At 40.1% G+C, this 234,669-nt stretch overlaps 4 protein-coding genes and 1 long non-coding RNA gene across 6 annotated transcripts; 3 read left to right on the forward strand and 2 right to left on the reverse strand.

The window, feature by feature from the left end:
* Positions 1 to 1,470: 1,470 nt before the first annotated feature.
* On the reverse strand, positions 1,471 to 32,013 carry LOC144901536 (uncharacterized). The gene is made up of 3 exons (XR_013629586.1): positions 31,894 to 32,013; positions 30,696 to 30,795; positions 1,471 to 1,775 (listed from the first exon to the last, which is right to left on the reverse strand). It is a non-coding gene; the product is annotated as an uncharacterized LOC144901536 (long non-coding RNA).
* On the forward strand, positions 15,964 to 17,911 carry LOC131136181 (G-protein coupled receptor 183). The gene is made up of 3 exons (XM_058082770.2): positions 15,964 to 16,300; positions 16,954 to 17,459; positions 17,747 to 17,911. Exons 1-3 carry the CDS (start codon positions 15,964 to 15,966, stop codon positions 17,909 to 17,911), a joined length of 1,008 nt encoding a protein of 335 aa, XP_057938753.2.
* On the forward strand, positions 21,492 to 24,187 carry gpr183a (G protein-coupled receptor 183a). Its single transcript, XM_058082768.2, has 2 exons — positions 21,492 to 21,639; positions 22,618 to 24,187. Exon 2 carries the CDS (start codon positions 22,633 to 22,635, stop codon positions 23,758 to 23,760), a length of 1,128 nt encoding a protein of 375 aa, XP_057938751.2. The 5' UTR covers positions 21,492 to 21,639; positions 22,618 to 22,632; the 3' UTR covers positions 23,761 to 24,187.
* gpr18 (G protein-coupled receptor 18) lies at positions 29,671 to 30,962 on the forward strand. The gene has a single exon (XM_058082769.2). It carries the CDS (start codon positions 29,685 to 29,687, stop codon positions 30,648 to 30,650), a length of 966 nt encoding a protein of 321 aa, XP_057938752.2. The 5' UTR covers positions 29,671 to 29,684; the 3' UTR covers positions 30,651 to 30,962.
* Positions 32,014 to 47,320: 15,307 nt separating the features above from the next.
* dachd (dachshund d) lies at positions 47,321 to 209,659 on the reverse strand. 2 transcript variants are annotated; one of them, XM_078795305.1, is made up of 12 exons: positions 209,529 to 209,659; positions 189,877 to 190,527; positions 112,720 to 112,835; positions 100,126 to 100,278; positions 80,556 to 80,728; positions 79,709 to 79,853; positions 79,485 to 79,616; positions 54,324 to 54,469; positions 53,880 to 54,027; positions 53,627 to 53,770; positions 52,779 to 52,847; positions 47,321 to 48,220 (listed from the first exon to the last, which is right to left on the reverse strand). In XM_078795305.1, the coding sequence occupies exons 2-12, from the start codon at positions 190,452 to 190,454 to the stop codon at positions 48,183 to 48,185; spliced, it is 1,842 nt and encodes a 613-aa protein (XP_078651431.1). In that variant the 5' UTR covers positions 190,455 to 190,527; positions 209,529 to 209,659; the 3' UTR covers positions 47,321 to 48,182. The 2 variants fall into 2 exon arrangements, with proteins under 2 accessions (XP_078651431.1, XP_078651432.1); XM_078795306.1 differs by lacking the exon at positions 209,529 to 209,659 and having other exon boundaries at positions 100,156 to 100,278; positions 189,877 to 190,709.
* Positions 209,660 to 234,669: the final 25,010 nt, after the last annotated feature.

Genomic DNA, 234,669 nt, shown 5'->3' on the forward strand with positions numbered 1-234,669 from the left:
AAATAGACATATTAAGTGCTATTTTCATCTTCATTATGTGTGATGTACTAGAAGACAAGCTTTCACTGCTGTTTGATCGCCTTGTTTTTCACTATTTCATGTCTTTATGCAACATATGTACGCTGACATAATTGAATCAATTGATGTCAACGGCATGCACCGTTATTTGCCAAACATTAAGATACAAGCGTTTATATGTGTAGCCATACAGTGTTAGACTGGAACTGACGAGGATTGCCTAATGTGGTAGCAACCCTAGTAACCATAGTAACCAAAATCCCATATATTGAATTTTTAGAACAAAAGAAAAAAGTTATAATATGATATGTCATGGCTGCACGGTGGATAAGTGGTTAATTGGCGACTCCAAATTGTCCATAGGTATGAATGTGAGTGTGAATGGTTGTTTGTCTACATATATGTGCCCTGGGATTGGCTGGCGACCAGTCCAGAGTGTACCCCAGCTGGGTTAGGCTCCACACCTTCGTAAGGATAAGCGGTAGAAAATGAATGATATGTCATAGCATTTTCCACGCATACAATAAGATTGCTTTGATGTCTGTTATGCTGCTCAAAGCCACCAGTGGCAACATTGCACATTATGTAGAATGAATTATTATGCTATGATACCCTTACAAAAATTGACTTGTATTAACGTTTCAAAATCTTTAAAACATTTCTGTGTGATTCAATTGCATTTTCCCAGTTAAGAAAAAAAAAACTCGTTCTAGAAGATGCAAACATAGTTTCTCTTGTTTAAACAATGGGGACCATCCATCCATTCATCATTACATAGAAGGACCAATGCTTTTTTTTGTAAAAAAAATTCCATCTTTGTGTTCCCTGGAAACTGCTCTTTTATCCTTCCCCCCATGTCTTCCGCTGATCGAACACAAACGTTGTGTTGCTAATCCAGTAGTGATAGAATTTGGCACACTTTCTTTGGATCACAGCAAGATGCTCAACTTTCATTCTGGTCTCCCTATAGGAACCCCCTGAGCCCTACGAAAGCAACCGACACCGGGTCGCGCCAGTACAAGTACAGAAGGAGGAGGGAGGGTTTTTTTTCCGTGTTTGACGAAAATAACACACAAAAATGGCCTTTGACGAGATCACCAGTATGGGAGCTCATAGGGGATATTTGTGGTTAAATGTTGCAATCCTCCAAAGACCCCCTGTGAGGAAGAAGAATATCAAATATTGTCAAAAGGGAAGCTTTTTTTTTTTGACAACATCTCTCAGGCTTCATTAAAATGTTCAACCGCAGCTGTTGTCGGCATCAAAAATAAAATAATATTCACGGCTGATGAGACACTGCCGCCTCACCATGGCATTTATAATCATAAACAATTCTAATTTAAATTCCTCATTATACTGTGACTTTTTGCAAAATGTGTTTTTTTCATTTACCAACATTTCATCAGTGTATAATTGATTGGATTTACATGCTTCTGATTTAAATCTGTAGTTTTTACCGCTGACTTCCTGAAGTATATATAAAACAACTTTTAAGCAGCACATCATTCAATTGGTGCCTTTGAAAAAAAAAACTTCTGTAAGGGCAAAAAAAAGGGGAAAAACCAGTGAGATAGACTTCACAGCAAAGAGAGCAAGATGGACATCAATGCCAGCGATGGCTATATTAACCCATGGCTAAATCCCATCACACAAATGTCAGTGTATCCGTGATGAAACTGTGACATTTAGATCCAAGGTCTCCATTGTGGTTTTTGCAGGGAACTGATGCTTGACCATTCTTCTTCTTTGCACCTGCACTGGAAGCACCGCAAAAGGTTAGAGATCATCATAAAAACATAATGTGTTGCTTTTTATTGCATAATACATGCAGTGGCTTATCTATGTATTAAGGTTCTGTTATACTTACTGTATGAGCAAGCATGATAATAATAATAATAATAATAATAATAATAATAATAATAATAATAATAATAATAATAGCAAGCATGCAATTTGTCACAACATGCAGTGGCTTATCTATGTATTAAGGTTCTGTTATACTTACTGTACGAGCAAGCATGATAATAATAATAATAATAATAATAATAATATTAATAATAATAATAATAATAATAATAATAATAATAATAATAATAATAATAATAATAATAATAATAATAATAATAATAATAATAATAGCAAGCATGCAATTTGTCACAACATGCAGTGGCTTATCTATGTATTAAGGTTCTGTTATACTTACTGTACGAGCAAGCATGAATGATAATAATAATCTCTCCCTTCCATATCACTGCGCTCAACTGTTGCACACATTTCCGTCACCGCTTTCAGTGTTTACTGTTGGGATCGTGAAAGTAAACAAGTGATTGTAAAGTTTTTTTTTTAGCACAAAGCCAAAGTGATACATATCTTTATGAAAAGAATACAGGAATGGCGAACAGTGGAAGATGGAGATACAATAGGCAGAGAGAGAGTTCACATCCATTCTGCAGATCTCTTGCTCCGTCCCATACTAGATATAACTGAGAGCCATGATATTTCTCCATCAAACTTGACTGTTGTTGGGGTGAATCTTGGGTTCATGTGAGTTGCAACAGGTCTTTTGCAGTATTTGTGGTGATTGGGATGCAGTTTAATGAATGATTGATCATACTGCTCACTTTTCCACTGCCCATCCTTTTATGGAAGCTGTGGGCCTTGGCAAATTCAACACCATTGTTTAATTCTTGCCCATTACCTTCTAGATTATTTTAGTTAGTTATTAGTATTATTAGGGGTGGCACGGCGATCTAGTGGTTAGCGCGCAGACCTCACACCTAGGAGACCAGGGTTCAATTCCACCCTCGGCCATCTCTGTGCGGAGTTTGCATGTTCTCCCCATGCATACGTGGGTTTTCTCCGGGTACTCCGGTTTCCTCCCACATTCCAAAAACATGCTAGGTTAATTGGCGACTCCAAATTGTCCATAGGTATGAATGTGAGTGTGAATGGTTGTTTGTCTATATGTGCCCTGTGATTGCCTGGCGACCAGATTGCCCAAAGACAGCTGGGATAGGCTCCAGCACCCCCGTGACCCTCGTGAGGAAAAGCGGTAGAAAATGAATGAATGAATGAATTAGTATTATTAGTTATTAGCATCATTGCTGGGACGTATGCATGGAGTCCACCAAAATTGTGGAAGTCATATATAATTTTAACTCCTCTTAACAAGGCACCCTGACTTTATGTTCTGAGGTTTTGCAGCATGTTTATCGTATCAAATTAAAATATAATTTATACTGTACATTATTTTGGTATATGACAAGACTTTTCAGTCCAGGTTGTACCCCACCTCTCGCCCGAAATCAGCACCAAAGACTACAAAAAATAGAATAGTCACATGTCATCATTATACTTACTCATAACTTTGTCGAAACGCATGTTACATTTTTCACTTTTGAATGCATTTTGTTTGCTTATTTGTACATATGGACTTTATAAAGGGCAATCCAAATAACTCTTGTGCTTCCAGCACAAACACACTTCACATACAGCAGCTGTAATACATCCTCTCCCATCACAGCTATTAGCGCAGCATAGCACGGCAAGCCTGATGTGACGCGAGCCGACCACTGGCGAGTCTCACGTGACGAGGACGTACATTTAAGGATAGGACAGTGTGTCACAAAGGCCTCATGTTAACAGAGCAACACCTTGAGCCACTTGACCAAGCGTCACGAGATGTTTAATTATTGCCTCCTTACATTAGTTTGACTTTCTCGCTCTCTCTTCCGTCAACCCTTAGGCGTCCATTTTTTTTTTTTTTTTTTGGTGGGGGGGGGGGGGGGGGAGTACCAGTGCTCCATCACTCGATCTCTTTTCTCTTTCCTCTGAGATGACTAGAAATGATATCATGACAATTTTTCACGCTCTTTGGCTCAGTGATGTTTTACCGACTCATTTGCCATGATACCTTGTTACGTATCCAGCTGTGAATCGGTGACGTGTCATGGGGCTTGAAACCCGCCTCCTGCTGGGTCTGGCCAATGACCTGGAAGGCAATAGGGAATGCCAGCGCCTGCAGCATGTGCTGGGCTGACAAAGCAGGAGGGCACCGTCAAAAAGCCTCTCGTACAAACTTTGGAGATCACTCTGCTTTTAACAGATGAGTAAGCAGCTCTGTTGACTTTTTTTTCCCCCCATATAAGCTGATAAGGATCTCACGTCACCAGTCAGCCAACGTCGGTCGATGTCTGGGCGAAAACACCGCGGTGAGCCCCACACCCCAAGGGGAGTAGCACGGCGTAAGACGAGCTGGGGTACCAGGATGCAGATGACATGTGGCAGGGTCACTGCGCAGGTTAAGCAACGATTCAGTTGAGTGTAAAGGAAGTGCATCTTGCTTGGCAATGACCAGCACACCAGCAAGAGCGCACACAAAAAAGATTAAACTTTGGCCTTGACATTAACATACCACAAACATGCGTCTATGAATGTAAACATGAGCTTTCCATTTTAATATTGTATCACATACACTGTATCAGTTGAGCTCCCGGTATAGCTTAATTTAACTACACTGCATACATCGTTGAAGTAACCCAATTGGGATATGTGTCATGGCAGATCACAATCAGGCTGAAATATTAGTCACTGAATCCTGTATGAAGCAACTTTTCCAGAATCTCTTCCTTAACCAAGCCACTCATTGTATGAAGTCAAAAGGCACCAAAAACCCACAAAGACCTACAATACCGGGACTATTCAGGCTTCTTTACAAGAACTTCCTGTATACAAAGGGCGTTATCGTTATCGTTATCGTTATCGTCAACATCTGCTCTTGCTCTTCCGCAGCCAGAGTGGACTCTCGCCGCAGTGCCTACCGGAGTTAGTGTGACTGGCACTTTGCTGCAAGCCTGACTAGATCAGGCTGCAATGGATTCAGTATTACCCCGGGGTAATGCTAGAAAATCAACATGCCCCATGTGCGCCCTCCAAGTGCTTCTTGCATGTAAACCAATCGTACGACGGCTTAAAGAAACAGGGTTGCAGATGCTAAATGCAAGAGAGAAGGCTGAAAAGGCAGTTACGTTTTTTTTAGGGGCACAAACTAATTCCTACTATTACACCATTCCTTCCAGCAAACTCCCCGAACTTTCCTAATGCAAATTGTGGAAAAATCCAAAGGGTTTTGCCCAGTACCAGAAAAATCCTTGCTCTTAGTAACTCTTACTTTCTGTGCCGATCTTCACCGTCATTGGTGATGTCATTTTTCAGAAAAAAAATGATTGGACAATAAGTGGTGCTTTTATCGGCTCTGGTCCTTTTTCACGAAACATAGCTTGTTCCCTGTCGTGGTGCTACTTTGAATTATTTTTGCTCCCAGGTCCACCGGGTTCTCAATAAATTGTGACACGATTTCCAAGTGAGTTACACAGTGAAACTGTGCAGCCAACTTTATGCTGAAAGTCTGGACATAGTCTATTTGGGACCAGGTTACAAGTTTATGCCAAGTTACCATGGTTATATAGCCGCTTTAAAAGAGAGCGAACTTGGCACTACAGAAAGCCTCGCTTTAGATTCAACAGACCTTGCTAACCCAATAAACTCGCTTCAGAGTACACCTCTGGTCTACAGGCCTCTTGTAGTCTACAATACCTCCAAATGAATCCTGGCATCCTGTTTTTTGGAGTTTGGTTTTGATCATCAACAGTCTGTTCTAGTTGTACTTTTGAACGAATCCTGGTCCACCAGCTTCTTGTAGTCTTATTCTGAACAAATCCGTGTCTACCACCTTCCTGGTATTGTAGCTATTTTTTTTTTTTGGTTTTCTTTTTCTGTTTGCATGCTGGAAAAGCTTGACTAATATGGACAAGAGGAAATTTGATAAGTATGATTTGAGTTCTGTTTGAGTTAGGTGAACCAAAAAATTACATTCTGAACAGTCTGTCAACAAGCAATACATATTCAAAGTCCCTATTTTATTAATTTGTTTTGTCTTTCGGCTTTTTTCGCTACAGTGACTCAATCGCATGATTGATTGTGGCTGACTTTATGCAGGATGCCCTTCCTCTTATTTTTATCCAGGTTTGGGACCGTCTCCAGTGACTTGCTCTTCCCACATTCCCACACGAAAGGCAGCAGCGTGTACCATTCCACCACCATGGAATTCAAAGTCATACTCTAATTATTAATTTCTGCATTCTTCAAGAGAATTTTGACGAGGGCTTTCCAGATGAGAGACTTCACACGATCTCAAGGCCCTTGATGACTTCTACATTACTGGAATGACGCGGCCAGGACTGATGGAGCTAAGAGTGTCAGGGTGCATTAGCCCCCGCGACCAGAAAACTGGTGGACAGAACCAGTCTGCACCCCCTGACCCGGCCCGACGCAAGGCTACTGACCCAGCAATTATGAACAAAACAGATAGAGATGAGAAGCGGGATGACAGATTTAGGTAAAAAACAAGACGTGAATATATCCTTTGCGGAACGAAGAGGTCGAAATAAACACTCATGCTCAGTAGCGCCAAACACACCGGAACTATGAATTAAAGCTTATTTTTCCTGTTGGGTTCACTCTGATTCACCCTCTCACTTCATTTAACTGAATTAATGAGCAGGTCCAACCAGACTTGAACATATTAACATGTTAGGTTACTGCTATTTTGATGATGGACAGAGTCTTGTAGCATAAGGAGTACCGTATATTCAAAATATCATTAAGAAAAGTATGAGTTTAAATGCAAAATGTCTACTTCAGCAATTGTGTACCCATAGTTCACCTGGGGACAAACGTGCTCCCAGCACAGTGTAATTGTAGGACCCCTCCTGTGTGCACTTCTTTGACGGGGGTTCATAAAAGCTGCAGGCGACATCATAACGGATGCAACATACTGGCGGCAAATGTGCATAATGGTAATTGTTATTTAATAAATAACTGCAAATGTGCCATCTTAGCTACATACAGTATGTCTTACCCACACTATCGTTGCGCGTTTAGAAAATGAGGCGAGATCATTGCTAATGTATTATGACAGCAAAGTTATTAGTCTTTCCCCCTCCAAGGTTTCCACCGACACCACATAAACATGATGAAATCCCAGTTTGCTTAACACATTGGCGCTGCTGTGAAAAGTGGTCACAAGTGACTAGTTAGCGGTTAGCATTGTGGTGTGCTCGGGAGATGAGCGCTAAGTGCTGTGGAAGTGACCCGTGAATGTTTAATAGAAGCTAAGTGGTAACAAGAAATGTGACATGGGTAAATACAATTAGCATGGGACTTGAATGTTCGGGACAACTGATTAGTGTAGTAAACTGTTTTATTGCTTCTACTGCATGGCAGTGTACTGTATTTATTATGTCTTTATAGTCCTGTTAATGTACTTGGTACTACATTTTATCATAACAAGTACTATTTAGTAGATGTCCATCACTATTGCATAAATCAGCCAGCATATAAAATGGCCCTAAATATAAGACGACTCCTCTTCAAGACCTGTTTTTGGGAAAAAAAATCTTCTTTTCAGATTATAATTTGTAGATTGGTCTGATTAAAACAAATTCAGCACTTGCTTGATGATAATCCATCAATTTTTTATGCCGCTTATCCTCACTAGGGTCGCGGGTATGGGCAAGAGGCGGGGTGCACCCTGCACTGGTTGCCAGCCAATGTCAATCATTTACACTCACATTCATAACCATGGTAACCAAACAGAGCCAGAGCTAACCCTTTTTGGAATGTGGGAGGAAAACAGAGTATCTGGCAAAAACATGCAAAAACACACAGAGATGCCCAAGCGGAGAATTGAACTCAGGTCTAACCCAATCTCGTAACTGTGTGTCCTCTGTGCTAACCACCACCCTGTCACCATGCGGCCCTGCTTGATGATCATGAATCACCATTTTCCTGAAATTTCTATTAGAACTCCTCCTTTGTTTGCTAACTCGCCCAACGAGTTATCATCTGGAAAAAAATAATTCATGCCACCTGTTGGCGTGCATGTACATATAAATCGCTACACCCTAAATATATGATTGTTCATCTTTTACAGACTTTTCTACAGTGTATTCAAATAAATACTGCATTAAATATGTATCACATTCCATTTGATTTTATCCTATATTTTTAGTTTACTTAGGTTGCAAGATTTCGCAAAAACTGCACAATTCCACAAAATCCTGCAGAGGAGTGACCCAAGTACCATGGATGAACTTTTTTTCCACAGTTTTCATCATCAGAGTGACTGTATAGGGCTCTATAAGCAAACTACACATTTTATGACTCTAAACCAGGAGTCTGAAACTCAACTTACTGTCGCTTGAGGCTGCTGGAGGTGGAGTCTGTATTCCAAAAACATGGGTTGCTGGGAATGTTTCTGGATTTCTAGCAAGTCTTGCAGCACTTGTTTTGTAAACAGTTGCTGAATTTACATGTTTTGAGTTCACGTGGATGAACTTTTTTTCCACAGTTTTCATCTTATCGAAGAGTTTTCCTGCCCCAGAAAGCAAATGATCGACATGGAAGGCACTCTTTCATTCATTCATTCATTTTCTACCGCTTTTTTCCTCACAAGGGTAGCGGGGGTGCTGGAGCCTATCCCAGCTGTCTTTGGGCGAGAGGCGGGGTACACCCTGGACTGGTCGCCAGCCAATCACAGGGCACATATAGACAAACAACCATTCACACTCACATTCATACCTATGGACAATTTGGAGTCGCCAATTAACCTAGCATGTTTGTGGAATGTGGGAGGAAACCGGAGTACCCGGAGAAAACCCACGCATGCACGGGGAGAACATGCAAACTCCACACAGAGATGGAATTGAACCCTGGTCTCCTAGCTGTGAGGTCTGCGTGCTGACCACTAGACCGCCGTGCCGCCGGCACCCTTTCTATGTTTCTTTTTTCCGTTTTCATGCATAGACAATAATTTCTAAAACATTTTCCTCCGAATATTTGCGAAAACTCCTCAACTGTCACCACTGACAACTACACACTACTGACAAAGTGTTGGCACCTTTTTGGATATAAATATTCAGCCAGCCCGGGCATAAAAAAGCTGTCAACAGGACATTTGTTTCCCATTTTTCACCACCTGGGGCACTTACAATGTGGTAGGTGGGATGGTTATCGAAGACATGGTGATAAAAACATTTTGCCCTTTGGTAAGGTTTGGTACTCTAACAGATGGGGCGATCAACGTTCCACTGTGGTTTAGACGTTCATACACGACATACTGTAGCAGCTGCCATCCCTACTTAAGTCCATTCATTACTTAACATTTGGCTGAGTGAAAAACACCAGTGAATGTCAAGTGAACTGTAAGATGAGCGATGTCAGAGGTGCGTTATGTGACCCACGCATGGAAATAAGCTGTTACGGCAACCCCCCCTCCCCAACTCAACATCCAGCCTACCGTAAATAGATCAAAGCACATCTGTTTGGCTGTCCGACAGCCACACATCTCTTAATTGCAAACCAGACCTTAATGGCTCAGAGCGAGCTGTTGGACGCTGAGCGGTTTGGACACGGGTGATGCTGAAGCATATGAACAGAGTGTTAGCGTCAGTAATCGTCGGACGTGGGGAATTCTCTGGAGCCACGGCGGCGGGCGTCTGGTCTCCAGCGGACTGAAATAGATATCACAACTTCAGCCCCAAAGGATGAAAGTCCTGAAGGGTCGCTGCTGACAACACAGCTGGGATTGGTGTCAAAGGAAGACCCATTTAGTACGACCGCCACGTTTTTTGCTAAAGACTCCAGGGAGTGAGTTTAGCAGCATTTAATCACAAATGCTCTGTTCAAGGCACAATTAAAAGAAGGAGAACTCAAAAGCCATCAAAGGTGTCAAATTGGGTCCAGCAGAGTCCAAGTTGGTCTCGGCTGGATGGATAAGTACCGCGAGTGACAAGGAGAAGCCTCAAGTTGGCCAGTTGTCACAGTGTGACACTGATTCAGCCTAATGAGCGTTGAGCTGTCACCACACATCTGCCCCTCACTCACTTGTAGAATCTGGCAGAGTTGGACAAAAACCGACTGCAGTGGCTGCTAGATGCTGGAACTTGAGACACCCGATACAGTATACACCGTTTGCCAAACAAACCAACTTTAAGGAGCAATGCAAGACAATCGATCAGAGTGACTGTATAGGTCTGTATAAGCAAACGACACATTTTATGACTCTAAACTCAACTTACTGTAGCTTGAGGCTGCTGGAGGTGGAGTCTGTATTCCAAAAACATAGGTTGCTGGGAATGTTTCTGGATTTCTAGCAAGCCTTGCAGCACTTGTTTTGTAAACAGTTGCTGAATTTACATGTTTTGAGTTAACGTTTTAACAGGGTTTGTATAGTTGCTGTTCCGTGTTGGCGATTTCTTGCCCAATTATAGAGGCTCTGCCTTTAAGTAGGAAAGTGCCTTTGGCCAACTCTTATGGGACTAAATATAATAAATAATAAATTTTAATAAATTTTATTTGTATAGCGCTTTTCAAAATACTCAAAGACACTTTACTGAAGAGTGAAGTTGAATAAAGCAAGCAAACAGAATAGAAGACATAAAATACTATGTATTATTACGGGCCATAGTAACACTAAACTTGATGTCACAAGAGAGCACAAAATATGGCACACAATTACATAATTTATGTCAGAAATGTAAGTATGTATGATTGCGAATATTTAAATCTGTGTAGGAAGACGAACGAAAAATTACCATGTCGGTAGAGGTGTTTTTACTGAATTTACTAAAAAGACTTTGTGACAAATACTAAGAATTTCCTTGCCGTTTGATCACAATCTCGTAAGTTGAAACTCCGCTAACAGAAACAGTCCCACCAATGCTACAATTATTACAATATTATTATGCTATATCACTAAGTCTACTAAAAATAGGGCATATCCCGGGCAGTGTATTCATCTTTAAAAAAAAAACCCAAAAAGATGATTTTAAAGCTGTGATTTAAAGATCAAATTTCTACATGTTGCTAAAGTTGCATGCTCCCATGCATGGCAGGTAAATTAACCATCCTTCCATTTACTTATAATAAGTGCCGGGTTCTTTTGGACCTTGCAATTCATGTCGATAAAAGATTGCTGAGGACTTGGAGATCAGCCTGGTGCTGATGGGACGCGACAACAAGACAATGAAGTGAGACTGTACGTCTTTTAAGGTGATAACGACGATTCGCTGGGCAGCGTCTCTGACATGAGACAGGAAGGGATCAAATTTGAAAATTCCTTGTGGGCATCCTCCTGGAAAATAGCACAAAGGTTTACCAAACATCATTGCGGCGGTGGCACCAATTATTCTTCATCAAATCAAATGGCCTCAGCCCACTTTGAGAAACGCACTGATCACTCCAATGACAGCAACTGTCAGTCTGCTTCCCACCAAAGAGGAGAGGCTGTTGGAATAATTAGTCCATACCCTGTGAATGTAATAATAATATAACAGCCCTGATGACATCCAAAATATGGCCGTTGCCTTTAGATGACCCGAAAAAGTTGCTGCTGCTCAGCATTTGTTGGTCAGCTGTCAACAGTTTGGCCCTAAATGTATTCTAGAGCTTTTATCTAAAATACGCACCCTGCATGAAGAGAACAGAAATTGAAATTAAAAAGTCTAAAATGTACATACAGTATATAGCATTCATATACATACGTACATATACTGTATATATTTATATTTATAACAGGTAAGCTGACCAGACGCAATGACATGACGTTAGTGCAAAAAGAGGGACCTTGTGGTTCATCATTAGGCAAGCAGTGTGAATTATGTACACATGGCATGGAGAAACGCCTTCTCTGACAGCTAGCTGGGAAGACCCAGTGGGAGGGGTATCATTTACATATTATCCAATACAGGTGCCAGATTGGTACATTTGAAACGGTTCCGGTTCTTAAACAGTGCCAGAAACATTACTTTTATAATGGAAAACATACAAAGTCTCTCCAAAAACAATGCATATTTGTTTTTTTATGGACAATATAACTAAAAGTTTAGCAGCAACGATACAGAACACAGAGGATGTGCAAAATATTTGCCAGATTTTATATTAATTTGAGTGCACACATTCCACACAGAAATTGGTTATTGATGCACAAAAGCAGCACCGGTGCCATTGTAATACCAAGTTTAGGCATGCATTGGTACGCATCCCTAAAGAGCAGAACAGGGGCGCCACCTACTACCACTGCAAACTGATGGGGGGGTGGCCCCACAGCATGACCAGACTAAATGCTAAACTGATTCCATCTGTTTTATCGACCATCATTATCAATCAGTAGTGGTGAGATCCTGTACATTTCACTATTTAAAATTTGACTACACATGTCTGAAAAGGAGCAGGAAGAAGCAAAGCTTATTAAATCCTACCCCTTCTCCACGCCATAGCAGTTACCAATTCAATAAGTGATTTTTTTTCCACACATATAATCACAGAATCTTACATAAGACAAAACAACAAAAGAAGAGTGGGAACATCGGACACCCCAGCAAAACCCCAGGACATTGCTGAAGCACACCACCAACCCCGCCAGTCAACCCACCTGGCCCCGACCCCCCTAGCCCCTGAGTGCACCCACCGAGTGCCCAGCACCCCAGCAGTCCCCACTGCCCTCCAATAAGAGGACCAGGACTCCCTTGAAAAAAAAAAGGTTCTTAATCTCAATGTGATTTTCCTGGTTAAATAAAATAAATCAATTTTCATTCAGCCCTTTAGTACTGATTGTTGTACTATTGTCATCAAGTTATATATATATATCAAGTATATCAAGTTATATACTATATGAACTATTGTTATACATTTACAGTATTCTCGCTGGGTAAAAATACACGCAGTTGTTCCGTGTAAAAGGCAAAACATGCACTGTTAAAAGTAAAAATGTAAATGTTAAAATATTGCATCCACAGTTAAACCCATTGGGATTTGACTGGTTTGATGTACCGGTTCCGGTTGTTGCTGACTTAATCCCTTCAAACACAATGAGGTGCTGCACTGCAGGTGACCTCTAACCTCTCATGTAGCCATGCACCGGCAAATGGGTTGAAATAAGTATCACATGATCTCACAGTCACACTTACAAAACAGGTATAAATACTCTCCGGACGTTGAATTAGGTACACCCGCACAGTACAAACAGTGAAACGTTACACTTTAAGCTGTAAAAAATGGAGCCTAGATTGGGGAAAAACAACAACACAACAATGGTCAGCCACTCTGCTGACAAGCAAAGTGTGAACGTATAGAGTCTACCTGTGAGCGTAATAGTGCAGATGTGGGAGTGGAGGGGGATTAGGGGGATGTGAGTGGGTGTGGAGGAGGGTGCTTCTGCTGTGGTGATGATGAGACCAGACACGAGCCACATGAGGCCCCCCCCAACAATGTGCCCTGCAGTATGTATGCCCAGCAGTCTGTTTTTGCACACACACACACACACACACACACACACACACACACACACACACAGTGTAATTACCACACAAAAAAACATCAAAAATTATATTCTAACTTGTAATGGTGCAAACGTTATAAAAAGAGCTTAAAGTAACAATTAAGTCATAATTACACCATGTTGTCAATCTCTGATTTTTGGGGTTTGCACCCCCTCTAGTGGTGGGATATTTCATTGCAAACTTTTCCTCGTAATAGCGCCATATATTACCATCCCTAACCTACAATTTCAAGGCCTAACAACTCTAATTTAGCAAAGCATCAGATCAACCTCTAATATCAATTATAGTGGCTTTATTTACTCAACTGCAAAGGCTATCAAGCGTAATTAGACATTTAAGTATATAATTATATTGACAATTATTGTGAGTTAAAAACAAAATTATAATTCATATTTCGAGTATTATGCACTGTAGTGGATTTTATATGTAGTATTCAATACTGAAATACATACATGTTCACTTATACTTCTGATATATTCTGATATTTCGTCTCATTCTACTCAATCCAACAAATAATCCAACAAAAATCTGCTTTACAGATACCATGTCTGCTCTGCAGGTGCTGTTGGTGTTATCAGTATAGTACTATGGCATTACCGTTATTTCAATTGGCCCTTTTTAGGGGACGTGAGGTTTATTTTTTGAAATGGACAACACAAGGTGCAAAAAAGAGAGGAAACCACTAAGTGAAAAAACGTGGTACATGGAAATATAATATGAAGTTAAACAAGCCACAGACCTCCAATGAGTTTCCTGTTGAGCATTTTTTTGTCATCCAGTACCAAACTGCATTATTGTGTCAAAGTTCCTCTGTATAAAATGACATTGCTCGTTGCTTCACACGTGATATGCTCTGGCAGTAAAAAAAAAAAAAAAACCCAAAACATCATTTGTAGACCCACGCTGGTGTCTCCACAATGTTGTGGCCTCCACAAGTCAACCCCAGTTTGGTTCAGCCACACATCACACTGGTCATCCTCCACCATGAGGGTGCCGTTAAAGCGATATGCCCTCTGGGGGTGTTCTCTTTCTAGGAACAGTTGCACCATTGACCATTGTATCATTCTCTTCAAACCACTTGGTTTCACCCCTCCTGACCTCAGCCACCCTCCATGATGGAAGCCCCCCCCTGACTTGGCGAGCAGAAAAAGGTCACATTTGTGAGATGTGACTTATACTTGTCCCATGCTGGGTCGTCACTTTCAATTTCCTGAGACCTTTCACGTCACGCACTCATCAGTCCAGAAAGAGATGCGTATACTCCACTGGCTGATCCTTGCGACCATATATCACTGTACTCTTAGCTCTATATATACATAACGTTATATTATAACTCTGTTTTATGAAATGAATGGATTCTGTGGTGCGTATGTGAAGCACAGCATGCTCCTAACCTGCAGGTGACCGTGTCCATGACACCATGCTCTACATCGTGACCTAAGCGAGCGGTGCTGTAACCACACTTGACTGCTGACAATGTGTGTGACCTTTCGTCGATCCGGAGGCCATCTATTTGAATTACAACTTTGCAGGTGATACTACATCACGCTTACTATTTCTGCTCTCTGTTTACTCAGTCAAGCCCGTAGTAGTCACGTTACCCAGCCCAAGGGAGGGCTTGCTTGTTTCTTAATAGGGTTACTACTACAGGAACTACTCCACGAAACTGTTCAGCAATGATGATCGAACAACAAAGCACAAAACAAAGTGACATCACCAGTGGCATTCAATCATTTTTGTATGTTGTGTCTTGTATGTTCATGTTAATTGACTTAGTTATTTTGTTTTCATTCATTCATTTTCTACTGCTTTTTCCTCATGAGGGTCGCGGGGGTGCTGGAGCCTATCTTTGGGCGATCTGGTCCCTGATCTGGCCAGCCAATCACATGGCACATATAGACAAACAACCATTCACACCTATGGACAATTTGGAGTCACCAATTAACCTAGCATGTTTTTGGAATGTGGGAGGAAACCGGAGTACCTGGAGAAAACTCCACACAGAGATGGCCGAGGGTGGAATTGAACCCTGGTCTCCTCGCTGTGAGGTCTGCACGCTAACCACTAGACCGCCGTGCCGCCCAAGTTATTTTGTTTTTAACAATATAAATGTTTAAGTTGTGTGGCTGCCTCCCTTGCACCTTGTAAATACCACAAACCACCGGATGGTGGTGGTGTGTACTGGTATGATATTCCTGGTATGAGAAGATCTATGTTCCATCTGTTATTTTCCAAATGCCAGAGTGGGTAACCTCAAAATATCATTTTACAAACACACACCACATCTAATAAAAAAAAGCTTCATATTGCATTTGTGGTTAGGTGTACAATAGCTTGCAGCTTGTCATGCAGTATAAAACTAGCAATACGATGTTGTGTGCAAAGCTTCTAAAGGGTAGAGGTAGGATGTGTGAGTGTCACAAATGTACTTCCAAGTATTACCACTCCATATGCAGTTAGGGGAAGCGCATAAAGCAGCACAAACACTAGTTCACCTTTTACTGTCGGTGTAGTGCTTCATGTATACAGTGATCCTACATGTGTCATGGCTACTAACAACACCACCCTCAACTCTCCCAATCGGAGCAACTGTGACGTGTTTGTTTACCAACAAGCCGCAGTAGTCCTCTTCCCCAGCTTCTACTCTCTGGTGTTTATCATCAGCGTTTGTGGCAACTCTCTGATCCTCTTGGTGATCTGCCAGAAACGACAAAAGTTCAATTCCACCGCTGTCTACCTGCTCAACCTGGCCTTGTCGGACAGCCTCTTTACGCTGACACTGCCGGGTAGGATTGTTTACTACATCCTGCCCTTCGACTGGCCCTTTGGAGATCTTCTCTGCAGGATGAGCACACTTATATTCTTCGCAAACACTTATGCAGGTAAAAGACACACCTCAGTTTAGAAGTTTGTTTGTCTATTCAAGATTGTCTTTTGCTCACTTTGAGTAGTACTTTGTTGACTCATTTGTTAGAAGTAAATTGTTAGTTTGAGTTGGTTTGTTTAAGTCGATCAGTTGGCTAGATCGTTTGCTTGGATCCAATGGTTTATTTGAGTTAGTTGGTATATTTGAGTTAGTAACCTGGATGGCTCTCTGTTTGTTCTTCATTTATTTTTTTAGGTTTGCGTTATGATTGGCTAAGTTGTTTTTTAGTTCACTGATCTGAATTAGTTGACTTGGTGATTTGTTTCTAGAATTGTGGCTACATTCTTTGAGTTATTTGGTCTGAGGTTTTTTTTGGCTAGGTTGTTTGAGTTTGTACTTTAGGTTTTTTTTTTTTTTGTCCGTCAGTTGTAATGTCAGTTATTTGGTTGGTCAGTTTGTCTGTGTTTGTGGTTTGTTCAAGTTAGTTGGCGAGTTTATTCAGGTAATGGCTTGGTTTCTTCATTTTATCAATATTTTATATGTTTTGGACAATTACGAGATGTCTCAGGGAGCCAAATCACACCCATTTGGGATGATTTGGATTGAAGCAATCATGCCAAAGTTCGTTATTGAGTTGTGACCATTAAGACTTTTTATCATGTACTGTAGGTATTGGCTTCATGACCTGCATCAGTCTGGACCGCTACTTGGCTGTGGTGCACCCTCAGCGGCTGCGCTGTCTGCGGCAGGTCAGGGTGGTGCGCTGGATCTGCTGTTCGGTTTGGGCTCTAGTGTCTGCGCAGGTAGCTCCTCTGCTCTTCCGCAACATGCTGCAGCAGCATCAAAGCAGGCGGACCTGTATGGAGTACTTCAATGTGGACGGTTACCGCTGGACACCACACTTCTTACTTCTGGCCTGTGTTGTCTCCTTCTGCCTCCCCCTGATTGCCATCCTGGGCTCCTACACTAGGATCCATTTGAAGCTGCGGGCGGCTGGGCGCAACTTCGTGGGCCCATCGAGGAAGAACAGAGCCAACACTATCATCCTTCTCATTCTCCTGACCTTTATCGTGTGCTTCAGCCCTTACCACCTCAATGTGATGCAGTTCATGTGCAGGAAGATACACCATGAGGTGACCTGTGAGGAACTGAGGGCCTTCAAGGTCTCCTCACAGGTACAGTTGGAAAACACTTCCAGTATCTTCATAATGTGTAGTAACTGTATTATGTAAATAGAGTTTTAGCTAGTTAAGAAGTGCAGCTATGTAAATCAATCACTTTATTTTCCATGTACATGTCGCACTTGTTGCGATCCATTGCTTCCACACTAAGCAGTGATGCAAGGTGGAGCTGGTATTTGTCACATTTGCAATCAATTGTAGTCATATGATTTTGAAGGGCCACTGCCCTGCTTGCCAAAATCACCTCTGACAATAATAATAATACAATGTTTCCATTGCAGATTACGGTCTCCCTAATGAATTTCAACTGCTGCCTGGATCCAATCATCTACTTCTTTGCCATTAAGACCTACAAGAAGCGAGTGATGGGTCTGTTTAGGGAGCGCTTGTGCACTTCCACGACTGCCACATCCACGACAATTGAGAACAGCAGCAGCAACAGCTAAGACAACACAACTTAGGGCATTTCATTTCACTTTTTGTTGTTTTTTTCCCATTTCTTCAAGATTAGAGCCTTGCTTCCACATTAAAGTAGATTTGTGTTTGTGTATGCATAATGATTTGTTTTTATGCTTGGGTTTTAGCTGTAATATTTGGAACAATTCTATGTACTATGATGCCTTGCGTGGGAGGTTTGAGGTGAATGTCATCACCACTTCCTCATGCACTGTTCCTGCACCCCTTGCACTGGCTTTGTACCTCCTAGCTGATTGTGTGTGTGTGTTGCATGTTTGAAATATGAGTTCAAGTGTAGAATGTCCTCAAATTTCAATTGGACTCAATTGGTGTACCTATTAAGGTGGACACATACCTGTGCCACACTGGATCAGATGTGTTGACATAGAAAAGCACAAAAGATATGTTTTGTTTATATGTTGTTTATAAACACCCCTAATCAAAATTTGAAAAATTGCAAGAATTTTACATTTTGCACTGTTGAATCTTTTCCAAGTTTTTAAGTAGAGCTTCAAAATGCAATGAGAAAAAATGAGAGTGAGACGAAAAATATTTTGAGCTGGCAATTTATTGCAAACAAGCAAAGTATTCATCAGTTGATCAAAAATACCACAACAAATCTTGCCAAAAATGTGGATTCTTTGTAATTTTCTATCAGGCTAGTCACACTGTCATGATCACTTGATGGCAAAGGCAAGTCATTTTTTTTCTTCCTCAAATATCACTCTCATTTCTTCTTTTTGCATTTTAAGGCTCTACTTAAAACCTTAGAACTTAGAAGATCCAACAGTGCAAAATGTAAATTTTTGCAATTTTGATTAGGGGTATATATGCATACATAGATGTATACACTGCTTGTCCCCCACTCAAGAAGATGGGGGTTAATGTCCTGGGGGAAAATGGGAGGGTTGACAAGTATGTATACTATAGATATAATAGATTTTATATTTACAGTAAAATATATTGTATGTGCATTAAAGGTGATGAACAACATAATATAAACTATAAATTAAAATATTTATATAATTTGTTATGTCAGAAAATCAAAGAAATATGAAAATATCTCCTCATATTTGCATTTGTGTGTGCATCTCCTGCACACACGCAGTAAGTAGTATCGTAGTAACTTAAGGATGTGTCTCAAAGTGTATCTTAATGCAATGACAAAAAAAAAACTACACTGACTGCACTTTTGTATTTGCTGCCCTCCTGTGCCTCCTTGTGGTAAATGCAATCTGCTTTCTGCTACCAGTGTGTGAACGGTTACATCACCAACGCTGCAACACCCCTACCAAGCCACAAGGTGACACTGTTCCTCCAACAATGCCTCAAATTATCAGAGAGGAAAGTGGAAGTAGACAATCCAGTCATCCAGTGTTATAAAATAACAAATCAAATCTACATGGAATAATGGCCTTAATAATAAATTGGGGGGGGGGGGTATACCTGGCAGTTGTTAATGGTGTTGTAATGGTGCTACTGACTTTCATGTGGTTTCTAATAATATTGTGGTTACCTTATTTAGCAACTACGTCCCCAATAATAAATCAACACTAGTTTAAACCAGTCCAGGGTGTACCACGCCTATCGCCCAAAATCAGCTGGGATAGGCTCCAGCATACCCCTACGACCCTAGCTGTTGTATTTATTAGATATGAAGGTAATGTTTTGTAAACATTTATTTATTCATCCTTATGATAGTTACCAAACATTCTGAGAATCATTGTTTCTTTCCTTTTAGTTAATTTAATATGAAATCCAACTGATGGTTTTGATCCCCTCCTAAAAGCATTTTTGGTGTAGAAACAAGGAGCCAACCGCAGCTGCTTCCTGTGCAACTATTGCAGTCTTATCTCAACCGCAGGTTGAACAAGGCAGCCTGGTGTCACGCTAGCTATCTTGAACACCAGAGTCATACATTGTTAATAGTAATAACTGCGACAAAAGACAAATGATGGCATGACACAAGACAACCAATGAGACGGGGCTAATTTACTTGATAGAGCATCGGTTGAAAGGTACAACAATCCACAGAAGGACATTTCAACAGAGGATGTCTCCTGCAAAAAATCCGCCATCACTGATGAGATTCAAATGCCATTAATCACGATATCAGCACTCGCACCATAACTTGTTGAATACCAAAAATACAAAGCACATTTTAAAGAAAGGAGTGGTGTGAGAACATAGTTGGCAACTTTTTCCTCGGGCATTGAGCTACCATTGTTGTGTAAAAATAGCAGCCAAATAGGCACAGCGGGCTTTGTGTGGGCCTGTCAGCAAGAGGCACGACTGTCGGAGGCCCCCTGTGACTCACAACCACAGGTCGACGGCCATGAGGAAGTCGGAACGCTTCCTCTGCTTCACTGCTGGACTTGTTTTGAACAAACGGCGGTTGTGGTTCATTAGCACAGAGAATATGACGCCTGCATTCATTGGCTTTAGGAAAACAATCTCGCCCATTTCCCCAAGTGCTACCATGTCGCGTTATCTTGATTTCTGTTTGACTGTTATTAAGAACAACTCCCAAACACTCCCTAACCAGTTAAGAGTAGTAGATACGCCTACAAAAGCTCAATCTAAACTTCACACCATGAATAATCGTAATATTTTAAATAGAAAATAATGGAAATAATTTGTTCCAGAGTGAAACTAAACACTTTCAAGACTTCCGACAGGTAACAAGAAGGTCTTTACAGACCAATACTGTCCAAGTAGTGGCGTCACCTGTCTATGAAATCACTGGTTTACTGTGTTGTTCTGTGCCAACTCTCAGAGTTACACCAGTGTTTTTGTTGAGTGGGTGTCTGTGTGCAGGTGTGCATATTTTGCCATCATTGTGTGTACAATTATGTAACTTCCTGTGTTTACAAATGGAAATCAACTAAAACTAGCCCAAGAACGGAAGTGATTCTCAGGTGTGAAAATCACAACATTTAACACAGTACAGTTAACAGTACATCCATGTTTGACTCAACCTTAGAGAGTTTAGTAGGCTTTGACACAATAAACTAAGTAGACTGACCTATTACTGATATTATTGGAAATAATATGTATATGAATCCTTCCCCATTTTAAAATTTGTGTCGTGAAAAAGAAGGGTTAATCCGATTAACTACTGTATTTTACAGTTTGTTAGCTTTTGCATCATCATCTGCACCTCTCATTCCGGTCAATAATATGACTATTGCACTTCAGGAGGTTATTCTTAATAACATCATGACATTCAACACACAACAAAAGGAGCTAAAAATATGAAAAGCATCAGATTTGTGGTTAATCACATTATTAACATCTTCCCATTTTAAACACACTTAAAGGGGATCAGAAAGTCAGCAAAGGAGAATTTGAGTAATAAATTGTGACACAGCTGCTACCACTTCCTTCCAGAAGTGGAAATAGGTATGATTTTGTTTGTGATTAAACATTGATACCCCCTCTGCATTGGCATTTACGTTTGAGCACATGTGATGATGGAGAGTGGGAGTGGAGTGGGTGGATGGTGGGAGGGTTTCTGTGTGTCTGGGAGGTGTGTAGGTGGGTTGTGCTACAACAGGATATTTTGTCACCATGGTCACTGGTAGCAAATCAGCAGATGCCGATTTGTGCAAATGGCCTCCAGCTCGCACGCATGAAATTGGAATCGCTTGGTCACGTTTGAAGTGCGGTGCCATGTGTGGTGGACTCCGACGTACAGAAGAGACCACACAACTTTGAGGTAACTTTCAATATCAATATATGGTTGCATTCTATAATTGGGTGTCTTAATACTGTATGCCGCATGCACCACAATGACTCACTAGACTGACAAAGCACTACATTTTACGGTTTATGACCTAAAATGTACCATTATGGCAGTTTTATACCAGTTTTACCATTTATGATAAATAGAAATGCCTGTGACCATGAATGCGCATTCTGTTAGAAAACTACAAGGGGATGGCTCACAATTACAGTTAATATGCAAATTGTAACGTTAACAATGCTTGCCAACCAGGCACAAAAAACACAGAGGGGGTTGCCACTTCCGCATGTGCAAGGCCGCCTTTGCACAACAACATTTTTGCGCGCCAAACAGGTGGTACCATCACATTAAGGGCTGGCTGTTATTGTGGCTTCCTCTGTCTGTGTTTGACCAAAAAAATTAATGAAAATGACAAAAAGTACACTCGGAATGACATAAACATCAACTAGCATAAGCATATAAGAATGTGACGTGCTTTGATTGTGTAGAATTTTCCCAGAATTTGATTTCATTATGTTATCAGAAACCTGTATAGTTCATTCATTAATTATTTTTGTTGGCCTAATATGTGGAAAACTTGCTTTGTCCACATATATATCATTATAACGATAATTAGCGACACTTATTTTGACCATAAAAGGGACTACAAACTAGGTGAGACTGACTCAACAGCTATGTTAGTCAACTGACCCCCGTTTCCCCCAAACTTTTTTTTACTATTTACAATATAGATTGTTAAAATGACATTTCCACAACTGTATTTTTTGCAACATTACTTAAACAAACAGTGCAACTGTTAAGTTGGGCTGCAAGGACCAATAACTTCCTCCTTGCAAGGTGCGTCATAGAAATCATGTGTTGCCTCTCGTGGTTTTACAAGGCAAAGGGTACAAAACATCTGACTTGTTTTGACATGACCTTTTAACCGAAACCATCTTATTCTGTTTCAAGAATCACAACGCGCAGATGGGATCTACAGCTTCACCCATGATGTCTGAAGTTCTGTCCATTGACAACGTCTCCACATGCGACACCCTGTATGCACATAGGAGCTATGCCCGAGTTCTCATGCCCATCGTCTATGGAGTGGTCTTCTTGATAGGCCTGCTGGGCAATGCTCTGGCTTTGCACGTCATTCGTCCCAACCTTAAGAAGATGAACTCCACCACCTTGTATTCGCTCAATCTGGTGATTTCTGACATCCTCTTCACGCTGTCACTTCCTGTGAGGATCACCTACTACGCACTGGGTTTCCACTGGCCTTTGGGCGAAGTAGTGTGCAAGATTTCGGGCCTCATCTTTTATATCAACACCTACGCTGGTGTCAACTTCATGACCTGCCTGAGCATCGACCGCTTCATCGCTGTTGTCCTGCCACTGCGCTTCGCCCGGCTGCGCAATGTCAGTAATGTACGCTACATTTGTGGCGGTGTGTGGCTTCTGGTGCTAGCACAGACCCTTCCTCTCCTTGGCATGCCCATGACCAACAATGAACCAGACGGCTACATCACATGCATGGAATACCCCAATTTTGAAAAGGTGGACCACATTGCCACCATCCTCATTGGTGCCGTCTTCTTGGGTTACGTCATCCCGGTGACCACTATCCTGGTGTGCTACTCCATTCTGTGCTTCAAACTCCACTCCACGGCTAAGACCAACCACCTGACAGACAAGTCAGGTCGTAGCCGCAAGGCCATTGGCGTCATTTGCTGTGTGTCCCTTGTCTTTGTGGTCTGCTACAGTCCCTATCACATCAATATTCTGCAGTACATGGTCCGTAAGATGGTGTCCAACCCGGACTGCGCCGACCTCACCGCTTTCCAGGTGTCACTGCATGTCACGGTGATTCTCATGAACCTCAATGCCTGCCTGGACCCGTTTGTCTACTTCTTTGCATGCAAAGGCTACAAGAGGAAGATCCTGAAGCTGCTCAAGCTGGAGGTCAGCATGTCAGTCTCCAGCGTCGTCAGAACGTCACCTGAAGGCTCCTCTAAGGACATTATCGATGGCAACAAGATCCAACTCAGTGGTTCTGCTACAGGCTCGGCCAGTGACAGGTTGATGCAGAGAAGATCACAGCAGTACGTGTAAATGAGAAGAATGAAGATTGGAAAGTCCAAGCAAAGACTTTCCTAATGTGCCGTCATGGTGGACAACAAGTGGGTCTAAATGTTGTGTCGGAAGGTTTGCAAAGACTTGGGACTTCCTTTGAACTTTCCTGTGAAACAACCAATGGAGTTTGGATGAAGACTTGTCCATCATCAGGATAGAAACTCACTTGTTGTAATTGCCTCATATTTTGAATGTTTCTCTTCAACTTCCAGAAGTCGCTAGTAACACATCTATGTTCATATGTACAGGACATTTACAGGCTGCTAAGCACATGCCCAACAAAAAGGGCCGCAATTTTTTAAGAAGAATGTGTAAAAATGGCACCATGTACAACAATTGTGAATGGTCAATTTCAATATCGCATATGAATGTAAAAGTGAATCAATAAATGAATGTTATAAATGGATATACTGAACTGCTGCTTCCATACCAAGGTCATATATAAAGCAGATTTAATTGCTGACATAGTGGATGTCACTCTTGTTGGCAACATTAATTGAGCCAAGGCATAAAAAAAAATCTCAAGGCTGCCACCAAATGAAAATCTTATACGAATGGTAACAGCTGGATACACAGGTTAACTATAGTCGAAGAGCATTTAATTGTTTAGCCTGTCACTAAACGTTGATTGCATACATTATATATATATATATATAATTATATATAATTATATAGATACATTATTGGTCGTAAATAAAAACAGATGGTCGTCAGTCTGAGTTCTGTTCCTATGACTGTGATGTAGGGCTGCAATGATTATTCGAATATTTCCAGTACCTCAATTACAAAAAACATATTTTTTTTGGTCTACTTTGAGGAATGACTTACGTAACCAAAGCGTGTGTACGTCACCCACACAGAGGACGAAGGAAAAACAAAAAGCTAAAAAACAGACAAAAATGACGTGTATCCTTTGGACAGCGACACTTAGTATGTACCACAATAGCAGTCTTTTCCTGATTCTCCTTTGCCGCTATGCAGCGACAATAAAATCCCAGCGTGAAAGCAACCACTGGCTGTGGTTGACGGCTGAGGATGAAAACTGTACGGTAACATGCATACACCTTTCACAATTGCCACCTATTGTATTTTAAGTGTAGGTTGGGTGGAAAAGTTACTTGTGTGTTTGCACTGATCGCACCATGAACTCCATTGCGGAAATGTCTTTTTTTTTCCATTTACATGTTTGTTAATTTATTATTTCGTGACTAAACGACGAGCGGTGTCATTAACTTAAGTTTTCATTGTGTTACCTTGATTTCGGCTGTTATTTTTGACTGACTGTTTAATTGTTATATTTTGTCCACTTACCGCTTTTCCAAAACATTCATAATATACCATTCAATTAAATTCTTTAATCGAATCTTTGTTTGCCTGCTTCATTCACAGCAGTTACACTAATGTCTATTGTCAAACCAAGAACCCTACATTATTTCCTGTGGTATTTGATCCAAAATAGCCAAGCTATAGTATTTTTTTTTCTCGTAGTGTTCAACCAGTTACACATTATAACCACTTTTATGCAGTTTGTTTTTTAGCTACTGCAAGTGGAATGAAAGCGGGGAAAAGGCAAGTGAATCACATGACATAACTGTTGTATCTACCAACTAGTTTCATCATCCCGGTGTGGCATGTGGTTTCCCCGTCACATGAAATCACATCCACATGCATAAGCTCTACAACAGATTACAGTTTGTGGATATTTAAGTTAACATGAAAGGAATATTCATAAGAAATAAACAAATGGTGGGAAGCCACAGCTGGGCCCTCTCGGGTACGATTTTAGGAGCTGTGTGCATCGGCCAAGGTCATATTAGCCACGATGACTGCTGAGGGATATCCTAGTGTTTTCCTGCCAGTCTACAGGATCTATTCTTTCAACACCAGGAGCCCTCCTTTGGGACGAAGGCTGTCTGCCTCTGACCGACTGGCAGACAAACAGCGTGTGCAATACAATGCAATTTGACAAAGTTCACTTTTACTTGTTGAGCTAATAAGGGTCCAGACTACGTTCCTGTTGGCATTCAAGTCTATAAGTATAAATTTGTCATTCCTAGAGTCTAATAAATGGCATATTAAGTAAATATGACATCCATGTAATTCAGGGGTATCCATTTTCAGCCAGTAAGCTACTTTCAAAATGACCTACCTTCGAAAAAACACAGAATATTTGAAAATATTTATATATAATCTAACCATCCATCCATTTTCTATGCCGATTATCCTCACAAGGGTGGCGGGTATGCGGGTATGGACCATTACTATTGTTTGTGTTCAGAGAAAGTTGTTTTAACTGTGAATTTCAGAATATAGATTTTTAGAAGGTTCACATTATTTATTGAATATGAATATTCTGAAACACAAACTCCTATATAAACTCCTAAAATGTATTGATTGTATGACAATTTCCACAGTGGAAACATTATCATTTATTAGTATTATTGTTCTTATTTAATTATCATTAAGTTCTGCTTCGTCCTACTTCTTGTCAGACATGTTGAATTGTGCAACTGTTGTATTCCAATGGAACTGTGTGTGGATGTTTGTAATAAAAGGGATTAGAAAGGAATGAGGAATTACTTCTTATAGTTTTTGGAGAGTACTTTTGCTTGATGAAATTGTTCTATTAATTACTGCTCAACATAAATGTAGTGAAAGCCATGCATTTAATGAATAGTGCATTTGCTATTATGTTATTCCCCCCAAATACCTCACATTAATTTAGGTTGCTTGCTTTGCAGTGACTTCATTCATCCTCTAGAGGGCGGTATACACCAGGATTAAGAGGCGTTTTCACGGTGGAAGTTTAAAGAGAGACAATTGACAAAATAAACATGTACTTTATTAGATGTGGAAGAGTGGAAGAGTGACAAGGTGAGACCTTGACACACCTGTAAAACACATATACACGCTTATAAGGTGTAATTTATAAGTGAAACCATAAATAGTTACCAGTATTTATGGAGTAGAGGATTTACTAATGCAAGCACATGACAACTATCAAAGGGATACAAAAAAACACCACCGGAGACAGGCTGTTGTCATAACAACATATTGCAGTGAACACAAAGTACCATCTGCTCGTCGGATTTTTAAGACTCATTGAGGGGACAAGCCGATAGATAATTAGAAATACGAATGAACCTGCTTCCAGTACAGTGCTAAACATGTAAATGAAGCTGTGGTATCAAAACAAGTTGTGTGTGACACATCTGCGCAGCAGGAAATAGAGATACTGTGCTATCTTTAAAGAATGAATATCTTTGTGCTTATACTTTTAACATTTGTATAAAGTACCTGATAAGAATGTTAAAAAGTGGGTTGCTTGCTTGTGAGATGCTTGTTTCAAGCAAGATGCCTTACAGAAAGAAATCTACCAAATTTCGGGTTTTGAACTTGGGTAAACTTCTCTTTACACGTTTATAACCGTACAGAATGACTTCACTTAAGCAACCAACATTAGGCTCAGAAGATCTTTTTTTAACTGTTTTTACAAGGTGTTTAACTTCTGTTTACACTTGTATGAGAGAGACATTCTGTCACTATTTGACTGAAAACTTTGCCTCTAAAATTAAAACAGATAGGGAGTGGCCACAAATGAGCTGAATTTGTGATAGTTCCCACAGGTAAAAACGACTTTAAGGTCAAAAGTTGCTTAAGTGTGTTGTTATTCTACGCCATTCTATAACAGGCATGGAAAATATCAGCCATTTCTGTGTGGGGTTTGCATGTTCTCCCTGGGTACTCAGATTTCCTCCCACGTTCCAAAAACATGCTAGGTTAATTGGCGACTCCAAATTGTCCATAGGTATAAATGTGAGTGTGAATGGTTGTTTGTCTATATGTGCCCTGTGATTGGTTGGCGACCAGTCCAGGGTGTACTCCGCCTCTCGCCCAAAGACAGCTGGGATAGGCTCCAGCATACTCGCAACCCTAGTGAGGATAAGCATGGATGGATGGATAGAAAATATCATCAGTGGAAGATTCCTTGAGCCAAATGCCCTGCTTGCAAAAACCAGTGCATATTTGCCACTTACATACATACATACATACATACATACAATGCAGGCCTTGTCCGACCTTGAGCATTTCATCAAAAAAGGTATAAGCTTTGCATCCATTAAGTGGCCACTGCAATAAAAAAAAAACATTTCACAGCACCGCCATGAAGGGTCTATTACAGCCGTCTTATTTCCTGTTTATACGGCAACTGCCTCAACATCCTGTTTTTAATTACTTCTCTCCCGCAGCAGATGCTTCTCGTGAGCAAACCTGCTGTGGATGACTCCCCCGAGAGCTAATGTGCTGTGACAGACCCCACTTTTCCAATCAATAACTCGCCCTAAATCTGCCATCGCTCTGCCTGCCAAAGACGGCGCTACCCCTCACACACACACTTCTAATGGTGCATCATTTTCTTTAAGGGGGGGTGTAACTGCGGATGGCACCGGCCCGCACATAGGTGGAGAAAGTCCACACACAGGAAGTGACATCAAAGGGCCTCGCACTTCCTTATTTTCACTGTTCACAGATACCACAGAGCGTTAGTTGTGAGATTTGTATGGTAAGTTGCAGCATTTTGTGACCATTTGTAACCTTTATGAATGAAGTAGAGTGTAGTGTGCTTTTTTTTTTTTTAATAATTACTCACTTTGTCATCATGTTTAGGTCACCACATTTATAACTAATGTTTGACCTCAATTATCTTCTTGAAATAAGTTTTCTCATATTTGATCACCGTCTTTACGGTGATACAGTGTGTGCTAGTACAGGAAGCAGGCATTTTTAAGAGTAAATAATTTGGTCACATGATTTCTCAGCAATTCTCATCAGACTGTACAGTGATGCTAATATCACTTCCACTTTTTGTACCACCACCGCAGACAATTTATCTAATTATAACATATTTTTATAATTATATTTATCCTAATTATAACAATATCATTTGTTATTGTATTCAATTGTTTATTGACTTTTACTACCATAGTCTATATATAAAATAATATATGTATTTGTGGCACAGATAGAAGAATGAAATCACACTGTTGGTTCCATTGCTGTGGTGAAATGTTTCATTTTATGTGTTAATGAACCCCTGTTGTTGTGTGGTGCTCAAAACTACAGTCGTCGCACACTTTCCTATTTCCAGTTTTCCTATTTAAATAACTGTTTCATTTTCACTTGGAGTTAAATAAATATGTCCTCCTGTGGTGTTTTGTATGTAGAAGCACTCACCTTATTCGCAGAGTAGAATTTCTTCTATGAGTGAGAATTGATTCTATATTCTTTGTGATGTCACCCACATTTTTATATGTTCTGCATCTGTATACAAAGTAGCAGTATCTTAAGAGAGCAAGATTATACTACATTTCAGCAAAAACCTCAATACATTAAATATCAATCCACACCCTTTATAAAAGGGGGCCAAAACTCAAAATCCTACTTTCGATAGTAGGTCGAACTGGACATTTGGTCTGGTTGATCATTTTAATAAAGTGATTTTTGATGGTCCTTGTTGATCTCTCAATGCCACGGCAAGTCATGTACGGTTCAATTATTTGGACTTTGGGTTTTACTCTGGCATGTGGCGTATTATGAATGGTTGTGAATTTCACACTATCCACAATATTGTTTCCACTTTTATAATTAAAATGCCATAGGATGCGTTTATACCGGAGGAGTAAAATTCACAACTTGCGTTTATTCAAGGTGCAGCACTTATTTGCTTAATTAGAAGCTCCTAAGTACTAATTGGGGTATGGCATCTATTAGAGAGGAGGCCACAATTTCAGGAATAAGTGAATTGATTGTGAAGAATTTCAACCACTACAATGATATTTCAGTGGGGAAAAACTATGCATACACTTTTGCTGTTTTTCTGCAGAATTTGGGCCATCTTCATTATGACGCTACCATCTAGGCTTCCGGATGAGTACCGCACAGCGGGCCTGGTCTTCTATTGCTTCATCTTCATCAGCGGCGTCATCGTCAACCTGAGCGCTTTATGGGTGTTCGCCCTGAGCACCAAGAGGAAAAGCACCATCACTGTGTACATGACCAATGTGGCACTGGTGGACCTCATCTTCATCCTGTTGCTCCCATTCCGGATGGTCTATCTCCACTGGGACTTCTGGCCCTTTGGTGACATTTTTTGCCGCATCAGTGCCGCCCTTACTGTTTTCTACCCATGCATCGCTTTGTGGCTTTTCACTCTTATCAGCGCCGACCGATACATGGCCGTCGTCCAGCCTAAGCACAGCAAGGAGCTGAGGAACGTCCCAAAGACGGTGGCAGCGTGCGTGGGTGCATGGCTTATGACCCTGGGAAGCACAATTCCCTTGCTTTTCCCGGGCGGGGGCTACCAGAACAGCAACTTCACTACTTGCTTCAAAGTGCAGGATGTCATCTGCCTGCGGCGCGAAGACTCCGTCAACTTCGCCCGCGTGGCATTTTTCTTCCTGCTCCCCATCTGCGTTATGATTGGCTGCTACGTGGTGGTTGTGGACAACCTGATCAACGGGCGCACCTCCAAGCTCAATCCCAAGGTGAGGAGGAAGTCCATCAGGATCATCATCACGCTCATCGTGCAGGTTTTGGTGTGTTTTGTGCCATTCCACGTGTGCTTGGTGCTGCATTTAGTAGGCCTGGACAAAAACGAGGCCTTCTGGACATGGGTCGTGTTCTCCACGTTCCTCATGAACTTGAGCACGGTTCTGGACGTCATTCTGTACTATATCGTCTCCAAGCAGTTCCAGGACAGGGTGATCAGTGTGATGCTGTACAGAAACTACCTGCGAAGCGTCAGGAGGAAGAGCAGGCACACGAGCAGCCTGCGATCCATGAGCAACGTGACCAGCGCCATGATTTGAAACTTACCCACTGGGGTAAAAATGTACAATAGTCATTTCATTTACCTGGATGTAATTTACACTCACAGTCTGGGAGTGCTGCTGTCAGGGGGAAAACATCTGTGTGTCGAACTGATGGACCCACCCGGGAGACTTCAGAGCGCCTCTGCACAAAAACACAAAAACAACACAAGGTGTTAGTTAGCATGCAGGTGAAAATCAGGCTCACAATCATTAAAACATAGCCTACAGTCCTGTCTTTCTTTGTTATCACATATAAACATGTAAAACCAACGACAGAGGTGTAAAATATACAGGATTCTTTAATAGCTACAGCCTCTATTAAACATTTACTGAGCTTGGCTTAATTACTGTCCTGATACAGCTGCATACGTGCGTATTGGGAATGAAGTGCTGATTTTGAGTCCCAAAAATTGTCTATCTAGAGCCACTTTTTTATTTATCCTATGGAACAGAAGCATTGCACACTTTTGACATCTTCCACAGAAGCATGAGTGGCCTTTCTCCGGGTACTCTGCTTTTCTCCCACTTTCCAAAAACATGCCGGTTAAGCTAATTGGCGACTCCAAATTGTCCATAGGTATGAATGTGAGTGTGAATGGTTGTTTGTCTGTATGTGGCCTATGATTGGCTGCCGACTAGTTCAGGGTGTACCCCGCCTCTCGCCTAAGGACAGCTGGGATCATGGACACTACACTATATTGGTTTTATGAGTTTAAATCAGTGTCCCTTTCATTATTGTGAGAATTTTGACCAAATAACCTGACAAAAACCACACAAATACTCTGAAGTTCATTTTGTGAGGTCAGCTCCTTTGCATATAGTCTTCCTCAATTACATTTTAGTTATGTTGTGTGTGAACTATGCTGGTTACACAGGCGACGAGTACATGTATGTGGGAGTTTAGTCAAAGTACATGTTTTAGTTTTACATGCAGCAAAATGTGTTTGGAGCACAATGAGGTGTTATACTTCAGAAATCACAGCAGCTGAAATGTGAGTGCCATTGTTTCCAACTAGTGTAGAAAGTTCTGCCACATGCTTATGGGGTACTTCATTGACAGCTAAAATGCTACCAATTCCAACAATAACATCCATCCATTCATTTTCTATGCCACTTATCCTCCCTAGCCTTTCAACAATAACACTTTATACTAATTTTACTAAATAATATGAGTTTTCCCATCAAGAGTCTTTTTAAAATAGCAGCCCCAAAAAGTTAATCATTGACACCCACGTCTTACCTGTTTTTCGAAGCAAAAGCGTGTTTCCTGGTGCATAAACTATGTAATTTTTCCTTTAACGTGAAGTTAGACTTTACCAGTAAACCTAACTGAAATACTATCTTGTCATAACCACTGCTACCAACTCCACAGCCGGAAATCTCCTTACCTGACGGAAGCGTTTACCCTGCTGAACCAAATGAAGACTATGGCCTCTGATTCGTCAAACGATGTGTCAATCATGCCAGCTCACTAATGACCAGAGGGTACCAGCTCGTATATGAACAGTGAGTTATACGAACTGTTAACAGTTTAAAATGTATCGAAATGTTAAAACTTAATCCTTCATCAAAAAAATATGTATATATATTTATATATATATATATACACACACACACACAACTGCGTGAACATTTGATTAGTATACAGCATGCTTCTTGGAAGGCTGAAATGAAACATTATCACCATAAACTGTTTGCAATCTTGATATTTACTTTGCTTTGGGAGCGAATCACTCTTTGTGTATGCTAAAAAAGAAATAAGATTTTTTCAAAAATGGAAACTTATATTCACAGCCATTAACAGTCAATATTCATGCAGTAACCATAATGACCAGGTGATGGCAGCATGGCACAGCAGGTACCCACCACGCTGTCTGTCATAATTGAAACAAAGAAAAACTTTCCACATTGCCAAGCAGAAAGTCGAAGTTTTGTGTGTGCTTTTAAAAGTACAACAAATAGTCCAGCCTCATTTCCTGTTTCTTTTTCTTCTTCTTCTTCTTCTTCTCTTTCTATAGCGTTAACTGCTGCAGCCATTAAGAACAACCATGCTGCAGTTTGAATCCTATTGATTGGGCTGATGTTAAATGATTCAGACACTCGGAGTGCATTTACAGTAACATCAGCAAGAGAGGTCAGGGAGGCTGTACGCTAAATTTAAAGCTAATGCTTTAAAGAAACAGACAGTGAAGGCATCACACAACACAGGGAACATGGCCAACTCCTTTTTGCAGTCCAATTGAAATGATGAGACTACATGAGACAAATAATGGTACTATTGGCCTGTGTTCTCAACCTGACTTTTTTTTGTCATGAAGCCATTTATTTTGAAAGATACGGTGGCTGGTGGTTCACGTTCATACTTTTACACTGTATGGATTTTTTTAGCTAATCTATATAAATATTGATTAATCTCAGAGAGAAGTTTGAGGCAAAGGTAATACTATTATATGCAGAGCAACAGTTGTACAATTTATGGCATGTTACATGCTTCCTTTCTTAATTTAGCTAGCGGTGACACAGGTGAGTAAGTTAAAGAGTATATTTTGTAGTTTCCCATTTTGCAGTGCTTTGTGTTGCAGTTGTCTCCTCCCTATATGTGCATGAAATGGTTTGATCCTCCTTTAGAGCGCAGTCCAGTGATAATGAAATATTTGAGCAATTCTGTCACAAAACCAGTGTTGTGTAATGCTATACACGGCTGCCTGATCAGGGAAAGGGCATGTCTTCAATGTCAGGACTTGTCAAAAAAACTTTCTTAGTCTGTTATTTTATTGTAAAAATAAGCAGGGGTAAGTTTAGTCCTCAATACGTAGTGACCACAGCTGCCCACAGGGCCCTATGTGATAATTGCTTGGTGCCTAGAAATCCTGGTTCTGTGTCACATGACCCTGCAACATGGTATGTAATCTGCCTGTTACTTTGGCCACCTGTAGGCAATGCTGTCACTTGAAAACCTAATCTGATGATAAAGTTTTTTACATACAGTATATGTCCAACAACACAATACAATTTGTACTTATGAAGGAAGCACGAATGAAGCAGAGGTACAGGAAAGAGCAGAGGAGAAGGCATTTCTTTTATTTTTCAGAAAGCTTTTGTGATGTTTTATGTCTGCACACCCACTACATGACGCCAAATGTCTTTACTTAAATTAAATAACATCTCCAAGAATATTTATTAGATTTTTAAGTAATTGGAAAAACAGACTTGTACATATTCAAGCTGCACCGGACTATAAGTTCACATGTCCACTTCATAAAATAGCAGATTGTGGCGTGCATGAGTCTGTGAGGACCAAGGAGCTATGAAAAAAAACTCACAATAAGCTTGTCAACCCATTGGAAATTACTGGAGGTCAGTACTTAAAGTAACAGTCTGACTCACAGTGTCATCTTCCAAAGAACAATAAACTCATCACACAGTAACTTAACACTCAAAAGGTGTATCTAATAAATCCACAAACATGTACCAACACGAGTTTCCCTAAACTGTGTTTCATTGGAGGACAAGCGGCATAGAAAATGAATAGTATGGCTGCACTTCTGCCTCGGTCAACCAGAGGGAGCCAGATGAGACTTGAAATTTCTCACACACCTCAATGCTGTATCATAAGAATGGCATTCGGATACAATTTGGATCTGTCTCATATTACCTCTGTACTGTCCACATCATTAAACTCCTTTTTTCAGCATGATGTGATTCCAACTTGTAGGGGTGTCACAATGTGAAAAAATGAGGACACTCCGTAAAAATTTAGCAAAAGTTCAGAGGTCATATGAGACTTTCGAGGGTCATCTTTTTGTCCACCTGTTTGACATGAAAGCGAAAACAACACCATGCAGCAGGCAGCGACTGGCCTTTTAAAACAATTAAGTCTCCTGTCAAGTCCCTGTGATGAATTATCCGGAAGCCTTACTCGCTGTAATTCTAAATCTCCCACAACAAGTCCCTTTGTTGTCGAGAAATTAATGGAAACAAGATTGTCTTTTATGATCTAACAACACGACAGCCAGCTGCTCTTCCTCAAAGAATAAAAAAAAAAAACAGTCAGCATTAAGACAGACAGAATTTTTTTCCTTCTACTTCTTCTTCTTTGCTTCCACTTGTGTAAAAAAAAAAAAAGAAAAGAAAAACAAAATCAGCCAGCGAGTGCGCTTGGCCATCTGTTTTTGTTATTTGATATGTGTGAATACACGTCGTAATGACTTTGTTTGCGAATCAGCGCACGAGAGCTCTCGAAGTGGCGGAGTGTTCAAAGCTAATCATATAATTGGAGACAATCGGCGATGACAAATGGAGACGCTCCAGGCAGCCAGCTGGGGAAGTGGATTTGTAATCATTGTCAAATCATATCGTTTCTCTTTTTTTTCCTCTCTGTGTGTGCATATTTGAAGACGGCTTAATAGAGTTTTGCTGTGTTGATCACAGAGGGAGCATTTTGATTGCCAAATGCTGTTTTTTGCCAAAGTGTATTACCATTAAAAATGACTCTTTTCTGAATATTTGTAGAAGAAGAATCACAATTAAAAAGGACAATGAATTCAATTGACGTGGAGTTCCACAGGGAAGTGTTTTATGGGCATTCACTTTCTATAAAGGTTTATATTGGTTTATTTGACAGGGACAGTGTACATTAATTAGCATTGCTGCAAGAATTAGCCAAAAGACTATTTTACATCTGTCACCCTTCAGGCCTATCAATTTTTTACAAGTAATTTATAAGTCTATATTTTTACTTAAATTGTACTTAAAAAATAAAGTAACATTATTTGTTGTACTATTATTTATATTTTAATTATTATTTGCAATATAGTACCAAAAATTGTCCATCCATCCTTCCATCCATATTTATATATTTCTTAATCTTTATTGCTATTTCTCATTATATTTCATATACTTTAGGTACTGACATCAGTTTATAATTAAGAAAAACAAATTTGTATTTTTATTGTTTATATTACTTGTGCTTGTTAAGCTACAGAATAGTTTAACAAATTCATCATATGAATTTTCAAATAAAAATTTCAAATTTCATATAAATTATTATTATTATATTATATTATTATATTTTATATGTTGTAATACAGGTCGTTCATTACAAGGATAACAAAAAAATAGCTACAACCTTTTGAAATAGTAATATCAAAACACAAGTCATAACATTAGAAAACCATTGCTCTATTTTCTTTTGAGATTTTTTTTTTTTTTCGGGACGTACTCATAGTTAGTTAGATATCTTACCACAGGGGGTAGCATACTCAACAAGACCTCTTTTTCGTTTCTTACTGCACACACTGACCCCCACTCTTCCTTCTATTGCTCATCCAATCAGTGGATGAGCAATCCAGTCAGAATCTACAGTTTAGATGCATTCACAGATTTGTGATGAGTCAGATATTTAAAATATTCCCTCCCCTTTGGTGTTAAAAAAGATCACAGAGCTCGGCATAGGAGCTGCAATAAACCATGGGTTGCCAACCCTTGCCTTAAAGGGGACCTATGATGCTTTTTCCACTTTTCTGACCTATAAATGTAGTTATAATGTTGTATTCTTGTGTTAAACAATGCCAAAGTTTTAGGTAATGAGGTTTGCACATTTGGAAGTCAGCTCTTAAAAAAGTTTGGGATGGCTAAAGACGCTGGGTTTCAAAAGGTGTGGTAAAACTTCCCCTTTGTGATGTCACAGAGGGGTGGACTTCCTTTATGGTTCATAGTTAGGAAACACACAAAGGAGTGGGCGTGCCTGGAGGCAAACCGTGGGTGGAATGAATTAAAACAGACTGTTTTGGCAGGAAGCAGAAATTAAAGGAAATTATCTGGAATAGGTGCAGATTCTGGAAGAACTAGAAGGTTTTCTGTGTGGGTTATTGTGTGTAGCTGCTCTATAGGAGACCACAACTCAATACAGAGTGTTGGGGAAAAAAAGTGCTCTCTATGCAGTCTATTCCATGAAAACTTTGCGTTATGCTTTATGTATACGCTTTAAGTATGTCAGTCTTTGATCAACTTCATCTGACGTGTTTTGGCGGTTTTGCATCTTGTAGTTCCTCCCAGCAGAAGTCACCACAAAAAGATCAATAAGTTGTCTTAATTAGGCTACGCACATTTACAACATTTTTTTTAACGCACCATGTGGCCTCACCACCTAAATGTTTTTTTGCTGAAAGTTCCTCCACTATTAGCGGCCATGTTGTTCCCATTAACGAGCACATGATGAAAGAGAGGCCATAATGTTGCTCTGTTGTTGTTATATTGTACTGGGTCTGGTTCTGGGACTTTTGGGTCTGGAGCTTTGCTGGTCTACTGTACAAACTGCATTTTAATGAACTGGTAAACTTTACAATGAGATGTTGAAGGATGTTTGTGGACCCCGGCATCGGAAATGAGAGGCACATGTGCATGCATCAAACCCCCAGAAGCCACCACAGCTAAACTTAAATGAGACTAATGGATTCCTTTTGTGGGCAAAATGACATTAAGCACAAGAGCTAGCGCGGTCACGTGCGCTAGATAAACAATAATATGTCGGGGCGCAGCAGGAAGTGTCAGGGCCGCTCAGCTGTGGCAATTTTTTACTTTCTCCTCCTCCCGTTGTCTCCATTAAAAGGGCATAATGTAGCGGCGGAGTTTCAAACGCTACTAAAGTGACTCCAATTGACCCGCGCGAGGAGAGCAAACGTCCTTGATTACCGCTGTGTGTCTATTTTATCTGATTGTACGCCAGCTCATTCACATACGCCGCCATTAGCACATATAAATAATGTAAGGATACTCTCTTCTTCTGTTTTTTCCCACTCAGCTAAGTGCCTGTAAAGGAACCTTGGCCTCCACTCGTCACTCTTCTCCATAGATTAGTGGAAGATTTATTTAAACTCTGTAAAGAGCAGAGCTACTCAACCAAGAAGGCCACTGTCTTACAAATGGAAGGGCCCAATGGCGGGACATGCACTGTCCCTTTATGCCCACTTGTCATCAGTAACCACATTTTTAATTATTTTACTTGAAAAAAATTTCAGTCATAATAAACAGTGAACTCTGTGTTTTAAACTAAGATGTTTTACTGTATAAGCATTAAAGACTGTGACTGAATGTTGAGATTAGCCCTGTTCACACAGTGTAAAGGCCGGTCAGGCAATTTTCCACCGTCCAACAAATGTCAAACAAATCACAGGTTCACAAATGTCTGGGAAAAAAATGTTGTTGAACTTTGAGGTTGCACGCTACAACTCCTTCTCCTTTCACACTGTTTGTAAAAACCTGGCTTTTTTTTCTGTGTCAACTGAGGGACAACAAACTGGAAATTTTCTACCATTGAAGGTAATTTCTGAACTTTATCAGAGGCATTAAGCAATCTATCCTGGAAGGAATCTGCTTCCAGGTGTGGCTGTATTGACATGGAAAAGTTACAACGGATTATACTTTGTAGCCCCTTTCACACTTGAATGAATGCCTTTAAAAGCCGGCAATTTCACTCTCTTTTTCCCTTTTTTGCTGTTCTTCATTAAAGGCACCAACACAGAATGCGGTGGATTGCAATTTTTGCAGAGGTTCCAGAAGCTTTGCTGTAATATCGTATTATCATAATCATACAGTAATATTGCGTTTTGCTGGGTTCTGTATGAAAGGTACAAAGGGAATGAATGCCAAATTTTCTATAATGTTGCTATTAGCTTATATTGTGTGAATGAGTCATCTAACCGGAAGCACGGTGGACGAGTGGTTAGGAGGCCACACAGCTAGGAGACCCGGGTTCGATTCCACGCTTGGACATCTCTGTGCATGTTCTCCCCGTGCATGCGTGGGTTTTCTCCGGGTACTCCTCCGGGTTTCCTCCCACATTCCAAAAACATGCTAGGTTAATTAGTGACTCTAAATTGTCCATAGGTATGAATGTGAGTGTGAATGGTTGTTTGTCTATATGTGCCCTGTGATTGGCTGGCGACCAGTCCAGGGTGTACCCCGCCTCTCGCCCGGAGACAGCTGGGATAGGCTCCAGCATGCCTGCGACCTGTGAGGATAGTAGTACACAAAATGGATGTATGGACGGAGTCATATAACGACTGTATAGAGGAAAGATAGGAGAACAAGTGACTTTTTGCCAGTTTGAATCGTCAACCCGGCAATTTTTCACCTTCGGAGGAAGTATCAGATGTCAGAGCTAATTCTTTGTCCAGCCACTTTGACACATTTGAGAGCGGCGCTGCTCACATTAGGAAGACGGTTGTGATAGGCTTCATGTCGTCTAATCAGATGGACCATTATGTATTAGGGAACGTACAAAAGACGTTCATCTGACACATTACCTAAATTAACATTTTAGCATGGACATGGAAGCCCACAGAGAAGAAGAGTCGAGAGGAGTGGGGGGTTTGCTGGATGATGGTTACAGGACTGCGGCCTGCGCTTAGACATTCGGCAGTAATTATTAATTTATGATTGTCTCTGGTCTTAATGAAAATGAAAGCCAGGGAAGAGAACAGGGAGGGATAATGTGGCGTGAAATTGAGTTTCATTTGTACAGGGGCCACCTTTTAACTCCACAGAAATGGAGACCGCCTCTTTGTCTACCCTCTCTCTCTCTCTCTCTCTGGAGAATCTTTTTCTATTTTTTTTTTGACTTCATGGCCCTCCTTTTGTGATCTTTGACATCTCCATTGCTCTCAGCAGGCTGCTGAGAAGTGCGTCAACAAGTTAAGGCCCTCATTTAAAACAGTAGGCCCGTCCATGCAGGATTCCAGATGATTTAATGCAGAATTAGGAGGGTTTTATCTAGAAAAAAATAGATGCCGCTAGTGTTGATGCCACTGGACCGTACTGTGATGTTCATCACAAACAAAAGTGCCTATAGTTTTGAAAATGGGCTTAAAACTGGACAGTGACTGGTACCTGTTAATATGATCTTTCAACCAAACTTGCTGCATTCATTCATTATCTATATCGCTTATCCTCACAAGGGTGAGGATATGCTGAAGCCTATCCCAGTTGTCTTCGGGCGAGAGGCGGGGTACACCCTGGACTGGTCGCCAGCCAATCACAGGGCACATATAGACAAACAACCATTCACACTCACATTCATACCTATGGACAATTTGGAGTGGCCAATTAACCTAGCATGTTTTTGGAATGTGGGAGGAAACCGGAAAACCCACGCATGCACGGGGAGAACATGCAAACTACACACAGAGATGCCCGAGCGGGGAATCGAACCCGAGTCAATGCTATAAAAGGCTGTTGTTCCGGCAATCAAGTCTGGTGCTCATCTCACCAAGCAATTACTGACTCCTATTGACCAATGTAGAATGCTACATTCATAATTTGTATCGTCTTTTAATCCCTTGGCCGAGGGTGAAATTGAACCCTGGTCTCCTAGCTGTGAGGTCTGCGCGCTAACCACTTGTCCACCGTGCCGCCCTGTATAATCTTTTTAAAGCTTAAATTTAGAGATTTTTAAAAAATCTATTTTCAAAATGAAAACTCCCAAACGTTAAAAATAAATGAAGAAAAGGACTTGGGTATTTTTGACAGTAAACTGCAGCGTTGTCTACTGAGAACTGTGTCATGCGAGCGCCTCTTGGCAAATTTTGGCCCCATTTAGCAGTTAATTTAGCATCTAGCATTACCCACACAGAACAACACAGGACTAAATTGACCCCCATTGCTGTCTAAATTCTATATTTGCCTCCATTAGGCATCTACCGTGTCTCCTCCAAACAGCTCTTCTAGCAGAGGGCCTGTCTTCCACGCGGCGGACGAATGGTTTAGCGCGGCGCTCCTGACAGCTGCGCCGGCTTGTTGTTCGCCCTCTCCTGAGTTGTTTTAATAAAGTTGTGCGGCGAAGAGGAAGATTAATGGACGCGCGGGAAGTGTGGCGGTGGCGGCGGCGAGAGAAAGAGAGACGATGCAGGACGTAGCGGGCCAGCAGCCATCTGTTCCCTCTCCTTTACAGCTCTCTTAATGGAGAAGCAAAAAGCAAACAACGTGGATCTAAGCCCTGCAGACACACACACACACACACACACACAGCTAAACACAAAACATCACTTTATATGACAAGGATGAGAGTTGCGCTTTTGTCGTCTTATTCCCTCTTGTTGGAAGTGCATGTACACGCCTGCTGCTGCTACTGTGTGCATGCTCACGTGTGTGTGTGTGTTTATGTGTGTGTGTGCTTACCTTTCAGCCACATAAAGTTGGGTGTGAGCCACGTCTGTGAGATTTAGATGAAAGAGGCAGCCTGGATGGAACGTGATTAAGAGATATGTTCTCCAGGCGAAACAGGACTTGGCGTCGACTGAGACAAAAAAAAGCGTAATCATATTAAAGCAAAGCCCCGCCATTGTTGTGGAGTGTGTTCTCTGCTTTGTGGTGAATGAAAGCGTGTAAAAGTGCATACAAGATGTGTGTGTCACCAGCAACAGTGGTCTTATTGGGGACTTATACACGCTAATGACGGCTGTGCCCGATGATGCCCACAGCACTTTATAGAGCTGTCTGCCTTGTTGCAAATGTTTACTATGATGGAGCTAAATGGCTCAGGGATAGTTCTTTTTAAGCATTTCACTCAATATAATCAACTCATTAGTGAGTTTACACTTTAAATGATGACACTTGCACAATATAATTACATCCAATAAAACAACTGTATTAAATATACTCATATTATTGCTCTCTTTTATTATTGGAAAAGGTGTTTTTAATATTTTGGTAAGCTACGTGTGTCAAAATTAATACACCTGTAATATGAAAATGGGAAATAATATTATTGGTAGGATTAAAATATGATCTCATTTAGATTTATGCTTCTTTCTTTGGTGTGCAGTCAAATATTTACAGTACTTAGTTTGCTATTTAGGCAAATTAATGGAAAATATATTTGAAATACATCTCTGTGTGGAATTTGCATGTTCTCCCCGTGCATGCGTGGGTTTTCTCCAGGGACTCCGGTTTCCTCCCACATTCAGTTAAAAAGCCATAGCATTTCAGTATGTGGAATCAAACTATGGAATGGATTGAGTAAGACCCTCAAACAATGCACAACGATGAGCCAATTCAAGAAACAATACAAGCAGTTGATGTTTGCTAAATACAAGGATGAAGAGTCTTGAACCAGTCATGATGTGCTATACATGTCACTATATTGACACTTACTATGGTACCCATTATGTCATTGGATGGTCATATCACCTCGTACTTTGGTACGTGACTAAAATAAACAAAACACAAAAAAAAAAGAAAACAATATTAGGAAAGCAGGAAGTGAACAAATGTAACAGTTATTGATTGTAAAAGTACCAGATGGAGGGGTAGGATTTAATAAGCTTTGCTTCTTCCTACTCCTTTTGGACATGTGGAACTGGGAACTGATTATGTGATGCATTCAATTGTAATCTGATGCATGTTCAAATGAAATAAAACCATTACCATTACCATTACATTCCAAAAACATGCTAGGTTAATTGGCGACTCCAAATTGTCCATAGGTATGAATGTGAGTGTGAATGGTTGTTTGTCTATATGTGCCCTGTGATTGGCTGGCGACCAGTCCAGGGTGTACCCCGCCTCTCGTCTGAAGACAGCTGGGATAGGCTCCAGCACCCTGCAATCCTCATATAAGCAATAGAAAAAGAATGAATGAATATATTTGAAATATTACATAATATAGCTTGTGGTTAGTATGTTAGCAACACAGGCAGCAGATCTGGAAGATCTAGGTTCGAATCTCAGTTTGGGCTTTTTCTCATGGAGTTTGTGTGTTCTCCAGTTTCCCCCCACATTCCAAAAACATGCATGGTAATTTAATTGGTAATTGTTTGTCTATATATATATATACCTCACCAAAGTCCAAAGTCAGCTGGGATAGGCTCCAGCATACCCCAAGGGCCCTAGAGAAGGGAAAATGGAAAGATGGATTATGCAGTAGACAGCTGTTTGAAAATGCGTTTACTTTCGTAATATCTTGATGCTTTCCTGATATCAAGTTTGTTGCTTAAATGTTTTAGATCATCAAACTATTTTAAATACTAGTTAATGATAACATAACTGAACACAAAATGCATTTTTTAAATGAAACTTTTTATAATTAGGAAGAAAAAAAATACAAACCTACATGGCTCTGTGTAAAATAGTGATTGCCTCCATTAATTTAGATCTATATCAGTCCGGAAAGGTTAGAAAGCCATTCCTAAAGCTTTGGGACTCCACCGAATCGTGTGAGAGCCATTATCCACAAATGACAAAAACATGAAACAGTGGTGCACCTTCTCAGGAGTGGTCGGTCAACCAAAATGACCCCAAGAGCGCAGGGACGACTCATCTAAGAGGTCACAAAAGACCCCACAACAACTTCCAAAGAACTGCAAACCTCACTTGGCACAGTTAAGGTCAGTGCTGATGATTCCACCATACGATGGCCTGCATGGTCGAGTTCCAAGATGAAAACCCCTGCTGAACATAAAGAACATTAAGGCTTGTCTCCATTTGACCTGAAAACATTCTGATAACTGCGTTTGGTAGGAATATTGCTCCAGGTGGTGAAGATGGCTTCACGGAGGACATCCACTGTCTGAAACTGATGTCGTAAACTTCCCTTGCCATCCATCCCCAAATGTTCTAAAATGCAACACACAGTATGGTCCATAAGAGTGGGGTTATTCCTCTGGAAGAAGTCCTTTGTCATGCGAGCATTGTGAACAGCAGAAAAACCCAGTCATTACCACACAGACAAGGGCCTTCAGTCATTAGGGATTCCCCCATGCAACATCGCCACATAGTCCTCTGCCGTTTGACGCCCCTGCACAACCTCAAGCTCCATTGTTCCTTTGAAGGAAAAAGCACCCCATACCATGCTGGTGACTTTATTCCACCTTTCAATGTCCCATGTTTGGTGATCTCATGCAAATTCTAAATGTGCAATGTTGTGGCAGTAAAGGAGACATTCTCTTGCAGATGCCGTCTGATGGTTATTGGATTACCATAACCGCATCAATAACTCCCTTCATTTGGGGCAAGGATGGGCAAGGGGCAGGTGACATTTTTTTGGTTTAAGACTTGACTTTTTTCCATAAAACCTCCATACAAGAAGTTTGAAGAGAATATTTCCTATATTTTTACATAACATGCTACAGTAAAAGATATATTTTGTACATTAAAGTTGATGAAAAACCTATATACAAACAGTAAAATAAAATAAAATATTTATGTAATTGCATATGTCTCCTCACATTTGTGCATCTCCTGCACACACGCACACGCATATGCAGGTATGCATGCAGTAAGTAGAAGTAAAGTAGTTGCTTCCTCTTTAACTGACTCTTGTGTCCATTAGCTTGGTGTAAATGTGCTTCAAAGTGCAAGAGGTGCCACAGCATTGACATTATCATTAGCAGCTTTAGCATGGACCGTGAAGGAGCACTGCCCCTAAGAACATGTCTCAAAGTGTCCAATATACAGTATATATGTATATATTTCCACCTTTGCTGGGTTTTTGCAATGAGCCATGTTCCACAGAAGGCCCCTGATTAAGGGTGCTGATCTGACAAGGTGTACCTACAGGACTTAATGTGTGCTTCAAATAATGCCTGGCACACGCCAATTCTATATTACTGTATTATCATTCATAGTAGCCATGCCGTAGTCCACAGTCTTGGTTGGCTGCTCTGTTCTTGTAATGTAATCACATTGACTCTGGTCTACAACAAGTAAAAAAAAAAAAAAAGTAAAGAAGTCAGCGAATGCTTAGAATATGTAATGAAAAAAGCAAGACAATAATGCACATTAGGTATTTAAAGTGTTTTGTGCCTCGTGGTGAAATGTGTACGCACTTTGTGACAAAATGTGCAGCGATATGAAACATGTAGCTGCGGGGCCAGACACACAAATAAATATAATATCATAGCTGCACACAGGAAGCGAGTGCAAGAAAGCATGGGAATCAGCAAGTCATTAAATGGGTGATTTCTTTCTCTCGGGGGCCAGTTTGGGGAAGTCGTTCATGACTGAGTGGCCGTTGTGTGTCATATTGCTCTTTCAAGGTTGATTGAAACTTAAACCTTATTTTTCTTTTTTTTTACAGGAGACGCTCCAAATACTGTGCAGGCCTTGAATGTGAACAATGCAGCATTGAATTATGCAACAATCACTCAATTATTCATCCAGGGGGCGGCTGTGTTACAGTCGTGCTTTAAAAAGCATGCAAAATGGGAACTCGCCCAGCATGCTGTGTCGACACTTTTCACTCAGAAGTGCTTACATGAGACGTTTGTCTCTCAATGTCCATTTTATATTTGCCACGCTTCTTAACAGCGACACTTGCTTTACAACCATCCCTGTGGACGAAGATACTTTTAATGAAAACAAATACAAAGGTATCATAAAATAAAACCAAATATTGTATTAGTAATATTATTTATATTATATAATATATGTATTATTTATAATCTGTATATAATTATTGCAGTTTTAAAATGTAAAATATTATTCCGGCACTAAGAAAAAGTCTGAAAATGATCAAAAACATAATATCATTAACATTTCTTAATTATAGTTTACTAATGTTTAATCTATTTTTGTTAAGACATATTCTCAATTTGTATGTTTTTTTCATAAAATAAAACGTATCATAATTTTACACCATCCAGCTTTAGTTACTTGTGTAAACTGTAACAAATACTAATAACACAACTAAAATAACTACGTATATACTGTATAGTAAGGATAAAAATATAAACCTTAGCAATTTTTAAAACATTTTTAATTAAAAATAATTTTCTATAAACTTCAATTATAATAAATAATGTCATACTGTAAATAATGTCATTATTAATATTATTTTTCCTAGTATTGACAATTTCCCCATTTAAAAAATATTAAATGACAATGACAATATTTAATAATAATAATAGTAATACAACTCATATAATAAAAAAATATCTACAAGATCCGCCAAATATACAAATACCTTAGCAAGATTTTATTATAAATTTCTTCTTTTTTAAGACTCAAGTATTCCTCAAAATGCCCAGTGGCATACATTATTGTCGTCTTTCTTTGCGTACCAAATAAAGTGACCTGTGTGTTTCGCAGAAAATGACGCTTTCAAACACTTGAAAGAACACAGGGAATAATTTATTTACAGTCACCCTCATGTACATACTGTGTGTCTCCAATTAGCCTACGCATTAAAAAAAAGAACACACATATGGAAGTAAGAGGTGTACGCCCCCTGCCCCTCCCCCAACCAAAGGGAAAAAAAAGTCACAGCAGATTATTCTTATACATTTTCTTTCACTGCTATACAAAGAGAAGAACAATATGCTCAGTCATTTTTCTACAGTACAGCATACCTGCAATGTTTTTTTTTTTAATGTGGACCACCACCCCTCCAGCCCGTCCCCATACAATACATACAGTAATACATGAGTTAATATGAGGAAATAAAGAAGGTGCCCCCCTCCCCCTCCATCCCCACCCCGTAGTCTCACACTCACAATGTTTTTATTGTCAAGTTTATTGGAAGTACAATGAAGAGATGATTTCGGAGGGGGAAAAACAGTGATATCAGTTATCAGTGAGAGGACGCCCACTCTGAACCGAACCCCCAAAAAGTCACCCAACTCCGTGTCTACAAAAAAGGTAAGCTCTTCTTCATCTGATTGGAATACATAGGCTCAAATGAGTTTGAGATGCTCCACCAGAAGAAGAAGAAGAACAAGAAGAAGGTGACGCCACCCTCTAACTGACCCCCACGTCACACACCTTCCCACACATCTGTTGACATGGCAGGCACATTTCTCAAATAGGAACTAATTCACTCAAAAGCATTCCATTCCACCCCGCCGAGACCCAAAGCTACCCACTTCCAAAAACCCCATACGGGTCTCACAGGAAGCTCTTCTTCATCTTCTTTATCCGCGGACGTCCACCCCTACACCGAGCCCCCTCAAAAACCGTTTTGTTCACAAGTCTCTGAACACGGGAGACTCTTTTCTGATTGGAATACATAATGTATGTTCAAAGCCGGTTGGTGACACTTCACAGAGGTTGTTGCCCTCGAACCGAACCCCGCAAGGCACTCCATTCCCAAAAAAAACTTCCACACAAGTCTGTGAACATGAGAGGCTCTTCTTCACCTAAAGAGGTACATACGCCCCAAACTGATTTTGAAACACTCCAACCCCAAGCCCTCCTCCCCATGTCTGTCAACATAGGATTTTTTTAAATTCTTTTGATTGTAAACTGTGCTGAAAAGTGATCCGAGTCACTGCATAAAGAATACCGCCCTCTGACAGAACCCCCAAAGACACCCACCTCCAAAACCCACCAAAATGATGTGACCATAATAGGATCTTCAAAGGATTTGAACACATACAGTATGCTTAAAAGTGTTTTGAAACACTCTGTAAAGGATCCTCTACACGTCTGTGATGTGACAACTGGACATCCACCCTCAAAGAACCCCCTAAAATCAGTCTCAGTGAAAGGACTGACATCAGGTTATGTCTATAAGAATATACACAAGTTTAAATGTCTTTGAGGTGAAGGAACATGTAAAATAGTTCATTTTTTCTATCCATTGGGAGCGCTGGAAGACCAGAAAATTAAACTTTCTGGAGAATTTGTTACAGAAATATTACTGATTGATCCTCAAGCTGACATTTTTTTTCTTAAAAAAAAAAAATGGTACAGATGTACATGAATGGGATGAGCATGAAATTTCACCTCTGTTACAAAGATTATAATACTAAGAGGAAACGTCTTCAATTGGATTGTGTTTTGGTTGTTGAGGCGCAAAAAAACAAAAAGAAAATGAGCTTTTGTGGAGTAAACCCCTAGCGTTGAGCACAATATAGGATTTATCATTAAATATCATAACTCCAGGACAAACATTTACATCATGCCTGCATGCTTTCTCACCAAAGTGGCTATAGGAAAGAATGATGGCCCAGGGATAGAAGAATTCAAAACACAAACAAAAACTGTTATAATATAAATGGTTGTGTTGTTTGCCTAATAGCGTCTACTGCATGACCTTATATATGTACACTTAGCAACCCTAGCATTGTTAGCATCCTATGTACAACGAATGGCAGAAAGGAAACTTGATTGTATCGTCATCTAATTTAGAAAACTTTCCACCAGCACATTTTAATTTTTTTTTTTTCTTTTTTGAAAAATTCAATTTGAAATACAAAACAATTCTGGTGCAGATGATCCAAAACATCTTCAGTGCTGTGGTTGGTTGGTTGATGAGTTGGTACCAACCGCCGCTGTGCTCAAAATCTAAGACCCCAAGCTAAAGTCCCGTTGAAAGGAGAAAGACTTCTTGTTATTCTATATTCCGACAAAACCTCCTCCAGCATTTCACAGCAGCAGTGATGTCTTTTCCGCAAATAAATCACCCTGGAAATGGACTCTGGAGATTCTTCATGGGTTGTCCTTTTATTTTATTTTTCAAAAATCTTCTTTTCTTTTAAAATCTCCCGTCTCCATCAGGTTGTTGTTTTTTTTTTTTTTTAAATATGTTCCCACTCAGTACATCACTGCGGTTTTCAGGAAGAGTCTTCCATCTGCAACAAAGGACACAAAGAAGTTGGAAAATTAGCACCAGTGGTTTACGTAGATTCGTAGACACGGCGATCGAGTGGTTGAAAGCTGACTTATTGCTTTGCTAAACTGTTTAGTTGCCAGGTTCGCTTGTTAGCATAATGGGAAAAATGACTTCCAAAACCTTATGCATGGGCAAGAGATGAGCCACTAACAAAGGTTGAAGGGTTGACGAAAACTCAATTAAACAATTTGATTTAATTGACAATTTATTCAATATCGGCAGTGGAAAAAAACAACAAAATTATTAAACATTAGGATGCTTCAAGCATTGTCAACATGTGCTAACTTCATGTGGAACCTCACACTATTAATTTCCAAGAACGCAAGTTTAGGCGCTACAGAGGTATTGAGGATTTATGCTATTTAACATGTTAGTTAGCATTGTTAAAAAAACAAAGCTAAAGGTGGCATCGGATTATTTTTTTTTTCCACAAATTCTCAATTGTGACTTAGCTGATGTTTGGCGGTGCAAATTTTCCGTAATATAATTCTGATCTCCTTTGGCAATGTTTGCGGAAATGTTGCAAGACGACACAGCTAGCTATTTTCGTAGCAGGGCATTTATATCTAAGGTCGGAATGTTATGTCAATAGACAAAATCATATAATCTAGAATATAAACTCAGTCCCAAGGAAGTGTTTACAGCAAACTAATTCCTCCGGTATACACGACTCCTCTGGCATTTTGATTTGAAGCGGAAAAAATATTGTATTTAGCATGAAATTCATAACTATCAGACCAAAAGTCAGAATATTTTAATCGTACGATACGTGACTAGTATAGTAAAAAGTCATAATCCGGTGAAAATGTCTTTGTTGCAAAAAAATGGGTTTAATTTTACAAGAATAAAAGATGTAATCTTACATGGGTAAAGTGGTGTTTTTTTTAGTAAAAACTGCAAATTTTTCCAGATATATTCAGATTATCGTTAGTTGGTTCACACTCAATGTCCATCTAACATCGTATATTGCAATCAACGGTAGTAAGTAGTTAATCCGTTCAAATTTTTCGTGAGTAAATTATGAGCTTGTTTGTGTAAATGTTGAAAGTTTAAATCGAAAAAAAGAAAAGGGTAAAGTCCTGACACATTGTTTTACAAAATAGTCTCATTAAAACCCGTTAAAACTTAAATTTTTTTTACATTGAAATTCAAAGTTCATTAAAGAAAATCCATATTTCATAAGATGCTGAATAAAACAAAGGGGAATGTTTTTTGGCCTCTCTCAGCATAAAAATTCCTTTGAAAGATTAATTAATACATGTAAATTATGCAAATTATGCCCGTGCAAATATTTTATGAAGACAATTACGGGATTCATTAATTACAGTCTTTATTTTATTTATTTATTTTGGCTTCAGTGACATTCGTTTATTTCATTTTTCATTTCATTTTTAACTGTTGTGATGTTTAATCTTGCAACAATAAGAAGTTTATCTTGGGGAGTGCAGGGTCGGGTAAAGTCGGCGAGGAAAAAGGGACGATAGTAAAGATATTGGCAAAGGGACCCCCCCCCCCCCCCCCCCCCAGCTAGTGAATAGAGGACGGCTCCCTCTTGGAAGCCATTCAAAAGACAGTAAAAAAGCAATTAATAAACACTGACTGTGTTCATATTGCAGAATTAGAGAAGTGTGACAAAAGACAAATAGAAATAATTACTTTGCTAAATTTACGCCCTCATTATCCTCACCCCTCCATCCCGACCACCACCCTCCCTCAATCCCTCAGCAAGGAAAATATACCAACACATTTCTTTCTTTATTTCTTTATTTTCTTTGCCCGTGTAATTCATCAACATCACTTTTTGCCATTGGAGGTTAATTATACAGCCAGGCTGGCACAGGAGAGAGGCGTGTGGCAGACAAACGCTTCTCTAATTGAACAAAAAAACATAACAAAAAAAAATAGCAGCCTGCATTCTTGTTTTTATTTATTTATTTTTATTTATTTTTAATTATTTGCGGCACTCACTCCTCCAAGGTGGTGAGGCAAACAGTTTTTTTATGCCATTGACTCAATGAGGGACTGAGTGAAAATAAACAAAAACAAATTTTGAATTCTTAATTTTCATTTTCTACTGCTTATCCTCACAAGGGTTGCGGAGGGTGCTGGAGCCTATCCCAGCTGTCTTTTGGTGAGAGGCGGGGTACACCCTGGACTGGTCGCCAGCCAATCACAGGGCACATATAGACAAACAACCATTCACACTCACATTCATACCTATTCATACCTGTGGGAGGAAACCGGAGTACCCGGAGAAAACCCACGCATTCACAGAGAGAACATGCAAACTCCACACAGAAATGAACGAGGGTGGAATTGAACTTGGGTCTACTAGCTGTGAGGCCTGCGTGCTAACCACTCGACCACCGTGCAGTCATTCTTAATTTTAGGAGCCAAAAAATATGTAATCTCAGGAAAAAGAAACCCAGCATTTTATAAGAATAAAGTCATATTTTTTCCACATAATATGTAATCTTGAGAACAGAAATCATATTTTTTTTCTGTAAATATTTTTTAAATATACGAATGTGGTTTGACATAAGACGCTAAGATGGGTATTAGTATCTTTGGCAGCTTTGCATTCAAATGACAACGAGTGAGTTGTTTATTTCAGGGCATTAAACACTCAGTGAATGACATTTAATCAACAGACATCTCTTTTCCCGAACATTACATTAAGACAGTTTAGAGGTTAACTTTCTGCTTTGGCATGCAAAGATGAATAATTTGCACTTTCAGCGTCAAATTACGATAAAGGTGCCCCCCCTCGCCATTTCCCCACGCTCGATAAGAGTTGAGGCGTTTTAATGTGAGACGGCGTTGGCGTGATAATTGAAGATATTCCACCTTTAGCGAGGTGTCTTGTATCTGGGTAAACACAGATAGCAGACGGCCTACTGAGGTTATCACCGGTGCGCCCTTCCCCAAACACGCCGCTGCCGCCGCCCCTTGCCACGGCCCCCAAGGCAAACAAACAAACAAAGCATTAAAAATGCACAAGGCTGATTCATAAAATGGATTGATTTGGCCTTTTTATTGCCACCAAAGGGGAGATTGAGATGCTTTTGTTGCTTTTATGACTCATTAGTATTTGCTGAGCGGTAAACAAAACAACAAAAAGGCGTCTGCCTTGGCAAAAGCTTACACTCGCATTTTGATGACACTCGGGAAAAATATTGTTTGCCTTGTCGGAGTTGAAAAGGTTACGTGTTTGTAAAATTGTGACAACAAAACTAGCGTAACTTCTTTACGCAAAAAGGCATCCCTCTCAGTACTGGACATTTTTAATGATTCTGACTGATTTTTCAGGGGACACAGAATATTGTATTCCATTCCAAATGTCCATTCTATGTGTAACCTCCTGTATGCTACACAGCTCCATGCTTGCTGTGGAGTGCTGGATTATATGGCAAAGATGCATAGCCAGCGCTTCTAAAATGCACTACTGCCACCTTATGGCCTTTTTTACAACTTAAAACTGCACCAAACATAATCTCTTCTATTGTGCAGTTTCATCATCACCTCTTTTTTCCTTGTAAAAGATGTATAAATACATCTTTGGGATGGGGCGTTCGGGTTGCAAAAAACTTATTCAGATGGTTAGTCATTTCACGAGCTAGTTAGCAATGCATTTCCACATACATTTTAAAATTTTCATTTACTTAGCTATGTAACGGTTGGATTGCAGTTACTTAGCTAGCATGGCATTTATTCCTTTTGGATTGGATTGTTATTTGTTAATTAGTTAGCTAAATGTCAAGTTCCAGGTAGTCACAAATTAGATAGCGATCTTGCTCAGTAATTTAAGGTTAGTTAATTTTTCCTCTAACTTAGATAGTTTTCAACATACATGTATAGATTTCCATTTGAAAACTAGGACAGTCAGCCCGGCAATGAGATATTTAAATTGCGGTCTAAAAAAAAAAAGCGACACAAAAATTATTCCAAAAGATATTTCATAATTTAGGGTAAAATGTTGTGAATTTGAATAGCCATTAAGCACCATCCCCCCCAAATATCCTTACAATACAGTGTACTTCAACTCGACAAGAATCTGAAGATTAACTGTGTCTATTTTTGCTTTTTCTTTGGCTTTTTTGGCATTCAAAAAGAACATAAAATAGGACAACAGGATGTTTAGATGCCTTATAGTAAGCTATGGTGACTCCAAAATCAGGAAAAAGCTGAAAGAAACAAACAAAATATTAAGCTAGCTAGTTAACAGTTTGATATATTGAACTTTTTGGCTTGTTACTAGCAATACATTTCCATACGACATTGTAGATTATTATAACCTTTTTAAGTTATCATTGAAGACACCAGCGCCACTCGTTTTTTCCCTCACTATCAAGTGGAACAATGAAAGAATATCGTCTGTAAAGAAAAAGCTATGATCTTGACCCAGTACGGTGGCCCAGATGGTGAGCAGTGATGGCACACAACCACCACTCACTGTGTGTGTGTGTGTGTGTTCTAGAAAAAAGAATAGATTTATAGTCTCATGTGAGGCCGTGTACCTTGTATTGTCCTTTCAGCATCTGTTCTTCCACTGCTGCGCTCGCTCTCCATCTCAGGGGTCAGAGAGTCTGTGGGAGAAAAGAGATCAGCGCCGTTAAACATCCACTCGACGTCGCAATGTCAGCCTGCAGGTGAGGGTGAGTGCAGAAATGCAATACTTTATACACCTTCAAATAAGCCGCTTGGAACGCTTCTTTTTAGTGGACTAGACTCTCATGTATTAACGCTAGCATAGGTGCTACTTATGATTGGTGTTAGCATTATTGAATTGAAATTAGAACAAAAAAGGTAGTAGATATTTTCAGTGTTTCCCATATATTCAATTATTTGTGGTGACCCGTGTATTTAGTATTGGGTAGTATTTATTTTTGATTTAGTAGTATTTATTGAGGATTTAGACGCCTCCAAAATATTTGAAAGTTTTCCAATAATGCAATGTCAGCCTGGGGTCCTCCGGTTCCCTCTGGTGGACAGAGGCAGCATTGCAGCACCATCCACCATTTATGTGCTTGTTGTCATCAAATTAAATGCTTTGCTCAGATGCAATGCATTATGGGAAACGTTGTTTTCAATTTTAAACTTGTATTGGTACTTTTTGTATATTTATTAAGTTGGCCTTTTGAGTGTTGGGTTGCTGTGTGATGAGTTTACTGTAACATGACAGCTTGATTTTTATAGTTTGACCTATAAGGGGAGCCTTGCAGCAAAGTACATAATGAATAAAGTAACCTAAAATAAAACAAACAAAATAAATATATATTCCATCAATACAATTACATTCAATTCAACAGAGTAAAAATTAAATGAAATTATATTGTTTAATATGCAGATCTTTAAGATTTCTGACCGTTGAGCGACCGCATGCTATCGGCGGGTGATGGCTGCTTAAGAGTTTGCTCCGCCTGCTCTCTCCTCTTGGATTCGTATTCCAGAGCTTCTTGGAGTTTCCTCTTGGCCTTCTTCTCCTTCTTCAGGCGCTTCTGGATGATCGCTAAAAATGCAAAGAGAATGAGAACATAAATTCTTGGACATATACTGTAAGCGAAAGAAGGGAACTTATTTGTAAAGGATGAAGTGCCATTGTTGTCGTTTTTAGTCACCTCTGTTCTTCTGCTCCATGGCCAGCTGCTTCTCCAGAGTCTCCCGAAGTTCTCGCTCTCGAAACAGCTCCATTTTCAGCTCCGTCTTCTCCAGCTGGACCTGCTTCTCCTGAGCCCGTGCGTTGTCGATGGCCACCTTCAGCAGGCCCTGCAAACACAATCATGCGTTAGTTCTCTTGTATTTACTTCTCTGTTGGAAGGGATTTTATCTGGGAGGAGACTGAGGGCAGAGACTGTGCAGTAGAATACTGCAGTATCCATAGCTAAGCACAACATCAGGGTTCGCTAATGTTAGCATGTGTCCTCCATATCTATAAGGAAAAAAATAATACTGCAGTGTCCAGAAGTAAGGCACAGCAACCAGGTAAGTTAATATATCTGTAAATGTCATCCAAGAGGAGACTGAGGGCAGCAAGAAAACAGATTACTTTTTCGAATAATTACCTGTATGTTGGTTAGGAGAGTCTCTATTGACGAAAGCCCGTCCGGAAAGAGGAATGGCGAGGGGAAGCCGGGAGGGAGAGTCTGTCCTGCCAGCGACAACCGCTCGTAGCTATCTCTCGCTGTCGGCGTGCACATTGGGTTATCGTCTGCGGAAAAAAAACACAAAGGGGCAAAAATGTATTTAAACTTAAAAAACAACGGTTTATTGTTTTGACTATTAACAGCAGTTATTTTCACACTTGTATGACTCGATTAGGAAGACCCATTGTTTTTAAAATAAACAGTGGTTAACTTCTTTTTACACTTAAATGATATCTGAGGCAGACATCAAACATAAATCCCGTTCACATTAAAGCTTAATCGTTAAAATTAAGACTTGGTGTCGTTTTTTTAACATCTATTTCAACTTGGATGATCATTAAAAATGTGAAAATGTTACTTGAAAGTTTTATGGTGGCCATAGTTTGACTCGGGAACAGATTATTTCCTATGGGAACAATTGTTTTCCAAATCTTCCACTGTACTAATTAAAATGCATTTATGAACAAATGTGACTTAATATAGCCTTTGTATAACTTTCCCTACAGTGTTCTGTGGGGGGGGGGGACTAAAAACACCATTAGTCTGTACATAAATCCCAGCTCCCCCTCCATTTAAGAGATGTCATGAGTACAACAAAAATCACAAACAGGCCCACCGCCATCCGATCTCCAGAGAGACTTCCTTTGTGCTTGCACGCACACGAGGTGTCTGTCAAATCTAAGATGACATCATCCTCCATTCATAGCTCGGAGCAGGGCTACAACCCCTGCCATCTGCCGTCCAGCCTCAGAGGATGGATGGATGGACGAAGAGGAGAGGAGGGGAAGGGAAAGACAACACACTGATTGGACATGTTGGTGTTTGTCCAATTTCAAGGAGATGGTTTACTGCACGGATCTCCACAGGAAGTTAATGTGAAATTGCTCCGGAATACATATATTCATTAATATACGTAAATATATAGATTTATGGATTTTTTTGTATACAGGAAGTGAGGCAGCAAACTCAATGTTTAATTTGTTAATACATACATAACAAATATTTTTTATTCCTTTACAAAAGTAGTCTTGTATTATTTATTAGTTACTTTTACATATTATGATTATATTTACACATTATATTTTTAGCCATTGTTGGTACAATAGTTGGTAATGAATACATTTTCACTAAATTACTACAAAAAGGAATATTATTAATATTAGAAGTTATTAATTATTATTAAGAAGTGTTAATAGTAGAAGTATACAACATTTTTAACCACAACTTAATAAATAAATATATGAATACAATTTATAATTGTTATTATTACAAATTGTCAAATGTTATTATCATTATTGTTATTTATTTATTCCAGGCACAACAGATGGAAATTAGCCTTTGGACATATTCATTCATTTATTCATTATTTATATTTGACGTAAAGTACATGTTCATTAATATGTGTTCATTAATATGTACTGTCCCTACTTGAAAGAAAATAAATACATAAAAAATGTCAAATTATTTTGACTAAGAATGATGATAATATTAATCATAACGATTGACAGTTAAGCAGAGATAATGAATTGTTGAATAATCGCCGCTTTAGGTAATTGAGGCAAAAATGAATGCACTACTTGGCTACAACCAGCAGAGGCGCTGTTGATTCAATGTCAAGGAGTTTGCTGTCTAAAGAAGGATAACCTGACATCAATGATGGGAAGTTTCGCTACATCCATGCAGGCCAGTATTATTAACTGCTCAATATGATGCTGACATGGAAATAGGAGTTCAGCACAGTCATATCAGCACTGCCACTAGTTAATGTTTTATGGAAGCCTGGCTGGCAGAGGGGCACCATCACGTTGTGTGTTTGGATGGCGAGAGAAATGGTGCACAAACACACCCCCATCCTCCTCGTACCCCCCCTCACCCCAACCTGCTCACCATCAATATTCAACCGATGCCAGCCAAGTGGCGGGAACAGCTGGTGCTACATTAATTAGTTTAAAGTATTTATTTCGCCCATCCTCACAGCAGATTGAGCAAAAACATTGGAGATTATTTCAAGCATCTGCAAAATGCCCTGGAAACATGTCGAGTGCCAAAAGAAAAAAAAAATACGGGAGTGTTAGGATTCACAGTTTAGGCTAGTAATTTATTGGATTTTTGTTTTGCCAACTTTCCACCTGAGAAGACGGTAAAGGTCCATAGAGAGAGTAAACAACCTTTATGGTTTTATTTGAGGTGGAAGAAGTTCACTGTGTGATTAATTACAATGGATGGATGCCAAATGGACTAAAGTGTGGTGAGTATTTGATTTTAGAGGAATGATGAAGTATCCATTATTAGGAAGCCACCACTGGAGCAACATTGAGGTGATAAAAAAAACCCACAGCGCACAAGAGAGTGAATATTTGTGAATATTTGTGCATAATACCTATGCTTTTACTTTTCTGACAAATAGACAAAACAGGGGCGGTGTTATTAAACCCTATGAGTCTGATTGACTTGAAATTTCTCACACTACTCTAAAGTAACTTTAGGGTGCGTAGCTGAGAAGCACATATGTATGGTTGAAAAACATGGCCGCCATCAAGCGCATGTATGTATTTGTGTCAGCTGTCTAAGTGGTGGTGCTGATACTCAACTGCACGAGTGGGATTGACTTGAAATTTTGGAAATATGGGACATTATATTATTTAAAAAATAATATACTGTTGCAAATCCCACAGTTTTTGCATGCATATGTTGTTTATTCCACCCTCGGCCATCTCTGTGTGGAGTTTGCATGTTCTCCCTGTAGATGCATGGGTTTTGGCGACTCCAAATTGTCCATAGGTATGAATGTGAGTGTGAATGGTTGTTTGTCGATATGTGCCCTGTGATTGCCTGGCGACCAGCACAGCTGGGATAGGCTCCAGCACCCTTGTGAGGAAAAGCGGTAGAAAATGAATGAATGAATGTTGTTTATTGCGAGCTGCAACCTGTCCCACTTTGTTCAACGGTACTTGAACACACCATTGTGCATGTGGTAACTTAGATGAATATACTGTATTTTTCATGTTATATTTCACCTCAGACTCTGGTAATATGTGGGAATGCAGAAAGCTACGTTTTGATGACGTTATTAAGTGCTAATGTGCATATTTGTTGACATAATAATCTTCTCTGTAATAATTTTTAAATAAGTACAGCAAACCTGAGTCTTGCAATGCCGGTGCATCTTATCAATGTAGAAGTCTCCTACTGTCAAACTGGATATCCAGTTGCACTGATTTATCCTTCACAACCCTAGTTAAAAGTAGTTATTAGCTCAGCCGAGTCGTGTTTAAGAATATTTAGCCATGGGCTGCTACATCTGACCTTTAAAACATGTACCGCCTTTTAATCTCATTGAGAAGAAAATGAAAGTAGATCACGGTTATATTGTTTTAATAAACTGAGTGTCCCCATAAACGATAACCATAGAACAGGAACTGAAACTTTGTGAATATTAAGAGCACACGGAGATAACAGAAGGCTTCATTACTTCCGGTAATATGTGTAAAAGGCACTAGAAGAAAGCAATGGAGTTTTTGCTTTAAGAATGTGGCGGCAGGGAGAGGGAGAGAGAATCAAGACACAGTGAAGTGGTTATTAATGGAAAGGCACGGCCATAGGGCAGTTGAGATTTAATGACATCCAACAAGAAAAATATGAGGGTGTCACTCTCCAAAAAGTCACGCTAAATGTCAACATTTTAAGGTGGCCGCCGCTGAGGTTCTGCCCATGCACGGTAATGTTTTGGAGAGCATTTAGGAACAACACGGCCGAGTGGCCAGCCTGATTCTCCTCTCCCTCCTAAATGGCTTTGTGCAGCCAGCGATTTCATCTCTAAGCGATGGGAATGTAGAGGGAGGGGAAGCAAGGGGGAGGGAAAAAAAAAACACGCCGTTTGATTTTCACGCTGTGATAAGAGAGCGGAGTGCCAAATGTTACCTGTTAATCGAGCCCAATCCCGACCGCGGGCCCTTGACTTTGTCCCCCAGCAGGGATGAGGCAAAGTCTCATTTTGCTCTCGCCGTGATGAAAAGGAAATTAGCTCCAATGTGATGAGGCTACATTAGTGCTAGTGTGTGTTTAATGAGTGTGTGTTTCATACATCCATCAGCATGTTTGCTCTTTGCCAAACTTTCTCTGCTCCGTGTCCACACCAGGTCCTAATTTACGCCATACTTTGATCCAAGTAGTGAGTGAAAAAATACAAATACTGGAAGAACAAGAGGATACACTCATGTCACGATAATCAATAAATCAATTAATCACACGACAAATAAAAACACAATCAATAAATCAATTATTTGCATGACAAATAAAAACAAGATAATCAATAAATCAATTAATCGCACAACAAATAAAAACAAACTCGATAATTTTTCCGGTTTCGATAAATTTACATGCATGTACAAGTGTATTTGTTTTTCTCCCAATATATAATATATAACATATATATTATATATATAATAATAATAATACTCCAAATTGTCCATAGGTATGAATGTGAGTGTGAATGGTTGTTTGTCTATATGTGCCCTGTGATTGGCTGGCGACCAGTCCAGGGTGTACGCCGCCTCTCGCCCAAAGACAGCTGGGATAGGCTCCAGCACCCCCGCGACCCTCGTGAGGAATGAATGAATGAATTAATAATAATAATAATAATAATTCATTCATTCATTCATTTTCTACCGCTTATCCTCACAAGGGTCACGGGGGGTGCTGGAGCCTATCCCAGCTGTCTTTGGGCGAGAGGCGGCGTACACCCGAGACTGGTTGCCAGCCAATCACAGGGCACATATAGACAAACAACCATTCACACTCACATTCATACTCCTCACTCCTAGCTGTGAGGTCTGCGCGCTAACCACTTGGCCGCCGTGCAGCCCTAATAATAAAATAAAATAAAATAAAATAAAATAAAATAAAATAAAATAAAATAAAATAAAATAAAATAAAATAAAATAAAATAAAATAAAATAAAATAAAATAAAATAAAATAAAATAAAATAAAATAAAATACTGGGTGGGTGGAGTTGGGACTGGTAGCAAGTTTATTTTTGTTTTTCAATGTACTATGTTGTTTGTTTAATTAATTTTATTTAAAAGCTCTGGAAAATCATTTGTAGGAGAGTTATCCAGCAAAATTCATTATTGTGACAGGTCTACATGCATGCCACACAGAGAAAAAATGTATTAAACTTTATTATTTAAATGCCAACCTTTTTAGTAATTACATATTTTTGAGCCCCCCACAGTTGTGGGACCTTAGAAATGTCCTGACTTTTCCCATTTATACGGCACCCCTGGCTCATCATTAATAAACTGAAAAAATGTATAATTAATCCATGTGATCGGTTCTGGATGATCGGTATTGGAATCGGCAGCATAAAACACTGATCAGAGCATCCCTTGTCCAGAGTTAAGGCAACAGTGTAAGCTGTATCAGCTGACTATTTACAGTATCTGGTAGTACCTGTTTTGGCAGTGGAAAAACATTATCAGGAAGTTGAGTTGCTTTGGTGTGCTTGTTAATAAACATGTCTTTTCAAACAAATACTTTTGTTGATACTGTATGTGTTCATTTAGAAAGGTCCACTTAGCCTGAGAGAGCCTTTAAAGTGCACGGACAAGATAAGCAAGATAAGCAAGCCTCATGTTTTTTTTAAGTGCTCCAATTGCATGCAACTACGACTTCTCCTTCCTTCCTTCCTTCCTGTGCTTGCATTTGTAGCAGGAGAGAGACAGATGATTCCCCTTGACAAGATTTTTCCAAATCCATTGGCTTTTAAGTGCAGGTGGAATAAACGCTGTGTTAGCCCCTAATGGCCATCCGAGAGGTCATAACTACTCCATTTTGAAGGAGGAAATCAAATGTAATTGTGCAAGTGAGAGCATGCAGTAGTTGGGCATGGCCGTGCTGACAAGCTGCAGATTTTATTTTCTCCTCCTGCTGGGAGGAGCAAAGCTCGCAAGGACAAAAGCATCACCTGTCAATATATCACTTTGACTGGCCCAGCCCAATGTACCTTTGCCCTAGCTCTCCCTTTTCCCGCTTCCTGCTTGTCGCTATTTCAATCTGTTCTTCTGCCTCAGCCATCCACACATCCATCTTCTCTCTTTTTTACTATCCTCCACTTCTTCCTCTCTCTTTCTTTTGTCTGTCTTTTCTCCTCACCTCCCTTCTCTGCTTCAAAATGTCCTGAGGGAGCCAGTTTCAAACACAGGAACCAGAAACATATGGCACATTTTCAACTCCCAAGGTCAATTACAGCTATTTATCCTGAGATTGCGGCTAAATTTCCCAAGGTTTTCCTCTGGCTCTGCCGCAGATTGCAATGTGTGTCTGTCACATTTGGAAAAAAGAAGAACAAAATGAGGCCACTTATTTTCCTTTTTTTGTCTTGCTACGAGTACAACTCTACTTTTATTAGTATTACATTTGATATTTGACTTTTTGTAATTGTTAATTAATACTTTAATTTAATTTCAAATTTTTTCCCAATTTTTTTGTATTAAACAAGCTTCTGTCATTGTCAGTCGGTGTTCATGCAGTCATTGGCCGGTCTGTGTGTCATGTTATATTTATTGGTCCTGATGTGGACAAATGTGTGTACATTGCAAACACAACACTCTGTAAAAAAAAGAAAATCTCTCTCTTTCTCTCTCTTGATACATATATCGATCGGCCACTGATTGATATCATTGAAAAAGCATAGTATCGATATCGGCCGATATTTGCTTTATAACACCAATCCCCTCCGCGACTGCTGGCTCAAAAAATAGTGCTCTTTTTTTCTCTGATTATAGGGAAATTTCACACTAGTGCTTTTTTGGTGTTATTTATGTACGTATTATTGTTTACCAACAACTTTACTGTACTGTCAGTAACAGTAACAGTGACTGGGAAGTGTACTGTACTGTATATCTGGAGGCAAGAAGGACTCGAGTAAATTTGGATTTGACCAACTATATCTGTTGATCTGTCATAATCCAATATGGCATTACTACTACTACATTACAGCTATCAGGAGAATCGAAGCATACATGGGAAGGAGCTACCTGGTCTGGCCCAGGAAGGTACACTGTATTCACACACACACTCCGAGCAGCTGATGTGATGCCATGGAGGTCTCTGACAAACCTCTTGCACTTTTGAGGCGTGGTAGCGATGTGGTGTTTCAGGTGGCAGATAAGTTTGTTTGTGTGCTCCATGTTTTTTTTCCCTCATTGCAGTGCAATTGGTGCAACTATAATGCAAAATGGCACTGAAAGTGAATGTTTGCTTACAAGTGAGCTCAGGGGAAGTTACGACAAGCCGTTAACGTCACAGACAGGAGAAGAAGGGAGTGCTTGATTTGCTTAAGTGAATTTCCGTGATGTAGGATTCCTAATTTATGAATCATATATTTAAAAATCAAATATTTCATAGTTATGTCATTGAAAAGCTGTTTACAATCTTCTGAATAGGGTTTTAAAAATTCTTAGAGGCCTCTAATAATACTGTAGTCACCTACACATTTATTTTAGTAATATAGTAGATGCAGTATAATCAGAAAAAAATCTGAACACAGTAAATGTGTTCCAGATGTGTTGAGGATGGGAAGTAATGTTGGGATTTCATACTGTAGTTGAGTTTGTTTGAGACTGCTGATCCTCACGGGGATCGCGGACGTGCTGGAGCCTATCCCAGCTGTCTTCGGGCGAGAGGCGGGGTACACCCTTTGACTGGTGGCCAGCCAATCACAGGGCACATATAGACAAACAACCATTCACACTCACATTCATACCTATGGACAATTTGGAGTCGCCAATTAACCTAGCATGTTTTTGGAATGTGGGAGGAAACCGGAGTACCCGGAGAAAACCCACGCATGCACAGTGAGAACATGCAAACTCCACACAGAGATGCCCGAGCGGGGAATCGAACCCGAGTCGATGTCATAAAAGGCTGTTGTTCCGGCAATCAAGTCTGGTGCTCATCTCACCAAGCAATTACTGACTCCTGCTGACCAATGTAGAATACTACATTCATAATTTGTATTGTCTTTTAATGCCTTGTACTTTATTTGTATTTTTATGCTTGAAAATGCATAGTTTAACAAAACCCACATATAAAAACAGTACATGTATATATAAAAGATCCAATTTGCAACACGCCTCAGCCTAGATCTCTCCAAGTGATATACATAATAATTATATATATTTGTTATACATGTAGTTCTAGTTTGTCAAGTCAGGCCTGTTTTAGTGGCACAGCAACAACAACACAACAACAAGAAGGCGAGGAGTGAGAAAATTAACTGGATAGGTAATTCATCACCGCGAGCACGCTGTCAAGGACTCCCTCTGCAGCTATTCAAAGCAGGAAGATGGAGAAAGGAGGGAGTTATGGAGGATGGTGGTGATGGTGGAGGGGGGGGGGGGGTCCGCTGCTTGTTTAAATTACGGCGTTCCATTCAGAATGCATTGTATTTATTGCGTCCCCTTTTTTTTTTATTTGTGGCTCCTATTATCCAGCAGAACAGTTGTGCGTGAAATGTTATTGGTGACAAGAAGGTAGGGGGGGAGTGACCCGAGCGTTATTTTTTTTTTTTTGAATTATTATTATTTTGCATGTGGTATTTCATTTCATAGCAACGGGGTCCTGGATCGTGGATGTGGCCATCACAGCTGCTGTTGGCAGTCTCGCCAGCTCCCCCTCCCTCCCTCTTCCTCCAAAATATCACCTGGAAGCAGAGCGCTCCATTCCGCTGGGCCCCCGTCGCTCGCTATAATTAAGTTGAAGTCGGCAGTTGTGAAGCGATTGTGAGGAATAAACACATGCCAGCGTTTTCATCCAAGAAGAGGAAAAAGGAAGGGGAGTTACAGGGGAAGCGGGGGGGGTGGGTTCTCGATCATGTTTTACTTGCATTCTACATTCAACTTCCATTATTCCTTTAGACATCCTGTGGACATTTTGTGCCATTTATTCAGTTGTGTTGAATGAATAGCTAACACTTGCCAAAGGATATTCTTTTGTAAAATATTGTAAAAATGTCATTTTCTTAAATTAACCTTGAATGGCACAAATAGTGTCATAATTGTTCCTCATGGCCAAAAAATGTCCAACTGAAAATGCAATTTTTAACCCCACGTTCATCTTAACAAAAACTACAGCCGCACTTTCCACTCTTTTTATTTATTTCTTTACACACCCTCCTGTTTTCTTTGCAAAACGCTGCATTTTATGAACAAGCTCCTGGTGGAAATGTTATCTGACAAGAGGCGCTGTACGCTCGTCGGAGTCTGTCGAACAAAACACGCTGTTTGCTTTTCCCACGGCGTGACAGGTTGTTTCCCGTCGCAACAAAGCCATCAAATATTCCGTCTGATCCAACATTGTGTCGAGAAGCGGGGGAGGCCCAACGCCGGAGTTTGTTAAAGCAATGATTTATGATTAATGCCGGCTCAGAATAAGGGGGCGACATAGCGCCACTAGTACAAATCAATTACTAAAGCTCGTACTGGCGGGGTCTCTCCCCGAGGCCTGGCTAACATCCCTCGTTGACAAGGTGATTTTATCGGAGGTGGGCGATGTCTATATCAACTTGAGTAGCGGCCAACTTGCGTTTTTTTTTAAATCTTTCATACTTTGCTTTATAGCAATAAAATGGGACTTTCATGTTACTGTAATTTTCTTCCCTTTTCTTTCATTGGTCGACTTTATAGTTCATGCAGTCTACTGTACATGTCGAGAACCATCATAGCTGTAGTGTTGGGGGGAGGGGGGGGGTTACATCACTTGTGTGCGCAACATCAGTTTATAACTTTACTAAAAGGTGGAAGAGAAGTGGCACTGTTGCCTCACGGAAAAAAAAAGTTACAAGTTTGATGCCGAGTTGACTGCCTTTTTTTCATTGTTGTTCATTCAGTCTTTGAGTATTCTACTTTAAATGTGCACTTTTTATTGCTTTTTATTACTTTAAATAGAAATTCATTCTTTCATTTTTTATACCGCTTATCCTCACGAGGGTCGCGGGCATGCTGGAGCCTATCCCAGCTGTCTTCGGGTGAGAGGCGGGGTACACCTTAGACTGGTCCCCAGCCAATCACAGGGCACATATAGACAAACTACCATTCGCACTCACATTCATACCTATGGACAATTTGGAGTCGCCAATTAACCTAGCATGTTTTTGGAATGTGGGAGGAAACCGGAGTACCCGGAGAAAACTCACGCATGCGCAGAGAGAACATGCCAACTCCACAAAGAGATGCCCGAGAGGGGAAATCAAACCCTGGTCTCCTGGCGCTCACCACTCATCTTCCGTGCAGCCTCACAGAAATTGATATGTGTGTTATATCAACTTTCATATAACTTTGTATTTTTTTTGTAATTTGTATATTTATGTTATATTGTATTTTTATACAAGAAAATACAGAAAATAAGAAATATACAATATATTTACAACAATAAAAAGTACAATAATAAATGTTAATGTAAAATATATAATAAAATAAAAAGGATAAAATAATTACAATGTATTAGTATAGTATATTATACATAGTTTTTACAAAAAAGACATTTACATTTTAATTTTTACCACTACTAATGATAATAAAATATTGTTATTAGTATTATTAGAATAAATAAAACGTCTTAAAAACCTTTTTTTGGCTGTAAATATTTTTGAAAAATACAATTATTTGTCCAATATTTTTGGGTTTTTTTTAGCAATGGACATTTTTCATTTCATTTGAATCCATGGCTGTAATAATATATATTACAGTGAAGAAAATAAGTATTTGAACACCCTGCTATTTTGCTATTTCTCCCACTTAGAAATCATGGAGGGGTCTGAAATTTTCATCGTAGGTGCATGTCCACTGTGAGAGAGATAAACTAAAAAGAAAAATCCAGAAATCACAATGCATGATTTTTTAACAATTTATTTGTGTGATACAGCTGCTAATAAGTATTTGAACACCTGAGAAAATGAATGTTAATATTTGGTACAGTAGCCTTTGTTTGCTATTACAGAGGTCAAACGTTTCCTGTAGTTTTTCACCAGGTTTGCACACACTGCAGGAGGGATCTTGGCCCACTCCTCCACACAGATCTTCTCTAGATCAGTCAGGTTTCTGGGCTGTCGCTGAGAAACACGGAGTTTGAGCTCCCTCCAAAGATTTTCGATTGGGTTCAGGTCTGGAGACTGGCTGGGCCATGCTAGAACCTTGATATGCTTCTTACGGAGCCACTCCTTGGTTTTCCTGGCTGTGTGCTTCGGGTCGTTGTCGTGTTCGAAGACCCAGCCACGACCCATCTTCAATGCTCTGACAGAGGGAAGGAGGTTGTTCCCCAAAATCTCACAATACACGGCCCCAGTCATCCTCTCTTTAATGCAGTGCACTCGTCTTGTCCCATGTGCAGAAAAACACCCCCAAAGCATGATGCTACCACCCCCATGCTTCACAGTAGGGATGGTGTTCTTCGGATTGTACTCTTCATTCTTCTTCCTCCAAACACGCTTATTGGAATTATGACCAAAAAGTTCTATTTTGGTCTCATCTGACCATAAAACTTTCTCCCATGACTCCTCTGTATCATCCAAATGGTCATATGCAAACTTAAGACGGGCCTTGACATGTGCTGGTTTAAGCAGGGGAACCTTTCGTGCCATGCATGATTTCACATCATGACGTCTTAGTGTATTACCTACAGTAACCTTGGAAACGGTGGTCCCAGCTCTTTTCAGGTCATTGACCAAGTCCTGTCGTGTAGTTCTGGGCTGATTCCTCACCTTTCTTAGAATCATTGAGACCCCACGAGGTGATATCTTGCATGGGGCTCCACTCCGATTGAGATTGACCGCCATGTTTAGCTTCTTCCATTTTCTAATGATAGCTCCAACAGTGGACCTTTTTTCACCAAGCTGCTTGGTAATTGCTCCGTAGCCCTTTCCAGCCTTGTGGAGGTGTACAATTTTGTCTCTGGTGTCTTTGGACAGCTCTTTGGTCTTCGCCATGTTACAAGTTAAAGTCTTACTGATTGTATGGGGTGGACAGGTGTCTTTATGCAGCTAACGACCTCAAACAGGTGCATCTGATTCAGGATGATACATGGAGTGCAGGTGGACTTCTAATGGGCAGACTAACAGGTCTTTCAGGGTCAGAATTCTAGATGATACACAGGTGTTCAAATACTTATTTGCAGCTGTATCACACAAATAAATTGTTAAAAAATCATGCATTGTGATTTCTGGATTTTTCTTTTTAGTTTATCTCTCTCACAGTGGACATGCACCTACGATGAAAATTTCAGACCCCTCCATGATTTCTAAGTGGGAGAAATAGCAAAATAGCAGGGTGTTCAAATACTTATTTTCTTCACTGTACATACAGTGGATGCTTTGTAGAGCTGTGTGAAAAATTTCAAGTCAAGTCAAGCCGAGATATGGCGCCACCTTGTGGTGTATTTGTCAGAAAAGTAAGAACAGGCGACACAGCAAGTGTGCATGTTTTGACAAATGTTCACTCTTCTGGGTGAGTTAGCTTACACTAACAAATATTGACTAGTTATATATTAAAACTAAAAAAATACACGAGTCATGTGGAGAAAATACACCACAACATAACGTATATTATTTGTATTATTCTAGTATTTATTACTAACATTCTGGCTTACCTTATAGAGGTGTTTTCTATTGCTTGTGTGGCACTTTGGTTTATTACCGTCTGTCTGGCTTAGGTGTTTTATCTAGAACACCCCATACAAAGTACTCTATAATGTAAGCTACACAAGCAATAATAAATAATATCTCATCACATTGATTTGAGCCTTTTCGGTGGCAGCCGATGTCAGGGCTTACGTACCCAAAAAGAAGAACTCTTCTTTGCATGCACGTTAAGTGGCGTTCGAGGTCCTAATTAGAATCAACTTAAAAAAGTAACCATGTGTGAAGACGTCTATAGAGACAAACGACCCACCCTTATGTATATGAGGTGTGGCGCTCCTAATAAGAGCAGATTATGAGCTACAAATTGAACTTTAGCGGGAGGTGGAGCGTCTTTCATCGTGCGCTCAGTGGCGGCAAAGACACGCAAAGAGATGCTAACTGCGTTGACTTCCATTCAGGAGGAAGATATCTAGTCTTTTTATGTGGCCCCGTGTCATATTTATTGCATAAAGGTCAGAGTGTTCATTTGTTCAAAGTCAGCATTTTCCCTCCCTCCTATCCGCCGTTGTAATAAATGCAGAGGACTGTGTCATTATCGGACCTGGGAGGATTACAGGCTCCGTCGACTGTGATGACTGCATAAAAGCATGCAGGACTTTTTTTTTTTTTCCCGTTTTTTTTTTTCCTGGGAGCTCTTAAATGAAAGGAGTATGAGGCTTGATAAAATGGATGTTTTGCAGAGAAGTTAGCATTAAACAGCGGCTTTACAATCTCACCTAATGACTCCAACTCCAAACCGTAAGAAATGAATGACAATTTATCTCACAGGAAACAATGGAAATAGAAATAATCTCTTCCACGGTCAAACCGTCACCATCCTAAAACCGTTATTAACGGTACAGGTCATGTTATATTCCTTTTTAATCATTTTAATGGGCAAAAATAAGTAAAGTAACATTAAACTGGTCACCCTCTGAAGACAGAGAGTAAAAAAAACAAGTGCTGACAACCTGAATTTCATGCTTGTCATTAACCATTATGCAACATAATGCAATATTTACATTAGCATCTTCTCTGTAATATTATTGCAAATAATCAACATGTATTTTAAATTTAAATCACATTTTTCCAAACCAATTTTCAGGGCTATTTTTCAGTAAAATGTTGGTTTCCGCTCCAAAGGCATCGGTTGAAACGTGTGCCATAAGTAAAATCTTTCCAGTTCAAAGGAAATTTGTGTCATGTAAATGTGGAATAATGGGAAAAGTGGAGCATTTTGGAATGTGAGAAAGCTTGATAGACTGAATGTCCTGAATGAGCTAAATGTTTTGAATCAACTGAGACGTGGTTAACATGCAGATCTCACAGCTAGGAGACCCAGGTTCAATTCCACCCTCGGCCATCTCTGTGTAGAGTTTGCATGTCTCCCCCCCTTTTTTTTCTGGGTACTCTGGTTTCCTCCCACATTCCAAAAACATGTTAGGTTAATTGGCAACTCCAAATTGTCCATAGGTATGAATGTGAGTGTGAATGGTTGTTTGTCTATATGTGCCCTGTGATTGGCTGGCGACCAGTCCAGGGTTAGGGTTAGACAGCTGGGATAGACTCCAGCACGCACACAACCCGCGTGAGGATAAGCGTTATAGGATAAGGATGGATGGAAAATTTCTCTCTTCATTTCAGTGAAAACTTTTGGGTGAGAAATGTGAAATTTGAGGAAAGCTGGGACCTTTCGCATTGGTTTGACATGATTGAGAAATGTGCTGGAGCCTATCTCAGCTGTCTTTGGGCGAGAGGCGGGGTACACCCTGGACTGGTCGCCAGCCAATCACAGGGCACATATAGACAAACAACCATTCACACTCACATTCATACCTATGGACAATTTGGAGTCGCCAATCAACCTAGCATGTTTTTGGAATGTGGGAGGAAACCGGAGTACCCGGAGAAAACCCACGCATGCACGGGGAGAACATGCAAACTCCACACAGAGATGGCCGAGGGTGGAATTGAACCCTGGTCTCCTAGCTGTGAGGTCTGCGCGCTAACCACTCGACTGCCGTGCTTGTATTATAATTAATTTAGCGATTTTTACATGTGAAAATGATTAATTTGGGCAAAAAAAGGTAACATTAGCTTACATAAGCATATGTTTTTACTAATATTCGTATTCAATATTTTTTGGAAAAAACATAATAGACTGAAGCCACAAAATTTGAACGAAATAGGAGTGGGGACAAATGTACAAGCATTGCATACATGTTGGCGGGTCTGCATTACTGGCGGTGTGTTTAGATCAGAGCAGGCTGTGTTAGCCCAGTCACTAATCCAGCATGGATGCGGCGTACTTGACGATGATGAGAAAATAAACAAAACAAGGAAGAACTTGAAAAGGAGCAGCTTATGGAAGCACTTTGCAAATCCATTAGTCGCTTTCACAGTTATAAAAATACTTAAGGGGCCTTTTAATCGTGGAGACGTGTTAAACGCGCGGAAATCTGTTTTGATAACATTATTCGCAGCGCGGCGGAATTAATAACACTTCATTTGCAGACAGAAAGAAAAGCTGGCACTGGTATTTCCAGCTAAAGAGATTAATTTCCAAACACCTAATTGACAGGCGGGGGGATAAGCAACATGCTGTAAGGCTGCAAAGTCAAGGTGACTGCAATAGTTAGGAAAAAAGCTTTCAATAAAAAAAAAAAAAAAAAACAGAATAGAGAGCAGAGAAGAAAAGGAGGGAGTTACAGAGTGAAGGGAAATTAGTCCTGGAGCACTTTTCCAACCCCCCCGCCCTCTATTCTTCCTCTCTTTATTAGAATGATTTACTTTCTCACTGGAACGATATAAAAGCTGGCGTAATTATCGTCGAGTGAAAATTTAAAGGTTTGACTCACAATGTCCTCAAGTCCAACAGATAAGAGCGTCTCACCATTGTATTCTGTTTTGTGTGTGTGTGTGTGTGTGTGTGTGTTTTTTTTTATGAGCAGCAGCCCTGGTGAGTCTGTAAACGAGCATGGCCGCTCGCTGTTTACCTTGGCGAGGCCCCCGCATGTGGCCCAGCGTCCCTTAATTACTGTTTACATGCAAATATTAAATAATGCCGTCTCCAAAAGTACAGAAATACATATTCAGGGTCAACCTTATCTGTCCGCCGCTAAGATGTGTATTTGTTTTGAATCGCAAATTCTGCATTGTACATAATCTTCATAATTGCTTAATGCTGTTGTTGTCCAAGGGCGCCGGCGATGCTGCAATCTGCATAATAGCAGATGCTCAGATATGTAAAACTCACCTTGTGTGCTCTCAGGATAACAACCTCCCCTCCCCAAAAAAACTGTTATTGTTAAAAAAAAAACATGAGATGCTGCACGAGTGCTGAATAGAACTAGAAATTACACTTCCCTAAATAAATTAAGAGCAAAAGTAGAGTAAAAAAATGAGAAACTAAATAAACATATTGAGGACTGGTTAATACTAAAAGTACACACTAAGAGCGTTTGTTTGAATGTCGGTATTCCGACTGTACGGCTACGGCACAGTCAGGACTTTTCCATTTTCCGAAAGAATCTAATCTTTGTATTCACTTCATTCCGAAAGAAAAGTGCCAATCCGAATGAATATATAATCGGATTCACAGGTGGAATATTCCTTTCCCCAATCCGAGGTATTTTGTACCCGCTCAATCGGAAAGTTGTCAGGGTGCGTTCTTTCAGCGCAGGCTCAGCTGCAGACGTCTCTCAGGTTTTGAAAATGGCGGCGAGCAGTCATCACTGGACTACAGCGGAAAGTTCGTTTTTGATACAAACTTTAAAAGAACTGAACGTTCAAGTTGCGGCTACGGCACAGTCAGGACTTTTCCATGTCCTTTTTCTATGGTTATCATCACATCTTTGTGTTCTGTGCCTGCTGTGGTCAAGCATGTTGACATTTGTCGCAAACAACGGCGAATCCAATCAAGGCGACTGTGATCATTCATCTCTACTTTGATTCCGGACCTGTTTTTTTTTTTTTCCTGACGGTCCATATTTAGCGAGACCGTCTGGCGTGCATCTCTGCCGGGCTGAGTAAAGCACTTGTTCATTTGCAACGAAGGGTAACATGAAACAGGGCCGAGCGTCCTGATGGACAGGCAGATTTCACCTTCGCCAGTGAATGATAATGCATTATTAAATTTGCCTCTCCGCTCGCTAGATACACTTAGCTGACCACAGCATATTTATCTCCCCATCCGAGGCGGCCGTCTTGGCAGGGAGAGAGCATTCTGTCACTTTTGAGGCATTTCAAAGATTAAAAAGAAGCTCTCTCTTTTCAACGTCCCTAAAAGCATCCCCCCTCCCACCAACCCTTGCTTTACTTCCACCTCCACCTAGTGAAATGTGATTAGCGGGGAGATGGTGTCACGCGATGGAACATTCATGAGCGGGAGAACAAATATCCAAATGAACTCCCGGCGTCCTGGAGGAATAGCCCCCCGCTCGCTCTGCACCATCAGCATTCTCGCTCGCGCTCCAAGGTTGGAAAAATTTGATTGATCCTCTATTGAATTATTTTTTTTGCACTCTTTCATTTCGACGGCACGCACTTGACAAGTTGTTTGATCACAAAGCATTATTGTCTGCCAAGTCACATTTCGGGGGCTCTGATGGCTAATGATCTCGCCTCTTTACCGACCGCAGAGGAAAAGTCAGGTAGTCAGCACCCTGTTTGAAGCCGCAAGCGCCAAGGACACTGGGACGACCCGATGCAACATGCTGCATTAAAGGCAGCCACATGAAGAGGAAAAGAAGGCGCTTACGCAGAACATGTCAAACTTTTAATGATAGACATAAGCGTCAATGTCAGGGAAATAGCTTTAAGATTTAAGACTACAAAGGAGAGTATTCACACTTTTGTCTTTTTCATCTTTTGTCCAACTTGACCCCAAAATGTTAACACTAGCGAGATTCATTCATCACAGTGAAACCTCTAAAGTCCAACACAATTTGCTCCAAGTAACATTTACAAATATTCTTAACTGTCATACATGTATAAAGATGGAATTTAACATGGTGTATTCATTCATTCATTCATTTTCTACCGCTTTTCCTCGCTAGGGTCGCGGGGGTGCTGGAGCCTATCCCAGCTGTCTTTGGGCGAGAGGCGTCGTACACCCTGGACTGGTCGCCAGCCAATCACAGGGCACATATAGACAAACAACCATTCACACTCACATTCATACCTATGGACAATTTGGAGTCGCCAATTAACCTAGCATGTTTTTGGAATGGGGGAGGAAACCGGAGTACCCGGAGAAAACCCACACATGCACGGGGTGTATTAAAACAAAAATAAAGTAAAACTACATTGCCTTTCAAGATCCCTGACAGACGCAATTGACGTAATTTATCCAAAGTTCTGTTTTGGGACGAGGTGGATCCATTCCTGATTGAACATAAATACCTGATGCATGAACGTTAATGTCAAGGGTGGGTTTCAAACTTCCTTGGGTTTGGCAGACCGACCTGCGTTCAGTAGCCACGTATACATGGACCCAAATATTCCAATTCCATTCGGGTTATTTGCTAAAACGGAAAGAATCTAACCTTTGTATACACCTCATTCCGAAAGAAAAGTGCCAATCCGAATGAATATATAATCGGATTCACAAGGGTGGAATATTCCTTTCCCCAATCCGATTGAGGTATTTTGTACTCGGAAAGTTGTCGGGGTGCGTTCTTTTCTGCTGTGACGTAACACGCAGACGTCTCTCAGGTTTTGAAAATGGCGGCGAGCAGTCATCACTGGACTACATCGGAAAGTTTGTTTTTGATACAAACTTTAAAAGAACTGAACGTTCAAGTTGCGGCTTTAAAAAAAGCATAGCAACTGTCCCAACAACCGCGGTAATCACACTGTCGTCCGCCATCTTCGATGAATCATGTGATGTTGTTTACGTTTTACTGCGCATGCCCCATTGACTATTCCGTTTGATTATAGCGGTGCATGTAGACAGGAGATTGGAATATTCCTTTCCATGTATACACTGTTTTCTGGTACATCATTCGGAAAGAGGAAAATCTCATGTACTAAACGTGGCTAGTCACTACCCTATCTAAATGGAACATTGTTTGCCCTATTTGGGTGTTTTTTAAGGGCTTTAATTGTCAAAATAGGTCAAATTCACTCCAAAAGTGCAGTTTTTCTTTAAAGGGGATTAGGCTAACTTTTCTACTTTTACTACGTAAAGCATAACGCAAAGTTTTCGTGGAATAGACTGCATAGAGAGCACTTTTTTCTCCAACACTCTGTATTGAGTTGTGGTCTCCTATAGAGCAGCTACACACAATAACCCGCAAATAAAACTTTTTTTTAGATTTTCCAGAATCTGCACCTATTCCAGCTGTATTTCCTTTCATTTGTGCTTCCTGCCAAAACTATCTCTTTTAATTTATTCCACCCACAGCCCGCCTCCAGGCACTCTGATGTGATTGGTCACACGCCCAAATTGCTTCCTAACTATGAACCATATAAGGAAGTCTGTCCCTCTGTGACATCACAAAGGCACATGTTTACCAAGCCTTCTGAAACCGAGCGTTTTGAGCCACCCCAAACTTTTTTCATGGCTCACTTCCAAATGCGCAAACCTCATTATCCAAAACTTTGGCATTGTTTAACATGAGAATACAACATTCTAACTACATTTATAGGTCAGAAAAGTGGAAAAAGCATCATAGGTCCCCTTTAGTGCCACATACAGTATAACCCCATTTGTTTCCTTTAAATATAAATATCTCCAGTTAGGTAAACATGTTTACTGACTCGGTCTTTTTTTTTTTACATCCTTTCTCTTTTCTCGCCCACTTTCTTTCTACCATATCTTCTATACATCGGTCAGCAAAGTTCTCGCTTTTCTTGTGTGAGTGTGAAGTGCCTTGAGATAACTTTGTTGTGAATTACCACTCAACAAATAAAACCGGTATGGTACATGTACATGGCATTGGGTCAGGTAGGGTAGAAAATGTGAATTATTATTTTTTTTAATTTAGCCTCAGATTACTCTCTAATCTATTCTATTCCATCTCCTTTGTTACATCTTATTAAGACAACACGGTTTATCCTCGCCTCTGTGTCCAAACTACTTTTTCACTGAACATTTTTTTTAAATTTATGAGTAGCCTTAGCTACTGTTGTGAATTGCCGTTAGAGAAACCTTCACTCTCCCATTCAGCATTTTGGCGAGGAAAGGCTTCAGGTTGACTGGTAACTCCTCTACTCTGTTACAGTGTGCATGCATATAAAGTAAAACATGTACAAAGTTAGAGTGAATGAATGACTGAATAATTTACAGTGAAGAAAATAAGTATTTGAACACCCTGCTATTTTGCTATTTCTCCCACTTAGAAATCATGGAGGGGTCTGAAATTTTCATCGTAGGTGCATGTCCACTGTGAGAGAGATAAACTAAAAAGAAAAATCCAGAAATCACAATGCATGATTTTTTAACAATTTATTTGTGTGATACAGCTGCAAATAAGTATTTGAACACCTGTGTATCATCTAGAATTCTGACCCTGAAAGACCTGTTAGTCTGCCCATTAGAAGTCCACCTGCACTCCATGTATCATCCTGAATCAGATGCACCTGTTTGAGGTCGTTAGCTGCATAAAGACACCTGTCCACCCCATACAATCAGTAAGACTTTAACTTGTAACATGGCGAAGACCAAAGAGCTGTCCAAAGACACCAGAGACAAAATTGTACACCTCCACAAGGCTGGAAAGGGCTACGGAGCAATTACCAAGCAGCTTTTGTGAAAAAAGGTCCACTGTTGGAGCTATCATTAGAAAATGGAAGAAGCTAAACATGACGGTCAATCTCAATCGGAGTGGAGCCCCATGCAAGATATCACCTCGTGGGGTCTCAATGATTCTAAGAAAGGTGAGGAATCAGCCCAGAACTACACGACAGGACTTGGTCAATGACCTGAAAAGAGCTGAGACCACCGTTTCCAAGGTTACTGTAGGTAATACACTAAGACGTCATGATGTGAAATCATGCATGGCACGAAAGGTTCCCCTGCTTAAACCACCACATGTCAAGGCCCGTCTTAAGTTTGCATATGACCATTTGGATGATACAGAGGAGTCATGGGAGAAAGTTTTATGGTCAGATGAGACCAAAATAGAACTTTTTGGTCATAATTCCAATAAGCGTGTTTGGAGGAAGAAGAATGAAGAGTACAATCCGAAGAACACCATCCCTACTGTGAAGCATGGGGGTGGTAGCATCATGCTTTGGGGGTGTTTTTCTGCACATGGGACAGGACGAGTGCACTGCATTAAAGAGAGGATGACTGGGGCCGTGTATTGTGAGATTTTGGGGAACAACCTCCTTCCCTCTGTCAGAGCATTGAAGATGGGTCGTGGCTGGGTCTTCCAACACGACAACGACCCGAAGCACACAGCCAGGAAAACCAAGGAGTGGCTCTGTAAGAAGCATATCAAGGTTCTAGCATGGCCCAGCCAGTCTCCAGACCTGAACCCAATCGAAAATCTTTGGAGGGAGCTCAAACTCCGTGTTTCTCAGCGACAGCCCAGAAACCTGACTGATCTAGAGAAGATCTGTGTGGAGGAGTGGGCCAAGATCCCTCCTGCAGTGTGTGCAAACCTGGTGAAAAACTACAGGAAACGTTTGACCTCTGTAATAGCAAACAAAGGCTACTGTACCAAATATTAACATTCATTTTCTCAGGTGTTCAAATACTTATTAGCAGCTGTATCACACAAATAAATTGTTAAAAAATCATGCATTGTGATTTCTGGATTTTTCTTTTTAGTTTATCTCTCTCACAGTGGACATGCACCTACGATGAAAATTTCAGACCCCTCCATGATTTCTAAGTGGGAGAAATAGCAAAATAGCAGGGTGTTCAAATACTTATTTTCTTCACTGTATATGTTTCAGTATGAACTTTCTGTTTCTCTCTCTATACCTTTTCCTCCATTTTCAATATTTTCAAAATGGTTTGTTTGAGGTTTTTCCTTCCCTCAGTCGCCAAAGTGCTTTATGAGATTTTCTCATATGTGAGGAGACTTGCTGACTTTAGACAACTTTTGTTGTGAATGGCTGCTAAAGAATTAAATCAACTTGACTCTTAAGCGTTTAAGCGTCAAAGTAAAGGCTTTTATCTCCCTTAATCAAAGCCAACGGATGCCTTGATGCACTTAAGAGTCACAGGAACCTCCATTTCTTCCTTTATGAGCATAGAAAATGACTACTGTTCGAGTGAATGAATGAGTCGACCAAATGTTCCACTCTAATTCACTAAAATGCTCCCTTCCTTGAATGTATGAGTAGTCTGCTCCATGTGTAAATGCCTTGAGGAATAAAAACTGACTCCTCTCAACCGTTTTAAGCGACGGAGGCTCAGGTAGACGGTGGAGTCCTTCAGTCCGTCGTCCTGTATGTGCATATGGCTCAAATTTCAAAAACACCTTAGAAACCCAAGTCAAGTGTTTGATGTCCAAAGTGGAGTTTTACAGCCAAAAAAAAAAGGCTTTTCCTTTCCTTTCGTCTGTCGTGCTACCTGCTGTTTTTCACCAGACAGAGGCTTGTCGGAAGCAGACTTTTAAACGTTTGAAGGCGTTCAATTAGTCACATGTGAGATAGCTTTATACTCTTAAAATACACATCATGTGATGTCTCTCTCTTGTTGGACCAAATACCAAAAAAAAAAATCCAAACCATCTGGCTAGTCTAGCGCTAGGTGACACATCTCCGAACAAAGAGTGGCTGACTCTTTTTCCGGAAGGGTCTCCATATGAGTTGAAGGGATACTCCATTTTCTCCCGCTGCGCTCCAGATTAATTTAATGCTCTGCCAGGATCGTAAAGATCAAACAAGTGGGGCGATATCATTAAAGCGCGGCAATGTTATCGCATTTATCTAAACAAAGTGATGCGGCGACGATGATGAACAGGCTCTAATTAAAATGCTCGCCATAAACAAAGCCTCAATGAACAATGGTTTATTTTATTCATCTAGTGCGTTGCGTGTCACATGATTACACTTGGATATATCTATCATTAATTTTATTCCCTTCACTTAAAGCTTTTATTGGAATTACTTTGGTTATTAGCTAGTTGTAATGTAGCGACGGGGCGACAATCTCTCTCATCTCGCTGCATAAACCTGCGCATGTTATTCAAATGGCCTCATTTATTATGATAGCTTCCTCATGTAAATTGTGCTGACTGCTCGCCCTTGCACAGTCCTCATTAGACTAATGAAAACCTTCAAACAGAAAAAAAAAAAAAAACCTAAACAAGCTGCCAAATAAAGGTTCCGGGGGTTATTATGAAAATTACAACTGTGGGAGCTTTGCGAGGAGCTCTCTCTTCATTAATTCATGCTCAGCAAATTGGTAACTAATTTAGTTGCACTCCTATGCATTAATGGGTTATTTTGTTAAAAAAAATGTACAAAAAAATCCTACGGAGCAAGACCTTAGAGAGAAAGAGCAGAATCTTAATCAGGAATGGACAAGGCAGAGTGTGTTAATTTGCTTTTTGCAAAAAAAAAAAAAAAAAACAGTTGAGAAAATGATGGTTGATAATCAGACGAGGCACTTCTGCTTTCTGGCCTTGATTTCCTGACCGGTAACCATTACTGCTACTTTTACCTAAACCCATACTTTGACCTTTGACCTATCTAAGTATATATATATATATATATATATATATATATATATATATATATATATATACAACATTTGTTTTACATGTTTTGTGTAACTAGCCACATTAAAATGGTTATACAGTATATTTGATATCTGTTCCAGGACTTTATTCACATTTTACTGGTAGTCAAAGTGGGACATAATAAAGCAAATTAATAGCAAGTCATCTATTGTGTAAGGAGATTTATATCACTGCAATATAAGGAAGATCTGTGACACACACACACACACACACACAGTGTTTGAGTTTTGTGACCCATAAATTGTGTTCATGCTCCTGCTAATTATTCCCATTCACTGCTTCATACCCTGTGAGTGAAGGGCTAATAGTGATTTTCATGTCAGCCTATCCAACAGGGAGCAAGAAGCCCAATGATTTCCACAGTGGTTCTAATATCATTATCACCTCGCCCCACCCTGCATCACCCACTGCTTAGCATCACAACCGATGCTGCTCCCTTTAAAAACCAACAGAGAATTGGAAATTCTATTATTTGATGCCCTTTTCCGGGAGTATAGTAATACAATAGAAACTCCTGCCGCCAATTAATACAACTACTCAAGACCGGGGTGCATCACTTGAACATTATTCACCCATCCCTATGGTACATGACAGGCTGAGCTAGTACATTAATTACAATGTCAAATTAAAGGGAGGAAAAAATACATATATTCATTTAAAAAAATGAATACAATAAAAAGTATAACAAAGAATTGGAACGAATGGGGAATTTAAAAAATAAAGACAAAAATATAGACAAAATAATTTCATAGAAACAATATATGAATTGTTAATAGTTAAATTAACAAATTTTGTTACATTTTAATACAAAATAAAAAAATATGTATTAAATATATGAAATGAATAGATAAAAACTGACTTAGAATACATTAATTCCAAATTCATAAATAATAATAATAATAATAATAATAATAATAATAATAATAATAATAATAATAATAATAATAATAATAATAATAATAATAATAATAATAATAATAATAATTGAGCACTGAAGAGTTCTAGCTCCTTTCTTGTCCTGTGCACTATACCTGCATAAAGTTTAATTAACCCTGGTTAAGTAGTTTTTGTGTAATCCTACGAAGTACCAATAAACATTAAAAAAGTCATATTCCCTCCAAAAAATAGCAGCCTTTTAGGTTGCTTTCCTAATGGCATGGAGATTAAACCTTTTAAGATCACCTTTTACGTTTCCTTTTAATCCATTTTCAGATTAATTTTCTGACCTTTCATTTTCATCCAAAAAAGGTTACGTTATGGGACGGTTTGACAAAACTTTTTGACCTATTTCGACCCCTTCCAATCCAGCAATTAGCCTTAACCAGTGAGAACATAATGATCCCTGAAAAAAAAGATGCAATTTGCTGACGTTACCTTAGCTCAAATGAATAGATTCCTCTTCATGGTCCTTTACTAACAAGTGTATTACACAGCACCGTAGCAACTGAACCAATGTTGTAATATTATTAAGCAACAAATTGCTGCTGATGAAGTCATTGCAAACAACAGCCCTGGAAATGAGTTTCACACTAACTGCTGAATTGTAGACACATGGTGTAAAAAAAAAAACATGAAGAAGTTGCCTACAGCCACGGCTGATAATAATGTGCATGTTTGTTAGAGGCATGATGATGGCAGATGTTATGAATGAAAAACGGACATCCTCAGTTGAGGATCCTTTTAGATAATGAAACCCGACTGACCTTTCTCAGCATGCATCCTTTTCACTTCATGGCTCATGTCGTGTGCAAGGTCTCCCTCTTTAGGCCCAGGTGGGATGTTGGGGGACAGGCCGAGCAGGGCCTGGTTCATGGACAGGCCGTTGTGATGTGGCGCTGAGGACAATAACAGTGTGGGGCGGACAAACATGACATTTAAAGAAAATATATTCATATGTGAAAAATGTCACGTTAAGAAGGAGACGTACGTATCCTGTCCGAGGAGCTTTCTGTGTGGGCTGGGGAGCTGGATACGCTGCTGCTGCGGTGAGACGACGGGTGACTGCCGGGCCTCCTGTTGTCCTCTAAGGATGGGGCCGGAGAGGGACTGTCCGGGATGCGCTCCTGCAAACCCTGCAGCCACAACACCAGCACACAATCCAAAATATAAATATCCAGTATAGGCCCACGTTTGGATGTGAATCAGACACTGATAATAGGACTTTATCGACTTTGCACTAAGAATGCTTTTTTCTTGTTAGTTAGCTAGCATGACTATGCAAAATAACACATTTCCTTAAAGTTTTGACAGGGAGGAACCAATCAATTTCTTGTTGCCGAGTGGTTAGCATGTTGGCCACACACTCAGGAGATCAGGAAGACCTGGGTTCGAATCATCACTTGGACATTTTATGATCAACCATTTCTCCTAAACGTTGATGGAGTGGAGAGGCTCTATTAAGTGCTTTAAATTTTGGGAATTGTACACATTTTTAGGGAGGGTTGGCCTCTCTGGATTAGACTAAGAAATACCTCCAAGAAATACTTTCCATTTTTAAACATGTGACTATTGGATGATTGTGTGTCTTTCATAGAAAATACAATAAAGGTTGCTAAAAACTGATTTTCTGTTCACCTCATACTCTATTTACTTCAAAAAGTCACTAAAAACATACGTATTCTTGATATCGCTAAACTTAGCTAAGCAAGTTCGAAAAATAAGTTTTCTTTATTTTTCTGAAGCTGCTGTCCTTAGCCACTAGTGTACACTTTGCAATCGATTCAAGCTAACATGTTTTGGGCCTTGGCGGATGTCCATTCTGCATCAAAAGATACCTTGATGACAGAGGTGACCATCCTCGAGGGCAGACTCTGGCCCTGGGCAGCGGCGGCCATGTTGGCGATGGTGCTGAGGTGGTTCATCTGGCTCATCGCCATAGTGACGGAGGCCGGCGGCAGGCTGACGGGTATTAGGGGGTGGGGCATCATCATGAAGGGGAGCTCCAGGCCTGTAAGAGAGAGGTCGTTGGTTAGTCAACGATGTGTATGACGGCGAAGAGGGGAGAAACTTCTGAAACTCGACGAAGAGATGCCGTTAATTCGGCGATTTAGCGATTCCCACCCTTGAGATATCCCCCTTTTAAAAAGTCCAATAACAGTAAAGCTTTACATCTATTGGAGGGGAATCATTCTCCATGTTAACATAACAGGCATAAATGTTTTACGGCGGTACGTTAATAATAGAACTCAATAATAATAAAGAAAAGAGGGGATTAAAAACTATACACACAGTGGTTCACCGACCAAAGTTTACACAGCAATAAAAAAGAATCAATTATGCTGTGGTATTATGGAAATATCTCAATATTTAAATATAAAAGAAACCTTGAGCGCCGCCAATGACTCGTTAAAGAGCGACAAACACGACTAATTATATCAGCCGAAAGAGAGCCAGAAATTGACTTTCAGTCGGCATAATAAAAAGCATTTTCCGCCCCTTTCATATATTAATAAATATGCACATTATTCCATTATGGCATCAGACGATATCAAATCTTTTAAATAATTCAATTGCAGTCTGCCGAAGGACGCCTAATTGGGGGGAATTGAAGATGTTTAAATGGCAAAGAGAGCCTAATAAAGACACTGCTGAGGGAGAAAGGCGGGGGGCCGGTGAGGGGTACTTGGGGTAGTTCTTTCATGGAAACAACTTTCAAAGTGCAGACGGAAGGTCAAAGTTAGGCACAAACATCGTCCGTCCCTCCACGTGGGACTTTGAACGGCAAGGATCAAACGCTCGTTCCTGCGCCTGCTTTCAAGAAGACCTCATTGGATCTGATTGAGGGTTTTTTTTTTATCCTGTTGATTTTTTTTTCTCCTCTCACTTGGCAGGCATTTTCAAGGTAATAAAAAAAAACAACAGCAAGTCTTCATTTATTTCTCGACGAAACATCACTCGCCAAAAAGGGTGCAAGGAGATCTGCATGGAGACGCCTCTAAAGAGAAGGACACTGGTTGGAAATGAAAGAAGCTCTCTCTTGATTTCCATAAGAAAGATGGCAGCACACACTCGGAAGTAGAGTATTGCCGAACAATATTAAGCAGGGGATGCCAAGCAGCAGCTTGTATACCAATTACTACTCAGCAGGCTATTAAACCCCCCCAAAAATGGGGGGCCTGATTGCAGGAGTGAGGTGCTTCCCCAAGATCCACATTACAGCATGTATTGCAATACTATCAGTGTATATTCCACATCATGGGTAAACATTTTCTAGTGAGGGGTGCACACATAGAAACTGACGGATGCCAAAAATCATCTGTTGTGAATTTTGCCATTCAGCTCCTGATTAGACTGCACGGCGGTCAAGTGGTTGGCGCGCAGACCTCACAGTTAGATGACCCGAGTTCCATTCCACCCTGTGTGGAGTTTGCATGTTCTCCCCGTGCATGCGTGGGTTTTCTCCGGGTATTCCGGTTTCCTCCCACATTCCAAAAACATGCTAGGTTAATTGGAGACTCCAAATTGTCCATAGGTATGAATGTGAGTGTGAATGGTTGTTTGTCTATATGTGCCCTGTGATTGGCTGGCGAACAGTCCAGGGTGTACCCCGCCACTCGCCTGAAGACAGCTGGGATAGGCTCCAGCACCCTTGTGAGTCACGGTGAGGTACTATTTATCAACTGTTGTGGTCTTGGTCACATGATGTAACAATGTCAATGGTAATGTTAATGGTAATGGTTTAATTGGAGCAAAGTTTATTTAATCTTATTAATCAGTTTCAGATCAGCTGCAATAGATTTGTTCACCTCCTGTTTTCTAAACTTACTTTTGGCTATAAGTGTTTAAGTGACAGGTATAACATTATGGTGCAATGATAGGCATGGTTTATGCTTACTGTAAAAAAAAAACTACACATAGTAATAAATTGCTAATAACTGATAAAGTAGTTGTATACTATGATGAAGAGGACTGTTTAAATGCCAATTCTGGCATGGATCAAAAACGTAATATTTTTTTTGTGTGCACAAGCTTGATTTGTATATCAATTTATTTTCTATACCGCTTGTTTTCATTGGGGTCTCGGGGCTTCAGGTGGGTACATCTTGGACTGGTCCAAGACCAACCAATCACAGGGCACATACTATATAAACAAACAGCCATTCACGCTCACATTCACACAATTGAGAGTCTAAGCCTAAGCCTAGCCTAAGTCGTAATATCTGAAAAAATACACAACAGAACTTCAATGTTCCAAAGGACCCAAAAATCTGGGTCCGTGTCTGTGTGGCTAACCTGCTAACCTGCTAATTCATCCATCCATCTATTTTCTATGCCACTTATCCTAATTCGGGTCAAAGTGTGTAAAAAAAAATAGTTGGACTAAGATAGATGTGGTAACCAAGTGGTCAAAAAAGCTGGCATTGATTGGCGCAGTTCGTCGGAAGCTCAATGCGAGATGCGTCATTTTGTTGTCAACCCTACATGACATATGTCAAGTTTTAACCCTACGCTTTGTTTCATAGTTTTGCTGAGAAATGTCAAGTCCATCTGACTTAATTAATACCAGAACTACCATGTGGCGTATTTGTCAGAAAAATAACAGCACAGGCAACACAATAGGGGGGCATGTTTTGATAAGTGTTCACCCTTTGGTGTACAGTGGTTTAGAAGAAGAAGAGTTACAGTATGCAGTGTTTTTTTCCACAGGGCTGTCATGACAATTTTGTTGGATTTTCTAACGCAAAATGCACTTTCAGAAAAAAAACATGCCTAAAGCTCTATAATAATGTCAGTATGCGGCCATTTTAATGGAACAATGTAGGAATAATAACACAGTACTTTACTTTTCCAAACTAAATTCTTGTGATTTTTAACACATTCCACAACTTGAAACAAAATTGCCATTTTATCCATGATCCACAAGTTTAAGAGGCAAATTCCCACAATTCCCCCTCCTACTCCTCGCTCTCTCCTGAAGGGTGTAAACAAAACGTTTGGAGTAATTTACCGGAAGTAAGCCTGAGGGACCCCGCAAAGGTGCGCTCCTATTTGCCGTCATTAAAACTACAAATCACTTAATACCGATATAAACAGCTCAGCTATTATGTTGTTGCGTGAGCGGTGGAGTTCACGGCTGGCTAAGCAAAGATCGGAATCTGCGAGGACGAAGAGAGTGAATTAAAACAGCCCTTGGTAAGAGCATGATTATGAAAGGCTGTTATATCACGATTGGATTGCATGGCTGACGCCGCTACGTAAAAAAAAAACAAAACACAATCAGACTGAATGTTTTAAAATGATGACAATACAAGCTGATGACAGGAAGGATAACCTTCTATGTTAATCTTCACCTAAACAGGAAGTCGGAATTTCCGGACAAAGATCTGAAAGCAGCATGGAACTTTATTATCTTCTCAATGCAATGATTCATTGTTTGTGCAGTGGGCAAGATTACATTCGTCCGGCCAAGAAAGGAAAGCTTCAGACAAACAATAATGTCAGCTGTAATTGATCGGAGGTCGCCGGCTGGGTCCGTGCTAAAGGCGCACTATTTAAGCGACAATCTGCCCCGCCGCTCTCAGACGCTGGCTAATGAAGCTGTCTGTCTGGGCTATTTACCTGCTCTTAAATGGACGGCAGGTGATGTACTGTAAGAGACAAGGGCTGTGGAAGATGTGCGGAAATAGGAGCCGCACATGCCCGAGGAATGTATAATTGGTCTGTGCGGCGCAAGCTGGGGATCTAGCGCTAATTAAACGCCTTGTTTAAAGCCGATCTGTCTTTGTTTGCTGGGCTGCTGGAACAATGCAGCCGAGACGCTGTTGTCAAACTAACACTTCCTGGTTATCCTTTCAATTTGATTTCAATTGAACCAGACAAAAAAAGAGCCGACGTGTTCGCCGCTAAGCCTTCTGGAAATGCCTCTTGTCTTCCTCTCTGATCCCGTCAAACTCAACAGGACCATTCCAGTACGAACCAGAAAAAACAATCTCACTGCCAGTCCTTCTTTAATTGAGCTTAGAAAATGCCTCCATGTCTTACTCCTGCAGCAAAGGTGATATTATGTTCTTTTTTTAAGGCAAAATATGATATAATGTAGAGTGCATAGTCTTGCTTTCCTTTTAGCCGAAGAAAACTGTTGCATTTGAAAGCAATATAGTCACATATTAACGACTCAGCAGAATAAATAACCAACTGACCACTTTCAAATGATGCCAAAATTAAGTGTTTGTTCCCCAAGCAAAAGATGTGTAAAAATGTAATTCATAAACAAAACAATATTTTATAAAATTGTATCCTTTATAGAACATTATTTCTTTTTAGTTCTGCAAATAGTGTAACCTTGTATTTTTCTTAAATATTATTCATAATTAATAGTACATAATAATATATTATTAGGACTGTTAATCGATTAAAATATTTGATTGTGATTAATTACATTTTGTCCTTAGTTAACTCAAAATTAATCTCATTTAATCACAGATATTAATACATTTATATCTATAATAATAAGGGGGCTGATATCAATTTCATAACTTTGGGCCATTATTTAAAACAATACAGTCAGCAAGCATATTTCTGTATGACTATGTTTCTTTTTATTATAAGCATATTATCTCAGAATAAATAATAACTAATAAATAATCATTAAAAATAGTTACAAAAAATGTATTGATGACTTTGCGGAAAACATATTGTTTGATTTCGCCTTTTTGATGTCATATGTTGTCATATGTTGTCCATAGCAAATCAATCACATGAGTGCTGATGCCCTTCCTGACACAAAGGCAGAGAAGCATGGACTATAACACAATCAGGGATTTAGTTCTGGAGATATAAAGTATTGTGGTATATTCATGCCATTCCAGCTTAAACTAGTGCTGAACCACTTCTAAAGAATCATGTATGATTGAGAGACTGTGGAGCAGGTCTCATCACACTTTATCCAAGAGGAGACTGAGGGTAGCGAGAAAAACAGCAATGGCGTTCGTTCTTTTTGTATTGCTTTGGTGTATCACATGCTTTTGTCTGTGTGTCTGTTTAAAAAAAAAAAAAAAAAAACAGGAACATTCCCGCCTGGACAGGGCAGTGAAAAAAAACTGCGACACTGTGAAACACATTTGCATTCTGAGCTAGAGTTTTGAAGTGAGACGCAAATATCCCACAAGCCTCTTCACTCTCTCTGGCCCTTGTTTAATGAAGTGATCTCATAAAAGCCCCCAATGTCGTATTCCGGCAAGAAAAGGTGAGACATGGACAGACTGTGTTGTGGTCATATAAAAACAAATTTGCCAAAGGAAATTTGAAGTTTTCCCTCCGCAGCACTAATCCGCTCTACATCTTTATTAGGCGTGTTCATCTCCAGCCACTGTACGTAGAAGCCTGGCGGACATGAGATCAAACGTTGAGAACCCTCCATAAATGTGTTGTCTGGAGTTTGCAGTGCCACTTTAACACAACACACACACAGTTCTGATATTATACACACACACACACACACACACACAGATGGCAGGTTCAGTGGAGACTGTTGGGTCCTGCTACTCATTAAAGGGGGAGGAAGGTAATCTGGCTTTGATGTCGCCACCCACAGCCCCACGGTGTCACTGAATGCAAAGAAAAAAAAAAGAACTTTTGTGTTGATATACTTAATGCTGATCATAAAGCAAACATGTTGCCTTTGTTAAAAGCCTCCCACGCGCTCAGATGGGAACGGATGCCGCCAAGACGATGTAAACCTCAGATGATAACAACAAGGTGTTATAGGTGCGAGCGGGCCAGAAACATGAAACACATGCAAACAATATGCGTTACATTCCAGAGGCCATATGGAGACACATCAAGCTGAGTGGCGTCAACAAACTCAAATAAAAGGGTTGCTTGAACATCAGTTATACGGTCAAATTCAAGCATTTTCAAGCGGCTTTATTGCTATTATTTTACTTTATCATGTTATAACACGTTCTAATATACATTTAAACCAGCAGCAGAGGAAATTAATGTTTGCACATGTGCTCCAATTGTATTCAAGACGAGACTGAGGGCTGCGAGAAAACAGGAGCAAACAACGTGGAGAATAATACTGCAGCAACAGGATAGGATAAGCTAATGTTAGCATGTGTTTATTTGTGTCATTCTCCAATGAGCAACAAGTAGTGGTTTCCTGTATGATATTGACTCCGGGTACTAACAATAGTACTTTGTAGTACTTACAATAAGAGATTAGGTACCATGTAGTGGAAAACAATACAATTCATTCATTCATTTTCTACCGCTTTTCCTCACGAGGTCGCGTGGATGGTGGAGCCTATCCCAGCTGTCTTTGGGCGAGAGGCGGGGTACACCCTGGACTGGTCGCCAGCCAATCACAGGGCACATATAGGCAAACAACCATTCACACTCACATTCATACCTTCGGACAATGTGGAGTCGCCAATTAACCTAGCATGTTTTTGGAATGTGGGAGGAAACCGGAGTACCCGTGGAGCATATGCAAACTCCACACAGAGATGACCGATGGTGGGATTGAACTCGGGTCTCCTCGCTGTGAGGTCTCTGTGAGGTCCTTTGTCATAAATATACGTATATACATATATATATTCTGTCACTATCAGGTAAATGGCGGCTGTTCTGGTAGTGTTACCACTTTAACAATAGTACTGTATTTATTGTAATTAAAACCGTGAGATCCGATGACCACGGGAAAAAAAACGTCCCTCTCACACCCCATGTCCATTTTCCTGCCTGCCGCGGTATGACAACGAGTGGGGCCGTGTGATTGATAACGCTCGTCGATATATTTCATTCGGGAAGCCTTAGTCAAATGACAACGGCTTGTCATTGACTGAAAGCAATCTTTTTAAAAGGGGGGGAGCCCTTGCTAAGTATCAGATGAAAATGATTCCTCTGTCTGCTTGGGTGTCACTGTCTGCTGGGGCTTTATTGATTGGCTGGGAATATATTGCAGCCGCAGCAGTAACAGCTGCTGCTAATATCGCCACTCTGCACTCTCCACGCCATCCTCGCTTAGCTTTCCCTTTACCACAATGCGGCAAATTCATCGGGAGTGACGCAAATCTAAAGCGAGCCCAAGTTCCGACCCAAATTAGCGCAGCCGTTCGTCCAGCAGGCCTCGCATGAGCGTGATGGCGCTAACTGCAGCTGCCATTGTCTCCTCTGCTCTGTACGCTCTATGTTATCAAGCGCGGGGATGTTGGCATCGCCTGCTAAAGGTCATTGACTGTAATGAGATTTGCCACATGCAAGCATATGGCTTGATTATGGGCCTCTGTTCGTTAACATTTGCAGCAAAGAGCCAGACAGACAGCCAGGAAATGGGGGGGCTAGCGCTGGCTGGAAGGCGGGAGAGGTGAAACGTGTTCTGCATTTTTTTTCTACTCAAAAGATAGCAAGAACTTTTTTTTTTTTCTGTCACACAGATGATGGATCTTTCCATTTCTCCTTAAAGAATGCATGCCATTAGCGGCCAGGGTTTTTAAACGATCCCATAAAAGTTAGCCCTGATACACTTAAAGGACAAACACCTCCGTCTCCTCCGCTAATAATTTCCAACACATGTTACACTCCAGCGCCTCACTCAAGAAAGCAATTATGCTAGCTCGTCAAAGCAGAGATGTTTTCTTTGTTGTCTGTCTTATCAGGGGATGCTCTTAAACATCCCAAGTCTTGGAAATACTTCAATTCTAATTGGTTGGATAGCGATCGGAATTTAATGGAATTTCCTTGATTGATGTTGGGGAAAATGATCAATCATTAGTTTGGAAATGTTACTTTTAATGGGATGTTCTGAACCTGTTTCTTGTACCGTGTTTAGCAGAATAAGATGTTCAACTTCCCATAGCTGCTGTTATGTTTGTATATTTTATATTTTGTCTATTGAGGTCCCTGCTGAAAAATACAGCATAGACCAGAATAAACCAGTATACCAGCATATGTTGTGTTTTCATTCTGTATGATGGTCTCCAGATCATCCCTTGTGAGGATAAGCGGTAGAAAATGAATGAATGAATGAATATTTGCAACAACAAAAGCAATAGTCATTGTTTTTTGATGAAATATCAATAACTGTCAATAATTTCACAATTGGGCTGCAAGGCGGCCGAGTGGTTAGCACGCAGGCCTCACAGCTAGAAGACCGGAGTTCAGAAGAAGAGAAAATAATGTAACATTGACACTCCTGATGGCTTCCACTGTTACTAACATGACAGGGAAGGTCCACCTGAGATGTTTTCCATACAGCACATTAGAGGGAGCGCTATCATGATCTGGGGGGATTTTTCCTTCAATGGAAAAAGGTTGAGCAGGGGCTTGGAATGGCAGCCGGCTGTGTGGAGATGTTGCAGGGAGCATCCGTCATGACTGAAGGCCCTTGTCTGACTGTTTTTTTTTTTCAAAGAACAACACTGTAGTTCACAATGCATGCCTGACAAAAGACATTTCCAGAGGAATCTTCACCACCTGGAGCAACATTCCCACAAGCCGACCGGAAACACTGGCATCAGCATGCCCAAACCAACTTTTGAAATGATGAAGATCCAACCATGCAATTAAAATTTTGATCAGGAGTGTACATAACATATTTGGGATTGTAACAGTGCAAACAGGCATGAAATCGGAACAGATCAGCAATATAAATTTAGGCTTATTGTCTCCTGATGTGAAATAATAATATAAAAAGAAACAAACAAACAAACAAAAAAAAAACCCTGACCAGTTGAGTTGTCACCCCCTATCAGCATTAAGGCTCATTCTTCATTAATTGGATAGATTAATTTGGAGCGCCGGCATGGCATGAGGGGGGTGGGGGGCGCATGGGACGCTGTCCCCTCCTCACTCCTCTCTGTCAGCTCGAATTTAGCGGCGCGAGGGACTGACCTTTGCAAAGTGAAGAGATCAACACAATTTGAAAAGACAATGTCACTTGGTGTAAATGTGATACGAGCAAATAAACGACATTCAACCTTTCAGCGGCGCTTTCGCAGGTTTCAGTGGGTGCAGGGGGGGGGGGGGGGATGCAAAACAGTTTACACGAAAAGAAAACTATACAACAACAAAAAAAGATGAAAAGGATGGCATCGTGCGTCACCACCATGGGCACTCATGCTTGGGAGGAAACATTGCATGTAATCGCAACATTGTGACAACACAGTTTCCCGTTAGCTTAGCATCCAAAACATTCATTTCATTCATTCATTTTCTACCGCTTTTTCCTCACGAGGGTGGCGGGGGTGCTGGAGCCTATCCCAGCTGTCTTTGGGCAAAAGGCGGGGTACACCCTGGACTGGTCGCCAGCCAATCACAGGGCACATATAGACAAACAACCATTCACACTCACATTCATACCTATGGAGTGGCCAATTAACCTAGCATGTTTTTGGAATAGTACCTGGAAAAAACCCACACATGCACGGGGAGAACATGCAAACTCCACACAGAGATGGCCAAGGGTGGAATTGAACCCTGGTCTCCTAGCTGTGAGGTCTGCACGCTAACCACTATAACACTGTGCCACCCGCACCCAAAACATTGCATTTTAAATAGTATGTAATCTGTCTTTAAACAAACGTTTACAGGGTTTTTTTCTCACACACACAACACCAGATGCATCATGACGGAAATAATCTTTAATCCATCCTCCACGTTATCGTCAACCTGCACTTGTCGTCGCTGCGTTTGTGAGTGTTTGGCATCGCACTCCCAATTTCCCCCGGCCGTGCATATTTGACGCTCAGCGCCGGCAGAATGGGAACGAGGACATTAAACTTCATTAAAGAGCAGAAAGGTTTATCTTTTGAAATGTCTATTAAAATGTGCGCCTCACTTATCTGTCACCTGGCTCCCGTGAGGCTCAGCGAGACTAATAGAGAGATGGCAAGGGGCCTCAGCCCGTGAGAGAGAGAGAGAGAGGGAGAGAGAGAGAGAACCATCAAGCTCTTCGCTCACGCTGGAAGGACGCCTTGTCGTCTTCTCTTGACGGAACCCCTCCTCGTCCCTGTTCCTGCGCCTTTAAACGGCTTCTGCCTGATGCCGCAGCGCAACCAAACAGTGCTGTAATTGCATAAATCAGACAATAATGTTCCTCTCCTGCCACCACGGATCTCTTGTGATATGCTCATGAAACAGATTCCATTCGGCCTATGGCTACAATCTCCCCACAAGAGAGCTACAAGAGGAAGATGGATGAAGTTGCCCCCAGACACTCATATCAGGTCAGTGTGCGCTTTATCCCTTAATGGTTAAGGTTAGGATTGAGTGGAAGGAGAAGAAGTGGGGGTTGATACCAGATCTGAGCCTGAGGGCCGTCGCTCTGTCTAGCAGGAACAACAAGGAAGCGCTCGCCCACCATCCTCCCATCCGTGTGGTGGCCCATATTTGTGCTGCAGCCCCACCAGCTCCTGGAGCAACCTAGCAGGTCTGAGCCGCTTTGGATATGTCCTTCCACCCGGAGAGCGTTATTATTAGAAAGGACATAAACAGACTAATTAAATCGCAGCAGTGGAGCTGGAGGCTGACAGCTGGCGCGGAGAGTGTGACCAAAGCCATCGCTGTCAAAGTGGCGGCCTGTCGTCGCTACATGTGGCCTGCTCGTGGGCGCCCATCTTTGGACACACGCACCACGCCATGCGCTGTCAGAACACGAATGGACGTTACATATTGTATTGGTGACATCAAAAAAGACATTTTTAAATCAATCCATTTTGTACTGCTTATCCTCATTAGGGTTGCAGTCTATGCTGGAGCCTATCCCAGCAGACTTTGGGTGAGAGGCAGGGTACACCCTGGACTGGTCGCCAGCCAATCACAGGGCACATATAGACAAACAACCATTCACACTCACATTCATACCTATGGACAATTTGGAGTCGCCAATTAACCTAGCATGTTTTTGGAATGTGGGAGAAAAACGGAATACCCGGAGAAAACCCTCGCATGCACGGGGAGAACATGGAAACGCCACATCGAGAATCAAACCCAGGTCTTCCTGATCTGTGTGGCCTACATGCTAACCACTCTTCACCATTTTTTAATAGTTTTTTTCAGTTATTTTTTTCTTTTTTAATTTATACCACATATTTTAGTTTTTTTATCTTCTTATTTAATTTAAATAAAATATTTCAACATTTTATCTTCAAACACAAGGTTCTTTCTGGTGTGTTTATTTTTTAAATATATTATAATAAAAATACATAACTACTATGCATATTGATTCATTCATTGTCTACACCACTTGTCATCACTCGGTATGCTAGAGCTTATCCCAGCTGACTCCGGACGAATGGTGGGGTCCGCTCTGGACTAGTTGCCAGCCAATAACAATTATTTAAACGTATATTTTAAATGAAATAATAATATATATGAAGTATTTTGATTCATTTTTATTTCACACTTTTCACTCATCTCTAGTATTGCTTTACTTTCTAAAAGTATTTTTGTCATAAAAATCTACAATTATTCGATTGTAAATAACTCCAATGTTAAAGGCTATTTAAACTCGTGATTTTTAAGTGTCATTTTTGCAGATGAAAAATGAGTAATACAAGTTTTAATGTTGTAATTCCACTTTTCTCCACAGAAGGCAGTAATGAGTCACTCTCAACTTGTAATGCAGGTTTACTGTAAAGTGGGGGTCATTTCCAAGGTTTATTTTGTAACCCAATTTGGATTTATATGTGTATCAGAAAATTTTATTAACATTTTTTTCAGAACAAATTACGCAAATCACCTTTGTTTATCATAGTTGTTAGTGAGTTTTTGTTTAGTTTTATGATTTGTCACCAAAAATAGTCCTTTGAAGCTCTAGTACAGTATTGATAGTGTATGTGTTTGATGGCGACGTTTGGAGGTACTTGTTAAAAACGTAAAACGTTACAATCGGTCATAAAGTGGATGAAAACAATTTTCTTCAGTCAATCACATTATACATAAATGCATGTTGATTCATAAACACTGTTGCCCTAATGTGTTATTTAGCATTCGGACGCAAATTGACGGTCTGATACGATCCAAGGCGCTATCCAGCAGAGCGGTAAGCACTCCGGCAATTAGTGACTCGCTCCCTGAATCTGCGGCGGAGCCCGGTGCAGACCCCATATCGAGAGAAGCCCCGCTTATGCATTGATCTTGCTAAATTAAGGCTAACTGCCCCCAGATTGCTGCGTCTTGATGTACCTTCTGGATGAAGCTACGTGCCGTTGGCGGGGCCAACACAATGATTTGGGAAGTGAACACACATTAAATAATTAATGATCCCTCCACCTCCACCCCGGTCGCCTCTTAAAGCTGTGACCGCAGACTGATGATGAGAAAATATGGTTTTAACAAGTCAATAACGGCTACGGCAACCAGAATAACCTAATCAATGCAGCTGCCGTGTTTGCAAACCCGAATTATAAACGCCGATAATTGATCTCTTCCATTCCCTCCTTCACGCCATTATCGACCGGGCCGAGAATGACGGGAACTTTCTAGATTTCCTGCGACTTTTGCCCCTCCACCCCCCTTTTCTATTTGAAATTTGCAAGCTGTAGCATCAGCTTAACCAAAAAGGATTAAGTCCCAAAGCCAACAGAGAACACAGATAATGCTCAGTAATTGGTAAAAAATGAAGATGAATGGGACAGCTAGATAAGGACCAATTAGCTGCTGGGAGTGTACAGCTGTGGTCTCCTCGCAGAGCTCTCTCAGGGGCCACAGCCCACCACCCCCCCCACCCCCTTCGTTCTCCTCATCCACACAAATACATGCAAGCAGCGAGGGTGGAGCTGACAGAAATTAGCCTGATGACCCTGGAAAAGAGAGAATGATGCTTCTTCTTCCACATCCCTTCTTGTCTTTTTTTCTAAACTTGCATAAAGGCAACACTTGAGGCACCAATCAGGACACAGGCAACCGAGCAGGTGGTTCTTTTAAAATTAAGTGCTTTTGGATTGTGAAGTAGGCTAATTGAGTGTCGACGTGAACAGTGAAAACCTCTGAAGTCAAAGACATTTTGTAATGGATCTACAGGTAGATTTCTGCATCATGGAAAAAATCATGGAAATTGATCTGTTACAGGGTTAAACCGTCGAGGCAATGTTTTAAGTAACTTTTACTTAACGGTAATACAGGTGAAAAAATGAATAATTCAAAGATAAAAACTTTTATAAATAGATTAAACACATTTAAATTCACATTAAAAAGCTTTAATTTAAGCATTTGATGAACAAACACTTAATGGAATATAGCAACTTTTCGTGGCTCATGATGTGATCATCAGTGAAACGGCAGCTAATATAACCAATACTGGACAACACTCGCCTGTCGGTGCCTGACAGCCAGAAGTCTAAAGTAACCGGAAAAATAATTGAATTCATTGGACGAGACTACAGTCAGGGCACCTTGGAATTGTCCAACCATCCCTAGCTTACATGTTGGTTTGTTTTGTTTTTTTACCCTTTTTGCCCTTTTGTCCACATGCAAACGACAATCAGTGAAAAGAGACTTTTTGGAAAACATTGAGACTTAATATTAAAAATTAAAGTATAACATTTAACCACAGTTAATATTAATAATTAAATAGTAAAAATAAATAAATAAATAAAACGCACTCTTTAGGTTTTGGAGACTCAAAATTGCCCATATGTATGAATGTGAGTGTGAATGGTTGTTTGTCTATATGTGCCCTGTGATTGGCTGGCGACCAGTCCAGGGTGTACCCCGCCTTTTGGCCAAAGACAGCTGGGATAGGCTCCAGCATGCTGATGAGGATAAGAGAAAATGGATGTATGTATGTTTAGTTTTTTTTTGGGGGGGGTTAGACCTGGGACCAGTGAAATATGTAGATTCTCCCCAGGACACACATGCTTACAAAATTTGGTGTATTATATAATAATAATAATAATAATAATAATAATAATAATAATAATAATAATAATAAAGGGTTTGTCGATGGGTGAATGAACCAGCAAAAATAAAAACATTAATGCTGACAAAGTAATGATGATAATAATAATAATAGTAATAATAATAATAATAATAATAATAACTAATAAAAATGATGATACTACTAATAATAATAATAACAACAGTACCTAGAAAAGTGCTTTATAAAGGCAAGGCCTAGCGCCACCTGTTGCTTTAGCATGTACTTACAAATACGCTCCGACGTGGACAAGAGATTTTTGTTAAAATGCTTTTGGTGTGGAGGGAGATTAGTTAAAGAACTTGTCTCGTACGTGTACACATAATCGGAGTCTCCACTGCTCAGGAGAAGATTAGGAGCCTATGAATTTAAGCACTGCGATGTTTGTTTGGGTAGTGGCATCATCTGGCTGATGACGGTCGGAATTCCCATATCTAATTACGAGCGGGATTTGAGCTCCATTAGAGCCGTGTGGTGACGAGCTGGACGAGCAAACGGCGGCCAAAGCAATGCGGGAGGAGGAGGAGGTGAACGTCAGATGGATGGATGGATTAATTTTTACCTCCCACTCTTCAACTCGTGAGAAACACTTTATTTTCCTTCCATGCCGTGGAAAAGAAAAAAACAATTCCTTCTCTTGAAATTGGCAGGTGTTTGTTAGCGGGCAGCGGACAGTGTTTTCTCTCCCAGTAATGAAGGTTGTGGCTGGGGTCAGTGCGCAGAGGGGGCGGGAGGTGTGGAAGTAGGGAGGTTGTTTATCCCCCCTCAAGGCCCCAGCGCCACACGTGTTTTGCTTGGTCTGTGATCTGTAATTGTGGCATTTCCTGAGAGGCACAGGAACAATCCACAGTGCCACAAAACACACACACACTCTCCTTTCATTTCTTTGTCTCTCATCATATTCACAACTATTTCCCCTCTCACTCAGGATGTTTCCTTTAGTCTAAGAGTGGAATCGGCTCTTTTATTTATATACTATTTTCCCCCAACCCTTCTTATAATTAATAACATTGATGCAAACAGGAAACTCTAATTGAGATGAATATTTGATGTGAATAGGGTAAGAAACATTACGCTGTCAATTGACATCAACACAAAGACAGCGGCGGGCGATCCGACTATACAAAGAGAACGGAGTGTCCTTCATTGGCTCATGGCTCAGCTTTCAGCGACCAAAAAAAACCCAGGAGGAGGAGGAGGCACCTTTAGTTAAGAGGTTTGGGAATTAATAGAGCCATGTTGTCCAATTATATCTATGTCACGGTTGGTTGCATCAATTGTATAGCAACTATATCACTTGGTGTGTTGATTAGAAGGTAACCATCACATTTATAATAAGTATATCACTTAATGTCATCAACTATAGATAGCTAGGTAGTTGGACACAGTAGGATTGGTAGGTAGGTAGGTAGGGCAGTTGAAAGGAGGGGATAAGCAGACATGTCAGCAGCGAGTGTAGGGAAAATAGAGGAAGCTTGTTCTCGTGTAGGAAGGATGGATGCAACGGTACACGATTAAATATTGGACCCTGCACAAGACACAATACATTCCGTCCTTGTGTACCGTGGGTTTGCCATCTATTTTGCAAAGTGTGTATGTGGGAGTGTGTTACCATAGAGATAAGAACGTTTCTGCGAACTTTTAACACTGCACTTCAGGTAAGCAACTTTACCAAAAATAAATTAATCATCATCCTGTAGCAACCCTACATGTTGCACTTGTACCTGCAAACCAGAGGTGTCCAAAGTGGAGCCATTTTTGTTCTGCAGATCCTGTATTGGGTATGCTAGAGCCTATCCCAGCTGTCTTCGGGCGAGAGGCGGGGTACACCCTGGACTGGTCGGCAGCCAATCACAGGGCATATATAGACAAACAACCATTCACACTCACATTCATACCTATGGACAATTTAGGCTATGTTAACACTGCAGGGTAAGATGCACAAATTCAGATTTTTTGTTGAAATCCATTTTTTAATGTGGACATTCATATTACCAAACAAATGTGAAATGTGACATGCATGCGCAAAAGCACATCACTCGAATTTCAGAAGTAATTGATAATAATAATAATAATAATAATAATAATAATAATAATAATAATAATAATAATAATAATAATAATAATAATAATAATAATAATAATAATAATAATAATAATAATAATAATAATAATGCTGCACAGTGGTCGTGTGGTTAGCGTGCAGACCTCACAGCTAGGAGACCCGGGTTCAATCCCACCCTCGGCCATCTCTGTGTGGAGTTTGCATATGCTCTTCGGGTACTCCGGTTTCCTCCCACATTCCAAAAACATGCTAGGTTAATTGGCGACTCCAAATTGTCCATAGGTATGAATGTGAGTGTGAATGGTTGTTTGTCTATATGTGCCCTGTGATTGTCTGGCCACCAGTCCAGGGTGTACCCCGCCTCTCGCCCGAAGACAGCTGGGATAGGCTCCAGCACCCCCTGCGACCCTCGTGAGGATAAGCGGTAGAAAATGAATGAATGAATAATTATAATAATGATCATAAAATAAAAGGTAGAGTAGGAAGGTACAAAAAGTAGGCAGGGTATAAGGTAAAATAGAGTACAGTACAGGCCAAACGTTTGGACACACACAACCCAAGTGATGGTACCAACACCATTAATAAGGAAAGGCATTCCACTAAGTCACCCTGACAAGGCATACCTGTGACGTGAAAGCCATTTTAGGTAACTACCTTATCAAGCTCAATGAGATAACGGCAGGGGTTTTCAGCACTATATATAAAAAAATATATATAAGGCATAAAAAGAACTGTAGGTCTAAAATGTAAAACACAATTAGAGGTATTAAATATAGTTTCACCATGATGTGACATTAGCTAATTTGAGCAAAATCTTACTTCCCTGGCCTGACATGTGAGATTCTTGTGTTGAAATGAGAAAAAACACAACACCCTCAAAGGCTAAGTGAATCTATGAACACAATTTCCCAAAGCTATCAGCCTTTTAACAAGACCCTAATTGAATTGCTGTGAGAGCATTGGGCTGTTTTTTTTCTTCTTTTCTTTTTGCTATGTGCCATTTCAATTAATTATTAGCCCTAAAATGCAGAAGGATTTTCATGATATCACACAGAAGCACTTAGTGTATTAAAGAGAACCATAATAGAGCGGATCCGTGAGCCCCGTTCCAAATTACAAACCAAATGTATTCCCCGTGGCTCTAGCTGCTAAGTGGAGGTTTTTTTGGATTCACTTTACAACACTTGACACGGAGATGAAAACAGGATGTGTTGCTGAGCTGATTTAACAATGCCAAATGCATAAAGCGTGAGGTCATCACTCTGAGAGAATGGAGTGGATAGAGAGGGGGGGGGAAAGTGTGCACGAGGTCACAGAAATAAAGATAAATGTGAGCAGCAATAGCAAGGCTGTGGCAATGGAGCTAATAAGAAAGTGTTTTATCTTTTTTACAATTTAAATAGTAACCTTGAGCCCACCAGCAGGCGCTGCTGGAATCGTAATTCCGGCTTGCGTGCTCTCAGGTGCGCATGGGCGCTATAGCGTTAGTGAAATATACGGCGGTGACGCCTCTCGGCCCCATCCACAATCAATTGGATTCTTTTGCTTTAATATTTACTCGCCGCAGATGAGACGCTCGTCTGCATGGTGATGAAGAGGCTGCCACTAGCATTTGAAGGTGACCTGTCAGCGAGTATGGACAAATCTCTCGCTCGCAGAAATGTAGAAAATAAATCATTAGCTCGACAGGGCCGACCCCCACTACACACCCCTTAGCGCTCTCACTCACTCTCAGCGGATTTAAATCAGCTCAGATTTATGATTTGAATTAATGCTTGGTTTGGTCAAAGGAATGGTGTGGGAGACAAATGGTGTTTGCTACTGAAGCCATCCTAGTATTGATGAGCGGGTGTCGCCGCAATCTCCCCTTTATATCAAGCACTCCCGCCCTGACAGCGCTGGCCAGCAAGAGTCATCCCGATAATACGCCAAGGAGTTATTGCAATGCATCACCAGTGGACTCTTCTTCATACGTCCTCACTCTGCTATTTATTTTATTTATTATTCATATGCTACCCATCTAACCACTTCCTTACCTGAACCCAATCTACCTACTGTAGCTTCGAATCATGCCCACACTCTTAAAAATGCTGGGTTGTTTTTTTTTGACCCAACCGCTGGGTTGAGCCTGTTGGGTCATTTAATTGGGTAATTTTTTTTTAAATTGGGTATTCTGAGAACCCAATTCGCTGGGTTATCTCTCTTGGGTGCTAAGTTATTTGCTGCTGGGTTGTGATTTCCATTATGTAAAAGTAAAAAAAAATAAATAAATACAAATAATATATATATATTTTTTTTTAATTTTAAATGTTTTTTTAATTAAAAAAATTGTATGTAAAAGTAAAATATCAAAAAAATAAATGAAAATTAATATATATATATATATATATATATACACGTATATATATATATATATATTTCCTTTATGTAAAAGTAAAAAATTAAAAAAAAATAAAAATAATGTAAAAAAAAAATATATATATATATATATGGTATATTGGCAACCCAATTTGCTGGGTTGAAATAACCCAGCAGTGTAGTAAATATGAACCCAGCGTTGGGTCATATGAACAACCCAATGAACAACCCAATTGTTGGGTTAAGATAACCAACTCAACTTGTTGGGTTAAAATAATCCAACGCGAGGTTGGTCCAATATTTAACCAGCGCTGGGTTGGGAAACAACCCATATTTGGTTGTTTTTAACCCAGCATTTTTAAGAGTGCAACATTAGTGCAACAAGAGTGCTACATTACCTTATCTTAACCTACCCTACCTACCTACATTTACGGTCCTTATACTCTACTGGAATACTCCCCTCCGTTGCTACCCTGGCCAACTGTAGCTACTTATCAACCAAACTTGACTATCTGCCTATCTCCCTACTCTATATGACTGTATGTACCTGCTAATTCTACCCTACCTACGTACCTTTATAGCCTACTAGCCTACTTACCTCTCTCCTCATCCTATGCAACTCTAATTATCTCTACCACCCCCATTTACCCCAGCCTCATCTACCTAACCGAGCCCTACCCTACTAACCTAACATTTCTGACTTTACATTGCTTCAACCAACCCGACCCTACCAACCCAGTCCTACCCATCATGCCACACACCCAGAAAACTACCTAAATGCCACCTGCCACCCACCAACTACCTCACGCCCAATCTACATACCCTACCGTCCTAGCTACTACCTAATTAACCTACCCTACTTTAACATACCTTACTTTATCTCACCCTATTTATGTATGTACCTCCCTAACCCACTAGTCGTCCTACCCTAGCCAAATGTCTCTATATACGCCCACTACCTTCCCACTTCCTCACCTATTACTATGATAGCTAATTGTGTGTGTTTTAATGCTGACATAAATAAAGTGAAAATGCATTCATTACAGAAGTGCATCCTCACCAACGCCGGAGCTGAGGTCTCCGTTCTCACCGTCGGCCCCGTGATGGTTGGTGCTGGCGTGGTAGCCGCCCATGGCTTCAAGCTTGATCTTCTTCACCTTCATGGCCTCAGCGATGGCCGCGTTGGCAGCCGCCGCTGCTGCCGCCGTCAGGCCTGAAGAAAAGGAAAGCAGACAGACTTATAGACCATCACCTACGCAGCCTCTAGGTCACAAAGCCTTGCACAATGGAAAAAAAAAATGAAAGAAAGAGGACGTTTGAAATGAGTGAAACAATGAATAATTTCATCCTCCCTAGGGAACAGGCGTGTATGTGATCACGCCGTGCTTTTTCATGTGCTGACAGAGGACATGGTCACAGCAGGTTGTCATGATGATGTCAGGAAGGCCTGTCGTATGATTTGGATGAAGGCTACACCCCTCTACAGGGGGCTGCACCCTCCATGTTGATGGGGAAGGCATACGTATAAGATGCAAGTATGTCTTTTTTTTCACTAACAATGTATGTTGTGTATAGAGGGCACTTGTTATCAAAGGTCGCATATTTATTTGATTGTTTCACAGCTTGCGAGGCAATTACGCAGCCAAAAGCGACGTTTGTTAGTGTACAATTGTGGTTAGTTCAAATGGGACGCACGCAGTTACGATACTTATTAGCGGACTAGCCACCCATAAATCAGAAATAAGGGTTACAGCACATCCTAGAAATACCAGCCTACCAACAAATGTAAGTAAACATAAATAAAAACTGTTGTCAGTTTCAAAGCTTGCAAGATGAATACAAATGCTAACCCAACAAAATCAATAAATGAGTTAGCTAGGCAGTAATTCCAGTCAGTTAAAAAACAGGTTATTATTACCCTGTTGAAAAAAAACCCCAGTATAGACTAGCTACCAGCATGACCAGCATATATTATATAAACACAACTTTGGCTTGTCTTGTTAGTCTAAACATAACCCCAAGGTTCAGAGTGTGACCAATCACAGTGCAGTGGGCGTACCATGAGGAGGGACGGGGGTGGAGTAAATTAAACCGACTGTTTGGGTCGGAAGCAGGAAGTCCATGGACACACTGCAAAAAGAGGTGCAGAATCTGGAAGATCTAGAAAGCTTCCTGTGTGGATTATCGTGTGTCGCTTAAAGAGCCTAAAGAGCTTTTTTATTGAATATTAGAATGTTAACTTGTTGTTTTTTTTGTTTTTTTTTTCCATGGTTTATTTATATTTGCTTCATTAGTTGTCGGAACAAAATCAGCCTTATATATTTTACATAATTTACAGTTGCTTATATATTTAATGTGTGTATAAATACTGATTTTATTTTCCTGCAGTGTCTTATAATGGCACCGAACAAAAATGGAGCAATAGATGATCTAGTATGTGTGGGATAATAGACATACATATGGCGAGCGCACTGCAGAGATCATAAAGCACGGGTTTGTCATTGCGGCACTTTCGGGGGGCTTGTGGTGTATCGAACGTGACTGAAATGTTTATTCATGAAGGGGCCAGGGACAGATAAAGCTGGTTCCCGAGAGATCCCCGCCAGTCTCCTCGCTAACAACATCAAAGACGCACAGTGGGAGAAGTAAAAAGGATAAAATAATACAAAATATGTGACTATTACTGGAATCAGCCACCTGGCCTTTAACTGCTTAGACACAGCGAGTGGGAATCGAACATGTGGCAAAATCTAATAGGTAACGTAGTGGCGAACAAGGAAAGCGCACCAGCTGACGGGCAGATGGCCGCTGACATGGAGGTTGCATATCATTTGGAGCCTTGTTTGCATCTTAAAATACATCAGGACCATATTGACGTACTGTATACATCATGTCAGGGATGGCCCTCTCGTTTGCAGGAGGCTGTTGCATATGCAAAAGGAAGCAGCAGAAGAAGAAGAGGAGGAAAAAAAAAAATTCATGTGCCCATAAGAAGGTGCTACTTGTGCACATAATGAATGTGGCCTCTGCCCAGTCTGAAGGTCAGCCTTCATTTGTGTCTAATGGCCAAGAGTCAACTGTTTCTGAAATGAGGCGTATGCAGAGCAGACTGCAGAGTAAATATTGAAATCACCCCGCCTCTTTGGGCCATAAATTCAACACACAAACACGCATCATCTGCCTCGAGAAACCTCCTATGCCTTCTCAAGAGACAATACCGTTGAAATTCAACTTTAGAGTAATCGGTGTACAGCTTGTAAAGCAGTACAGGTTTACTATGCGCTGAAAATGAGTCAACACACAGACAGGGCCGCCATCACTAGAGAGTTGTGGTTCATGAATTCCTACTGGCCGAGTCTCCTCCAGACCTAAGCACCAGTGGGCTCAAGCGGCAGGAAGTAAGTTTGAGGAGTACAAGGTGCCTAACATTCACCAACTCCAACAGAAACATCGCCATGGAGTAGTGGAAGCTGATTATGGCAACAACCCGTGGAGCTCTGGTCAATTCCATGCCCTCATGCCCTGTACTCACTTGTTGCCAGATATTAAGACAGTAATCAGGATAAGAAAAAATATGATGGACTACTTTCACAGAACTTATTGGATGGACAGGGGAAGAGCTGACAAAAAAAAACAAAAAAAAAAAACATTACATTTCTGGTTAATTAATGTAAATAATCTGAAAATAAGTACATTTTTCTTTAACTTGTTCTTATCATATTATAATTTCACAAAACTTTGTAGATGGATGGATAGATGGATGGATGGACGGGCATGAGCCAAGGAAGAAATTGTTACATTTCTGGTTAATTAATGTAAATAATCTGAAAATAAGTACATTTTTCTTTAACTTGTTCCTATCATATTACAATTTCACAAAACTTAGTTGATGAATGGATAGATGGATGGATGGACGGGCATGAGCCAAGGAAGAAATTGTTATATTTCTGGTGTAATGAAATCCAAGATTGTTTAGTCAATTTTGATTGCAAGATTGGAAAAAATGTTAGTTTGTGGTTTCTTATGTCTTAGCATTGGGATTGGGAATGGGCCTAGGAATAGCCCAATACAATAATCTCTCCTTTATTGGGATTAACTGCTTGCAGCCACAATCGTGATGAGTAAATTTCTGCAAAATAGGTGTCCTTATTTATAAATCTAATATTTTATTGTTTAGAGCACAGAACACCTCTTTACAACCTTCTAAATATGATTTTTTAACACAGCTCTCTCACTCTGGCTCACTAAGATTGGATCAGATGTGATAAAAGGTAAAAGGCATCAAAGAAGGGGCTAAATGACCGGCCATTTAAATGACAATCTTTGATCTGCTAACTGCTTCATTCAAGCAGATCAATCGTCATATTCTCAGAACGCCGCTGCCTTGACGTGAGGAAGACCGCTAAGAAGCAGGCGCACCAAGCAACAAGTCCATTAAGCTGCGGGAAGTCTAAACGTCAACAATCCCACTCTGCGCTAATCTGCATTCATTACCATGCAAACAAAACAATCCTGCCTCGTATAGTCTCCCAAAGTCACCTTTAGATTCAGATGCTCGTGTAGAGAGAGCAAGATGAGGGTCCGAAAGCTCGCAAACTCGTCAAAGAAAAACAACAACAAAAAAAACAACAACAACGTTTTAATGGAGCCTAGCGTGGCAGCAGTGTCACACGGGGAGCCCAAAAACAGCAAATAACAGAGACAAGGTCTGATGGTAGCCCTTGGAGCAGCTGTCATATTAAATAATAATGAAGGATCTATTAATATGCAAAGGAAGCAGCAGCCGACTGGCTTAACGCTGTCATGCCTCCGCATATTGTCAGGATCTTCATCATTAATTAACATGCTAGCTGCCCCATACCTGCGCCAATGTCAGAACATTCTTACGACAAACACCTCGATGCCTGTGCCCTACCGCAATTGGGGTAATTAAATTAAAGCCAGATTAACTCTGTGTCGCTACACAAAAGACAGATTCTTCCTTTTTAAAAAAAAAAAAATATATATTGTCGCACATTTTTACTCTGTATTTTATTAAGCGGTGCACCGTGGGCAAGAAGTTGTAATGCAGGTTAATGCTAATTGTGTTATATCACATCATGCTAAGTTTACGTCATCAGTTGGGTAAAATGAACCTGTCTCGACCGTCTAAACCAGCGGTCTCAAACATGCGGCCCACAGGCCAAATGTGGCCTGCAGGACACTAGTTTGAGGCCCCCGCCTTCATATGAAAGTTTAATGTTAGTGCGGCCTGAGCAAGTTTGATATGGATGCTGTATGGTATCATGTACCCAGAAAAAAAAATTCCGTTTTATTAATGTTCATGCTAAAGGTTAAATAACTGTTACTAGTTATCCTCCCTATCCGTGTGGAAGTGGTAAGTTTTTGGCTTTTTAACTTTAATGGAAATAACTTGGAGGCTACCGTTTAGGTCGCTAGCTCTCTAGTTTGCGAGTTAGCATGTGTCTCAAGACCTTGCAGTTGTGCAATATGTTGTAAATAAAAGAGTATAAATGTGACTATAGTCGTGTTTTGTCATGTCTACAGGGCTCTAATAATGCTTTGTTCATTTTAATCTGAAAAAAATAATTTGTCTACCCACCAACTATATGTGGTTTCTTAAGTGTTTATTATTTGCCGTTTTATTATTATTATTTTATTTATTACTGATTGATTGATTTTCTTTATTCTTGATCTTATTGTGTGTAGAAAAATAAAAATGAAGATATTTGAGAACAGTGGAATGTTTTATCAGAGCTTTTTTTGTAGAAAATCGGAACCAAAACAAAGTTTATTCATTTTTCTGTTTTTAATAAATGCGTTTTTTTTTGTTTTTTTTTGAAAACCTGATGCAGCCCAGCCTCGCCCAGACCCTAGCTCCAGTGGCCCCCGGGTAAATTGAGTTTGAGACCCCTGGTCTAAACACAGCTCACGTATAAGTGAATTCTGCTTTACAATGACAGGGAGTAAGGATTTTTTTTCCTTCCAGATCCAAAGACTAAATTTGCACAAAACTTTGGAGTTAGAACCAACATAACAAAGTCAGCATGCTGTCTAGAACTCAGTGTGCTAGACAGCATAATGAAATACAGTGTAACATAGAAAAAGTTAACAGACTATCCCAGCTGTCTTCAGGCAAGAGGCGGGGTACACACTGGACTGGTCACCAGCCAATCACAGGGCACATATAGACAAACAACCATTCACACTCACATTCATACCTATGGACAATTTGAGTCACCAATTAAGCTAGCATGTTTTTGGAATGTGGGAGGAAACCGGAGTACCTGGAGAAAACGCACATACACACTGGGAGAACAGGCAAACTCCACACAGAGATACCCAAGCCCTGTGCTAACCACCTGGCCACCGTGCAGCCGTGGAAAATCCAAATCTTTCAGTAAGTGTAGCTAGAAATTCACACAAAACTTTGTAGTGAACAGACATCATAGCTCGATATCAACATAGATCTGTAGACTAGAACTCAGCGTGCTTGACAGCATTATGAAATATAGTGGAACATGTACAGTGAGAGTTTGAACATTATTTTTGGAAAGAAAACAGCTTTAAAATTGTGCAAAACTTTGGAATTCTAACCACAACACATCATCATGAAATACTGTGGAATGGGTTCAGTAAGACTTATTGTTTTTATGTTTTTAAGTAAAGTAAACATCTTTTACATACACTTTTTAGAATGTTTTTTTTTAATAATTCACACAACTGGAATTACCTGTGTATCATGTCTTCATTATTTGTTAATAAAGTTAAAACTTGTATTTGCGCTTTATTATTGACAGTGGTTAACTTCTTTTTGCACTTGACAAAAACATATATGGCCGTTACGTAACTAAAATATTGTCTGTAAAAGTTAATAAAGGAACCGATAATTCCACTGATGCTCTGTGTGCATTATTTTTTTTGTTTAGTAGAGGTAAGATGTACACACTGTACTGCAGGTAAGTGACATTCATTTCTCTAATGGCAAACTTTGTTCTCCTGCCTTATTCAAAAGTCACATGCAGGACGTAAATGAATTACATTGAAGTAGTGCTAGTGTGAGCGCAGACCCTTTCCACTTTAAAGGAGATGTCATCTCCGTGTGGTGTCAGTCCACATCTGATAATCCCATTTGGGAGAGGAGGGTTGTACGTGGGGGTGTGTGTGTGGGGGGCAACTGGAAAAGCTCCAGTGCAAAGGCTTCCTCCACACATGCATACACTTATACAAGTGTGTCTGCAGACGCCGCATATATGAGCGCATTTGGCTTTAAATGGGAAGCTAAGCATATTAAGATGTCCTCTCTGGAATGGAAGTGATGTCAAGGGCACAGGTACATATGTTAACAACGTCTTTCAACACACGCCTTACTGCTCTGGTTAGCGTGCAAAGGAAAAAAGATGTTGAATGTGGTGGTTGATTTTGAGTTCAAAATAAACATGTGGTGGTGAAAACCGCAGTGTTATAAATTTGAGCGAGCAAGACGAGTGCATTAGCTCAACTATCAACATGGCTGTGTTTATCATGACATTAAATGCTGTCGAAATTCATGATTTTCTTTTATGTTTCAGACTAAAGCTGCATGGTGATAAAGTGGTAAGCGCGCAGGCCTCACAGCTAGGAAACCCGAGTTCAATCCCACCCTTGGCCATCACTGTGTGGAGCTTGCATGTTCTCCCCGGGGACTCCGGTTTCCTCCCACATTCCAAAAACATGCTAGGTTAATTGGTGACTTCAAATTGTCCATAGGTATGAATGTGAGTGTGAATGGTTGTTTGTCTATATGTGTCTTGTGATTGTGACCAGTTCAAGGTGTACCCTGCCTCTTGCGCAAAGACAGCTGGGATAGAAAATGAATTAATTAAAGAATTTCAACTACATCTGTACAGACATTGGAAAAGTCTATAAGCAGAAAAAATAAACAAACGGGGTCAAAACAAAACAACAACAAAATGGGTCATTACTGCTGGTGCTGCGCCGATTTGACTGTGCCTCTCTCGTGAACAAAATCAAGATACTCTAAGTCCTCCACCTGGGACAGGAGGTCAAGGAGTGTGATCCCCCTCTAGTTGGAACACACTCTCCGGTCTCCTTTCTTGAAAGGTGGGACCACTGCCACAGTCTTCCAATCCAAAGTGTTCCCGACTTGTAGGCAATGTTGAAGAGATGTGTCAACCAAGACAGCCCCACAACATCCAGCGCCTTGAGGAATTCAAGATGACAGTGGTCAACCCACAGAGCTTTGCCACAGAGGAGTTTTTTGAGAACCTTAATGATCGGCATGTCACTGTTGGTTTCCTGTACTTCCTCTAGTGTAGATGTGTCTGTGGGATTGACAGGGTGTAGTATTCTTACCTTTTGCCAATTGTACCCTGAGTTGAGGTCATCAGGTCTTCATCCCTACAGTAAATGATGGAGACTGGACATAGCATTTCCCCTTTTGAGGTATCGGACACTTTGCCAGAAACTCAGACCATAAATCATGCTCCACAGCTTCAACAAACTCCAGCCATACCCAAGTTTGTGTTTCTACCACCACTGAAGCTGAGGGCTGTTTCGGCTGCTGCGGTACCTGTCAGCTGCTCGCACAAGCCATCCATGCTTAGTAAGACTCCTTCTTCAGTTTATTGGTCGTCCTAATCTCTGCTTTTCACAATCGGGTATGGTGGGTGCCACCACGAATGGCACTGACCACCTTGCCAGTTGAGAGACATAGTCTCTCCAACGTGTCCTGGGTCTTCCCCGAGGCCTCCTACCGGTCGAACGTGCCCTGAACACTTCCCCAGGATCTGGATCCTCTCAATGTGGAGCTTCTACTCCAAGTTTCTCCTGTATGACATCACGTCTCACCTCATCTCTAAGGGAGAGAGTCCAGCCACCCAATGGAGAGAACTACCCAAAAGCTCATGACCATATGTGAGGACAGGAACGTAAAATTGACTGGTAATTCGCCACAATGGACCCATGGAGAGTCCATCTTATCATTCAACTTTAACGGGTATTGTCACGTAAACATTAAAATGTATGATTTCTGTGACAAAAACCGTAAGCTACCATTAGAAAATATAGTTAACACTTTTTTGGTAACAATCAGTAAGCCAGCTGTTAACTAGCTTATATTTGGAGACAGACTTTTATTTCCGAATTGTAAAAACTAAAAAAAAAATGACTACAACACATTGAATTACAAAAAAAAAAAAAAAAAACGCAGCTCATGATTTGGAGTGCATGGAAAAATGGAGGAAAGGAACACATAGCTTTCTTTCACCGCATGGTCATTCACTATAATGTACATGCACAACAGAGCAGCAATAGAACCAATGTTGTAATAGCACTAATTAGAGACCCAGACGGTTATTTACTCAATAATGAGACTGGCTGGTGCTAATTGTAGCATTTATGGTAAGTATAAGAATCATGTGTTTGAATATTCGACTAAGTTTACGGATTGGCTACCGCCCCACAATCCATTTGTGCTAGGGTGCTAACTCAACTGAAAAATGAAGTAATAGGACGTGACATGATAACTATTTAAGACATTTTCTCCCGGCACCACCATTTTATCATCAATCAGCGTTCTCTGGATCGACGATGGCGACGTCAATTAGCCGCTTGCTTGGATGCTAGCTTATGTGCGGTCAATTATATCTAATTAGAGGACTGTCAAAGTCTGTAACTCCACTGACATTTAACACGGAATGCTATCATCAAAAAGCAAGCTTTCAATTATAACAGCGTACGGACGGGGAAAAGTTCCGTCCCTCTGAGTCACAGTTAGCGAAGAAGCAGTTATGAGAAAAAGGGAAAAAAAAAAAAAACCTCAATTACTTTATCTGTGTCCTCCGCCCCCCCCAAATACCCCGACTAAATGTCAAGATCATAGCATCCCCCTGGGCTTAAAGGGGATGATATCAAAAGGCGTCTGTGTTGCTTTATGTTCCACTAAATAACACGGCTCTTTCTCATCATTGTCCTCCTCCGCGTTCACTTCGGCCTTTAAGTTGGCGTCGCTGCAGATAGCCGCCGACCTCGCCCTACACGTTCAAAGCAAGTGAGCCTTCTATTGTTGTGAATCACAAGGATGTGCACAGTCTCTGCTTATATTGGGTTTCAAACACCTCGAACACAATGCTTCCTTTTGCCTCCAGGACAAGCAAAAAAAAAAAAAAAAAACACTTTCAGGCTAATATTACAGAGAAAAGGACAGATAACTGCAAGTCTGTTAAAGCAACAATGTGCAGTAATTTAATCTTAAACCCTTTGTCAGTCATGCAAGGAAACATATTTGGTAACTGGAGCACTAGTTCATTTTCTTATGTGAGACGGTAAAACATGGACAATCACCGAAAATGTAACTAAAAAATAATAGCATAATAAAAGTAAAATAAAAGGATAATAAAAAATAATAACATGAAGGACATAAGACAATTAAAGTTTGATATTTTTATGGCATTTAGCGCACAATTGATTGCTTCTCTTTTAAACTGCTTTTGTGTGAAAAAGTAAACAAAAGTGGAACCTAAAAAGTCGAATGCTCCAAAGGTTTGCCATTTAGTTTAAAAGAAGACACAAAGTAAGTATATATAGAAAGTGTCGCCACTTGCTAAGTTAATATCAGTGTATCATTACGCTTTACTATTTAAATTAATTAACATTTACCATAAATTCCGGACTATAAGCCGCTACGGCCGCCAGGGGCTCTCGAGTAGAAAAGGTAAGATTAAGACCGGTGGAATATATGCGTCGAGGAAGACTGCAACTTCTTGTCTTGTGCATAAATGAAATTAGCGTGAACATACCCTCATCATGGAAAATGCAAAAAGAAAGTCATATGACGCAGCTTTCCAGCTAAAAGCAATCCAGCTGTCCGATAAAGAAGGAAACAGAGCTGCTGCACGTAAACTTGGCATAAACGAATCGATGGTGAGACGCTGGAAACGGCAGCGGGAAGAACTGGAGCAATGTAAAAAGACGAAAAAAGCTTTCAAAGGTAATAAAAGCCGTCTTTCTTTGTAAATATGTTTACATGTGTTAATGTGGGCACATGCGGCTTATATACAGGTGCGGCTTGTGTATGTACAAAATCGGTTTTCCTCTAAAAATGTAGTGGGTGTGGCTTATAATCAGGTGCGCTCTATAGTCTGGAAATTACGGTAGGTATTTTTTCTATTGTCCTGTTTACAGTGGTAAAACTATTTTGTACAATTGCTAAGAAAGAGATTAAAATTGCAAAAAATTGCATTAAATCGCGAAACCAACGTCCTTGTACCAAACAAATTGTGATGTTTTATGATCTGTGCTTAAAGTACAGACAACAAATATCATTTACAGAGTGAACATTAAAAAAAAAAACGTATAACATGGTTAGACGTGCCAAGAAGGCGAGCAGCACAACAATATGCAAATGGTAGCACTTGAAGCCACCAACATCAAAGCAGTCAGCCAGCCGCAAATAGAACAAAAGCATTAGTCGCAATAAGACTTATTGGCCCTGAGGGGGCGTCAGGACCCAAACCGCTTGTTGTTGATTCTTGTGGCGATAAAACCAGCGTCAACCAGTGCCTATGTACATATAGAAGTAGAGTGGATTTAATCGTGCTAATTAGAATGCACTCAAGGCAACAAATGCAACATCTACCGGAATAATCTGAGAGAAAAGATCTCCACTTCAATTTATTCACTGCAAGCCACCCCCACCCGACATCACCACCCCTCCTAACCATCTCTGTTTTTTCGTTTTTTTCCCAGGGGCAGATACGTTGCCATTTCCAGGATGTGGTGCTCACCAGTAGGTTTCAGCAAGTATTTTTGTGACAGTATAGGGACAACACTAAATAAATGAAACTTTTATGTACTTTAGCGTAGTGTGCAGTTTGTATAGCAGTATAGGTGTACTATCTACTAAAAATGACTGAACACACAGCCATTATTGTATAAATGGCTGGCAAAATAAGCAAGTAGCTGGCAAGCATGGTGGTGGTTGCGTCATGGTCTGGGCTGCACACGTGTGGACGGCAACTGGCGAAGCTTCAGGAGAAACATGAATTCAACATGAATACATGTACCGTGACATTGTGAAGCAGAGCATGATCCCCTTCTTTGGGAAAACTGGGCCACATGGCAGTTTTTCAACAGGATGAGGCTAAACAACTGCAAGAAATGCTTTGCAGACGAAGCTGAAAGTGATGAAGTGGCCAAGTATGTCTCCTCCAGACCAGAAGTGTGCACCTGTGGAAGGTACAAGTTGCTAACATCCACCAGTGAGGCTTCCAATAATAACCTATGCAGCTCTGCTGAATGTCCAAGATGATTAAAGCAATGCGAGATATTAATGATTATCACATACTACAGTATTAATTGGCCCTGTACCCTAGAAACCGCCCATGAATGATACAGGAAAAGGCCAAAATGATACTGTGTCAAAGCCCAGGGCAGTGATACTGATAAAATATAGAGTTTAACCATGTCCAGTATCAGCCCCCGTAGCTGTCCACTCAGAGCGCGCTGCTCTGGTATCGTGCCCGTGAAACAACCAATCAGAGAACAGCGCACGAGTGCTTAGTGCCTAGTGCTTCTCCAGTCACCAAAAAACCCAAACTTGATTAATAGAACTTTAATTGTCAGACATTGATGAGATAAGACTGTTGATAAAATATTATTGTTGAAATATTTTTGCAATTATTGTGTTTACACTGTTTAGATATAATACATGTAATAAACTGAAAATTTTCTGGAAACAAAATGGTCTTTTGATGAAATAGTACGTGATAATAAGCTCATGATTAAATAGTATGTGATAATAAGATCATCACATGGTTTGTCTGGTATCAGGCCAGGTATCATGCCCCATGATACTGACACTTGGGGACATGATACCTGGCCCGATACCAGACAAACCATGTGATAACCTATAATGCTCACATTAAAGATTCATACTCACACAATTTAGAGGTTTTTAAGACAAATATTTGTGTTGTCATTAGTGATTAGTGTCTACATTTTAGCTTTCTGTCATCGCACAGTGATGCTTCTGCACAATCAAAGGGTCAAAGGTCAAAGGAGCTCCACTTCACTCCCCAACTCTTTGTCTTTGTTGAGCAAAAACAGCCACATGCCACTCGGTGATGTTGGCAACACCGAGGCAGGTTGGATTGCAAGGTTTATAGTGTGTGTAGAGCACTTAATATGTGGTTCCTTCCTCACGCACGACACCTCCATATTACGTGTATTATCATTCATAGTAGAGATGCTATCATTCATGGTCTGATTGGCTTACGGCTGCCCACTCCTCGCGAGAATTTTTTTTTTTTCTCTAAGCAAGAAATATTGTCACGCTTTAATCTCCTGACATCCCTATTGACTACTCCAAAATATATCCAAGCTCTATTGCCCCCTGCATACTCTCAAAAGGATCACAATGTCATGGTACATGTTGGAATTCATTATTTCCCTTCAATGAACCACAGCTCTCCAGTATCAGCAGCACTCATGTAAGCTACCACGACCATGCTTGGCTGTAAAGAGACAGTTACCTTGCTATTCAGTTGTGTTACTTGCTGTTTAAACAGTAATGGCTGAGTGTTGAGTCCTTTTTCAGTGGATAGTAAAAATCTATTTAAAATGGTCCTCAATTTTGATGGACCAGAGCGCCTACCTGTGGGTGGGATCATGCCGGGGGACATGAGACCGGGGACAGTGTGGGGCATGATGTGAGGGTTCTCCGGCGATGTCACGCTCTGGGTTCTCTTCGGAGGCCGTCCAGGTCTGGAGCTTTAAAAAAAAAGACAAAGACACGTAGCGGATGAGAGGAGGTGGTGGTGGTGAGGGGGGCTTCGTGAAAGCAGCAGGCTCGTGTTAACATTTTCGAGCGCTCCAGAACGAGCAGTGTAAATAAATTTCCTTTCAAGGACAGTTGCTTTCTGCAGCTCAACATAATAGACTTCCACAACTAATTAGATTACACGCTGAATTCATTTCCTTTTATTGAAGATCAACCACTTTTTGATGCATAATTCATAGCCCGTACCTCGTTACCTGTTCCTCTCCGCATTAATATCTCCCCCACCACCCTCACCCCACCCCCACGCCGCACTATTTGAATTGCCTCGTTTGCATATGCTAAAATCTTCGGCCTCGGTCTGGAAAATTACATGTTAACTTGTTATAATTATTGCAGTCAGGCCACTATTGATTTATGAGGCTTCTTAAAAACCAAATATGTGTAGTTGTGGTAATGAATGATATTTTAAGGTTCTTCAGGAAATTAAAAGGCAATGGCTGCCTTAGGAAATGTTCCGCTTGCTTGATTTAATGCTTGCCATAGCTGGAAGGTGGTGTGACAGAGTGATTCAGACCTGTTGGACCACTCTGATGGGGGAGTTTTATTACACCCAACGAGGGGTGCGAGCAGATCCAGTGGTGATAAATGACCAAGTCACCTGACTGGAGGAGGAGGAAAAAAGGCAGATAGGACCGGGCTGACTTTCCAACATGTCTTACTTGTTGGCGTGTTAATACAGCTCGGAGTGGCGATCAATAGCTACTTTGCCGGCTTACAGTTACTGAGAGAGGCCTACAGGGGTGAGAGAAAAAGCATACCATCAAGGGGGGCGGGGGGGGGCAAAGAGTCTATAAAGGTATACTCTTTACGAAGCAGGTGTCTTCGAGCTGAAGATGAATTATAGTCGACTTGACACTGGTGACATATTGGCGTCATAAATTATGTCGCATACAACAGTCGCGGCTTTATCAGGCTACTAAATCCTCTCCGAAATGAGCTGGCTTTCATCTTAAAAGGTCCCATATTATACTGTTTTTCAGCAACTTTAAATAAGGCTCAGAGGTCCCACAATCGTGTCTTGGCTGTCAAAAATCTAGCCTTGATGCTGGAATCTAGACAGTTAAAAAGTGCCTTTCCCGTACTGGAAACACGCCGTTCTGTTTGTCTTTTGAGTAGCTTTCATACTAATCAGCCGTTTGTCCACGCCTTTCTCCAACAAAGTGTGTGTCTCCAAGAAACACTACTGTACACGTTATCCATGTTTTACATATACACAACTCTGCAGTTGTCTAAAGTAATTGATGCTTTATATTACATACAACAGCATAACATGGAGTGGGACTGGTGGCTTGAGTTTATTTTAAAGAAAATTAACGAAAGAAATGTTAACATACACTACAACACCACTATAGTATCAAACAAACTAGTTGCACTATTCCCTGGTAAGTCTCTAATGGATGCAACGGTACTGTTAAAACCGTGCACTGTTCGGTCTACCCTTCAGGGACTGCGTTACATGTACATATTTCAAATAAGGGACAGTCTGTGAAGAGGACAAAAAGGTGAGGTAGTCGGCCACAGAGTATTGGAAGTATATATCGGATCGTATATAACACCAATACTCCTCAGCTACAGTGCCCGCCGGAAACCCTTCTTCTGGCACAACGTCAAGGTGCGGTGCACCTGTTTTTGAACACCTCAGCTCCGTTAAACAACACATTGCTATTGTTCAGTAGAGATGAGAATAGTGTTGCACGCAGATATGAACTACTAAAAAATAATCATAAAACTCTCACTTATAACACAAAGATGGCAGTACAATATTCTGACCTACGTATATTTGGTTGGTTTTAATCTTTAATGTACATATTGGAGTGGCCCCCACAATATTTTGTATTTGCAATTTTTTTATTTTATAAATTGGAGAATTACCTACAAGTAGATTGCATGGTTAATTATTTTTTTACTACTACTACTATTAATAATAATAATAATAATAATAGTGCCCTGTGATTGGCTGGCGCCCAGCCCAGGGTGTACCACGCCTCTCGCCTGAAGACAGCTGGGATAGGCTCCAGCAACCCCGCGACCCTTCTGAGGAAAAAGCGGTAGAAAATGAATAATAATAATTATAATAATAATAATAATAGAGTAGAATAGTAGAAGTAGTATAAGAGAGAGTTTTGCAAAAAAACACATCATTCTTTTTACACAAAAAAAACCTGCATTACATATGATATGATGGGTTTTGCACCATCATGATTTTTTTTCTTTGTAAGTGAACAAGAATAATCACTGTAAATGATGCACGATCGGAGACTACAACAATGTATCTTTAACTGTTTATGGTACTGGTATTGAGTATAATCAGAAAATGTGTCATAATTTCATGATCAACAACAATAGATATACCATTTTTGGAAAGTATGAGAGAAGGGTGGTTACCAACAACATGCAACACAAAAAATATATTGTAAAAGTGTTTTAGATAGTAACAAGGATGTGGAACAATGATTTTTAGTTTTAGTTGATATTCCCATCTAAATGTGCCTCAAAATCTTCTATCGCAGAGGACGTTTGTGATACAGCACTGTTGCATCAACAGAGTTGTCGCACACTAAACAAGCCTTAATAGTTGTGTTTATTCAGCCGTGTCTTGTGATGTTTACTTACGTCCATGCTGCTAATAGAGTGCGCTCTCTCTGTCTGTCTGTCTGTCTGAATGTGCTGACTCTCACATCGTGGCTATGGAGGACTAAAAGCCGACCTTTGTTGAACGGAGTGGGGGTAAATATACAGGCGAGGGAGCAAAAGTGAAGAGGGCAGCAAAAGAGACGAGGGAGGGAAACAAGTACCCTGCTCAACCTGGGAATGTCTGGAAATGTAATTCCTATTTCTATACGGCTCTTTGATCGGAGGAGAGGGAGCGATCGCCGACAGTTTTGCTGTCATCACTTTCACTTGTACTCCAGCTGAATTATTTATGAAAGACCTCAATAGAGGCTAGGTGATGGCTAAAAGGCTTTTTACCAACAATACTAAAAGCAAAAAAAGGTTCTCAAATGGACAAAAAAAGAATGTCAAATACCATGTGATGTTAAAGGACTTGAGTACAAAAACGATGTTAAGTAAAGCAACAGGAAAGTAACACATGTATCGTACTTGAGGGAGCTTTCTGCATCTGCGTGCGTAACGTAGCATCCGTGCAAGTGCCGCAACGGCACCTCCGCAATGGTCAAGATGGTGCGTCCGCAGAGGAAGTCAAGCTGGCCTCAAACAAAAGTGCCATAGCTATTTATCAAGCAGCAGATGCTGACTCCCTAAATAGCCTGGCACAGAAAAAAGGCCCCAAACTAGGCCACGATGGCAGAAAATAGAATGAAAACCTGGATTTTATAAAGAATCAGACCCAACCTGAGTTTTTATTAGATAATCAAAAAAAAAATGCATTCATAAATAAATATATGATGTAAAAAGCATGCATCTCCAAATTGCTGCATTTAATAAAAAAACTAAATTTTACAATTCTGAGCAAAACATAACTGCAAATATGTTTGGAATAGAAATTCCATTAACTCATTCAAACCCAGCCATTTTCCCATTGACAACCCCTTCATTGTCGGCCAATTTAGACAATTTTGGCAAGGCACACAGAATACAAAATATTTTTTCTATGGCTATATGGATATGGAACCTACCAAAAGAAAGTATACACTGTTATCTTTCATCAGAAAAATTGTTTGCCCCCTTTGTTCTTTAGCAATCAGTAGTTTTAGTTCCCAACTAGACATGGGACAAAACAGCTTTCATCAGCAGCTTTTTACCACCTAAAGAACATTTCCCAAATCAAGGCCAGACTTAAAGGAACTAATCCCCGCCTTTGCCTCCAGCAGGATAGACTACTGTATCAGCTTTCTCCCTGGGCTCTAAACGAGCTGTAAAACAGCTGCAGTGCATCCAGATTGCTGCTGCTCGAGTCATGACTAGAACCAGGAAATATGACCATATTAGTCCAGAGTTCAGGTTGCTTCTGTAAAACAGTTCTGCTTGCCACCTTTGGATCCCTGCATTCTCTGTACTGCAAGACTTCCTGTGTCCTGGACACCATGAACTCTTCGGCGAGGCAAAGACTAATTATTAGATAGACAATTAGACAATAATTAACATGGCCTAATGCTCCTACTATTGAACTGTTGCGGACATTCTTATGTTTTTTCTGACAAATACACCACGTTGTGGCACTGTTGGTTGACCCCATACGTTGCATTGACTTGAAATTTCTCACACAGCTTAACATACTCTCCAGAACAATACACTGTAACTTTAAGGTGGACTGACAAGCACATTTGTGTAAAAATTGAGCAAAATGGTTGTAGAACAAATGTTTTTTGCAGAGGCACAGGACCTATAAACTAACTGTCTATAAGTCATTGGCCATTTGTCCATCTGCATTATGTGTATGCTAGCATGTCTTCCAAAGCACTTTGACCACAACCCACAGGGGGCGCCACAACTGTCATTTACAGCCATGTGAAAAAAAAAGATTTTCTATGAAGTCCTGTTCTAGCTAACAATGTTTTCACAGCCACATTCTCACTTTCCTCTGGTTTAAAATAAAGACAATATTTAAAATTAAAGGTCACTGTGAGAAACAAATGATTCCAGGCTTTGTTTACATTTACTTTGAGGATATTTGAGACGCTTCACAATCTCTGCTGGCTTCAATTAGGCAACCAAAATAGGCCCTGCTAGCAAATATGCTACATATCTGTTTCTTTGTTTTGCTGCCATTGAAAAAAAAGAAAAAAAAAAACAACATTGAACTTTTCCTGAACCGGACCTCCTCCTCTCCTTTAATGGTCCGGGCCGTGTGTTGACCCAGCAGAGTCGCCTGGAACTTGATACTCGCCAACACACTACGCCGAGGCCGGGGGTAATCGGATTACACGGGGGCCCGACACGAGTCCAATTTCAATGCGAGAATGCAATAAAAGCCCGATAATTGAGTTCACGTTCCTCACCACCAGTTTACAGGTAGCTCATAATAATAATAAGAATATATTTTTTTTAAATTGATGTTTATTTTTTTATTCTGTCGGAAATGGCGACCGAGATCTCATTACGTGAGACAGCGCTGATGCAGTGATTATGATCGGTTATAAATCAATCCCATATAATGTTTAGACCAAGTGAGCGCACTCCCTTTAGTGGATTTAGTTACACTCATCCTCATATAGCCATCGGAATTCTACCCCCTCCCCCCCACTCCCATTATGTCAACAGGTTTTTTTTTTTAAGATCATAATATTATTTCCTTCTGATTGAGCCATTAACCTTTTATCTTTTGTTTGACGTGCCTAAAAGGTTGGGGATGGAGATATTTATTCCATTTCCGCCTGGCTAGCTGCAAAACAAGCAAGTGAATCATTCCATGCAGGGAGGTGGTGGTGGTGGTGGGGGGGCTTGTGTAAACAAAAAGGCCTGTGCGGGTCTCTGCCAATCAGACCTTATAAAATATTAACCCAATGTCATTGCCCTTTTAGAATCTCTCACCTAGAATTCCCCTAATTGTTCCTTTTTCTTTATCTCTCCGCCGCAGAGAGTAAATAAATTAACAAAATAGCTTTTATCGCCCTGAGTAACCTTTTAACTGAAGGATTATCTGGGAGTTTATTTTTCATTTCTCCGCCAAGCGATAGCAGAGCGTGCCCCCATTGATTGGTTCGCCGGGGCGGTGACCAGCCATGAAAACAAGGTCTTATTGATACAAAAAAAAAAAAAATACAAAAACCCAAAGCACCTCCTTACCTTACCTTGGACCAAAATATGCTGACTTCATGATTTTTTTTTTTAATTTAAGCAGGTCAAGCCGTTTAAAAACTCCCCAGAGGGGTTAAATCCTGGTTGAAAGTCTTGCTATCAATATAAAATCCAATAAGGTATTGTTGGACAGAATAAATTAACCGTTGAAGTCAAAATTTAATATTTTGCATGATTTAGCCTATACTGTTTTTTTTTTTATTGTTTGATATTAAAAAAAGAAAACTTAACCATAGTGTCGACTCCTCTGCTGATATCATCTTTTTAGCAAACACAGGAGAACAGATAACATCGGCTGTCGTCATGCAAACGAATAGACAAGGAACAAAGAAGTACTTCGTGAATCATTTACAAGTTTCGGTGGTGGAGACTATTTCCTCGTTTCCAATTAGGACATGAAACCGATGAGCTTTATTATATACTCTTAGCTAATACTGTTTCGAGATATTTTATATTTACATGTACAGCATTGCCTTACTTTTAGTTGTGTTCAAGAAGTAGACTTAGTCGATATAGTCTTCCAGTGACACAAAAATGACTTATACCAGTAGAAATGATAACGTAAACAAGTCGAGTCGGGCACCGCGGTAGACTGATGCATAGGATAAATGAAATACTGAAGAAACGATGGAGCCTATCCCAGGTGTCTTCGGGCGAGAGGTGCACCCTGGACTGGTGGCCAGCCAATCACAGGGCACATATAGACAAACAACCATTCACACTCACATTCATACCTATGGACAATTTGGAGTCACCAATTAACCTAGCATGTTTTTGGAATGTGGGAGGAAACCGGAGTACCCGGAGAAAAGCCACCTGAGGGTGGGATTGAACTCAGGTCTCCTAGCTGTGAGGTCTGCGTGCTAACCACTGGACCGCCGTGCAACACCCATATATCATTCATTCATTCATTTTTTGCCGCTTTCCTCACCAGGGTCGCGGGGGTGCTGGAGCCTATTCCAGCTGTCTTCGGGCGAGAGGCGGGGTACACCCTGGACTGGTCGCCAGCCAATCACAGGGCACATATAGACAAACAACCATTCACACTCACATTCATACCTATGGACAATTTGGAGTAGTAATTAACCTAGCATGTTTTTGGAATGTGGGAAGAAACCGGAGTACCTGGAGATTGAACTCAGGTCTCCTAGCTGTAAAGTCTGCATGCTAACCACTAGACCGCCGTGCAGCCCCCATATTTTATTTAATATGATAATTAATATCATACATGTAGCTAAAAACGATAAAAGGTAAAAATGTAAAGGCTGCCTTCAATACAAAGATGAAATACTGTAAATAAAGAATAAATAAATAAAACCAGGATGATTTATACTTCCTGCTGACCTTGGCAGTCTATTGGTTGTGATGATGGTAATCTCACAGTCACAATGTGATACATGCGAATATATTCACTCATCCATCTTTTTCATGTATCCATCTATCGCCACTGCCTCTTCTTGTATCTGCGCTCGCGTTGAAGTTATTCTGGGATTATCTCAATCAGCTTCCCCTTGCACCTGTCAAACACCCGCCGCAGGTAGCCACATGGCGCTTATCTTATCCAGATAGCCGGATTACAGGCGTGCTGGCGAGGGCGTGGAAGATTTTATTGTTTTTTATTAGGGATGGGAAGAACAGCTGCATCCGCCTGTGAACTGTGGACCTTTTGTTGCCAAACAATTTACAGCAGATCAAATAGTAATATGAATTAAAGGTGTGGGAAGTTATTGAGTCAGTCTCCACTAAATGCCCTCTTAGACGGGGGCCGTGTGGGGGGGGGGGGGATTTCCTGAAGTCAACAGTTGGTGGTTACCATCGTAAAATCCACAAAATCAAAACCATAGTTTCCAATGTAAACAGATCAGAACTTGTGCTTTACATTTGAACACATTTTTAGTTTAGTTGTATTGCCCCACTTTTGCCAAATTTTCAGGAAGAAAAGTACCTTCCGGTCGCTAGTTGACATCATCATGTAGGAAACAAAAATAGTGCGTCGCTCTCAATAGTTCAAGCCCTGTCTAATTGCTCATCATATTTAATTTAAACATTCTGTTTATTTTTTTCTTATAGTGACCTTATATACTATTCTACATTTCCAGATTTGTACATTTCAATACAGCTCAGCCTCCACTCTATTCTTACATTCATGATACATTTCAGTATATTTTCAAATTTTGGGTAGTATGAGTGTAAAATTGACTATAGGGGTGTTATTTTGTGTCTGGAGGGCTCTTTATATATGTCTTTAGAAGGGTCTTAAACAGCTGTAAGTACAATTCTACCATTTAAAATTGGGAATTCTGGAACAAATTAACCATGATAAACAAGGGATTATTGTACTTCAATTATTAAAAAAAATACTCAAATGATCCCAATTCTACCTGACCCAAACCCTCGCCTCACAGTGCAGTTTCCTTGGCATGCAAGTCACAGTACAGCAGTGCAGGTCTGTATCCGTTTTTCATATTTAATTTACACATTCTGTTTATTTTTTCTTTTATTTTAGAGACCTTATATACTATTCTACATTTCCAGATTTGTACATTTCCACAGCATTTCAGTACAGCTCAGTCTCCAAATTATTCTTACATTTATTCTACATTTCAGCATATTTTCAAATTTTGGGTAGTATGAGTGTAAAATTGACTATAGGGGTGTTATTTCATGTCTGGAGGGCTCTTTATATATGTCTTTAGAAGGTCTTAAACAGCTGTAGGTACAATTCTACCATTTAAAATTGGGAATTCTGGAACAAATTAACCATGATAAACAAGGGATTATTGTACTTCAATTATTAAAAAAATACTCAAATGATCCCAATCCTACCTGACCCAAACCCTCGCCTCACAGTGCAGTTTCCTTGGCATGTACGTAAGTCACAATACAGCAGTGCAGGTCAGTATTTTTCACAGTTTCCATTGTAAAAACTCTTAAAACCTTTTGACTCTTAAACGAACAGAGTTAGGTCTAAAAACGACAGATTGATACGGCCGCCTGTGTTCCTCCAATCCCTGGGGAGGAGACTTTCTTCTAATCACATTCAGTCAGAGCTGTTTGAAGCCTCTCAGCTGTGAAATGCAATCTACAAAACATCTAAAACACCATAAATTGCTGATTATAAGGCGCGCTTCATTAAGGGAGGAGGAAAAAAAAATGAAGTAGATTTCATAATTGTAACTACAGAGTAAGACTGTTTAGTATCACATCAACAGAGCGTGATAATGAGTAAGCAGGCTTTCCCACATCATGGGAACTGACGAGGAAAGCCTAATTGGTTGACTTTTCCATGCCTAATGGATGATTCTCTTAATTAAAAAGATACTGTAGCAAATGTTGGAGGAATCAGATAGCGCTTCAAGTAAACGCAGTTCATCAAATAGTACGGAGGAGCAGTTCCAGGAAAGTCTAAATGAGATGACTATGATTGGCTCCGCTATTTATTATTAAGCGCCTTTGGTTAACGAAACAGAAGAGGTCTTATCTTCAAAAACTGCAAGGGAATTTTTCCTAACTACTCTTCTTTTTTTTTTTTTTCATGAACTGCGATGCATATGAAACAAGTCTTGAAAACAAGGCTTTAAAAACTTAGCCAGTCAGGGTGCCTTTGAGGATATTTAATTAAAATCTAATCCTGCATTCATTAAGGCTCACATAAATTAAGCTGTCATTCATAAGATTTATGGATTCTCATTTGCATATTGCATACAATTCATCAATTACTCAAGTATGAAAGGAGCGCATTTCCCTTGGAGCTGCCTGCTAGCCTGCCAACATTTGAAATGAGAGAAAGAGCACGACTGTCAGGCATTCACTGCTAAACTTTTTTTTCCCTCCCCCCCTACAATGTCTGCCGCGCTGATTAATCTCATTTCCTGGGCATCCCTTTACAAGATGCTACACGGCGCTGCTACACTTTTCCACTTTTTCAATTATTTCCCCTGTCCTCTCCCAGCAAAGCAGGACGGGCTGCTAATGCAGACTGGAGGCTACTTGTGTCTTTATGTATAAAACATGGCCTTTTGCTGGCCTAATCATAAATTAAAGAGCATTTTTCTTCTTGTCTTTCTGATGGAAAAGAAATGTCAGGATTTTATTACAAATCCCATCAGGCAAATATTCAGCATGCTATTTCCTGTCACGTTAGACATCCAGCGGTTATTTTGACAGCATGGTTCTAGGTGTGCTTGAGTCGCAAATTAGAATGTTAACATGATTAAACTCAGGCTGAAAGAGGTGAAAAGTAGATATTCAGGCTAAAGCTATGGAGATATTGTATAGACTTCCACACACACTTATACAAATTCTAGCCAATCAGAACCCTGAAAAAGTCCCAAATGTATTCCCAAAAATGTATTTATTCAATAATCATTCATAATCATAATCATTCATCATTCATGGAGCCTATCCCAGCTGTCTTCGGGCAAGAGGCGGGGTACACCCTGGACTGGTGGCCAGCCAATCACAGAGCACATATAGACAAACAACCATTCACACTCACATTCATACCTATGGACAATTTGGAGTCGCCAATTAACCTAACATGTTTTTGGAATGTGGGAGGAAACCGGAGTCCCCTGAGAAAACCCACGCATGCACGAGGAGAACATGCAAAATCCACATAGAGATGGCCGAGGGTGGAATTGAACCCTGGTCTCCTAGCTGTGAGGTCTGCACGCTAACCACTCAACCGCCGTGCCGCCTCAAATAATTACATGAAAATTAAAATAACAATACAAATGTTGGAATAATTATGTCATTACACATTTATACACGTTCAGTTTATATATTCCATAGGCTTAATAATTATTATTTTTTATAAAGCATTATCATTTAATTGATTTCATGACTTATACCACACTGTGTCCAAAAAAAAGTTCTTCATAATCTCAGCTCTGAGTGTCCTTGTTTGCAAGTAATTATTAAAAAACTTTCTTTTTTTTTCAACATACCCAAGCTTGAGTGGACATAGCTTACGTTTGTAACGACCAAATCATCCCATCATTATTAAAAACGGAAAAAAGTAGTTACTGCCTGACTTTGTCACTGGGAAGTGACTCCAGAGAGAACGAGTGAAAGAAAACAAACGTGCGGGGGAGAATCTTAGTGCTAAACACATAAAAAGTCCCTATTTGGATGTGGCGAAGACTATGGGAATCGCAGTGTGGAGCGGGTGCTTAAAGCGAGCGGAGCGTGAAGGCATCTAAGATAAAAGGTCAGCCGCTAGAAAACAAACAGGCCACTCGCTAGGACGAATGGAATTAATTGACTCATTAATATGCATGGCTAATAAAGCTCCAAATCCTAAAACAAAAATCATTGTCAACCATTCCCCTTTAATGGCTCTTATTTTCAGCTTGAGGAGAGCGCGTCTACAGGGCGTATCAATCTTTAGCGGAGGGAGGGGGGTCACCTCACTGTTGTATGCTCATGTCCTCCCCGGCAGACAAAGGCGGAGTTGTTCTGCTGGAGGGATTAATTGAGAATTAATCCCGCTTTCTGGCAGCGGAGCAAACCGGCAGTTAAGAGTGAAAGTCATCCTGAAGGGTAGTTAATTGGTTCCCCCGTAACACCAAAAACTAAAGAAAAAATAAAGCTTTGGAGAAGAGAAATCAAGCTGCAGTTTTATTAATCCTCCCTGTTGTTTTTGTTAGAAATTGTTGTGCAGGCGGACTTCAGAAAAGGTCCATAGTTGAAAGCTTTTAATAAAGCTGGCGGGGTGACAATTAACAACAAACCCTAAAAAAACAACTGGCAGCTTGAACAAAATAAAAAACTGATAATGCAGTTCATAATAACGCAGTTCAACATTTCTACTTTCGAAGTTTATACACTATTGTCGGCAAATGATATGTGGGGCGCCCCCTACAGGTTGTGGTCAAATGCTTTGGAAAACATGCAAGCATATATGTAATAAAGAGCCTTGTTGTTGTGCTTGATGGTGGCCATGTTTTTCAACCAATATTGGTAAATTTTACAAACAAGGACTTGTTTGTCCCCTCAAGGTGTGTACCAAATTCTGTGCTGATTGGGTTAAACACCCTAAAGTTACAGCGTGCATTGTAAAGAACAATACACAAAAAGTATATGTTTGACATTAACTGAACTGTGACCTTTGTTCTGCCCCCCGAAAAAAAATATCTGTATAGTGGACATGTCCAGAGATATAGCTATAACTCTATTATAGCAAAAATCAACCCCTCGTTAATTACAATGAATTGGTTCCAGGCCCAAACGTTATAAGTGAATTTCCAGAATATTTTGAATATTATATTATTATATTATATATTTTTTATATTTCAATCCCACAATCTTTTAACATTATTAGAACTCTCTTACATTTGTATTACATTTGTACACTTACATTTGTATTACCCAACATATTAAATATTATTATTAACGAGTTAAGTGACTTTTGACAATTTTGGCTGCGACTTGCATATTCCTTTGCTGTGGGACACATCCATAAAAAACACTTGTGGATGCATGCACAACAATAGATAAAGTGCGTTAATACGACATCAGAGAAAGTAATGCCGAGTGATTTGAGAGGTCTGATTTGTTTTTGAGAATGCTTTTTTTGTCATGCAATGTATTACTCTTTCAAATGCATATTATTTTGAGAAGCTAAACGCTTCACTTAAGTAGCCCCAGCAACTATCCGGAACTACATTTCCCATACCTGAAACCTGACCAGAACTGGGCTCACAGGACCAAGTGTGGGTAAGTCACCATTGATGGACTTCACTGCTGATTTGGATGTCATATAACTTCATTCATTAATTTTCTACCACTTATCCTCACAAGTGTTGCGGGGGTGCTGAAGCCTATCCCAGCTGTCTTCGGGCAAGAGGCAGGGGTACACCCTGGACTGGTCGCCAGCCAATCACAGGGCACATATAGACAAACAACCATTCACACTCACATTCATACCTATGGACAATTTGGAGTCGCCAATTAACCTAGCATGTTTTTGGAATGTGGGAGGAAACCGGAGTACCCGGAGAAAACCCACTCATGTACGGTGAGAACATGCAAACTCAACACAGAGATGGAATCGAACTCGGGTCTCCTAGCTGTGTGGCCTGCGTGCTAACCACTTGACCATCATACAACTTCATGTCCAAAAATTCAATCTACTGTTTTGTCATGTTTCAGACATATATTTGTCACTGGATACACACACTGGATACAGTACTGCAGTTATAGTATCAGTATAACTTTTTGTTGCTATTTGTTACTAAATCTCTCAGCAAATAGACCCCCTGAGAGAGGGCAGCAACCACACACAAATAAACTAAACAGGATGTCCGTAGTGATTAGCATTAATTGGGCTGTGGATTGAGATCCTGTGTGAAACATTCAACAAAAATTATCTTCTGTTTATTCCCCGTAATAATTAATGAAAAGTAAATACGAGGAGTCGTCCCCAAAAAAAGAGTGATCCAAGGGAGGGCAACGACATGTTTACACAATCAGAGGGGTTAAAAAAATGGTTTTGTATACATGCTAAAGGTTAAGGATGGTGTCAGTTTCTCACTTGGACCCCCCACCCTGGAGAGCGCTCAGTGCTGGGGGAGTGTTTGCATATTTAAAGAGACGCCGAGTGAGCTTGTTTATGCTGTGATCAATTTCGCCAGCTGTGCTTTAAATGCTGTTTACAACAATAAGAGCCAAGAAGAAGAGGCCTGAGACACCCCCCCCCACACACACACACATACCCCACCCTTTTAATTCAAAGCCTGCGCATTCCCAGACGAGCATTTGTAGTGATTTAAAGACAAATCAAAGCACCTCCTCTGTAAGACATGGAAGACTTGGATTCTGTCTATGTATGCGTGTGTGATCTCCGAGGAGCAATCCCAGACAGCTGGAGCAAAAGACAGGAAAAACACACGAACACTTCGTCGGCGATATCTTTGCAGGTCTTCTATGACAACATGAGCGTTTTTTCTTTTGATCAGGCTGTAGTACGCATGCCAGGCCACTAGTTGGGAGTGTAACACAGGCAGCGTGTTAACACCACAGGCATAGTTTACCGCCCTAACATTGTTGTTATCTCACTCATTCATCACTGTCCAATGAATAGTATGTATCTCTAAATATTAAAGTATTTGGGCAACATGTAGTATAAGAAATCCATCATTTCGGGATTTACATTTGTAAGAATAAAGTCATAATTTTCCATTTTTTTTGTAATATTCTCCTAATATTTCAACTTTAATACATTAAAGTCTACCTCTGCTTATTGTTTGATGTAGCTTCTAATGAAGTCATGTTCTTGTCGCATGTTAGTTAAAGCAAAGGCAATATGAAATTTTAAATATTTAGTCAATACACCTTTAATTGCACAATTATTTCATACATTTTGTCTGTACATTTCCAGTACATTTAAAAAAATAATAACTCTTGAGTTAAAATGCGGGCGAAAATCTTCCAACTCCAGATTTTAGGTTTTTGGATGATTTGATAATAGTAATAATGGATTGATTACAAGGTACCAAAAGCACTTGACAAGGCTTTGAACCCATTATTCACTCACTCCTCAATCACACACTGATGGTGATAATGTACATCTGGGGTCACAGCTGCCCTGAAGCAGACTGATGGAAACGTGACTGCCAATTCTCTAACCACCAAACATTCATTCACATTCACCAGTTTGGGACACAACAACAGTGACTGGAAGAGAGTGAGGATAAAATAATCAACATTCCAGTCTACCACCTGACCCACCACTACCCAAGATGTGGCCCACATACCTTTTCATTTGAACATGCATCAGATTACAATTGAATGCATCACATAATCAGTTCACAGTTCCACATGTCCAAAAGGAGTAGGAAGAAGCAAAGCTTATTAAATCCTACCACTCCATCTGGTACTTTTACAATCAGTAACTGTTACATTTGTTCACTTCCTGCTTTCTTAATATAGTTTAATAGTTTTTGACCGTGGAGTGCTTTTGGAGACAATGTATCAGCTACATTTGCTGATACTGCTTTGGATAAGTTTCATGATATTCTACTAGGTACGTTTTCTGGCAACAATCTGACAACATAAAGCACAGACATGAATCGTAAATTTCTATGAGATTCATGAATTATGCTACAATAACAATACTGTTATCGGATTAGCCCAATCCATAACCACGAACCAGTTAAAAAATTGCATTTTAGACACCTCTGGTTTAAGCAATTGGACAAAATGTCCACTTGATTAATGTTTTTTTGGACTAGCTGTCATGTGTAGCGCAAATAACTCCATTCAGTATTTTCAGTATAACTCCATAAAGTATCTACCGACCTACCTACATTCAGGTGATCTAGTCCAGACTTCGGAATTCTGTCTACAAATAAAAAAAAGTCAATTTACGAATGGCAGCAAAGCAAATAGGCCTACTCAGCAGTGTAGAAGTGAAACCAGCGGTGTTCTCCTACGTGACGATATCATTCGTAACGCACGCCCTGATGACACATAAATCTTCCCCTCAGCAGAATTCCTTCTCTCTGGTGATGAATTGTTTGCTACATTTTGGAGACTAAAACCCTTCAACCTCTTCAAACCCGGGTTTCTAATAACGCGCAGGTGCTGGGGCGAGGTGACAGCATGATGAATATCACAACAGACAGCTCCAATATGGGACAATTTTAGCCGATCGATATCTCGGCCGCAATATGGGAAAAAAGGAGCTGATATTAGTGCAGACAGTGTATTACAGATGGGCTACATTTCTCCTCCCGACGCACTCCCCGTGAACCTGCGCTATATTTCATCCATGTCGCCGTCACTTTACACACTCTTGCAAACTAATCATAGCGCGGCAGCGTCTGTTTAAGAATTATCCATATGTGTGATGCAGCCATAACCCTCCCCCCCTTGCAACACCGCTGCCTTTTTCTCTGCTCAACACAGACTTGCAAATAAACTGTGAATCACAAGCATGGAGGATCCAAATTATTATACGTATCTGGCAATCACAAAATGCTTTTGTCACATTCTAATAAAGACGTTGCAAGAAAAAGCGTAGTGGAACACATCTTCGGAGCAGATGTTCCACCTGTGTTCATTTTGACAAAAGACCGATGCATCAGACTCTTTGTTTAGCAACAACATAATGAAAGGTAAACAGTTTTTTAGTCCCACCCCCATTTTGGGTGAAAATAATGGTGTGTCTCGTTTTGCACATTTTCACTTAGCATTATGAAGACATAAGTGCTTTCACACTAAAAAGAGTAGTATACTACTAGCAGCTACTTGGCGGAAAAAAGTGTTTGCAGTTTGCAATTAGGAACTGATAAATATGGTAATTTACGATAAGTAATCCAGTAATCCTGTGATCATGAAAAATAGTCTGACCACAGTTTGTCACAGGTTAAACCTATCGATGCCAGTGTGTGATTGCTCACCTTTCAATCTCATTGCCGCTTGACTTTTCTGGCATCTTTGTTTACACATTTTGCCTGGCTGTCACTCTCAGTCTCTGGCCTCTGGTCTTCAGACTCCAAATGTGACTTTTGTACCACAATGGCATTTTGTCATTAAAATATACAAGCAATGTCGGTAGTTCTGAGCTCGTTTTTGTTCCATGTGGAAGTTACAACTGGTTCATGTGGTATGTGATTTATGAAAATACAAGCGTGCGAGGAAGTACTCTGAAACCTAGCGTTCTTTCAGGGCTCACTTCCAAATGCGTAAAACTCATTATCTGAAACTTTGGTATAGTTTGACATGCAAATACAAAATTGTAATAATATTTATAGGTCAAAAGTGGAAAAAGCATAATAGGTTCCCTTTAACGTATATATAAATAAAGAGACAAAAGTTTGGCTGCATGAAAAAACCCTAAAATAATCAGATAAAACGCTATAAATTAGGAGGTACGTGTATTTCATTTTATATTACAAACTAACAAAAAAACACAGCAAATTTGGAGAGACTTGATATTCATTTAATCAGAAAATCAACAATTTTATTTTATATTATATATATTTTTCATTTTTTATTTTTATTTTATATTATTTTTTTTATTTTATTTTATATAGTTTTTTTATATATTTTTTATTTTTTTATATTTTATAATTTTCTCAGAAAACCATTAGGTTTTTTCAGCATATGAAAAACTTTGCAGGTAAATTCATTTAGTATAGCTGAAAAATAAAAACAAAATAAACAACAAAAAAGAGACAAATGTGGAGAGTTGTGCTTCAATCAGTTCAGATCAGTTATGCAGATTCAAACACATTTTATGATGCTTCAATTTCAGCATGTAGATAAACTCCACAAGTCTCTTTTCTGCACATTTTACCCCTATAGCTATGCTACAGTAATGTCATTTGTTGGAGACCTGAGCTGCTTACTGCTCCCCAACACATCCCAACACAAATTCAGTCCGACACAGTGACAAGTACAATGTATAATTGTGTACATTTAGTCCCATATTGAACTGTCAAATCCGTTTTCGGTGACTTTTGTTTGCTGGCTTGATGAATTAGAACTGTTTAAACGAGTTATTTCTGTCTGAGCCATGCAAGTATGCAAATGTGTGTGTGTGTATGTGTGTGTGTGTGCAGGTGTCATTAGAGGTCTGAGTTTAATTTGGAGTAAATTGCAGCGTGGGGGATCCATCACAAACATTTATTGAGCCTCAGATGAATAAATCAATCACAAAGTCCCTCTGACAAATTAACCGACACGCTTCTCTTTGTCGGCCTTGCTGCTGAACGTGGTGCGTCGGTTAATGTGTGTCGCAGGAAATGCAAGGAGACACCTTCCACTTTGCCGCTGAAACACGAGAGATGCATGTCGGGAGAGAGAATCCAAACTCCAGACGTTGCTTATATAGCTTAATATCAGACCCCACCCCTCCCTCTTTCTCTCTCTGGGGGGCCGGAAGCTAAGGGTCCCACTGCTGTCAGCTGCAATAGATCCGGCCTTTTTGTGAGTTTGTTAATGGAACACGGACTCTTGTGCGATGAACTTGTCAGTGTTTTATTACAGACTGATAAACGTAGAATACGTATCTGTCAGACACAGTGTTTGAATGTAAACATGAGCATATATTAGAGGAAAACGCATCCTATGGCAATAGGTAATAAATAGATTAGTTTCGTGGTTGGTTGTGTCCCAACTAGCAAATTGAAACGCCCATCAAAATGTCTATTGTTGACAAACAGCTTCTTCTCCAAACCATTCTGCAACCTTGACTTTGATGTTCTCCAACAATTTCAGATCAACATTTGCAATAAGAGCTACTTGTGTTGAATTCGAACTCCAGAACTCTCCACCGTCTCTCTTCAATATGCCTCACACACACACAATTAACCTAATTTAAAATCACCACTAAGGTCCCTTGCAACATCACGGTTGGATTATTGAAATTGTATTTCATGAATGATCGCTGTTTTGTGGTTGACTATGGCGTATTATTAGTCAAACAATATTGAAAAACAAAGAGATATGTAGTATTCTGGCCACTAGGTGTTAGTAATGTTCCATTATTGAGACAAGACATCAGATTATTGTCACAATGCATGTAGTCAGCCATGGCAAGTTCTCCCTTCTGTGTGGAAGTGGTAAGTTTTGGTCTTTTTTGTCCTTTGTCCCCACTCCATTTTAAACCCTTTCTTAAGTTTACAATACAGTAACTAGATTAGAAGCTATAATTTGATTGGGTTATAATTTGAAAAATTGAGTATAAAGGTGACTGTAGGGGTGTTATTTCATGTGTACAGGGCTCTAATAATGGTAAAGGTTGTTTTTTTTTATTACAGTAGACATGTTTTCTATGCTCTAACTATGTAAACATTCAATTTATTAAAATGAAATCCTACTTTGCAGAAATATACTCATATACTCGGGTCGGGAACAAACTAACCGTGATAAATGAGGGACGGCTGTATCAGCAGTTTTGGTCTCAACAGTTTTTATCCGTCCCAAAAATCATAGGCAATTGCTGTTATTTAATTTTTTCCTCAACATTTTAGATATAAGCACACGTGTTTTGATACACACATTGCATTCAATTTAAAAAATAATTTTAAGCTGTCTTTTGGGAAAACATGTAAATACAAATTAGTGAGAAAATATTTCAAAGCAGTCGTACTTCATTGCCACAACCAAATTATCTTGAATGAACCTGTTTTCTTTGTTTGTTTTTTTCAACGGATGTATGTATGCTGAAAGAGTTGCAAACTTAGTACTCCATTAAACAAATGTAAAGAAAACTTTTTTGACATCCAGTCAAGACGAATCGCTCTGGATCGTCTCCATTGTTCGCTTACAGCAGTTGGGGTCCTGAATGTAAAAGAAAAGAAATGCGTCATATTCAATTAAAGTTATTTTTCAGCCCTATAGAACAAGCGGGCCCACAGCTGGGACTCTGGGTCCAGTTCACAAAGTCCTTTTGATCATTCCTGCTGCAGTTTGGAGAGTTTGGAGTCCCGTGGAGTACGGGGGCCAAGCCCATCTTATTATGATAATTGGGATGCATCAACTTCACATGGCGCTAATGGACCCAGATCTCACTGATCAAGAGCACACATATTCAACTTTTTTTTTTTTTTTCGAAGGAGACATTATGCAATGTGTCCTGGTTGCTTTCCCAATAGGCAGCGCTCTTCACATTTTTTTTTAGCACTGGGAGCGACGTGACGGTTAGCTTTGAAGAGCACTGCAAAGTTACATCTATTCCTCCCACGAGTAAGCTAATTGGTAACCGTGACTGTTAATCAGTTAATCTTCCTTTAGTCTCTTTTTCTTTCTTTCCTCTGTACCGACTGAAACAAATATCAGAAAGTCCGATAATTAAAAAAAAAAAAAAAAAACGTGTCAGGTGAAAGTCCAATGCACGAGATGTTCTCACGCCGGCCGCTTTGTTCATCTTATTAACCTCGTCTCCGCTGACCTCGCCTTTAAATGAAATCTTTAGCCTCTTACACGCAAAATTAAAACTGCCCTCCCTTGAGCGCTTTTAATTATTCTTCTTTTTTCTTCTAAGGGAGAAACTTTTAGTCTTTCTTGCTGCTGTGCCCTTTTTTCACCGACCCCCGATCCCACTCCCACTTGCTAGCCAGGCCTGTCACGCTCCACCCTCCCTGCCTCTGTCCACTCCTCCCTCCCTCCCTCCTTCCGTTTCTACATTTTTTCCCTCTCTCTGTTCTTTCCCTTTTCTCTCTTTCTGCAGGTCTGTTTAATTCTCACCTTGCGCTGCCCTTGTCATCAAGCCGCTCAAGCACAAAGCCAGGAGCGAGGGAGTGTTTACTCATTTCCCCACTACATTACCCTTCCTATTAATCACGTCATGGAAACTTGTGGACACTGAAACATTTCTGCAGACCCTCCCCTCACTTACCTCGGCCAGCGGGGGGCCAACTTTAAATAAGTGTCTCTTTTAGATTCACCCCTATTAGTTCATTATTAGTTTATGGACTGAAAAATCGGGTTTTTGTGCGCAACCGACGATTGATGGCATATACTCTAAACTAGGGGTCTCAAACTCAATTTACCCGGGGGCCACTGGAGCTAGGGTCTGGGCGAGGCTAGGCCGCATCAGGTTTTCCCAAAAAAAAAACAAAAAAAACCGCATTTATTAAAAACAGAAAAATGAATAAACTTTGCTTTGGTTTCGATTTTCTACAAGAAAAGCTCTGATAAAACATTCCGCTGTTCTCAAATATCTTAATTTTTATTTTTCTACACAAAATAAGAAATAAAATAAATAAACAAATCAAGAATAAAGAAAATCAACCAGTAATAAATAAATATAATAATAATAATAAAACGGCAAATAATAAAAACTTAAGAAAGCATATATAGTTGGTGGGTAGACAAATAAAGTTTTCAGATTAAAATGAACAAAGCATTATTAGAGCCCTGTAGACATGACAAAACACAACTATAGTTACATTTATACTTTTTTTATTTACAACATATTGCGCAACTGCAGGGTCTTGAGACACATGCTAACTCGCAAACTAGAGAGCTAGCGACCTAAACGGTAGCCTTCAAATTATTTCCTTTAAACTTAAAAAGCCAAAAACTTACCACTTCCACACGAATAGGGAGGATAACTATTAACAGTTATTTAACCTTTAACATGAACATTAATCAAACGTAATATTTTTTTCTAAGTACATGATACCATACAGCATCCATATCAAACTTGCGCGGGCCACACTAACATCAAACTTTCATATCAAGGCGGGGGCCTCAAACTAGTGTCATGTGGGCCACATTTGGCCCGCGGGCCACGTGTTTGAGACCCCTACTCTAAAAAGTTCGTTTTTTCAGATCGGAATACAATACACTGTACATAACAGGATACAATGTTCTTGCCTACAACCATGCATGTCTAGAAAACCTCTCCTTATTAATATTGTCATTTGACGAGGAACCATCTTGTAATATTACAACTGTAATCCAGCAAAGTTGCCACTCTTTCCCATAATATTGTAAATATTAATTAGAAATTCCCCAGTTTTTGAATGTTAAATGCAAGCTTGCGTCATTAACGCTTAACTTTAATAGCCCTACTTAAAAAAAAAAACATACTTTTTTCGCATTTCATTAAAACTTATGAGGTATTAGTTCAAGAGTACAAATCAGGAAAAGAGTGGTGTGGGGTATAGTGGGGTGGTGGAACACTGAATTGTCAGGACTGCTCTATAAGGGATCCTTGTGAAATTCAATTAACACAGTGACAAGCTCTTTTCTTTTCTCTCCTGCCCTCATTCCCACATTCCCGCTTCAAATCACCGCATTCTCGCTGATTATGCTCACCAGCTTTTGCTGTAAACTTGCTGGAGTGTGTGTGGGAAAGGCTGTTTAAAAAAAAAAAAAACAGCGCTCCTTAAATATGTGAAGGGGATGTTTGAGGAGATGGATGGCCGTGGGCTAGCGGGGCCGACCGGATTTTGGTGGAAGAGGGGGTCTTGTTTGGGAGAAAACACATGCTTTTCGACTTAATGAGGCTATATGGACATAAGCGACATTATCATTAAGCAGCCCCTCTTGTTGGTGGGTTTTACTTTCAGTTCCCAATTAAAGTTTTACTGTAGATGGCTGGAGGCAATGTGGACGTAAAGCCAAAATATTTGAAATTCAAATGGAAAGGGCAATGTAAATAGTTTAGCCTGTCAACAATGGTCTCTTATGAGACACAAGTGCAACACATGGCAGCCAAGATGGGATATACTGGTGTTGTGGTGCGGTGAGGTGGGGGGGCATGTGGGATGATCCAACACAATGTGGCCCTTCTACTAAAGCAACTTGTTATCAGGCACTGCAACACACACACACACACACACACACACAAGCCCATTCAATCTGCATTTAAATACATTTCAGTCCTTGCGTCCTCATTAGCATTCATTTCTCCCATTATAGTTGAAAATGACCAAATGTCTGGATGCCACAAAGCGGGAGCCCATCAACACAGGCCTGTAGGAGGGGGGTAGGGTAGGGCATGGGGGAGGGTCTGAGGTCTTCTGGTGGGGCTCCCACACCTGATGCCAATTCAGACCCAGAGCTTGGATTGTTATATCATGACAGCCATGCACAAGAGTCTTCAATTGGATCACGTTGTGCTGACACCATTGTTTTGCTTATTGTATGTTTTGTTTTTTTTCCTGAAATTATTAAGTTTGCACAAAATATTGTGACACCTGAGACCAAATGGTGAGGTAGAGACAACATATTATTACACCGACGACTAAAACATTAGGTACAGACAAAATAGAGTTATAAGGGTGGCCCAAATATTAGGAACAAGGTTTTTCGACACATACAAAATAGTCACAACTGTGACCATGCCAGCTGTTAGTATGCTAGGTGTTAGCATCTGTATTTCATTGGCATTATTGGAGTTAAAAGGGTGCTAGCTTTTATGTTAGCATTGTGCATATCTCATTAAGATTGATACCTGACAACTCTGTTAGCATTTGCATTTCCTTTGCATTGGAATAGTTAGCATTTAGGACTTCACATACATGGTACCGTGCTTGCTAGGTGCTAGGTTTGGCGTGTTAGCATTGTGATCGCATTGTGATTTAGCACCTGTCTGTTGAAGCAAGCGGTGTTCCCGTGTTAAAAGGGACCTATTATGCTATTATTTTATCTTTTGTATTAAGTTGTGGACTCCTACACACAACAACTCGCACAGAAAACCTTCTAGATCTTCCAGAATCTGCACCTATTCAAGCTGTATTCCTTGGATTTGTGCTTCCCGCCAAAATGGTTTGTTTTAATTTATTCCACCCCGGCTCCACTGTGATTGGTCACACTCCCAAAGTACTTCCTGACTACTGCGAACAATTTCTAATTTAGTGCGTATAGGAATGAATAAAGTCTTTGGAGAGGTAATTGAAAAGTGTTTAGGAGCTACTAGCTGGAGACCCGGACTTGTATGTACTGTGTATGAACTCAAAAGAGTAGGCACTGCTGGGGCTCCTCCCACCTTGCCTGCCTGAGGATGAGCACTCATTGTCGGACACACTTTGTCAGAGGCACCGCTAGTGGAAATGTGGTCATTACACATTCTTTGCGGGATTACCATGTTCCAGGGCACTGACGCACAGTGTCCGACATTAATGTACCTTTTTTGGTGAGAGTGCACTGCTTCTGGCTTAAGCAACAGTTCGGCTGATATTTCATATTAATGTTTACAAAAACAGTTTGACAAAAAACATTGACAGATGAAAATATTTTTCTCTTGCTGGGAATCACCAACTACAATAACTTCTGCCTAAGCTTGTTTCATTAAAAAAAAAAAAAGTGGAAAAACAGGTCCACTTTAACACATTGATTCCACACAGATTGCTAGCATGCTATCAGTATCAGTTACATGTTAGCGGCTGGCATTGACCAGGTTCAAGTGGTTCGAAAGGCAAAGCCCAACATCTCAAATGTCAGTCCAGAGGTTAGCAACAGACAGTAGGTCCACTTAAAATTTCAACAGGGATTTTTGTAGTTATTATTTTTGTCTTTCTCCATCACCACTACCTTCCTTTTCCCTCTATCCCTCCCTCTCTTCTCTCTCCTCCCTCCGTCCGTCTGGGTGTCTGTTGGGGAGCCATGGGAAAAGCAGCGGCAAATGATTCTCAGTGGCTTCTGATTTCCACTATTTGTTCAGCGTTAGGCCCACTTATCTCGCTAAAAAAAGGCAACATGTGGAGAGAAAGTGACAGAGTGACTAGCCAGGCCCTTTTGTAAGCACTAAGGATCAGTATTCAAAGACAGAGGGGGCCCTCTAACTCTCCCCCCCCCCCTCAACCCCCCACCTTTGCTCACTCTGTCGCTCGCTATCTGGACGCATACTTGCACATACGTCTCAGTCAATTACCGCCGCTAATCTCCGATGGAGGGTAAATATTTCATTACCTTCTCCAAATAAACAGTTGTCGGAGGCTGCGGAGTGTCATCGATCCTGTGAAAGGTGACGTTGGCATGGGAGTGACGGCCAAACATAGCTGATTGTTTGTTTGCTGGGATGCAAAAAGTAGGGATGGAGTATTGTTTATGGCAGACCCTATCACATAAAAGGAGCAGATATGTGAAAAAGAAATTTAAAGTCTATGTATAGGCTGCATCTGTCTGTTAGCCGCAGGTGTCGATGTCATACAATGGGATATTTAGTACACAAAAATATGTTTTAAACTTTTAATTATATACATGTTTGTTTGTTTTTTTCCATATAGTGCTGAACAGTGTGTGTAACACGGCTAGTTAAACAGTAGCCTACCAAAAAATTCAGTCATTGCTGTCTTCATCTTCCTTCCGCGTCTTCTTCAGTGTCAGAATTGAACAGCCTGATCATTCCTTTGTCTCTCTCCCTTTCACTGGAGCTCTTCGTGTCACTTTCATCTTAAGGCAAATTACCCCGTGAACTTAGCAAATAGTCCAGCCTTTCCACACCCAACGGTGATAGTGGATTTTGTGACACCCCTCCATGCGGTCAAGAGCCACTTGGCAGACTTGAGCAAAAGGTGCAAAATTGATCATTCTTAACTTGAAAGATACGAGAACATATGCATTTATTAGTACTGTGCACACACAATGACTGTTCTGAAGGATATAAGATGTTACAAGATTAACAGAAACGATTAGGATCACTGTATAATACATCAAGCCGCACGATAGACGAGTGGGTAGCATGTTGGCCACACGGTCAGGAAATCGGGAAGATCTGAGTTTGACAAGTGTAATGGTAACTTTAGGGTTGTTAGATAATGTGTAGAAGGCTCTAATAATGTTAAAAATCACATTCTGAAGGTTGCAAACAGGTTTTTTATGCTGTAACTGAGAAAATGTATTCATAAATACGGAATTGCATTTTGTGGAAACTCAGTTATCATGCTCAATTCTGGAACCAATAAACCCCAATAAAAGAGTTTACTGTATGTCTGAAATGATTATCTTCTGAAAGTTAGTGATGCAAATTACGATTATTGAGGCTTCATTGAGGTCTGTGTTAATGTCATTCTGTTTGGTTTTGTTTAGTCATTAGCAAGATAATGCAATAAACAATTTAATTGCAGTTTTACGCATTAGCAATCATGGACATTTTTTTTCTTTTGTTGTTGTTCTTAGCCTTTTTTTGACATAATCCTAAATGTCTCATCTCGTGGATGCAGCTTATTTTTCACAAATGTCGCAGTTCATGCAGGCTTACGTAGGTCTGCACTCTAATCACATACATTTTTACAATTCACTTTACATGAAAAATCACGTAAACTTGTGTCCATGCAGATTTGTGGCGCTTTCCTCCCTGACAGGCTAAGTTAAGTGCAAGTGTGCGATTAGCAGGTGAAATAATGCGAGGAGCAGGCAAGTGCAGAGGGGGCTGGAGTGAAGCAAAGAGGACTGGTGGGGGGTTGACAGAGAGATCCCAGAGTCTACTGCTCATTAATCACTGCAGCGTCTTTGACCTTTCATTTGCCAAGGGCGCAAAGAGAGGAGGAGGAGGCGCAGGCGGCGGGAGAAGGCTTGCCACTAAAATCTACCCGGGAAAAAAAAAAAAAAGTGAAAGATGACCAAGCGGCCTGAGATATACACTTCTTTCCAGTCACTACAACAGCACCTTAATGAAGAATGAAAGTAATCAGCTTCAGCAACTGTTAGATGGATCCGACACTTCCCGGCCCCGAGGAGGTATCAGCTGTTCCGCTTCGCTCGCCAAGCCAGATAAGCACCAATAGAACCCCCCCTGCTTCTCCTCGCCAGTTTACACATGTTATTAAAAGAATGACAAAGATGCGTTCACACCAGCTTTGGGAAGATGGTGCTGGAAATGGCACAAGGGTGCGACATTAGCATCAGGTGTATTTTTAGACCAACTGCAGTCACCGAAGTGGGCTTGCCAGTGGCATCGTGGTGCGAAAAGCTCGATGCAACACAATCAACAGAGAGAGTGTGTTTCGTATGTCTGCAACCGAGATAAAGTTAAAACTTCAAAGAACTAGAGTACAGATACGTATCTACCAAAGCTCAACTACTGTAAACAGCATCAACCCTGAATTTTACAACCTCACAAATGCCCGTATTTAAAAAAAAAAAAAAAAAAAACATTTTATAAAGTTTCAGTTACTTTTATGACACTGGAATCTGACTTTCGGAACACTCCACTGGAAGACCTCTAACACTTACATGTGTTGTTTTTGGGTCTTAGCATTATTTCATGTTCAAATCTAGTTTTTGCTTTTTATTGTACTTATGTTGGCTGTTGGACGGCACGGCGGTCGAGTGGTTAACACACAGACCTCACAGCTAGGACACCAGGGTTCAATTCCACCCTTGGCCATCTCTGTGTAGAGTTTGCATGTTCTCCCCGTGCATGCGTGGGTTTTCTCCGGGTACTCCGATTTCCTCCCACATTCCAAAAACATGCTAGGTTAATTGGCGACTCTAAATTGTCCATAGGTATGAATGTGAGTGTGAATGGTTGTTTGTCTATATGTGCCCTGTGATTGGCTGGCTGAATGAATGTTGGCTGTTTACAGATAATCATCTATCACCATATTCCGTGAGATATACAGTATACTACCTATACACCGCACCCATTTCACACGATATACATGGCAGGATGCCGTTCACTGGACTAACAATGCTGGCCTTTTTTTTTGCCCTTTATATAACCCCACTTTGTACATATCAGCAACTAAGACTAAGATGCTGAAATCTATGACAAAACGTATTCGATCACTTGTAGGAGCTAGAAAAAAAAGGCGACCAGTCATTGGTGTACCCTTCCTCTTGCCCGAAGTCAGCTGGGATAGGCTCCAGCATACCTCCCTATGACTCAAATTACGATAAGCGGCATAGAAAATGAATGAATGGATGTTTTATAGTAGGAGAGATCATGTCGACTTATAACTCGCATGCTAAAAAGTGCTTACGCCCTGATATGCATGTACAATGTACATAAATACTCATATTTATCAATACAGAAAATGTATATTTTCTATGTTTATGGTAGGAAGAAAATCTTTGGTGATCACAGGATGAAAAAGTGTGAGCTGCTAATAATAATACAAAACTTGAATGACATTTTCCTTGTCACTCCAGTTGCGTAGTTTTTGCGTCATCCTGCTAATTACCAAACAAACAAACATTGATAATATAACCTTGTCGGCAGAGGTAACACACCTTGAACATGAATACTTAAGAGATGCAATAAGTGATGACACAGGCCATCCTGGTGATGCAAAGCAAGGTTACAACTCGGCATCAACTAGGTATTAATATACATTTCATCTTTTTCTATTTCAACCCCGACTGATGTTCAAGGTTAATCTAATCAGAATGAACGCTCGTCGGATGAGCCTGTTCCACTTTTAATTGGCTATTTTTACGGCCTCAGCGCCATTATCAGTTGAAACCAAGGGAGAGGAAGGGGGGGTTGGGGGGAGGGGTATCTCACAACAACTGTGACATGTGGATGTCTGGGGGATAGTTATAAATATGTGACAAAAATATGTGCATTATTAATGTCATTATTTCAGAATGACTCAAGGGCGAATGTGAAGATTTTCAATCATTAACATTCCAAACGAAACACGCGGGGAACGGTCAAAACGAAACATGTCGGAGCGGTCAAAAGAGGAGGGATTCAACACGTCGTCCTGCCTCGAGTCCAGCATTAAAAAAAAGAGATTACATTGTGTCTGACATTAGCATGAACACTTCCTGGATCCAATTCCGCAGCGAGGACACCGCTGTTGATGATATCGATCAAAATTGTGGCCGCCTGTGACTTTGAAAGTGCGCTTCCTCTTTATCGTCCTTTTATATAGGAATGAATGTTTCATTTGGCATAACTGCGCTATTGGAGCTAAAGGGCTTATTAATGGCGCGCCTGCTTCCTGCTGACAGATCCACTGGGAATTCCGCGCTGTGTGTAGTGTTCACTTGTGGTGCAGTGTGCAGGGGATGTTATTTGTCCTCAAAAGGAATGAGCTTTAAATCTTAATAGGACAGTTTGTGCCAACGTTTATTTCACGTTGCATGTGTTATTTCATTTTACATGTGTTGCGTGAATATAAGTCAAAATTACCAGAAGATTTTTATTTTTTTGTAACTGTACAATGGAAACGCTACACAAAATTACACATTGTACGTTAGTTGAATATTGTCCTCACTGGCGGAACCAGAAATGTTGCGTGCTATTAGGCATAAAAAATTAGGCAGGGCTATTACTATATAAATAATAATATCCAACAGTTTTGACATGTTTATGTTGTTTTGTTCCATTGTGTGTCAACGAAAGGTGAACCTTCCTACTTTGTTGGATGGTCCTTGAACGCACTATAATGGTTTTCTAAAGTTACAAAACCTAAAGTTAATTTTGTCGGAGCTTGAGTCCAAAAGGTTGGGGACCACTGCTTTTAAGGACTTCTTAAGTGTTAAATATGAGACCTATTTGAGGATCTGCAAGGACAAGAGGTTGAGATAAAGTACCGTTAGGGGAAGGAGAGGACCCAAGTGGAAAACAGCACCTACGCAAGCTTGACATCTGTACAAAAACAAAAATAATCTGCTGTCAGCAGAATGTTCAGCGACTCCTATCACCCAGTGTACCATAAAAAAAAAAGAAGCGCCGCAATGTTATGAGAGATCGGAATGCATGCTAATTGCCAGTGGAGCTATGCGAGCAAGATTCCTGGTGTTGCATTCCAGATGAAGAAGAAACAAAGATTAATGAAGAGTGTTGAATGGCTGTAATGCAGTGTCAACAAGACCGTACATTTCATTTCAGAGGCCAGCAGACCTGCTCTCATCTTTCTATGCTAATGCTTGTGATGAATTTACCATCTTACTGTACAGTATGTGTACAAACTCAACAAGGAAAATACAGGTTTTACTTTACAGGATATTGTAGTGTTCATGTGATTAAACACACACACACAGGCCGATTCAGAGTACCTGTCAATTAAATTCTGAAATTAAAAAATGCTAAATCAATACAAATAAATACATACGACATGAAACACGAAAAATAGAAATAAAAATCCACCCCCATTTCAAGCAGTATTTCCAGTTTGTTAAAACTGGAAATACATAATAAATAACATAATAATACATAATAAATAGAAGTAACAAAAATATACTAAATAAAGTATTTATTAAATTAAATAAATTCAAAATAAAAATAAGTACTAGATTTTAAAAAATCTATAAACTAAATGTAAAAAAAAAAAAAATACAAACCATTTGGAGCCAGAAAACAGTTGGACAAACAGAAAGAAAATTGAAAATAATAGAATAGAATACTGGATACATTCAATAATTAATAAATACTAAATAATTAAACCAGGAAATAAACAAAATAAAAAAATATAAAACATAAAAAATACACATCCATTCAAAGCACCAATGGAAAATATAATAAAACTGAAATTGTATAATAAATACTAACTAAAGTGAATAAATAAGTAATGAAGATGAACTAAAGCAATACTTACAAATGTAACTAAATAAATATTTAAAAAATACTAATCCATTCAGAGCACATTCTGAAAAAGGTTAATCTATGTACAATAATGATACAAAAATATAGAATACATACATCCTAATGAATACACAATTAAATATGGAATGAAGAAATATAAACCGATAAGCACTGAATTTAAAAAAAGTCTACTCATCCCCATTAGGTGCAGCAGATATAACACAAATGAAAACATAATGAATACTGAATAAAAAATGTAATAAATATCCAATGTGTCAGAAGATCGAGCTGCTCTAAACAGGAGCAAACCTTTCTTTTTAAATAATTGATATTTTCTGATTAAACGTGGCAGTTTGGAGATAATGAATTCTTTATAGTGCGCCCGGAGCAAGTCGCCAGCTTTGCCCCGTCTGCATGACAGCTTTATGGGGGCATCTTTTTTTTTTTTTTTTTTAACCCCCTTTTTGGTGCCCAAATTCCGAAAGTTGAACCAATGTAGATCAATCCTTAACAGAGTTTAATAAATGAAAGTGCAGGAGAGGAAAGGGTGGGGTGCCCTCCGTAAGCAGGAAAAAGCTGATGAGACAGGTTTAGTTTAATCTCAGGCAATAGAAGTCATTAACCATTCTCCCAGGAATTAAAATATAGCTTGCCCTTTTCTTCTCTCACTTATCATTAGCATCACTTTAATCTCCACGCGTTTCACACTGCTATTTTAATCATTACTTACTGCCTTTTGACAACGTCAAGAACACGGCTTCTCTGCCCCCCACTTGGGCAATATCCTGATTTTAGCTGACAAAATGTAGGACATCATTTAAAAAATATCAAAATTCTGTCTTTTTTCGCACTTTAAATTATCAGTCCTGATTGTCTATTGACATGAAAAGGACGAGGGGACATTGGAAAGAACAAGGATAACAAAATGTCGACTATCTACACCTATTTTAATGAATGCTGCGTTTCACATAATGCTCTATGTGGGTCATGCAGGGTGTTGGTGGGGGGGTTAGTATTTGTACGCCCTTGAATCAATGATCATTTGCAACATAAACCTCCCATCACCAGAGCAGAATATAAATAAAGTATTATGGCCAGCGTCTTTGCTGACAATGACAGATGTAGGGCGAGCTATTTCTTCAACTTTTGTGTCTTTATTGTTACTGCTAACAGTCAAGTTGAACAATGCCGCTGGATCTGGAGCATGATTAATTTGGCTATGATAAAAGAAAAGGGAAAAAAATGGCCTAAAGCTGATAGTGTATAATAGTTCTAAAATAGAAAGTGGGCAAAATGTGCACTCAAGGGCTCCACAAACGAGTTCTTGGCCTTTTGTCCGTACAATTTGATGATACTTTAAAAGAAGATGTACTGTTTCTAAAACGTTTTCACACAGAGATCCTACAAAATGGCTGCATCAGAGCTTTGTCAGTACAGAAACAGTATCTTTGTCTTTTACACAGAACCCAGCCAAGCAGTAAAAATGTCACAATCAGGAGAAATGATTGTTGGGTGTTAAAACTTTACATTTCGTGTCCGGCACAAATGTTCCAATCAAACTCTGACTATTGTGGAAACAGTACAAAAGACCTGGCATTTATCAACATTTGCCTTTTATACAGCACTCAGCAAAGCGGAAAGAAAGACACAGAAGTCCGCAAGAAGATAATTAGATGCTTGTTGGACAGCGACAATTGCTTCCATCACAACAGAGCAGAAGAAGTGAGTGTCTGGTGTTGAACACCCCAGTTCCCAGCAGGGAAGAACTCAATTACACACAGAAATCTTCCCGCCTCTGTTGCGGCTGATACTACTTCCAAACTCTGACTAGGGTGCAAACTTTTTTTCGCACAGATATCCTGCATAAATTGGAGGAGAAGGAGAAGTGAGTGGCAGATGTTTAACTTAACAGCCCATGTTCCCGAAATGAGAAGATTCCCTTTCATACAGGGGCCGCCCCCTTTGTGATACTCCTCCTTTCTCTAATAATATACACTACATTTAGTAATATGAGTGGAAAGGGGACTATCCATCCATCCATTTTCAATGTCGCTTATCCTCACAAGGGTCGCGGGCATAATGGAGCCTATCCCAGCTGTCTTCGGGCGAGAGGCGGGGTACACCCTGAACTGGTCGCCAGCCAATCACAGGGCACATATAGACAAACAACCATTCACACTCACATTCATACCTATGGACAATTTGGAGTCGTGAAAAAGTGATTATTGTTGTCAATGAGCAGAATATGCACAAAGGATATTCCCAATATGTTTGTTATTAAATAAACGAAGTAATCAACACTATTTCAGAAGTATTACTCGCTACAGACAAGCGCCATAATTCCCCCTGATTTGCTGTTTGCCAAGCAAAAGTGGCGTGTCAGTGCAAATAAAGGCATTTTGCATCATTACGTTTCAATTCCACCATTTAACAGTAATCCATCTATAAGCCAGAGAGAGCGCTCCGAACCCCAGAAAATACATGAAATTGAACTAATCTGCTTTCCCCGAGTCGACTCGCTACTTCGCTGCCTTTTTCCTAACACAGTGCCAAGATTAAAAGCATTAGCAAAAGAATAGAAACCTTCCGTGCTTTAGATTAGTGTTAAATGACTTAATCCTTTAATAGAATTGAGAGTTTTGTCCAAAACAACAGAATTCCTCAAATGCGGAATACTGCCACCGGCAGAAGTGACAAGTATACTGGATGTATTTATTTGTTTGTACTCCTGAACCTCTGAAAACAAAAGGGTGAAAATGTATCGCTACTGTCCTGCCTGTGCTTTTTTTTCTGACAAATACACCCCATAGTACTGTTTTTAAACCACATAAGTGGCCTTCAAAGTTCTCTACAAAAACAATTACTGTAACTTTAGGCATTAATACTTGCTCATTAAGAAGACTGCAGTGACAAGCACCAGCCAGCTCATGTAAACCCCACTTAATCACATTTCTCCACAGTTTATTGTGTGATTGGCAAGAATGATGATGTCAGCCTTACATTTAAGACATGACACGGTTATTATGCGGCAGTCAATCGGTTACTGTTACCACTGTCTGTGTACTGCCACCTGAAAATTATCAAAATTCTTATATTGTCATCCCTATCATCCAACCCAGTTTAAAGGGGACCTATCATGCTTTTTTACACTTTTTTTGCATTATTTAAAAAAAAAACTTAAACTGTATTATGGAAAGCAGGAAGTGAACAAATGCAACTGATTGTAAAAGTACCAAATGGAGGGGTAGGATTTAATAAGCTTTGCTTCTTCCTACTACTTTTGGACACTTTGTACTTCAATACGAGGTGCATTATTAAAAAAAACAAAAAAAAAACCTTAAACTGTATTATGGAAAACAGGAAGTGAACAAATGTAACAGTTACTGATTGTAAAAGTACCAGATGGAGGGGTAGGATTTAATAAGCTTTGCTTCTTCCTACTCCTTTTGGACATGTGGAACTGTGAACTGATTATGTGATGCATTCAATTGTAACCTGATGCATGTTCAAATGAAATAAAACCATTACCATTACTTTTCTGACCTATAAATGTCAGAATATTGTATTGTCATGTTAAATGGCTTTGCATGGGCAAAGTTGGACTATAGGCCCAACTGTTGCTGAAGACCTTTGTCTTTCCAAGGTTACTTGGTCATATTGAAGAGTCAGAAGTGCAAGCTGTAAAACTTCATCAGTGTCATAATTTTTTGTTGGTTGTCTGTGTGTATAAATGGAGTGGGGTGAAAATTACAAGCTCACCAGATCACAGAGTTGCTAATAGCCTTTTTCCACTACAGTCAGTGGTTGACCGATGTTTTCCGAACATGGGTAGACCACATTTCTACAACCAATGTTGTAGAAAATTCATACACAGTAAGTCAGTGTTTCCCAACCGGTAGCTAACCATTTTCAAGTCGCTCTTTAACAGCTTTATTCATTTATTACCAATTATTATACCAACAAAATTAGAAAGTGGGGTTCGGCAGTAGTCCGGAAGGCCTCTGGAGTGCTTGGTAGTGTGGCCAATCACGGTGAAGTGGGCGTGTCCGTAGGCGTGTTGTGAGTGGATTAAATTAAAATTTTTTGGAAGATTTTTGAAATCCAAGGAAATACAGCTGGCATGGGTGCAGATTCTATAAGATCTAGAAAGTGTTCTGCGCTGGTTATTGTGTGTAGCTGCTCTATAGGAGTCCACAAATCAATACAAAGGTCCAAAAATGAGCATATTAGGCCCCTTTAAGGACTGTTTAATCAGAGATTAGCCTCTTTTGACATACTAACTTTATAAGAGACATATAAAAAATCAAACACATCTGATGTTGTGCGATCCAGAACTTGACCAGAATTTCATCAGGAAAAAAAAATAATTTTCTGGCTTATGAGGTAGTATCAGAGCCATAACAGAGACAGGATTGCAGCAACACCGAGAGTGGGAATATCAAGTTTAACATTGACACGCCCTGTTGTGTTAGTTGCAGTTATCACTGTATGAAGTACAAGTATTATTATTACACGTAACACTAGATGACGGTGTTGCATTTAATTTAATTATCTTTGCTGGGTTTGGTATAAAAGGTACAGAGGTATAAATAGAGTGATGAATGTGTTCCACTGCGTTTCGACAAAAACTTTGTAGGCTTTAAATGACAAATAAAGTTGTGAGCCAACAGCTTAATAAAAAACTAGGCATTAGTTGTTTTGGTGCCCGTCACAGTATAACTCTTTTCTACATGCAAGTCTTTGACAACAGACATCCATTAAAGACGCATAAGGACGCCTTATTTGCCCAGCCAATGCAACGCTTCAGCCAAGAAAAGATCTGTTCAGATGAATGAAAGCAGCTTTTTTTTTTCTTCCCTTTCCCTCTCCTCCCTCTCCGTCTCCCTGCCTCATTTTTAAAAATCAACAGCCCTCGCTCTCCAAACAGTTGGGAGCAGTTTATGAACACGGTTGTCGACAGTGAAATCCCCTCCTCTTACATCAAAAAAGGAGCTCGACTGGTTTCTGATCCGGCTCCAAGTGCAGAGGGCGAGGAGCTAAAGTGATGCTTCAAAGACGAGCGCAATCAAAGACGTGCAGCTGTTAAAACAATCTTTTGTTAGCTCATTGTCTTCCCACTCGCTCCCTCGCTGAAATGAAAGGGAGCCGAATCAAATAAGTAAGTTGCATTTAATCATTCCAAGTGGGAGGCTTTGGTGTCTGTGCTCGGATAAATGCAACACTAAAGATTTACCACTATTTACAGTGGCGGATTCGCTACAATAAACTGGTATCTCGCCCGCAGGAAAAAAAAAAAAGCATCCCTGGTCCTCTTAAACGTGCCAGTAGAGGGGGGGGTGCGGGCGACGTGAAATATGCCCTCCGCGGACCTGAGGCGTTTTGACGAATGTTGGCGCAAAGTTATGGAAGGCTACATTTCATATTTTGATGTTGCATAGTCTCCTGCGAGGGACGTCATTTATTGGCCCCTGTGAGGACGACTACAACAGTTGCCGTATGAAACAAGTCACTAACCATTGAAGAAAATTAAAATTAAACCCAAAAAAAGTGTAAATAAAACTGTAATATATATGTATGTGTATATCATGAATCCCTTGTTTATTGCCGTTAATAAATAGGATTGTTAATTTTTATATGGGCGACACTGTGGTCGAGTGGTTAACGCGCAGACCTCACAGCTAGGAGACCAGGGTTCAATTCCACCCTCGGGTACTCCGGTTTCCTCCCACATTCCAAAAACATGCTAGGTTAATTTGCGACTCCAAATTGTCCATAGGTATGAATGTGAGTGTGAATGGTTGTTTGTCTATATGTGCCCTGTGATTGGCGACCAGTCCAGGGTGTACCCTGCCTCGCGCCCGAAGACAGCTGGGATAGGCTCCAGCACCCCCCGCAACGCTCGTGAGGAAAAGCGGTAGAAAATGAATGAATTAATGAATTTTTATATGGAATATTTTTGTAGTTAGTAGCATAGAAAATTATTAGAGCCCTCTAGACATGAAATAGCATCCCTATAGTCACTTTTACACTCATATTACCCAATGTAGTAAATAAGACATAAGTAAAACTATTGCCCGTGTGTTGCAATACATGTTTTCTGGATGTGTGTAGGACAGGAAGTGACGTCAGGGGTTCAGAGTTGAGTTTTAGCCAGGAGTGAATTACGGCTGTAAGAGTAGCCAGTGGTATTATGATGATTATTAAGAGAGAGAGTCCAATACCCGTCTATGGGTGTTTCATGGGATATTACTTCATGTAGGACATCATTTAATTTCAAAAATATTCAAAATTTAATTAGCAATAAAAATGACGAATATATTGTGAAGAGATGAATGTAAACGTTCGAAGGTTTGAGGCAAGGCACATACATAAAGGTAGGTGAGGAGGATGTAGAAGAGGGAGGGTGTCAAGGCTGTGCCAGTCCACTGCCTTGGCTTAATTTTTTTAATACCCGCTTTAATCCGACTCTAATGGACGTTGTTGGGGGTTAGCGCCCAGATAAAGAAAGGAGCTGTCAATCAACGCTCTGCCAAATTATACTTCGACTCCATTAGGTTGGGAAAAATAAGGCAGAGACGAGGTTCCGGCGGCGAGTCAATCAAATCACTTGGGGATGACTGTTCCGGTTATTACGTTCTACCTGTTATGGAACCCGCTCTTAGCGTTATTAGCCACGCCAGCCGGTTCCAGTACACCTGTTGCTTCTGTGTAACACGCTGTTCAATGTTGACATGGCAATTCAGCAGTGATGGAGCACAACGTTCTAAGAGCTTTGTGGTCAGTGAACAGGTTTTTCAGCATTGTAGAGCAGCGGTTCAAGTCGGCGTCTCCTTTCTAGGGTGTCCCAGCTAGCTTTAATGCGTGTTTTCAGCAAAATAGACAAGATTAACAATAAGAGGGACATATTTAATCCTGGATTTGAATATTTTGCCAGTTGTTTGTGTGAAAGATGACTCAACATTTTGTATAAATATATATAAAGTAGAAATTCTGCAATTTCGTTAAGTATTAATTTTGAACTTGACTTTTGCATGATTATTCTGAATAATATTTAACAGGCTTATGCAAAACAGTACACAATGCTTTAAGTATTTCTGAAAAAAATGTACAGCATACGTATGATATTTGCTAAGGTTGCAAGAGTTTTTTCATTACAATGTGTGATTTTTATGTCGCTAATGTGCAAAACCACTATTTTTTCTTTCCCTGTTCTTTACTAACATTGCAATTATTTTCTGTTCATATTCATATTCAAGTATGGTCTTCTGCTAAGAGACTTATGTTCAATATCTGTTGTTATAACATCAAGATAAACAACTTAACCAATATTTCCAACTCTGATGAGGTCAGGGATAACGGGGGATGTAATATGAGTTCAACTCAATGTGCAAGATTACCCGAAAACAACAAGTCCAATATCCATAAAACACACTTTTTTCCCATTTAAACAATGCAATTATTTCCTCTATGATGTTTATTACCTTCGCTAAGACACATAACTTTCAACAACTGCTGCTTATAATCAGAAAAACAACCAATATTCCCAACTCTGGTAACTCTGGTACTGTCACTTTTGTTCACATTATCACTTAAGTTGTTCTGATGGGCTGATAAAAATAGGAAAATGCATTTTTTTCCACAGTGCAGTTGATTTCTCTCTATTATGATGATGTATGCTCAAGTGTATTATCTCAAACAAAAATCTGTATTTCATATTTCCAGTTGTGTGTTTCACAACACATTAACTGGTAAAACCAACGAATATAAAATATTATGGTTGGATTAAGTAAATTAAGGTGAAAATTATCTTTTTGAAATTGTCAATTAATTTTACCAGTTGATAACACTGAAGTAACTTTTCCAAATTATTTTCTATATTCTACCCTTAACCAATGTTTGTTCACAACATCTTAAGTGCAATATGTAGGACAAAGTTTTGAGTATAAAAAAAGTCTTTAAAGTGTTAAAGAGAACTAACCTGCACATCAGACCATCCCAACAGGAACAGGAACAGGAACAGCACATGCAAAAGAGAAAAGGGAAACAAATGAGAGAGAGCAGCGGGAAGCGGATAAAAGCAAAATCTATTACTTTACTTTTACTCGGCGAGAAGAAGATGAAGCATAATGCCATTGATCTGCAGAATACAGAGATTTTTTTTTTTTGGGTCAGAGCTCCTTAGATGATGAGTAAATTGCCAAAATAAGACTTTCCTGTCAGGCGTCCATAAAAAAACATTTTTTGGGCAATAAAAGATGACGGACAATATGTGTGGCATTAGATTGCAAGACTGTTTGCAAACATGACACAAGCTGCACAGATGCCAGGCGCTCTTGGCGGCCATATTTCCTAGCAGAGAAGAAGATGATGGCAAGTAGGAGGGTTGCGGAGACAGAATGCCAAAAATGACATTATCATTTCCATACATGTCACACAACAAGCTTTTCAAAATAAGTGTGCTTTTTTTTTTTCTTGCATGTGTGAGGATAGCGGGATGAGCGGGGCGGTGGGGGGGGGGGGGTCTGACCTACTCCATCTGGAAGATTGCAGCACTGCTGGGCTGTCACACAATGGGGAGACCAAAAGCCTGCTGAAGGATAACAAATGACTTCATGGCAAAACAGCCATTGAAATTCTTTCAGTATGTGGCATTAAAAAACAACTGAACAAATAGAGATAAGACGCCGGCTTGGATTTGAAATGAGATTTTTTTTACCCCCTCTCTCTCGTTGCCCTCTCTTTCTCTTCCCTTCCTGTGTGCCTTCAGCTTAATAATAAAAGCTAAACAAAACAAAGTAGAGCTTATTCCTGCAGATTACCTTACACTGGACAGATGAGACCTATATGTGTGTAAACACCGTCTTCTCTAAAACGTGTAGCATAGTAAGATAAAGTCAAACACGCCCCCCCCCTCCCCCTGGCCAGACGTTTATATATATAATTGCCTCAGAGGTCGTTTCCATGCGTGTCACCATAGCAAACACAGATAAGACAGTTAGACGGTTATTTTGATTGGTGGATGCCAAACATCATCACAGACACTAACAACTTTTCCTTTACCAATGTTGGCCTTACAGAAACACATTATAACACACCTGGTCTGCCAGAGAATAAGAACACAGAGCAGGAGGGATCAGTGCGGCCTACTTAGCAACTTTGTTGCTATATTCTTGCATGTTTTGCAAACTTGTCATGGCCAGTTCTGTAAATTTGGGGATGATATAATTACTTCAGGGTTCTTCAAGTGTTCTTCAATGAACTTGAATTTTCTTGTGAGCGTTAAAAAATGTGGATGTGGATTGGATGGCTCTGCACGCTCGGTTTTACCGAGTTCTAGTACTTATGTCAATGCGATCTGGTCTTCCTTGTATGGGCTGCAGATTGCCTGCACTTAGTAAATACGGACCTACATATCTGGACGTCCTTGGGAGTGTGACCAATCGCAGTGGAATGGGCGTATCTACACTAGGGCCTGAGGTGGAATAAAATAAACAGACCATTTGAATCAGCAGTCAGTGGAAAAAACTGCAGAATCTGGAAGATCTAGAAAGCTTTCTGTGCGGGTTATTGTGTGTAGCTGCTCTGCAGGAGTCCACAACTCACTACAAAGACAAGTTGCTTTTGAAATACCATGTATATAAATTATAAAATATGTAAATAAATAAATGAATGTTGCCGGGTGGGTAATTTTGATCTTTGCCAAGCAAGAGTTTACAGCCTGATTCGATTGACAGCAGACGCCAACCTAAGGCTCCACCCCTAGCTAGATTCATCATGTGACCTGGCAGTGCCTAACAATCAGGGGGTAACGCTGAACAAAAGCCCATTCCAAATAAATTCCCACTGTATTTGTACTGGGATTTGATTTAGTGGCCTGTGGGGAGGCACCATTTGGTAGCACCACGACAAGAAGCGGGAGGATGTAGGTGGTGTCTGACAGTGTGATTGTGTGTGTGTGTGTGTGTGTGTGTGTGAGTGAGAGAAGGGTGGTGGGGCTGGGCACCACGAGGGGGGGGACGGTGGGTGTGTAGAGTTAGGGGTGGGCTCAGCGGTGGGGTGCTCATGTGCCAGAAGTGTTTATTGTGTCATAGTGATTTATTGAGTGAGCTTCATTTCACTGAATGTTCTCAGATATTTATTTCCCTAAAGGCCCCTGCAAAGATATGAACAGGCCTGCATCCACATATGTCATCATTGGCCATTTTACAGCGTCAGGAGGTTTCACACGAAAACAGGGGAGGAGGATGTGCATGTGTGTGTGTGTGTGTGTGTGTGTGTGTGTAAGACACTAGTGGCTATCAGGGCACCTCTCCATCAAAAGCCTCTAAACAATGGTACCTCAGCAACACGCAAAAATAGCATTTGGAATATGGATGATGACTTTTTCGAGGACGCCCCCCCCCCACCCTCCCCCAAGCCCTCCTACACCGCTGCCCTCTTCCAGTGCCCACTGTTTGCTGCCAAAGACGTACTTACTGACTGCGCATACATTATTCAAAGCAAAACCTGGAAGACACAATGACAAGCTACTATATCTACACCCTCTAAAGCAGGAGTCCCAAACTGTGGGTCATGACCCGAAAGAGGACACTTGTATTTGTTTTTTTTTTCCGTATTCGGAGTCTATTTTTTGACAAATGCTAACTAATGTTGTGATTAACAAGAAAGTCATAATGTGATGATAATAATGTTGAAATATTATGAGAAAAATATATAAAGTTCTTTAAGATGTAATATTTTGAGAAGCAAAAAAACCCTGAATACTGTATAAAACTGTATTTTGGCAGGTTGTCTTATATTCTGAGTCTACTGCTGAGCAAATCTTAACTACTACAATGACATGAATATATGACGTTTTTGAATGTTTTTTTGGAAAAAGACTGGTAATAGATAACAACAGATAAACACTTGTATTGGTCCAAGTATAAAACCGTATTTAAGATGGATCATCTTATGGGGTCTACTATACTGCAAATGCTAATATGATGATATTTTTACCTCCTTATACTGAAAAAGTCTTTATAAAATGGGTTGTCCTATATTTGGGGTTGACTATTTGGCAAATGCAAACTATCGCATTGACCTGAAAATAATTGGGTATTTTTTCGCTAGGGAAAAGTCTGAAAAGCGGGTGTCGCCAAACTTGGGCTGCACGATACGGCAAAGAAAATGATCACGATAGAGTTTTTCAAAAATCCGATCTCGATTATTATCCTAATGTTGTTTTAACCTGCCACTTTTAAAGTATCAGCACTAAAAACAGGCACAATGCCGATATTGAGTAAAGTTTCTTCTCAACAATGGTCTAATATTTGGATGATAACTCCAAATCACGGCTTACATTTATTATGCTGCTCTGAACTTTACTCTGATCGAGTATGATCATGGACATTTCCACCATGTTTGATCGAGTCAGAGCTTTTCTCTGTCACTCACACACACCAGTGCCCATCTTTCACAGATTTGCTGAGCATTATAGAAAATTAACCACAACTGAGGCCATAGTGGTTCAAAAAACAAACACATAAAGATCATAAGTTGTGTTTTTTACCTAAATTGCAGTTTTGCCCGACTTTATACTGCCGTAAAAGGGCACAGGGTGTTATGTGGTCCATTCTTATTCAGTGGGGGTAGAGAGTGGGTGAGGCAGCCAGATGGTTGGAGTCTTTTGATTCTCCAGATGGCTCTTCTGTGTGGTGCTCAGTGACACCGGCTAGCCTCATTGACATGCTGCCTCCCTCCCCTTGCCGTCTCTTTGCCTCGTCTTCCAACATAGTCGCCGTTACGAAGATGGATACCAGCCCCCCGATAGCCCTCTAGCTGCAGATCTTTTTAGAGGATGTGATGGGACTGTTCACATGGGCCAAGCAAAGGAAATGTCAATGTTGGGAGGGGGTATTGTGTTGATGGCAGACATTTGCCACTGTCAAATGTGTCCACACTGTCTGTGGGAGGCAGATGTTACTGAAACTTAAATCATCTGGGGCCATCAGCACTTTTTAGTAAGCTTTAAATTATACTTTAAAGTAGCCTTCAGTTTAACACATTAAGAAACCAAAGTACAACACCCCTATATTTCAACACCAAATTAGTCTAATAAGGCATAAAAGTTACAGTCACATTCTGTATTACTGGAAAAAACACATATCACAGTAAGCCCAATAAGTGTTTGTAGTAATACATATCATGATAGCAAAGTGCTAATGTTGTCCTGGTTGCTTGCGCTAGCGAGTATTTACCTAATAGCTTGGTTAAGGGCAGACAGCCATGACTGTATAAGGAAGTCCGCCCCTCTGTGACATCACAAAGGGGCAGTTTTACCACGCCTTTCAAAACCGAGCATTTTGAGCCATCCCAAACTTCTTTCAGTGCTCACTTCTAAATGCGCAAACCTCATTATCTGAAACTTTGGAATTGTTTAACATGAGAATACAACATTGTAATTACATTTATAGGTCAGAAAAGTGAAGAAAGCATAATAGGTCCCCTTTAAACACTATGGCAGGTTCGCAGTTGGACTAGTTTGCAATGAAGTAAGCAAAAATCATAAATCATACATGGAAATTAACACGGTGGACATGAATGTGCTATAAACATGATGTTTTCCAATATTTTACCATATAAAAACACTCTGCAACACTTGATTTCAATAATTTTGGAAATGAGAAAACATTTTTTGCGTTGTGCAAATACGAAAGCCAAACACAAACAAAAGCAAAATAGTACTGGACATGTTGTGTCATTTTAACATTCATAACTGTCTTGCCAGAATACAGTTAACCACTACCAAATACAACTAAATAAATGTAAAATAAAACAAAATGACTCACTAGGGTTATCTAATGACAGTCGACTATATATTCTATACAGACGTCATGTGAGGTCATGTCATGTGATCAAGATTGTACCATTCTGACTACATGGTGGTGTCCAAGTCTGCTACTGAGCATACGTTTTTACAAAGAATGTCTTTGTTTTTGTTATAAATAGCTTATTTTGATACAGAAAGACAATGCGGAGAAGATGGGCGGATGGAATCTGCGTTATAAAGCAAGTATTGCCTGATATCAATATTGCCGATAGATCGGCGCACCCCAAATTCTTTGCTTTTAAGTGTGTTCTGAAGTTTCCTCTGTATTTCCTAGCATTACCAGTGCAATGTAAACTAACAAAATTATTGTGAGAAACGTCTGTATTGCCGTCTCTCCTGTTTTACGGTGAATTACAATATGCGTATCGTGGAGTGCTGACAAAGAGCAAATTGCCATCTTGACATCATTATTGCTTTAGAACAGAACACATCGCGACCAGGCAGGCAGGCAGGCAGGAAATGAAGCTACATTCATGCACATCCAAATTAGCCAGTTAAGCAAATCTGGGTCTAATTTGAATTGGACCAGTTAAGACGGTTTTCCTGCAGCTCTCGCCGCTTTTATTCGCTGACCCTTGGTGCACCTCTCCTTTTGGGGTCATATCATCATTACCATAGTGCAAGCTCAGAGACTTGCATTTCGTGTGTGCCTTAATTAATGTGTGTTTATAGTTGTGATGGTGGTGAGGGGGAGTTAGTGGTCTTAATGAAACATCGCTACGCCATCCTCTGGGGTTCGCCAGAGACAGCTCGGCTATTGTGCTGCCCGTTCTTACAGGCTGTAAACACTTAATTGATCTGTGGAGCATATTTGACTGCACTGATTACTTTTTAACTTGTCTTTCAGCGGAATGTGCAAGTGTCTTGGGTCTGTTTTACGGGTGCAAAGCAGGATTTGAAAAGTGCACACACAAAAAAAAGATCACTTCGGTCGAAGCGATGAAGGGATAAAAACACACATGGGCGCGTGGTCATTGGCTAGTGTGCAGCAGGGCCGATGACAGGGGCCACGGCCTTGTCCACTCCAGGGAGCGGCAATGAAAAAGAAGCATTTCCTCTAACATTCCACGGGTCACCAAAACAATTTGCCCGGAGAGCACCGGCTAACGGCAGCCGGAAAAAGGCTCCGACTGGCTGCCGGCTCCGACAGGATGAAGCGGAATAACGTTTAAAATATACAGAGGGATTCCTCCAGCTCGGCATTGTTGTATAATTAATACGTTTGCTGTGTGTTCTGCATCGGAAGGAACTAATTTCATTTCTCACGCTTCAGCTACTTTGTGATTACTTTTAATGGACAACACAGAATGACTCTCTACTTCATTACCCTGCACACATACAGCATAACCTCGTGACTTATCCCCTTTAAATGTCCACAACTAACAGTTCCTTGTCTAATTACACCATGCAAAAAGTCTGTTGGAGAAAGGCTGTAATGACCATATATGGTAATAGAAATAACCAGTTCCAGGGTCAAACTGTGGCCATAATAAACAAAGTGACATATTAACATTATCAACTATAAAGTGAAACTAACCCATGTGGGTATGTAAAAAAATTACAGTTAAAATGACAACATTTTAAAACAAAGGTGCAATGTGAAGTACAAGTGTAAAAATAAGTTAGCCTTGTTGAACGTAAAATACTATAAACGGTCTTTTTGTCTGATCAGATTTTATATATTATGAATATAACCCATCTAAAGTATGTACTACTAATAATAATAATAACCAAATGTATTTTTTTTGTTGCAATAAAAGTCAAAAGATAAAAAATGCCACCTAAATAAATAACCTAAATAAATAATATATCACGGAAAGTTTTGTGCGCTGAATGCACATTCTTCAAGTTTTGCTATAGGCGATACAAGTACTAAAGAAATAAACACTGTGCAATAGTAAAATATGAAAAATAATATGCTCAGTGTCATCACAGATGCTACCCACATATTTCTTCGGCAATGCAAGTGCAAAAAAAAAAAGCTAACCTCTGTAAAATGTAAAGATGCAATATGTATACAGTCAACCACTGACCACTGTAACTAAGCTTACGATTATGCATAATCAGTATCTTGAAAGGACAAATACAAGTATATATAAATATATATACAGTGAAGAAAATAAGTATTTGAACACCCTGCTATTTTGCTATTTCTCCCACTTAGAAATCATGGAGGGGTCTGAAATTTTCATCGTAGGTGCATGTCCACTGTGAGAGAGATAAACTAAAAAGAAAAATCCAGAAATCACAATGCATGATTTTTTAACAATTTATTTGTGTGATACAGCTGCAAATAAGTATTTGAACACCTGTGTATCATCTAGAATTCTGACCCTGAAAGACCTGTTAGTCTGCCCATTAGAAGTCCACCTGCACTCCATGTATCATCCTGAATCAGATGCACCTGTTTGAGGTCGTTAGCTGCATAAAGACACCTGTCCACCCCATACAATCAGTAAGACTTTAACTTGTAACATGGCGAAGACCAAAGAGCTGTCCAAAGACACCAGAGACAAAATTGTACACCTCCACAAGGCTGGAAAGGGCTACGGAGCAATTACCAAGCAGCTTGGTGAAAAAAGGTCCACTGTTGGAGCTATCATTAGAAAATGGAAGAAGCTAAACATGACGGTCAATCTCAATCGGAGTGGAGCCCCATGCAAGATATCACCTCGTGGGGTCTCAATGATTCTAAGAAAGGTGAGGAATCAGCCCAGAACTACACGACAGGACTTGGTCAATGACCTGAAAAGAGCTGGGACCACCGTTTCCAAGGTTACTGTAGGTAATACACTAAGACGTCATGATGTGAAATCATGCATGGCACGAAAGGTTCCCCTGCTTAAACCAGCACATGTCAAGGCCCGTCTTAAGTTTGCATATGACCATTTGGATGATACAGAGGAGTCATGGGAGAAAGTTTTATGGTCAGATGAGACCAAAATAGAACGTTTTGGTCATAATTCCAATAAGCGTGTTTGGAGGAAGAAGAATGAAGAGTACAATCCGAAGAACACCATCCCTACTGTGAAGCATGGGGGTGGTAGCATCATGCTTTGGGGGTGTTTTTCTGCACATGGGACAGGACGAGTGCACTGCATTAAAGAGAGGATGACTGGGGCCGTGTATTGTGAGATTTTGGGGAACAACCTCCTTCCCTCTGTCAGAGCATTGAAGATGGGTCGTGGCTGGGTCTTCCAACACGACAACGACCCGAAGCACACAGCCAGGAAAACCAAGGAGTGGCTCCGTAAGAAGCATGTCAAGGTTCTAGCATGGCCCAGCCAGTCTCCAGACCTGAACCCAATCGAAAATCTTTGGAGGAAGCTCAAACTCCGTGTTTCTCAGCGACAGCCCAGAAACCTGACTGATCTAGAGAAGATCTGTGTGGAGGAGTGGGCCAAGATCCCTCCTGCAGTGTGTGCAAACCTGGTGAAAAACTACAGGAAACGTTTGACCTCTGTAATAGCAAACAAAGGCTACTGTACCAAATATTAACATTCATTTTCTCAGGTGTTCAAATACTTATTAGCAGCTGTATCACACAAATAAATTGTTAAAAAATCATGCATTGTGATTTCTGGATTTTTCTTTTTAGTTTATCTCTCTCACAGTGGACATGCACCTACGATGAAAATTTCAGACCCCTCCATGATTTCTAAGTGGGAGAAATAGCAAAATAGCAGGGTGTTCAAATACTTATTTTCTTCACTGTATAAGTCGAGAAAAATCTAACAATGAACTGATAACTGTTCATCCAGATGGAGGTTTGATCATGTCTTTTACTGGACTTCCTGTGAGCCACCTTGGTATTTCCTGCGACCTCTTTTTTCTAGAACCAAAAAAAAAAAAAACGTTGCTGCAAGCAAATTAACATGAGCAGGGGGTGGAATTGTTCCTAATGGAGGAACCTCGTCTTTTGTTTCAGCGTGACAGATGGACAGCGCGCACTCAAATTGAATTTGCCTTTAATTGCGTTTATCATTTATCTGCCTGGCAGATTTTGTTTACAAGGTATTGAAATACATGTTCGATGCGAAGTTTTTTTGTTAGCTCCTCTTTCATGGTGCACTCCAGCGGGATAAAGGAGTGTGCGTTTGTGAGAGTGTACGGTGTTCATTTACTGTAGCGCTTTGCCCTCTGGGGTGAACGTGTTCAATAAGTGAGATTGCCTTCTTTTTCAATATACACTTAAACTATGCAAGATTGCTGGTGTAAGCTTCACGGTGGCCCTCCCGTTCACCGTGAAGTTCAATATTGGGATTATTCGGACCACGTGGAGAGGTGAGGGCAGTGTAATCAAACGTCCCTGTGTTAGGAATAAGCCGCTCACAAGGACATGCATATTCAGAGACGATGCATTCACGCTCGCTTCCATTCAGGTAGAAAAAGCCCACTTGAGTTTCTTTATTCCTGGATCCTACGCACGGCATGTTCAAGTGGCTCTTCTGCATCCAGGAGTGTTCAGCTTCTATTCTTTCCATGCAAACACATGTAGGTCCATGATGCGGCTAATGATGCTTCCGTGTACAACTTGCCGCTTCTACTTGTCTCCAAAGCTAAAAAAAGAAACATCATTGAGTATATCGGTTGGAACAAGAAGCACTAATATGGAAGAGAATGATTGTCTACTGGTTTTATCCAAGAGGAAACTGAGGACAGCCATGAAAACAAGAGAACTGCAGTTAAGTGGAAACTGTGGAGTATAATACTGCATCATCCAGACTAAAAGGTAAGCTAACATAGCATATGTAATTAAATTTGATCCAAGTGGAGACTGAGGGCAGCATGAAAATTGCAAAGTAGCAAAGTAGAGTATAAGGCACAACATCCGGGGTGAGCTAAAGCTAGCAAGTCCTAAATTTGATCCAAGAGGAGGTCAACAAGAAAACGGAGCACTGCAGCAAAGTGGAGACTGTGGAGTATAATACAGCAGTTAGTGATATGGCACAATTGGGTGAGCTAAGGTTAGCATATGTGTTTATTGTTTGTCATGGTGTCAGCTTGACACGCTTTAGACTCGGGCTGGTAGACACGGTACCCTCTAGTACCCAGCTATGTACTGTATGTACAAACCTGTGATCTGTGTGAAATACACAGTAAATACACAGTAACAATTGTGTTGACCAATCAGCCACACCCAACCCTCTTTTGTTAGCTAAACCCAAAAATGTGAATTAACGTGACATCAACTCGGTATGTATATATCTTCAGGGGGTATCATCAGATCTCAATGTGAACGTTTTGTCTCATTAACTTCATTCTAGCAAGTCCTTTCCGCTACAGCATCTTGCTAGCGGTGCTAGAGATTATATGCTTATTCTCCTAGTTCTTTATCCTAGCCTCTGCCACCTTCTAATTGATGCACCCCTGCCAATTTACACTTCAGCCCCAAGCGCTGACCCCTATTAACTACCTGGCCTCGCTACGCCGTGTTCCGGCACATCCCCCCCCCCTTCCAGCCCCCGCCCCACCTAATCAAATTCTCCTTAGAATGCCGCTAAACACATTTTTATTCTCAGCCAGTGAGACTCTTCACTGTTTTTTTTTTTCTGGATAAAGGATAAGCCGGAGCCTTGCGCTGTTTTCCCCATGCAGTTCATCACTTTGGATCCGCCGTCCTAGTAACGCTGCACCAGCCACTTGTCACTGTCTGTTTGCCACTTGTCCTAGTTCGGGGAAGTATTTTGAGGAATGTCCGCCCTCTTCGCTGTCCTGTCCTGTCCCACAAGTCCCAGAGAATGAACAGAGGGATGCAGGGGGGGTTCTGTGTTCTTCACTAAAGTGTCTCTATCAGTTGGTGGACACTCCGGGCACTTAATTACGCCTGTTTTAGACACACATAATTGTCTGGGTGCTATAAGAATTACCATTTTCTATAATGCTGGGAATAGGACCCGGGTATTTGCGTTACAAAATCAACACATTTCATAAAAATATCCATAGAATTACCAAAGAAGCCACAATTTGTTAGTAGTAAAGTAGTAGTAAGTAGTAAACCTAGAAAACAAATATTACACCATACATTTAAAGCCTATTCCTATAACAATAGTCCTAAGATTGCACAGAAAAAAAACTGAAAAATACCAAACAGAATTCATTAAATACTTACAGGTTGTGATTTAATTTGTATCACATTTTAAATAAAATAAATTGTGAACTTGCTATGATATATGCAAAGCCAAATTAGCAAGCTCAGCACCACAGATGTCTTTAACAGGGCGTCAGTACTTTGAAATGTGGGACGGTTGTTTTGACAAACGATAACAATAAACGATAAGTAATGATAACATGGCCACATTTAGCAACACACCTGCTTGCAAAAATAAATAAAATTCACAATATGAAACAAGTACATTTCGTAATTATCCGTATTTATTAAAATTCTCATTATACTATATTCAGTCTTCACGCTCTGTGATTGGCCAGTCGCACACAGCTACCGCCTCTCCCGAGACGATGGCAGTGCGCATTAGGTCCACCACTTGCAAAGGAACACATGGCTGACATGAGCCATACATAAAATATTACTCCACTATCAATATGTTGCAGTATGCACCATGCAATCTTAAAGTTGTTTCATAACTACACAGTGATTTTTTTTTTTCAAGACAGTGAGCACGATTGTGCATCAGTCACTGATGGTGACTGATGCACGATCGTGTTTATGTAAAGATAAGAATACAGATCATTTAGATGGGTGAACAGATACAGATACAGATAGTGGGTACCAGCCACTATCACAGCCACATGCTAGCATCGGCTAAGTCAGCTAGCACAACAACACCAGCAACACCATAAGAAATTAAACTTTGGATAAAGGAAGTTAATAGTTTCTGCTTCTTTATAAAAATTAATACATTTTTAAAAATTAAAAAAAATTGTTTTTTCACCTGTTAACTGTGTTAGGCTAAGTTACCTAGCTTAACATCAACAGAAGAATCCTTACTCCAAAATATTGGAAGATAACTATTAAAATAAGTCATTTTGGGCACTAATTGTTTTCTGTTTAAACTCAACCTTGCTATTGAACTCCAATTGGAAAAACTTAATTGACCATTTCTACCACTGAACAGTTGGAATCTGTATTTAGCGGCATCCAGCTAACAGCGGGGAGGAAATAAACATTATGATCTAAATTTGTGAGAGTTTGCTTTAAACAAAAAAACAATAAAACACTCTTTTGATTAACTCAGCGTGTCTTGGAGAGGACGTCTAAAAGCTGGTCTCCCAGGTGAGAAAAGAACAGCTTGACTAAGATCTTTAGTCAAGCTCGGCTGAATCATTGTGCAACGCTTCCTTGGTGCTGCAGAAACACAAGCGCTTGTCTTCCTAATCCTGTTTAGACACTTTGGGAAAAAAAAATACAAGTGGGGGTAAGATAGGGATCTGTGCCCCCAGAATGCGAGAGTTCAAGGGAGAGCCAGAGGCTACCAAAACCATCATCTTCACAAAGTCTGTCGACGCAAAAATCTGAGATGTATCTGGCATTTTTCTGCCTCTTTGAGAAAAAAAAAAAAGAAGATGACAATACATCTCGGCCTGATTAAAGAACATCAAAGACGGTTCTTCCATCGTGACTCGGAGCGACGAGGGGAGATTTTTAATTGGCTAAAAATGTTAAAACCCTCACAATTACGGCACAAATGCAACCATTAGGGAACAGCATACAAAGTAGTCGGAAACACAACACAAAACAAGAGTGAAAAGATAATCTGGTCCGTCAGAGCTTAGCTTTAGTAGCTAGGCTGTTTAGACAAAGACGTTGTGAAGGTTGACAATTTCTCAAAAGTGACGAGTTAGCCCACAATATAATTTTTTTCTCGTTATAAAAGTACTCTAGACATGAAATAACACCCATACAGTCACACAGCCGGAAAACCAATCCATGTTGTTATTATTGTGTCTATTGGGAAATAATTTAAACCTGCAATAAAATCCTATTGTACTTGACTCACCAAACAATTACTGACTTGTAGTGACCAATGTAGAATACTATATTCTCTATTTGAATGTCTTATTTTTCTATTTCAGTTCATTCAGCCAAAAACTGCTTAATTATGACAACATTTTGCTTAAATCTGAATCCCATTTCACTTAAATAGGCTTCATTCTAACATGAAACTGTATGATTTATTAATTAATAGAGTACATGTTTGAAAAATCATGATAAAAAGGAAACCACAAACTTCAAAATGTTATGTACTTGCCTCTCGCCTAAAATCAGATTGGATAGGCTCCACCTAACCCGTGACCAAAAGGACCCAAGTCCACAAGCAGGTACAGAAAATTGATGGATGGAAGCATAGTACCAAAAACCAGGTTCAATATTGTGGACTGAATGTTGATTATTCTGAAAATAATTCAAATATGTATTATGATTTCCGAAACAATTCAATCATTTTTGTTACGTTATGCCGCTATATTATGAATAATAGTGCAACATTTGCAGGTGTGCCACCGTGTGTTTTATAGTCTCCCTTAACCATTGTCACTTGAAAGTAATTAAAAAAAACACAATAATTGTGGATTACAGTATATGCTTAGTAGAGCATAGATCGGGGGTGGGCAAACTACGGCCCGGGGGCCACATCCGGCCCGCCAAGTGTTTGAATACGGCCTGCCCGTTCTTTCCAAAGTATTTCATTTAAACTCAACATACAACCTGGCATCATGGCTTGAGCCAACCTTTTGATGGTTTTTATCAATTTTGTTATTTGATGTGGTCTGTTGCTTACAAAGTGCTCCTGAAAAAAGGGACACAAGCACATAATAATAATAATAACAATAATAATAATATAAATAATAATATATAAAATATATTAAAATAATATATATATACAAAATATTTCTATATAAATATACAATTATAAATAATAATAGCAGATTGCATGACACTTTTACAGATAATAACAATAATACCAGGTGGACTGTTATATGTAAAATATATAGTCTGGCCACCTGTCAATTTTGTTAAATCAATGCGGCCCACGAGTCAAAAAGTTTGCCCACCCCTGGCATAGATGGTGACACAAAGATAAAAATCCATTTAACAATGTGCAAAACAGTCAGACAGCATGTTCTAATGATAATTTTTACAATATAGAAATATGACAAATGTTTACAGTAGCTGAAATTAATGGAAATTAGCTATCGTCTCCCAATGGTGTTTGTAGTACTTATTCAAAAATGCCAACACGGATCATTCGCTGCACTGCGTCATCATACCGCAGTGACTAAATATACATTGAGTAGTACACGTGTAAATATAGAGCCGAGATAGGCAGCATTGAGGTGTCACAACGCACTTTGGCGGCCTCGATAAGAGGTTGACAATGATACTGTGCAGCTATTAGGACGCAAATAGCCGGCCAGTGCAAACAAGCCATTGTCAGCCTGCGGATTTACAGTGAAGCCCAAATAATTTAGTTTGTGTAGCTCTTTTCCTGAAGACCTGTCATGTGGATTGTTTTGCATTTTTAAAAATGTGAGCATTAATCAAGGAAAAAAGATAAGAAAAGTACTGAATGTCGTATTAAAATGTACATTTTGGATGTGAATTTTCCCATAAACACAGCAATATGTGCAGACGTGGGCACGGTAATTAAAAGCCCTGACAGACATGGCTTCCATCTGAAAAGAAAAAAAAAAAAAAAAATCAGGAATTAAATTTGTATCAGTGGCACAGACAGCAGTTGAGAGGCTCCCTTGGGGGGATTCATGAAACACACTTTCATACAGGAGCCATCACAGCTCAGGGCAGCTAGGGGAGTGGGGGGTGGGGTTGGGGAGTGGGATTATGGGAAGAAAAAGGGCCAGCAGCGGGATGTCATGTGTGGGACCGTGGACGTCACTGACCTCTCATTTCATACTTTAATAAAGTCGCACACCCAGGTGTCCTTGATGCCTTCCAGTTGCCCTGGGGGGGCTGCTGGGAAAAAACACACTAAACATGAGGCAGCCCCACTGCATGATAGCCTCAATTATACGGCTTTTGTGTTTGGTAGCAGCTATTAAGGCTGTGGACGGTGACACATGCACTTGACTAGTTCATCAAATACAGTATAAGAGCAGCACACAAAAAGGTAGAAATGTCTCAAAACATGTACTCCTACTATATTTCCTATATGGATTGACTTGAAATTTCTCACACAAATCACCCACTACTGAAACTTTGCTGTTTGTTGAAATCACTGTGAAATTTGATAAACTATTTCTCCATAAGTCACTGTAATATCTGTATTAATATCTGTATATGTTTGCTAGCATGTCCTCCAAAGCATTCTAACCACAACCCATAGGGGGCACCATAAATGATACACATGTCCTAATTATATAACACCACTTCTACTCTTGAATCATTGCACACAAAAGGGTAAAACATTGTCAAAACATGCTATTATTTTGCTACTGAAACTCCAGATGTTGGTGCTGTTATCAAACCACAAAGTTTATACCCTGTAAATCAGATTGACTTGAAATTTCTCCATTTATGCAAGTATGTCTTCCAAACAAAGCAATCTGGGCAAGACTGTCATTTTTGGACCACAGATTGTATTTATAGGCCTTCAACATATTCTAAAAATAAAATGTCATTATTAATTACATTGATATTACACTAATATTCTTTGTCGACTTACATTGGATTAGGTTTAATGTTCAAAATGTATATTTTCCTTTAATTTCCATCCTTTAATTTGTCTGTATGCGGCCCGTGCTGGAAAAACTTTGCACTCCCATGATCTTAAATAAAAGTAAAAAGACGTGAAATCATAATGTGAAACCTTCCATCTTGAAAATGTCAGTTATTGTGTCTGTCAAATAATATGTTGCAAGGTTTTTAATCAAGATAAAAGTTCTGTCATTGAGAAACATGACCATTTCCTGTCTGAACTTGCGCAACGTCAAGTTAACAGTTGCATCAATAGCGCGAAATATGCCCCACCACCACCACCCCCTAAAAAAAACACACACAAAAAAAAAAAAAAAAAACTTGCGTGCAGCACCAAACAGGGCTTCATGATTTACTATCAAGTGTGGCCGGTCACAGGAAATTGGAAAGAGCGCTGACTTGCCTTTGAATTGTGGGCCTGAGACAGTTTACTGTTGAAAAGAGAAGCAGATTATCAGGAGGAGAAGGCAGCAGATTTAGAGATGCACGGCCGCGCAGTATGTTATCACAACACAGTGAGCCCAGACAGCTGCTATCTGTCATAAACTCTGCCTATTGTTGGCCACACTTCCCTACAAACATGTGACCTAATCTAGATGAGCCGCCGCTGCCGAGCAAATATGGAGCGGAATGGTGTCATTTTTAATAAAGCTGTTTTATGGACTCCAGTCAATAGCGCCGCCGTCGTGGAAAAGGGCTGCAAAACTTCCTTGTGTAAATGATACGGCGACAGTCGCGGTTACGGTTTCATAACTTCCTGCGCTTAAGACGGACGGGCCTGTAGCAAGTCTTCTGGCAGGGCAAAGTTGCAGAGAAAACATAAGCTCAGCCTTATCAACATTTAACAGACATTCTTTTAATTAGTTTTAATATTTATTGTTTAGATAATGTCAGCTAAATTGACAATTGGGGAACAGGAAGGAAAGTGGTAGGGGGGCGATTGCAAGAAAGGGTCTCTGCACATCTCAGATACAGAGAAATTCACCGATGACAAAGATTGCATATTTTAGTAGATTTAATGAATATTTTGGACAGCAATCAAAAAAGCTAAGTTTCAGTGCAGAAATTTTTAGACTTAAAGTACATGACAATAAACTCACAGCACTCAATACTTCAGGGCTTTACATTAAAAACAAAAATGACTTGCCCATGGGGAATCCTTAAGGTGAGAACTACTTGCCCGAACTTGTCCCATGTAAAATGAAAAGACTGCCATAATGATATCATCTAAATTTTGTGGCATCACATGAGAATCTCAAATAAAGATGAAATGATTATTTCTTGTAGTTGTTTTCCAACATAGATCATGACGTTGCATGGAAATCTGGATTGTTAAGAGACTTCTAGGCACTTTGCCTTGATAAATACAGTAAACCTCGGATATATCAGATTCAATTGTTCCCACTGGTTTTGTCCGATATAAGCCAAATCTGTTATATGCGTATACTGGAAAATGTCTGTTTTACGCATATATCGGATTTATATCCGGTATATGCGTAAATCGGATTTTATCCGTTATAAAAAGGCACTTCCTTGACTATGTTTCCAATGTACCTGGACTGGGCAATGAAAACAGACGTAAGGTAATGAGAATTTAACTTTATTGGACTCTGAGCATAACAAATTGTTAAAAAGCTTCTTAACCTCCAATAATGAAGTTAAGATCTCATTCACTGCTGTGCTAGTATTATTGACGTCACTCACTTTTATATTTGTCCTAAATCTGGAGCCAGGAGAAAGACACGATGCGGCCATCCGATATATGCGAGGGAAATTGGAACGGGGACTGGAGATTTTGTCCGAAATAGGCGAAATCCGTTATAAAAAAATCCGATATATGCAATGAATTTTTATTGGAAATGCATTACAGAAAAATCGGTTCTTTTTTATCTGTCCGTTGTGAGCGAATTTCCGATATATCCGAGTCTGATATATCCGAGGTTTACTGTAAAAGTAGTAGTCGTATAGTAAGCAGTGATATTTATAAGTTGTGCGCCACAATGAAACATTATTGAATAGACACATTTGTGTACTAGTAAAGTGTTTTTAATCCAGAAAAAAAGCTCAATGGTCAAACAATAATTTGTGGAAGCAAAGGTGAGAAAAATACACAAAGAAATGGAACCGCTAGATTTTGTAGCTTGTGCAAAATCAGCACTTGGTCTTGGATCTAATTGTGACCACTTCAAATTGTCACAGCAATGTGATTCACTCACCTGTGCCATCATTTGATTAGCTGCCACTAATAAAATACTTGTTTAGGAGGCACTGTTTCATCACTTTTTGGTGTTTTCCTTCAGAAGTTGTTGAAGAATTAGACCATGTTGGCAGGGACGCCATGATAGATGTTTTCATAGTCAAACGATTGCTGATTGGTTGATTGCAACTGTAAAACGCGGACTGTGGACTTCGGACCGCGGTCTAAATAAACTATTCTGATTGGTCCATTTCAAGATTTGCAAGGATTGGTTTGAAAATTACCACCGGAATTACGCAGTCTGTGTTTTACCAACACCCAACAAGAACCGCTCTTAAAAAAACTCTTGGCAGTACGGCATGCTAAAGTGCACTTGCCCGACAGGAATATCACTGATTGGATTTACTTGCCCGAATTTTGTTTTAACTTGCCCCGGCCATAGGTACATCGTTATTGTCGAGCCCTGTACTTGTTGGACAGCGACAATCGCTTACAACACAACAGGGATGGGAGAAATGTGTTGCTAATTCCCACCCGTGCAAAGACATTTTAATCAATCTCGCTCAAATTTTACACAAATGCAGTTATTGGTCACCTAGAAGTCTTTATCAAGCTTTGTTGTGGTTCCTCTAAACTCCCTAAAGTTACAGTACGATGTTATATAAATTGCATTGAGTTGCAGTTAGGGCGGTACGGCGTTCGAGTGGTTAGCGCGCAGACCTCACAGCTAGGGGACCAGGGTTCAATTCCACCCTCAGCCATCTCTGTGTGGAGTTTGCATGTTCTCCCCGTGTATGCGTGGGTTTTCTCCGGGTACTCCGGTTTCCTCCCACATTCCAAAAACATACTAGGTTAATTGGTTTAGTCCAAATTGTCCATAGGTATGAATGTGAGTGTGAATGGTTGTATGTCTATATGTGCCCTGTGATTGGCTGGCCACCAGTCCAGGGTGTACCCCGCCTCTCGCCCGAAGACAGCTGGGATAGGCTCCAGCACCCCCCGCGACCCTCGTGAGGAAAAAGCGGTAGAAAATGAATGAATGAGTTGCAGTTTAATAACAGTGCAACATGTGTATTTGTCAACAAAATAATCGCATAGGCAACAAGGTATGGATTGTGATTTGACAAAGTTTCACCCTTTTTTGTCCAGCAGTTAATATGAGTAAAAGATACATGGAGTGTTTTCATTGTTTGTACAATGAATGATATTAGATTTAAATGTGTTACTGCCAAGCAGTGTTCTTCATCCCACATGAACCAGGAAGTGGTGTTCAATGAACAAACAACCATCTTTTCTATGTGAAGTATTTCCATAATGCCTCATATTAACTCTCTAACAAGATCTCAGTGTATAGACTGGTCATATATCTCAACTCGTTTCATATTATCTACATACTGTATTGTATATAACTCTGGGAAAAATACTTGGGTTGTTTATATTGTTTATTTTTCTATATTGTGTATTTTGTACTGCTTAACTGACTCTGTACTCTTGCTGCTGTGCAATACAAATTTCCCCACTGAGGGACGAATAAAAGGCATATCTTAATCTTTTTCGTATACTTTTGCATAAAATTTAACCTTGGTGGAGTTGTATCTATATATTGCCATCATAGCATTGTTAAAAGAAATCTTATGGTAGCCGAAGACATATGTGTGTTGAAGTCTCAGAGCGTTGATGGAAAAATAATTAACAGGGAGGAAAAGTTTCCTCTCCTATTCTGCGATCCCAGACAAACACGTAGGAGAGGGGCCTTGACCCCCAAACAACAATGTTGATCAAATCAAAGCGCAGAAACATCTGGAACAACAAGAAAAAAAAAAAAAAAAAGACGGACAGGCGCCTTTTTTCCGGAAACAACCTCTTTATAGTCAGTGCATAGATGTGCACTTGAGATAGCCACGCTGAGTGAATACCAAAAGGTTTCCTGTGTGATACTGTAGCCTACCTGCATGAGACCCCCCCACCCCCCACCAGCCCCTGAAAACCACCACCTGTTTGGCTTTTATCTGACTCCCATATTTAACAAATTGTTTTGGCTTTTGCGCCCTACTCTCTAGTCTTTACTCTTGCACGCCGTTTCTCTTTCACCGGGCAGCAGGTGTGGAGTGCCGCCGCCCCCCCCCCATGTTTCCTACCTTTTCCATCTTTCTCCCCACTCTTAAGTTTGTTTCTCTGGCAGCTGGCAAGAGGAGGGAGGAGGGCTTCAACAGCTGCACATGAGGGTGGAAAAACAGCACACAAGGCAAACACCTCCAATCCCCTCAGGGGTGTCTAACTCCGAAGGCACCCCCCCGCCCTCCTCCTCTTCTGCAACCCCACTCATCCCCAACTTCTGGTGTTTTCCAGACAAGGCAGTTGTGCCCCGATTCCATCAGTTTACACTCCCATAGTATCTGCTTAAATCCACTTGCTAGCTTTTAATCATTTTCAGTTTGGATAGCACGCCACTTCCGAATGGAAATTATGCCGCTCTCCCCTGCAAGACCACCCCACCCCCCCCCACAGTTCTCTCCACGTCTATGTGTGTCGTTTTCACAAAGAGCATCAAAATACATGAGAGAGCTTTTTGTTTGGTCCTGGCAAGGTTAGGTTAGCATCATTCCAAATGGGGGTGGGGGGGGTGGGGTGGGGGGGCAGATAAATCACTCGTACAGATCAAAAGACAAATCAGTGGCAAAGACAAAAGATGCTGACTCGCCGAGAACAATGCAGATGAAGGTATCCGAGGGGGCTCAATCACGGCAGGATAACGAGGCTAGGTCAAACAAACTTAAGTTCCGGAATAGACTGAATGTAATCAAACCTTTTTTTTTTTTACTTCTGGTCACAATGTGAGACCTCAAAGAAATTCTCTAAATTTCAATCTGTGGGTTTTGTAGCACATATTCCAAAGTTTATATCAATTTATTTATTCGCCCCTTTTTGGGTAACTCTTTAGAAGGTCTTACCTGACAATGGATAGTAGGAAAATACTAGACTATTGTAGATGTTTGTTTTCATGTTGTTGTTTTTTTGTTAGCTACAATAAGACGATGCTATGCAGTCAATTCACCTGCTGCCAAAATTTGGTGAGTTTTTCCGTATGCTAAAGAGACTTAGGTTTTTGAGAAGACTCAGTTGCCCAATGGTTTGTACATAGGTCTAGAACAGGGGTCTCAAATTCAATTTACTTGGGGGCCACTGGAGCTAGGGTCTGGGCGAGACTGGACCGCATCAGGTTTTCAAAAAAAAAAAAAAACGCATTTATTAAAAACAGAAAAATTAATAAACTTTGCTTTGGTTTTGATTTTCTACAAGAAAAGCTCTGATAAAACATTCCACTGTTCTCAAATATTTTGCTTTTTATTTTTCTGCACAAAATAAGATGAAAAATAAATAAACAAATCAAGAATAAAGAAAATCAATCAATCAGTAATACATAAATAAATATAATAATAATAATAAAACGGCAAATAATAAAAACTTAAGAAACCACATATAATTGGTGGGTAGACAAATTATTTTTGTTCAGATTAAAATGAACAAAGCATTATTAGAGCCCTGTAGACATGACAAAACATTATTAGAGCCCTGTAGACATGACAAAACACGACACATTTATACTCTTTTTATTTACAACATATTGCGCAACTGCAGGGTCTTGAGACACATGCTAACTCGAGAGCTAGCGACCTAAACGGTAGCCTTCAAGTTATTTCCTTTAAACTTAAATAGCCAAAAACTTACCACTTCCACACGGATAGGGAGGATAACTATTAACAGTTATTTAACCTTTAACATGAACATTAATAAAACGTAATTTTTTTTTCTGGGTACATGATACCATACAGCATCCATATCAAACTTGCGCGGGCCGCACTAACATTAAACTTTCATATCAAGGCGGGGGCCTCAAACTAGTGTCCTGCGGGCCACATTTGGCCCGCGGGCCGCATGTTTGAGACCCCTGGTCTAGAATATGTTGACTTCAAGTCCCACAGCTTCCAGTAGAAGTTGCTGAAGTTGTCAAAAAAAAAAAATCGCCCAGTAGACCTGAACATCAGGTTTTATTTGAAATATTACGGGGCCGAGCGGGGTCAAAGGATTTACCTAATAGATTTGGCAACCCCTGCTTCCCAGTGCAGGTGTCGTGAGGAAGATTAGCATTAAAATATCAACCTGAGCTGGGTCAAGCCCTCCCTGAAAGCGACCCAAGTGGATATCTGCAGTCCAAACATGGGAGACTTGATACTGCTGGGTGGAGTGGGAGTGGAGTGTGGGTTATGCGGGGGGGCGGTGGTGGGGAGAGGTAGAGGACAAGGCCGGTGCCACAACAAAGACAGGAAATTCAACATAGATTCCTACTTGAGTCTTTCTTTCAAGCGTCTTTATAGCTAACAATGCCGCTAATGGAGAGAGAACTGTAGCCCAGAGCTGGCAGAGACACCTGCGACATATTTTCTCTCCCCCTACCCCCCCTCCTTCCCTCTCCTCCCCCCCGCCCCCTCCTCGACATTAAAGTCCTTCACAGAAATCAGAATTTAATAAATCACCCCAGAGCCTGACAGAGTTTATCTCCGGGGGTCGCCTTCGCCGCGCGGAGACTCGCAAGACAGACAAAGCCTGGCGCCGATAAGATGTGAAATTAAATACAGTTAGCACTTTGAGACAAAGGAGGGAGAGTGTCACAGCCGGGCTCTTTGCGGTGTAAACGGGCAGGCTGCGAGTCGACAGCGGTGGGGGTCATTCATTTCAGGTTCACATTTAGCCTCATTTGCATCATCCACTGTCAACATATCGCCTCTCACAGATATGTTCAAGAGCTTTCATTAGGACTTTTTTTTTTTTTCCCTTAACCACAGATGTTATTAATCACAAGCGCTCCACTCTGACGCAGACCCATATACTCCATCACGGATCAAACGCTATCTTCCCGTGTTTCCTTTCAGTCGGCAGACAACCCTGACACCAGCCATCAGCGCAGCTAAAGGAGACTTATGAGAATGCGTCGGGTCTCGGACGACCTTATGAATGAACACGCTACATGAGCGTTTAATACCGGCGGGGGTATAAATGTGAGGATTTGTTCAGATCTGTCAAGAGCAAAACCTAGGGCAGAGGAACTAGAGAGAGAGGTTCTACTGTACAGTAAAACTATTATCTATGAAATGGCTGCCCCGGTGTTATGAAGGCGTGTAATATTGTTTTCAATTAAATCGTGCTCTCGTCAGGAGATGGACGACCTCCCCCTGATGTTGCCCCAACGTGGCAGTTAGGAGAACGCAGAGTCAGGGTTTCAGGAAGCGTATTTTTAATAGTCCACCTTCGTGGACCTGACCTCTTCCCTCCAACAATACCCAAACACGACCCACTATGGGAACACCATGACCCCACGAGTGAAAGTCTAATCTCCTCTAGCTGACCAGACGGCTGTCATCCACAGCCTTGGTCCATTCCTGCGACTGATGTCTTCCCGCTGAGACAACAGTGCCAAGGGAACTGTCAACAGGCCGGGGCCCAGCATGCAAAGACCCCCCCCCCAGTGCCCCTATGAGAGGTCCTCAGGCACTCACACTCCCTGCAGAATGCCAGGAATGGCAGGAATGCAGGGTGCCATCGTGCATCTTGATAACACTCTGCGTCTAAAACCGTGATTAGTTTCCCACCACAGTGGATGAGGCGTTGAAATAAAACGGGCTGCCGGGTATCGTAGGGCTGTCATGGCAATGTGGCTCCCTGTCACCAAAAATAACCCCCTTATTGAACTTTCCACCTCACACAATTCAAACCATCAAAACACGTGGATATCACAGCAACAACAATGAAAGACCAAAACCTAGAAGTCTTCAGGTCGGAAATCCAGTATTTGTCCAGTAAATGCTAACAACATATTGATATACTACATTGATTTTAATTCAATTTGGTATGTTTTCCCTAGAAAAAAACAGATACAGATACAGATAATGGTGTACTTGCTAGTCTGAAGAATACAATCCGTCTTATATTCCGAGTCGAGAGATTTATACATGCACAGGTGGCGCCAAATGTCTCTTGATGCCTCAAGCAATTCAGAGATTGTCTTCCTATCACATACACACACACACACACCAGGGGGACTTGGAGGCACCACAACACAGAGAGCAGCTCAGAAAAAAAAAATTATCCAATCAGATATAATTAATGTCTTTCAGCTTTTCCCGTTTCAGCAAGTCAACCGCATGATTTGTTTGGCATGGCTTTTATACTGGATGTTCTTCCTGATGCTGCCCTCCCATTTATTTGGTCTTGGGTCTGCCAATGGACATCTCCATCTCCATCTCCATCTCCATTGACCATAGCCATGCAGTGTTTGATGCTGCCACTGCAAAGGGGGTTACCTAATGTTGTGGCCAGTCAATGTGGCAGTCAACCAGTTACTGCAACCAGTCTCTGTGTACCCAGTCGGCAACTGAAAATTAACAATATTATCATATTGTAAAGGGGTGCATGGTGGGCCAGTGGTTAGCGTGCAGACCTCACAGCTAGGAGACCCGAGTTCAATCCCATCTCTGTGTGGAGTTTACATGTTCTCCCCGTGTATACATGGGTTTTCTCCGGGTACTCCGGTTTCCTCCCACATTCCAAAAACATGCTAGGTTAATTGGCGACTCCAAATTGTCTATAGGTATGAATGTGAGTGTGAATGGTTGTTTGTCTATATGTGCTCTGTGATTGGCTGGGGTGTACGCCCAAAGACAGCTGGGATAGGCTCCAGCACCCTCGCAACCCTTGTGAAGATAAGTGGTAGAAAATGAATGAATGTTTACTTATATCGTAAGTAGCATGACTGCTTTATGATGAATTCGTGGAATGAGGTAAATAAGGTAAATAGTGCTCATGCTACCCCTGATGCATAAGTGACTGACATAACGGATACTCATTTATAATGACTATAACCACAATTGTCAAATGCAATAATAAGTACATGTAAAGTAATTGTGGATGTGTTTTTCATTGCAAAGGCTAGTATTATCACTCTTGGGATCTGCTGGATTACCCACATCACAAATGCATGTTTTGTATTTCTTGTTTTAAAGGGATAGTTCAGTCTTATGACTATTCCCATCAGTGGTGTAGTCCATTAAGAGCGACTTACCCCCCCCCCCATTTGTTCCCCTAAGTCCAGTTCTAGTTGGATTGGGTTGATAAAGAATGTAGTTCCGCTTAGCTGCTGGGGACATTAAAGTTTGGCTAGGAGACCAAGTGTGGGTAAATCACTGTTAATGGACTACGCTGTTGCTGGGGATGTCACACAACTTCATGTCAAAAATCTGAACTACCCCTTTAATATATACGTATCTGTCAGTTTAAGGCTTCATGATTCCTTTATCTTTTTACGGCTATTTTGGTCTACCTGTGTATTGTGTTGGTTTAGATCACTTACTTATGTGAGGAAACAAGCAAGTCCACCGCCCTCCCTCCCGGGACTCCTACTTGACTCACCCCCGCAAAAAAAAAAAAAAAAGATACAAGCCAGGCTTTAGTCAGGGAGTTAATATCCTGCAAAATTGTTCCATGCATGCCTCTGCAATAAAAAATGCTTTGTGATTAAATGACACGAGCATATCAAAAAACATTTTTCGCAGGCTAGTGGCTCTTAAGTGTCCGTCTCCCAAGGTTAGAAAGGGATATTCAGTTTGTGTAATTCCTTTTTTTGAGTGGAAATAATATCCGTTCATTGAGAGGCTGGTGGCAAAGGACGCTTGCTCATTGACCTCGAGGAGACATCAAACAAACCTTTGTTTTAATAAAGGTGATCAATTTCTTTTGTTTTAAGCATGACAGGAAGGCGAGATGAAAGAGAGTGTAATAAAACCCAAAAAGGTCCTTGTGTGGCGATCAAATGACCTTTTTTTCTTTTTTTTTTTTAGATGCCACGCTAGGAACTGGAGACAATGCAAAGAAATACAAGATCGCATTACGGAGATCAAACCCCTCTTTGTGTCGTTTATTTGCTCAGGGAAGAACCTTTCACAAGTCCATTTTTTGAACACAGGAAAAATAAAACAGCTTTGTCAGGCTCACATCAAACAAAGTTTATATAACAGCAACAGCGGATACAGTCACATTTTTTTTATATTCGTTCCCTTATCTGATGCTCACAGCAGCGTCGGTGTAGTTGAGTATACTCATGTTCATCCACGACTAAGCTCTGCAGTGTGCGTCTGTAAACATTCGCTATTTGTGTTGACATCGGCTGGGTTTTACACACAGCTGTGCCGTTTCCTGTTCCTGTTCCTCCAGGCTACATACACATGCTGTAGGTTGTTCAGTGTACAAAGGATGCAATTCGATTCTATATGATTATATGACTATGGTTACATTTGTTGTAGACATTAATCTTACATTATAGAATAAAGAAGCCAGTGGTATTCTTACAACATTTTTAATTATGGAAAAGAGCGCATCATATTCCCAAGACCGCTATAAAGCAGGGTTTCCTAACCGCTGGGCCACCTTTCAGGCGCAATGATTTAACGGTGGACGAGTGGTAAGCACGCAGGCAAGGAGACTTGATTCCCTGTTTGGGCAGAGTTTGCATGTTCTCCCCCTGCATGCATGGGTGGGTTTTCTCCGGGTTTTTCCAAAAACATGCTCGGTTAATTGGCGAATCCACATTATGAATGTGAGTGTGAATGGTTGTTTGTCTATATGTGCCCTATGATTGGCTGGCGACCAGTCCAGGGTGTACCCCGCCTCTCGCCCAAAGACAGCTGGGATAGGCTCCAGTATGCCCGCGACCCTCATGAGGATAAGCAGGAGAAAATGAATGAATGAATAAATAAGTAAATAAGTGCATCAAATTTTATGTAAATGTTTACCTTTCTTCCATGGTCCTTGATGCATCATCTAAATTTCTCCCACTCCCACTGTACAGAGACTACTATACTGTATTTTTCCCAATTTTTCTTTCACCTCATTTGGTCTCAAATGCTGATATGACGTGGGAATGCATAAAGGTACAATATGATTACTAACCTGCATACTACTACTCCTCTTCAGTCACAGTCATCTACACAGCATGCAAAAAAATCCTTTCATCAGCAACCCTGGCTCTTGCGTTGGTTAAGATACACATCTTCAACTGGTTGCTAGACTTGTAAACACCATTGCATGTCTCTGCAGGATGCTGCTACCACGGCAGCTGTATCTCTTGCCTGTCAAACAGGTGTACCGTCGCATCGCTTTATCATTCATAAGCCAATCAATCGTCCTACCGATATTGTTGACCAACATTGGCACAAAAATTAGATATCCGTTCATATCATTATAATTTTTTTCCTGATAATGATATCGCCGCGCAAGTGATGATGTGATCCACAGAGCAAGAAACTTGCTACCTCAATATGTCTGCAGCCTGGAGTTATTTCAAAGGCCTTTGCATTGTAAATATGCAATTTACACTGCAAGTATTGGTTATGGAAGGTGGGAGTCTGGCATCTTTCTTTAATATTTCTAAATTTGCTCATGCTGCATTCATGTGTGACATGCTAATTGAGCCCAGTTTAGAATTTCACTTGGATTTGTCTCAGGTTGTTTTTACACAGATGTTAATGCCAAGCAGAAATAAGCAGCTTTGAAAATTCTATTATTGCAGTATTATTTAAGTGGATTCTTATTTGTGAATTCATTATGACTAACCTGTTTAACTTGTTGATAGTAGAACATATTATTGCATTGCTAACAAGTCATGATTTCATTTTTTAAATGACAATTTTGTTGAGACATAATGCTTCAAATGAATATTTTCATTGAATATTGCAGTATTTGTCCTATTGTGCACAAACACCCACAGTGTTTACTTGTGAAATGCATCCAGTTGCATCACACAACAAGAAGCATATTGTGTTCATTTATTACCCAAGATGTGTCCTGACTAGTTTGAGGTGCTGCGTTTATCAGTATCAGTTGATATGTGTTGATAAGTGTTGGACAATATCAGATATTGTTTTAAAAAAATAGGTTATCAAGCACGTCTAGCATACTTGTATCTCATGGGTGATTTACACAGGAAAAAATATGGAAAAAAGTTTGGCCACCCCTGGCTTATACAGTTGTTAATCGTTTTAAGGTGGCCACAGCTTGAGTATTTCTATTATTTCCTATATGGAAAGAAATATTGTGAACAAAACGACATCTACTGTAGTTTTTTTTTCCTCCTTTAAGTTTAAGAATGAAGAGCATTCGTAAATATGTCATTGGCATGATGCATTTGGATGTCTCGCATTGCTTAATGGGGTAGCAAATTCATTTTTTCCTTGCACAGATAGCCAATGCTGTGATTCTATGTAAAATATATGAATCCATTATGAGAAAAATGCAATGAAGAGGGAGAGATGTATCTGAAATGCACTTTTTTTAACATTGCACACACACACACGCACACAAGACAAGTCCCCAAGAAGTAGGTCAGCCTCCTCTAATTGTCAATCATGCAATAAATGTGTGTGCAGCACAAATGAATACAGCATTGGGAATGAGACAAAGCTTATTGGCATGCTATGTCAGCTTGACTCAATTCATCCTGCTTTTCACACAAGACCATTCACATGTGAACTTCTCCCTCTCTCTTTCACACCGCCTGCCTCCCTCTCTCTCTCTCTCAAATGTGAGAGTCGCGCCAGGGTTAATGTATGTGGACACTTCGCTTCAGCCCAGGGCCACTTTATTACCATGAGCCTGTTTATTTCCATAGAGAACACGTCTCAGAGTATTTGCTGTGAAATGAACACAAACTTGCGCTAGTGGTAACTTTTTTTCTGGCTGCAGGCGGATTTAGAGACAGCAATGAGATAAACGTAACTTTAAATGGAGCATGTTGAGATAAAGGTGCGCTATTGTATATGGACAAAAGTATTACAGCTCGGACCACATAGAAGAAAACGTAGTGCTCTTCCTTGCATTTTGTAGCTTCCAAATCTTCTGGGAAAGTTTGTGTGTTTATGTATGGAATATTTGCCCAATTATGAGGTCAAGGGTGACTGGCTTCCGCACCAACCTCATCCAAGCAGTTCTTATCGGACGTTACACAAAAAAAGGGCCTAACCCAAACTGCAAAGATGGAGGCATACAATATAAATAGTTGTGTTATCAAACATAGTACATGCATTCAATGAATCGATCTATGCCTTCTGTTTGGGGTTTCCCACGTTTATCTAACAGGTATGGCATCAAAGCAAACCCTAAAGTTCAATTTGGAAGATATGTGTTGTTTTTTGACATTTTTTTTCCATTGCAAAAAGTCATAAAGAGTCCACTTTTGTACAGTGCCTAAAGGGTATGGCATTAAGGGGGTATATGACTTCATGCTTCCAGGAAGTATGATTACTATAGTTATGATTATTAAAGTAAAGTTGTGAGTTCTGGGGCAGTAAAGTTCCATCAGTTTGTCTCAGTATGTTTTTGTTTGTTTTTTATTGCAAAATGTTGTAAAAGTTTCTACCCTGCCAACAATCCTAACAGTATCTAAAGGGTATGGCATTTAGTGAGCGAAAAAGCCACAAGATTTAGTACGATTAAAACGTGACAAGATTTCTTGTTTAGAAAAATGAGCACAAACTTTGGAACAATCCATTCATCCATCTATTTTCTATGCCACTTATCCTCATTAGGGTCGCTGGGGTATGCTGGAGCCTATCCCAGCTGAGTTTAGACAAGAGGCGGGGTGCATTCTGGATTAGTCGCCAGCCAATCACAGGCTTGGAACAATACCAGTACCCTGCGTGTTTGTTCCATTGAACAACAGCATAAACAGAGTGAGCCCTATTGTCAGTCATACAGTCTGTTTGTCTCTGGTCATTTGCATATGCACAAAGTGAGGAGCAATTAAATTAGTAGATTGCACTATTTTTTCATTGTACTTTTCTTAAAAGTAATGTTATCATACACCAAATCTTGTCACGTGACACCCCTACTAACAAAGGATCAGCCCAACTCCCAATTATTGAATTAATAGAACAGAGAGTGTACTTCCATAGTTGTAATCAAACAATGCAGCAGCAGACACTTCAGTGTAACCCCATAGCACATCAGGTTCACAGAGGTCTTCCCCTCGCCATCCCATTGGCCAACAGCACCTGGGCTTGACGCAGCACACCGGCCTCATCCGGCGACGCTCACGTCAACGTCTCCCGAGGACCAGGCCTGTCACACTTTAAGAGGAAGGTAATAATAGCCGGGCGCCACTGCGAGTGGTGGCACAGGCGATTTTGAAGGAAGGGTTGACATTTGAGTCGACGGGGTGACCAATAAAGACTTCTACAAATAATCTGGCTGGACACCAAGTGACACGGGATGCAGAAAGAAGAAAAAAGGTGGAAGCCAATGCGGTGGTGTCAGTGTTGGATGAGACTGTGTTGGCCCGCTGTTACTGACAGCCAAGTCATAACATCTACAGGTGTCATCAGGAAGCCATTGCCAGGAACGTGGTGAATGAGCATGCCTCATTGGACTTAACGTATTTAAATCAATGATATGGAAACATTGGACCTAAAAATAACCACTTGTAAATCATATTGTTGGTACACAAGCTTCTAACATGAATTTTTAGTGGTCTATCTTATTGATCTATCTTATTCATTCATTCATTCATTCATTTTCTACCACTTATCCTCACAAGGTTCGCAGGCGTGCTGGAGCTTATCCCAGCTGTATTCAGACGAGAGGTGGGGTTCACAAACAATATTGAAACTCACTATGTGTTACATTAACGCTCAGTTTGGACTCTTTTGAAATAAGAGTCAGACTGTGCTTCCGGAATAACAAACAAAAAACAGACTGTGTATATACGTATATTCATACTGTTTATTCTGTATATTTTGTATTTTCATTTTTAATGTGTCTGCACCTACTTCATCAAAACAAATTCCTAGTATATGTTTGATCTTTTTCCTCACGAGGGTCGCGGGGGTGCTGGAGCCTATCCCAGCTGTCTTCAGGCGAGAGGTGGGGTACATAAACAATATTTATTTCAAAATGTGTGTCAAAATTTGACACAATTATTTGATGTTGTTTTAAAATGCTACCCAAATATGAAAAAAAACAATCTTCAAAAGCGTATTATGACAAAAATAATAAAATAAAATAAGTAAACAGCCTTTTTTAAAAGTTGTTAACTCGTAAGATGAACTTCATTATATTTTTAATTAAACCCATTTTAAAATATATTAATATAACAGTTTGAATGACAGAACTGGTACAATCTGCTGATTAAATCTGAAAGCTTGATAGCTTTATATGACCCATAACTAACATGTTTTGCTTTTAATAACATTATTTTATTATATAAATCCTCCGGTAACTATCAGTTAATTTGTTCTGATAAACCGTGTGTCTCCTCAAATGTGTCAAAGCTATAGTATAGTAGTTAACATTAGTGTTGAGCACAATACAATAATGCTGTATTAATTAACGTCAGGACAATTGTGATAAAAGTCTAAATGTGTGATTTAACACAACACATTGCATTTCAGTGTTAGACTTCCCAAAAAACACCGTTAAGGTCATTCGCTTTGGTTCATCATCACAAGGTATCGACTGAAGGTGAAAAAAAAACGTATTTGAAGCCAACGCCATAAAAGAATGAGTCTCTAGTCTCAAGTGTCATTAGCTCAGGGGGCTTTTCCCAGCTAGGTAGCGCCAGCCAGGTAAAGATTAGATAACAATCAGGCCTTTCTAATAGATCCTATTGGAAGGCGCTGGAGCTGTTCCTGCAAGTGTGGCGCTCTTCATCTGAGGTGGTATTTATGAAATCGTATGAAGAGACTTCACTGGTTATCTGTGGGCTGGTTACATCAAAAGGAGGCTCGTATTAACAACTGACACCCATCTAGGCGGGTCCCATGTCTCCCTTGCCTTATTAGTGCCTGTTTCAAAAGTGTTATGGGATAAATTTAATAATCAATGACTCAATTAATTGATTGGTCTCTGGTCTTAATTTAATTCAGTGAAAAATTAGCGCAATTCTTAGTTTCAGCCAGAAGAGGGTCTTCAGTCTAAACTAGGTTGATTCAGTAGCATGCCATCTTATAATATTTTTGCTCCCGCGCCGGCTTTTGCAAAAACAACAGACGTGGAAAATGCATTTTCATTGAAGTTCGTGATCAAACAAGCACATCCGCCTATCTGCACTATAATATTTCCATCCATCTTCTGAAATAAACATGTATGAGTACAAGTTTAATATTGAAAAAAAAACAATATTTTCATGTCTTCACATAATGCATTTCATTTGAGAAAAACATTTCATTGGAGGAGCATAGAAAGCATTAAAACTGGCGCTACAATGCTGCTTCTATCCACCAGAGGGAACCAGACGGCCCAGAGCCCAAAGCCAAGAGGGAAGCTCACGTCATTGCAGCGTTCCAATGAATGTGTTGCTCAAACTCAATGCCTTTTCACTTGAAAAAAGGAAAATGTTTAACATTTTGTGTTTTTCAATTCTAAACTCATGTTTGTATATTGACATGTATGTATATTTGCTTCATGTATACAACTTTTGAGTGTTAATATGCTGTGTGATGAATTTAGTGTTAGTAAAAACTACTTTTAAATACAATTTAATTATATAAATTTAAATTCATTGTTAAAATTAAAATATAATTTTTTTTTTTAATTTCTGGAATTTCAAAAAGTAAAAAATGTTTTGGATATTTAATCCCGTGCCCATCTCTAGTTTCACTATTTTCCTAATGGGTATTTATAGATGTTGATCTATTGAAGGTAAGATAAGGTAAGAAGACTAGCACAACGTATGTTGCTTCATAACACCTACTCCAAATTCCTAAACTTTCGAATGGTTGACTCATAAGCCAGCGTTATTAAAGGTGTTTTGTTTGTTTATAATGGAGAGCTCTTGAGGAACAACGTGCATGTTTACGCAAGAGAAGATTCAGCCCTGATAGCCTTCCTGAAAATGAAGCAGGGAGGGCGCAGGGGGGGGGCGGTGGTGAGAAGGGGGGTAGCAGAAAAAGAAAAAAAACAAGTGGAGGAAATTTGTGGAATCCCATCTGAGATGGCCTCCCTGATGGATTCCTTTTCCTGTCAGCTCAGACGAGAAATGAAGCCGGGGAAAATTAACTCCTGATACGGCCACGCTGAATTAGACAGAAAGAGGGGAGGGGAAGAGGAGGGCGGGGTGAAGAAGGGGTGTCTGGCGGTTGTGAGAAGAAGAGGGGAAAAAAACTAGACACTTTTTAAGGATTCCATCCTTGTCATTTTCAATTTTCTGCTCTTTTGGACATGCTTGTATTCAGACTCCCCAACATCTCCTCGCCATATCAATCCTAATTAGACAATCTGGGCCCGCCAAGGATGGGGAAGCGGCTTATTTGCATAATTTAATCATAAATACTCAGTGATACATATTTCCAAATGCATTTGTACAATTATCTTTTCATCCTTGGGGCAAAAAAGCATTAATATGATTAGGCAATAATTCTCTAAAAAGGGAAAACAGGGAGGACCGGCAAGTGTGCACTGCTATCTTTTTTCTTCCTCTTTTAAACTGCAGCTTTGGGCTATATGAAAAATTAATTAATTTCAGAGGAAAATCAATTTCTTCATGTGACCATATTAGACGGTGACGACCCAAGGCCCGCATTCCGTTCCCCAATCAGGAAATCTCATCTACAGCCTCTAACTTGTCACTACCATTTACTGTTGTAGCGTTGGCGACTTGCGCTCGCTAAATGTGGCAAGGAGGTCGAGCAGGCGGGAAGAGGAGGAACTTTGGAAACATCAGCGCTCGCTGTGATGCAGATAACGGTCAGGTAAAAGTCACTGTTAATGATTTTGATACCGTAAATAAATGGAGAAAAATAACAGAAAGCCAACAAGGAAATGAATCAGTTTCAATTGATTGGAGATAATTATATTGAAAGTATGAACGGACGGACGGATGGATGGATGGAGGAAGGATGGATGGGTGTACAGAAGGGTGGATGACGGATGGATGGATGGACGGATGGACGACGTATGGACGGACGGATGGATGGACTGATAGATGGACAAACGGACGGACGGATGGAGGATAGAACCATGACACATTGCATATGAAGTTGTCATAGCACTAAAAAGTCTCAGTGTCACAATAAGTAGAGATGTCATGCGATACTTGAGATACTACATTGGGTCTACGAGACAAGACCAGATTTTATCATGACTTTAGTACAATAAAAAAATATATATAAAAAAATTAAAGACAATATATTGTAATCTATTAATTCTATTACAAATCTATTGAGGCTGGCAAAATAATCAAGTTCATTTTCATGCACGGCGTGATTAAATAAATGTGTAATATCACCAGAAAAACATAATATAACATATTTTGTTTTGTGATCAAAGTTGTGAGAGCACATAATTTGCTGTAACATCACAAGAATAAAGTCATAATGTTACAATAAAAATGTGGCAATGCTGAGAGAATAAAGCTGAAATAATTTGTGAATGACGTAGAAACTTTATAGGAATTTGCATATCACATTTTGAGCAGACATTAACATATATGCCGCACTCTGGACAACTTATTTTCTTACAGTTGCTTATTTCCTGTAATTGTAGATCAAATTTAAGCTATAAAATAAGAATTATTTCATATTTTAACAAGTAAATATAAAAAATTCCCACACACGCAACAGTCCGAGATCAGCATTTGCCGTCTCTCTCTATGACTTTACTGTTGTAGTATTTATTTATTTATTTTCCATTTCAGCGCAGCATTAATTCTCTTTGGTGCCAATAAAACTTGGAAGCTGGCGCAGACAAATGAAGCAAACATGCGTCTTTGCCATGCAAATAGCCTGCAAAGCCACAAACGGCATTAAGACTGTGTCAAACAAAGCCTCTCTAACAAGTGAAATCTGCAGCATCTTCACCCCATGTTACTTTTAGGGGATTTGCTTGAATTACTACCCCCACCCCTCCCCTTTTTTGTGCACTTGTTCCAATTGGATGAATGTCAAGTTAATAAAGCCCTTCTGATTTTTCAAGGAGACTATTTGCAAGCGGGAGAAAAAGAGGAGAAGAAAAAAAAAAAGCAACACACCTTGCCGCCATCTGCCACCTGCACAGTTGACTTGAGCACATGTACTGTACCTAATCAAATTTAGCACAGCTCCACTGAAGGATTAAAAAAAAAATGTACCCCTCCCTCCATTCTAAAGACTCACATTTGACTTTCAAGGAATACATTTTTGATTTTCAACATGCCTTGTGTACTATTATCTCACCATCCGACTATGCCACCCCCATCTAATCAGGCATCCGTCACTCTTGTTTTTGACGTTATTATCGCCCGGGTTCCCGCTTGGATGCGGTTGCCGGGTGACGGGGTACCTCGGCACCCACTCTAACAGGGTAAGCATTTGAACGGAATCCAGAAATCTCCCCTGAGTACCTGTAAACACATCGGCGCCTTGTAAGAAAACAAATATATTATAAGAGCTCAGCGGAGAAGAAGGAGGAGGAGGAGGAGAGGATGGCGGCAGTTGTGGTGGGGTAAGAAAGGGACGGGGGAGGGGGGGTGGTTTTTGCGGGCTGGCACCCTCAGTGGCAGCTCACACTGAGCGCTAAGCAAAACAATTACCGTCATTTGCAGATGCGCGCACGAGTGTGTTTAGGCGTAAACACTCAAAAAGCAGGGAGCGAACGAGGCAGGGGTGACGGTGCCCGCCTCGACGGGCTGCCAGGTAAAAGAATCAATGAGGTGCATTTGTTTAAAAAAAATGTCACGGTTTTAGAAGAATGAGTGGGGGTGGGAGAGCAAATCTATTATTGACCAATTGCATGATGTTATGCATTGCAGTGGTACCTAAAAGTACCTAAAAGTATTTGAGTGAGTGGGGAAAAATCTATTTAGGCAGAACAGGTCCCTTTGCCCCAGTCGCATGATAGTGTCTGGGGTGGTGCCCATGGTGGGCCGACCTCCCTTCAACCTCAAAGAGGGACTGATTGCATCGGGAGAAAAAAGGGAAAATGAAATAAGAAGGCCCCGTTCTCTAGTTGCATGATGCTAGTTGGGATTTTGGCAGTAGTGGGATGGCCTCATTTTGACCTAAAAGAACAAGTGGGGATTTAAGAGCGACCCCCCCCTTTTTACCCACTCGCACAACGTTCCCTGGACTGGTGGCAATGGTGGGCTGACCTCTCTTCAACCAAAAGGAGGGTCCAATTGAGTGAGGAAAAAAAGTGAGTGTGTCCTTTCCTCAGCTGCATGATGTTGTCTGGGGCGGTGGCAGTGGTGGGATGGGGAGAAAGAACCAATTTAAGAGGGGACACCCCATTTTCCCAGTCGTACAATATTGTTTGGGGCTGTTAACCTTCTGTAGGATGGCCCCCATCGACTCAAAAAGAGTCAGAGGAGGAGCAAATTTATATAAGGATGGCCTCCTTACCCCGAGTCCTTAGGGTGGAGGTGGGCCGACCACCTTAAAAAAAAAAAAAAAAAAAAAAGAGTAAAAAAGAGAGAGGGGGGGGGCAGCCTGCTTCCTTAACCTGTAACCTTAAGAAAGATGGTGGTGTGCCCGGGTCGCATAATGTTATCTGCGATCTTTAACTTAGCAGGATCACAGTGGTAAAAGACGGTCCAACTGAGCATAAAGAAAAAGCAAATGTATTTAAAAAAGACCGCCACCCTTTCTCCAGTCACATGACACTGTCTGGGATGGTTAACCTTCAGCATGGTGGCAATGGTGGGTGGAAAGTGGGACAATGATTGTCAATTAACTGCTGCATTTGCTGCACCCCGGCATCATGTTGCCTTCTTCCACAACAGCAGACCAATGAAAGACATGAGATATCTTTTAGCCCCCCCCCCACACACACACCCCCGCCGCTCACCTCCTATGTTATAATAACCTTTCAGAGAGTTCAAGTGTCACACAGCAATAAGAACCTTTTTTTTCCATCCCACCGCGGGGAAAATGAAAAGGAAAACAAGTAGCTGGAACAGAGGGGGCCATAATGTAAGGGAGATTACTGAACTTGGATCTGTGTGTGTGCGTGCATATGTGTGTGTGTGTGTGTGTGTGTGCATGTCTCGAATAGAGGAGGAGGAAAAAAAACATTGCTAATCTGGCATGAGAGCCCTTAAGAAAATGAATAGGTCAACAATGACTATATTGCTAAAGATTAAAGATAATTACAAAAACACCACAGCGTATTGGGGAGGGCACACCCCTAAAAGGCACAGGGCCCCCCCAACCCCATCACCAAATTTGAAAGCCTCAACCTTCAATTAAAAATAACACATATGCTCACATCGTGTATGTAGTATATTGGCTTATGTGGCTAATGTAATATATATATATATATACAAAACATTTTACCAAAGATAAACCTCAGCTTTACAGATGCCACGTCGGGTGTGCATGCGGTATGTGTTGTGATATACAGCGACACATGGTGGTATCAAACTGTACTTGTTGTAGACTTTCCCTCATGGGGGAAAAAAGGAGGCTTCAATTTGATGTTTGGTGTTTATTTGTTTAGTTATTTAAGTGGGACAACACACTAGGTGATTCATTGGGGAACAGCTTGAAATTAATTGTTAAAATTGAATTATACTGTATAGAAATGGAAATATAGAGGTGTTTCACTGAGGTGCAGCGTGCGTGTATTTATTTAGGTAGGCAGACAATGCAATAAATCAGGGTAAGGTTTGATGTACTTTCAATGTTATGCTTATAATATTTATGTAGAAATTGTTATAAAAATTGATAAAATACAGATCTGTACCAAAACAGACAGCAATAGAGTAATTGGTAAACTTGCTCAAACGCTAAAAACTGACAGTTTTGCAACACCCCCTCCCCCCCCAAAAAAATAACTATGTAAAAATATTCAGTGGAGGTGTTTCAGCAAAAGCGTACAAATATGAGGAGAGTTGTGTTGTTTTAGGTACAATAGACACGAGGGGAGGGGGGTTACAGGCTGGTGAGGGTAGGGGTAATCCTGGCCGCATGTGAAATAGTGTGACCGCATTGTAACACCACTATTAGTCACCTCATTGTTGCGTAAATAAAGAGTAGCAAACTGATGCAATGGGGGAGCTAAACTATGGGAGAGGCCTCACTCGATTACTTTTCTATCTGAACCGAGAGCGACCTGTTTACACAAACTGGCCGTCTTGTTAGCGACACACACACACACACACACACACACACACACATCCCAGGGCAAATAAAATCATTGCAAGCAACACAAGCCTTTTATCCGGCAGATGCCTCTCACATCTCCTGTGATGTAATTCTCCAAATGGGACGGACGGACATGGAGACGTGGAGACAGGCAGGCAGGCCGGCCCGGGGGCCTCTTGAGTGATTGATTTGGAGCCCAGCACCGGCAGAACCTGGCGGCTTTCACAGACAATTACAGTGCTGTCCGTGTGCCCGTAATAGGCCGGCACTTTAGCATCATTAAAGCGACGCGAGGCACTGCATTATCCTTTAACCCCCCCCCTCTCTCCCCACCCAAAACGACACATGCACACGCGCACACACACACAGACAACTGGCCATTGAGAAGAAGAGGCATTACTATGTCATCGGTGCTTCTAGGTGCCAAAGTTCATAGGTGAGAAAGCTTTATTCATGTAGACTATATAGCACACTAATGTCTAATAGATTTGAACAAATATGTATTATTCCTTCTTGCTATGGAACGTACCATTGTTAATATGTGACACATTTTAACTCTTCTTTAAGAAGGTTTTACATCATATCATCATATTTACATTTCTCGCTTGTCCCGGTGGATAGGCAAGGGATGGGGTGATGATCAATATGGAATCAATCTCAGTGACAGGTGAATGTGACCGACATATGTGCTTGTGTGTGTGTGGGGGGGGTGGGGGGGGGGGGGCATGTGCTGGTGTGCGTGCGTGTGTGTGTGTGTGTCAGAGAGAGAGAGAGAGATGCATCAAATCACCCATGGCTTTTAATCAAATATCGATCGAGGGCTTTTAATCACGCCACATTAAAACATATGGAGCTCCAAAATTATTGATAATCAAGAGTGATGTATTAATTCCTCACTCCCTCAAAGAGACAGAAAGTGTATGTATGTGTGTATGTGTGCGTGAGTGTGCGACTATTTATCTAATTTTTTTTCCAGAAATATAATCGATTGTCATAAATCTCTTATGATAATTCCTGGCGTGTACATTTATAATCATTACATTAGAGACTGGACTAGTAGTCGATAATATGAAATAAAATAAGAATAATGCAACATAATTGTGAAGATATTTAAAATTATTTCATGCATGAATGGATGATTTTTAAATAGTTTTTTGGGGGGAGATAGGCGGGGTAAACCAAGTCCAATAGTGCATCGTAGAAAACTTCCCCAACTCTTTTTTAAACTTTTCTTGCTCAAAACTCCAATTTTGCAAGCATTAAAACCAATTTAAAATGACCTATGAGATTAAAAAGAGAAAAAAAAACACATGCATAACCACATTTTCCTTGCGCTTTTACGCACAAGCACCCACCACCCCTCTCGTTTACCTGGCGTTGGTGCAGTCGTTGTAGAGCGTCTCGAAGTCCTTTCTGGAGATGAGCTTGCACCGGTTGACACCCGGCTGGATGGCGCCGAGCCCTCGGAGGATGCGGACCTGCTCCACGTTGCACACCACCGGCGTGATTTCCAGTCGCTTGAGCTTAGTGTAGACGGTGTGCAGGCCGCCCACCAGGTGCTTGAGGAACAGGTCGAACGCCTGCGGCAGGCAGATAAGCTCGCAGCCGTCCACGGTGAACGAGGCCACCTTTGCGCCGCGAAGCTCCACCATCTTACACTCGTTGTTCTGCGGGATGTTCTCCACGGGCGACGGCGTGGAGTAGACAGGCTTGCCCGGCGCGGGGATGCCAGGGCTGCCGGTGGCAAGCAGCTCGGATCGGAAGAGCGTCTGCTGCTGCGGTAGTGGTGGCGGTAGCTGCGGTGGTGGTAGCGGTGATGGCGAGGAGGTGGCCGACGGCGGGGACGCTGTGCTGCTGGGAGCGGAGATCGGCACCGGTGGCGGTGGAGGTGGCGGCGGCGGTGGGACGAGGGCAGTCGGCGGGAGGAGAGCAGCCGGGACGGCGGCCATGGTCACCTTACACCGGGGAAGGGAGGGGAGAAAAAGAGCCGGAAGAAGTTCAAAGTGTGCCAGCCAGCCTTGCCTGCAAATAAAAAGAATCCACTTGGAGTTTGTGAGCTCCTCAGATAAAGTTGTGGTGGGAAAAGTTGGGACGCGCGCGCGCACGCACACACACACACAGAAAGAGAGAGTGGAGTTTGATGGGGGGTAGAGGACAAGGGAGGGGGCAGGACAATGATCAAAGATAGGAGGAGGAATGACAGGAGGAAAATGAGCTGAAAAGTGCAGCTCGGCTCTGTGGATGAGTTGTTGTTGTCACACGGTGCAGGAGGGGGCGGAGTTTGGGGACAGTGCAAAAAGAGGAGGGGGCTGGGGGTAAGCCATTGGAAGAACACATCATTTAAATACATAACAAAAAAAAAGCAACGCACCCCCCTTCTGTTAGGATTTTTAATCACGTGTAGGTTTATGTGGTTTAATTATTTTAGTTTTATTTAATTATTTATTTTATATTTGCATGCATGCTTTTTATTATCTGTTATTGTATCTACAGTGGTGTGAAAAACTGTTTTTTTCTTGTTTGTCACACTGTTTCAGATCATCAAACAAATTTAGGTTTTCATTAGTTAATGACAACACAACTGAACACAAAATGCACTTTTTAAATTAAACTTTTTTATTATTATTTAGGGGAACTTGCACTTGTTTTGAAATGTTGCTCATCATTCACAATCCTAATGTGAAACATGAATAGTGAATAATATTTCCCTTCTCAGAAAACAAGTTAATATGAGATAGCTAACAATGTACGTCAATGGGACACACCTATTTTGACTATGAAGCCCTCTAAAACAAGTTCTGACAATGTTACATTGTTTGATATACATGCTGTGATCATGCATTAACAAACATTCCTTGATAACATCTAGTAGTTGCAGTATTTTGTCGTATTTTGATGATTTAAATGCACAAGACGTGTGCTCTATTTCTCAGGACGGCAAACAAACATCTTGTTGAGTCTTTGTAGCGAAATTGAGACCTAGGTATCCACTCTTCCGTCCGTGAATGACGCTGAGAGGAGCAGCAAGTGAGGCGTTGTGTTCGTCCACCAGATTAAAAAAATAGCTTGTATAGCTGCTACAATAATAAGTTGTGTTTTTTTGTGAGGGCTTTAGCAGTGAAAATAGGTATTTCCCATGATGTCTGTTGTTAGGTAGCTCATATTAATTAGTTTTCTCGCACTAGAATGCACAGAAAAGTTAAATTAATATGTGTTCATGTTTCACATTAGGATTGTGAATGGTGGGAAAAATTCCCCAAAAGTGCAGTTCCCTTTTAAGGGAGAAAAAAAAATCCAAACCTCCCATTTGCCTCCCGTGAAAATATAAATTGAGATCTATCAGTCTGGAAAATGTTATGAAGCCATTCTTAGCTTAGGGACTCTAGCAAACCACAGTGACAACCATTATCTGCAAATGGCAAAAATATGGAACAGTGGTGAACCTTCCCAGGAGTGGCAGGCCAACCAAAATTACCCCAAGGGCGCAGCATCCAAGAAGTCACAAAAGACCCAACAACAACATCCCAACAACTGCAAACCTCACTTGCCTCAGTTAAGGTCAGTGTTTCTGACTCTACCATAAGAAAGACACTTGGCAAAAACGGCCTGCATGGCAGAATTTCAGGAGGAAAACCACCGCTGTACAAAAAGAACATTAAGGCTTTTTTCAATGCCCAAAGTCCTTTGGAAAAATACTCTGTGGTCTGACAAGACAAAAGATGAAAAACCGTCTGGAAAACCCTCCAATGTGGCAGAATTACAACAATTCTGCAAAGTTGAGTTGGCCAAACTTCCTTGTTGACGGAAGTAGTATTTGTGCAAATCAGTGGTTTCTGTGAAATCAATGCGCCTAAGTTTCTGTAATGTTTTAAAGCATTTTTTAGAGGGCTTTGTTGTCGAAATAGGTACTGTACTTCCCAATGACGCATTGTTAGCTAGCTCATATTAACAAATTTTTCCGCACAAAAAAATGTAGTAGTGCTATGTTCTGACTGAGAGCAAACCATTACGAACCACGGTGGATTTTACTGCACACAACAGCTGCAACTTTTCACTAGGAGTGGGCAGATCTAGTCAAACATCGATAGTAAAGTATCAATAACAAGACTAATATCAGGCCAGTACTATGTTGATGAAATCCATATTTTTCCATTGTCTTCCATGTTTATATTCACAATTTTATTCTTCTTATTATCACATTGTTGATACTGTACATACAGTAGAAGTTCAATTTTCATACACCCCGGTTTTCAAAGGTTTCAATGAAAATGATTGCCAGAGACATTTCTCTGTGATCGTACAACCAGACAGTGCACCAAACAAACGAGTTGAGTACCTAAAAACAAAGCATCCGCATGTTGGTGACTCTCTGTGAGAATGGATAGTGGTTCTTTTCGAGAGAACAATGAACAACTCTGTATCTGTTTCCTTCCGTCTTCCTTTCAAGCACTGTGCCATGAGCTAATGAGGCATTCACGTGCACTGTGTATTTCTGAATGCAAGAGGAATCTGTGCTCTATTGAGTTCAAGTGATCACATATACAGCTCTAACCATCCACTTTTCATCAGAGACAATGTAAATCCAATCCATTCAAGATAGATTTGAAAGACATGTACCTTTTGTTTACTTAGGAAAAGCTTAAAATGGGATTAAAAAACAAATGTTTTTGTTTCAGATTTTATATATATCACAGGTGAACACAAACTTTAGCAACACTAGCATAGCTATGTCAGCTACAGTGCTAACATTGCACTCATATTTTTAACAGCAACACCATGCTGGGTTAGCCTTTTTTCTGAAGAAAAACAGAATAATAAAACTTAAAGTAGCCCCTCGTTTATCGTGGTTAATTGGTTCCAGACCCGATTGTGAAATGTGAATTTCCGTGAAGTAGCATTTATTATTTAAATATGTAATATTTCCGTCGTTAGAAACATAGTAAAGCTACTCTAACTTCTAGATACAATTTTTAACACAGAGACCTCTATACATGAAATAACACCCCTATAGTCACCTTTACACATGTATTACGCAATATAGTAGACATAATATATGTAAACAATTGGAGAAGTTTTTTTTCCTAGTTTCTTTCTTACTTGGGTTAGGTAATGTAACATTACTGACATCTAGTGGCCAGGGTAGAGTACTTGGTTGGACAAACAATAATTTGTTATATGGTAGTAATTGTTATAATTATGTTTTATATCATTTTTTTTAAGTTTAAATACCATTTGTATACAATGGGGGGAAAGAGTGTATTCCACATGAGAACAGGGATGTCCTGATGCTCATATTTAAATATTTAACACAATATTGCATATTGTGTTATGGAAGCGGTTTTCAGGATACACCATGTGTCATTTCAAAATTATCATTCAAGAAAAGAGACAGCCTGTAGTGTAAAAATCGATAGCTGCTTAAAATTCATTGAGCCGGCAATCCATTTGCCCTTTATGTTGGTAACCTTTCACTTAAATATGCACCATATTAAGATTTCATTATGTACAATGAATGTCACAACAGTTTTTGCAGAGTATTGTTTGCACGGGTTAACTGCCAAACACTGCTCGTAACGGTCACAAGCGGAAAAAAAGGATATATATCTATATAGGACTTTATGAGAATCATGTGGCATAATGTATGAGCCTGGGGAAGCTAAATAGGTATTAAACAACGGGATGTTTCAGACAGTGGTGTCTTTCAACAAAGTGGGTGGGCTGCACATGTGTGACCCCCCCACTTGTGATAATGTTGCACTGTAAATGAAAATGATTTGTTCCAGGGTCAAACCATAAAACTTTGGTTAACTGCACAGGCAAAAAAAAAGCATGTTTTTTTTCTTAGTATAATAGTAAAAAATAATAAGTTAATCACAAGTAATGACTTTTTTGCTATGACATTGTGCAACTAACCTGTGTATACTCATATTAGAAATGAAATGAGTATTATTTTTTTAAGTCTCACAAAAACCAAAGCAATTTTTCCAATAACAATAATGTCATCCTATTAATCCGTTCCACCTAAACACCCAAAAACATTAACAAAAAATACATTCAATAGTTATAGTTTTGCATGCAGAAAACAATGAAAAATAAATCTAAATGAAAAATGAAATGGAAAAATGGACACTGAACATCACTTTTACCCTATTTGAAAATTCATGATGACGTACGGAAGACAGTCCACAACTTCTCAACATCTTTGATCGTTTGTGTTCTCTGTTCCGTTAACACCTTTATCTCTTTCATTACATTCCTTCATTTTTCCACCAGGATGGAATTTCTTGTAAATGTAAACTTCCCGTACATCCACATCACATTGAACACAACTTCACTTTAAATCAATAATGTTTCTTCCCTTGTTTTTTCGAAGTGGTGGCGCTCATAACTTTGGCCCCATGGTGGGTGATTTAGCAGTCACTCAATAATAAAACACAGAGATTGTATCCCTAACATATGGGGTGCTTTGTGTGGATATTCAGTTCAGCAAAAACATTTGCAGGAAAACAGGTTTTGCTAAATGCATTGTTTAAAAAAAAAACAAGATGGTGTACGAAGATTGGGACAAAATGTCACTGACAAAAACTGAACTGAAGTGGTACGTACAAAAGCCAAAGTTTCACCCTATATTGTAGTCCTAGGTTGTATGATTATTATCAACTTTATGCCCTTTTTTCTCATCACAGATTCACTTATGTGGTGGCATCACACAAATCCCCCCAAAAGCCAAAGAAAAAGCATACTTGAGTTAATCCTTTGGGGCAGAGATTATTGTAGTGAGCAGCTAGCGCCTTTCCCATGTCGTGGTAAATTCAGTTTCTGGTTCAAATGCTAGTGTCACGCGTTCCCCATCTCCACACACAACAGACTGAAAAGCTAAAGAAAAAGCATACCACTTGGAAAGTTAAGCTTTTGGATGAGAGGATGATGCAGTAAATTCCATTTCTGGTTGTTTGGCAATTGTCACACTTTGCCCTCACTGGTACTTTCCGTATCAAGCCAAAGAATAAGCAAAGCAGTCTTGTGGAGTTAATGCTTAAATCAGATGTTATTGCACTAAGCAGCAACTGACTCCTGTGTACAGAAATTACACATTTACTTGTATGGTTGTCACTCTGTGTATCATAACTGGTACTGAGATAAGGTAGCACCGCAAATAAAGCCAAAGAAAAAGCAAAACGTACTTATTTTTACAGAAAATGTTGCTGGACTTCAAATGCATATTGAGAACTTACGCAAACAATACTTTCCTGTTCTGGTATAGTTTGTGTGAAACAAATGACTTTGTCAAAACGTAATCAGCTCGTATGATGTATGGCGTGGGGAAAAGTGTGAGAGAATGTATGGACACGGGGGGCTCAGACTCGCGTATGATCAATGGCACGCTATATTGTTTCTTGTGATAATTTATTCAAGCCGTAACGCTTTGATAAAACAATGTTGAAAAGCAATTTAAATGGAATTCATTTAAATGTCAATTCTCATGCTTAGGACTTTTCTATAATTGGCTATTTAATTAAAATCATTTTCACAGTCATTAATATGGACCCGGGTAACTTGTAGCTCGCTGACGTGTTTTAATTACATGGTATTAACAAAATTGATATGCTTTAGAAGGCACGGTGAAAAAGAAATAATTAGAGCAATCATGCATCATCCTCTTATGGACGTTAAGTGTAGCACAATATAATTGATGAAAAAAAGAGGGGAGAAAAGATAAATAACTTTAATTGTGCGGGTGTACAGAGCTTGCAACAAAGAAGGATATTCACTTTGTGTTATATTTCATTATCTGCAGCATCGCTTAGCTCTCCTCCAACCTATGATTACATGACATTTCAAAGCAGCAGCGATACGCCGCACTCTTTTCAAACGTCCTTTTACCTCCTGTGAATAAATCTCCAGGACGGAAGAAGGGGGAGAAAAGTGGCCACGCAGTTTGGGATCATTGAGATGCTCGGAATAAAGCGCCTATTGATCATGAATATTTGTTTTCTTCAAGGTCACACGCCGCCTTGACCCTATCTATCCTCACGCGCAGTCCAACACAAACACGCCACAGCAGGCAGGGGTGAAGGGGACAATGGACACAATAGACTGGACACTTTTATTAAAAAGCAGAGGATTTACGCACACACACTGGACACTTCATTAGGTACACCTGCGCAGTCAAATGACCATGTTACGCTTCAGAAGTGGGTCAAACTATTAGAAACAACTATCATTATGATGCAGGATAATCTATCTAGGGCGGCATGGTGGTCAAGTGGTTAGCGCGCAGACAGCTAGGAGACCAGGGTTCAATTCCACCCTCGAGTTTGCATGTTCTCCCCGTGCATGCGTGGGTTTTCCTCCCACATTCCAAAAACATGCTAGGTTAATTGGCGACTCCAAATTGTCCATAGGTAATAATAATAATAATAGTAATAATAATGTGAGTGTGAATGGTTGTTTGTCTATATGTGCCCTGTCATTGGCTGGCGACCAGTCCAGGGTGTACCCCACCTCTCGCCCGAAGACAGCTGGGATAGGCTCCAGCACCCCCGCGACCCTCGTGAGAAAAAAGCAGTAGAAAATGAAGGAATGAATGAATAATCCATCTATCCATCTATCCATCTATCCATGCAGTGGGTGATAGGAGAAGGTCATGCTCAGAGAGAATTCTGGGAAATGAAGTCCTGTGCATGTGTCCAATCATTAGGGGCTTGTCTGATTTCTCCAGCAGGGTTTGTGGATCATTTACTGACAGTGTGTTTCCACACTTAAAAGGCACGCTTTAGAGTGTGTGTTTGTGTGCAGTAAATAAGACTAATTTAAAGAGCCGGCACTCGAGGCGAGTGTTACATGCAACACACAGCTAATAACACGCTCCCTCACACAAAAGTGTGTCAAATAACCGCTTCCTGGTAAATGCGTCCTCTCACAAAAAAAAAAAAAAAAAGGTGCAAATGAAGCTCACTTCATTTTCAGCGGCACAATTACGGTAGTCACGGGCGGCGTAGCGTAGCACTTGATTGGATGTCACATTGCCTCAAATAGAAGCAAGAAAAGGCAAGATTTGTGGATATCTAAATTGCGAGCGCACCAAGCTGTATAAACAGCGGTAATTATGGTGTGCTCGTTCTGGCACAGCCGCAGTGATTAAAATGAATCCTCATCGACTTCTCCATTAAAGCACTGGCAGCGGCGATCCTGTGACCTTTCCCCATTGATTGAACGCAACAATCACAATTCAATTGTAATGCAAAGAGAACATTTGTTAGAAATATACGCCACATGCATCAGCCATTTTCCGAAGGCTAATCAATGTGGAGTGACTCTCAGCAAGGAGAATGAGAGAGTGTTTTTTTTTTTTTGTATTATTATTATTATTTTTCCACAGGCCGGTAGGCAACGATGGAAACCAATCATTATGACACTCATCTGCTCAGGACTCATGGGATCATAACAAATCATAGTTTCCATGCACGCTAATAGCCAACCACTTAGCATAGGAAGTGGTGCACATGTAAACACAACCAGATCACCATTTGGAGCATCATTCTCAACTGATTTCCTGAAGGGAACATTCCCCTACGCCAAGGCAAGAGTCACAAGATGGCTGCGGAAGCCTAGGTCAAAAGTTAAATCAGTGAATAATTTGTACAAGAACAACATCCGATCTGTAGCATGCATTTTATGACATTCATTCATTCATTTTCTACCGCTTTTTCCTCACGAGGGTCGCGGGGATGCTGGAGCCTATCCCAGCTGTCTTCAGGCGAGAGGCGGGGTACACCCTGGACTGGTCGCCAGCCAATCACAGGGCACATATAGACAAACAACCATTCACACTCACATTCATACCTATGGACAATTTGGAGTCGCCAATTAACCTAGCATGTTTTTGGAATGTGGGAGGAAACCGGACAACCTGGAGAAAACCCACGCATGCACGGGGAGAACATGCAAACTCCACACAGAGATGGCCGAGGGTGGAATTGAACCCTGGTCTCCTAGCTGTGAGGTCTGCACGCTAACCACTCGATCACCCCGCATTTTATGACAGTATATCTTATATCTTCAAGAGACAGATAGGCGGCGGGGGGAGGGGGGTATTATTCAAAAAGTGTATTTGTATCGATATTCATGTTTGAAAGATGACAACAACTACCATCATGCATTGCTTCCCATCAAAGCAGTTAGAACAGGAAGAACTTGAAATAGTTTTTTTATTCTACATTTGTCTTGTATATTTCTTAACTACCTTTTGTGTAATAAGTCGCTGTGTGATGATTTTAGCCATCTTTCATAGATGACACTGTGAGGCATGGGTTGACAAGCTCGCCGTGATTGATTCCTACTTAATAAAGACGTGGACCTGAGTGGCTTATACTGTACAAATCTATTTTTGCTCTAAATTTAATGGGTGTGGCTTAAGCGCTGGAAACTACGATAGTTCTGTTCAGGTAAGGAGAGATGTGCGAAATCCTCCTCTGAAAAGAAGATCAGAAGTTACTATGCATCTTGTTCAAGTGAAGTCGGGAAGCGATAAGGCATGATAGGCATAACATTCTCGTCATCTTTAAAAGCCACACTCGACGGTGTCTTTCAAAAACTCCTCTTATGAAGAGTGCATGCGAATGATGTCCTTAAGGGATTTTCTTTTTTAGAATCAGGAGATTATAGTTTACACGGACATTAAACAGATTAGAGCAGGCAGCTCTCTCTCTCTCTCTCTCACTCTCTCAAGGCGTTTTATCTAAATGGAGAAAATGCTAATTGAGAAATTCCGATGGTGAAATTATATTTAAAGCTCTTTCTGTGCTGAAGGATTTGAGCTTGGGATCTAATGGCTAAACGTCCGCTGTTTGCCGTGCTAAAAAGGTAATTGTCTCTGAAAACTTCATCGATGACAGATTCAATTCCGTTTAGCAAATGTTTAATAAACGCTGGGCAAACAGGACGCTGGGTGGGGAAACAAAGGGAAACTTTAATTGCTTTCATCATTGATGTTATAGGTCTTAAAAAAATAAAGTAGCAGTTAACAGAAACTGTCCTGTAAAGGAAATTGAAGCGTGTTTGGGAATATGATGCGTAATTAAGATAGCTAGTGTGGGCGAACTTTGTTGTGACTAGAAACTACATTCCCAGTCGAAAAGCTTATTCAATTAATGGGACCGGCCCAAAAAAGCAAGCAGTCTGTTCCGTATGGCTTTACTTTAATCAGATTGATGACAACTCTATGGCATTAAAAAAAGAACCAAAAAAATAAAACATTTTAATTAACAGACAGGCGGGTGGAAAGATGTATTTTTTATTAGCGAGTGATGTGGGGGGTAAAACAAATGTGTAGACCACCATGCCACATTTTTATTTAAAACCCCATTAATGTGTTTGTAGCCTGCACCTTTAATCTGCATTAAAAGGAAATCATGCGTTTCCTGTGTTTTTTTTTACCGGCTTAACATAACAAGTGTTCCTGTACAATTAGAATTGTTAACAGACGTGGTCACAAAAGGTCTTTGAAGGTGGGAAAGTGCTGACATTATTTCACCGGGGTTAAAGATAAAGACAACATGTAAAGTAAATGTAATTTCAGCAACACAGATGAGAATAAGGTTATACATGAGAATAAGTTTTTTGTATAAATAAATAAATGAAATAAATATATATAAAATATATAAATAAATATAATAAAATAAACAAAATGTTTGTATTTTGAAAAAAAAGCATGCAATGCCATGAGATAAGTAAAAAAACTGGCATTAAAAAAAACAATGTTGTAACACTACAAGCGTAAAGGTTTTTCACAAGAAATAAAACCTATAAATCACAATTAATTTTCATTTAATTAACATCCATCCATTTTCAATATCGCTTATCCTCACTAGGGTGGTGGGTATGCTGGAGCCTATCCTAGCTGTCTTTGGGCGAGAAGCGGGGTACACCCTGGACTGGTTCTCAGCCAATTCAAAATGAAACATTCCAAGTCATATTATTACAATAAAAGTATAATGGCAATTGGTAATTACCAGAAAAAAGTTGCAAAACCAACAGTTGTTTCAAAAAGACAAAAAAAAAAAAATTAATGTTAAACACAATAACAGCTGTACTTTCTGTCCAGTGAAAAATACTTCTATAATTTGATGGTTTAAGGTTATATTATATAAGACTGTATTGTTAAGAGACCATTGTAGAAAAGGCAAAAATATATCATGTAACAGTACCAGAACAAACATAAGTATGAGTTATGTTGACTAAAAAAATGTTGTCAGTTTTAAGACTCAATCTTACACAATTGTTTTGCAAATATTGTAGAAAAATTGAGAGAATGTTGAGTTGAATGTAAATTGTAACACTACAAGAATATAATTGTATTTTCACAATAAATAATTAAAAGTTAGGTTTTTCCATCCATCCATTTTCTTCTGAAAAGTGTCTCCTCTCGAAGTAAAGGAGCAGCGTTTCGCCTCTGAATTACTCTCGGATGACGACAACAACGACAAACTCCAGCTACACTACAGCGAGAAAAACGCTCTTTGAGTAAATGCCCACACCTCATGACCAACTGCATCCCTGCAGACCCGGCGATATCTGAACAATCCATACTTTTCTGACTGAGAACTATAGCCTTGGATTTGGAGGTGCTGAGTCTCATCTCAGAAGCTTCACATTCAGCTGTGAATCACACCAGTATGCCCACAAGATTATGAGGCCATCAGGACTAAATCATCTGCATGAGATCCTACGGCCACCCAAAAATAAAATCATGGAACTCCAATGGTGTAAAATAGTGTCTTATTATTGTGACAATAACGGTACAAGAATTAAGTGTTATGAAAATGTAAAAAAAAAAAATCACAAAACATTTTCTGAGAAAAGAGTAATATTAAAAGTTGCTATCCGTCTTTGGGAGTGACCAGGATGGATACGATCAGGAAGGAGTACATCAGAGTGACATTACATGTTAGAGGCCTTGGAGATAAAGTCAGAGAGGCCAGAGTGAGATGGTTCGGACATGCCAGGTAGGAGGCATAGAGGAAGACCAAAAGAGGAGGTTTATGGATGTAGTGAAGGAGGACAAGAGGGGAGTTGCTGTGGTGACCCCTGAAGGGAAAAGCCCAAAGAGAAAGAAAAAGATCAATCTTTGGCTCAAATTGAGCCAAAAAAGCTCCTATGAAACATTGGCCCTACTAAAGCGTATATGGACAACCTCATTGAGCCACTGTAATGTGTTTCTTGTTTTATTAAACTTAACAAGTGTTCCTGTACAATAAGACTTGTTAATAGACACGGGAACAAAAGAACTTTGAAGATGGGAAAAACTGCAGCTATTATTTCACAAAGGGGGTTGGAAAAAAAGTCAAGAAAAGGTGATGTAAATGTAGTTTTCTGCATGAGAGAGAACAGCGTGGCAAATGTTGTTCGTGCTCATTAGATGGCGCCGTGCACACACAAGGACGTAAATCACGAGCCGTAAAACATTTTCATGGCCACACAACACTAAATTACATACTGGCTGCTTTGCCACACGGATTCTGTTTAAACATTGTCATTTTGCCTCATTCACATTAAATCTATGACCGCTTTTACAATCCATAAACACAGTATGTGCAATAAAAGTTAATAAATGTCAGAATTTGCATTTGGAGAAGGAAAGAAGAGAGGAAAAAACAGCCTTGCTACATTTTTTTTTGTCTGCAAATATCAATCTATGAACCTTTCAACATTTTGTCAAACAAAATGCTAATTGTACCTTTAGGAATTTTAGCAGACAAGTGACAAGCAATGAGATGCAATGTCCTTTAGAATCAGAAGATGACGGAATACATTAGACGTCTACGGGAGAATTCAATTCAGTGATGTATTGTCAGCGACCGCAGAGACGGGATATGTAGTCATTTAATAAGCTCAAACCTCTTATTGTCTTTTTTTTTCCTGCATGATCAGGTGTAATTTAATTGCGCTAAAGTAGTAACAGTGCCGTCGTTTGACACAATCCTCCGTGCTTGACGACTGTTTCCTGTCCTCCTCTTTATTGAAAGATGCTGATAAAAGATAGCTTGAATTATTCATGAGCACAGATGAGATTATGAGGATACAGTAAACAGCTTTTTACAGTGGTGGCTTTTGGAAATAACATTTCATATCGCATTTCAACTGTATGGCAGGAGTACGGAGACTCCACTAAAAGTAAAAATACAAAAAAAAACATTTAGTGAGTATACAGTTCAGTATAAAAAAATGTAATGAGAAAAAAAAAATACACATTCTACGAAAAAAAATACAAATTTAAGTCACATTGCACACAAATAAATATGTAATGTTACTAGGATCCAGGAGGGACTAAAAAAAATGCTATTCTCCTGTCAAAACTTGGTATTGCCAGCTAAAATATAACCCAGTCTTCATCACATTAATGATAGATTTCACATGGAAAATTCATCTTTTAATAATAGAGCCCCCATTTTTGTTATCCAGTGTTATCCAAAAGGACACATGAATTTAGGACATCACACACCCGTGAGTGAAAATGTCCAAATACCAGCATTTTCTAAGAGACATTCCAAAAACATGCTAGGTTAATTGGTAACTCTAAATATAAATATTTATATTATAATTTGTATTATTACTCCGGTTTCCTCCCACATTCCAAAAACATGCTAGGTTAATTGGTGACTCCAAATTGTCCATAGGTATGAATGTGAGTGTGAATGGTTGTTTGTCTATATGTGCCCTGTGATTGGCTGGCGACCAGTCCAGGGTGTACTCTTGCCCAAAGACTGTCGGGATAGGCTCCAGCATGCCCGCAACCCTCGTGAGGATGGATGTATGGAGATACTGACCTTTGAAATAGTTATCTGGGTCTCTGAGAGTCTTCATGAAAATGCTGTAACTGGTCACATGACTACACAAATGCTTTATGGGTAAGAATAAAGTGAAGATGTAACCAGTCAGTGTGGCTGTGCAAGTGTAATGTTCGTAAACCTCACTCCCTGGACCTGATGAGCCGTGCTGAGTGTTGGGTTGACCTTTTAGCTCGATGGTTAGCACACTCAACTCCCATTCCGAAGGTCTTGTGTTTGAGCCCAGAGTGAGGTGAGTGGGTGAAAGAGGCGGGTTACACACCGATGAAGGGATGGCAGGCAGTTTGGCTGTGCATGTGTATGTTATTGGAGCATCGACTTGATTGCCGAGTGGTGGTAAACCCAAACAAACATGTCTACAGTATGGAACTTACATGGAAAGTTTGCATCCTCCAACACATGCCACAAAATATTTTGCAGGGGTTGTACATGAAATAGCTTTAATTTAATATGACATTTGAGAACAAACAAATGTTTTCAAGTTTCGATGGCTAAGCTTTCATCGGACTAGATGACCAGCTTTTCTCAGTCGTGGAAGACACTGGGTTCCACTGACTGCTCTCTCACTTGGATCTATCCCGTGCATTAATACACATACTTATGCTAGTTCCAGCAACAATAACAGCAGCGACAAGACTTACGATGTCCGCTGTCTTTGAGATGGCTGTGTCTTCCAGCACAAGACGTGTGTTCCAGTCCTCAGGTAAAAATGCTGACGAGCATCTTGTTGAGTCTTTGTAGCGAAATTGAGAGCTAGGTATCCACTCTTTCATAAGTGAATAGTTATTCATGTTAGGTGCTAAAATAATAATACAGCTGAAGCTTGGTTAATATACAACTCAGTTATGTAAATGGAACACTTTTGGCGTTTTTTTGTGAGGGCTTTAGCATCAAGATAGGTATTTCCCATGACAGCCTTTGCTAGCTAGCTCATATTAAACGTTTTATCGCGCTATAATGCACAGAAAAGGGAAAGAAATATGTATTCAAGTTTCACATAAGGATTGTGAATGATGAGCAAAATTACCCAAAAAAGTGCAGTTTGACTTTAAAGGTGTCTCAAAGGCTTTTTGCTAGCTAGCTCGCTAACTAGGTCATATTAACTTGTTTTATCACGCTAGAATGAACAGAAAAGGGAAAAAAATATGTGTTAAATTTTCACATAAGGATTGTGAATGATGAGCAAAATTACCCAAAAAAGTGCAGTTTGACTTTAAAGGTGTCTCAAAGGCTTTTTGCTAGCTAGCTCGCTAACTAGGTCATATCAACTTGTTTTATCACGCGCTAGAATGAACAGAAAAGGGAAAGAAATATGTGTTCATGTTTCACGTAAGGATTGTGAATGATGAGCAAAATTACCCAAAAAGTGCAGTTCCCCTCTAAAGAAGTCTTTCATGAGTGACATACTGTATGTTCTCTTGCAAATGTGAAAACAGTCAAGCATTTTGGTTTTGTTTTCATAAACAGTCATAGTAAATGTCATAGTAAAAATGCAGTCAAGTATTTTGAAAATAACACACTTAAATGTCATCATATTACACCATTAAAATGTCATTATCACATGTGTATTATGTTAGAAAATGCTGTAATTTCACGAGAAAAATTACAAATTGTGAGAAAATCTTGTATGATGCTAAACATCTTGCACTCATGACTACAAAGTATTATATATTTCTTATAATTACATTGCATTTCAATATATATTATATTCCAAATAACCGGTTATAATATAGATGCATTATAATATGTTAAATAGGACAGAAATAAACCTAGGATAATTCATTTTCTATATTATGCATTCAGTGCCAGACCTTGTATTATAGTATATTATTATGGGTTAGAACGTAAGATGAAGTATCCACTGTCGTCTTGAAGAATGCCTTTTTTTTCCTGGACACACCCACCATCCCTTGACTAACTTCCTCTCTGGTCAACTTTTCAGTCTTTATTATGCACGTCATCTAATTGACTCCTTTTCCTCCTCTGGTCATAATTACTATTAGTGGCTGCAGGGCATCTGTCACCTGCACTCCAGCAGACAGAGTACCTGAATCATCCCTTTTGTCTCAACGTTCTTCTTTTGTTGTTCCCTCAGTAATAACAGGAGATTCTCAAAGCCTGGTAATGTTCATGGTCATGGTTTTATTTGTTTCTGACTTGCGTGACAATCAAGGAATATCACATGGTTACAGTTGCACAGTTCAAGATGTCCGAAAAGAGTTGGAAGAAGCGGAGTTTATTTAATCCTACCTCTTCTAGTTTGTACACGGTCTTTGTTTAACAGGTTACCATTTTTTTAAAATTTAAAAAAATGAAGAAATACAGACCTAAATGTGTGAATTCATGTTTGAAATTAATTAAAAATGAATAAATTTAGCCTAAATAATATTAGACACTTCATTAGTTCTTCCCGTATATACTGTACCTTGCTTCTGAAACTGGCTCACTGTGCTACATGTTTCATTCACTTTAAGGTCGCAAATGGGAAGAATAAAAAAAATAAAAAGGGTTGCAGATTGATTTTTAATCTAGCAGACTAATCACGTTTATAGCGCATGTATCCATCATTGCAGTGATGGTTTGCAATATGAATTTTGGCGTTACGAGCGAGGGCTACGAGTTCACTCGAGTCGTAATAAAGCTTGGCAGTCGCTCGCCGTGATAACTCTCGTCGCAGTTGACTTTAATAAAGTGTTGCATCCAGCAACAATAATTAGTCATGTCATTCTTCAAAGGTCCTTGAGAGAAAGATCTCCTTGCAACCTTTTGTATTAATTCAAGCTCTGGCGACAACTGTACCATCTGGGCCCCTTGTACTCTGTGATTAATGCCGAGCGCTTGATTCATGCGGATTAATAAACACGTCTTTGGAAGCTAAATGGCACATACAAATGCTGAGGATGAACTCATTCAGACTGCCTTGTTTGTGTTGTTGGTAATAAAGCCTCACTCATCATTGCACACTACAGTCATCTTCCCAGATACATAAATATGGGATTTGGTGATTAACATCATAGAGAAAATAATAATAATCCAGCCTTCAGACATAGTGTATGTACATAAGATTTGGTCCACATCCAGTGCAGTGTGATTAATATAATTACCCGTCATCATCATCACTGTGCAGATTAAACCAGCCTGCAAAACTTTTCCCATTTAAAAAAAAAGAGAAATGTTGTTTGTTCTAGACATTATGAGCTTTGCAAACAAAATTAACTCTGTAATCCCTCTCTTGGTCTCTCTCAATGTCAGAGGAAGGGACGCCACGCAACAGCGACCTCTACAGGAGAAACACTGGTAGAGTCGCGTAGTGTATTGCAAGAAAGGACTGGATGTTTTTTTAACATGTTTTATTATCCTTCTGTTTCTTCAGATTTTACACTCTTGGTGTCAAACTAAAGCAAACAAAATATGGAAATAAAAATGGTCTCGTTATATTGTCAAACATTTCTCTGACAGTGACCATCAAAACTCAGTATATCAATTATGTATTTGTATTGTTACATATAATACATGACTATGCATTTGTTTGTTCTACTTATGAACTGCTGCACACATTAAAAAACATGTCAAAACACGCACTTGCACTGTCACTTGTCATATTATTTTTGCTCACAAATATACCTAAAGGCTGCTTATTTAATTAACTTAAAGTTTGACCCAAGTCGGATTGACTTGAAATTTCTCACACATCACACACTTTTAGGGGACTGACAAGCATTTTTTAGCATATTTGCATTTTGCTACAATATGTCCATACTTGGGGTGTGAATCTCAGCACTGAGGACGATTTGATACACATCTTGATGCATTGCCAGCGATACGATACTTTAACAATACATGGAATTTTCTGGCGATACGATGCGATACAATTCACTCTCTTCACCCTCTTTGCGATACGATGCGGTAATCATTTAGTTCAAATCAATGCAATCCCATGTGGTGCAATTTCTTGCGATATGATGCAATTCAACATGATGCAAATATGCAAAGGGTAAAAATGGAATTCAGTATGGTCCTACAAAAAGGATTTGACTTTATTCCTTCTAGGCACAATTCAACTTAAGTGCTGTTTGTCTTTTTTACTATGCACCACTTCTTGATCATTCTTTTTGCCATCTTAAAATAGCAACAATTTTTCAAAAACAACTTTCTGCACAATTTGACATTGGCTATGCAATTACAATAGTGGTGGAGTAAAACAATAATTACTGCTGTAAAAAAATACAGTACAGCAACAACAAAGTATTCAATACAAAACGCGAAATAATGATGGTGCGTTCATTGTGCCCGGGGAACAGCATATGGGGTGAAGTTGAATATTAATAAAACTGTGCTTGAATCGGATTTTACCGATATCCACAAACGCATCGCGATGAATCTAGATTTCACCGGTCAATTCCATATATCGCGCGCATGCGCATCGATGTATCGTTTAATATCGATTATTTTTCACACCCTTAGTCCATACGTCATTGACCAATCATCCGAACTTTCATGTAAGTCTCGCATCATGTCCTGTCAAACATTTTGACCACAATCCATAGAGCGCACCACCAATGCAAATGTGTTAATATTGTATTATGTTTTAAGAGTATTCTATGTATGTGTGCTAGAAAATGTTACATGTGGTTCTGTTAGCTTTGGGGTGGAGGCGGTGCAGAGGCATGCAGACAGTTCAGGATCATGAAGGAGGAATGAATGATGCCGAGATAAGAAACCAAGTAAAAAGAGGGCAGACCAAACAGGAAAAGTACTAAGGGGGGGGGGGGAAGTGTGGGGCGTTGCCTGCCTGCCTGTACAAGAAAATATGCTGATATGAATATGTTGCAGTTTTTCTGGTGTTGGATACAGTTTCACTTTATTGTATATAAATACTATATATGTGTGTGTTGTTTGTAGCTGTATTCCTAAGATGATGCTTTGATCTTTGTTAAGCTAATAAAGGTTATTGCTGTCCAATGAGAAGCATGCACAGTTTTTAGTCAAAAATAAAATGTCACTTTTTATTATTGGATAGTAGTTGTTTTATTCATATTATAATTTGTATTAAGGTCGAGTGGTTCGATTCCACCCTTGGGCAAACAGTTTGCATGTACTCTGATTTCCTCCCACATTCCAAAAACATGCTAGGTGACTCCAAATTGTCCATAGGTATGAATGTGCGTGTGAATGGTTGTTTGTCTATATGTGCCCTGTGATTGGCTGGCAACCTGTCCAGGGTGTACTCCGCCTCTCGCCCGAAGACAGCTGGGATAGGCTCCAGCACCCCCGCAACCCTTGTGAGGATAAGTGGTACAAAATGAATGAATGAATTTGTATTATAGTTTTTTTAAACCAACTTTTGACCCACCCTGTATATAATGTACATCGTTATCGAAAATAGGGCCATGTAGTTGGAAAAAAATAAAAACATGGTCTAATCTGCCCCCCCACGCACCCCCCACAAGGGAACAGCAGAACACAGGCGATGTTGTAGCCCACATTTCTTTCATACCTCCTTTATGCATTCAAATTAACTTCAGCAGCATAAAATTCTCCCATGAGACGCCATTGTCCTCCTGCGTGTCCCCCAGGGTTCCCCCACCTCATCTCTTTGCTACATCTACTTCCAATCAGACACACTTCCAAATGCTCCAAATAGTTTGATGGCAACTAAAACATACCATCCAGTACTCACAGTTGAGTATATCGCATAGCAATGTAATTTACAATCTAACACTACACTTATTATGTTATAAATAAATATGTCATAGGCAATAATGCAGTATATGATATATTAAATATGTGTAATCCATTCAGCCATTGTGTGTGGCAAAGAAGAATAGGAGGCAACTCACCTTTGTAGTCAGTACAATTAAGACATTTGTTATCACGTCATATTACCAATGGTTGACTTCTTAAACAGTTTGAAAGGTTATAGATGGACAAAATTGACTCTGATAAACACATGTCCATACCCTGAATGTTTTGTTTTTTTTTGAATCCCTTAAATCCAAATATATTGGTACATACATTTTTATTTTTCCAAAAAAAGGTTAACCACAATACTATAAGGTCATTGATTATTTGCATTTGTATTTGATTTCTTTTGAAAACATGCATGATAAGTTACATTAGGGGACATCAAATGATTACAGTTGCACAATTCAAAATGTCAGAAGAGAATCCTACCTATCATTGTTGTCACAGTTCGGCTTGAGAGCTTTAAGGTTCGACCCCAGGATGCAGAGAGCAGATCCAATAGCAGGTAAATAATGTTTATTGCGTGCAATAATTGCAGCAGCAGGAAAAAAGCAACTCAGGTAGCTGATGAACAAACAACAATGATCCCACACGGGGAAAGGCACACACCTGAACTAAATACCAACACAAATTAGGCACAGGTGTGGATGATTGGGGCAACGAAGGAAGACAGGGCAAAAACAGGAAGTCCAATACAAAATAAGAGTGTCCAAAAAGGAAACCAAAGCCCAGACAGGGAACATAGACAAACTGTCACCTGGGAACCCACACAGGGCGTGACAATTGTTCCAGCAATTATTAATAGTTTTTTCACTTCATGTGTTGAAATGTCACCTTTTTAAAAGTACATATATTTATTTAAAAATAACATCCATCCATCCTCTATGTCACTTATCCTCACTAGGGTCGCGAATAGGCTGGAGTCTATCCCAGCTGTCTTTGGGGAAGACGTGGGGTACACCCTGGACTGGTAAAAATACAACTGGACAACTGGTTATCATGCTGGCCACACAACTAGGAGACCCGAGTTCGATTCCCCCCTTTGGCATCTCTGTGTGGAGTTTGCATGTTCTTTTTTCCGGGTACTCCAGTTTCCTCCCACATTCCAAAAACATGCTAGGTTAATTGGCGACTCCAAATTGTCCATAGGTATGAATGTGAGTGTGAATGGTTGTTTGTCTATATGTGCCCTGTGATTGGCTGGCGACCAGTCCATGGTGTACCCCACCTCTCGCTCGAAGACAGCTGGGATAGACTCCAGCACCCCCGCGACCCTCGTGAGGAAAAAGCGGTAGAAAATGAATGAATGAATGAATATTATATATATATGTATATAATATATATAATAATAAATACATAATACATGAAATGAGACTAACCAATAACTTAAATAATACATGAATTAGATACGGCTGCACGGTGGACAACTGGTTATCACGCTGGCCACACAGCTAGCAGACCCGAGTTCGATTCCACCCTCTGGCATCTCTGTGTGGAGTTCGCATGTTCTTTTTTTCCGGGTACATAGAGATCCAGGTTAATTGGTGACTCCAAATTGTCCATAGGTATCTATGTGAGTGTGAATGGTTGTTTGCCTATATGTGCCCTGTGATTGGCTGGCGACCAGTCTAGGGTGTACCCCGCCTCTAACTCGAAGACAGCTGGGATAGGCTCCAGCATACCCGCGACCCTCGTGAGGATAAGCGGCAGAAAATGATTGAAGGAATTAATAGATTAGATACTGATGGAATTGGCATATTGGCATTTATGGTCAGATTTAATGTTGATATTCTATTGGCCTGGAAATATACGTATAACTGTTTCTAAATGTGGAGATACATGCTTTTCCTTGTGATGTTGACGCTTGAGTTGCAAATTGAGTTTACAAATGTACGTAAAGCAACACTTTCATCATCATAATGCTTTTAAAAGGTGCTCCACTGTGCTCGAACGAGCTTCAATGAGTGGTCCTTGGTGCATAAAGCAAGAACGAGGCTTACGCGGCGGCAGTGAGGCCTTGCTGAATCAAATAAGAAAAAGCCTAAGGCGTTAATACAGTACATTGGCGGACAGAAAAAAAAGAAACATTTAAGCAAACACATAGTGGATGTGTCTGATATGGTCTCTCTAGCACGGCTCCTTTTTGCAGCAATGATTTCCAAAGTACATCCAATATTATCATATCTATTCAACACAAGCTCGAATTCAAACGAGCTCAACGGCACGCCCGCCTCTACAAAACTCTCCCACAGGGTTCTAATAAAACAGCACCGTTTCCGACTCTCTGGAAGATGGCGGTCTGAAGCTCTGTGATCTGCGATAGACAAAATGAGACGCAGCAGCTACAACAGAGCAGTCGGCGTATTCCCGGCGCTCCTTGAATAGATAATACCATCCCACCCTCCCTCCTGCTTCTCATGGCTTTTATTCCCTCAAAAAGAATGCATCAGAGAGGGCCAAACATTAATTCTCCTCGTCATATGGAGGAGCTATGCAAGTGGCATACCACCATGGGCTTTTGAATGATTAAGGGAACACATAAAGGGCTCCTCGTGGCGCTTTGAACATTTTTTTTTCCCTGCTTTTTAACGCAGAGTTCCGAGCACTGTCAACTTTATTCTCTGCAGGAGACTGTGTTTAAAAGACAACATTAAACAGAAGCGAGGTAACAGGTAGGGACAAAAGGACTGAATGCAATATTCCATCAAACCTCTTAAGAGCCGGCAAAGGGGGCGTGCAGGTGAAACCACTTTGCCCGTTTTATTGTCTTTTTTTTTTGTTTGTTTTCATGCCCACTGTGGATCACCTTTAAAAAGACTGGCCCTTTTTGAATTAGAGATATTTTTGCAGTTCAACTGTCAAGGCAACTACAGTATCTACTAAAAGTGAGTCCGACCCTCATATTTCACATTTTTATGACCGGATATATTCTCAAGGTAAATACTATAAATATGGTCAAGTATTTTCTAGAGTCGGGGCGGTCACCATCTAGATCCATCAGAAGGAACTCTACAGAACTGGGTTGGAATACGATGGGTTTGCACAACATGATTTTTAAATCAATTAAGTAATAAGATTGTTTGGAACATTGAATGTAGCCAGAGGCGCTAGCTCGCTTTAAAACAGATAAACGGACGAGGTGTGTGCATTAAGATGCAACTGTGCATCTGTGTGTGTTAAGGGGTGGGGAATCACTTGAAGGAGTGACATTGACCGAGGAAGTGCTGACTTGCACCACTGTTTGTCTTTTGATGTGAGAGATCAAATCAATGTACACGCCGTTTCTCCGGGGCACTATGGAGGCAGATTAGCATTAGCCCGAAGGTGCGAGCTTTGGCCCCTCGATCATTAGCGTTTACTTGCGCCTCTCTGAATAATCAAGATGCACTGAGTGCCGCCACATTGACTGGCAGGAGGGCGAGCATTGGAGATGGAAGGCAGTCAGCGCAAGGTTGTCATTAGGGGACTCCAACCTGAGCTGCAGACACTGGCTGACACTGACATTTGTTATTGGCGCCCGCCACGTTATTTGTCACCGGCCCTGCTGTGCAACGGTGCCTTCACATGGAAAATAGCACAATGAGATCTCCTGAGTCTTAAGTCAGATGGATGAAATGCTTCGCAACATTGATAAAGGTTGATTTAGGCCCCTATGCCAACATTATAGTGGGTACGCTAATGCAGAATAATTGCTGTATTTTCTCCTGTCAAAAATGGAGCAAAATGACATATTTACCTGTGCAAACTTTGCCCTTGCGTCACAGAGGAAACACCATCACAAACAAGTGACAGGTAGTGTAATTTAATCAGAAAGCATTAATTGCATCAGGGGGCAGTAAATAGTTGCATATGTGTTATATTACTTGGGTTTATTTTTGTGTTGCATGAATATTAAGTTCTCAGTTGACATGGTGACAGAAGTCACCCCACTGTCGCTTTGCAGAAAATGACTATTACACACGAGACAGAAAGTACACACTGGTTTTTGGTCTGTGCTTTCCATTATTGTATTTCATTATATTGGTTAAGGTTTATCGCCCAACACTAGTCCCCAACCTTATTATTTGGCCGAAAATAACAGTAGCCAAGCACTCGTTTCTGGTTTTAGAGTCATCAACCACTGTTTCTTAAAGGGGACCTACTATGCTTTTCCACTCTGATCTATAAATGTAGTTAAATGTTGTATTTGCATGTTAAACGATGCCAAACCTTCAGATAATGAGGTTTGCACATTTGAAAGTGAGCACTACAAGAAGTTTGGGATGGCTCAAAAAGCTTTGTTTCAAAAGGCGTGGTAAAACTGACCCTTTGTGATGTCACAGAGGGGCAGACGTCCTTACATGGTTCATAGTTAGGAAGCAGTCTGAGTGGGCATGCCTAGAGGCGGGCCGTGGGTGGAATAAATTAAAACAGACTGTTTTGGCAGGAAGCACAAATTAAAGGAAATATAAAAATAAAAATAGGTGAAGATTCTGAAAAAATCTAAAAAGTTTTCTGTTTGGGTTATTGCGTGTAGCTGCTCTATAGGAGACCACAACTCAATGCAAAGGGTCCAAAAATGAGCCTAATAGGTCGCCTTTAAATAAAACTAAAACTCTACGGTTCTTGCAGTGACACGAACATATAAATGAATGTTTGAATTGTTTCGAAATAGGATAAAACAGGAAAATGCCAACAATGCCTTACAGTGATATCAATCTACATCACTGTACAAAATGAAGAGATGTCTTTTACAGTGTGTCAAGAAATATTTTCTCAAAAAATGGGCAGAACGGGGAAAATTTGTTAATCTAATCTTTAACTAGGGAGTTTGGCATCAGGGAAAACTTACTACCACTCTGTTAATTTGTTTTTAATATGAATTTCAGATGACCAAAATTATTACACCAGTGTTTTTGTATAGTATATTGATATATTTGTAGATTTGTTTTTAAGTTTCTAACTAAGGTTTTTCGTGTTGCTTGAAAAATTGCGCAGTTTTTAATGAATTCAATATTTGATGTGATGTAGCTGCTTTTTCGTAGTCACATTTATCGGTTACGGCAAATTTGCGGTGATGTTATTGTCATACCTGTCAACATTTGCATTTGGAAATCAGGGAATTTTTCCTGAAAATCCTGAAAATAAATGGGCAATGGGTGAGTGTGAATGGTTGTTTGTCTATATGTGCCCTGTGATTGGCTGGCGACCAGTGCAGGGTGTACCCCGCCTCACGCCCGAAGATAGCTGGGATAGGCTCCAGCACCCCCCGCGACCCTCGTGAGGAAAAGCGGTAGAAAATGAATGAATGAATAAAGGCAATGGAGAATGAAGTGTAATTATCTCAAACAGGATAGTGACAGGAAGAAAGGGAAAAATACAGGAGTCTCCAAGGGAAAACGGGAGGGTTGCCAGGTATGGTTATTGTTCTTAGTGTAAACGCAACCAACCAAATTGCCAGGATTGTTGCTTTAGATGCGTATTGTGAGCCAAAAAGGTTATCCTGTCTTGTCTACTGTACAACAATTTGTACTATTTGTCCGGAACATCCGGATTCCCATTGCAAGTGGGCGAGTCATAGAGATCCAGATGGAGAAAACGAGAGAGCAAGCCACTTTGAACACTTCCACTCTCCGACAAGCTTTGTTTTTTAATTGGCTGAAATTAATCTTAGGGATGTAAGATGTCTGATTTGCATTCATTAAAATGCCACCAAAAAGAAGTCGTGCTTTATTCCAAACAAATTTGCTTAATTATGCATGGCAGGATATTCCCAAATGAGCTGTGGATTTTCTGGTCGCAATCACTTTATTTTTTGTTGTTTCCTTTAGCAAATAAGGTGTTTTATTTAGAAGAGCACCTTGAATCTGGGCTTTAAAAAAAACAAAACAACATGACTGCTTAAGCTATTCCAAGAATCTACATTTTTCATTGTTAATTGCACCTGTCAGTGTCATTAATTTTCATTTCAGGTCGGTGATAACATTAGGAATTCTTTGACGCTGATGTTTTTGAATCAGGTGTGTGAAGAGGACACATACCACGACACAAATCTCAAGGAGATATCGATTGTGGTTGTGTGTTCTTTACTATGAATCTTAAATAGGCCGGCGGTGGAAATCTGCTTGAGACGTCACTTTCAAAAGTAAACTTAAAGGCCAAGATGGTGCAGGTTCGATACATTTCGCTTTATACCCATGAGTATCCATGGAAACAAACTAATGGACGACTGAAGTGTGCACAATTTGTATAAGAGGGACTTATTTATAGAGCACCCCCGGTTGTAAAACTGGGAGGACTGGGAGGCTCCAACAGAGTGAGGAAGACCACTGTTCCACAGTCTGTGAGTGTCCCCTGAAAAGGCTCCAATAGCCAACAGGAGCTGGTCTGCAGACCTCAGGGCTCTGGTCAGAATATGAAGCTGCAGCAGTTGAGTTAAGGTGCAAACATATCAGTACAATTTGAAATAGGACTCAAAAGTAACTGAGAGCCATGGGAAGGGAGGTTGCATCGCTTGTTGCAGAATTCTGTACACTGTAGGCCCCGAAGAGGGCCCCGGTCCAACCCTATGCACACTGAATGACAAATATGATGTAACAATTGCATTCATTGCTTTTTCCATGTCAGCTCAAGGAAGATACCATTTCATTTGGAGAAGGAAGATAAAGCAGATTAATTTGCCAAACTTAAAGATGCAATTGAAAATGGCCCCAAGGTTCCTGATTTGATTTTGTACATAGTTGATTAATAGTTGAATAATTCCGCCCTTGACCGCCACCCAACACACAATGCACCGGACCCTTATTCTACGGGGGTAGGTGGTGGGTCTACGAGGGGGAGATCCCGTGTGGCTTCTTCGGGCTGGGCCTGGCCGGGCTCCACGGGTGAAGGCGCTCGCCTGCGAGCCCCTCCCCCAGGCCTGGCTCCAGGGTGAGGCCCCGGTATCCCACATCCGGGCGAGGTACGGTTCCTCCTTTGGGTCTTCTGAATCACTCTTGGTCTGTCCCGTCACCTCGGACCTGTTTGCCTTGGGAGACCCTACCAGGGGCATATAGCCCCAGACAACATAGCTCCTCGGATCACTCAGGCACTCAAACCCCTCCACCACGATAAGGTGGTGATTCACGGAGGAGGCCCCGGGGCAGACCTAGGACACGCTGGAGGGATTATGTCTCACAGCTGGCCTGGGAACGCCTTAGTGTCCTCCCGGTGGAGCTGGAGGAGGTGGCCGGGGACCGGGAAGTCTGGGTTTCCCTACTAAGACTGCTGCCCCCGTGACCTGGACCCGGATAAGCGGAGGAAAATTGATGGATGGATGGATGGATAGTGGAATAATTCCCCGCTGAAAAGAAATGGGAGGCATAACTTTCATGTTGACACAAACATTTTTTGCTTTTGTGACAGCTTAAATATATTGACTGTACCAACTATATCAGTGCTCATCAAATAGTGGGGCAGGCCCCCTCTTGCATTTTGCTGGTTTCAGTTTCCAGTGGAACTAGAACGTAGAACTACATCTCTGGTATTGAATTGAGTTCAGTTCTTTAATAACACAAATAATACTAAATTTGTATCAAAATGGGGTAATTATAACAAAAAGAAAGATGTTGTACATATAAATGTATGCACAACCGTGCATACCCCCCATGTAGTCCGAATGGTACAATCGAATCCAATTGTTGACTATTCTAAAACACCCCTACAAAGAACAATGCAGTACAACATCAAATATGGCCAACTTCCTACAAATCCAACATAAAACAAAGTTCATTACATAGCGACGTTTTGATCATTGGGTTTGTAGGATAACGTCACACTGTTGTTTCAATATGAAAGCAGATTGAAGCAGGGTTTTGATGTGCAGCTCTGTAACACTATACGTGCTCTATGGGGGGATGACATTGTGTGTTTGTGCTCCAACGCTTGATTTATAGCTTCATTTGGCCCGCTCTTGTAGCAAACACATCCTGCCTGCTGCATTGTAAGTCTCAAAACAAAGGAAAAATAAAATTGATCTTTGCGGACACACACACACACACACACACACACACACAAAATCAATGAATGAGTATTTCCTGTTTCATGCCACGTTAGTAGGACTTGTGCAAATCCTTGAACTTTTCCTCGTCTGGCAGCTGAGGAGAGGTCGCTGGAGTTTAACCTGGGATTATATGATTCCATATCCGTTTAGAATAGTCGGTTTACACTACAGCCTTGAATGTAAACACAACATATTTCAAAGGCTTTGTGCTCAGATTGGCTTGTGTTTGCTTAGCATGAATTTGAGCCTTGAGCAGGGATAGTTCATCCGAAGGGGTCGTCGTTGTATGAAAGGGGAAAAAAGACATATTAACATCCATCTTTTATGTACCTTATCCTCACTAGGATTGCGGGGGTATGCTGGAGCCTATCCCAGCTGACTTTGGGGGATTAACCTAGCATGTTTTTGGAATGTTGGAGGAAACCGGAATACCCGGAGAAAACCCATGTATGCACGTATTAGCAAGCATTTTGATTACAGTATATCTTATAAAGGATTATTACTTTGATTTAAAAAAAATTGTGTATAGCTTTTATAGCAGTATAGACTTACTACTGAAAATAATAATAATAATAATACATTAATTGTATAGCGCTTTTCAAAATACTCAGAAAACACTTTACAGAAAAATTGAGTTGAATAAAACAAGTAAACAGAGTAAAAGATACGTTAAAATACAACATTTATTTGTTTATACACAGTTAAAACATGAGTAAAAGCGGCTGCAACACAGTTATTATTGTCTAAATAGCTGCCAGCCTCAATATATTTACATACACATGTCTGTTTTCTCCGTCTCCCACCTCCAAATACAAATACTCCAATACAATACTCCAAATGTGCATTGGGTCAGCACTGTCAACAACGGCATGAGCGGGGTGAGCCCTTTTCGCAGTTATATAGTCTCTTTGTCTCGGTGTGTGGAAGTGCAGAAGGGAGTGCAGACAAATGTAACATAGTAGAAATTATATTAGTAAATGGCAATATATGTATTGTCATATATATTTTATATTTTGTCATTGTACTTTTCGTAACAATAAAGCTAACCCTAACCCTAACCCTAAAATCTTGTCTCGTCTTTTAGATCCAATCGTGTGTACTTTTATCTTGTGACACCCTTACTGGCAATATAAGTGAGTCGGAAGAAGTGTGTCTTTTCTACAGTCATGGTGGTACAGTGCATGAGTGCTGTCAGCACTGGGGAGTTTTGGTTCACTGAGGGGAAACATGAATTCTAAAATGTAGTGTCTAAAAACCACTATTTTAGGCATCAGGTCACTAAAAGTTGCTCTTAAATATGTTACTTTCTATGGATTGGATGGGCCACATTGAAAGATGAGAAAGTTGTAATTTTACGAGAATAAATCATATTGTTAGAAGACATTTTGAGAATACGGCCATGATATTACAGGACTCAAAGGTCTTACAAAATGAACAAACTAAATAAAAAAATGTCAATGTTTTGTAATGTTATATTTTGCCATATTTTGGGGGACAAATGAGTTGTAAAAAAAAGTTATATCAAGTCAAGTTGTCTTATTACAAGTATAAGGACGCACAGTTAGTATGTAAAGCAAACATGTTTAATGTTCCAATAACAAAGATATATGTTAACCTCATTAAAATTTCACCATACATTTGGAGGAATATGATGTAACATGAGAAAAAAAAGTAATGTTGGAAATGTAAAGTCACAATTTTACTTAAAGAATTTAAAATAATTGTCTGAATTTCCACAACAGCTTTGTATTTCTTGAACTATGACCTTATTCTCATAAAATAACGACACCGTCTTTAAACGGTAGCCATTTTCCTTTAATGAAATGTTTTCAATGTAATCTCATTGAACAATTCCCTAAAGTAAATCTTCTGAGTTAACCACCAGATTAATGTGATGCCATTTCTGTATAAATCCTTCTCATGTAAAGACAACAAACAGGGGTCTGTGTTAAGTCAACATGAAAGTCTGTTTAATTGGTCGTTATTTCCAAATGATTGTTTGTTAGCAACCTGCTTTGTTCTGACTCTCTTGTTGCTCGCATTTGTGCACTTATTCCCAAGGATATGCTTGTTCCACTGTCTATCGCAAAAAAGGTGATTTTGTTTCCAAAGCACAGAACCACGCCAAAGTTCCATGTTCAATTGTTCTCTGGCAGGCTGGCCTCTGTTTGACACCTGAAGGCACCGCTTTGCACTATCAGCTCCTCTTCCTGCCCTGAAAGCAGCGTCACCTCGCTCGCCGTAACAATGATGGTTGATTTGGACGAGTAAGTGCTTCAGCAGCTGCTTTGGACTTCGATTCACATTACTTCCTGAGCGTGAGCTTCCTTGTGCACTCTAAAAGGCCCCTGCCGAAGATGCCATTAGTTGAAAGCGGAGGCAAATGGTTCTCATGATTATTGTTTGTCGTCTTTGTTCCGATTGCCTTGTAACATAAGGTCAGGAACCAAAACGGGTCGCGGGTCACTTTTGATTTGGTCACAAGTGAGTACAATAAAATGAAAATACAGTATACTTTAGAGTAGTCAGAGTAATCAGATTTACTAAAAATCACTTAACTCACTCCCAAGATAATTTTTTTTCTTAGTGGTTGTAGCGTCACGGGCTGCATGAGTGCTGCCAGCACAGTGGAGCTGAGGAAGGGGAAATTCATTCTAATGTAGTGTCACATTCTTTTTTTTACTTTTATTTCTTGGTGGTTGTAGCGTCACAGGGCTGCATGAGTGCTGCGAGCACAGTGGAGCTGAGGAAGGGAAAATTCATTCTAATGTAGTGTCACATTCTTTCTTTTTACTTTTATTTCTTGGTGGTTGTAGCGTCACAGGGCTGCATGAGTGCTGCCAGCACAGTGGAGCTGAGGAAGGGAAAATTCATTCTAATGTAGTGTCACATTCTTTTTTTTTAACTTTTATTTCTTGGTGGTTGTAGCGTCCCAGGGCAATGAGTGCTGCCAGCACAGTGGCGCTGAGGAAGGGAAAATTCATTCTAATGTAGTGTCACATTCTTTTTTTTACTTTTATTTCTTGGTGGTTGTAGCGTCACAGGGCTGCATGAGTGCTGCCAGCACAGTGGCGCTGAGGAAGGGAAAATTCATTCTAATGTAGTGTCACATTCTTTTTTTTACTTTTATTTCTTGGTGGTTGTAGCGTCACAGGGCTGCATGAGTGCTGCCAGCACAGTGGCGCTGAGGAAGGGAAAATTCATTCTAATGTAGTGTCACATTCTTTTTCTTTACTTTTATTTCTTGGTGGTTGTAGCGTCACAGGTCTGCATGAGTGCTGCCAGCACAGTGGAGCTGAGGAAGGGAAAATTAATTCTTTTTTTTTTACTTTTATCCACAGTTCTGGCTGATAAAGGAATATGCAATTAATTATTGCTGAAATATTCTTGCACTTTGACTACTTAGTCCTCCTAATAACTTGATCGCCATCAACTGATACTCATTCCGCCATGTTTTGTTATAGCAAAATAAATGATGGGGCTGAATTTCATCCTATGGGCTTCCCGTGCATGTGTGGGTTTTCTCCGGGTACTCCGATCTCCTCCCACATTCCAAAAACATGCTAGGTTAATTGGCGACGCCAAATTGTCCATAGGTATGAATGTGAGTGTGAATGGTTGTTTGTCTGTATGTGCCCTGTGATTGGCTGGCGACCAGTCCAGCTGTGATAGGCTACAGCACCCCCCGCGACCCTTGTGAGGAAAAAGTGGTAGAAAATGAATGAATGAATAATATTATTGTAGCACGTATTTCAAGTATCAATTTGTACGCCACCGCAATCGGCTGTAATTCAATATGGCGTTCCTTGAAGTTGAACAGAGAAGCCATACGGCAAATACAACCACCTTTAACATCATTGTGTGCTTGACTTATCCCCAAGGACAGGAGGGAGCACCGGCTAAAAAAGATGATCAGCGGAGAGAAAAAATTGATAGCAGTGATTTAATAAACATCCTCCAAATGATCCCTGTGACCCGCAGGCGGCGCGGCACTCGCTCGTACTTGGGCTAGGTTAAAGAATCAAGTGAGATGATTCATTTGAGTGACTGGGGTAGTTGAGTTTGATGGATCATCCCTTAAAAGCATCATTGCTAATCTTCAGGCTCCTCTTTTTTAGGTTATTCACAGATCAGTGAGTTTTCCGGCTAATCCCGGACCCGACCGCCGCTCCCCCCGTCTGTGTACACGGTATTCATCACACGCTGACAGGTGGAGTCCTTCAGACGACAAATAACCTTCAGCGAGAGGAGGCGCGCAAGCGGTAGGTGTGCAGTTATTTTGGATACATGGCACAGTGGAGTGGGGAAAGCTGCACGAGGCGGAGATGTATGGCGTCCTTGTTGGGGCGCGCCGAGATGGACCCCCCTCTCAGTTTCCTAGCATAATCATTCTGAGCCTCAGCCATGCCTTCGACAACTCAATCAGACAGCCCTCTACCTGTAAAGTGGCTGGGCTGATTTGATTGCCATTTTTATTGGATCCCACACCCATAAATCAAACCAATGGGGACGGGCTCTACAGACGTGACCACTCGTCATTCGCCGGCAGCCTTGGAAACATTGTTTCGGAGGCCGCGTGGCTGTCATCAGAGGTAAATCAGGGCCAGGGAAGTTTCTTTCCCGCAACGGCAGAGCGGCGTGGTTAAATCATTTTGGAAATGGATGTCACTGCGACCAAGTGTTTTCACCTACCCCTTCAATAGAGTCCCATCAAGTGGTGACAATGTCAGCACTTTTACCCTCCCCGCAAAAAAAAAAAAAAAAAATCTGTCTCTTCTGGGTTGGCTTGGTGTTTCTGCTTTAGTTGATAAGAGTTTGACATTTCAAAGACTTCTTGTTAAGCACTACAATACGTATTAGCTAAGAGCATAATTGTCCAATCATCACTTTTTAAGAGTTTGGTCGATGATGTGGACTTGATTGCTGACTGGTCGCAACTTTAAGTAACTGAGGTAAAGTGGATTGCAATACAGAAGCACTGTTGATTCAATCTCAGCTGACTTGCTGTCTAAAGAAGAGGAAACATGACTTAGAGTCTAGGACAGGGGTCGGCAACCTTTACTATGAAAAGAGCCATTTTACCCAATGCCCACTGAAGAAAAATAGCCTGGAGCCGCAAAACATATAGTATGTTTAAAACAACATTGGAGGGAATTTGGGGGTATCAAAGTAGTTCAGATAAGAAAAGACGAGTTGGAGTACTCTTGCTAGTTTTGGAGATAAACTTACATAAATGTATGTGTAAACTACTGTAAACGTAAAAACAAGTTCCCATGCCGCTGTTTTTAAATTATCTCGAATTTATTTTTTAGATTTGTAGGTAAGTATTACTTGTTTTTCTTCATGTACTGAACTGGATAGCAGTCAGAACTCACTCAGGATGCATTCATGGTCTCAGACAAAGTTGGATTTTTTAAAACTCATTACAAAAGACGTGCATTTTCTCCACTCGGGTGTTAAAAATATTCAAGCATCGCAAAGGGAGCCACAATAAAGAGGCTGAAGAGCCACATGCGGCTCTGGAGCCGCAGGTTGCTGACCCCTGGTCTAGGAGCTCCTTAGCTAGGAGTCCACTGGGCCGACACCAGCTGATGCCAATTTGAGATTATGTGAAAACTACTAGGGCGGCACGGTGGTCTAGTGGTTAGCGCGCAGACCCTCACAGCTAGGAGACCAGGGTTCAATTCCACCCTTGGCCATCTCTATGTGGAGTTTGCATGTTCTCCCCGTGCATGTGTGGGTTTGTGTCATGTCCGGGTACTCCGGTTTCGCAGAGAAATAATAAACTGCAAATTTTCAAATTTCAAATTAATTGCACAATGGCCTAAATTTTTCAATTATCGTCCTACCTTTTATTCCTTTTATATGTATGCCTAAACTTTTTGGCAGGGTAAAAATTTATCATATATGACTTCCTCATTCCTATATTTTTTACATGTTTGCTGTCAATTTATTAATTATTTATAATTAGTTTTTAGTTTTGTGGCCAAAATAAAAATATATACATAAAGAAAAAATGCATGCTTTTTATTGGACATATGTTTTCAATATTTTAAATATCATGAAAAAAATTCCAATATTAATTGTAATATTTAACTGCTTTGCACAGACACTATAGAGAAGTGCATTGTATTGCCTTTTACACCAGTTTATCTATGTATGGGACACTGCTATGAACCCTGTGTGTGTGATTCAATGAACACGTTAAATAACGACAGTGTATTACATTGGGCATCAAGAAAATATTTTGTGTAGTCTTTTCCTACACGGAACTCTCTTCCCATCGCCTTTGAAACTTGAGAACTCCATTGTTCATCATCACTTTGTGCTGTCTCCCCGGCTTTTGATTCAGTGCAAAGTGAAGTCTATCATGTCCGCCAGCGCCAACATATTCTATTAAACACAGGTAGCTCATTTCCTCCCGCTGCATGGCTGAGCGGGACTGTGAATGAACATGATGTAAAATTAATTCGGAGCTCTGAAATTTTGATCACGCCTCGGCTATTTTGGGGTTCTCGCTGCTGGGGTTGTTCCTTACCTTGTTCATGAGGGTCGGGGGGGGGGGGTCTCTTGGGGATTAATGTAATTCAGCATAAATATCTGTTGATGGAAGATATTGAAATTTAAAAAACATCTCTGCACACACAACATTAAATACTTTTAGTATATCAGTAAAACTATGGAACGGCTTGAGCATTGAATTCAAACAATGCCCTAATATGAACCATTTTAAGAAACAAATACATAAATGGTATACAAGCTTATAGTGTTTACAAGGTACATGGAAGAAGTAGAATGCAAAGAAGCCGTGTTTAATATCATCTACACCAGAATTAAATGACTTATTATGTCATGAATACCCGTGTCTGGTATTGACTCCTGAAAAAAAAATGATTTAGGATTCACAATATTTATGATGATTTTGATATATTATATATTCCCTATTTACTCAAACACACTGTCAGTTTTTACTCCCATATTCATTCTTAATTTATTATCTATTTTTGCGTATTTGTTTTAAATAGGGGTGTCCATCCAGTCATAACAACATACAACATACATAACAGAGTTTATCTAGCTTACAGACATGCCCATATAAGGAAGTCCGCCCTCTGCGACATCACAAAGGGGCAGTTTTACCACGCCTTTTCAAACCGAGCGTTTTGAACCATCCCAGACTTCTTTCAGGGCTCACTTCCAAAAGTGCAAACCTCATTATCTGAAACTTTGGCATCGTTTAACACGAGAATAAAACATTGTAACTACATTTATAGGTCAGAAAAGTGGAAAAAGCATAATAGGTCCCCTTTAAGGAACTTTGTACAAATGTAGAATTACTACATCTTCTGCTTGGATTTCAACACCGTGGTAGCTGTTGAAGTTCAAATAAAAAAGCAGCTACATGTCCCGCAACTAACTGTAAATTGTCCATAGGTATGAATGTGAGTGTGAATGGTTGTTTGTCTATATGTGCCCTGTGATTGGCTGGCGACCAGTCCAGAGTGTACCCCGCCTCTCGCCCGAATACAGCTAGGTAAAAGCTACAGTAACCCCGACACTAATGAGGATAAGAGGCATAGAAAATGGATGGATGTCCCGCATACGAGTGACACTGAGAACACAGATTACAGGTTGGATTGCCAGGTTTATAGCGTGTCCAAAGCATTTAATGTGCAATTCCAATTCTGCCCATGTGGAACATAGTGTAGTGAACATAGTGAACATAGTGTAGTGTATAATTGGAACATAGTGTATTTTACCGTCTATTTTACTATGTTATTTCTTCCATTGAAAGTGCATTGGAAATGGGGTATGACAACTGTATGGAGATGGGGTAGGTTTGAATAAGCTGAGCTTCTTCCTACTTCTTTTCAGACATGTCGAATTGTGCAAGTGTCACGTGATGTTCTTTATCATAACACCGACAAGCATGTTGGAAATAAACTACACCATTAGCATTTCCATGTCCAAAGCAGTAAACAAGGCGGCCGTTAGGAGTGCGGATGATTTGAATCAACAAGGGTGAACAGATATGGATACTCTGCGCATTAGTGTTAATAGGAATAGATTATGGAGGGATTTGGCGGAGTGACCTTCAGTGCACTAATTGAAATAGTACTCCGAGTCAGCAGTAGAGTAATCAACTTAAACACAGAATCATAAATCATCGTGAGTAGCGCTGTCACATGGCGGCCATTAGCCTCGTGTTTTTCACCCACACACACACCCCCCCCACTCCTCCACTCTCCCGCGGCAACCTCGTGAAAATGTTTGCCACGCCGATCCGTAGGTTAATAGGAACAGAAATGGCATTTAGACTCTATTTGGATCAAAGGCACTGCGGGGTTGAAAGTTTGCTAATTTGCAGGTAATGTGAATTGATGTAGTGGAGGAGGGAGGCAAGGCGGGCACGGCGTGATAAAACCTACATCATAACGCTGCTTTGTGACAGGCTGAGACATAAGAGGTCCAGCGAGTGGCCAGATATGTTATCAAGAAGGGATTAATCTTACAGGGTCTGCGCGACCTTTGTGTTTTGTTATTAATTACAGCTGACAAAAGCGCAATAAATTGCGTTTCCTACGTGCTGCTTGCTCCCTCCCTCCTGTTGCTTGTTAGTAATGCAATAATGCAACTTTATTTACTCATCGCCACTTAAACGTCATCTCATGTATCGAAACGCCGTCTGTCACAACATATTTATCCAAAACAACCTCTAATTCTAACTTTAACTCTGTTGCTGCTTTTGTTGGAATTGGATGACTTTTGTTTGACGTAGCTCATATTGTTACTGTATAATTAAAAACACTTTAAATTAATTTTAATTTGTTTTTATACATGTATACATGTATTTATAATTATTTTAAACATATTTTTTAAAATTATATTTATTGAATTGATTTTTATTTGGACATATTTTTAATATTTACTTGCATTTAATATTTAACACTAGGGTTTTTAAATAAATGGTTCAGAATTATTTTAAACATATTTTTTAAAATGTTATTTATTGAATTGATTTTATTTGGACATACTTTTAATATTTAATTGTATTTAATATTTAACTCTAGGGTTTTTAAATAAATGGTTCAGAATTATTTTAAACATATTTTTAAAATTATATTTATTGAATTGATTTTTATTTGGACATACTTTTAATATTTACTTGCATTTAATATTTAACACTAGGGTTTTTAAATAAATGGTTCAGAATTATTTTAAACATATTTTTTAAAATGTTATTTATTGAATTGATTTTATTTGGACATACTTTTAATATTTAATTGTATTTAATATTTAACTCTAGGGTTTTTTAAATAAATGGTTCAGAATTATTTTAAACATATTTTTAAAATTATATTTATTGAATTGATTTTTATTTGGACATACTTTTAATATTTAATTGTATTTAATATTTAACTCTAGGGTTTTTAAATAAATGGTTCAGAATTATTTTAAACATATTTTTTTAAATTAGATTTATTGAATAGATTTTTATTTTGACATACTTTTAATATTTAATTGTATTTAATATTTAACTCTAGGGTTTTTAAATAAATGGTTCAGAATTATTTTAAACATATTTTTTAAAATTATATTTATTGAATTGATTTTTGTTTGGACATACTTTTAATATTTAATTGTATTTAATATTTAACGCTAGGGTTTTAAAATAAATGGTTCAGAATTATTTTAAACATATTTTTAAAAATTATATTTATTGAATTGATTTTTATTTGGACATACTTTTAATATTTAATTGTATTTAATATTTAACCGTAGGGTTTTTAAATAAATGGTTCAGAATTATTTTAAACATATATTTTTTTATTATATTTATTGAATAGATTTTTATTTGGACATACTTTTAATATTTAATTGTATTTAATATTTAATTCTAGGGTTTTTAAATAAATGGTTCAGAAGTACATTTCACTTCATATATTAAATATTGATCTGGCAATCTGGCACTATTTAGTGACGTTCCTTTCTCCATTATTTTCTGTCATGCCCCCAATGGTGGACAGAAATCACCCCCACAACTACCCGCCCCTCCACCCTGTTTGCTGTTATCTGTCAGACTAGACTCTTTTTTGAACTTTGACCTTTGCTTACTGCTTTTGTTTACAGGATTCACCCATACAAACCATAACTGACAAACCCCACAGAGATGGAAAGTTTTAGGAAGGCATTATCTGCTCAGGGTTCACTTGTAAGTCGCCATTGGACGGGCGTTATGGGATCTCACAGAGGCTTTCCGGACTATCTCTGCCAACATGGAGTCTATTGGTGACTCTGTGAGAGTCACCCACTGGACCTAACTCCTACAGCACAGTCGCTATCTTGGTTCCGGTAGAAGCTACACCGAAGGTGTCTGCCCACGTGAGTCTTTTTCAGGTCATTTTTTTCACAATACCAAAGTAGCCTAAATTATGAGTTTATTAGAAAACCACTCAAAATTATGGGTGCTGAAGTACACCATGCTGAAGTACTTTGTCTCTGTAGGGTAACCATACTAAATCCAATCTTTTGTCAAGCCACCATATTGGACTTTGACGCCACAATCCCACGACTGATTGGGTCCACTTCAAGATTAGTAATTAGAGTACAGCCTGCCATGCCCATTGCCTACATTCTGACCCCACGTGTTTTTTTCCTGTTACCTCGCTGCAGTTCGACAAAATCATTAATGTATCACAACCTCAAGGAGGTCTTCAGGAAAAGATTGGGCTTCATACCTCAGCTGTTGCGGGGCGCAGCTCTTGAGAAGCACATGGCGGACCCTAGTAAGATGCTTCCCATCCTGGACTGATGATATAAGAGGTTTTGGGCCCACGGTTCCCTGCTTGAATGTCCTGAAATAGTCTCACAGCACCAAGATTGTCAACCTAGCTTCAATCGCATGTGGTTTATCCTTTCTCAGCGGTTCTCGTGGCTCTTAGTTCATGTGGATACCAAAGATTTTGTGTACTTTGTGACAGGAACAAGATGTCTCACCAGCCAGCCCCTCCCCATTCCTTTGCGGCCTTAGTCCCAGGTTGCACTGGACTTTATTACTGGCCTCCCTGCTTCTAAAAGGGGCACACAATCATGGTCACTGTTGCTGACAGATTCTGCAAACTGGCCCATTTTGTCGCTTTGAAGAAGCTACCATTGACCTTGAAAACAGCCAAGTTGCTCATCATGCATATTTTCTGCACATTTTCAGTTCTCATAAAGTATGTAGAAGCCTTTTGTAAGACATGGTTGCCTCGGACAGTCTCTAGTCTGAAGACCACTCTTAATCTAATGCCCAAACAGAACGGGCCAATCAGGATCTGGAGTCAGCCATCCACTGTGTGTGCCAACAGCGTCCAACTGTGGCATGCAGCATGCATGGAGTACCACTCGGGATAGAGGGTGTGGCCCTCTGCCAAAAACCTCAAACCGACCACTGAATCACACAATTTGAAAGATCAGTTAGTATAATCCATAATGCTTATAAAGAACATAAAAAGCCTTTATTTCTAAAATCACAACTATTAAAATCTGTTAACCTGGTAAAACTTCAAACAGCTACAATTATGCATGAAGCAAGAAAAATAACTTCTCCATACAGATTTATGAACCTCAACTAAATAGTAATACACTGTTATATTTCATTTATACAACAATATACATATATAAGGCATTCAGATGATGCATTCAAAGACTGATATGTAGTATTCTATACTGCTTACTAGGTGTGAGAAACATTACCGTCATGTTCGGTGAGACACATAACACCAGACTTGACTGCCAAACCAACAGCCTTTTATTACAGGTTTGAATCATCTCACAACAGCAACAATAATCCCGAAAAAAAATCCCTACAAGCTATTGATTTGTTTGCTATATGATTTGTTATTTCATTGTTTTTCACAGTTTTAGGAGTGGTTTAAAACTGATAGTCCCTCTCTCCCTCCCTCCCTCCCTCCTTTTGTTCGTAATGCACTAACGCAACTTTATTTACTCATCATTACTTAAAACGTCATCTTGAGCGTCGACATGCCAAGTGGATTGTCACAACATCTATATCCATAACAACTGGCCTCCTCGCACTAAATAGCTTTTTAATTGCAGCTAAAGAGTTGGAATTAGATACTAAACACTGAACAGCGTCTTTCACACAACAATACACAGCCAATGCTGATAAGGTGGCCGATGGCGAGTGCTCATGCTGCATTAATCAAATAGCAGGTCTAATTAAAAGCGCTTTAAACAAAGCTTTTCTTCTAAATGTTGCCCAGGTATGGCAATAATTTTTGATCAGCCAAGCCTGCAAGACAAATAATTAGAACTGCCACAGCGGCCTGATGAGTGATGTCAGCATCTCCCAGTGACCTTCCCCTGCTAATTAATTTTCATTCCCCAGAAGAAAAAAAAAAAGGCCGCCGTTGTTGCACATTATTAATTGAGTTCATGAAAAGATGCACCTGATTAATTTTTGTTGATAATACTTGTCATTCTGCCGGCCGTCTGTAATCATTTTATGGGTTTTTGGTCTTTGTATGTTTTTCAAACTTGATGTAAGTCATCTTGGCAGTGGGGGATTAATTCATACCCAAAATGGAGCTGCTCGATATTAGTAGACAACAAGGCCTCTGTTTGTGTAACTGTATGGCTTCATTTACTTATTTAATCATATATATGTTATTACAGCGGGTACAGTATGTTGAAAGAAAATGAGCGTATGAACCAGTAATTTACTTCTATTACAACACATGTTTACTATAATAATAAATACAGTTTTTGTGCTTTATAATAGTATTTGAACTAAGATGATGTGTATATTAAAAACAATCAAAAACACAGCAAAACTCAACACTCAATTTAGAACAATATAGGGCAATTAGGGCAATGATCATCGATGCAGAGCTGGGTTCAACGTAATTCTCAACCGATTTCAAACTTCCACAATATATTTTGCTTAATCAGAGACAGAAGCCTGTACATTTTTACATTAATTTGATACAAAGAACACATATAGCTTGGGTTTCTACAATATTAATTCAAGCATAATGTTTCAGATCATCAAACAAATTTAATATTAGCCAATGACAACACAACTGAAGACAAAAAGCCATTTTCAAATGAAACATTTTATTATTAAAGGAGGGGGGAAAAAATCTAAAAATACATGGTCCTGTGTGCAAAAGTGATTGCCTCCTAAACCTAATAACTGGTTAGTAGCAGGAAGTGCAATCAGGCATTTGTGATCATTTGCACAAAGTCCCTTACAGTGTTGTGGAGGTGTTTTGGCCTATTGGAATTTATGGTTAAATTCAGCACAGCAATTCTTCTAGGTCCTAAATCAGCAGAACAGCCCCAGACCATCCCACTACCACCACCATATTTTACTGTTGGTATGATGTTCTTTTTGGGAAATGCACGTGAGGCCTGCAGATCTGTTTTTTGATTTTGTTGTGGGGTCTTTTGTGACCTCATGAGTCATTGCTAAGCTGTTGGGATTTTTGGGGGTTGATCGGCCACTCCTGGGAATCTTCACCACTGTTCCATGTTTTCGCCATTTGTAGATAATGGCTCTCATTGTGGTTCACTAGAGTCCTAAAAAGCTTTGGAAATGGCTTTATGACCTTTTCCAGACTGATAGATCGCAATAAACCATAACTATATTTTAACGGGGTGCAACCACTTTTTCCACCCAGGGAAATGTAGATTTTTATTTTATTTTTTAAAAATATTTCACTTAAAACAAAATTGTTGTGCTGTCATTGACTAATATTTACATTTGTTTGATGATCTGAAACATTAAGTGACAAATATGTACACTGCACATTGCAAATAAAGCTGATCAATAAAGTTCTATTTAATGTAATCTATTTGAGGAAAGGCTTGTTTGTAAAAAAAAAAACAAGTATCTAGCACCCAGTTTAGGATACTTGACATAGCTCGAAAGCTGTATACAGTCTTTCATTTGCCATGTCCTGCATAATTATTTTCAATACATTTTAAACATAAACCGACTATGCAGTTTCTGTTAACACTGTGTTGTTGATGAAAAGCCCTCAGCACTACAATAGCCTGTTGTTGTACGATAAGCTAGAAAAATGCAGAGAGAGGTATCAGGCAATCCATTTAGAATTAATAATAACACAGAAAGCATTCTTCTTAATGAAAACGTATAATTTGCCCGAGGAAGCTGAGGGGTAATCTGAACAATGCAAGACTGCAAGCTTTAATGGCCGCTCTCGCGACGATGCCACATTGTTCTTGACAGTTAGAAAATGATGTTGGGAAACTATTAAAAACATCTGTAATTACACAGGGCAAATTGTTGATTTTTTTTTTCCCCCCCTTCTCCTTGTGGTGGTATATGATACGCTCAGCACAATGAGGAGATGAATTAGGACTAATAAATAGGTCTCATGATTCCGTCTTTAATTGGAGGATCATTATATCTCTTCCATAGAGATGCCCACAGCTAAACCCCTTTCCTTTAAAAAAAAAAAACAGGACACACACAAAAACGTCTTTAATGAATACTCCTGTGACTTAGCGCCGTGTCTCGCAAAACGGGAGGCACATAATGTGTTTTTTTTATCTTTCACATAGTTTCCTGTAATTGTTGGATTGAGGTGCAAGATCAATGCTGGTTTCCCCCTTTCGAAATAATTAAAACAGAGGTTGATTTTAGGTTACGCTGTGTATAATGTGACAGAATATTTGATCAATGCCATTATTCAATGGGCTTAAAGCAACAATAAGTAATAGTCTGACCTTAAAATAACAGCTTATTGTAGTCACATCAGTTATTTTGCTCATTGAACTACTTAGTATTGGTGGAAAGTTGCAGGACACCTACTTTCTTTTTTGTGTTTTTTAATTTTAACTTTTAATAATGGTAAAATGACGTAAAAAAAATTATATGCTAATATTTTGCAATGTGTTGAAAGACTGCACCTGTGCCACTGGATGGCGATGAAAAGGTGAAGACTGCTGTGAGACCACCATCCTCATGGTGCCAGGAACGGTGGTCTCTGTTATACAATAAGATCATAATGAATTCATTTAAGGTAATAATAGCAGACACACAATAAAAGCTGGAGAAAGCAAAGCAGAGGAAGTACCTTCGTGGCTGATGGTCATTAGCTCTCTCTCGCTCTTCGGTGTCTCCCTTCAAGTGGTCGGCGGCCTAGGAACACTTAAAGCGAAAGCTAACAGGTCATAAGTGAAGATGTGAGTGACTTAGGCGAATGTGAACTATAAGTCTTATTGTTTTTCTTGCTGCAATGTCAGCGAGGTTTAAGGTTTGACCTCCATGCTAATGGAGGAGTCCCCCCCACCCCTCCCCTTCTTCTTTATCTACTACTGACCAACGTGATCACCGCGGCACGGCTTGGAAACTAAAAAGTGCTGAAATGGTCTAAATGATGAGCATAAGGATCTTCAGGAGGTTTTGCATATCACACATCCTCTATGGCTTTAAGAGAAGAGTGAAAAAAAAGGTGAAAGAGGTCAGCTCAATATGCATATAATTTGGCGTTACATTCCAAGTTTGGGTTTTAAGCTGGCTGATGAAAGGCAGCTATGAATAAATGTAATCTTTTTCTCCTCGCATTTTGGGTCGTTTGCGGAAAGGGCCAGGCCGAAAAGTCTTTGTTCAGCACGTCGGACGGCTGTTAGGGTTTTCTTAATGCCGTTCGGTGCGAATCATTGTCCTCCTGACACTCCCTCAATGTTTAAGCAATGTCAAGCAGTTCACATGGAGCTTTGCAAGCACAAAACAAAACTAGATCGGGTTTCCGAAGGGCATAGACCAAGTCAAAGTGGAGCATCTACTGGGCATTCTTATGACAGCGTGGCTAAAAATATGATAATAATGGTAATGGTTTTATTTCATTTGAACATGCATCAGATTACAATTGAATGCATCACATAATCAGTTCACAGTTCCACATGTCCAAAAGGAGTAGGAAGAAGCAAAGCTTATTAAATCCTACCCCTCCATCTGGTATTTTTACAATCAGTAACTGTTACATTTGTTCACTTCCTGCTTTCCATAATATAGTTTAAGTTTTTTTTTTAAGTATTTGACCTGATGCTGGATATTAGACGGTTTAAAAGTGGTTTTAGTAAGGCATACTGGAAACAGACAGTTTTGTTTGTAGCCTATTATAATCAGTAACTGTTAGATTTGTTCACTTCCTGCTTTCCATAATACAGTTTAAGGTTTTTTTTTGTTTTTATTTTTTTTAATAATGCACCTGTACTGAAGTACAAGGTGATATGACCATCCAATGACATAATGGGTACCATAGTAAGTGTCAATATAGTGATATATATAGCACATCATGACTGGTTCAAGACTCTTCATCCTTGTATTTAGCAAACATCAACTGCTTGTATTGTTTCTTGAATTGGCTCATCGTTGTGCATTGTTTGAGTTCATTACTCAATCCATTCCATAGTTTGATTCCACATACTGAAATGCTATGGCTTTTTAACGTAGTCCTAGCATAGAAGTGTTTCAAATGTAGTTCTTCTCTGGGATCATATTTCTCCTCTCTTGTAGAGAAGTATTGGATGACATTTTTAGGTAGTTGGTTGTTTTTAGCCTTATGCATTATTTTAGCTGTTTGAAGATTAACTATATCAGCAAGTTTAAGTATTTGTGATTTAAGAAATAAGGAGTTATTTTAGAAAAAAATAGTGCATGACTAGTTGCAACCAGCAGGTTGATTAAGTCTCAACTCTGGATTCCACTGAAAATTTTGTGCTGCATTTTCCACCCAATTTTTCAGTTTCTAAGCTAACTTTTGAGTTTCCATTATTTTTTTCTTGTTCTTTAGACAGTCAATTGGTAAACAGTGTTTTTAGTTACCTGCTAAAAAACGGGATTCAAACAATACCCCAGTGATAATATCAGAAAAGTTTCGACCAACCACACCGTCAAGGAACTTATTTGTCGAGCGAGGCAAAAAAAAAAAAAACACGACGGATGGAGGGCAACCAGTCAAAGGAGCGAGAACGCCATTCATCTGCTAACCTGTTCAAGGTGCGCGTGCCTGGTTGATGTCCTCCTCCTTTGGTAGGGAAACATATGTCCACAGCAGCTGTGCCATCGTCAATAGGCAGTGATTGTACTCTCGCTAACCGCATTCCCGGGAGCCAGGCCAAGTTTGAGCCGAGTGAGCTGTCCCATTTTTGTTTTTGTTTTTTTTCCCTCATCCCTCCTCCATGTGATCCTTTCCCACATTTCACCTGACAAAATGAATCTCAGCAGAATTAGCGGCCATTCACTTTGGCCCCAAAGCGCACGCGTGCTTGCTTTCTGTAACACAACACACCAGCTGTTGAGAATCTCTGACTGAAAAAAAATCTCCATTCTAGTTCATCTCAAAAGCGGTGGAGCTCTGGTTCCTCCACACCTATTTTATCCAAGCTTTAACCGATAAACTGGTAGATAATGGATTAAGATGGTCACAGGGCTCTAAGCAGGTGCATAGTTTGCTTATACCTTAGGCCAGGGGTCTCAAACACGCGGCCCGTTTTGAGGCCCCCGCCTTG

This window comes from Doryrhamphus excisus, linkage group LG12 (assembly GCF_037039965.1).
Source record: "Doryrhamphus excisus strain RoL-2023G ecotype Guam linkage group LG12, RoL_Dexc_Guam_v1.1, whole genome shotgun sequence".
Lineage (NCBI taxonomy): Eukaryota > Metazoa > Chordata > Actinopteri > Syngnathiformes > Syngnathidae > Doryrhamphus > Doryrhamphus excisus.

Bases quoted from the DNA above. Each gene is read 5' to 3' on its own strand.
- LOC131136181 (XM_058082770.2), top strand. From the start codon at position 15,964: ATGGCTACTAACAACACCACCCTCAACTCTCCCAATCGGAGCAACTGT. The intron at 16,301-16,953 runs GTAAAAGACACA...CATGTACTGTAG, and splicing joins CTTCGCAAACACTTATGCAG to GTATTGGCTTCATGACCTGC. The intron at 17,460-17,746 runs GTACAGTTGGAA...TTTCCATTGCAG, and splicing joins CCTTCAAGGTCTCCTCACAG to ATTACGGTCTCCCTAATGAA.
- gpr183a (XM_058082768.2), top strand. From the start codon at position 22,633: ATGGGATCTACAGCTTCACCCATGATGTCTGAAGTTCTGTCCATTGAC.
- gpr18 (XM_058082769.2), top strand. From the start codon at position 29,685: ATGACGCTACCATCTAGGCTTCCGGATGAGTACCGCACAGCGGGCCTG.
- dachd (XM_078795305.1), bottom strand. From the start codon at position 190,454: ATGGCCGCCGTCCCGGCTGCTCTCCTCCCGCCGACTGCCCTCGTCCCA. The intron at 79,617-79,708 runs GTACGTCTCCTT...TATTGTCCTCAG, and splicing joins AAGCTCCTCGGACAGGATAC to CGCCACATCACAACGGCCTG. The intron at 48,221-52,778 runs GTACACGGCCTC...CCTTTGTTGCAG, and splicing joins TGCTGAAAGGACAATACAAG to ATGGAAGACTCTTCCTGAAA.